This window comes from Dermacentor variabilis, chromosome 6, assembly GCF_050947875.1.
Source record: "Dermacentor variabilis isolate Ectoservices chromosome 6, ASM5094787v1, whole genome shotgun sequence".
Classification (NCBI taxonomy): Eukaryota; Metazoa; Arthropoda; class Arachnida; order Ixodida; family Ixodidae; genus Dermacentor; species Dermacentor variabilis.
This window is the reverse complement of record NC_134573.1, coordinates 94,047,928-94,336,285: the sequence shown is the minus strand read 5'-3', so window position 1 is coordinate 94,336,285 and position 288,358 is coordinate 94,047,928. Positions and strand designations below refer to the sequence as shown.

The window sequence follows — 288,358 nt, the reverse complement described above, 5'->3', positions numbered from 1 at the left end:
AGTTATGACGGAACGAAAACGCCAAATCAGGCAGATGCACAGTGTGAAACGTATACGCAGTGATGTCATGTGGAATAGAGGGATATATTTGCATGACGCCTGTAGAGGGAAGAATGATAATGGAAGATGGATGTACACTGAAGTTCGACACGTCTTTTCTACATTTACAAGTTCGATACCTCTTGTGCTGTAATGACATAGCTGTTCTGGAATAATAGCGAAGAATGGGCCCGCACCCAGTGGCACATACTGAATGACTAAACCAAATAAAACAAGTAAATCGGTGAATCCGTTATACGTATTGCTTATTACATTAAAGAGGCAGCCACATGTATGCGATAATCAAGCGACCATGACACGCGACGTGAGAGGCCACGCTGCAGATGGACCATGTCGCACTGTCGCGGTGCGGGGCCACCACACCAACGTGACATTGCGAAAAAAAAATTAAGCAGACAACCAACCCATCCAATCTTGTGAAGTAATCCAGAGATTAATGAGAAAACGAAATTTCAGTCAGGTCACATTCAATATAGTGTTCTCTTATGCAGCTCGATTGGCTATCGTACTATGTCCACGACGGCGGCCCCAGGATCGAGGCTCGACGAGCGCGTCGAATAGGTGGCCGCGGAGTAGGTTGGCACGAAGGAAGACGGCCGAGACTCCACTCTGCCTCGCGTGGGGTGCAGCCTGGTCGGGAACCGGACGCCGTCGCCGAGACTCGTGAACACGGGAATCAACCACAGCGACCACCGTAGTCCGAACACCTCTACGAAGTTCCGATAACGGCTGCCGAGGTCGAACGAGTCCCCGTGTTCCAGGAACATAATGCTACGCATGCTCTCCAGCGTCGTCTCGTTCCTCGACACCATGGACAGGTGCATGCCGAGGAAAGAGCCGAGGCCAATGGCCAGCGCAGAGCCCACGAGCACGATGAAGCCCACGTGCAAGCCGTAGGGCTTCAGCGGCGACGGATCCGACCCCCACTCGACCAAGTGGGCTGCCAAGGTGGTGACGGTGTAGATGCACAGTGCCACCACGTAGGCGAGTGTGAGCAGGAAGAACTTGTAGGTGCTGAAACAGACGCAGTTGTTGAACCACGGGCAGTGGTGGTCCATCTTCATGATGCACCTGCGAAGACAGTCCGTGGGGCGTTCACGGCGTCAACACACTGCGTCAGGATGTCTCATACAGAATAACCATCTTAAACTTCAGGTAAATGTACTGTAGACAGCTTAGAAATGTCCTCTAAACCCGACGCCTAATTTGTTTAGAGATGAGCCTTCAAGATTATTTCGCCCTAGGTTATATTTGTATTAACAATTACTATTTAATGCAGTGTCCGTAAGTCCTTATTGCGGGTCGAAATACAAGAGAAAGCACGCCCGAAAAGTGAAAGATTGTCAAAACAGAAATAAGTAACAATACGAAGCAGCACGATAACAAAGATGAGGAAGGGATCGACTGCCTGATTTCTAGCAGTAGGAGATTGGGACAGAGATGCAGTACATAATGATGCCAGTGCTGCCACGTCGTCGCGATGCCGCGTTAGTGAGAGAGTTGGCTGTCTACAAAGCATATGCAGTCTCCCCAACACGCGGTTTAATATCTGCAGCAGTTGCAAACACGTTGACCTATCACTACCATAATGGATAAATGGCCGTATTGCAAGCTCTCCTAAATATTAAATTGCCACTGATCTTTCTCCTTCTCTTATATAGCTTTCGTTGGAACTTTCATGTTCACTTGCCTAAGTATGCATGCACCCACCTTCGGCACGTGGAGCAATGGTGACACCTGTCCGGTTTGAGCAGCTGGCACGGCGCGCAGTACCTGGCGCACCCGTCTGGCCCCAGGGTGAACACGCCTCTGTCCGCTGCTAGCATCTCGAGCAGACCGCGCCGGGTGCGTTCATTGTGGCAGTTGGCGAGCGCCTGCTGCTCTCCCACGCTAAGCAGATACGCGGGAGGCACGTCGGGAATCGCGGTCGCCGTCGTCTTCGCGTACGACCTGTCGGATGGTGACAGAAAGAGGGCCTCGCTATATTACTTGCGGTCACAAGGCAAAAGGAGAAAAGTATAAAGGCCTTCGCGGCAAGTGTAAGGCATACCATGCAACAACATCGTTTATTTTTTTCATAAACCGCGCAGCAGACTTGACGGCATCATGCATTCCTTAGAAACCAACTGGAACGCAGGGCGACGACGCAGACAGTCGGAAAGAGACGCTACTAATTAGAGTTGACAAGTACGAAGAAAAGTCGCTGTACGAATTCACGTTTGAAATGGGCCGAATTGGTGCAGTGGGGAGTACCGTCAGCGGCAGCAGACCAGATTTGGAGACGTGAGACACTGGTCTCTAAGGATTTTAGTAAGTGAACATGCATGCACACGCGCAGACTGAAGCATCTCGGCAGTGCAGGCAACGCACGTAAGATGGTGCGCTTAAACGTCTGCGCACTCACTGCGTAAGGCAAACGGTCGCACTGCTTGGCTCCGGGCAACTTACCAGACGCACAGGAAGAGTAGCAGATGGAATACGATGCCGAAGAATACGGCCTTGGCTATGCTTTCCTGCGCGATGACGACGCAGCAGAAGACGAGAACGTAGGCGTAGTAGCCCCACGATAACAGCGCCGATACCAGCAACACGGGAAGCCAGGCGAACAGCCGGTTCGGCTTTGCGAAGCTCTCTCGGCGGGCGCAGGTACCGTCCTCTACAGGAGTCGCTGGCCGCTCGACCGAGGGCAGCATGCGGGTGACGTCCTCTTCTTCTTTGTTCTTCCTACTGGTGGCCCATTTTCGCTTCCTACAAAGACCGCTAGGTGACTAGCAGTCGTCGTAGACAGTCTTGTCCCCCGTTGTGGCTCATATCCACTACGGGAGATTGGCCAAGAAGCAGGCAGTTCCAAGTATGTTCAGAATTAAAACTGAACTAAATGCATACGCTTGGCTCCGTGAACGATTCTTTTTCTTTCCCTTTTTTTTCTTTTTGCTATATTGGCTGGTTCTTTACGGTCCGAGTTCACGAATTGTCCAATGCTAATTGACAATTATGAAGATTAATATATAGGGATAAAAGAAGACATGAAACGCAGAGAGGTTAACCAGAACAACTCTCCGGTTGGCTACTGTGCACTAGAAGGAATGACAGAGCGTAAGTAATTACAGGTTTTGGGGGAAGTTAATAACCATTAAATTTACAATTACGACACAAAGTGGCTGGCTACTCCATGTAGCGAACTTTCAAATGCCATACACGAGTGCTTAGAAGCGTCACTCACGAGGTCACGTTTCCATATTCCTACACTGAGAAAATATTGGACTGGCTCACTATTGCATGTGGCCCTCACCAGCTCAATTTCTCCTGCTATTGCGGCTTCCTGCTCGCTTACTGCTGTGACGCGCGATGTCATACTCACCGACTCAAAGTCAGCGCAGCAGCGATTGTATCCCAATCAGTCTCGGGAAAAGTTTACTAGGCAATCTCTTGTGTTGCTTAAACACCTCAAGAGCAGGAAACTTATAGTGAAATTGCAATTGAAGGCAAAGACGGCAAACGTTGCAATTGAAGGCAATGAAAAAGATGATGCTCTTGTGCTCGAAACGCTTTCGTGTGCCCCGCGATTGATAACCCTAAAGCGTTTGCTCCAAACTAAGCGCCCAATCCGAAATCATTTTCGGACGCTCCAAAAAATGTCCCATCAACTCTGTGCGGTTCACAGACAGAGAGAGAGAGAGAGAAAGGCAAAGGAAAGACAGGGGGTTAACCAGAGATTATCTCTGGTTGGCTACCCTGTACTGGGGGAGGGGCAAGGGGATGCCACAGGTGAGAGAGAGAAGGATTTAAAGAAATTAATAAAAAAAAACTATGCACACACGCACGTACACACAAACTGTTTCTGTGGGCAATGTCACGCAGCCCTCAAAGGCGTTCCTAGAGTTATGCAGTGTCACCGTACAATCCATGCGGTCAACAAACTCACAAATAAGCTACCCTGCTGCAGCACGTTAGAACTCCGCTTATTTAGGATTGGACGATACGCTTCCCCGCTTCGTGCATTATGCGGTGAGGTTAGTCTTGTAAAACATTTCATCTGGTTATGCTCGGAATTTCACGCTCAAAGAAAGGCGCTGCTTCCCAACCTACAAAAGAAAGGTTTTCCACATGCATGCAGGCGATGCTTCGAAGACATGGTGTTCCCTGAAGGCCCCGCATTAATCAGGAAAGGATTTCTACGGCTGTTCATTGCCTTCGGAGTTGATCAAGGTCTCGTGACACATTCTTGTTAACAATGTGGGAGAAGCTCAAGCGCAGCAATAATTGCTCTCCAAGCATGCCAGGCTCACCTCGCCTGCTACAACACCCCTCTCCTCCCTCTACCGGCTGCTGCGGCAAATGGCAGTACCGGCTTGCTGTGGCATGTTCATTGCGGCACGCTGATTAGGACGCAATTGTGATTAGCATTTTTTGAATAATCCATGCCCCTTAATGGAGATTTTATTTATCATCGAAAAAAGCACACTAAACGCCTCAAGTTACCAAGACGTTACACACTGCACCATCTTTAGCTCTACATTACACATTTGGAATACCAATCGAACAGAATTGTTTTATTCCGCTCATATTCTGTTTAAGAATGTATATAGTTCTCAGTATTTTTTAAATATTTAGCTATACCGTAATACGCGTGTGAGACAACTACGGTAACTGTAAAGCTTGAAGGAAACAACAAGGCATTTTTGTTCAGTTTAGGCGTTCCTCCACCACGCGGCGCGTCATGGGAAGCGGTTGTCTTCCGGTCGTTGCAACAGAACTGCTCCTAACCTCAAGACTTCTGCATTTGCAGGGAGCATCGTGACTTTTGAGTGGCAGTAGAGTTCGAGTACTATAGCTGTGATGTAGGGCAGCTTTTTATATCTTCGAATACTGGTTCTTGGGGACTGTCCTCTGCAAAGGTAGCATCTTATTAATGTAAATTTCTCGACCGCTAGCCTTGTCAGTCAGGTTTGGAGTGAATCGCGGATGAAGATGTTTACATCTTTGAAGGAGACGAGGTTCTGCAGTGCATGAGTGACGTTATTAGTGGTAACTATGGCAAGAAAGAAAGTGAAGTCTTGATTCGACCAGGTCCAGCAACAAAGAAGCCTGAGAAGTCAAAATTTATTCTAGAAGACAATTACCGAAAAAAATCCGAAAGAAATCTTACTAATAGGATGGCAGAAGTACCATACAAAATCTCAATACAAATTATCGAACTGCTGGTTACAAAGAGCAAGGCACTGCTGACTAGTGCCATGGAGCAAGTTCTTAAAATTAAGAAAAAAATCGATTGGGGAACGTGAAAACACAATGGACCTTATTTATAAAGGCAAAGTATAAGTGATCATTTCTCAAGTGATCAGGATAAAACAAGCTCGTACAAGCAAGTTACAGTAACGTCGGTGATAAAGAATGACAATGTAAGTCATTATATTAGGGTTATCGAAGTGGGTGAAGGAAAAAAATTTGGCCGAACCTATCTTACGATGAATGTGGACGTTAGTGCGATTAGCATAGCAGCAATGCATTGACGCACTGTATTGCAACCACCGAAACGTGTCATGTATGAGGCGTGTATGCAGCCGGGCTGCTTTCTCACGCTCCCCACCGGACACACTGTGTCCACTAGTGCCGCCGCAGCGAATTCCCTGCATGGAACATGTGTCAACATACATTCAAACAAGATTTTATTAATACACGAATATGACGCGACTTCGACTCCGCCCAGCACCGGAGAAATTCAAATAATTATTTTTTGTCATAGAGAAGCAGCACAGATACCGTGGCTCATATCCTGTGACTTAAGTTTGCGTCAAAGAGCTGCGTTGAATAGCTCTTTGACGCAAATTTGAGTCATACATACATACATACATACATACATACATACATACATACATACATACATACATACATACATACATACATACATACATACATACATACATACATACATACATACATACATACATACATACATGAAAGTGCGTGAAGCACCCTAAGAATGCTAATAGCAATAACTATATATATATATATATATATATATATATGCGATATAATTAGAACATGGATATGCTTGGACGATAACATATTAATACTAACTCAATGCATAAAAATTTCAATAGCTCAGAATATACCTATATGGATACTACTTCTATATATTAAGAGAACTTACGACAACGTAGACAGGGATCCAATTGCTATAGAATATTTTGAAGCACGAGCTCACAGATGACATTTTCGCCGAGCTGTTGAATGAGGCATGCATAGGGGCAACAGAGTACAAATCGTATTTGAAGGCCTGAAATGAAAAGATCATGTGGAATTCACCAAGCACTTATGCAAGGATTCTCTCTGTTTCCATTGTCGTTCACGCTTTATTTTAAGGCATAGAAAGAGGATTGGAAAACACCGAATGATGTTTGGATTTGTCTTACAGCCGTAATGGGTAAAGGGTGCAGCAGCGGGTCCCTGGGCGAATGTATGCGGACGACATCGTGCTGTCCTAGCGGATAATGCTGGAGTTTCAGAGCCTTGCTAATAAGTCTGCCAATGAAGCGCCATCTCTAGGACTTAGCTTTTGTACAGGGAAGTCGAGGATTATGATTTTATGAAGAGATGAGCAATGACGTAGTATCAATACAACAGCAAGTGATAACCAGAGTCAAGCAATACAAATACGTGTGTGTATACACAAAGGAAGGAAAGACCTACCCAAACATCCACCAAGATATTCTGAGGATGAAGGAAAAGCGAAATGCTACAAGAATGAAACACTGGGCCCTTTGGGGCTACAATAAATATGAGGTTGGTCGGGAATAACTTTATTGAATCGTCCTGCAGGTTTTTGGCGGAACGGGCTCACGTCTCCCACAAAGGGACGTCGAGATTAGTGTCCCTGTACAGCAGCATATAGAGGAACACTAGTCGACATCCTGTCTCGCCGCCGCCTCGCGGGCCTGCTGGACGGCCCAGGGTTGGTCGCCGAGGTCGGAGCTGCGAGAGCGGCAGCCCACGCCAGCGGTAGGGTCTCGGAATTTTAACTCGTTTTTGCGTTGGGCGTTACATTCCCATAGCATGTGTTTGAGTGTAGCTCTGTCATGCTTGCATATCTGACATGTGACTTCTATGTGTACCTCAGGGAATATCCGTTTGAGGTGAAACAGGTTCGGGTTTGTAGTTAACGCAAAGCAACCACTTGTACCTTGTTTAGATCTCTGTGCGGTGGTGGGAATGTTCTTCTGGCTTGTTGGTACATCTTTGTGATGTCGTTGTATCTGGTCAGTCTGTCTCGTTCGACTCGGGGGTGTTCCCGAGATGTGGTGCAAAGAATTTGAAAGGAGCAATGGTGCTAGTGCTAACATTCGCAAATAAAATTCAGCGCTTAAGATCAGAGATCGTGTTGGTGTTGGAAGCTATAGGCCGAAAGTCCGTGGGCCGACTCACCTATCGGCCCTACAATAAAACCACACACGAGGCAGTGCAGGGTCACGAGTTGGGTCACTTTTGAAGTCAGAGAAGCGCGGGGCTAAATTTTTTTGCACAAATGGTCATGAACGTGTATAGAAATAAACTGGCCGCTAAAGTGCACAAATATTTGTACCTCAAAAGCACGGACACGGAATGGCGGAAGCTGTTAAGAAATTTGGTAACTCAGCACAGGGTCGTTGAAAGTGTAAGTACACAACGAAGAATTATCAAAAAGAAAGTGAGAGAAACGAAGGATAGTATGCTGAAGACAAATTATGCAAACAAAAATGACTATGGAAATTTACAAATACGGCAAGAAATCGGGAAGGAGAATCTGAACGATAACACACATGGCAGTGCCTTGATCGAAGCACTGCACGTGGCAAAGCCTACGAAAAAGCATGGGACTGCTGGCTAGGGAATGGGCCTGATGCTCTCGGGCTTGGGCCGGGCCCATTCACTGATTGCCCTAGGTCAGGCCTTCGAGGACACGCGGTGGTTCTGCACAGATCGCAAATATTCTGTGCGAAGCTAAAGTTGGAGAAACTGACTCTCGATTTCCTTAGCAAATAAATAAAAACGCGGTTGAAGTCTAATTTCTTTTTTTCTGCGACAAAAATATACTTTCTTCCCTACTACAAGAAACGCTAAAAACCAATCATTATACAACGTGACTGTTACAGCTTTTGCGATTGCACTATGTTAACGCTGTCTACACAGTTATATTATTTCAATTGATCTACTTTACTAATTTTAATTTATTGCAGCACATTCGACATTGCTTAACGGTAAGTTCACTACACATCTATGGCTTCGAACCACATCGGTAATGTTTTTGAGGCTTTAAATACATACAGGAGAAGTGCTTCGTCGTGAGTTCGTTGGTGTGCTAGCTTATTCACTCATCACGCCCCTACAACCGTGTAGGATGTTAAGAAAATTTGCTTTCTTTTGGTTGAAATAAAAAAAAACAGGCAGAAAACGCTGTTTACTGTGATAGCGGGATCATATTGTGATAGCTTAATCATACTGCACACGATGATTACTTCCTGTATTATTTTCGTGTAAAGTTTGAATATGCGCGTTTTAAGTGTAGGTGCTTTTGCTTGCTGCACTTTTAATCTAATATTAGGCGTTTTCATTCTGCAAGAGCTATATATTATAAAAATCTATTTAAGAACTGTATATGCTCATCCTGAAATAGTTTTGTTAACGTAATGTGTACGAAAGAGCTTTCAATAAGATGCCTTGCCAGCACTTTTCGACCCAGTTCTTGCGTTCTTCGCCTTTTTCATGATGGCTCTACCATTGATCCGTCGAAAAAGCTTTTATAGCAATGTTTTATTGTCACTGCAGCGTTACTACAATGTCTTTCGATACATCACCTAACATATTGTCACGGCGCAACCAAGAGTGTCACCGGTCAGAAAGAGACGATTTGACGTTTGGAGGTGGAATTGGTCTCGGCAGCCATCTTGTTTATGCATCATTGTCTCTCTTGTAAATATTGTAAATACATCTTCATATGTGACTTCTACAGCGTAACAAATTGGTGGAGGTGCTGGGCACCCACGAGAAACAACCACGGAGCTGCGCAGTGGTCGTCACCTTGGACAACATGACGGACGAAACAATGCCCGACATGGCGCGGCCCACATCAATGCCTACAACCTCGACGGTCTTGCTGGCTCAGCCGCGGGATTGAAGGACGTTCTGCGCCACCGACCACCTCAACGTGGAAGACTGGATCGCCACGTATGAGCGCGTAAGTGCCCAGAACAAATGGGATCCGACGATTAGGTTGGCTAATTTGGTCTTCTACCTGCAGGGTACGGCGAAGGTTAGGTATGATAACCACGAGAAAGAGCTTAACGACTGGGACACGTTCTCTTCTCACAGTTCATAGTTCCCAGCTCAATGTTCTCACACCCGCTGCATCACGCACCCTCCGCGTCGCCAACGGCGGAACGCCTACCGTGCTTGGTACGTGCACTGCTCGCATTGGCATCGCGGGGCGCCTAACGACTGTTTTTTTTTTTTTGCCGTTTTGGAACGATGTCCTTAAGACGTTATGCTCGGCTTAGACTTTTTATCGTCCCATTCAGCCTTCTTTGATTACACGCCTAGTGTCATTCAGCTTGAACTGGCCCACGGCTGCTATAGTCCACCAGTCGCACAACCACTGTTATGCTCTCCCGAAGACATCCGCCTGTCGCCTCACGCTACTACGTACGTCACTTTACTGTCGTACCCATCTGTTCCTGACGGTGTCTGAGTACTATGTCTTACCGCTGACATACTGCTTGAAAGAAATTTGGCCGTTCCCCATACCGTACTCACTGTTACAATCAGACTTGACTCCCTCTCCATAATTTTAACTGCTCGACTCAAATTGTTCCCTGAGGCATGTCCTTGGGAGACGTCTCGCTTTGAACGATTGCGAGATATCGACTCTTGACGTCGAAATTCCGTAACCCTCTACAGGAACCTCCGATTTACCGACTCTCACAGACGAACTTAGCAAGATGATTACAGCTGACCCTCTTGCGACACAAGCTGCTGACCTCTGCCATCTCATGGAAACTTACCGCAACATTTTTTTTACCCGGACGGCCGCCCTTTAGGCCAGGCATCGCTGGTCGCCCATTGTATTTACACCGGAGACGCCACTCCGATACGCCGCCGGCTATACCATGTTTCACATGCTGAACAAATAATACGATAAGAAGTCGACAAATTGTTGACTAAAGGCGTTATCGAGCCATCTTGCAGTCCGTCGACGTTCCCTGCTGTCCTTATCAAGAAGAAGGACGGTACTTGGCGCTTTTGGTGGATTACAGACACGTCAACAAAATCACGTGCAAGGATGTCTACCCCTTGCTGCATATTGAGGACGCCATGGACTGCTTGCTCGGAGCCAAGTACTTTTCATCGATAGACATCCGATCAGGCTATTGGCAAATCTCGGTAGATGACATAGACCGTGAGAAAACTGCCTTCGTAACACGTGACGGCCTCTAGCAATTCAAGATTATGCCGTTCGGCCTTTGTAATGTCCCGGCAACTTTCGAAAGAATGATGGCCTCCTTACTTCGCGGCTATAAATGGTCCGCATGACTCAGTTATCTGGACAATGTCATAGTCTTTTCACCAACTTTCACGAGTCATCTAACACGTATATCGGCTATACTTGCTGTTTTCTGACGCGCCGGCCTGCCATTGAACTCATCCATGTGCCACCATCAGAATACAACCGCCACTGTCGGGAGTCGTACCCGTGGCCTCTTTCTCAGATGCAGAAAGCTGCAGCTAGCCGCTGAACTGCGTAGATATATCTAACGATGAACCCTACCGAGAGTAAGTACATACGATGCCTAAAAGGCGGCAACCGAAACGGTGCGCAACAATCAACACTTCGGCCAACAATTAAAAAAGCAAAAGTTTTACCGGGACAGTCACCGAAGAAACGCTGGGACCGCTGGCACGTCGAGGTTCAGTTGCGCGCAGCGAAGACAGACGCTTGCGCTGCGTCGCTCTCTTCGTCGTGACCAAACCTCGGACACGCAATTGCGTGCACTTAGGCCGATGCGTTTATGCAAGATATCCCATTGGGTGTAGAAGCCCCGAAGGAGCGCGCCTTGTTGGGATTCAGGAGTTTCCTACGTGGAAGCCTGCTGCAATATCGAGCCGGCATGGAGAGCAGCAAGTCGTCACTTCCGGCCCCGTGGCCAGCTTTAGGAGAATACGTTTGTACGCCTCGCCCTTTCTTAGTTTCTGCCTTGGAGCAGCTGCTGGTGCGTTCGTGTGTATATATCTTGTGCGTTACTTCAACCGATAGTACAGTCCACAACTGGCGCAAGTTTCCGACGTCATGCAGCTCCGGTCGCCACTGACCTGAGCCAAGGTTGACGCAAGTTTTATATTCCGGCTACAGGTGGTGCGTACTATGTATAATGCGAGGCTAGTAACGTCTTCTTGTTATAGCGATAGTAATCTACGGACGCTTCAGTTACACTCGCAGCACTGGTGTCAAATGTCCCTTATGTATGTATGTATGTATGTATGTATGTATGTATGTATGTATGTATGTATGTATGTATGTATGTATGTATGTATGTATGTATGTATGTATGTATGTATGTATGTATGTATGTATGTATGTATGTATGTATGTATGTGTAATGAACGAGAAGAGAGGAAACCAAGTGGTCCCGATTTTTATTAGTCATATCGCAAGAAGCCAACAGGCAATGACACCAAGGACATGAGTGGGGAAATTATCTGCAGTCCTTAACTGAATTAAAGATGAGATAAAACGAAATGGAAATGAGAGTGGCACGAGCAGTGGCACGCACTCGCTTTCGTCATCGTCTTCTTCCACAGCTGGCTTCGTTGCCGCTCCTCATTCAGGCGTATAATTTCACTTCTCTTCTGTCGTCGTAATAGGGAGGCCGCATTTACGGGAGTATGAGCCATTGCTTGAAGGGGTGTGAGCCATTCATTGTCCCCCTGTGAGAACGCTATATCTGAGTGCGTGCGCGAGCTCACGATGACTTTCCTTCCCCTCTCCTCCCTCTCTCTATATTATTTTTCTATTCCCTCTTTCCCGTCCGCCAAAGTAGGGCAGCCAACCGTATGCATTTCTGGTTAGCACACCTACCTTCTCTCTTTATTTCCTCCTCCTCCTATGCGCCAATTCATACAGTTGTCACACGATACATCTTCAGCGATCGAGCCAGATCGGCATCGAATTTATCGAAGATTGATTCCATCCTGCCGTGAAAGAAACAAATGTTAAGCTGGTGGTTTGCGGTCAACGAATAATGCCCAGCGATTGAAACGCGATACTAGGAGCGCGTGGCTTCCGGCAGTTCTTGCGCCAGCGAGAAGTGCCAGCATTCACGTCAATCGTCAAACCGGTGCAAGCAATCATCAAAACTATTGCAGCGCCCGTATAACCAGTGGTGTGCCTTGCGCCCAATATATGGAGCTTTGGATTAGTAGTTCCGCACGTATGCCATTCCAGCTAGAACTATGGTTGACGCGCAAAAAAATGGACGGAACAACTTGCATGCAAAAAAAATAAAACGGCAAAACACAAACGGAAACCTCACGCGCAAAAGAAAAAGAAACACTGGAAGAACTGCAGTAAAAAAAAAAAAAACGCCCCTAAAGCATGCGCACCAAGCGATGCACGCAAAAGCGAAAAACAGATGAAAGAATTGTGAAACAAAAAAATAATTGCAAAATAGGCTACTTGCGAAGTTTGATTTGCATAATGTAACACACGGTTTAATTAACACAGCTTCACTTTTCGACCATTTTCACGGACTGGAAGGGGTGGGGATTTTTTTTTTTTTATATAGTAAAGGCTGTTTCAACTACCTAAATTATATTGAACTGGGCAAACTAAGACGTCAAGCGCATGCATTTCTGAGTAGAATGAGTTCTGGCAAACACATTAAATAACGAATGGCATTAATTCGAATGACATTAGGTTTGTCTCTATGACATTTTATGATGTTAGCAAGCTAATGCCATCTTATGTGGCACGGGTATTATCCAGTGATTGTGTAGCACTAATGCTTAACAATTTATTTTTCTCAACAAATCATGTATAAGTTCGCACGCCAATCGTTGTCTCTCACCTTTTATCTTATCGTAGATGGCAGAGTTAAGTTGTTGTCGCCTTGTCTTACGTTGTTTCTTGTGTTTCTGTCTTTCTCTTTCTTTCTTTTTGCAATTTGCATTGCAGTGATTCACCAATCGATATGGCAGTTGCCACGTTTTACGCCTACCCTGTATGGGGCGATGATCTTCGTGTAATATTTACCAGTATTTGCCGTGCACACTTTTCCTATTTTTAGTTTTCATTTCAAGTGTATTTCTTATACTGAATATTGATCTCGAACGTTTATGTTGTGCGAAAAAAGCTTTTTTATGCTCTTTTTCTTTGTTTAACAGCATTTGTTTTACGTTGATGTAACCGTAGTTTCTTCCTTATCCAATGCCTTCCTGAATGTCTGTAAGTAAATAAATAAATAACTAAACGTACGTAAATAAATAAATACATTATCTTAAAATAAATAAAATAAGCATGCCGTGAGCAGACACGCGGATGAGATACTATAGTACTTTTGTGTTCCATGCAATTATAATTTCAATCAGTGTGCGTAATTATGATACAGTCAAACCTCGTTATAACAATGTTGCGCCTGCCCTGAAAATACTTTAGTTAGATCCTAGGCTCGTTAGAAGCATATATTTGTGATATGTTGATTGGAACGGGGCACATTTAATTTATTTTGTTTATACGGGAAAGCTTGCGAGTGAGGATCAACGGCGAATATCTCAGCAACGTTCGGTTGGCAGAAGAAATTGTCCTCTTCAGCAACACAGGGGACGAATTACAACAAATGATTAAGGACCTTAAGAGGAAGCTTTAGCTCGCGTGCTCCTATCTAAACACATGCAAAAGGAGAATTCGTTTTTCTCGGCAACCACTGCACCAAATTTGACGAGGTTTGTTGCATTTAAAAGAAAACGTAAAATATAGTGACTGCTGGTTTCAAGTTTTTGATTTAGGTCATAAATTTTTTATTAAAAATTGGCGAAAACCGAAAATTTCCAGCAAACAAAACTATTAAGTTTACAACTCTGTAACTAAGCAAAGAAAAATTATAATACAACTCTGAATTCCATCTAATAGCACATCTAACGCAGATAAAATTGATATGTTAAATATGAATCAATAGATTTATTATATGGAATTACAGCTTTTGCAGAACCATTGTAAACAACGTAACGAATTCACGTAGGATGTAAAATGACATATCTAATTTCAGTGATCTAATAGATGCCGTTTACAGAACCGTGATATCTGTACTTGATGCCGAGCTGTAAATTTGTAAACTTCGTGCTTCTATTTTTTTCAAGCTTTCGAATATTTCAATACCTTTGTAACAAACTTTAGAAAATAAATCGAAATCGCGCTTCCAGCGGTCACTAGAATGTTGCTTTCTCTCTCAAACGCAATAAATTTCATTGAAATTGGTCGAGGGGTTAGCCCATAAAAACGTTTTAGCGTTTTACATGTATTTGAATAGGCCGCGTCCGTGTTGGGCCCTAGCTAAAGCTTTTTTTATATTTTTAAGCTCTGGCTAAAGGTCGCTGAAACTTCCTGTACAATGCGCCAAACAAGGCAAATAAACATGTTGCGGAATATTACAGATTCATAGGTCACGAAATCCTAACCCTCCCCCGCCCCCCTCCCCGCCTCACTCCGCTTGCTCCGATGCATCGCGCGCGACGGAAGGCAGCGCGCTTCCTCCCCACTTTTTTCCGCTGCGCAAACAAGATTGACCCACCATCGTCGGCTCACCCCATCCCTACCTCCCTACGCTTTCACTCCCTCATAAGGCAAGGCATGCGGCGCGCGGTGACGATGTTATCGCCCTTGGACTTCATAGGGAACATGACGGCGATGGTGACGACAGCAATGCGCCTTGAGTATCCATATAATTGCTATCGCAATAATATAATAACAGTATCCGGCAACTGAAGATTCCCGTGGCCCATTACTTTCCGCAAAAGAAGAAGTAACAAAATCGAACTTTCACCATCCGACAATTCGCTGCGCCACAACAACATCTGTTCTTTTTTTACTTTTGTGGGGCAGGGACACCGAAACGAAAAAACGCGAAGGAAGGCATGTTGGCCACAATCGAATGCCTACTTTGGGCACCTAATGTAGCTACCGAAGGAATGTCAAAGAAAACGTGAGACGCTTGGTCCCAAGAGAACCATACGAGTATGCATGCTGCTCGTTATCCTACACTGGCGAGGCAAAAGTCTTTCCGTAGAGCTTGAGATAACATCGACATGAAGGTGATGCCCTCAAGCGAACGCGTTGCAATCACTCGAGTCCCCGCAGTGGTGGCGGCGAGTGACCATTGCTTCTTTTTCTCGTCTGCTAGCCAGAAAGCGCCCAAAACTCTGTGAGACCAGAATCCACTCGGCCAGGGAAAAACAAACGCGCACCGAAGTGCGCCGCGCTCTTGTTAGGGCAACATCAGAAAAACGCATGACCTCTGGCTGGCTCTGGCAGCCCGTGCGTAGAGAGAGCAAGAAAATTGAAGGGACTCAATGTGTCCTCGCGAATAAAAGTCAAAAAAGAAAAAAGAAACAAGAACGTAGTTACTTTTGCTGGCTTTAGTGTCTTGACATGGATGCTTTGGCGCAGGTGAAAAAGAAATGTTGATAGGCTTTTCTGTGACATGACGGCACAAATGAACCATCACAACGCTTCGTCTCATCGGACCTCGCTGTGTGCTTTTTCAACTTGTCTTATATGTGTTTATTTGGATTGTCTCGTTGTGTGGTTCGACGTACGACTTTAGAAAAGTCAATGCACCTTTGGCGTCAAATGTTTATAACAACATTAAACCCACAATGATCCGGAATTGAAAATCTGAAGCACGACTTTGGAAATGTCAGTGCCACTTTGGCATCAAAAGTTTATGGGATTTTTATACCTATAAAGTTTCGGAATTGAAATCCATGCGCTTCGTATATTCCGTAGCATCCGCAAGATGCCGCGACGAGCCCGGTCGCCATCAAAACGCCCTTGAAACTTTGTGCTCGGACGGGGCCCTTTGCGTTATGTGAGTCCAGGTGCATGGGCGTTGCAACGAGATCCAGCCCGATTTCGCGATCTTCGCGCCGAAACGTCTTTTCGAGCGTGAAAAATACCATTCTAGACAAAATCCAGAAGGATTTCCGGCGCCGGGGTTTGTTTTGGTCGGCTGTGCATGACAGCACGAAAAAATTTCGGTGGGGGAGGCGGGGGCTCAAGCCGCATACCTATCAACTTATTTCAGTGTTGTTGCAGCACAGCTATGGGCGGCGGCTTGCTGTTAAAATTACCATTACTCCCATTACTTTAAAATAGTATTACTACCATTACTCTAAAGCCATAAAGATTGCATACCCTCCTCAGCAGCTGTAGTGGTGGTTTTCAACAGTTTCGCTGGGCATTTACTTTTGCAGGACCGGTATGGCGAATCAATTTTCTTTCTCTCCTCATCGTCTGAAAAGCCGCCGCATTAAAAGCACTCGGTTGCGAGCGCCGTTGTGCGGAGGAGCAGCAGGCCGCGCCAACCACACGCTCTCTCCGTGCGATAGGAACTGCCGGAGCAAAACCTGCCAGCTCGCTTAAATCTTTGAGGCCATGCCTCAGAATGGCTCTTAAATACTCAGCCACCGCGAGAGGTGCTGGCCACTGGCACCGCATAAGGTCCCTGAATAAAATTACAAGGTGGCGACATACTTTTCTCTTGCCGCCGCTGGTGCTACAAGGAGCATGCGAGGCGGCAGGAGAGATGGTGTGCCCACCCGTTGGTTGAGCGCCGTCACGTCGTATATTTCGCACCCTTTTCTCCGTTTTTTTTTCTTCTTTTCCCCCTCTCAGCGCACTCACCACCACATGGAGGACGGAAAGTTTACCTTCCTCCATGCGCCACCATGACAGTTGGCCGTCGAGTTTCCGCTGTGAGGCTTGCGCAGGGGATTTCTGATGTTTTTGGTGAAGTTTCGTGGCTAACCGCGTCATTGAAGAATTCAGAGTTGTTTTGTTTCGTTTTGTCGTAGGGGGTGACTTTAAGAGTACTGGAGGTGCAAACGTGCACGAACGGAGGTCTTTTTTTTTTTTTTTGTTCACGTGGTACGGAGCTCAGGTATGGGTAAGCTTAGGCACAGGTGCCATTCTCGGTGCCCGTTCAGACTGGTTTTCCTGATCGCGCTATCGTCAGCAGGTGTATGTAGCTATGGAATGCATAGGCTGTGTTCTGTCATATATCGTGCTAGAAACGTACGATGCGTTATTGTTGTAGTAGTGAGAGCGCGTAGCTTTGTCAGTCCGTGCTTTTGTTAGGCGCTGCAAATATATTTTGCGAGGACAAGCTATTCCCTGCCAGTGCACATTATTTTGACTCTCGTGAGCAGGCCTTCTCCTCTTCGCCATCTCGGCAGGTTAAAGTGGTGCACGAGTTTGTTGGCTCATATTGACTTGGAACTGCGCAAAGGGGGAAAGTGCTCATTGATGGAAACCATTTCTATGTGTAACATTCGTCCTTGCATGCGCTTTGTTCACAAATGAAGTACAGGCCCCACTGTGATATTTGTGCTTGAGAGCCAACGGCACCAGTTTGTCATGAAAGCGTATAGGACCAGTTTCACTGCATAAAGAGATGCTTCATGACGAAACGACGAGAATAGCTGAGATACTCCGCGTTGATCGCGCACGTTTCCACATGACGCTCGCGTTATTCAGGCTCATATATCACGCGCCTTGCGTTAGGTCGTCATCGTACTAAGAGGAATAAATTATGAAGCTGCACGAGCTGGACACACGGCAGTCAATTGGGTACACGCAAGGACACACGTACGCACTTGGAGCAGCGCAAACGCATCCGAGTTGTATCGGCAGCTACAATGGTGCTGCACACACGCAAGCGCATCGGCTTTGGCGTGTACCGGCGAAACCTCCATCTCAGCACTTTCACACCGGGTAAGTGTCTTTAGAAAGCCAAATAAGAAATCTCATCAATGCAATAGAAATAACTTGCGAAATTGGTCGATCTGTTCAAGCCGCGACAGTGTTTTTGCATACGAGTACAAAGCATGGCCGTGGACGACATAACACTCATACAAAGCTATGGCATGTATAAAAAGATCGTGTGTATTACGTATACATCATTGTCGAGAAAAAGAATTCTGATTTTCGTGCTAGCTAGTACTGGACACTAAAAGTAATTTGTTCACCAAACTAGCCTCAAAAGCCTTCTTCTAACCGGAAGCGCGCCGCCAACTCGAAGCCACAAAACAAGTGCGCATTTACGCGCCGAAAAAGCTCGAAAAGACATGCGCTTAATTCCGCCAGTTTCATAGGGTTCCATCATTGCTCCTAGCACAGCACACAATAATCAAGCCCTAAATACGGTAAAAATTCATGCGCAAACACCCAACAATAATTTTTAATATCTCGGCCTCGCGTAACTCCATGGGCTGCTTCCGAGCAGGCAGGCGGTTGCTGCCCCCACCTCACCCCATGCTGAAACGTCGCCAGGCAGTCATCTGGCGACAATTGCAAACACAAACATTCCCCAGTCCGGTGCGATTGCAGCACATTTTCCCCGCGCAATACCCGAATGCTCTTTGCAAATTATGTCAGGACACTAGAGCGACGCTGTCACACATGTTGTGGGAGTGTCGGGTTACATCAGCTACAATGGCAGTAGCTCCGGAGGCTCTTGCGTCGAAGTGGGCCGCCGCTCTGCGCAGTTCCAACCTCAAGACACAAGAGTGGGCTGTCCAGCAAGCCCGAAAGGCGGCGACGAGGCAAGGCCTCGAAGTCCCCTCATGGGAGACCTGAGCCCGGGTCATCAAATTTGCCGGATTCAGAATAAAGTTGTTTCCATCCATTCCATCCATGCTTCCGAGCACTCGACCAAACTGCGAGGGCGAGCTGCCAGCGAAATAGCAACCTGCGAGAAGGCCAGGAGAAGAAGAGACCGGGCGAGAAGGAATGTCGCTACCTTTTAATTTTATTCATGGACCTTATAGCACCACACCCGTACTGAAGGAGGAGAGAACAGGAGAGGGAAAGGGCAGCGTGTTCGCGGCTCACCTTCCAGGCATGTAACTATAAAGGAGGCGTTGCCTAAAATTATAACAAGGTATGGCAGCCCTGACGTGCTTACTTGCGCTTACTTCTGACGCTTTCAGTACGCAAATGCATGGTCTTCGAAAAGGGATATATTCTTTCGAAGGAGGTTGTAGCAGGGCTGTGTAATGTAGAAATACAGAACGTGCGTTTTTTTTTTCCTAAAATCACGAAAAAAGAGCTTGCGCTTACCGCAGTTGATGGCATCAAGCATAAAAACATTTAAAATACCCACCGTGGTTGCTTAGTGGCTGTGGTGTTGGCCTGCTAAATACGAGGTCACGGGATCAAATTCCGGCCACGGCGGCCGCATTTCGATGAGGGGGAAAATGCAAAAACACCCGTGTACTTATATATTAAGTGTATGGTAAAGAACCGAAGGTGGCCCAAATTATTCCGGAGTTCCCCACTATGGCATGCCTCATGATCAGAATGTGGTTTTGGTACGTAAGACCCCAGCATTTTATTAACTAAACGGATTTAAGATTATGTTTAATGTTTCGGCTCCTCCATGTCAACAATTAATGGCGTTTTTCACTGGTCGATTCGGAGCAGGATTTATTGCTCCGCGGCAACGAATCCGAATTTCACTGGTCGATCTGGAGCGGGTTCGCGCGTTCCACTGGTCGTTTCGGATCAACTCGCTCCGCGCCGGTTCGCTATCACTTGCTCCGCCGCCGAGGCGCGGATTCGGGCGGAAATAGTCCGCGTCACTTCCGTCTTCAAGCGAAATCGGTACCCGTTGGCATAGAGTTTCCTACAAAATTACTAGAGGGAACTCTGGCGCTAGTGTCTACGTGAGCTACAATGGGAGCGGTTGTCCCAGCATGGGAATTATGGGAAGTACATGGATTTGCCTAAACTTCGTCCTTTTTGGCTTCAAACGGCTTTGTGACTTAGTAAACTCGTCATTTTCAACAGTTTATTGCGTAATAAATAATTAAATAAACATCATCAAAATTGCCCGACAGAAGCCTGATATTGAAACCATTAAGCCACGGATGCATGTATCGACAAGCGAATGAAACGCACTTATGAATTTATCGCGGGCATGCCAGTGCTTTGAGACGCTTGGTGCGTTTCGATTTGGGCACATAAACAAGCTCAATCATTGCAATTAATAGCAATTGTACACGTTCCCCGGCGTCTTCTACACTTCGAAGAATATAGATTGCGCTGAAATATACGACAATAAGATTTATATAGCGTAATATACAAAGCCACAAGAACGTCTGAATCCACAAGCACGAAGATCAGACAAATCCATGTACTTCCCATCATTCCCATGGTAGGACAACGACTGCAGCGCCAGAGTTCCCTCTAGTAATTTTGTAGGAAACTCTATGCCCGTTGGTACGCAACGCAACGCAACGTTTTTAGATCTCTTTCAGTTTGCAAGCTCCCAACGAGCCGCGCACGAGAAAGCGGCCCCCTTCCGTTTCCACTCACCATGCGGCGCTGCGGTCACTGTCGGCCCGGAGAGCTCGCGCTCGGCAGCGGCTGCGGCAGCCATCTCCGCCGGATGCGCAGAATTCAAATTTGTTGGCCTTTTTTTAGTTGTCACGTAGAAAGTGAATTCAGTCTCATGGTTAAATAACTGTTTGGCCTGAGCAGTAAGGATGAGATAAAGAGCAGGCTGAAGCAAGATCGCGAAAAACTGCGATAGATTACTTGCTTCGCGCTTTATCTATCGCATCGTATTTGCGATGTTTATCCTGGATAGTTTAGTGCCTGTTGGCACTGTTCTGTTCTGTTTCTAGAACAGTAACGAAATTCTACGCTCTGTTACCGACGTACGGAGCACAGCACAGAGAGCAGGGTTTTTCACGTTCACTTTGAGCATTTATTCAAGTGCACACAAACAAACACTGAATGCCGACACACCTGGTGCGAAACACGGAAGGAATGCCTACAGAAGACGAGCTTTTTTATTTGCAGTGGTGATTTTTTCTCTGCTTTCCAGCCGGCTATTCACATCTCTCGTGTAGAAGTGCTTGCGTGTAACTATGACAAAATTCAACACCTGGCATATGTAAAAGAGGCCATATGCTCTGCACATCCAAGCCGCGCAAGGTTTCTCAATTCCAACTCGTCCAACACCTCCCAAAACATATCCGCGGAAAGTGGGCCTTCTTTCATGAAATTGAAACTGCTCTGTTTACAATATTTGTAAACTCTAACATCTTTTTGGTAAGGTGCTTTAGGCAGCCTTGCTTGAAGCTCCTGTACACCGTGAGGTATGAGTGACTGCCAACAAATGGCACTGGAGAGCTGATATCCTCTATGCAGGAAGGGCATGTTGTACTCTTGCTGAGCTTATGCACCACATAGCCCGAAAAGTAGTAGGAGGTGCTTTCATATACTTCTCCCTTGGAGTAAATGTGGTCACTGCCACTATGCTGGGGCAAGTCATTAGGTTCAGAGGCTAACTCAAGAATTCTGGATTCAATCAGGTCATGCCTACAGCGGCGTGCTTCTCTCGATTTCTTCAGTGTGTCTTGAACACCTACAAGCATAGCACTCGGTGCACCCTCCACACTTCCACGAAGACCGGTCTTTATAGGTGTGTACAGACTAAGCAGTCGGAATATTTGTGTGAAATTCACGACTGTACCACACAGCGTAAACACGCACACGTGAGAAAAACCACTGCTTGCTACTTTGACAAGGCGCTGGTTGGTAGCATAAGATTGCTTCGCAAAATGGCTGCGTTCGGTGCTGCTGCAGTGCTCGCGTTTAGCGATGAGTGCTCGGACGACAGCGATTACGATGTGACGCAGGTGCTGTACGAAGCCTTCTATGCACGTTGTCCATGCACAATACTTGCGGGCGCGACATGGAAATGACGGACTATGCGACTGCCGCGCTCAAATTACACACAGGGGACGGTGAGTTTGGTTGCCGTGGAAACGAACAGAGCGGAAGTCGGGCATGGTTTCCGGAACCGGTCTGTGCTACGTGTACGCAGACTTCCTGTGTGATCCCCCGCGGAGCGTTTTTGCGCTCCACTGGCCGATTCGGATTTGGGAAACCCGAGCGCTCGCTCGAGGATTTCGGCGGCCGCTCCAGATCGACCAGTGAAAAACGCCATAAGTCTCCTCAGGGTAGCCGGAACATCAGAAACAATTTTAAATCATATTCTCGTTGGTGTCCTGGCCCCTTTCCTTAAAAATATAACACTTGACACAGTTATTGGCTTGGTTTGTCGATATATATACTGCAAATACTAATTGCTGTACTGCAAGGCATTGCAGGGTATGGCCTTCGAGATTGGCTTCTGTTATTTGCTCGGTCGTGTGCACGAGAGACGCAAACCTAGGAGAAGTGTTGGTGTCCAAAACCGGATGTCCATGACATATTTACGGCTCCCGCAATCCCTTACTGCTTCAGCGGCAGAACACCTATGCGCCAGCCTCCTTGATAGCTTCTGATGCAAACAGCCAGCAGAAGCATGGCCTTCGAGATCTCCACTTATTACCCAGCGGTAAGAGCGGGATGCCGTTGATAAGGCGTGGAACTGCGGACACCACCCGTCCGCAGTTCTTTGTTTTTCTTTTTTTACAAATTAGGTAAACAACAGCGCCAATTCTAAATCTTAAACAATTTGGATGATAAAAATGCTTGTCGTCCCATGTCCATAGGGTAGCGCACTCCACGAAACTCTTTGGCGCACTCTAGAGTTAAAATGCGGATGCTATATATATGCTTCTGCTGGTTGGACGCGCCAGATGCGATTTTGGGAGTAAACACATCATTAACATGTGGTTTTGCATTCTCGAAGGCTATGATTTTGCTGACTGCATGCGCGAAAATAAAGCTAGAAGCAATCAGAACGACATTCGGGCTAGATGGTGCATAATCGAACTAGGACAGAACAGCGCTAAACCGTTTTCTTATACACTCGAAACAGCGTCAACCAAGACGATCTCGAGCGGACTTAGAGTTACTCTATGCGAGCCACAATTCCTCCGTGATGCAAGCGGAGAACGACAAAGGACAGCGTTAGTCTATTTGTCGTACACATGGAGAAGCAAACTGAGGAGAGGCCCTACCCCCTCCGCGCACTAGAAGAAAAGTGTGGAGGAAATGACGTAGCGGGTTCTCCTTTGTTTTGCTGTTTTTTTTATTTCTTTGCTGTAGTAGCCCCGCCTTTCAGGCCACAACGGCGGCTGGCGCCACCCATAGACGGTGGCGCCAGATTACCCTCTAGGTGTTATAGTGAGAAACTCTATGCTGGGTAGGGCTATGGCCACCATAGCAGGGCCCACGACCTACTGTATAAGGGGCGACCTGCGCGTGCGGCGCTGCGCCAGCGCCGCTGATTTGCTTTTGCTTGTGTGGCTTTTTTTAGTTTTCCAAACCGCCGCCGCGAACAGTGGCGCTAGTGCTCACCTCCACCTACCCCAACCGCGTGGCCGGCCGCACGCACGGGCAGCAAGCATTTTCAGCGAGAGCACGCAAGGACGCAAACGCACGCGCGCGAAACAATCGATTAGCTGAGTGCTTGGTGATCTGTTGGTGTCGCTAGATCTTGATTACCAGATTCTATTTCAGTGACACTGTGATTCTCAGCCCCGTGGGCGCCGGCTTTCGCGTTTGCGGCTTCTTCATGCACGATGGTTTACTTCTGCATACCGTTGTGAAAGTCAAGCGGCCGAGCATCAAGAGGAATTTCATTTCATGAGTTCCCCGTGACCGATATTAGGAACCAATGGTTGAAACCTGAACAAAAAAAAAAAAATTACCGACGATTACGTTACTTCCTAATGCGAAATTTGAGCGCAGTTAAGCTGTTTCACCTTTTGGATAGATTGAGGCAAAGAAATCGAGCAACACATGTATGCGCTATCACATAATTTTTTTTTTATTTTTCACACGTATTCCTTTAACAAAGACTCCACTAACAGTTCTTGACAGTCATGAAGGAAGCTTTGTGGTCGGAGAAATAGACTGATATATGTTCGACTTGGTACACCAATGCTTGATTCTCAAAGACGAGATCTATACAAGTGCCTCGCGAGGTTGTCACAGCCGTGGGGGAAGCAGAGGCTAAGCGCCGCCGCCGAGAAGACCCTGCCGTTCGCGCCGCCGAAGCGGAGGCTCATCGCCGCCGTCGAGAGCAACCAGCAGTAAGCGAGGCTGAAGCAGAAGCTCATCGCCGCCGCCGAGAAGACCCTGCAGTTCGCGCCGCCGAAGCGGAGGCTCATCGCCGCCGTCGAGAGCAACCAGCAGTAAGCGGAAGCGGAGGGGGGCGGCGTGTACACCCAGCGGCAAACGATGGGGGCAGAAGCGCGCGCAGCAAGCGGACAACACGATAAAGGGAGGAGGGAAGAGATAGCAGCGACTGACTGATGCCGCTGACGGCGATAGTGAGTCAACCCCAGCTATCCGCCACACAAGAACAGGGGGGGGGGGGGACCCTTTCCTCCTCTTTCTGCATGGCGGCGACGGTGTTCTATGCAGTCACGTTATCATGACTCTCTAGCGGCGTCAGCGGCATCCAGCGGTATCAGTCGGTCGCTGCTAGCGCTGGGGGGATGAAAGGGGGGCGGAGCTGGTTACGAGGCCGACGACGACGCCGACGACGACGACGACGCGAAACCCAGGAACGGACGCCAAAGAGCTGCGCTCTAAAATGGCTGGGGCTTAGCTAAGGTTAAGCCTGGATATCTCGAAGCGAAAAGGTTCGGCGATGCTTATGGTTTAGCGTTTAGTTATGCTTTATGATTTAGCCTATGATTATTCTTACGGTTTAGCTTATGGTTATGCTTTATGATTTAGCCTATGGATTTGCTTACGGTTTAACTTATGGATATGCTTATGGTTTAAGTTATGGATATGGCTTACGGTTTAGCTTATGCTTTATGATTTAGCCTATGGTTATATATGATTATGGTTTCACTTATGGATATGCTTTGGTAAGCTTATGGTTATGCTATACGTGTGCCTTGTGTAGTGATGCAAATTGCTTATGAATGATATATACCATAAGTTATGCATGCTGAGCACGAGGTCGCGGGATCGAATCCCGGCCGCGGCGGCCGCATTTCGATGGGGGCGAAATGCGAAAACACCCGTGTGCTTATTAGATTTAGGTGCGCGTTAAAGAACCCCAGTTGGTCAAAATTTCCGGAGTCCTCCACTACGGCGTGCCTCATAATCAGAAAGTGGTTTTGGTACGTAAAACACCAAATATTATTATTATTATAAGTTATGCAGGATTATTAATCTTCTTTATTCATCGTTGTTGGGCACATTGTCTTGCGATTTCTGTACAGCCATAAACACAGCTCTCTGTATCGGTAGTGTCACTCTCTTCTCCTTCCATGTTGAATGCACACGCCTGTTCTCTCGCAAGCGGTTATATAGTCGGCCTCCGCGATAAACACGCGCTTGCGGCGAATGTCAAACGACGACGCATAGCGCGCGGCAGTGGCCACCTGCGCCGACTCCGAACACGCTTACGGAGCCAATTCCGACATACGCCGGCTCGCGCGAAGCGGGGTGTCGACTAACGCAGCGAAGCTTTTCGTTTAAAAAGCCCAACTCCAGAAAAGTGCTTAAAGTGTAGTGACTACCTGTGTGATGGCACAATAAAGCGCCCTTGGAATTTTTCAAGCTAGACTTTCGTTATCATTTGTTAAAGTGGCGTAAATAAATACGTCAATAACAGCACATTTTTACGATTGTGGCATGCACTGCAATTAAAACCACTCACGTTCTGCCGCGCTCTAAACGGCACGTCACTTCAGTGAACGTGCCGAATGCAGCAAAGGAACGCGTGGGCCCTGCAAAGCGGTACGTAGTGCGTTCATTGCGTCCGGCTCGGGACTAGCGAAACCTACGGGAGAATGAAGTGCTGGCGCGCTCAGACCTCGGCTAGCGCGGGAAGTGCGCACCAGACCTTATTGGCACCACGGCACTAACCAACATTTTAGCAGACAATGAGGAAAAAAAAAAGCTCTAAGGGATTACACTATTTCAATCCTAGCGGCCGCGAAAGTAGTTTAAAATTTAGGCGTAAGCTGCTGACACGCACGTGGTAGTAGCGAAATGCCATACTAAAACGCTGCTGCCACGCACGGAAGTGACGTCAGAGTTATGGTGACGTTGTTTAAACAAGTATGACGTGTTCCGGTTTATAGTTTTGCGCGCGCTGCTGGAGCTGCTTCAGCTTTTCAGCTTAGCTAAGACACAATTTTACGGTTTCTTACTGTATTGTGTGCTAGAATGTTGTTCTAGTTGCGCTGGAAGAATCGGATGGTGTTCGAACTTGCGTTCACGAGCGACACTTGGACGCAACGCTGGAGCAGCTCGTTTCCTTATGCCTTGCAGCGCGTTTATGGTTGGTAGTGTGGTCTGACTCGGCACAAGCGCCGCAGGCGCGAGAAGGTCTGTCCGACGTATCTTCAGCGGCAAAGTTCTGACTTGTGTTGCAGAAGTCGCGGGGCGCGGTAGTGCTGAACTTAGCGTCATAATTTGGCGCTGGACGTAACTGTATTTGCTCTATCGTGTTTTTTACTGATTGTAACGTGTCATTATTTCGCATTATTGGCGGCGCCTCCAGGACACCGAAGCGGCAACGGGGACACCAAAGCTAGAACCCTGCCTGGTCCGTGGGTTGGGGCTTGCCGAGGACTGCGCGTGCTAGGGGTGCATAAGATCGGCTGTGCGCTATCGCGGACAGCCAATTTTTTATGCGCACACCCCCGCAAAGCCAAGGTTTGGGGCACTGCCCAGACACTGGCTCTGACGCTCCTCCTCGACCCCGAACGGCCCATCCGTTTCGGTAACAGCATCATGAAAGACAGCTGCATCGACCTCACTTTCGCCCGCAACATCCTAGATGCGCGCTGGGAAAATCTCGGTATGGACATATGTAGCGACCACTATGTTCTCAGCACTACATTTACAGCCACGCACAGCAAGGGCCCCCGCCACACCTTCAAACACACCAACTGGGACGCTTTCCGGTACGTACGAGCTCAGCGTCCGCAAATTAAGACCCATAGACGACCTCAACACATGGACAGATGCTCCGCGACGCAGCCAACGCCACTTCCACAGTCACCCAGGAGGAGGGTGGCCCCACCCCAGTTGCTAAACTCATGCATATGTGGGAGGCGCAGCGCAGCTTCCACGCTCGCTGGCTCTGACGCGAACACAATCGCCCTCTCGAGCGAATTCGCCTCGCTCGCCTCGAAGGGGAGATCGAATCCTGCTCAACCAAACTTAGTCAGGAACAATGGCATCAGACTTGCAACCGACTCAACGGGCAGTTGGGATGCAAGAACACATGGTTTCTGCTCACTTGCTTGATCCGACCCACACCAGGTCTGCATCACACAAGAACCTCAACCGCGTCGTACACGCGTTTCCAGGCACGAATCAGGAACTCCTCGTTACCTTGAAAGACAAATACATCGACACCTCCACCAACATTACCACCCCCTTAAATTACAAAGGCTCCCAGAACCCAGACATGGACAGAGACATCATGGCGTCAGAAGTCCGCGCCGCTGTCAACCGCATCAAGACTACCGCGGCCGCCGGCGATGACCATATCACCAACAAATTGCTCTGCAACCTCGACAACTTGTCTGTCGCAGCACTTGCGGACCTTTTCAGCCACTACTGGCATGAAGGTCGCCTTCCAGACTCCTGGAAGCATGCCAAGGTAATCTTCATACCCAAACCAGGCAAACGACTCGATCTGGGTAACCTCCGGCCCATCTCGCTTACGTCTTGCCTGGTGAAGGTTATGGCGCACATAGTTCTAAACAGACTCCACACTCACGCAGACAAGGAGGATCTCTTCCCCCCCACCATGTTTGGGTTCCGGGCTGTACTCTCTACCCAAGACATCACGTGGCAGATACAACACGACATACTCGACCCGGGTCCCATCCGGGCGACACGTACCATTCTCGGCCTCAACGTCAGTAAAGCGTTGTTAAGAACGGCCAGCTGCAGTGCAAGTTTTGCCGGCCAGTTGCGACAGTGGCAGCAACTTTCCTGGAGCGCCGCCGCCAACCTCTAGCCACGGCGTGACTAAGTCGACTTTGTGTCGGGATCAATACGTGCGTCCTCCACTCTCCGTTGTTTCAGCTAGGATGCGGTTGACGAAGCAGGCTTTGGGCTGAAACCGCCACCATTACGCTCTAGCCTCGTCGCCGTTGTGACTGAATAAGTTCGGCGGGCCAACTATTGTTACCGAACCCACCAACGCGGACCTGATCTGCTATGAGTGGGGGAGTTGCCGCGGGAACGTCGTCGGAGACCTCTTCCCACGCGCCGACGAAGACGCAAGACAATGGCTACCCGGGCGCACTGCAAGGGTCCGCTCCGAGTTCTACGAAATTCGTGTGATGTCGGTTCAGAGTTCAGAGTTGGCAGACCGCAGCTCTGGGCCATCCGGCAAGCCGAAGGTGCCGCTCGAGTTCAAGGACTTCGAGCCGCCACCTGACAAAAACTGCCGGACCATTCTCTATTAAAGTTTCTTCTTCATCCTTCGTAGGATTGCTGTTGCATATATTGCCCGAGTAAGTGCTGTTGCAATTTTTTTACGGCAATGTCGCATTTACCTCTACTGTTTCTTGTCTTGCATCTTCATGCTGTTTCCCTGTTTACCTCGGATTTTGGTGGCTAGCGAATCGCGACTTGCTTGTGCACCTGCTCGTTACAGTTCAAAAGGCACATGTTGAGCAACCTGAATGTAAACTATGAAGACAAATATTGCAAAAGGTGGCCCAGCCACTCATAGCTCTACTTTGGTTCAATTTTGTTGTAAAGTTTGGCTGTCTTGAAGACCGAGAAATTTTCTTAAATTTCTTCCAGCTAGTTTGCTAAGCTGCTATTTAGTATTGCTTCTTATGATGGCGCTGTGCGAGGTACCAGGTTTGCGCAAATGTTCGTCGCAACTTGTTTGTAGACATGACGTAGCTTCATTGCAGGAACCTGCATTTTGTTATACATGTGAAATGCATGCTAATATGACCAGTGTGGGCTTGCAGGTCCATGCATGCCGCTCTCAAGCAAATGCCGTTTCCATTGTATGAATCTTCCTTGACCTTGCTGCACTTCACAGGGCTTGTTTGGTTAATCCTTTTGTCTGTGCAATAGAATGCTCATAGGTCTTGAGCTTTACCCTGATCCTTTTGTCCAACAAAAAAAAAAACTCTTTAGGCATTGCGTTAGGGAACATATCTGGGTGATAATGTGACAATCTTTGCCTCTATAACCTTTCTTTTCTCCCATCTTCAGTGAAGTTGTCAACCACCTGTCCCTTTGTTCGAACAGAGTGCCATGCATTGACAGAAATTCTCATCACAACAAGAAAATCTCTGAAGGAAATTTTTGAAACTGACTAGGACTTCGTCTTGGGCAAGTCGGTGAAATCTGCGACGCATTTTTTTTTTTGTGCGCAAAAAGATATTTATAGAAGAAGGACGCATGAAAGTGCGAACTACCAACTGACTTAATGATTCAAAGGATGGAAGATAGGGTACAAATTTTGTGCACATGCAAGAGGCGAATGTTGTGACAGTGCTAGTTTGTCTAGTAATGCTACAAATCGGCATTAAACAAGTGCACTTCTGGGGAATTAAGGCAATTGAAGTGCTACTGACATGTGCACCATCTCTCTGATAAAATATTCCTTCGCGAATTCATGTGCTGTTTTGTTGCTACTTCTGCCCAGGATCACAATGTTGGAAAGCACGGCTCACATGAGCAGGCCTTGCAATGTGCGCTGCACCATCCGGTTTATTTAAATTGTTTGAATGCTCCCTCAAATAGTCATTTAGGCATTGGGCCGTTTGGTCTACATAGAACTTGCCACAGCCGAGAGGTATCTCATAGACCAACCCACAGCACAATGCAAAATGGTTGGCATGATTTTTCATACACCCTTGTCTCGTGGTATGAGAGCCACTAGCAAAATTATTTGCTTTCACGTCGATAAATGTTGTACACTGTTGCACACATTTTTGGCGTGACAGAATGGGTCTTTTTTTTTTGCATGAGTGCGAACATTCATAGCGATGGAAACACAAAAATTGTTTCAAGTGAGGCACTAGATCACCCAGAGCAACAATCTAAAGAAAACATGTATTTTATGTTAATCTTGATTTATTAAACAATTTTCTCGCCCTAATGTGGCAAAGAGGACATCTTAACCTCTACACGGACAGGCAGAAGAATGACAATTCCATGAGAAATGTCAACATATGAGCATGGAAAGCGCAGTTGCCAGTGATGTGAGGACTGACGACTTAACAAGTACCACAACGCGGAATGGAAAGCGTATGCGTCAGCTCCCGCCTTTTAAAAGGTTGATGCTCTTATTGAACACGCCAATGCCATGCTGTGCCCCGACCAGCTTCAAAGCCGCAAACTGCACTGTTTTGCAGTACGCTGCGACTGCAGCCCACTTGTTGCCTGATGTAGATTCCGGATTCCGGAAATGGGCTGAGAAGGTCTAAGCCGACACGATGGAAGGTCTTGGTAGGGATGTCGAGCGGCTGCAGGTAACCGGTGGGGAGCTGGGAAGGCTTCTTACGTCGTTGGCAAAGTTCACAAGTGGGGACACAACATCGTACGGAACGGGCAAGGCCCGTCCAAAAAATACGGCGACGTACACGGTCATAGGTTCGAGATACGGCAAGGTGTGCTGCCGTTGGTGCGTCGTGAAGCTCTTCTAGAACAGTGGAGCGGAGGTGTTTAGGTATTACAAGTAGAAACTCAGAGCCGTCCAGATGAAGGTTACAGAGGACGAAGAGGCGTAGAGCAGCATCGGCTGGAGAATGTTCAAAATGGTCTATGAGTGCTCTGATGTAGCCGTCATGATGTTGCTCGTCGGCGAAATGAAGCAGCTGTGATACAGAGAATACACAAGAAGCACTGGCAATATTGGAGGAGTCAAAGTTGTCAACAGGTAACGCGACAAGCAGTCAGCGTCTTGGTGCAGGCGGCCAGACTTGTACACCATGGAATATGAAAATTCTTGTAGCCTCAAAGCCCATCGACCAAGCTGGCCTGTAGGGTCTTTTAGTGATGAAAGCTAGCAGAGAGCATGATGGTCAGTGACTACGGAAAAAGGGCGACTGTAAAGGTAAGGACAGATATTCGCAACTGCCCAGACGACAGCAAGGCATTCTCATTCCGTAATAGAATAGTTGTGCTCCGATTGTGCTAGGAGGTGGCTCGCATAAGTAATAACGCGATCCTGTCCACGCTGACGCTGGGCTAAGACGGTACCTACTCCATGACCGCTGGCATCTGTACGCAATTCTGTAGGGGCATCAGGGTCGAAGTGGGCGAGAATGGGTGGTGAGGTTAGAAGAGTGACGAGACGAGAGAAGGCGGCGGCTTCTGAAGTACCCCGCACCTCCACCAGAATGTTACGTGTGAAAAGACAGACGAAAGGGGCTATTTACAGGTTATTTACACTGGAGCCAGGCAGCCAGGCCGACCCTCGCTCGCACTAAGAGCTGCGACGTCATCTTCGTTCTCGTGGCGGCCCGTCTTTTGAGCATTGCTCGATGATATTGTAATAATATTACTGCGAATAGAGCTTTTGTAATTGAGAAACTGAAGTAAATGCAGGACACAATTAGACACTCCCTTAGACATTCAAGTACTAGCCAGATGATGAAGGCACTCCTCATTAAAATTCTGTCACTGGAACTCATCTACTAGTAATAAAAATATCGCTGCATTGCATTATAACATGAAAGAAAATGCTTCTTGTCTAGTTCTATTTTTAGCAAAAAGAACCTATTGAGGTTACCCTTGAAAGCATCGCCCACGCTTTTGTGTTTCAGTAGTTATTATGTAGTGCTGAGCTGGCTTTTCTGGCTCGCGAAACTTGCACAAACTTCAAGTCGCAGAGAATTTTATGTTCATGTGATGTCGTGGTATGTCTGAACAGTCCATGCCACTTGACCAAGAGCAGCTGCAGTGGTGAATCCAATGTTCTGTCTTGGGTCGGTTGCTCCATGGCCGCACGTACGCATTTTTCGTAGAAAACTGTAGCACCATCTGTAGGGCGCTGTTTTACTCACCGATGAAAGCAAAGGGCAGTCGTGGCGTATGCAACGTCGCCACTCCCTGCTCAGGAGCAGGTGATTTGAATTCCTCTCTAGGTATGCGGACCCTTCAGATGCAATTTCCTCGTAAACTAAGTCTTGTTGGCACGAAACAAGCACTGTGAGGTTTATGGAATGCTACTTTAATAGGCCGCATCTATTTATTGATTTCATACATACTGCTAGCCTCCATTTCGAGGCTGTTGCAGGACATGGGAAAATACATTGCATCAAAATATGAATGGCAAACTTATACACTTGTTAATATTGTAGTTTACGAGAAGATGTAGTTGAGCAATACAATAAGAGGGTGTGACCTTCCTGAGTCAGCCCCTAAAGGTTAATGAACAAAAATGCAGAAGCATAAGGCAAACAACAAAAAAAGTACACCAAACCAATTACAAACATATTGCGGTGTCTGTAGGCGATACTTATAAGTTAAGATGCGTACTCAGACCTATTTTTCCAGCATAGGAAGGAAATCGTCAGGTGAACAAATTATATCACTAGGCAATGAATTCTAATCACTGATTGTCTGAGGAAAGAAAAAATACCTGAATGTGTCTGTGTGGAACCTGTATTCAATTAAATGTTTAAGGTGTTTAGTTCTAGTGTTTCGCTGTTCAGAGAAAGATACATATGCACCACTGTGTAATTTGTAGCCCCCATTAAGGAGGTGGAACAGAAACTTGAGGCGTAAGAATTTAGCACGCTTGCAAATAGTACTATAGTCCACTACTACTTAGTAGTCTGCTTTGTATTTTCCTTTAATGTCCCATGAAATGACCATATTAGGGAGCACTCAAACAATTCAAATAAATTTCAAGGTGTGCATCTTGGCATGCTTTGCAAGGCCTGCTAACGTGAACTGTGCTTTTCGTGTGTTATGATCTTGGGCAGTGCATGAGTTCATGGAAGCATACGGTGTTAGGACGATCCTGCATGTGTTAGTAAATGTAAATTATTTTAATTGCATGTAACCTTAGAAGCAGGCTAGTAGCCAATAAACTCTTGTTTGCTAACCCAAGGCATCGAGGCGGTCAAAGTCAGGGTCGTTGACCATTTGCCTGCTCCTAACCCCAATTATTGGCAAATCAGTTCTGTAGAAACCCGCAAGATCAAGGAGGGTACACGAAAAGGAAAATTCTTGAGACCCATATGGGTTTTTAAAAAAAGGCAGTGACTGGTGACACGCGTAGTAGAGGCGAACTGCCATACCAAAACGCTACTGCCATGCACGGAAGTGATGTCACATTTTTGACCACGTGATTGTGATGTTTAAACAAGTATGGCGTGTTCCAGTTAACAATTTTGCTACAGTTTGCGCGCGCTGCTTCCACTTTTGATCTTAGTTAAAACATAAATTTATGGTTCCTTACTGTATTGTGTAGCAAAATATGCTAGTTAGTTGTGCTGGGACAACCGAAATGTGCCTGAGCTTGCGATCATGAGCGACACTTGGGCCCACGCCTAAAGCAACTCATTTCCTTATACCTTGCAGTGCCTGTTATGGTTCATAACGTGGTTTTGTGCAGCTTACTGTTCAGTTTTTCAGTGCTGTTGCTCTTGTTTGCTGAATTTGTTGTAAATGGAGCTCGTGAGTGTCTTCAGCTTGGCGGCACTTTCTTCTCTTATGACAGAAAGGTTTAAAATATTTCTAAACGCTTGTTGCTGTCGCTTACTTGAGTACGTTGATCGTGAAGACTTTTCCTTTTTTTTTTCCATCTTTCGTGGGGCTTTGCATAATGTGCGAGTAAGTGAGCTGTCGCAAATTTTTATGGCACTCAATGCAGCGTTTACCTCCACTCTTCGTCTACTGTACGGTTTCCCTAATCACGGATTTCTCGGCTCGATTGTGAATCACGACTTGCTTGAGAACCTGCTAGAAAGCCCAAAGAAGGCTACAGCATCTACATTCTGCGCCTGCTCGCAACACTTCAAAATGCACATGTTGAGAAACCCTAATCTAAACTATGAAAACCAGTATATAGGAACATGTTCTACTCAGGCTCAATCTTGCTCTCAAATTAAGTTTGTCTTGAAGCCAGAATGCGGTGCAGCTTGTTTCCTAAACTGATATGTATACTAGCATTGTTGTTTCTTACGCTGTTATCTGAGGCACCATGCTTGCACGAACATTCTTCGCAACTTGTATGGAAATACGACGTAGATTCATTGTAGGAATCAAGCTTTGTGTCCTGTCCTTCTCTTGGATTTTATTTTCGCGCTATTCTTGAGCTCGAATCAGGAATTTGTCATTGTAGAACCTGCACTACGTAGATGTGAAATGTAAAGACACTATACTGGTAGGTGGGTGTACGCAAATGTGTAAGTTTCTAGGCTCATGCCAATCAAGAAAATGCCAATTTTTCATCCCGTGAGTCTTTCTTCACCTTGTGGAATTTCGCAAGCCTTGTTTCAGTCATCCCTTGGTATCCGTTGCAGCAGCTCAGTGTGTATAGTGCCCTGCTGAGCACAAGCTCAGTGGTTTGATTCCCGGCTCTAACAGCCACAGTTTGATGGGGGTGAAACGTAAAAACACTTGCATTTGAGCTTTGGGCGCACTTTAAGGAATCTCCGGTGGTCAAAATAAACTAGAACCTACGATGTAAACCACAGTGAAGTTACATGTCAGAACCTCACAGTTAAAGTAATCTCTTGATGTGTATAACAAAATTCTGATAAGTTTTATCCCTTAGCATGATCCTCTTGTCTAATAAAAACTTTTTAAGGCATTGTGTAAAAATATGTTTTGGATGACTACTGAGTATTTTTTCTCAAATCTTTTTCAGCACCAAACCGAAGAAGTTGTCGATCACTTTGGACTTTTCTCAAACAGGGTGTTGTCCGGTGATTGAATTTCTCTTCACACAAGGACAGATTGTGAAGGAGATTTTGTAAACTATCAGCAGCAGTAGAGAACGAGGCACAAAGAATAAAGGAAATTGATGGACCCAATTTTCTGTTATTTACTATGTTGTGAAGGAAGCAGACAGTGAAGCTGGACAATATGTAGGGGAAATCATAATGTAGAAATAATAAGTAAAGAGGAAGTGAAAGTTGATAGAAAGACAACTTGCTGAAGGTGGGAGCCGAACCCCCATACTGTGCATTAAGCATGCCGTGCATTGCCAATTAAGCTACTGATGTGGTCGTCCTCCCATTTACATGGCTATCTGTGTATGTGTAAGGGGTAGTCCTGGGAGGGTTGGCCAGCACTGCTTCTCTCGGCCATGTCAGGGGATGTGGAACATCTCTAACTGATGATGTCAAATTGTATGACTTCAGGATTAGGCAACTGGACAACAAGCCCTTAAATGCTCCCTCATGGCATCAAGGCAGCCAAAGAAAATACCTTTGACCAGTTGCTTGCTGCAAAGCTGATTTACTATGTGACTCCTGTTCTTAAAAAGGGATGTTCCACATGTGCTGTTGTTGGCTACGAGTGGTCCTGGCTAGCACTACTAGTGCTCTTTTTGTATGTGTACACAAATACCTAAGAAAGTGAACAAGGGAGGGCCCTCATGACAGCTTAACTGGTATAGCACAGTACGTATAATGTGGTTCAGCTCCCACCTTTTCATCCACTTTCATTTCCTTTATTTCTACATTTCAATGAAACACAATTTCCCCTGTGCTTTCTCTGGCTTTGTAGTCTGTTTTTTCATATAGTAAAAAGAAGGCTGCCTCAAGTTCATACAGGCCGCTTCAGTATTTTTGTACAATCCCATAAGAAAAGGCATTTGTTCCCCTCGGCTAAAGAACTACAGAATCCAGGTTTGTGCAATTTATCTGATATGTCCACATTTTGGGACAAAGTCTTCATGGACTATCTGGAAGCAGTGGCGAAGCCAGTGGGTAACAAACTGGGCACAAGCCCTCACTCCCCTCCCCCCCCCCGTGCACACACACACACACACACATACAAAATTTCTATCTATATGGGATCTGCCCAGCCCCCTTTCCGTCCGCAGTCATGTTGGTGCAGCCCGTCCACCTGCTCTCCCTATAAAAAAAATTTTGGCTATGCCACTGTGTTGAAATATGTGCCACAGTAGTCATCAATGTTTTAAGAAATTGAGGAAGAAGCTAAAGAAGGGAAATGTCGAAGAAAGTTCTCAGGTGTGTTGCTCATGCATGGCAACATGCCAGACTGCATGGCGAAATTTGGTTTGCGATGCACTCTGGCATGTTTGAAACATGCGTGCCAACTGCACGCTAGCCTAGCCTGATCACTACTGCTGTGCACAATTAAAGTCATGCTTTTGACATCAATTAAACAGTAATCTGATTTAGAGAAAAGCATGCTTCTGCATACTTTTGCCCTTTCACTTGCTGGCTCTGCTGGTTGTTGCCAAGCTGGATGATCGTGTAGCTGGTGGATCGGCATTCCTGACCCCTTCAACTTGAGCACAAGCCTCAGGTATCTCCTTTTCTTTTGCACAACCTATACCTTGCAGCAGTTGTTGCAGTTCATAGTGTACGTATGTGCAACTTGCACTCTACATTCCAGTTTTGTACTTTATGTTTTGTTTGGTTTGCTGTTGGTTAGCCCTCATTAGTCCTACCACACATCTACTGTTCTGAACCATGTTCACGATATTTAACTATATAAGGAACTTCCTTGTTACTTGATTTGTCTTTTACATATGAGAATTGGATCAGAACTACCCTACTTTGTTCATACATGGTCAATCACACTCGTGTCTTGTTGGTTAGCAGCTCCACAGTGAAGCATGTCCAATAGTGTACCTTATGTGATTTGGATGTGTGGACAAAAGCACAGGTGCACACCTCGCATTTAGCCAGATATTTTATCAGGTGCTGTATTTTCCAACCACTTATTTAATTTACTAGTTTTACCTTTCATCTAAGTGCGGATGCTACTGAACTGCTATCACTGGGGCTGGCAATATTATATATAATATATGCTACCTTTGCAACTTGGTCCCTGTTAAAGCTTGAAGAAAAATAATCCTATAATACAAGCAGTCACATAATGTACCCCTGGAAAAAGATGGTTCATTTGCAAAACCTACTCGACATAATTTATTAATAAAAAGAAATGGGGTGAGACAGATGGAATGCCCTTCCTGAAATTATAAAAGGCAAAGTAGACTGGTCTCATTTTTTTCTACACCACCACAGCTGTGGTGCATGCTGGTAATTGCATTACAGCTGAGTTGCGAACAGAGAGCATATAAAATGTGTAATCCACCAAGTCTTTTTGATCATAGGCAACAGTTTTTTTCGTTGAAGCATTGTGACATTATAGTAAAGGAATAAACTGTTGCGTCCCTGTATGCTGCAATGAAATGCAAAGGAACAAAATTCTCTAAGTCTTTATTTCTTTCAAAAAGACAACAGCTTGCCACAGGAACACATGTTTAAGGACTATAGCAAATTAGCCTGACAGAAAAGCAAGTAAAATTTTTTTGTTGGTTTGATTTCGTGAAAAACTGCTGTGGCTGCTAGTGCAGCTTGTAAAACTTAGGCAAATGGAACGTGGCAATCGTGCATTTTCCCCACAATGGACACGACGATGCTGTGAAAGGCACAAAGATGTGAACAAATGAAAGGATCAGTCATGTGCAGTGAAGTCTTAGAAGTAAGAGAGGCTTTGAAGACATGCAGCAATACCAGATAAATATAACGGACAAATGAGCATTCAGTATGAAGTGCTGCTCACACGGCCAGGCTTGGCCATTGTAAACAAGAACAAACATGCATTGCTCGGTCTGTATACCTGCGCTCATCTGCTATACAATAGTCCTAGCCACATCCCTGACCATCAAAAATCTACCCATTCATTTAGATGGTTAGATAACATTGCTTTCTTGAACTCCTGGCATTGTTGATAGACAGCACTTTAACTGCAGGGCTACAGTTGCGTATTAGTGAATGCGTCTTGTGACATAAGCAAATTGTAACCACTCGGGCTCAACAAAGAATTAACCTCACGCTCATATATTCAAGAAAAAAAACAGTTCACCCAAGCATTTCTATACTTTCTGCAGGAAAAGAAAAATGCAATAGAAAGCATAACCAACGCTTCACAACCTTGCATTCAACTGGTCACTTTTAAGCATTATTGCTCATCTTTAAGGTCCTTTAATGAATCAAGAAAACGTGCCAACAAGCACCTTGTAACAAAAATCGTGCAACCCAACTTTGTTGCTTCGTACAACTATTAGAGTGCTTGAAAACAGCAAGTCAAATAAGCCATAAAGCTTACCATTTAAGAAAATCCTTTGCTGGGCTAGTTGGTTCATTATCAGTCTAATAGCGGAAAGTGCAAACTTCAAACGGGACAGAAAGAGAGTCCTGTGTCTGTCTCTCTATCCATCTCGTTTGAAGTTTCTGCTTTCCTTATTCCATTCAAAGCTTACTGCTTCCAAGTTCCTCATAGTGTATCTGATATTAACCATTGCAAAAGCATTTTCTTCAAGCAAATAAACATCATTAAGTAAATTTCAATGCATGTCCTTATATTTAAACATGCATGCAGATTATATCCTTGGTCGAGTCACTGCTGAAATGTAAACACATGACCACCACCATTTATATGCAAGGTGTCGTAATTTGGGATTGTCAAGCTTGGATATTAATGCAAAACGTCATTGGAGAGCAACTTTTTTTTTCTTCCTTTATATACTTCCTTGAGTATTTTCTGCCGCAAACAGAAAAGAATCTGCTTCACATAGCTGGTGCATGTTAACAGATGCAAGCTTTGAAACACATGCCATTCACATTGAGATAATGAACTTTCACGTCTCCAGCCCCTCAACTTGGCCAGAAGTGTAGTCGCTGAATATGCACTCTGACCACCACCACTGCTTCCACAAAACTCATGTTGGTGAATATGCAAACTCTATAACTATTACGCAGTGCCTTCCCACCGTGTTCCAAATTCTCCTAAGAACTACAAGTAACATGGCAGGAAAAAAGCATGCATCTGCGTGCTAGGCATGGTGAGATTGGTCTATTAGGTGCTAAATTGCAGCAAATCCATTGCCTTTGTTGCAATACACTATAAGCAAAGCTTTCCTGAATCATTACATTTACATACTATGCAAAGAGATACATGATCTCTGCACTTGTTTTTTATTTCTATACCATCTGCTTTAAATGCAAATGAAAGGTCTCATATGGCGTTATGGTATGCAACGACGACTTGCAGCTGAATGCATCATTTTGCAACTGGTGACAAAAGCATTGTGAGCAGTGGTATATGTACGTAGAAGTATGGCTTTTAGAAAATTTAGCAACGTTGAGTCGGGTATTGCTAAAAAAAAGTTTGTGAAACTGTTTTGAAGGTGTTAAGACACAGCAGTGCATGTCACAAAGATGCATGCATGTCTATGGCATTTGCACTGCCTTGCAGCATTGTTAGACATCATATACTACAAGCATAGCCTCCCATACACTTTTTTCAGGATTATATTGGTTATGCTGGGCACCTCGTAAATTTTTCACAGTCATGCTAAGAAATTTACTACTGCACCCAAGACCCAAACAGAGTTTCCTTTGTCTGTATCTGACCATAACCTTCGAAATCTTGTAGTGAAAGGACACCAGGATGGCAGATGCTTAGAGGAAGTTTATTCAACGGAGTTCCTGAAGGAGGCAAAATTGTCAACCTTAACACTGCTCAAAGAAATCACTGATGTAAAAAGTTTTGCATTGCTGTTCCATGTTTCCTATTATTTGTATGTGGTACCTGAAGGTAAAATATTAATAAAACTCTTGAAGGGAACAGTGCTAAAAACAGGACAATGAGAGGAGATCCAACACTGTGCTGACTAGAACCAATATTTATTGCATGTTGATATCAATATATACTGGATGTACAATTGGGTGCAGAAAAAAACAGATGATGACGTACAATATGATTGTTAAGAGAACGAAATCACAGGCTGAATAGATGCATGATTTTACAGCTGTGTAGCGATAGTGGAGGCATGCCGACACAATTTTCAGAATATTTATGGATGGCAATAATGTCTTCAAAAGTTTTCCATAAGCTTTGTTCAGGGTGCCTGCCTAAAACTATGCACTGAGAAAGCGTGACTTTACGCTACTGCAATAAGGCATACATGTATGCTTCTACTTCTTTGCAATGCCTCCATGACCACTATTGTCTCTTGAACCAAATATGTACTTTTCAAAGGTCATACAGAGAGGTTGGCTGCGGTCTCAAATGTCTTATTGGATGAGATCCATCATGGAATATTGTGGTCAAGTGTATCCCTTATTCTATTTGATAGTGAATATCTTGTACAATACTGAGACTAAAGAAATGGGTCTGTAGTTCTTCCAATTCTTAAACACCTCCATTCTTGTAATTATGCTCGCATTCTTTAAAGTCTGGTATGCTTAGCGTTGTTAGGCATTGTGAATAAAGGACTGCAAGATTCCAGTGCAATATCTCCTCCATGTTTTATCAAATCAACTGTTATTTCATCTTCTCCTGCCACATTTTCCTTGGACTTATCTTGCGAAGCCCTTCAAACCTGATCAATAGTTACACATTGAACGTCCATTTCCTGTTCGCTACTACATCCAATCATGGTTACATGGCTGTTATGGGTACGGTACCCCTTTCAGTCACGGTGTCTCCATATGAAGATACGACTTTCTATGTTGCGTTTTTCATCAAAAAGCGAAGGAGTGACACTGCACACTGGTGGGGATAATATGGGAAGCATACATAAATGCAATGAACGCCATCTGATGAAGCGACGAAACACTACTAGAGAAAAAGATGTTTGAAGACGGACGACTCCATGTTTTACGGAAGCTCTGGTTTGTCGCTGCTCAAATTTCTCTTTTGCAGCAGCCTCAAACATTCAGAACGGTTAAAAACCCTGTTTTATGTGAAGAAAGAGCTACTTTTAAAGAAAAACAGTTGCACAATACTCATAGTTCTATTACTGAATAGTTTTGATCCTGTTTTCATCCGAGTCTCCATTCGGAGACACTGTGACTCACTCAATCTTTTTTACCACGCCGGCGAACCATAGCCACTGTGCGAAAACTTAAAACCACCGACACTTTTTGGACTTCTTGGGCAATCTAGTTCACCGTCGAAGAATTAAACTGTGTTTTTCAGTGTTCCTTTTAGTTTTAAGTGGTGGCATTTTTTAAATGCACAAATCGTCGTACGCACTGTTTCGTCATGAAGGTGGTAAATGCTCACATTTCCGGACCATGAAACGAACAACGTCAGTCTGGCAATTATGTCGCTTCCTCGAATGGTTGTCCAGATACGAGAGATTCCTAGTTTGGTCCCAGAACAACAGAATTTTGTTTGGGCGAAGTTGACCTGCAGAAGCAGTACAGACTGTTTTCTGTTTTTGTATTTGAGAATTTTGTCTGTGCTGCAATTTAGCATTTTCTTTTAATGTCCAACCTGAATAGCTCATTTTGAGTCACCATCCTTGCTCTAAACATGATGCGATTGTGTGAGGTAGGATACAAAGGACCACTGGCCCCAGCAAGTCCAGTTGCCGTTTCCTTAGCAAAGCAAGTATGAGAAGTGTGTGGTAGAAACCGGGGCCACTGCCGGAAATGCGATGTTTTTCTGTGCATCGCAGCTCAGGATCACTTCTTCAAATATCACAACCTGTCAACCAGTCGATGCACCACTCGCACAACCCTGAATAGATAATGCCTCTTCTTCCTTTAAAGTGGCATAGTGAACTTGCGATAGAAAGTATTGAGTCACGATGTCTCCATATGAGGACGCGATTGACTTTGCAAAATAATATTCCTAGAGAGGGGAATTTTTTTTTTCGAACTCTGGACACCTGAAACATTCATACCTGCAAGCTCGAAAAATGTCCTGGCAGAATACCATCATTCGTGACTGAAGGGGGTACAGTTCAGTATAGTAGCCATGAAAATGGCTACAAATGCTAAGTTTGTGTTAACAATGACATTTTGTAAATACCAAATAAGGTTATCTCCTCAAAATAAGCCAACATAACGCAAATAATTTCCATCTTATTTCATGCCTGGAACTTCTTGTAAACTTTCATTATATATATACTCACAAAAGTGACCTGTTCATCTGTAGCAGTTGCTGGCCTTATGAAGACAAGTCCCTTTGTCAAAACGATGGCTTCAGCAAGAATCCTTGTTCAATTACCATGTATCTATTCTTGTCTAGGTAGTACTTTAGAGACAGAACAATTGCTATGGCCACGTCCCCACCCCATTCACAAGTTGTTACCATGTAAATCTACTAAACCTTGTGTTGAACTCAAACATTTTTTCAATAAACAGATTTAAGTTCTGCACTCCCTCTTACCAGGTAAAATTTTTAATTAACATGCAGCACCATCCATAAATAGGTTTCAGCCTATTTTTTAATAGTACCACATTTAAAATGTGTAGCACACCTGCAAACACCAATGGCCAATGACAAAGTTGGGTAAAATATTGCATACTAAAAATAATGAAATTATTGTGGGAATTATCACACTTCCAAGTTCTTTGTGCACACAAAAGAAGCTATCTGTTGTCAAGTTACACAGTATCGTAGTACTATGCATGCAAAGTGCAGCAAAACTGGGTAGTTTCCATTTCTTCATAAGGTAACCTTAAAATACATCACAGTTGCTCATACTGAGCTTTGTGGCCACAGAGGTGATGCACTCAGACTCGCAAAGCTGGTGCACAGTAGCATAGAAACAGAAAACATACATGGGTGTTCTGACAGCACCTACAAAGATGGAGAAGTTGCTTGGGCTGCATGACCAAATGGCATTGTCTGACTTCACAAAAAGTGATGTAACAGCCCCTCCTATTTTTTTTATCTCCCTCCCTCAATGGAGATTAAAATAATTTAATAGTGTCATTTCAGAAAAGAAGTAGGGGTGCTCAAATAATGAAATTTTCTTACTGCATCTACATATGTTTGAGGAAAGCAACCTCCAAATACTGAATCAAATTTAGAATTTCTAAAGTTGCTGAAATATAAAGTAAGTGTAGAGTGCTAGTTGTAAAAAATGAAGTGTGTTGGCATTATTTACTTGGCTTGTTTACAGGCACATATAAATGCATATTATGCTGTTTGCAAAATAGATGTCCAGTCAACTGAGGAGCGCATAAATGAGAAACAACTACTTTTAGTTATCGTGGTATGCCATGGCAATGACAGTAATGAAAAAAAGAAATTTGGAATAGCACATCTGGAGCCATGGAAAATGTTGAGTTTGTTCAAGGAGAAAAGTGTAATACTAAAGCACTGCACATTGTTTTAAAATGATTGATACATCATGCAAGTGGCCAAATAATAAATTGTTTTGCCAAAATCAAACACCTCTGACCCCTGTGTTTGCTCAAGAACTAGCGCTCATGTATAGCAACCACAGCTACCCTTCAGCAGACTTATTCAGAATAGTTCTCAGTTCCTACCAAGCCTTAAAACATGTTGGCGGGCTAGTTGGTTTGGTTCCATGATGAAATGTGTAAGTGCAAATGAATGAGGACGTAGAAAGAAGCAGATACACAGCACCAGTGCTACTTTCAACTATAGATTTTATTTTCACACGCATCAATAAGTATATACCAAACAAGCGCAAACAAACAAGAGAGCAAAAAAGACCATTCACTGGTGCATGTCGATGAACTGTACACATGTCCAAGGCTTGGTCCAGACATACAATGCAATACTTACAATGATAAACCAAGGAATCATTTTTTTTTTCAGATAGCGACACTGATGACTTGCTTACGAACTTTTCCTCTAATTTTGCAATTTGTAACCGGCACTCATAACTTTGTCTATGCCATTCCACTTTTGTGTGCAAGAACATGTGTTGGTCAAACTGGCAGATGCATCAATGAGATACTAAAAGAGTATCAATGTATAAGGTCACTAGAGTAGTCTCGGGTCATTTGGGCATTCATTGGCGAGATTGTCCCTGCAAACCCATGTTTGAAAGCCCTAGGGAAAATTGCAATAGAGTCCTCTGTTGGTCTTATACAAAATATATAGGGCCAATAGGAAAACCTACAGGTTCCATAGCAGAATCTACTGGTCCCATAGCAAATATACAGGTTTCATAAACATTTTTTACAGTCCTCTATCAAGGCAATAGAGAGTTCAAACCAAATGCTTTATGGGTCCCAATTGAAGCAATAGAAGTAGTGATATAAACTTGTATTGGACAAATAACATGCTTTATAGGTCCCAGTAGATGCAATAGAAGTGGTGATCATGATATAAACTTGTATTGGTAGTATTGCTTGGCAAGAAGCCAACTAATCAGATGCGCCAAACATAGAGAATGAGGGTGGGAAAGGCATTGCTTTAATAAAGTGTTTATGCATTCCAAGCTGTTTATTTGTTGTGCTGAGGATATTTAGGTACTATTTTTTGCTTCACTGCGTAATTTCGTAGAGATCAGAGCTGGCCTCAAGCAGACATGTCGGGGTAGAAAAGATGCGGCTGCTATATATACATGTATATGTTGTACCGGAGCACTTTGGCACCAGTTCTGTGCCAGCATGGAGGAAGAAGTTGACGGTCGTGTGTGTCTTGCTCTGTCGATTTTTCGGGCTGTGACTGCCTTGTGTTAGTGGCCCTTTTCCAGATGCTGTGCCCATGTTGACAAGATGAACATGCCTGTTTCAACATACATATACATATATATATATAGCCCACGATTCATTGTATAAGTTGTGTCCTGTGTGTGAGTTATTTGGCAAGGCAGCAGCAGCAACCAAGAACAGCAAAATCTGGGAGGGTTCACGTTGCTCACGTAGAAAGATTCGCTTTAGAATGAACAATTAATGCATCTTTGTAGAACAAACCACCTTGATACGATATCTACATCTATACCAATACAGGCTATCAGTGTTGCCAGTGTTCAGGCATACTATTTTGTAGTCCAATATACCAATATAGGCTGTCAGCTTTATTAGGGTATCAGGTCTGTCGTTTTATAATCCAGTAAGATGAAACCTATATAGAAACCAATAAAATATTTCTGTCAGAATTTTCCCTAGGGAGAACTTCTATTTTGTATAGTGCTCATAGTAGGATGACAAGGGAGATTGTGGAGGCCTATGAAATCGGAAAATTAGAGGAAAGGTGCATGAGCAAGCCATTAGTGTCGATATCTGAAAAAGAGATATGATTCCTCGGTTTATCGTAGTAACCATTGCAGTTCATGTTTTGACCATACCTTGGACATGTGTATGGTTCATCGACATGCACCACTAAATGTTCTTTTTTGCTGTCTCATTTGTTTCTGCTCGTTCAGTATATATTTATCGATGCCTGTGAAAATAAAATCTATAGTTGAAAGTAGTGCTGTCTCTGTCTATCTGTTTCTTTCTATGTCCTCGTTCAATCACACTTGCACATTCCATGATGCAAAGCCTTACGTGGCTCAGGGCAATGGCTCACATCTAAAGAATGCGGCGTCTAGTCGAGTGGTACAAAAAAATATTATCATCAGCAATGGCTCATATGCTGTAAGCAAGCAAAGATGCAATGGCTCATAGACTCTTACGGCAGAATGTTTCATGTTGCACATACATTGTTGCATTTCCAACATAGAGACATATGTTGATGAGGGAATCAGTGAGCAATTCCACATAAAGAAAATGTGCACACCCTTAAGGCAGAGTGTTTCATGTTGCACATACATTGTTGCATTTCCAACATAGAGACATATGTTGATGAGGAAATCGGTGAGCAATTCCACATAAAGAAAATGTGCGGAAAGTATGTCAGCCAGCCCTCTAGTGTTTTTTATGGTGACGAGCGATCCTTCTAATGATTTTGGTGTGGGAAGACATTGAGGTACTTTAGACCTATATATTAACAGAGGCCCAAATTTGTCTTGATTTTCTTAACATGTGCGAGTTTTTCTGGTATGTTAACCAATGTTTCAAAAACAGACCTTCAATCAAAAGTCAGTATTTGTATTGTCTCTCTCTTACTCATTGCTTCTCCACCAAGTTTTCAGCATGAATATAGCAATTAACTGCCCCAAAACTGCTTGAGCACCTTAATTTAGCTCCACAATTTAGTGTTGAATGAACATCATTTGCTAATTCTGCAACAAAATTGAAAGGAGATATATGGCTTGGACAAGTTGGGTGAGTGTAGCTTAGGCTCAGAAATTGAAAAGGTTTGTTTGTTAAGTTCTGTTGTTCATACCTAGGTAAACATTTGTTGTGAGTAACAGTATAGATTTTTTTTCAGTGCAGAAGTGTGAGAGTTAATGCTGGCATAAATGCACCATGTGTTTCGGTGGAAATAATTTTCCAAGTGAAAATTAATATTTGCACTACTGGCATTACACTCTGTGTGGTGCAGACATGTACAAATATGGATGTACTAAATATGACTTGTCATTTAATTCGTTTGTAAGGTTGACTGATTCCAGCGAGATGACACAAAAAGTCCCCATGGACGTCCCAAAAAGATCCACACGTCCCACATCCAAATCAAGACGTCTGGTGGACTTTGAAGAGACATTGTACTCGGTGAGGTCTTCAAAATGCAGCATCATGGGCATAATTTGGATAAGGAATCAGCATGCAAAATATTTTCGGTGAATGTGCATCAGGAGATGGCGTGTCAGATATCAGCAAGTCCTCTTCTCAAATAGATGCTCTCTTTAAATTTACCTAAGACTTTAGGTTATTTTAGGACTTTAGATTACCAACAAAAAACTTGTGCATTCCTTTCCATACACCCTTCCATCGCATCCCCTATATAGGAGTTAATGAATATAAATACCTCGGTGTTACCATAACAAACCGTTTAAGCTGGAACAATCATGTTACCAATGTTTTCTTGTCTTCCTACTGAAAACTTGGTCTTCTTCACCACAAACTAAAGAATGTTCCTCCCAGGATAAAGCATTTAGTATACTATATATAGTCTCAGCAGACCAAAACTAGAGTATGCTTGTACAGTTTGGGACCCCTACACTAAACAGAATGTTGAGGCACTGGAGTTGACCCAGAGGAAAGTCATACACTTCATTTTTTCAAAATACCACAGTACAGACTCGCCCTCTGATTTAATGAAAGAGCATGCCATCTCATCGCTGCAAGCACGAATGAAAATTCAAAGACTAAAATTTCTATTTTTACTTAAGAACAATAAACTTTCTATGAGTCCTCAACCTTATCTTATGCCCATTACTACTCGTCGTATAAGGCATCATCATGATCAGTGTCTAACTCCACACCATGCCAAAATAAACACCTTTAAGTATTCTTTTTTTCCCCGTACAATTAAGGAATGGTGCAAGCTGCCTTCTGATGTGATTATGACCATTGAATCTATTGACAAATTGATTGCTTTTTATTCATAGTCATGTTTCACACTGTATAAATTTTCTCCTGTTACTGTACAACCTGTCCCATTGTAAATGAGCTCCTATGTTTTGTGCTGTCACTACGCTGAATTCATATTATGCATTGTTGTATAGTTATGCCACACCTGCTAGGGCTTGCTGTGAGGGCCTGAAGTATTTGATAAATAAATAAAGAAAAGATATTGTGAATATACTGCAACTTCCTCAATATATATGCAAACTACTACATGCAAACTACACTACTATATGCTATATATATGCTACTGTATGCAAAAGACACTAGTACATTTTTTTGCAGATAAACATGCACTTACTCTATCTTGGAAAGGTAGCTACTAGACTGTTGATTGAATTGTGAAACTGGTTATATTTAAATTACTTCAATTGAATATTAGGAAAATTATTTTTATTATTTTCAAATTACAATGCTTCTACTAAATTTATTAACTGTGCTATTGAATGAGTACAAACCTAAAAATTGTTAGGTGTTATTTTCGAAGAGAACATGAGCTAGACACCTCACATAAACAAGCTCCATGCAAATATCTGTAGGGCAATATCAATAATGAACAATATTCGAAATTTGGTGCCATAATGGTTAAAACTTCAGTTATATTATGTCCTTGTTCATTCTCATGTTTCCTACTGGCTACTCATCTGGGATATTGCTCCTGAGACAAATTTAGACAGGTTTGTAGAGCTGTGCAGTGCATAGCTCTACAAAAAAGAGATTTGCACTGCATTATAAAAAATATAGAACAAAAGGCCAACACAGCACTATTCTTTCCTAAGCTTAACATACTCAAAGTTAACTAGCTGTTCCAAATAATGCTTCCTATGCATAGACAGAAGAACATTCTATGTGACCAGTATATTACTCCCTCCTCATCTTCTCTGCCTGACAATAATACACAGTACCATCTTAGGCATAGCTGACTTAGGACACCAATGTTCAGAAGTAAATATGGGACAGAGGCACTTGCTCATCCTAATACCTGATTACCTAGCAATCAAAAATCGTGAAAGTGCTAATATGATTCGCCAATGCAGGTTTGTTTATAGCCTTAACAAAAAAAAAAGTTTATCTTTTGTTAAGCTGTTGAATAATGCTTGTCGTGTGATACGTAGTGCTGCTGTGGTCATGTCAGTCCTTTCTATATTCCTTATTTATTGTTTAAACTCTTGCACAATTGCTCAGCATTGTTGTTTGTCAGAATTATTCCTAATTGTTTAGGCTTTACTGAGAATGATGCAAGTATAGATTTCCAACAATTTGTAGCTTCTTGTGTAATTTTTTTTAGTTGCCTTTTGCACAGATTTTGGTTTTTCTCTGTTTCTGTATTGTTTCGCTGTGTTCTTGTTGCTTTCCACCTCTGTGCAATGTACAGGTAGGAGGGCCTTGCTTAGGCAGCTGCATCTGCCTTTAGTCCCTTCATCTGTGTTAATGTATGTCTAAATAAACAATATAAATAAAAAGATATAGATGCAATGCACAGTGTTCAGTGTCTACCACATGGACTGCGAATGTCTTCTGTAAACACTCGCAAAAGACATTGGACAGCTGTGTTTATGCTAAATTCTGCTTGTGTTGTGTTATATTTCCTTAGGAAAAATTGGAATAGAAATATTTGGTTGGTTTCTATAGGTTTCATATTACTGGATAATGAAATGATAAGTCTGATACACTAATGATGCTGATAACCTGTATTGATCTATTGGAGTATAAACTAGACCTGATACAATGATAGCCTGTAGTGGTTTATGAAACAGACTTAGTACACTGATAAAACTAATAGCCTGTATTTGTGTATTAGCTCAACTTCTAGATTGGTGTAGACAGGAATGATGTATACCAAATTGTTTTACAAAGCTTTCTAGGCAAACCCTCCTGGCCTCTGCTCATCGTGGTTGCTGCTGCTGCCTAGCCAAACAGCTGACACATAGGACCACACTTACATAACGAATCTTGGCCTATATATAGCCCCATCTGTACATTCTTACAGATGTGCTAGCAGCCAGCTCTGATCTCTAGGAAATTACACAGTGAAACAACAAATTGTACCAACATCTACAGTACAACGAATATGCAGCTTGGAATGCATATAATTGCTTTATTAAAGCGACACCTTCTGTGCCTCCATTCTCTATGTTGAGCGCGTCCGCTTGGTTTGCTTCTTGCCGAGCACTGCTACCTATACAAGTTTATGTTATGATCACTAATTCTATTGCATCTACTGGGATCTATAAAGCAGTTTATTTGTCCAATACAAGTTCATATCACTGCTTGTATCACTATCACACATTTTATTTGTGTTATAGAACATTGTACTGCCCTGGCACAGCACCGGCAAGAATATTTATAGGACCTGTACACTTGGCCATATGGGACTTGTAGGTTTTCCTATTGGATTTCATATGAGACCAATAGAGATCTTTATTGGAAGATTGTCTAGGGTTTGTAAAGTAGGGATAGATTCATTATTTTTTGCTGGAGGTACTAATTGACACATTGTATTATAAGCAGTTGCAATAAAGCATTGAAAGTTTCACAGTGACTCTATGACACATTGCATGCCTGGAGAGCTACAAGGACTGTAGCATCAACAAACAAGTGATTATTAACATCAAGACTATGCCAGGATTCAACATCTGACTAATGTCCCAATGACATCTAAAGAAAGGCCTAGTTGGTGCATCCATAGAACATCTTTTGGTGTTTCACATGGAGCACTTTTCAGGATCATTTGTGGAGATCCTTAGGATGGAGATCCAAGAGAACAGGCTGGCGTCAGGAAGGGATATTCTACAATGGATCACATCCATGCCATCCATCAGGTAATCAAGAAATCTGCAGAGTATAATCAACCCCTGTAGATGGCTTTCATAGATTATGAAAAGGCATTTGATTCGGTAGAGACACCAGCAGTCATAGAGACATTATGTAATCAAGAAGTACAGGAGGCATATGTGAATATCTTGGGAAATATCTACAAATATTCAACAGCTACCTTCGTTCTCCAGAAGAAAAGTAGAAAGTTACCTATCAAGAAAGGGGTCAGGCAAGGAGATGCAATATCTCCAGTGCTATTCACTGCATGGTTAGAAGAAGTATTCAAGCTATTAGACTAGGAAGGCTTAGGAGTGAGGATCAACAGCAAATATCTCGGCAACCTTTCCCTTGCAGAAGACATTGTCCTGTTCAGCAACACCGCAGATGAATTACAACCAATGATTGAAGACATAACCAAGAAAGTGTAAGAGTGGGGTTGAAGATTAATTGGTAGAAGACAGGTTGGGTTCAACAGCCTGGCAAGGGAACAAGAATTCATGATCGCCAGTAAGCCTCTGGAGTTTGTACAGGAGTACGTTTATCCAGGTCAATTACTCACAGGCGACCCTGATCATGAGAAGGAAATTTACAGAATAAAAATGGGTTGGAGTGCATACAGCAGGCATTACCAAACCCTGACTGGGAGCTTACTACTTCCATTGAAAAGTGTACAATCATTGCATTGTATTGGTGCTAACATATGGGACAAACTTTGAGGTTAAAGAGAAGCTCTAGAACAACTTACGCACCATGAAAAGAGAGGTGGAATGAAAAATGTTAGGCATAACGTTAAGAGATTGGAAGAGAGAGGTCGGGATCAGACAGCAAAGGGGGATAGCCAATATTTTAGTTCGCATTCAGAGAAAGCAATGGAGCTGGGCTGGCCATGTAATACATAGAGTAGGTAACCAGTGGAGCATTAGAGTTACTGATTGGATGCCAAGGGCAGTGAAGCACAGTTGAGGACAGCATAAAACTAGGCGGGGTGATGAAATAAGGAAATTGGCAAGCGCAAATTGGAATCAGCGAACGCAAGATAGGGGTAATTGGAGGTTGGTGCGAGAGGCCTTCGTCGTGCAGTGTACATAAAAATAGGCTGATGATCAATATGAAAATGATCTGTTGAGCCTGGTTACTACATAAAAAGCCCACTGTAAGGTTCTAAATACAATCAAATTACGAACATCAAGCAATTAAAATTTTATAGGACAGGCATTGGTGTATGTGAATTAGTTATGTTATTTCAATACCTTGTGATGGTGTACAAATTTATTGTTTAAATGTTCTATTCATAATAGAGAGTGATTACATTTACAATACTTTTATTTTTCACCAATCTCAAGCTTGATGCTTTGTACAGATTAAAGTGTATACCTAATAACTATGCAAAAAAAAATGTTAGTTCATTCGATTTATCAAATAAAGCAAATGTTTTCACTCATAATCTGCTCTTCCTACAGTGCATGTGCTTGACCGCTTTATTAAGTTCAAGCACTGATGCTGCTAGAACTTTATTTTTTTGGACTTTTAAAAAGAATCTTTCTTTGCCTGCTTTCCTGGGTTTCACGTGGCTGATTGCAGGCTACTGTTGAATTAGTCGCTATCTCAGCGGGTATATTTGCCAATATATACACGAACACTCTCTGTGCCGAATGAAAGAAACAGAAAATGAGGTGATATAAGCCTTGTATGCTGACCAAGTATGCACACATCTGTGCATATATGACGTGATTTATGAATGCAAAAAGCAGGCATGGCATGAAATAAAAGGGTAGACATGGGACAAGCACCAATGTAAGCTGTTTATTCCACAATGTCGTCATGAAATATGTATATGATATGCACATGGGCAGACACGTTATTAGAAAGAGAAAAAAAAAGGATTTGATTACTTGATGTATGCCTTGAGGACTCCGATTTCTTTTTCATACATAGAAATGGAAAGCCCACTAGCACAGTGCTCCCCAGTCTTTTTTATATGCGATCTTTCCAGTAACAAGCAGGCTTGCTCATTGCAGCTTTTCCCGAATTCTTTATTTTTTCTGTTAACATTAATGCATCTAATTATCTTGCAGACAATTTTCATGTTTATCGGATCCTCCTGAAATTGTTAGGGCTGGCGGCATTCCAATTGATGACTTTAAACTTCCAGATGAAGTGATCATCTAATGGGGTCTTGAGACTTTTTAAACATAGTGTTATGTGTAGCTGATGCATTAGGCTATTTACAATATATTTACACATAAGCCTATGATGGTGACCCTTTATCAATCGGGAAGATGTCGTCTTCATCTTGTTCAGTGCAACCACACAACTGTTCCGTATCAATAGCAAAAAAATATTGCCAATCTGTTGTAAAGGCTGTTGTTAAAATGTGAGCCAAGTATTATAACATTGCACACAGCAGGAAATTTAAAATCTCATGTCAAAGACAGCAAAAAATAGGTTGCTCTTGCATTTGCACTGTCATCAAGCAATGTCAGTGCAAGCGGCTGATCCCACCAGCACTTCATATTGGCTGATTTTGGGATTGCGAGAGCATTCTCAGAAATACATTACTGATTATTTTTAGTTAAAACCTATACATGTATGACACCTCAAAAACAGAGGAAAATAATTTATTCTTTGCACTGCCGGTCTACATGTGGTGTACAAGAGGATAGTGGCATTTTGCATGGCATAGACTAGGGCAGCCGCTATGGGGTGCCACAGCAAGCCCTTTCACTACTGAGACACTCAACTTTAGGGCACGGCTTTTTCCTCTAGGCTTCTTCTCTGTGTAGCTTCCAGCTTGCTAGCCGAGATGAAAAGAGAGAGAAAGCCATGTATCGATGCGTTAACTCCACTAATATGTGAAGGATTTGAACAAATTTTGTGGCAAGAGATTCCTGATATGTCCTTTAATAATGAGGCCATCCTATGATTCGTTGGAAAATGGTTTGAGGGCCCCTTTAAGATCACTAGGAGCACTGCCAGATGTGGATTATACTTTTCTTTCTTTTATGCGTTGCATGTTGCAATCACTCAGTTGAGCCCTTGGGCGCGGCCGGGCAGCCACCATTGGGGGTATGAACCACTATGGTGGCTCATACCCCTACACTAAAGTTTTATGCATTGCATATTGCAATCACTCAGTTCAGCCCTTGGGCGCGGCCGGGCAGCCACCATTGACCTTTAGCGCAACCACGTGACGTGACGTCACGACAGCCGGAGGAAAAGCTGGGCCCCAACACAATATGCAACGCTTTCTTGGCTTAACCAAGCTAAGCCTGGCCATTTTTTAACTTTATTAGTGATTACACATTTTAGAAGTATGAGTACAATGTGCCACATAATGATAACAGAGGTCATTCTTAATATTTACTGCTGTGTAATAGCCTTAACATTGTATTTAATGCACATACACTGTCTGAGTGACCACGTCATTGTGGTATATGTCATGCAGGAAATATGTGAATTACAGACAGGTCTGGCAATGAACACTTGCTTGTGTACCAGAAAAATATGATTTTGATGCAATTAATTCAGTACCTGAATCCTACTTTCTAATTACATTGAGAGAGGTCACTTTATAGATGAAATTTTCCTTCTTTCTTTCCCCTTTCTTTTTCTTATAGCAGAAGTTGTTCATCAAAGGGCTCAATAACTTTTTTTTTAATATTTCGTTGCAGCTAAGCATGCTCTATGAGAACCGGCTAGTTGGTCTTGCGTGATAATTAAGAAAACATTGTGCAGAACAATAAAAAAAACAAGAAAGATGACAAACACTACCTCAGTGTATATCTCTTTTCTTGCATTTGTGTTCTAATATTCGACGTTGTAAAGTTGAAAGGACAACAAATAAGACTTGTTTTCAAGGGTTAAATGTTTATTAACCCCAAATACTGCAAATTTAATGAAGACATGGCTGATGAATGGGTATCATTCACAGAAAATAATTTACGACAGAAGGTACGATGACATATATATATCACGCTCGGAAAATATTAAAACTACGTTTACACGCGCAGAGAGTGAAGTGGTATTGCATTCTCATTCATGTTATATAATGACAATCACTATTCCAAAAAAAAAGAAAAAGAAAAAGCCATCGCATCAGTATCTCTTCTACAAGTAATTTTCTGTCTCAGTGCACGAAAACCTAATAGCAACCTACACTGCAGTCAACTGTGATGTATACATGTCACGCACTTCAAAATTCGTCACGAACACTTGCTGACACCAGAACTGAAATATGGGCCAAATGGTCACAATTCATATTAGTTGCGCAGAAAACAGACGGATGATGGTGGTGTCATCCACTCCTTACCCGTATGGTACTTGTATTTTGTGCACAATTCTCACGGTATCTGACCGTGGGCTTGCCCGAATTACTAGGATTCTGCGTGCCCAAAGAGGCACGAAATGCATGATTGAAATTTGTTCATCGACAAAATGCTTTCTTATTTTGCAAGGTCCCTTGGTTACAGAAAGATAGCGAGGAAACGTATATATGCATGCTATATCGACCGTCAATGCATACTGGTGTGCGACTTATGCATTTTCGAGCAGTGGATCGTGAGCAATGTCTCTACGTAGTGTTTAAGCGCAAAATGGCATCCAGTTTTATCAGAAGACGCACTCACAACTAAAACGAGCAACACACGCCGCAATACACGAATTATCTGTGCCGGCACCATGCAGTCGGCGGCGCAGTGCCACCACGACTCTTCGAAACCCCCAATCGATAGCAGGCGATATGTAGTGCCACTTCATGGATACAGTACAGTTCCTTGAAAGCTTGCCTATCTTCGTAACAGCAACGTTATTCGTACTAGCAGATCCTACACAGTACTAAAGTATAAACCCCATGCAAGCGATCTTGCACGCGACAGCGACAGGCGACGCGATGGAGATGGCTGTCGCGTTCGCTCGTCGCCTACAAGTTGCACCCCATGCGAGCGATGACTTCGAGCGACGTCTCCCCAGTGTTGCCGGTAAGAGGGCAGCAATATAGGCGCCGAAACTAGCGTGACGCGTGCTTTATTAACTTAAGTTGATGTATTTTACTGTAAAAAGCAGCATAAAATATTTCTGAAAGTCTTGCAGTAGGTTCTTATCCTTGCACCTATAAAAATTCAATCGTTTGCTCGTTCCGTGCTACAATCGGAAGTACTGGAGTTATGTACATCCAGTTCCGGCTTTGCGCTATTGGCTAGTCGCTCATAGCACTTCCGGGCGACGAGCGACGAATTCTAGATTTGCAAAACCGAGCGATCGCGCGACAAGACCTAGCGATCTGTTCAAGCGACGGCCTGATCCGTCGCGCGAACCCGTCGCTCGTCGCTGTCGCGCACAACACTGCCACTAGGAACCACAGCGATTCCCCACTGCGTGCACGCGCGTGTAAACGCCGACAGTCATTTTCGATTTTAAAACACGGCGTCAAGTAAAACGACTTATCTATTTAAACGCAGTATAATTAACAATAAAACCAAAATATTAGCGTTTCATGTCTCTTATATTAAACTTTTTTTTGTGACGTCATCATGCGTGGCAGCAGCGAACCCCACTTGGGGGCGTGCGTCTATTTGTCGTACAAAAATCCCTCACGTGACCTGATCCTAGGTGCCTAGGGACTGCATCATTTAGGGATTTTTGAGAAGGCGCGATGCTGGCGCCAAGCGACGCCGTGGCGTGTTCGTCCTCGGCGTGATCGTTCTCTGGACCCCGCGTTGTTCAACATTGCTCATGTGATTGTACGTGCGTTGCTTGTGTGTTGGTTGTAGGTTCGGCGTTACTTGGCGGAAAGCCGCGAGTAGTGGTGGTGCGGCAGTGCGGCTTTCGCCTCGGTGAGCTCTGGCAGTAGAGAATCTGCGTTGTGTGACCCGTGCTTGCTTGACAATTGAAATGTCGAAGTGGCCTAGCGCATCGGCAGCGAAGTTCTGCGAACCGCGATGTGGCGTCGCCGTGTCCGACTTTGCTTAACGGACATCGAGGGATGTGCTGCTCGCTACAAGTCATTTAAATGCGACTGCGTCGACCGCCCACTGTTCAGTTCTGAATGTGTGTTAGGTGTGCTGTGCTTGAAACGAGTGGTTCAGCTGTGCAGCGGGGGGTGGTGGAGGAGCAGAGTGGCTTAGGGTCTCCATTTGCACGTTCACAGATATGTGCTCCCGTTTTGGTCTCATTAGCGGCTGTCGCGGGATTGTGGTGTGCTCCATGCCTAGTATGAAGTTTACGATGCTAACACACAGCATGCTCACGTTGTTCCGTGCTATATGTCATTTGCATGACGACCGAGTTGAAAACAAGGCATATGTATCTGTTGTTTTCGTTTGTGTGTTGTAAATTACTACCTGTTGTGGAAGTTCTGGAAGTCTTATTACGCAAGGTGTACGAACGTAAACATATAAACATATTTCTGTGTGTGTGAAATTATGAATTACCCAGAATAGCCTTTACGACTGATAAGTGGGCTACACAGCCTGTGTGAATCAGCTACCTTTTGTTGCGACGCTCTTCCATGTGGTAGACTGATGCATGGTGCGCGTTTATTTCTGTACTGTTGTAAAAAGCATTTGTTTATTCACTCAATACAAATGTACTGCTTCTTCGCCGCAGTGCATTTTAGTTACGCGGTAAAGGATACTAAAAGTGGGAGGGGGCCGCTATCACCCAGCATAGTATGTCCACTCAGGCGACCTGAGAGGCGGCGGTTGCGCGAGTGTATAATCATAGGGTATAATTAAAGAACTCTTTTTATGTCCAGTGACAGTGGCCCCTTTCCACTTTTAGTATGCTTCAACGCAGTACATTGCTTAGGCTTCACCGCAGAACATAGGTGTATTGCAAAAAAGTTAATCTTAAAAAGCTCAATTATGCAACGTTTCTTTCGTAGCTTGCTACACCGCAATACAGAGGTGGAAATAAGCATTGTGCAGTAAAGCATACTAATAGTGGAAAGGGCACATAGGTTTGCTCATTATTTTCAATTGTGATATAATTTGCAAGTGCATCTGTGCTCTTGGTAAGCTTAATTGACAATTCTTTGTACATTACAAATTCATATTGCAGGGAAGCTTACTAAGGCACATTCGTCATTTTGTAACGCAGTATTCACCTTCAATGCAGGAGCACAATGCGGATTCATACCTATGCTTCTGGCTGGACTGCACATGCTCTTTGAGAATTGATTCGTTTTGCATAAGTGCACTGGTACTTTACTCTAAACTGGAGGGCTGAAGTTTATACGGAAGCACAATTTTTATTAAGGGGACAAGATGTTGCCAAGATGGTTGCAGCACAGCTTTTTTTTCTTCCAGGCACCTTTTCTATTAGAAGCTTCCATTGCAGTGTTTCGAGCCTCTTTGAGCCAGCATATAGTGTATATAAAAATCGGACACCGATTGGGAACATCACCTATGCTCTCTGCAATAAGCTGTGCACAGGATAAGTTCATGCCTATATATAGAAAAAAATGTAGCATGACCAGACAAAATAAAAGGGGGTGGGCTGCAGCAATACTAGGTGTTAAGTGGTGCCTTATCCTTTCCCTTCAGTTTTCTGTTTTGTGCTTTCTATTATGGATCCTCCACAGTAACCACACGAGTGCTGAACTTGAGCTTGTTGGTTTCAGATCTGATGGTTGTTACTAACAGAACAGTGTGATACACGAACAAGGGCTTGGAGGCATCCGGTCATCTTGCTTGTCTCATGGTGTCGCTTTGTGAGCACCATGAGCCTCCAGACCAACTCGGAAGAAAGGTTTCTTGCAATCGCTTCTGAACTGTATTGCCACCAAACCAACAGTGCTCTCAATGACAACTTTTGGACAGTAGAATGCTTGCACCCAGCAAAGTCTAAGAAGGAAGCATTCAGGATGTGCCAAGTGGGCCTTTTGAAGCTGGCCGCATTGCTGAAGGGGCTTTGCCTATCCGCCCTCTTTATGGATGCACAAGGATGATTTCTTCTTTCAGAAGGATTGTTTCAGAGGTGTCACATGGCAACAGTGTTGGGTGTTTAGTAGCAGATAAGCTTGCCTTTGGCCACTGTCAATAATCTGTTTTTTCTCCAATGCCCCTGTGAAGTGCCTACTTTTTGGACACAACGTGCTCTCCATGCATGCATGCATTTTTAGCTTGTAAAGATGTCTATTACCCCTTGCCTCAAGCCGGTCCTTGCTGATGTCAACCAAGAAGGCAGTGGGGAGTATGGCGATGCATACTTACAAAGCACTGCTAATACCAGTGAAACCAGATTAGTGGAGCTGCCGTTTTTTTTTGTCCACTCCATCTTCATCAGTTACAATGAGCAGTTCTTTGTCCAAACAGAAGGCATATGTAGTTGGTCATGCATAGCCTGCGCACTAAGATTTGTTGGCGTGTTACAAGAGACGTGCCTGAGAACCTTAGCAGTGTCTATACGCAAAAACCTTCTGATGTGTTGATGACTTCCTTCTCTTTATCACAGTTTGCCTGATGAAGCCAGCAACTTGGTCAATTAGATGTTCAACAGGCTTCCCACTAGTTTTCCCAGCATCTCCTTTACCAGTGTGCTGCTCATAGATATCTGTTTTCTTGACCTTGCACTGCACTTCAACCATGGCCACACCTGCTGAACCTATAGTATGCGATCAGAAAAGTGCTATACATCACGTTGCTCCAAACTCATGACAAGCTAGAAGGCCTTGAGGAACACCTTCATTAATTTCCGTCCTCATCATACTGTAGGAAGCTTCGCATGACAAGTGCAACAATTAACATCTGCTGGTTTTTCAGTGCTATTCCTGTCCAGCTTGCTGAAAGCTATCCTGAGTGTTTCAAAAGCTGCCGAACAAGAAGTGCATAAAGCAAGGGTAGCTATAACCATATATGTCACACAAAATGAAGAAGGCCACCGAGTGTACAGGCGGTTTAATTCATATCCAACAAGCTTGGTTCTCTCTTTGCAAGTGAGTAAACCCAACTTGCCCCAAAAACATGGCCTGTGACAAACTATGTGCCAGATGCTGTGTCCCCTGCAAAGCTGAACATGTGTACAAGATCCTGACACCCACAGTGGCTTCTACACTGCGCAAACAGTTTACTATAAGAACGACTGCCTCAACTAATATGCTAATAACATGAAAACGGGCAGAAATTTGGCTATTCATTGGGCCCCATTGCAGGTGCAAGCCACTCTTCCGCCAGATGCGTGTTGTTCACAGGAACTGGAGCTATACAAATGCAGATAAAAACAATGATGTTTGAAAGTAGTAGAGTTGAACTATATTCTGCACAAACAGTGCTACTTGCAGTGCTGGTAACTTATAGCTACAATTCATGGCTGCCCCACCATGCAAAGGCACTATTCTTGAATTAACTTCTATTTATGGTGGCCATATATTGCAAGTACATATCATCCACATTGTGTGCAATATGATTAAATGATGTCAACTTTGATAGCCATTCCTAATCTGAGATACAACAAAAGAACTAATATAGGCAACAAATCGTAATTCAAAAAGACAACCAGTGCACAGGATAAGTGACAGACTTCCTTTTATTGAACAAAAGTCACATGTCAATAACAGTGGGTAGCAAGCTTGGGTGACAGAGGCAAAACTTAGCGAAATGCTACACTCATACTCAAATGTAAAACGGCCTATGACACAAAAAACATTATATTTTACTGAATGAAAGGGCAAGACTCCATCCAAGAATGCACTATGGCACCACATAATTGACATGGTGTAAAAGATGTTAACATGCCCTCTCCATAAAAAAAAGAAACACTTAAAACATGCCTTAAAAGGCAATGTGCAGAGTCTGAAAGCAAGGAAAAACAACCCAAAAAAGGTTTCGCTAAGTCTTTCAATGATTAAAATTGTCAAACTGTCTTGTCACTTCTTAATGAATCTTCACAGCGGAAAAGGATGAAAAGAAAGCCCAATAGCAGGGCCACAGAAAATGTCGCCAAATAAATAAACCTTGCTTACCAAGGATACTGGTTTAGTTGTCTGACTCTGCAAAATAATTGTGTATGAGCTTGTCTTGTTTAGAACGGTTTAGCAGATAGCGGAAGAAATGGACATGAGAGCACCAGGTGCATGCATAGTCGATGCACGAAGAGCCACTGTTTTCTTACTTTTTTTCTCTACTACTATTCACGAATATGTAAGTGCCTTAACAGCACTGCTAAAATCCTACTGCAAAACACAAGATTGGGCAAGTTGTGGCATAACGAAAATTGGAGTTCCACTCCTACTGTGAAAGTGATGCAATAAATGGTGAAATATGCGCAGGAAGCTTGCTTCATTCGGTGTTTGTTGAAGTGAACACTTGCCAGTGCAAGTCAGTAATCTCCTTTAAAGTAAAATAAGTGGGAGTTGTGCCTCCCAGTGTTGAAGTGGAAAGACTAGTTTTCTTCCTCCTCTTTCACATCCAGACTTGGTCTCTGGTCTCCAGAAAAACAACCCTTTAGCTTCTTACTGCTGAATTAATTTGGTTTTCTCAAAGCTATATTTGAGCTACCCATTGCTAGGTCTCGCACTCTGCCCCATCAACCAGCCCCATCCAGCAAATCTGAGAAGCCAAGCACTAGAAGATTAATAAAGCAGATGCACCCAATCACTGTCATTACATGTAAGAAGAAAAATTAACATAGTACTGCCTTCACAAGTGGGGAAAGTGATGAGTAAGAATTTGAAGACGTGGACGCCAGCTCTATATACAGCACACAGACATTGAACAGGTGTTAGCCAATCATGGCACCTGTTGGCTAGATCGCACTCTCCAGGATCGGTATTCGCCACGACTGTACCTTCAGCAGAGTGGCTGAAATGTAGAATTGTGGACTGCCAATCTTTTGATCATATGTTTGAATGAATCACAATGAGAACTTTATCTGCAATATTCTAGCAATAAATTTGGGAATTAGAGTGACAACACCAGTAGACATCAGAACCAGGGGAGTTGGCCCATAGCAGCTATTGGTGTAAAAAAGAAGACTGGCATAAGAAGAATTGAGATGTGCACGCTACATGCCTTTGTTCTGGTAGTGTTCCACTACTTTGGTGCTACGGTTAATGATCTCGAATGAGTTCAAGGAGCAAGAATTTAGTCCAGAAAAAAATATTACGCATAACAGCTGTATCTAGTTGTATCATTTGCCTATGCCGCTGTATATAACCCTGTCCACACTGCTAGGAAGGGAAGCATAGCAGAGGGCGGCAGAAAGTTGGGTGGGCGGATGAGGTTAAGAAATTTGCAGGGACAACATGGCCACAATTAGTACATGACCGGGGTAGTTGGAGAAGTATGGGAGAGGCCTTTGCGCTGCAGTGGGTGTAACCAGACTGATGATGATGATGTCCACACTTACCTAAAGCACATGAGTGGCATCCTAAACAAAATTGAGCTTTTGATATTGCTTTGGAGAAAATTAATCTGTTTCAGCCTAACAGTATGTATACATATTGCACATACCTGCATTCGGTGTACCTTATCACCAACTGTTAAGTCACCTTCTTACCTCATCAGCAAATCACTCCTGCAACCAAGTGTGCTGGTCCGGGTTTTACCTGCATTTCCACCTGTGCAGTTGGTAAAAGTCTTTGGCTGTTTACTATAACTTCATATTCAAACATATGGTTGCATTAGAGGCTTTCACACCACTAATGACTGGGCAGGCTTCACAAAAGGCCACCAGTACCTCCTCATTGCAGACTGTGCTCAACATCCTTCTTGGTTGGACTGTGACTAAGAACCCATACATCTTTCCTCCAAAGCGGCTGGCATTGACGATGGTTTGATGCAGAAAGAGGCTATTGTCTTTCCCAGATGCTGGTTCAGCCTCGCGAGGCACATTCCTTCAGTCAATATGCACACTGTCAATGTGAGTGAGACTGATCAAAGGTTGTCTATGGTGTCAGGTTTCTTGCCTGGTTTCGGTAGTGGCATCATGACCAAGTGTTTTCACTCTGTGGGGAATTCCAATATTCCAGATTTCATTGATTACAAGCAATAGTGCTTGCTTCCTTGTTTCGGCAAGATTCCTCAACATCTGAAAGATGACTCCATCTTTGCCATGTGCACTCTGTGGTGTCTGCTTCGTCAAGGTGGCATCCTCTTGGCCGTATGTCTTTGCATCCCCAGTGCGGGTGATGTGCATTGAGCTCACCTCGACTGAGTATTACGTGCTTGTGAAAGCGAATTTGAAGCTGTCAAAGCCAAGTGAAGTCGCCTTGGCTGTGGTGCCTGGTTTTGGGACAGAGGTAGACCAATGCCAAAACGGCTTTTAGCCTGCAGCACACCACCGCAACTTTCTGATGAGACGTATGTTTATTCAAGCCGTTTCTTCCTTGCCCTAATTCAATAATAGCCAATTTTAGCAGCTGCAAATCAAGCTGACTTCAGAAGACTGCTGATTTTTTAGCCACTTCTAGTAGATTATTGCATGGTTAATTTTCTAGTTGGGCATGACATGCTTTGTGCTTAAAAAATGAACTGTTTAAAGAATTATTGGAGTAATATTAGGACAGGCAACTCTGATTGAATCATCACTGCTTTTGTCGCAAAATGTGGCAATGAGCTAGGCAGATGCTGTCACAAAACCATAGGTTGTACAAGTACAGAAGAAACAGAATTGGAGTTGTGAAATTCAAAGCCATATTTTTACAGCCTCTCTTTATACTGCTGACATTAGAGAGCGTTAGATTAGTGGACGCAAGCAGCGTGTGTAAACAAGCACCATGTTTGGGTATTTCTGGCACCCATGTGGTTCGCATAACCAAGCAGCACACGAGTCGCTTGCATCCTCTTATGCAGTACTATTATTTTCATTGTAAAACAACCAATATCAAAGTAAGTCTGATCAGCCTGCATCAATATGCTAGAAATTTTTAAGCACTTAAGGTGTGTTGGTTGAATGTTTAAAGCACTTCACCACACCCTTGGTCACTAGACTTGAACTTTCCAGTATTACTTGCTAATCAACTCTTGAGGTGTTTACGTTGCTTTTCTGTGCTGTAAGATTAGTTTGACAGTCCTAATAGAATTGTTAAAGTGAAGGTATGAGCTGTTGTATTGGCCATGTCATTCTATAACTGTTAGATCTGACACTGTCAAAGCACTTGGCAACATTAATCAGCTTCACCTCACTATATATATGTATTGCGGTAGGACCATTCAGCACGTGAAAATAAAAATACCGGCAAATAGAGAGTTCGAGAGCACCTGAGAATATAGTAAAGCGGGCGGGGCAGTATGTTCAAGGTAACAAATGTGTTGCGGTGAAGTTATTGCAGACGTATATACACATTCATTCGTCCCAACTTTGCACCGAACCCTGCGTCCCGTTGCTAAAACTAAGAGCGCGAAAAACGGGCACACATGCAGCTGAAGATTACAGGGCACAGTATTAGGCTCCACCTCACTGTGCTTATCGCGCCCTTAGTACGAATAATATTAAACATCTACTCTGCATTTCGTGGAATTCTGGCAGATCATGTGACATCACTAAAGCTCCGTTATGTTCACAGCACTACGCGATAATTGTCGTAAAGCCCACGATAAAAGTAAATCACATGAAGTGACGGATAGTGCACTAGCGCTGAACACGATTGAAAACATGCGCTGCCCTATTTCAAGGACGCGTGAACAGTTGTGAGCAAACACCACCTTATGCATTATATTACTTACGTAAGTCGTGGCGAAAAACACGTGCAATACCTCCGCCTACGAGTCCCGTCAAGTAAAAGTGCATGTGCGATGTGATGACGCTGCCGAAAAGGGGCGAACACGACGACGCTGCTGCACAGCGCCGGTTCGCAAATTGCATTGCCGTGGCGCTACGCCACTTGAATAATTAAATCGTCAGCACCAATGAATTCTTCAGAAATACGGATCTCACACCACCAGAGTTCACCGAGACTTAAAGCCGACATGCCACACCACTACTACTGCGCGACTTTTAGCCAACAAGTACTGATCCCACTGCGGAGACACACGACCAGCGGGCGGCGTGGGCCGGAGAGTCAACGCACGCCACGGCATCGCGGTTCGCAGAACTTCGCTGCCGAGGCGCTAGGCCACTTCGACGTTTCAATTGTCGAGGAAGCACGGGTCACACAACGCAGATTCTGTACTGCCAGAGCTCACCGAGGCGAAAGCACAGATGGCGAAAGCCGCACTGTCGCATCACCACTACTCACGGCTTTCCCGCTAAGTACGTATGTACAACCAACACACAAGCAACGCAAGCACAATCACATAAGCAACGTTGAACAACGCGCGGTCCGCGCGAGCCGGTGAACGATCACGCCGAGAACGAACACGCCACGGCGTCGCTCGGCGCAACCATCATGCCTTCTCAAAAGTCCCTAAACGGTCCTGTCCCTAGGCACCTAGGATCAGGTCACGTGAGGGATTTTTGTACGACAATTAGACGCACGCCACTTGGGGTCGTCTGCTGCCACGTGCGTGCACCCAGCGCCGGCCTAAAATTTAATTGCACTGCACAGCGAAGATACTATATTTGGGGCATGTATCGCATGTATCGACGCGGATTTTTCTAGCCGCACCCTGTCAATAATGTGAAATGCCGAGTTTACTGCAGCTCCTCTGCGAATTTTTACCGTCATCGCCGTACTCCTAAAGGCAGGGCCGGAGCGTTTCGGGCGTTGCTTGAGGGTGAGCACTGGCGGCCTCTACCGGCACGCTTGGTCCCTACTCAATGACCACGTGGTATTTCTTCGGCCGCGCGCTGCCGTAGGCGACCACGGGATGCGCAGGTCGCCCTTTATACAGTAGGTCGTGGTAGGGCCTCTCCTCAATTTCCTTCCTCCGTGGTACGACAGGTACGACAAATCATAGAGTTTCCTACAAAATTACTGTAGGAAACTAGGAAGCTCGCCAGGACAAGCGCCAGTGTTTCGGCCAGTTCCGGCGTAGAGCCGGAAACATGTCTGGCTTTGGATTACTAAACGTTGGCTATGTCACGTAAAACGTAACAACAGCGGAGGCATATTTCTTTCTTTTTAATTCACGCCTTTGTATTGCGATTAACTTTCTACCAAAACTTTTCTTTGAAAAACCACAAACGCTACCCCTGTCAACAATTAGAAGGCAGCAGCAGCGTCATAACGCGCGTGCAACGGCAGCGCCACTTGCGTACGCGAACGAAATTTGAATCAACCACCTGCATTGCTGCTGGTTGGATTTTTATTCCATGCGTTGCAGCACGGGCATAGCAGCATTGCAGTATTTTGGCAGCAGCGCATCGCGAGTGATTCACCGTCCGCGGACTAATTCTTGGCGTCTACGCTGTAACTTGTTTTTGCTTTGCTCTTCAAGCCGCTGAAGTGGAATCGTCAACAGTGAACGACCAACAGCCGAGGCGACGCACCGCTCGCCTTCCCAAGGTTTGTCAGATTTTTCACCAACACGCCCCCCATACTCTTACTTTCAGTGCTTCTATTTTACGCTTTAAGCAGTAACAAGCTTCTTGCTGTACATACATACACTGCGTACGCCAGACTTTCTTTATAGGATGAACTGCCATGAAGTTATGGGAGCTTGGCCGGGTGGAGCGTACAACGCGTCCTTTGACACGCACTTTTCTAGAGGTCGGTAGTCGCGGGCCTTGCTAGAAAGAGATTTTGTTCAATGAAATAGTCCCAACTATTACCCCCTCCTTTAATGCTACCTGTCATTACAGTTATTACCAGGTGAAGCTAAATGTTGAATTCCTCGAAAGAGAGCTGACTGGCTTTGGACGCGACAAGTACAACCAGAGTGTTTGCTTGCCTACCATCCAACCGGAGTGTTTGCTTTTGCCTACCACGTCAGGCAATGCGTGTACTAAAACACCTGGTCGGGCTCTTAAATGCAACTGCACCAATTTCATAGCTTATTGTGCGGGTGATGCTGACTGATGCTCGTTTTTTCTTGACACATGTAGGCTCGGTTACCTGCCCGTGCCCGGGACTTTGAAGGTGGCGTTGGCGCGCAGCTCGTCAAGGTGAAGTGCCTGGAGCTGCAAGCCATGCCGAGAATCTACCAGGTGAGGCCTTTCGATCGAAACTTCTTTCAGAGAGGGTAGTGTCCAGCAGCACCTAACGGTGTGGATCGAGCCGGCATAATACTGGGACACTGCCGGCAAACTGGGACACTCAGTCTTCTGACGCGCTTAGCTTTAAGTTTTCAGAAAAGCGCAGGGAGAAGACGAAAGCAGTATACGAGGCCTACTATGTCAGACATTTGATAGTATCTTTCAGGCCCCAAATGTGAAACCAACAAAATTTGCACAGTGAACAGAACGTGCTTTGCATACCGAATGCTGTGCATGACCATGAGATATGCTTTCACGAAAAGCAACTACAATTTTACTATTCGAATACGCTAATCCAATTTATCTGTGATTGGTCTGTTGGGTCACTACATTGCCACATATTTCTTGTCATTTCACTTTTACTATATATACAGTCGAGGGCATCAGGGCACCAGCAGAAAAATTTTCTAGCAGCCATGCAATATGAAATTGTTTTAATGCACGTTGCTGTTCAAACAGGCACACATAGGCAGTACCACTTGATCTGTCTTTATGCCTAGACTGCGAAAAAAAAAAAAAAATCTTTCAGTGCACCTCTGGTTCCTAAACTTTTGCACTCAACTGTGCTTCTATCAAGTACACTATTTGCACTCTTTGTTGACATCATGTAGTTCATTTCTCAGTTATGATGCCAGCAGCAAGGCTATCACTCTTCTTCTTTTTTTTTCGAGTACTAACGTGACGTTTTGTTTACTTGTATTTTTCCAAATTTTTGAGCTATAGCTGCCACTAAGGAGCACAGCATAGGAAACACTTGCAGCACTGCTGTTCATTTTCCTTTGAGCAGCAGCAGCATCATACTTGGTCTTACTGCTACACAACATTGTCAAATTTTGCTTTGTCACGCTGTCACAATAATTTTATTATGCCATCTGTGCGCCACACATTATTTGATAAGAACGCTTGTTTTGTGTGTTCCCTCCTGCATGGACCTACGCAATCCACAATAGGAGTAAAATAAAAATAAAGCAATCTTCAGCCTTTTGAGACAGACTTTAGTATGAAATTCCAACGTCCTGTGTTTCTCAATGTGAGAGGAGCATCTCCAGCCCTCGGTAGAAGGGGTGATACCTGTAGGCAGTTTTATTTCACGGAAAGAAAGAGCCCTCACCGTCCCATAGCATTTTGATGGGGGCATGGAGTAATACAACTAGGAGGTAAAACTCCAGTCAGCGCGAGCGAGCGCGGGCGACCACATAAAATCACAATTATTGTATGCGCCGATGGGGCCGTATACAGTGGCGGCGCGTTGTAGAAGCCGCAGCGAAAAAAAAAAAAATGCAGTGCCCGGGCAGGCTGCTCCGGTGCGCTCTCAACGGCGGTAATTTCTTTCCATGCCGCAGGTGCCGCCAGCACGATAACGGCTCCGCGGGCTTGTGACCTTTTCTGGTCGCCGCAAACAGCGGAGTTTCCTCTCCTAAATGTTTCTTGCTCCGTGGATGGGGGTGAAATGCAAAAATGTTCGTGTACTCTCCTGAGCAAAAGTGTACGGGCCAGAGATTGTCCACCTATGAATGTACTTTGGAATTGAGAAACAACCCCAGTTCAAAATTGTCATTGTGAGCTTTCGAATGCATTCATTGATTCCAGTTTGTGCGGTGTTTTGGCATGCGAAACGACAGAATATAATTTAAGGAAAGAGGTCAAGCAGTCACTTTAGCCACCCTACCTGCACTACACACTGGTCGGCACTTTGTGCGCACTTCAGAGCTGGATTGAAAAGGTGGAGAGATATTAAAGGCAACCAATATATAGTAGCCTGCTAAAAATTTCTTTCAGAACCCTATTGGGCATTTGTTAGGGAAGAGAATGAGGACGTTTGGAGATCGGTTCAACATGATATTGCACGGTATTTTCACCGTTCTGGCCCACATTTCTGCAGAGGGAGGTCCAGAGGTTGACAGGTTGAGTCTTAGCCAAATTTTGAATGCCTACTCTTAATGAACCTCACCTCAGGCAGACAGTCACATCTGTGATGTCGCCACCTGTCACTTGTTTTCATATTCTTTGTGGCTTAAGTCCCCCCCTCACAGGAAGACTGCTATTCTGATTTTGAATGAGTAATGAAAGAATATGAATTTTCTTATACTGCTATCTTCAAAAAGGATGCTGAAGAAAAATATTTGGTACCTACCATAATCACAGTGGCTCAGTGGTGTTTAGTTCCTGGGGCGTAAGGTCGCAGATTCAATTCCTGGTAGGCAGCATTCTAAGGATGGAATGTGAATTCTGTATTTGCAGAGCTTTTACTGCAAAAATAAGGAACCCCAGTTGGTCAAAATTAATTTGTAGACCTTGTCTATGGCATCTCTCGTAGTCCCTTGTTGAATGTCAAACTTTATTCAGTGAATCCCAGGTTGCCTTTTTGCAAACCTAAGTATGCCAATGTTGCTGTTATTGGTAGTTCAGCAAGCTCGGAGAGACAAAAGAGCAATACATGTGTATTGGCATCGCCTCAAGCTTCCTGCACCAGTCCTTGCCGCACTACATTTCGGCACCATCTGTATGGTGCGAGTTCATTGTTCATCAGTAAAAGAACAACTGTACTGCATAGAAAAATAGGCGCTTAACATAGTGGCTTCTGTCGGCATTTCTTGCAGCAGGAGAGGCTAAACACTTCAAATTCATCTAGGTATGGCATCAGTGGCACTGTTGTTTGGGCACAGTATTAAAGAACACAGTTTGACATTCATTTTCTCTACTAGTAATTAACCTTTCAGGGAATGTATGTGCACCTTTAAAACAGTCTTTTAGCCTAACATGAATGTGTTTCTCGTTAGTGTCTCTAAGGCAGCTTGTTGCTGGTCGTGAACTTTTAGACCAAGAATTGGCATTTAGCACGCACTAAGTGAAGAAAGGGAGGTTGTTTCAGTGATGTCATTGTTCCTGAGATAAAGCAATGTGTCATGTCAGAAGCTGCTTTTACATGCAATGTGGGCAGGCAAGGGTTAAGATGAAACTGGACATGGCACTCGTGCATAGAAATGTGGTGCGGGTTAGTTAAATATTACGATTGATGAACATGGTGATAATGATAAATGAACATGGTGAATGCATTTGTTTGGGCTCGTCTATGCGCACACTACCTTTTGGCTAGTTTGGGCTCATTGCCTTTTGGGATAGTGTAAACAAATGCACAGTGCATTCAGATTGTGTGAACAATCTTATGAGCTAGGTCAAACTTCAGTTTGTGATAATACATACTGGAGACCAACACTGCCCTTTGCATTGCTTTAGATGGACATTGGCTTTTCATCTGTAGTGTGGTTTTAAAATGCACTGTCCTGTCTATTGCGGCAGGCCCATGAAAATGCTGCAGCCAGCCCAGCTTCAACGACGGCGAACTCCCAGCAAAGCCCTGGCCATAGGAGACCGGTTGCAGGCCAGCCAAAGAACGTGTGTGTTCCTTCAGCGCAGCCACTGCCAGCCAGCTCACCTTGTGGCTTTAGGGACGGCGGAAAACAGCGGCTCCGCCAGGTGAGTGGCACACAGAGTTACACTTTGAGCTTCTGCTGCAAATGCCAATCATTTGCTTAAGTTCGTGACCTTTGTTAAGAGGTTTTGAGGGGGTGCTTGGGTGGGAGCGCCAAAATACAATGGATATGGCAGTGACTTGAGAGTAAGAACTAAGCAAACTCCAGTTGACATTTACATAGTGTGAAGCATGCTTGATTTGCTAGAGAATGGATGCTAGGAATCGTAAATGTTCTGCAGGGAATGATCACTGCTGTTGCGATGTATGTATCCTGTCTGTCTGTGTATATATACGCATATATGATACAAGCAGCAGGTTGTGGGCGCAGACAAACATGGTCACTCGAACATGATTTTATTCTTCCTCTCCCCTCGCTTCCAGACACTGTCTGTCCATGCACCATTACATATTCCTTTTCCCACCAAGAGAGCGCGCACAATTTAAGAGGGAGCAAGGAGAGGATGACGAGTGAAAATATGAGAGGGTGCAATTAGTACATTGTTCCACCGGTAAACTCATTACGACTCCAGCTTAGCTTAGGGGGCTGAGGCTGGCTGTTGCGCTCGGGACGATGTATGCATGTCCTGATATAGGAAAGCTTGGACACCTTGCAGCCGCGGGAACTCTCATGTTGTAGGTGTCAGTTTGCCTGTCATGATTTGTAGACATGCAGTGTCTCCTGTTTGGATGTTCGGTAGTTGAGGCTATGTGGGTCTAGTAGGCCCAGGAAGTGCCCACATCTTTTTCGTCATTGCAAACGGCATTGTCATAAGAGTTTTAGTGGGATGATTGGTGGGGCTCAAGGTTTGGTTGGCGACGTTTCTTTTCATGGAACACATCGTATTCATTGGCTCAATGTTTGGCCTAGGAAGTTTGCGCATAGGCTTTCTTTGTGTTGCATCTGTGCTTTCAATGACAGTTTTCCTCGTCATTTGTGTCAGTGTTTCTCGCTGATATTGTTTTTCGATTTGGCCTTTCTGATATGTCTGCAGTAGCTGATCTAGCATTTCTTTTACCATACGTCACCAGCTTGTTATCCAAATTGTTGTGCTAAGGAGTAGGCAGCTACCGTAATGCTTGCGGTTTTGTGTTCTCTCCAATGTCAGAAGATTTTTCCGAGGCTGCTGTGATGCTGCCTAAGATGGACGCTTCTCTTAGTTGGCACTGCGGGACAGTCGGTGTGGATGCTTCTTCAGTGGCGGCAAGTTGATAACTTATGCTCTGCAGGTTGCTTGAAGATAGCAAAGCAGTTTGAAGATCAAACGCAAGCTGTTCGCCAATGCAAGTGAATGCTGTTCATCATGAAAAAGAACACTCGCAATTGTTCTGACAAGTAGTCTTATTGGGAATGAAGTCTGCTTCGTTCCATCAGTAGAGGCCAAGGAGCTGGCTGACAGGTCTTCATCCTCTTCACTTGTGTGAGCAGGAGGTTACAGGCATAGACTGAAATGGTCACTTGAACTTCGCTCTTGGTCTTTGCCTTTCAGCCACAGTTCATCTGTACTACGTTACATACATGTACAGCCGAACCTTGTTATAATGAAATGGGATATAACGAGATAATAGTTATAATGAAGTAAGGAAAATACCCCTTGAAATCATCTAAGGGATTTGTATTGTAGTACAAGCATCAATTGATATAACCGAGTAATTAATTTAACAAAGTAGTTCTGTCTCCCCCTTCAATTGCGTTATAGAGGTTTTACTGTATGCATAGCATGAGTGCATACCCAGTGGCATTGGGCATGTGCGTCTCTAGAAATTTGCAGGTGCCCAGGATAGAACGAGTGCACTGTGCATCTCTAGAGCAAGTGCAGCTTTTGCAACTATTGCAAGTGCAACCATATATGTAGAGCAAGCCTTTAATACAAAGCAGCTTCTCAAGATGTGCAGAGGTCATGGTTCATCATGCAGCCTTGCGCATTTTCTTTCGAAGCACAAAGCTTTTAATTTAATTCAGGCAGAAGTCATGTATGATGACTATCCAAACCACAGCTTCTTTCCTTTTACCGGCTGCTTTGCTTACATGCTGCTTTGCAAAAGAGGCCAACTACAGTAGACTCTTGTTGCAACAGACCCTCATAATCCAACAAAAGACGTCCGTTTTGTCCGAAATCTGTAATAACCAAAATGCCTCGCTTCCGTAACTTTGGTCGCGATGTGCAAAAACGTTATTGCAGAGCACGAGTGACGAACGTCCAAAGTAAAAAAAAAAAGTCGCAGTTTCGCCTAAAGGGCAAAGCGCCGATTGCAATAGCAAATTGGTAGACAGCTGTGCGAAGTAAGGATAGTAGTTTTATCTTGCTCTATCACTGCGACAAGTCGCTGTCAAAACGTTGAAGTGCAGCAGCAGCAGTGAGTGAATTAACCTTTGTGCTGTCTCTCTTCAACGTGAACTAAAATGTCAAAAGCACAGCGTATACGAAGCTACCAGCACTGGGCATACTTTATCCACATCGCACGCTGTCAAAACATTGGAGTGAGGAAGCGTGGTAGCAGCAGCGAGTGAGTTAACCTTCTTGCTGTCTCTCGCTTCAACGCAAACTTAACATCGAAAGCACAGCGTATACAAAGCTACCGGCACTGGGGGCACTTTGACCACATTGCATGCAGTCAAAATGGAGTGAGGAAGCGAGGCAGCAGCAGCAAGTGAATTGACCTTTGTGCTGTCTCTTGCTTCAACGCGAACTAAATGTTGAAAGCACAGTGCATACAAAGCTAGTGGCACTGGGCGCACTTTGTCCACATCGCAGACTGCTTTGAAGATATGGTGGCTGTTCAGCTGCGCCATAAGCAGCAGCTGCCGGAGTAGAACCCCCCACTTCCTTGCCTCCCCGGTGCCTTGCACACGAAAGATGGCGCGTTTCCGCCACGCGTTCCTCTCTCTCGTGCGCAATATTGAGACGCGATTGTCGGCTGACCCTTGCAAGTAAGTTGTTAGCCCGTGTAGACATGGCAAAAGTACGTTTTATACACTCAGTTTTGAAAAAAACTGCTAATTTCGTCTGCTATAGCCAATAGTTCATTGTAGTGTGGTCCATTAAGAGCTAACTTCGTTGCATTAATAAAATAGGTGGAACAACCTAAGGTTGAAATGTGGTCTGTTATATTCAAATGACAGTTGTATGCGGGTCCATTGTAATGATCGTCAACGCTACATGAAGAAAGCTGGGTGTACTCGGACAACGTTTCGCATTAAGGTGAAGGTATCATGGCCATCATCTTGCTTGTAGTTGATTCTCCCACAAGGCGATGCCACTCTATCACGTTTGGAAAAAGGGGAAACAAAAATCTAGTCTTCGCCGTTGCAGCATGCTCCGCTCTATCCCTGTTGCAATGCTGCGACAGGTGATCTGCTGTGATTGAGGAAAATGCCTCCTCCCCCTCTTTTCAGCACAAATTGTGCCTGGCACCACTGTTTTGTTGCTGCACATGATGGCCTTCTCCCTGCTGATAGCTTTAACAGTAGCTCAGTTGAACCTTTCTCTATGTAAAACTGTTAGTGCTGCTGATGGTGGCTATAGGCATAAGATATTTGTTGCTGCCGCTTTTGATGTGGCTGTCATGGGAGTGCGGGTCACTGCTTCAACATACATAGTTGGAGTATGCTTAAGCTTTGCCTTTAACAGTGGAATGCGATAGCATTAAAAGATCCCTGACTGCTTCTCGTGCTTCCTGGCAATTGCAGCATGTGTAACCGCGAACGCTAGGCACGAAGACGTGCTTTCTCATCGAAACGCGGCCTCTTGCATGGGCAACAATGTGGTGGAGGCAAGCACAATCTGGAAGTGTTTCAAGGAAGTGGGTGCACCGCTACGTAGACTCCAAGATATCCACGCGCCGGTGTGCGCAAATGGCAGACGCCGTTGGCAGTCTATGAATTGTAAAAATGCTGGAAAGGGAGTTTGAGTATAACAGAATTGTTTTCTCGTATAGTCCAATGACAATCCGAGAGCTATCATGACTGTAGGTTGTGGGCAAGTGAAAGTTTGATTTTTTCATGTATTTTAGCTTGAGAAATTCAATTAGCTCAGTAAATTCCTTGCGTCATGTGGAGGGCCTGGGTATGCGTAGTTAAAAAAACTTTTCACCGATACGACGTCCGACGCAGTCGCCGGATCTTGTGCGACACAGGCTCCTAAATGCTACTGCGTTAAAACAGTCTGTGTAGATGGCCTGCAGACTGCAGCGCTCACTACGTTGGCGAAATACAACACTTGTAGTCATAGAAAGATTGAGACTGAAGTGGATGGAACCTTGGGTAATCTTGATCGTCAACTAGTGTTTTTTTCTAGTGTCTACTTTGCTAAGAAAAAATTTTACAAAGTATGGGCCCACTAAAAGAACATTCTAGGCTTGAAATGGTAAATATACCTTTGTGCCTCTAAACACATAGATAGAAAGGGAAGGAAATTACCGTTGACCGCAGTAACTGTCTAGCGTGGTCTGCCCACACCTGAACAGCAGTCAGCGCTGGAGGAGGGGTGATGATAAAAGAGAAGGCATGAACGTTAGTAGAGAGTATACAGTAAAAACTAAATACTTACTACAGAGCGACTAAGTGAAAAGAAAACAGTTCATTTGTGGAGTGACTTCCTCGAGAAAGGTTTTTACTGGCACTGTTAGGTCACGTTGAACAGCGAAGTGGCAAGGCCCGACTGCTCTTAGAAGTCTCAGTGCTTTTGTAAGCTACCCCCAATCGTGCATAGAAATTATAGCTGTGTGCACCGCTGACACCAGTTTTGTTTTGACCACAAGTGCCGCATGACCTGATGCCCATTTGCCTGTGTTCACAAGCCTCCCAGCAGATTCAATTCCATTACTTCGGCCATTTTGCGCGCCTTGCAGTGTGCCAAAAAGGATGCTTTTTATATACATGGGCAACAGAAAGGCTTTGCATGTGGCCAACTAAAGCACTATCCTCACGCATCCCAAAACAGGTGTCATTTATGTAAGAGGTGTTTTATTATTTTTTTTTTCGCTGTTTGCAAACTGTATGAACATGAATGGGGATTTGGGCATCGGCCGTGTCTTCGTGCGAGTGCCTGCTCCTGCAATTGCCTAAGCTAAGCAGTGTTGATCTGAGCTAGTACATGAGAGGGTGACCACTTCTAGGGACGCCATTCCACAGCAGGCAGAGCCATTATCAGTCGATAATAGCTCTGCCTCTTGTGGAACAGTTAAGATGTTCCCCTTATGCAATAGTTAGGGTAACGGTGACGAGGGAAGTCCCCCTTCCCCATGCTAGCAATTAGGCATCACCAAAATATGCATAAAGAGCCTAAGGAAGGCGAGCAGACGCTACCCACGAAAAGGTAGAGGTAAGTGGATACAGCTGGAAAGTGCCCATACTCCTTATGGCCTGCTTCCTTTCTCATGTGTGTGGGACGTTGCCTTCTTTCCCTTTCGAAAGACATCGCATTTCCTATTGTCCCACGCTTACATAAAATCTTTATTATATAGGTTTGTAATGTATTATTATTTATTATATATATTTATTATTATTTCCCTTATTATATATTTTCCATTGGTCAATTACTGATGTCCACTTAATTGGTTGTTTACCAAAATATATTGCAGTCGTAGAACTGTCACGGGGACAGCAGCTTTAAATTCGAAGGTTGCAGCTGTACTGTGGAGATCAGTTTCTGGAAATGAAATACTATTAGGGGTGTGTGAAATTTGAATGATGTACATAAAACCCTTACTGTTTTATGCAGATTTTTATTAAGGTCTGTATAAATTTCTAATTGCATTACATGCTAAATCTCTTCATAGAAACCTTGTATAACATTTCATTTAAGGGCACAGCAGTGTTGAACAGTTTTGCCGGAACCGCAGTACAATGGAGGCTAGTACATGAAAAACTCAATTCTTTGTCCCGCACTGTTTTGATTGCCTTCAGGTAATGATTCAGGATAGACGATAATACTATGCGTTGTTGTAAAGAGCAGAAAGTAAGCTTTCTTATGCAATATAATTTACATCCATCTAATGAGCTCAGAAAGCACAATGCATCTCCAAACAATGGCTAAAATGCAGAGCGCGTGCCGCCAGAGTGGTACCGTCACCTAATAGTTGTCGTTGCTTGATCTGGACTTCTATATAACGCACGACTTCTTTGCTGCAGTGCAAGTAAAGTGATATTATTGAGTGTTGCTGCTTGGTGTACTTGACAGCGCATATGCTCAGGGGAATACGTGAAGGTGCACAAGCCACATAACATAACCTATATAACCATGCCTACAACCCAATGTTCTTTTTATTGTGGACCAGGCCACTCAAATGCTCCAGACAAGTTTCTAAATCCACAAAGCAGTTGTCCAATATGGCAAAGAGCATGCATGATAGGACAAGTGATATAAACACGAAATTCCTTTCATATTGCTCATCTCGTCATGTGCATTGTTACGAGCCCAGCTTAGAACTCTTGTGTACTTAATCGTGTTGCCTGATACATACAGGTTTGGGATCACCCACGCTTCTTTTTACAAACGTTTGTTTGCACTCGTGATTCGCCTGTGCCGTGCTTTCGTCAGCGGTTGTGTGCCTGGCAAGGCAGGTGCACCAGTTGAACACTGCCTACTCAGCGGAGTAGGAGGCGCAGTGAACGTTTGTCACACACCCCGTGAATGAGGCACCAGCGCTGGGCCAAATTCCAAAGACATCTTATCAATTTCCAAAAATAACCCCACAAAAGCACACTCAATTAATAAGGCCTTCTGGTGTACCAGTGAACACCGGTTGGGGTCCGAAAACAGAGCCCAGAGTTCTTGAAACTCAAATACATAGTCGTCAAATAAGGTGGTGCACACTTTGGCTGGGCACATCACTATGCAGTTCAGACGGGTGTTTGCAGAACTGGAAAATAATGAATGACAAGAACTAAGGGTTAACATATAGAGTACAGAATGAATAGGAGTACCTAGTGTCCACTCGTATTGACCCGTACTGGTCTTAGCCAGACGTCCTCGACGTAACTTGAGGCAAATCTCAAAGTAGGGACTTCTGGAAATACAGATGCCCGAGGAACTCGTCGGCTAGTGTGTCGGGAAATCCCCTTCTGCAGGCTGTCGGTCTCGCTTCTCCTCACCGGAGCATTTCTCGAACTTTCTGGCACTCGTGTTTCCATAGCATGAATAAAGCGTAGGAATCTCCTAGATATTTCTCGTGTGTTCGGCCACAGCCAAGGAAATGTCTTCGAGGAGGGTGGTGACTCGTCCGTTGGTGCATGCTCAGGCTATCGCCCTCCTCTCACTCTGCTCAACATGTGTCGAGGTCTGAGAGGGTATTTCAGCGCGCACCCTCTCTCTCCACTCTCTCTAGACCGTAAACTCTACATATTTTGTAGAAGCTTCTCTGTTGATCGTGTCTGTTGTCTGTGGCGTATGTGTTCTCTCCCTCTGTCAGAGTTGTCGCAGGGCCGACGTGCTCCTTTGCTGGCTTGCGTGATACGTGGCGCATGATTTGATAATATGCACTTTTGTGACAACATTCGAAAGGCTAGATGCCTGCACGATGTTTCCCCAAGCATACACTTGGGAAAGCAGTTATGTCTGCGCAGCAGCTTGCATCTTCAATGGGGAGGTGTGCATACGATGGTGACTTTTCATTTAAGGGGTGCCAAAGAGGCTACGTGAGCTTTGTGGTGCAAAATATATGGCTTTGTAAAATTATTGCCACAACACAGCTTGCAGAAAAAGATGCTGAGCACAGTAGTTATGTACAACCAGGAAAATGCTCAAGAGATCAGCCACACTTTTATTTTCATTTTCTTTCTTTACTTCTTTTGTTTTGCATTTTTTGTTTTTTATTGTGAAGCTGTAACAAGTAGTAGGGAAACTTGGTCGAGTTAGCGAAAGGTCATATTTGACAAGCAGCAGCCAACACAACTGCTGTGTTGTGATGCTCTTTTCTTCATCCTTGTATAGCTAGGGCTGCTGCATAAACAAGCTCCACTTCAGATGTAATGGCTTGAAATCAGTACTGAAGTTTGTGCCTGTCAGATGCAACTAGTAGACATGTCTTGCAACAGAGCTCTGCTTCTCCTTGTGGCTCATGCAGTTCTGGCAACTTGTTTTGGATGAACGCAACACAGCCACTTCATCGTTGCCAAGCCAGCAACACCTGCAGGTTGGTTTCTGTTCATTTATTTTGTCACATTGAGTTATTAGAAGCGTCATGTAGTACAATACTGTTTGCGGGTTGAGCTGATATGCTCGACCCACAGGCGTGTGTGTTGCGGCACCACGTACCAAGCACATGAGGGTTGGAACCTCCCACGTGTAACCGTGCACGGCTTAGCCGTGTCTGGGGAAAGGGGGATCTTGGGAGTCGAGCCGATGCTGGGTGTTTGGACCTTTAAGGCCCCCAGGCGGAGGCAACACATGTCTTTGGCCTCTGCTTCACATAGACGGCACCTCCAGACTGACCCACCTAAGGGGAATCGGCAGTCGCCTTTTCCTGTCTCTCTCTCTCCTCAAATCTTCGCCTTTCTCTCTCGCTTTTTGACATTTCCCGTCTTCTCTCTTCCATTTACTTCCTTTCTCCTTGTCGGCAAGGGTTAACCTTGTGTGGCTATCCTACCTTGGGTACACCATATTTGGTTATAGTGGCGGCGTGTGACTGGCATCGTGCAGACTTGTACACAAGCTCTGCCGCATCCCCACGTTGGGCTCCATTGTGGGGTGGTCGGCGCTGTTGCCAAACACACATTTTTCTCATGGCAGTGCAAGCCTCTGTTGTCTATAATCGGTGTCTGAAAAGATGCCGCAGCGAAGCATCATTCCAGTTCTCTTTTCGGAGCAACGCTCCATCATTTCCCAAATACTATGTACTGCACAGCGAAAACAGCATGCCAAAGAAAGCTCTGCCCATTCCTAATAGCCAAGTGTCTAAAAGACAAAATTGGACCTACATACAAAGCCTCAAAAATGTCTAGCGGGGACCTCCTCCTAGAAGTAAATGACAGATCAAGCGCAAAAGTTCTTGGAACTTATCAGTCTTGGTGATGCGACAGTGACAATTTAACCACACAGAACACTAAATACAAGCAGGGGTGGGATATCGGAGGAAGAATTTATTGGCTTGAGCGATATGGAACTGCTGGAAGGTTTCCAGGAACAAAATGTTACCAAAGCACAAAGATTTGTCATCTGCAGAAATGACCAAGAAATCCTGACAAAACATGTTATATTCACTCTTGGAACAAGTTTAATGCCTACCTCGCTGGATGCAGGTTATGTAAAAGTAAATGTCGGACCATACATCCCGAATCCTAGACGATGTTTCAAATACCAAAGGCTTGAATATGCTTCCCATGCATGCCGAGAACAAACAGCTTGTGCTAAATGCAGCTCCAACGATCACCAATCTGACAATTGCACATCTTCCCTACATTGTGTTAACTGCAAAGGAGATCATGCAGCTTACTCGTGGTCTTACCCTTGCTAGAAAAAAAAAGTAATTTCACTGACTGTCAAAGAAAAAATCTTGTTCTTTGAAGCAAGAAAGCGATTGTCATACCTTTCGCGGAAAAGTTATGCCGATAGGACATAGGTGGGGGCAGTGTCAGAGGCCTCGGGAGTCCTGCGAGCCCATGCATAGTGGTCCTGTAGTGACCCCTCCTGCCCCCGTCGTGGAAGCAGCCAGTGCCGCTCCATCCTCTTCAAAGGTCTTGCAGACCCCCGTCCCACAGGGCCCTAAAATCATCCAAACTCCAAGGCACGAGACACATGTCTCGGCGCCCAATTCTCGGTCCTCCAGTGCCTCACAGCGAGATGGAGGTCGACCCAAAAAACCCCGGTGTCGTTGACACCAAAGGACAAGCGCTCTATCGAGTGTGGAAAAAGAGGGACAAAATCCCAACAACCACGTCAAATAAAGCAATAACCTAAAGGTTATCGCTCCTTTATTTTACCATTCTTTAGATCTGTGTCACCATATATCTGTTATTCTCATTTACTTCTAATGCCATTTTTTACCTTTCAGTTTCAAAATGACTATTATCCACTGGAATTGTGAGGGCTCTTACATAATTTAGGTGACATCAAAGATATATTAAGTAACTTCTCTCCTTGTGCTTACAGGAAACAAACTTAGGCAAAAAGCACAAAAACATTTTAAAAGGCTTCACTGTTGTACGGTGCAACCATAATCGGCCAAACCGGCTTTTGGGTGGTGTAGCCATTGTTCTGTAGAGCGGTATTGCAGCTAGAGAAGTTGCCATCAATAGTCACATAGAAGCCGTTGCTGTCATTGTTTTAGCACACACACAACCATCACCATTTGTTCAATATACATGCCACCACATTCACATTGTACTGTAAGAGATCTGAAGTTAATTTTAAACCACCTAAATTAACCTTTTTTTAATGGCTGGTGATTTTAACGCACATAACACGTTATCAGGTAGCAAAACAACTGACATGAGGGGACAAACACTTAGATTTTATTCTAACAAATGACACACCGTAAAAATCGGACTATAGGTCAGACCGGAATATAGGTCGATCCCCCAACTAGCGAATTTTAAAAATGAAAAAATCTTTCAATGGAGAAAGTACCGAAAGACACCTTGAAACAAATGAGACTCAGCCGGTTGCACAATGGTGACAGTATTTATTTAAATGCCGCTCGCCTGTGCACCTGGCCAAGTTTTTAACAGTATCATGCAACCATCGACCCGCGTGCTTGTCAGCACCTCAATAACGACGCTGAACAGCGAAACAAACGAGATACATGCATGTGCACACATGCGCTTACTTTTGCCATTTCGCCATTCCGGGCTGTGATCATAAGGTGCTGACAAACATGCGGGTCGATGCTCGCGCGATACTGTTAAAAATTGGCCGGGTGTACGGTATACAGAAGGGCACGAAGTGCGCAAGCGCCACTCCGAATCAGAGCAACGCCTTTGATCAGAGTCATCCGAACTAGTCGTATGACTATTGCGTCTCGCTGCGTAGTCCAAAGGCGCGCGCGATCTCTACCGCTTTCAAACGGATGCATTCGACAGTCACAGGCAGCAATCTTACACGCAGCTCCCGGACGAACTCCGAAACCTTGTCTTCCACTTCTGCGGTCCGCTGTAGTCCGCCCCCGAAATGACGTGTTCTTTTGGGTGCTGCAAGTTGTAATACGCTGCTTCTGCCTCCGCCAGTACCGAGTGCTCTTTTCGGATACTACATATTCGCACTGTGCTGCCAGGTTGCCGTGGGCTTCTGTGTACTCAATCGCCTTTTTCTTGAAGGCGGCGGTGAATTGCCGCTGGCTTCTGCTCATTTTGAAACAAAATGTGAAAAAGCAGCCTTTAACCAATATAACTTTGTGACAATGGAAATACAAAATGGCGGTGCCACAATGTCGCCACACCAAGCTTCTGGTGCTGCTGCTGCTGATGGTGATGGTGGCTGTTTATTTTATCCGCCCATTGTTGAAAGATTTCCATAGTTTTTCTGCCTATGTCCGGTATATAAGACGAGGGTCGACTTTGCGCAATGGTATTTTGAAAAAAGTACGACCTATATTCCGGTTTTTACGGTATGCCTTCTAAACACTAGTGCTGCAACTTACTGCTCCCCAAACACAGGAGCTATGAACTGTCTAGATCTGGCACTGGGCTCCCCATCTCTCTTTAACAATTTTAAATGGAGTGTTATCGACAATCCCTATGGTAGTGACCATATGCCTGGTATCATTAGTTATCTCCTTTCCAGACAATACTGTCGAGATCACCTAGTTGGAAACTTCATCTAGCAGACTGGCCTCTCTTCAGTGAAAAGGCCAGTCTGGATGACATATCTGCTGATCTAAAGATAGATCAAATGAACAAAAAGATTACTGCTGCTATACTTGCTGCAACAGAACAGACGATCCCACAATCCTCCATCTTCTTAGGGAAAAAAATTAATACCATGGTGGACAAATGAATCCACAGAAACTAAAAAAGTACAAAACAGAGCATGGGTCTCTTTTGGCAATACCCAACACAAGATGATCTCTTTCAAAAAAGCAAAAGCTAGGTACACACACAGACAAGCTGAAAGACAGTCGTGAAAAAACAATGTATCGTCAATAAATACCTTGATAACATTCAAACGAATGTGGGATCAGCTTCGTAAGTTTAGAGGAGACTACAGTTCTTACACTATCCCCATACTCTCACCCCCAGGCATGCAAACAAATTTAGAACAAGCAGACATATTAGGGCAACACTTTCATGACATCAAGCTCAGTAACCTATTCTACTAAATTTCCAAAATAAAGCAATTGGCAGAAAAACTAAAGCTTCCGACCACAGGAAGTTCAGAGAAATCGAATGCCCCCTTAACAATACCGGAAATCATTAAAGTACTCGCTACTGACAAAAAACAGCACCTGGTCTAGATGGAGTACATTACACAATGCTCGCTCATCCATCTCCTAATGCAGTTGAAACCTTGCTCAGCTTTTTTTTTTAATATAAGCTAGGAAACGGGAAAAATGCCCAATGCCCAAAGAAATCCATCATAATTCCTTTCTTGAAAGCTGGAAAACCTCCCACAACAGCAACCAGCTACAGACCTGCAGCACTCGCAAGTTGCCTTGCAAAGTCTTATGAAGCCATTATAAACATAAGATTGACATACGTCCTTGAAACTGAGAACCTGCTAGATAACCATCAGTACAAGAAAGGTTGCTTTACAATGGATCACCTAGTCTGGCTAGAACACGATACACGCGGCCTTTCTGCACAGGCAATATTGTCCCACTATTTTCTTTGATCTAGAAAAGGCACACGACACATGAAGGTTCGGTGTATTAAGGGACTTGGCAGATTTAGGAGTCTGCGGTAGAATGCTCAAATGTCTAGCTGATTTCATGTCAGACCGAACATTCCAAGTGCGTTTAGGAACGGTGCTGTCACGTGCATTCACTCAGGAAAATGATGTGCTACAGGGATGTGTATTAAGCGCAACACTTTTTGTGGTGAAAATGAGCTTGGTAAATCATGTAATTGCATCCTCTGTAACGCATTGATTATATGTGGATGATCTACAAATTGCGTGTTGTGCATCGAACCTGGCAACCTGTGAATGGCAAATTCAAATTACATTAAATGAACTAACGCAGTGGGCATATAAAACTGTTTTTGCTTCTCAAGTGAAAAAACTATTAGTGTTGTCTTCACACAAGGAAAGAGGCCTACAACCAGATTCGATCCTTAAGCTATAGGAAGCGACACTGCTGGTAAAACAAGAACACAAGTTTCCGGGTGCTTTTTTTTTTTTTTTGATAAAGAAAGTTGAACGTCCTCGCACGCATAAAGTGTTAAAATTAAAGTGAACAATGCACTTAACATTCTCAGTCCTGTCCTGCAAGCACTGGGGCTCCGACCATAAATGCTTGCTACACATATACCGCGCTTTAGTATGTAGCGGATTAGACTATGGTAGCATAATATATGGTTCAGCCAGACAGTCTTACATCCGACAACTTGATCCAGTTTATAACCTTGGACTATGACTGGCATGTGGTGCTTAGAGAGCATCGCCTGTACAGAGTTTATACGTTGACTGTGATGAACCTCGTTAACAGCAGCGCAGAGTACTACTAACTTTTTCTTACATACTCAGAATTCAGTCCTAACCACAACACATATGCTTCAACATTGTCACACAGTGCAACTCACGCTTACACTATACAAATAAACCGAACATGATCAAGCCGCTTGTCCTGTGATATGAGGAATGTTGTCAGATTATGACATTCCTCGCGAAGTCCTCCAGGTTGCCAGAAAGCCACAGCGTTTGGCCCCGTGGTACAATCTCGCACTGTTATGTGACTGGGCATTGACACATTTAAAGAAGACACCCCACATGAACACATTATACAAGAATTCCGCACTCTTCAGGACAAATATCAAGATTACATGGAATGTTACACTGATGCCTCTAAAACCAAAGAACGCATGGCTGTTGGGGCCGTAACGGAACACTGGGAAACAAGTACAGTGGAACCCCGTTCATACGTTTTTCACCGGACCGGGGAAAAAAAACGTAACAGCCGGGAAAACGCAACAGTGAGGAAAGCTCCGAAAATGAATGAAAAAAAGGGCAGCTTCAACTATAGACAATTTATTTCCACAGAGTGCGCTTAGGACTTAAAAAAGTCTAGAATGATGGCTTGCCGTTTCTTTCGCTCGCTAGAAATCGCCACACGTTTCTCAATAGCCTGGAAGGCCGCATTGCTGTCAGCGTCGCTGTGAGGTGCGACGTACCTGCGGAGGAGGTCTAGAGCCGCGACGGCTTCTCCAAAGCTAGGATTTGGCCACTCCCCGGCATCATGCGGCTCGTGCTGCTCGTCGTCACCGCGCCACGGCAATGGCAACGGACAAAGGAATATCCGCGGGAAATTTTGCCCTCTTTGGCGTAATCATGCTAACCTGCTAACGATTGTTTAGTATTGCTGCGGAGCGCGCGCGTCCGAGCAGCCCGGTTGCGCGCGGCGCGCCGTGGGAGAAATGTAAACAAGAGAGGAGAGCTGGCCCGATAGGCGGAGCAACGCCACGAGCAACGCCAACTTCCGGTTTCACTTTTGCTTCACAAAGAGTGACGCGAGGGCCTCTCCCGAGTTTCCTTCCTCCGTGAGTCGACCCGTCCAACAACCATGCGGTGACCCTAATCCACGGAGGAAGGAAACTAAGGAGAGGCCCTGACGTCACTCTTTGTGAAGCAAAAGTGAAGCCGGAAGTTGGCGTTGCTCATCGCGATGCTCCGCCTTTTGTGCCACCCTCCTCTCTTGTTTACATCTTTCGCGAAACCACGCCGCGCTGCGCGTGGTTTCGCGCACGCTCGCGCAACATCCGGCAGAGCACGGTGCAGGTAACACAGCGCAACAAGACACGGTGACTAACGCAAACCCGCCCACACAGCGCCTTTGCCACGGCACGAAACCTACCAGAGCAACACGTGTGAGCGCTCAAAATCAGAACAACGCCGCCATTGTGGCCCAAAAAGCGTGGCCATACAACAAAAAAAATAAAAAAGCAGCAAAAAAATGAGAACCTACTACGTCATTTCCGCCACACTTTTCTCCTAGCGCGCGGAGGGGGTAGGGCCTCTCCTTAGTTTCCTTCCTCCGTGCCCTAATCACAGTGATGATAGTGAGAGCATTTTTCACGAATGGCCACTTAGTGGCGGCCTCTCGAACTGGCGTGCGGCTTCTTGCAGCCAGTTCCATAGCCAAGCCCGGTCAAGCCCAGCCAAAACTTGTCAAAAGCCAAAATGGCGGCTGGAGCGCGTTGCCTACTTCAGCCCAGGCGGGCTCGGAGTGCTAAGTTGCGACGTATCATGCGGGAACGTTTTCACAGCTACGACGTAACAGCGGGGTTCCTTATACATTGGATCCTATGGAAGCTATGCCGGGACCGCATGAAAACGACGTAGCAGCCGGGAAAACGCAGCAGTGAGGAACGTAACAGCGGGGTTCTACTGTATTAGGTTACCACAACGTGCCTCTGTCTACACAGCTGAAGTCTACGCAGTATGGACTGTAGTTAAAAAGATCATTGCTGACAAACACGAAAATAGTCATATACACATTCATTAAGCATACTCACGGCTCTACACATGTAATCTGAATGGGAGCCCCTGCTAAGGGATATTTTGAATGCATTAACGTCAAACAAATAAGGCAAATCAGTTACGTTTTGCTGGGTACCAAGCCATGTTGGGATACGAGGTAACGAAGCAGCGGATAGATGCGCATCAATGGCAATGCACAAACACAACACAACTCTTCCATATAAAATAGTATCAAGGCGATTCAGAAGGCCTTGACATCAGAATGGGACTATTTTGATGTCAAACACGAGTTTTGAGACAAACACGAATGGGACTATTGTTTAAGCAACAAGCTACATCTTATTAAACCTGTAATTGGTGATTGGAAGTCATGCTGTCACCAGCAACAGTTCTATGAGGTGATCTTGTGTCAACTTGGATCAGACACACACATCTGATGCACAATTTCTTCCTTCGAAAAGAAAACCTGCCAACTTGCGAAAAATGGCATGAATCTCTTGCATATCATAAGAAGCCAACAAACACTGACACCAATGACAACATAGGGGAAATTACTTGTGCTTAATAAATGAAATAAAGAAACGATAATGGAAATGAAAGTGGATGAAAAAAAATGAGAAAAGGGGTTAACCGAGAGTCCCCGGAGCCTGCGGCAAGTTGCTTTTGATCCACTTTCATTTCCATTAATTTACGGTTTCTTCATTTCATTTTTTAAGCACAAGTAATTTCCCCTATGTTGTCCTTGGTGTCAGTGTTTGCAGCCTTCTTATGATATGACTAATAAAAATCGGGGCCCTCGGGCAACCCATTTTCTCCTAGTTTATGAACCTCTTAGTCATACACATCCTAATGACATGTCCACACATCCACACAGAGAGAAGTTTTTAAACAACCTGTATAATTTACATACACCATTACACCCTGCCTTAATGTTGTCAGATGACCCCCGAGTGCGAGTTACTAACCTGTTCGACTTTTTAGAGAAAACTGGTTATCTGAACCATATATAATGTAATGCAGGTTTACCTGCTTTAACATTACGTTTTCTTTTGTGACTGGCGCAGCATAGCCTTAGTTGCCTTTGTGCCATTAGACCGAAATTAACTAACGAACTTGGTTAATTGAGAAAGTTGTGGGAAGAGATCTATACATACAGGTGTGGCCTTTCAATCAGCTGTCAGTTGTTGGAAGCATTCATGTCGGCTATTTCCCGTCTGTCATGACTTGTCTGGTGCTGTTTGTTGGGAAGATCTTTTCCCAACTCTGCTTTCTGAGGATTGGTTGCTGTCTGTTTGCTTCACTTAATGTTATAATTTGTTGTCACAATTTGTGAAAAGCTTCATACAATTGGCCCTCTATTAAAGACAACATGAGTAAATGAACTACAGACAAACCTGAAAGCCCAAGGCAAAATTCTCGGTACAGTGAACTAGTTTCATATTCCCAACGTCGCCTATACTATTCAATGCATGTCATATTTCTTGACAATACAACGTCACCAAGTCGCAATATTGCATTAACGAAATCTGCTGGAACGCTCGTCCCCATATTATCTTTCTCTTTAGTGCTAACAGAGATAAAGCCGGCAGATCTCACACCTTGTGGGAATTGATATTATGCGAAGCAGTATGCGGGAAGCCTAGTGAGTTAACGAAATGACGATGGAAGCACCAAGACCTAGGCGGTTTTTCGTGACCTGCATGACACTCGTGACATTAAAGTCATGACCTATCATTTGTTTGTCACACTTTTCATACTATGCAAATTTTGGTACATATGAAGATGTAGGCGGCCGTTTCATGACCTACATGACATGCATGTCAAGACATTCATGTCATTACCTTTTATTTATGTTCGTCCTACTCTTGTCATTGCTATGCCAATTATGGTACATACCAAGTTAACGAAACCGCCATGGGAGCACAAAGACGTAGGCGGCTGTTTCATGATTTACATGACACTTGTGGTATTTTTCATGACCTATCATTTATATTCTTCATATGCTTTTGTCATACTATGCCAATTTTGCTACCTACCAAGTTAACGAAACGACCATGAGAGCACGAAGACGCAGGCGGCTTGATAGATAATGTCAGTGGCAAATGCTTGCCAAGAAATGCTTCGCATTTTAAACAATTAGCTCGGGTATACTTTTTGCCCGCTGAAATTGCATAAACTGCAATTGAAGCACACTTGTGAGGCCATTGCCATTTTTGTTTAACAAAGAGAGGAAAGCACTGGAAGAGATTGCTGTTGCTGGAAATGCTTCATGGCCATCCCTTTCTTCTGTGTTGCCTGTTTAAAATGGATTGGCCATATCGCTATGAACATCTCCCTGTATGTGATGACACTTTTGCGTGCACTGCATTCTCTGCAGGTTGGTGTGCATTGATCCATTGTGTGCGGAGAAAACGAAGTGCAGCAAAAACAAGTCCATTTCTCACTAATGTAGACATCTTTGTCCCCCTTGGGCACAAATTATAGTGGACTCTCTATAAGTGTGTCAAAGTTACACAGCTTGATTCCAAGGCACTCTGCACTCCACTGCAAGAAAGACAAGGTGGTAGGATGTAGATCTAGGAATTTTCTGATGAGTTAATATAATTATAGAGGAATTATCCATTTATTGGTTAGTCGGTTATGCTCTACTTTTTCATGAAAATTTCAAATGCAGGCTTGAGGCATATGCATAATTTCATAATTGAGTGCATGCATATTGAGGAAAAAATTATTAGGGGTGTGCGAATACTCGATTAATTCAACTCTCAAATTGAATATCTACTGTGCAGTCCATTTACCGTATTTACTCGAATCCATGCCGGCCCAGATTCTAAACTGACCTCTGACTGTCCGAAGCCTGACAAAATATAAAACTTACCTTGAATGCAAGCCAAACAAAGAAGTGAGGACAGCGTTCACAAAATGAAAACAGCATTAATTTAATATGAACATGCTGAGCTGACTCCACGTCATTATCGCTGCTAGCCTCATACGCATGCTCGTACGCTTGCGGATGTATGCAAGCTTGCGTCCGTGCACCCACGCATGTGCAGACAGTGCGGCATGGCTCGTATGCATTAAATGCGGTGCGATCTCGGTGAGCAGCTCCTCCTAATCGCATGCTTATCTTCCTTATCGCTGTAGTCTCCTTGTTGCGGCGCACGAAAAAAACGCCACCTGTTTCCCCCCTCCAGTGACGGAAGTTTTTCTCATCGATGCCAAAGCCTGTCCCAGCTTGAATGTTTAACGATGCCTCTGCGGCTAGCACATTTTGTTTGAAAGCTCCACTATAGTGCCATCGCCTCTCTAGTGCCATTACGATAATGCCCCGCCACACACCGATACGACAGAACTCAAAATGGTGACATCCCTTGTGTACTTCGGTTGGCTGGTACTGATTTTTCTGGATGGCACTGGCTATGCACCATATTTATCATTTTTGATTATAAACAGGAGCGTCTTTTAAAATACTCGTATCTGAGCCAACCCTAAAGTTTGGCATATGATTATTTTAAAAAAAACTATTGGCCTAGATTCGAATACATATAGTATAGTGATACCACATATAACGATACTGTAACGCTGCACTGGAGGAGTGTTGAAGAGGAAAAAGCGGCGTGAGGTTTTTGGGTGATTGGCTGTTTCGGACTGTCCCATGTCTTCTCTACCCTTTCACTGTAAATAAATCCATTCTTCATCTGTAACAAGTGGTCGAGGTGGTGGAGGTGCTGGATATGCCGAAAAACGTGGTGCTCACTGTAGGCAGTGGTGACAAAAGCACGCCGTATGTCCTCTGGAACTGCAGGCGTAACAGACAGGTAGGTTGCGGTGGAAACTATATGTAGCAGCTATGTGTGGCACCGAGTGATTCCACGGGAACATGTCGTGGTGTTGGGTAGTACTCCGTAGTGTCACAATGGACTGGTGAGGAATGGCAGCTACTGAGGTTCACCGAGAGAGACCGAAAGCTTATTTAAGCGTGGTTTTTTAGAAGGAAATATATAAATATACTTTTTATTTATTTATACATAAAATATATATCATATACATTTAAGAATAAAGAAATATTTTCCATATCATCATATACTATAACGGAGCTATCATGAGTGCTGCCATACTAATTTGGATTTCCTGTTAATAAGAGCAGACTGTACTGTATATGTTGAGTTCTATGTAGCTAAGTTATTTACATTCTTATTATGCAATGCTAGGAAATTCCCAAGCATGTGCAGCAGTGATTTATTGCCGAAAATTTGTAAACACACAATTTTGCGAAAATTTTTTCTTACTTGATTTGACATTCAGCATATTTTTCTTGATTAAATTCAAAATATCCTTTTAGGTATTAGCACACCCCTAAGAACTCTTCTTTCTATATTGCTACTGGTTTGTGCCAACATCGAATGTCTTGCAAAACATGGTATATAGTACCTTCGGCAACTAAAATCAAGGCACATGGAACTTGCAGGGGTTCAATTCACCTGGAGTTCAATGTCTTTGCCACCACGCAATAGAACCGACAACAACAAGCTGCGTCCTCAAATGTGGGCTTGGGCTTTGGGCCTGAAGTGGTCAGGGTGCATGAGGCGATGGCCACAGCTTGTTACACTATGCCTCAAGCCATGATTGGTAATGGAGGCCTTCTTGCATCCCTGAAAGTGATTGTTCAGGAATGTGGTCACTGTTTTTGTTACCACCTAGCAGCTAGCATGTGCAGGTTAAGCATTAGATTTAAATTAGGGAGTGCAAACGGCTTGTGTACGCAAGAATTACAGGCTACGGCACTGTGCAGGCGCAGACCCAGATGCAAGCCACTTGCTTCCCTTACTTTAAAGCTCTCTATTAGGCAAATCTATGTTAGACAACGGGGCCATGTTCTTGGCCTCTCACTTTTGAATGCATTGATGTCTACAGGCAACAGCATTACTGCTGACACTGTGTTGACACAGTGTTCTCATTACTGGATGGACGCTGTTATGAGTTCGAAACAATGTTGGTCGTAAACACAAACACATCCAGTGCCAGGTCACGTAAAATCTTGCGAAAGTGATCATATTCCCGCAAATTAGCGGTTGAGAATGAGTGCAGCGATCGCTGAGCGAAGCATGGGGCACGAGTTGTACTATCGGCAATGTTGTTCCAGATAGCCTCGAGCAAGGCTCGCCAAAGTCGGCTCAATTTTTACAGTAAAGTTTCACTTTGCACTGTATTCCCTGTCCTTGCTTTCTCATTTTGCTACAATAAAATTCTCGCAAAAGCAAATTTTTTTTGCTTTCCCCGCTGGATAATTTGAACCTGTCAGGTCCGTATCGTCAGGTTCACAGGGTTCGACTTGACTCCTATGCTAAATGCAATAGCGACCCCTGTTAGTGGCAGCATGTCTTAGTGGAGCTTAGGGGACGCTGAATGTGTTGTACACATGTTATCTTCCTCTGAAAACACTTATTTTCAGCTTGCCCTAGGAAGATTTTCAAGCCTATAATGGTAGCTTGCAGTGTCTGATTACGGTATTTGGCTTACTCTAAAGTGCGCCTTTTATTTCGCCAAAAAAAATTGGGCCTGAAATTGCCTGCGTGGTGCAATCGAATACGAAACCAAAGCTGCATTTGCCTCATTTGCATGCCTTACTGTATAACATGGCTGCATTGCGGCAAGGCGAGGCTTTAGCAAACTTGCTGCCATTTTGCGACGTGGTTGACCCTTGCCCATTTTTCTAGCGAAATAATCGGCGATGTGAGCATTAAATTTCTACTTCGACATGTAGGAATCAGATGCACATTTCATTCGGGGGTGTGTTAGAATCGGGCAAGTACTGCCAAGTTAATCAGAGGTGTGTTTTGGCATTTTCGAGCATCTTTTGTAATTCGACCCACCAGATAATTCAATCAATTTAGTCGGCGTTGCCAAGGTCGAATTAACGAAAATAAACTGTATAACAAAGGCATTTTTGTTTAGGATGTGACTTCATTGTAATCAGGTTTGACTGTAAAGAAAAATTCAGTGGTACTATATTTCTCATTGTACACGTCTCAGTTTCTTGCTTCCACCTGCCTTTCTCTCCCAGATGACTCCTGACAGAGCTGACCTGAAGGCTGGTGAGTGTCACCTTTCTTCGAACTGCAACAAAATTTCACTCTGGCTAAATTGGTCATTAATTAGCAGCACACAGATTACGGAGTGAAATGAGTCATTGTAGGACTAATTATGTGCATACTTCTGTTTTCGTTGTCTGCAGTTTATGTGACATGGGTGTAATTTTTCCTAATACACGTAGATCAGTCCGCATCGCCTTTAGTGACCCAATTCATAGCGACATGACATGGTACTGTCGAGTAATTGCTCATAGGAGTATTCTACTTTGTTTCCTTTTAGCGTTTAATTCTGTATGTGTGGTTGAAGTAATCTTGGCAAAACTTCAGGAGTGGTTCAGGACTAACTGTCGGGTTCATTGGTCTTTCATAGCTCATGAGGGGAATTAGCTCAGCAAGAGACACACGCTTTAACGGAAGACAGACAAGTGTTATGCAGAAAGGTAACGGCCAAATTTTCTTATCAGCAACCTTTAAGCATCATCTAAGCAGATGTGTATGCCTGGAGGTTTGCAGATATGACCTAAATCCCAGTGCATCACTTTCAAAATTCTTCTGCATGCTTATACTGATTTTTCAGATTTTTCGTCTCCTCTGGTAAGCGATAATCACGACATCCTTTAAAGTGAATCTTCCTTTGCCCACCTCCCTAGGATTTATTTTATCTATTTATTACATACTGCCGACCAATCTGGTCCAAGCAAGATGAGAAATACAATTTATGATATAGACCGTTTTTTCGTAGGCGCCGCCATATTGTGAACGCAGTGGCGCCGCCTATGAGCAGCGCCATACTGGCTTGGGTGAAAGCGGTCTTTTGCATGGCAGGTATACGCTCGGCGGTAGGTTCTGGCGTTTGTTTTCGCGGTCGTGCGGTCTGCTTAGTATGACGTGGGCCTTCTACGTGGTAAACGGTTCTGTGAGACGTGCTGAAGTGGTTTAAGGCGTCATGGCCGGAATTTCTGCTGGCGTTGAGGTGGACGGAACACGCAGCGCGATGTGTGCGCGCATATTTGAGACTACAATCAGCCTCGGAGATCAATTGTGTATTTCTGAATGTTCCAATCACTAATGTGACCTTATTGCAGTATAATCCTCTATTTCTAAGCTGCGGTTTAGGAGCCATGAAACATACGCAACGATCCTAACAGCGTGGGTAGCGTTCTGCTACGATAGGAGCTATGCTGTTATACTTTGACAAGCGTTCAAACTGTTCGCTGCAGGTTACATTGCGTGACTACTAGGTTGGATGGATTAGGTTTCCACCCATGAATAAAAGTTTTGGCTAGTAATGGCAGCATACCTTGCAGTCTGAATTAAGCTTGTCCAGCAAAGCGACCGTTTACGAACAGCGCGAGCGTCCTAAGCAGTAGTAGGTGCTGGATTACAGATATTTTTGTTCTATATAGCACATGGTCCAAGCATACGGCATCAGCGGTTATATATGTATAAACGTTGTGCGACGTTAGCCCGTTTTCTCTTGCTTTTTAGAGAAAGAGGATAACCGAATTTTTTTTTCGGTTGTGTTCGTTCAGTTCTCTACGACGCACTCACACGTATTACGGAAATCTTGCTCTCAAAAATAGCCATCGCATTTTTTTATGCGAACCCTCTCATATATTATGGCTGTATACAGGCCAAAAAGGCAATGCCGAAGCACACAGCTTATATATGTATCGTGCCGGCTCACCAACCGCAGGGATCGCTGTGTTGAGCAGCGCCATGGGCCTCATGCAGCAAGGCTAGCGTAGACATATGATAATTTCAAGCATACTAGACTTGAAATGCGTGAGAACGATGCCAGTGTATCAGAAATATTTGATAGCGCCTGCCGCTCAGATGTTTCGTGGTTGCCTTAGGTTGGCCGTGCACGAGCATGCGCTCTTATGTTTTATGTTTTACTCCCTACGCCAATCGATCAGAGAGTGAGCTGATTTACCATTTAATGCTGGTAGTACAGAGACGCCGGTTTCCTTTGTTGAAATAAAATCGATATAAGCAAAATAGTAAACACATACACGCACCGTGACTGACAATGCGCGTACACCGCGGCTGATTATGCGCGTCACATTTTTGCGCCCCCAAGACATATTTCCGCCTACAGTAGTTGCCGATGCACCGAAAGGCTTCCTTGACGACCTTATGTGAACGAACTTGGCGTAAATTTCACAAAGTACCATCCAAAACATCTCGAAATCGTTCCGCAGCACGCGACAGCAATACTTTCAACCAGCGCCGCGCCGGATCGCCCAAGCCAGAGAGGAGGAAAGGCTCTCCGCGCGCCCTATCCTCCTCGCCCGTTGAAACGGTCTATATCTGTATTACTAAACAAAAAAAAAACAGAACAAAAGAAACATGATAGTACCTGCAGAACAGACAAGAACAGACATGATCACCTAGTCATACAGTGTCATAACGTTCTGTTAGGCTATTCCAGTTGGACACAGAACGCAGAAAAAAACGAAAACTTACAAATGTTTGTTCTTGCAAAGTAAGGGGTTAGAAAGTGCTTGGTAATGTCTCATAGGTCTTGCAGACAATGGGGAAAGAAACTGTCTGATCAGTAGCCATTTTACCATTAAGTAAGTTTTAAAAATTCAGACTTTTTTTTCTTGATTCAAGTAGTTCAATGTTGTCAGCTTTCATGAGTTCAGAAGGAGAATCAGTGTACTTAAATTTAAAGTAGATAAACCTGACAGCTTTTTGCTGAACCCTTTCTAACTTTCTTTATGTTAAGTTTAGTGTTAGGATTGCTCAAACAATAGAGCAATATTCAAGCTTAGGTCGTATCAATGTGAAATAGCCAAGAAGTTTGGCCTTAGCAGGAGAATTTCAAAGTTTGTTTTAAGTAACAAAGTTTGCAGGAAGCCAACGAGCAAATGTTATCAATGTGCAGATTCCAAGAGAAGTCATTAGTGATTGTCACTCCTAGGTACTGGTAACTGGTAACCTCTTTTAAAGGAAGAGATGTCAAGTTATAAGTATATTTAAGAGTTTTCTTAAGCATTACACAAAGATAAACAGTTTCATCGGTATTAAGTCATGCCAAAATCTGTGCACCAGTGCATTAGTAAGGTCAGAATTCAACTCAACCTGATCAAGTACACCTCTGATTTCACTAAATAAAGCATCATCCGCAAATAATTTCAGTTCCAAGGGTAACTACAGAGACAATGCCATATATATATAGAAGAAAAAGCAAGGGTCCCAAAATACTTCCTTTAGGCAAACCTGATGTTACAGGAAGACTGGAGGAATCGCAACCATCAACTGAAACAAGCTGTTTATGTAGGTAATCGGAAACCCGAGAGACCAAAATGTCGGGAAGGTTAATATTTGAGTTTATTGAGCAATTTTTTATGAATAACAAATGCCTTGCTAAAGTCTAAAAGTATTTTGTCAATTTCTTCATTATTATCTATGCATGCTGCAAATGAAGGGACTACTGTGACCAATTGTCGCTGTAAAAAAATTTCCTCTAAGTCTGTGTTAAAAGCTTGGTAGTATGGAGTTCTCATCAAGAAATTGAATGAAGTGTTTTGCTACATGTTCCAATAATTTACAAAAAGATGTTAAGAACATGGGCAGTAATTTTCTAATAAACGGTCACCTTCTTTTAGACGGGTATAACTTGAGCTGTTTTTCATTAATCTGGTAGCCTCGCATTTAAGTGTTAACAAAATCGTTAACAGTTAACAAAATCGTTAACAGTTAACAAAATCGCAAGAAGTTTAGCGATAGTTTCAGCATAATGACGAAGAAAAATATTGGGCAAACCATCAATCTATTTTGTTTACAGATGTAACAGCTTTAAGAGTACACCGTGATATGAAATAAAACAAGCCTGGAGTGCTAAAAAGGCCCCTTGATGCAGATTCACATGTGTAGTTGCTTTCGAAAACACTATAGTAAAATAAGTATTAAAATATTAAAATACTCAGCGATAACTTGTCGATCTGTAACAGTTAACACCAGGCGAAATCTTCGTCACATGCCTGTCAGCATCGCTCAAGTAATCACAAAATATTGGTTTATTTTTTATAAAGTTAGGTAAAGTTGCTGTGGAAAAGAAGTCCTTAGACTTGTGCATTTCACGTGAGAGCATCTTTGATATCAAAAATGACAATAGGATTAGGAGTTGACCTTTTAGCTCCATTTAGTTTCTGCTGCTGCTCAATTATTTCTCTCGTCGTATTCGAGTGCTCATTGCCGTGTTATAGTTTGTTAACGAAGCTTCCCCTCAAGTCAAAATATTGTAAGGCAGTTTGTCGTGTGCGTATCATGGCCACGCATGCTTATATCGCCTTTCCGTTTCTCTACCACGGTTGCGCCTTAAAACCACGGCGCTGCAAGTTTGCTTTCTTTTCCTTCCCTCTTCTCCGCCCTTAAACTGGCTCTCTTAACTACTACACGCAGAGGCAAGAAACAGCGCGCGCTTTAGATCCTATAGATGAGATGAATATTTACAATTATTATTAGGGTTATAATTATATTCGAGTGCTGATTGCCGTGTTATAGTTTGTTAACGAAGCTTCCCCTCAAGTCTAAATACTTTAAGGCAATTTTCCTAGTCTCTAAAGCCGCTCGAGTTCACGCTGCTCCTCTGGCGGCCATTTTTCCAAGAAATTATGCCTTCCAACCACTCAGACACCAGCCCCTTTCCACATAAGTATGAGGCTCGGAGCAGGAGCTATAGCGCTTGAAAGTAACCGCTGGCTTGACGAACCAACCGACTGAGCTACCTTTCCGGGCAACATTGAAGGATCACGAGTTCAAATCACAAGTTATGTTCCTTTTTTTTTTCCCTTTCTTTTTTTTTTCTTTTTTTTAATGTCTTTTCCTTCATTTTATCACTGTACGGAAACCCTCCTAAAAGAAAAAATTATATGTCCTCAATTATGTGTGGCCACACATGTGCAGGTCATAAAGACCAGGTTCTCTAGCCGAGTGCCATCCATGCGGTATAACAGAGCTCAGATTGGCCCACCTTGACTGATCAAATTGGGCACCACTGTAGGTTAAATGAGGCGTACAACTCCTGCGGGACCCGCCGTGGTTGCTCAGTGGTCATGGTGTTACACTGCTGAGCACGAGGTCGCGGGATCGGACCCCGGCCACGGCGGCCGCATTTCGATGGGGGCGAAATGCGAAAACACCCGTGTACTTAGAATTTGGTGCACGTTAAAGAACCCCAGGTGGTCGAAATTTTCGGAGTCCTCCACTAAGGCGTGCATAATCAGAAAGTGGTTTTGTCACGCAAAACCCCATTCTCCAATTTTTAATTTAACTCCTGCGGGGACGGTAGAGTATCCGTCTCCAGTGCAAAAGGACAGTGATTCAAATCCCGGTGCAGCGCAATTCTCCATCGGAAAATACAAAAAAAAAAAACTTGTGTTGAGAAAATTGCACAAACAGGCCTGGAGTGCGGCCTGATCCCGGTGACCAGAACCGGTAACGCACTCTCTCACCAGAGCAGGATTGGCCACCCTGGTGCAGTACTGGGCCACAACCTCCTATATGAATACAACAATCAAACCCCGGCCCTCAGTCCCCAGCAGCCGCGAAGCAACTGACCACGGCGGCGGTCAGATCTGTGACGCTGCAGAGGGTGCTAAGAATACCTGGCTCCGGACAGGCCGCCATCGGAATCTGAACCTGGCAACGTTTAACGTTAGAACGCTATCTAGCGAGGCGAGTCTAGCAGTGTTATTGGAGGAATTAGAGGGTAGTAAATGGGATATAATAGGGCTCAGTGAGGTTAGGAGGACAAAAGAAGCATATACAGTGCTAAAAAGCGGGCATGTACTGTGTTACCGGGGCTTAGCAGAGAGACGAGAACTAGGAGTCGGATTCCTGATTAATAAGGAAATAGCTGGTAACATACAGGAATTCTATAGCATTAACGAGAGGGTGGCAGGTCTTGTTGTGAAGCTTAATAAGAGGTACAAATTGAAGGTGGTACAAGTCTATGCCCGTACATGCAGTCATGATGACCAGGAAGTCGAAAGCCTTTATGAAGACGTGGAATCGGCGATGGGTAAAGTCAAAACAAAATACACTATACTGATGGGCGACTTCAATGCCAGGGTAGGCAAGAAGCAGGCTGGAGACAAGTCAGTGGGGGAATATGGCATAGGCTCTAGGAATAGCAGAGGAGAATTATTAGTAGAGTTTGCAGAACAGAATAATATGCGGATAATGAACACCTTTTTCCGCAAGCGGGTTAGTCGAAAGTGGACGTGGAGGAGCCCGAATGGTGAGACTAGAAATGAAATCGACTTCATACTCTGCGCGAACCCTGGCATCATACAAGATGTAGACGTGCTCGGCAAGGTACGCTGCAGTGACCATAGAATGGTAAGAACTCGAATTAGCCTAGACTTGAGGAGGGAACGGAAGAAACTGGTACACAAGAAGCCAATCAATGAGTTAGCGGTAAGAGGGAAACTAGAGGAATTCCGGATCAAGCTACAGAACAGGTACTCGGCTTTAACTCAGGAAGAGGACCTTAGTGTTGCAGCAATGCACGACAATCTCATGGGCATCATTAAGGAGTGCGCAATAGAAGTCGGTGGTAACACCGTTATACAGGAAACCAGTAAGCTATCGCAGGAGACGAAAGATCTGATCAAGAAACGCCAATGTATGAAAGCCTCTAACCCTACAGCTAGAATAGAACTGGCAGCACTTTCTAAGTTAATCAACAAGTGTAAGACAGCGGACATCAGAAACTATAATATGGATAGAATTGAACTGGCTCTCAGGAACGGAGGAAGCCTAAAAACAGCGATGAAGAAACTAGGAATAGGCAAGAATCAGACGTGTGCGTTAAGAGACAAAGCCGGCAATATCGTTACCAATATGGATGAGATAGTTCAAGTGGCTGAGGAGTTCTATAGAGATTTATAGAGTACCAGTGGTACCCACGACGATAGTGGAAGAGAGAATAGCCTAGAGGAATTCGAAATCCCACAGGTAACGCCAGAAGAAGTAAAGAAAGCCTTAGGAGCTATGCAAAGGGGGAAGGCAGCTGGGGAGGATCAGGTAACAGCAGATTTGTTGAAGGATGGTGGTCAGATTGTTCTAGAGAAACTGGCCACCCTGTATACGCAATGCCTCATAACCTCGAGCGTACCGGAATCTTGGAAGAACGCTAACATAATCCTAATCCATAAGAAAGGGGACGCCAAAGACTTGAAAAATTATAGACCGATCAGCTTACTGTCCATTGCCTACAAAGTATTTACTAAGGTAATCGCAAATAGAATCAGGAACACCTTAGACTTCTATCAACCAAAGGACCAGGCAGGATTCCGTAAAGGCTACTCAACAATAGACCATATTCACACTGTCAATCAAGTGATAGAGAAATGTGCAGAATATAACCAACCCTTATATATAGCTTTCATTGATTACGAGAAAGCGTTTGATTCAGTCGAAACCTCAGCAGTCATGGAGGCATTACGGAATCAGGGTGTAGATGAGCCATATATAAAAATACTGGAAGATATCTATAGCGGCTCCACAGCCACCGTAGTCCTCCACAAAGAAAGTAACAAAATCCCTATAAAGAAAGGCGTCAGACAGGGAGATACGATATCTCCAATGCTATTCACAGCATGTTTACAGGAGGTATTCAGAGGCCTGGAGTGGGAAGAATTGGGGATAAAAGTTGATGGAGAATACCTTAGCAACTTGCGATTCGCTGATGATATTGCCTTGCTTAGTAACTCAGGAGACCAATTGCAATGCATGCTCACTGACCTGGAGAGGCAAAGCAGAAGGGTGGGTCTGAAAATTAATTTGCAGAAAACTAAAGTATTGTTTAACAGTCTCGGAAGAGAACAGCAGTTTACGATAGGTAGCGAAGCACTGGAAGTGGTAAGGGAATACATCTACTTAGGGCAGGTAGTGACCACGGATCCGGATCATGAGACTGAAATAACCAGAAGAATAAGAATGGGCTGGGGTGCGTTTGGCAGGCATTCTCAAATCATGAACAGCAGGTTGCCACTATCCCTCAAAAGGAAAGTGTATAACAGCTGTGTGTTACCAGTACTCACATATGGGGCAGAAACTTGGAGGCTTACGAAAAGGGTTCTGCTGAAATTGAGGACGACGCAATGAGCTATGGAAAGAAGAATGATGGGTGTAACGTTAAGGGATAAGAAAAGAGCAGATTGGGTGAGGCAGCAAATGCGGGTAAACGACATCTTAGTTGAAATCTAGAAAAAGAAATGGGCATGGGCAGGACATGTAATGAGGAGGGAAGATAACCGATGGTCATTAAGGGTTACGGACTGGATTCCAAGGGAAGGGAAGCATAGCAGGGGGCGGCAGAAAGTTAGGTGGGCGGATGAAATTAAGATGTTTGCATTGACAACATGGCCACAATTAGTACATGACCGGGGTAGTTGGAGAAGTATGGGAGAGGCCTTTGCCCTGCAGTGGGCGTAACTAGGCTGATGATGATGATGATGAGTTTCTGCTTTAAATGAATAATCTTTCACGTTATGCAGGGTGTACGTTTGTGCATTTTTACTTGTTTGGTGCGAACATATATTTAAACAATAATGGCACATATCAGCAACCTTTTCCATAGCGAAGATACATTACCATGCTTTTCAGCAAATTCACTTGGGCAATTTTCCATATGCCCAATCACAGAAGCATCATCAGCTCTTTTGTAATCTTAAGTAGCGCTTGCTGCTAGTTTTATGAGGAACAAACTTTACTTGAGGAATTGACATATACACAAGACATTGGTCTGATAAACCTTTTTCAACTATAACAGTGTGTTCGGTAAAATCCCAGCTTATGAAGGCCAAATGTAATAAGAAAGATAAACCTTGGATGCAAGTGGGCTGTTTGAGAATTTGAATTGGGTCATGAGTGAGCATATTACGTATCAAACACAATATTCATATTTTGTTGAATTTGCTAGTTCATTGTAGTCGCTCCCAATTGATGCTGGGTAAATTAAGATCACCAAGCAAGAAAAGTTTATTTAGGCAGAAGTACATACTCTCATAATTTAATTAGGTCATCAAGAGTAGAATAAGGTGGCCTGCAGCATGCTATCAGGACGAAGCTATGTCTCCAGCAAGATATTTTTAAGCGTAAACACTCTAGATCGCGAAAGCAGTCAAGTACTACTGCCTCATTTGAATATTTCACAAGGATTGCTACGCCCCTGCCCCTGGTTTCTGTCTCTGCAAAAATCTTCATAAGAAGGAAAGACTAAATCGTCTGCTATGTCGCTGTGCAAGCAAGTTTCAGTGAGGACTGAAATATGAGGGTCATGTTCAATTAACTTTAGTTCCAGACTATATTTTTTGTTAATAATTCTATGGGCACTAATATTTAAGTCTGAGGTACTTTTTCTTTGGCTTAACATGAGTAAAATGACTAACGGTTTCATTGTAGAAGTGTGATGAAGTGCTGGTTTGGATACTTGGACTGCTGAAGTTTTGTGTTGCATATGCATGCAACTGCGCATCATAGGGAAGTTTCGTTTGCTGTTTTTGTTTTTTTGCCGACGCACTTTATCATTTTCGTTGTCTTGATTGTTCGATTTACTTTGTTGCTATCAGTCTTGCTGAGTAAACATTCTCAGTGAATGGAAGATTCCGTGTCCACTTGAGTTTCAAACCAGTGTCCTCCAGTGCAGCACCTCTGTGCTCTACCCACCAGGCCACAGAAGCATGTGTAGAAAGACAAACACCCTTACCACCTTCTCTCGTGCAAGCTAGTGCTTCGAGATGCTTGGCGCGTGAGTCGCATTGCATAGGAATAGTTTACCCACAAAAGAGACTGCACTCTGCTAGCTGACAATGAACATAGAAGTTTTACGCCCGATAAAGTAGTGTACAGCTGCACTGTCATCATTCCCTCACAACCATATTTGCTGAATTCCAATTCTATTTTCAGTGGCACAAGACATGTTTGTTGTGTCCAATGCGACACAGAAATGAATTGTGGCTCTCTATGTACAGTGTGTATGCATTTAACCAGAATAGTACACTACATTCCCTGCATCTCACATGCAAAGCTTGTATATTCTTGTAAAATAATTTCCTCATAACAAACTGAACATTTATTTGTTAATACTGCGATCCACTGTGGGGATTTTAGCAGGGTTGTTTACAAAAAAATACAATAGTAAACAAAATTTGCATTAGCAATGTAACATACTGCACTTGGTTTCTGCCGCCAGCTGAAGAGCCACCTTGGCTGATGCATCAGAATGAATTTTTATAGTAGATGCGCTGCAGCAGTACTGTGCGCACATCGAGGGAAGTGCAATTTCATGCATTCAGAACGCCATGCTTAGCACAGGTAAAGCTGCTTGCCTGCCATGCATACCTTTGTTTTTGATAATTTTATTCCTTTCTGGCTTCTCCTCTAGAGATATCAGACTCATACATAACACTCATCACAAACTTAAGCTCGTTACAGGCAAGTTTGGGTATTACTATATCGAACTACCGGATTTATCAAACCATTTGTAGAGCACAAGCATGTTCGTTACAACTGGGTTTGTTTTACTATGTGAACTTTCCAAACGTATAAAAAATTAAGCTCTGGCTCCTTTTGTTTGTTTCAACACATGTAAAGTTCAATAAACCGTCCCTTTGTTTTGTTACCATGGCTGAGTATGACTACAGGACATGTTTGTTGCCAAAATTCACTGAGCTTCTCTTGTTGTGATGTTCAACTAAGCTTCTGATATGATTCTCACAGTGCGTCGGACGTGCACTTTTTTTTTCGTGTTGCTTTCAGAAATGTTTATTTTTGCTTGCTCTTTATGGTGTATCCACTTGTGTTTAAAACAAAAAAATTGCTCACGAAGGCAGCTCTGTATACACTTTCTGAAAGCAGGCTTTTTATGCAGTCCAAAATTTACATGGAGTTGGCCTTTAAGCAGGGAGCTGGAGTAATTACTCATTAGGGAGAGCTGGAGCCTTGAAGACCTTTTCGGACTCGTTTAACCGCAAAGCCCCATTGGTTGAGCTGTGTAGAGGCCAGTGCATGGCTGACATGTGTCTGCACGTAGCATCCTCTTAGCTGAAAGTGGCCTTGGCCATCTTCAGCTTGCAAGCTTTGCTTTACTTCAGCCTGCAATTCAGAAGTGGACATTTCTTTTCTGTAAAAGAGCAAGGCAGACTGTTGAGAACCTTAAGCATGGCATGCCTGGCATGAATGTGCCAAGGTTACGTTGCGTTTCCTTCAGCACGTTCATGACGGATGTCATTTACATAAAGTCAAGCATGGGCTTGAAGTGAAGATGTATTTATGAATACGGGTGTACATATCCTCATCGGATGCCAAAGGAAATGTTAGTAACTGGAAGGACACTGCAGAGAAATTGCTGTGCTGTTTCTGCAAGAAGAAAGCGTCGCAGTTGAAACATTCATGGAACAGATGATGAATCGACACAGCTTCGACGTGAGACAGTTTCATGTTTGCCCAGACGCAGAAGGGAAAAGCTGCAAAATAAACTTTTACATTCAGTGGCGTGTTTTGGCTTATTTGGCTGTTGCTAATAAGGTGTTCATGTTTTCTCTTCCCCAGCTTAAACTAATGTGGATGCAAATGCGCGACTTTTTTCAGAAGCGCTCTTGTGCACCCTTTGCCTCCGTAGTTTTCCCTTTATAGCCACAGAAAGTTGTCTGCGGGTATAGTTGCCACGGATGGTCGCTTGAGGAACCAAACTTCGCTTCACACGCGTTGCTGCTTCTCACCGTTCGTAAACTTAAATGGATGCAAAACTCCTGGTCTCACTCTGCAATTCTGGAAAACGCATGGCCGCTTGGTCAGCATGTCCTGCAAATGTGCAAGCCTCGAAAAATGTTTTGGCTATAGTAGTGCGGTACTGCTTCTAGTGCAGATGTTCGCCACTACGGTGACTTAAGCAGTCTACACTGTATATTGGTCAGACTGGAAGGTGCATAAATGAGACTGAGAACATCGCACACACGTAGAAGCAACAGCAGGGCCAGCACAGTCAAAGATGTCAGTACAGCCTGCTGTTTGAGCACACATGTCATCGTCAGCCTATCTTATGTCCGCTGCAGGACGAAGGCGTCTCCCTGCGATCTCCAATTACCCCTGTCTTACGCCAACTGATTCCAACTAGCGCCCGTGAATTTCCTAATTTCATCGCTCCACCTAGTCTTCTGCCGTCCTCGACTGCGTTTCCCTTCTCTTGGTACCCATTCTGTAAACCTAATGGTCCAACGGTTATCAAACCCGTGCATTACATGACCTGCCCAGCCACATTTTTCTCTTACTGTGAATTAGAATATCGGCTATACCCGTTTGCTCTCTGATCCAAACTGCTCTCTGTCTCTTAACGTTATGCCTAGCATTCTTCGTTCCATTGCTCTTTGCGTGGTCCTTAACTTGTTCTCAAGCTTCTTTGTCAATCTCCAAGTCTCTACCCCATATGTCGGCACCGGTAGAATGCACTGATTATACACCTTGCTTTCAATGATCATGGTAAGCTTCCAGTCAGATGCTGACAATGTCTGCCGTATGCGATCCAACCCATTCTTATTCTTCTATGAATTAGCTTCTCATGATCAGGGTTTCCTATGATTGAGCTAGGTAAACGTACTCCTTCAGACTCTAGCAGCTGACTGGCGATCCTGAATTCTTGTTCTCTTGCCCAGCTACTCAAGATGATCTTTGTCTTCTGCATGTTATTCTTCAATTCCACTCTTACGCTCTCTTCGTTAAGGTCATTATCATTTGTTGCAACTCGTCTGCAGTGTCGCTGAATAAAACAATGCCATTGGCAAATCGTAGGTTCCTGAGATATTCGCGGCCTATCCTAACTCCTAGGCCTTCCCAGTTTAACAGCTTGAATACTTCCAAGCACGCAGCGAGCAGCAATGTAGATTGTGCCTCCTTGTCTGACCCCTTTCTTTATAGGCACCTTCCTACTTTTATTGTGTAGAATTAAGGTGGCTGTGGAATCTTTGTAGATATTTGTCGAGGTATATATGTATGTGGTCTGTACTTCTTGATTACGTAATGGCTCTATGACTGCTCGTATCTCTACTGAATCAAATGCCTTTTCGTAATCTATGAAAGTCATATAGAGAGGTTTATTGTACTCTGCGGATTTCTCGATTGCCTGATTAGTGGCATGGCATTGCAGAGTATCCCTTCGTGAAGCCAGCCTGTTCGCTTGATTGACAAAAGTTCAGTGTTGCCCTTATTCTATAGGAGATTATCTTGGTGAATATTTTGTATAATATTGGGGGTAAGCTAATGGACCTATAATTTTTCAATTCTTTAACGTCTCCCTTTTTGTGGACTAGTATGCTTGCATTCTTCCAGTTTTCTGGCACCCTTGCAGTGTATAGACACCTCGTATAAAGAGCCGCCAGTTTTCCAAGCATTATGTCTCCTCCATCTTTGAATAAATACTCTTATTCCATCTTCTCCTGCCACTCTTCCTCGTCGCTAGTTATAGGAGTTTCTGTATCCTGTTCATTACTGTTTCTAATGGAGGTATCCCGACCCCTCTGGGTACTGTACAGGTCAGTATAGAATTCTTCCACTGCTTTTACTATACCTTCAAGATTGCTGATAGGTATTACCCTGCTTATGTTTCATTGCATACATCTTGGTTTGTCCTATGCAAAGTTTCCTCACAGATTTCAGGCTGTGTCAGTTTTTTACGACTTCAGTCTTTCTCTCGTTATGGTTTCAAATATAACTTATTTTCACCTTGTTGATCAGTTTTGACAGTTCCGCGAATTCTGTCTTATCTCTCGAGTTCGACACTTTCATTCTTTGTTGCTTCCTCATTAGGTCCTTTGTTACTTGGGAGAGCTGGCCTACTGGTTACCTTGGTGCCTTGCCTCCCACTTCAATTGCTGCCTCTGAAAGTAGCCTAGTTATGGTTTCATTCATTACCTCTGTCACCATCTCTGTTCTAAGTTTGCATATTTGTTTGCAAGTACCAGCCTGAATTTGTCTGCTTGTACCCTTGCTGCATCTAGGTTGGCCTGTTTCTTCTTGACCAAATTTACTCTTTCTCTCCAAATTGAGGGGAATCCTAGCCCTCGCTAACCTATGATCACTGCACTTTACCCTACCTAACACATCTATATCCTGCACTATGCTGGAATCGGCAGAAATTATGATCATCATCTTCATTGTGAGTGGATGTCGGAGTGTAGGCTCGTACTACCTTTAATCTATACCTCTTATTAAGTTTGATTACGACTGCTGCTACGCTCTCAATAATGCTGTAGAATTTGTCAATGTTGCCCACTATGTCCTGATGGATTAGGAATCCTACCCCGTATTGCTTCTTACCTGGGAGCCCTTTATAGCAGAGGACATGGCCATTAGTCGGCACTATGTAAGCCTCTCCAGTTCTAATCTCGCTAAGGCTGATGATATCGTAAACAATGGCTGATAGTTCCTTAGAGTCCTGCTAAGCTAGCCTCGCTCGACACAGTGCGGGTGTTAAAGGTTGACAGGGCCAGTTTCTATTGGCGACCTCTCCGGACCCAGATTCTTGGCACCCTCTGCTGCATTAAAGATCTGACCGCTGCCTTGATCAGATGCTCTGCAGCTGCTGGGGACTGAGGGCCATGGATTAATTGTAGTAATCGCAAGGGAGGTAGTGGCCGAATACTGCACCAGGGAGGCCAATTCCTGTTCTGGTGAGGGAGTGTCTTTGTTGATGCTTAGTGGACCTTCTTAATTTGGTTTTACCTGGATTGGTATAGCCCCACTCGCTCTCGGCATCTTTTGCCAGCATGAGGTGCCACTCCAAGCCTTGCTTTCAATCGGAACCTAACAAACTTGTTTTTGAGGCATTTTGCATGGAACAGATGACTGTTAACAGCACCACTTATGGTGGCATTGCAAACAAGAGTATCTGTTGGAGCATTAGCAGAAGTCATGCATGGTAATAATGCTGTTTTATTATTCTTGATTAGTAAATTTCAGTTCTAATCCAGTGTTTGTGGGGTTGGTGTCTTTGTGTCCTGTTTATATTGCACTGGCAACATGATTACAGATTGAGAATCTGTGGTAATAAGGTACTATCTAAAGTTTCACTCCTTCCTGTCAGCTGCACTTATTGCCACTGGCCTCTGCAGGTTGCCCCTTCATACCTTCTGTGGACCAGTGTCGACAGCCATTTGCCATCATCCAGCCTATGGAAATCTCTAGCCGCCAAGGTTCAGAGTTGCCCCAGCACATCAAGCCATGTGTACCGATTGCCGAGCATAAACGCTTGGGGCCCACGCAAGCACGGCCATTGCCTGCAGAAATGTCTCCGCACGGTACGCACCATGTCTTTGGTAGTTGTCCACTTTCGCAGTGAGTTGTCAAAGTCGCTATTAAAACTACTGCAAAAAACTGCTACTAAAGCTGCCAGCATATTGGCGTGCAAGAAAGAGTATTGGTTCGAGGCTACAAGATAATAAAAACAGAGGTGGTAGTGGCTTCAAGTAATGCCATTTCAGACCTGCGGTCATGGCAAAATGTAAAAAAATCGCGACAGGGAAGGGTTTCAGCTTCGGTACTTGGCAATGCTGTGAAGGTGTCCAAAAATCGGGTATACGAAAAAATGGTCATCTGATGCATGTTCCTATACATTGCACTGACTTAAATGCATTGGGTCTGCTCTGTACAATGCGCCTGGGCCTCCTCGACACCGACCATGCCACCACACGTTGGCATTGCCACATGAAAAACATGAAACTCTCCAATGTAGCTTCACGGTGAAAATAAAAAAGTATGCATGTGCAATGCCACACCTCATGCATAAGTTTTTGCTTTGCACAGCTTATAGCTTTCCAATTGGTTGTCAAACGAGACCCACGCCGTGCGCAATGGCCAAATGAAACCGACACGGTGTGTCACGTTATGTCATCACAACGAAGCAACCATACATAAGGTTGCATCCATTGCCGGGCAAGAAAAAAAACAATCGCAAAGAGTGGTAGGGAGGGTCATGTTTATTGTAAAAAGTACAGTTTGTTAAATGAAACCAAAATTAAAACAAGATGTGTCTATACATAGAGTATAAACTCTGCCTCATCGGACTACACCGAAAGGCCTTTTGAAAAAAAAAAAAACTTTTAAACTGTTTTGGCTGTTGCAACTATATTTCTTAGACATATTTGTAGCTGCCAAAGAACAATCGGGGAATACATCTAATCATATAACGAAAATATGCTTAAGGTATACAAGAACATTTTAAGAATTATGTATGGTACGATGGAGGTCATAGTGTGCCAGTTTTGGAGGAACCATAAAACTTGGAAATGGCATGCTTGTATGGAAGTCAAACTGGCAGCCGGTGAGGCAAAACTGGCCGTGCCGGTGAAAATCGTGCCACATGGCACCCCTAACCATACGGTGTAGTAAGTACTACAGTAGAACCCCTTCATGCGAGATAAATGTACTAATTGGGAAAATGTACAATCCAAAACAAAATTAGGCCAATTTGGCATCTACATAATGTGAAGCATAGTGCAAATCGTTGCAGCACGAGAAGTTGACATGAATCGAGCTGGTGGTTGTTTGGCATCCCGAGATGCGTTTTGTTTTTCTGTTCCACAGTTTTTTAAGGCAGCGGCCGAGAAACCAAAAGGAAATCAAACTGTAGGGTTGACAGCGGCTGCTGTCGGAGTGAAACTTGACATTCACAATATGCCGCCTGCAGCAGGGGATGACTGTGTGTTTGGGTTATCGCCTACCAAAGGCATGTAATATGTTTCCAATGGCATTATGCTCCACGCATTGTACGACAGGTGAAGGCACTTATCATAATAGGGTTAAGGGTGAGAAGTGTCTTCCTGTTTCTTAAAGTTACACCTAGCATTTCTTGTTGCATTGCTCGTTGCGCTGTCCTTAAATTCCCACGCTTCCTTGTTAACCTCCAAGTTTCTGCATTGTTTGTTAGTAGGGTATAATTGAGGGATCGTACACTATTCAATGATAAAGTTAAGCTGCTGGTCACGACTTGGTCTGCCCATTCCAACCCATTTTAACTCTTCTGTCAATTATCTTGATTGTAGCCTCCTGTGAATACAGTAGAGCCCTGTTGACACATTTTCAAAGGGACGGTGGGAAAAAAAAATGTGCCAGCCGAGAAAACACATCCGTGAGAAAGGGCACATCATCAGAAACAGTCCAAGTGGCGGCCAGTACAGTTCTCTGTATTGCTGCTCGTGCTGTGACCAGGAATGGCACATGGGTCCGAGTATAATTAAGGTACACGTGCGGTGCTCTGCGACAGTGGCCTCTGCCGCAGCATTTTTGTGCGCTTCAACACGTAACACGGTTCTGCTGCGCTGAAGGTGACTAAAGAGAACCGGCATTGAGAAATGCATATAAGACCCTTGCAGGCCCCAAAGTCAATGCAACCCTGTACTTGTTCCTAGAAAGTTTTAATCGATGCGTACTTTTTCAGATGCTTCACCAACTGCTCTTTGCAGGCTCTCTCTCAATGTTTGTGTAGTGCCTGGCTTGTGCAACTTTGGTCGTTTATTTCAAACTTTAGTCGCTTGTTGCAACAAATCGGTCGCTTGTTGACCTGCACCATTATATTTACGTGGTGGCCACTTAAATGTGACATAACGTGCAGGAATATGCAGAATGGTGCTGTATCAAATGGAAACGTAATACATAGGAGTCAGCTGGATTTAGGTTGGGACCCCAAAAACGCGACATAGCAGCCGGGAAAATGCAACGGCGAGGAACGTGTCAATTGGGTTCCACTGTAATTGACCTAGACAAATGTACCCATTACGTTCCTCTTGAGTTTATGCTCATCTTTATTGGCCATTTAATTTCACTGCAGGGCGATGACCTCCACATCCATCACCAGCTATCCCTATTTTCAATCGGTAGATTCTACCTTGGGCTCCCTCAAGGAAGTGCACATGGACTTTCCTTTGAAATTTCCCGTTTTCATACTGTACAGCAGTTTGGCGCTTCGCCGACATGATTACCAGTGTGTGATTTAAGCACCACACTGGTTTGTTCATATGCCCAAACCCTGTGAAGACATTTAATCAACTAGAATATCGCCCAACGTGGCAGCGTACTGGCTTTGGTGTGGCATTGCTAAGCCCGAGGGCACTTCATCAAATCCCAGCCATAGTGGCTGCACTTCAATGGGGGCAGAATGCAAAAATGTTTGTGGTGCCATGCATTGGGTGCACACTAAGGTACCTCAGGTGGTCCAAATTGTTCTGGTGTCCTCCCACTAGGACGTGCTTCATAATCATATTGTGGTTTTGACACATAAAGCCCTTACAATTCTTTTTTTTTAAAACTCTATCAGCTACTTGTTTTCTCTACAACCTACACCACTGTCTTCATGCCTACCATTTTTGTTCCATTGCTCATTGTGTGATCCTTCACCTCTTGATTATCCTCCGAGTCAGTGCCATTGGATATCGTACTGGTAGAATGGACTGATTGTATGTTTCTTTCAATGGAATGCATGACAAGATGATATGCAGTTAAGTTGCTGTGAATCTTTTTATAATGGTGAGGCATTACTCTTAAGAGTTGCCCGTACAACCTCTGCTGTTGAGCCATGCTGACACCTGTCAACCCTCACAGTTGGCAGCGCCGTCATCAGGCCAGCGTCGGAGCATTGCCAGCAGCAATTTGGCGTGCCTGCACCTACGGACACTCCCTCTCCCAGCTCGCGAATTCCTCGCATCTCACGGGCCTGCTTCACCGCACATACCCCACAGCAAGTCGGGCGTTGCATTGAAACACTGCACTCCTCCCCTTCAGTCAACAGCGCTTTGTCATGTGGCAGGCTTGGTGAGTTCTTCTTTGTATATGGTGGTATCTCCATACCATTTACACGTGGGCTGCAGTATGTGCCAGATATTTTTAGTTTGAATATATTATATTAGGCTGCCATTGTTGGCAATGCATCTAAGGATTGCAGTATTTCAAATGCCATGGATGCCACCGAGCACGACGTGCTCTGGGTAGTTTGTACAGTAGTGATACAGAGGCCTCCAACGGTGTTCCGAGTAATACCTGGTCCACTGTGCCTCGGACACAACAGGTTTTTCTTTTTGAAATGAGAATGCATTGTTTTCTCTCCTGCAAAGTGAACAGTCAAGGGCACTGCATTCTTTTTCTAACCGTAAAAAATTGGATGTGCATTGCAATCAAAGGCATATTAGAGTTGAGTAAATGTGGTACGTCACGTTGCTAGGGCCCTGTGCAGGTGATCGAGCGTGTGAGCCCCAGGAAGCTGCCACACCACCTGTTGCTACCACGACGGATGCCAGCCAGACGAAAACGTGTGCTCCTGAGAAGTGAGTTTTCGGGGCCTGTTGCCATGCCGATGCAGACAGGTGCATTAGTCGGTGCAGTTATGTAGTTCGAAGAGGTCTCTGCTGTGCATTCAGGATTATGGACATGTGCGGACAAGCCTTCCAGGGTCGCAGAAGCTTTATTTATTTAAGTGCTTTCCTGGCCCGAAGGCACTATAGAAAAGAGTGGCATACATGAACCAGCATACATGCGCTGTGCCTTCGACGTTTCATTCGCATTGAATCGAGAAATGCACGAAAGTCAATTCGATCGCTGCTGCTGCCAAGATTTGTCACTCTAGCATTTCGACAGTGAGTTTCTGTGCTCGTCGAGCAAATGTGTTCATGTTGACCTGTGTGCACGTGACACCGTGCTTGTTAATTTAGTTCAAACACATTGGCAAGCTAGTTGGTTTGAATCCATGATAGAATGTGTAAGCACGACTGAATGAGCATGCAGAAAAAAAACATGGAGACAGAGCTGTCTCTGTGTCTGTTTCTTTCTGCGTCCTCGTTCAGTTATGCTTACACATTGTCATTGCTAATTTAGTTCGTAAGTAAATGTTTACAAGTTTATACAGCCAATAAAACGAGTATCCTTACTTTGTATAGCTATCTACTGATTTGTTATCGTAATCGATGCTTCACCTTTCGGGCGAAACTGCGACTTATTTTCAGTGTTTTGCACCAGTCACAATTTCCAAGTGGCTGGATAGTTGCTAGCTTGCTAGACATGAGATGATGTTCTCATTTCTGACGTTCCTGTAGTTAGTTTTTGCATGAAGTCCACATTCTGTAAACTTGACAAAACTCGTTAAAGAATTGAAAACTTTTAAACTTGCGTCTCTAAGCTTTTTATGATTCCAAATAAATATTCGGTGAACGAAATTAATTGGCACCTGGAAGGGTTACTAGTGTTACTGTGATATTCAAAAGGCTCTCCTAATTTCGCTTCTTTTGCACAAGGTAATGTGCATGCACGGAAGGATACCCAATAGTTCTGTGCAGTCCTCGTGCTCAAAAAAGTGCTTCGAACTTTTAACTGCAACTCTTGCAGACTGGTTAGAAACAGTAACGTACACTGGAACAGTACTATCTGTCTGAATCATGGCCTTCGCCACAAACTCCTGATAATTTCAAATCTCTTCAGAACAGGTAGCGAGAGCATCGTCTGGGGTTCCTTATTTCTGGCGCTGTAAATGCAACAGTAGTGGTAACGAAACTGAAAGAGCCTACCAATTCCATTGCTCTCTTCCTCTTCGGGAATCATTAAATGCCTATTGAAGTACTCGTGATGGGAACACCATTGCAACTTCTCCATCTTTAATATGTGTTAACCTTCCTGCTACTGCTTGGACTGGGTTATATTCGCTCTACATAGCATCACCCTTTGACATGTTCCTTGAACTTTTACTTTTCCATAGAACTATGAGGGAGGTGGTAGTTTCTGTTAAAGTTCCATTTGACCGGAATTCACAGAAAGATGGGTTACACTTAACCCAAGTTTGTTTACGTTGTGCCTGTGGGCTGCCAACTAAAGTTGATATCACCGTTCTGTTTAGCCAGCACTTCTGATTAGTTTATCCAGAGTTCACTGTATCCAATGCTTACTATATCTGTATTCAACAATGCTTATGTTTACCCACCTCTACTAAAAAGTAAAAACTAAATCATAGTGAAATTTCAAGTGTTCACCCTCCCCCTTGCTTGCCACTGTTGTTTTCAACCCTTAGGTCAAGTAAAAGCATCGTACCTTCAGTTGGCCATGAATACGGGGATACGAGCCTATCCAGTAGCAGCTCCTACAGCCCTCTGCCGCCATTTGAACTCCATTTCTTCTCGCCCGACTTTGAAAAGTACAGAAGTCCGTTCAAAGATTGTGTAGAGGTCTACAAATCCCCCATATTGCAATATGGTAAGTGTTTTCGAAACATGCGACTATACCTGTAGACTCTTCTTCATTGTGCAAACCATTGGGCCATGCCAAGTGTTGGTCATAGTGGAACAAACACAGGTCACAGTATGGCTGCCATATCTCATTGTAACTCATTACCTCCTATATTGAAAGAGATGCTGTATAGTATGGACTATTGACATTATAATGTGCAAACACAGATGATTCCTGTCATTAGCGCTAGCCTTTAGTTATGCTTTTTTCTGCACACAGATGGTATACTAGTAGAACCCTTCTAATGTTTTTCATGGGACTGCGAGAGGAAGACGTAACAGTTGAGAAACGTATTGTGTGAACATGCTGTTAAATGTTACGCTATGCATGGCTCAGCCTCTAAAGCCTTCGCCATATGATAATGCAGGATTAGTGGGGACCACCTAAAAAAGTGATATATTGGATTTGGTAGAGGTGACTTATATCAAAAGTCACTGACAAAGGTTTGTAGTGTTTTCAGATATTCATTTTTGGGGATACAGTCGAACCCACTTGCAACAATATTCAAGTGCCACAAAAATTCCATTGTTACAACTGATAATCATTATAACCGGGTTGCATGAAAAAGGGGGTATGGCGAAGCTGTTGTGAGAAAACTATTTAATGGCAGGGAGGCCAGTGCCCCTCCCCACCACATTCCTCCATCTGGCTGCTGATTGTGTTCACTCGTTTAACTGCTTCCTGGGCGCCCCGAGCGCATGTAACAAGCTGCGGCTGTCGACGTTATAGAATGACACTGCTATAACAACTTCTGAGGGATTATGAGTGGCAGGCGATATGTGAGCTCTGTCGAGGCATTGCTTTGGTGGCCTCAAAAGGGGCCTTTTAAAAAATGCGAGATGGTTGCCGCGGCAGCCTGTCAGCTTGAGAAATCCAGAAGAAATGCCGAGGCGAGATCGCCACAAGCCTCTCGCCACGTACTTCTCACTGGCTTGCATGAGAAAACCCTATGTCCGTCAGCCTTGCATGCTTTACGCAAAGCTTGCCGACATCTTTCTCCAAGGCATCCAGGTGCTCCATGTAGTGCAGCGGAAGGTTCCTCGCGAAAACAAAGCACCGGGGGGGGGGGGGGGGGGGGGGACTGAATCATCTGCCAGGCCACCTGTGAGGACAATGTTGAGGCAGCCAGCCCTACCGCATCATCGCTGCCGTCATCACTATCACTGTTTGATGCAAGCATGTTTGCGGCGATCACCTCATCGGTTAGAAGCATTTGGTTTCCAAATCTATAGCCGTGTGCTTTTTTATGACCGGCAACATTGTGCATTGCAGATGATCAGTGGGCAGATCAGCCATCTTCCGTTTCGATGGTGAGTCAGACAAGGCTGCGAAACCACATGGCCAGGAATGATTTCGACGCAACCAACACGAGCGATTAAGCTGTTTGCAGAACTTCGCTGAAAGAGGAACCAGCAAGCAATCTGGAAGCAGTGCAGTTGGTGAGGTCCGTGCGTGTTTCAGAGAGTGGCATAGCCTAGAGCTATGGGTGCAGCCCATTAGTTTTCAGAGGGGAGGAAGGGCGATGCGAGAGAGCCTCAAAAAGCCCATCGTTCAGCGATTACAATTTTTTTCTTTTCTCTTCAAGGATTTCACACAAACACCCAGCAGCCAGACTTCATCGTTACAACCGGTAATGTGGCATTAGAGCATGGTAGTAAGCGAGCTATTTCACAATGTAAAACATACAAAAGTTGATAGTGCAGCACCTTCTCATTTTTATAACGATACGGTTTTAACAATATATCGGTTATAAGCAGGTTCGTCTGTACCTACTCATTCGCAAGGTTTCATGTGACTAGCATTAGATGCATCAGCGTACTACAAGCGAAGGTATTCTTAATGCGCCTATCTTGGCTGCGGGAGGTAGTGCGCTTGATTCTCTCTGCCGCCGGGCACCCATTAATTCAAATGGGCACAAGTGTTGTACCCCGGCCTGGCTTTCGGCTTCCAGTGATACGCTTGGAAAAGGGGCCTATTCCCTAAATGCCCGTCGAAACCCTCGCGAACACAAAAAATAAGTGATGGTTGGGCCGCTCCCATGGCGACGATTTCCCATCTGGCGCCCCAAATGCACCTATTGAGGCCTTTGGGGACAAACAGCCCTTTCCAAGCATTGAGGTCCTGTGATGGCTGAATACCAGGCTTGGAGCGGGCCTATTTTACCGGTAGTTACCTGGTGGCAGGACTTGCCTCCCACAGCCACGGCGGATGCTCTTCAACAAGGCCTTCTATGGTTGGACAGGAGGCACTCGGACAACTTGTAAATCTCTGTTGGGCCCTCTTTCCTGATGTGGACCACCACGAGAAGCCGAGCACCATGCCAAGAAACATCTCTACCCATTAGAAAAGGCCGGTGGGTTTTTGGCAGCACCGGAATTTGAACTCGGTACCTCCCCCATATGAGGCGGATGCTCTACTGCTAGGCCACTGCTGTGAAGTGCTACCTTGACTGTGTGGTGCTGGCAGCTTATGCTGTGTTGCACAAATTCATTTTGATGCTTTCGGTCTACACGCAAGCTTAACCCATTCCATGCAGTGAGTGCACAAATGAACTTGATAGGCATGCTCTCTGCTTTTTTGGCCCTCAGTCTAGCCCATGGGTACAATCTCGGACCTGATCAGTTGTGGGTGTTAACTTCCCACATCGGTTTGCCACCCACTACCTTACCTACCTTTGCTGTCAGGCTTTACCAGCCAAATGGCTCTCAGGTAGCTGAGAAACTATATCATGAGTAAGGGTATTGCGAACAACCTGAACGATGCCTTCTTCACAGCCGCCATTTTTAACTGTATCATGCATGCGGAACATGCACAAAAATAGAACAAGGCACCTAAGGTCAGCCATTCAAAACTTTGGTCGTAGTTATACATTGGTTCAATAAAGGTGGTGGTGACCTTGTATCAATTGTCAAATAATTTGGCAAGCAATTGCAGACCGGTCTCTTTGACATCTGTTTGTTGTAAAACACTAGAACATGTTATTTACTCTGGTCTTATTAAGCACCTTCATGACCGTGATTTTTTCATCCTGACCCAGCATGGATTTCACATGAGATTATCCTATACCACTCGACTCACTGAATTTATACATGACGTTGCACTCGGCTTTAACAATAGTACACAAATAGGTGCTATCTTTATTGATTTTTGAAAGGCGTTTGACGTAGTCCTGCATAACTTGCTTTTGCACAAACTGTCATGTCTTGGCCTCCCTGATTCACCTTTCGGTTGGCTTAAAGGTTATTTGTATAAACGGCAGCAAAAGGTGGTTCTGAATGGTGCGATGTCGAGAACGGTTAATGTTTTATCAGGTGTGCCTCAAGGGTCAGTCCTTGCGCTGTTGCTGTTCCTCATACTTATCAATGATTTAAGTGAAGGCTGTGTTTCAAATATCGCACTGTATGCGGATGATTGTGTTGAGTACCATCCAGTGTCATGTGCCAAACATACAAGTGTGTTGCAGTTTGATCTCGAAAAAAGTTGTTCCTGTTGTCCTAAATGGAAAATCGGTTTAACGTAGCAAAGTGTTATGTTAAATTTATGAACAAAAAGAAAAAGGTGCCTAGTACATACTCTGTAAATGTTCTAGTGCAATGCATTGAAGAAGTCAAATACCTGTGCGTCACTTTAACTGCAGCATTAAACTGGACATCCCACATTGACATAACAAGCGCTAAAGCATGCCGCCTTTTGCACCTTTTCCAGAGGAACTTCAGGTATGTGCACAAACCTTTGAAGGAAACTTTGTATCTTACAAATATTAGGCCAGTGTTAGAATATGCTTGCGCAGCATGGGACCCCTTCACAAGTGTTCTTGAAGATAAGTTAGAGCGTGCTCAGAAAAGGGCTGCAAGATTCGTCACGGGCATCCAAGACTACAAAATTAAATCAAATAATCAGGTTAAAGCTTTTAGACAACATTAACAGCGGTAATACAGGAATCGGTAAGAACATATATTTAAAACCACCTCATTATCAATCTAAGGGACGTGGCAATTCCAACCAAATACGGGCCTACCAAAGTCGTATTAATGTATTTAAGTTTTCATTCATTCTGCGAACAATTGCAGAATGGAATTTTCTCCCGGATGAAGTAGCGTCTGCACCCAATTTTTCATCTGTCATAGAGAACTTTACATGAATCCGTTTTAGACAATATTTCTAGTGTGCCGTTTTATGCATTGTGTAACGAATTTTATAATCTGATGCTTGTATTGGATGTGTTGTCTTTCTTTACCAATTAGGATGATTGTATTTTTAATACCCAGGGTGTCTACCAACCAGGAAAACCGGGAATTCTCGGGGATTTTGAGTAGTCTGGAAAAAGTCAGGGAAAACTCAGGGAATTTGGGCCTCTATCAGTAAAAATTAGCGGCAATTTTATTGAAAGCGTCGAAAGTCGCGGTAATGCTGGCTCGAGCAACAGACAGGAGTCGTAATGAATCGTCTTTGACACCCTGTCGTCGGCTGGAGGAGTTGCCAGTGTGCACTCAACGACCGACTTTGCGGATTCCCGATAATTTGGACGGCTTCGCGGCACCGCCACGTAACCCATAGTCAACTTATCAGAACGTGTGAAATTTCGGACGCAAGAACTCTTCGCCGTCCGATTTTCCGGACGTTTTGCCCTGACCGCAGGTCCGAAACGGCAATAATCAAAGGCACCACCGCCGCCGTTTTGGTTACTTCGACACCTCGAACCGGCACTCTCGCACGCGGATCCGCTGGCAGCCGTTGCCTCCACTGCGGCAACGCTAGGCCTAGCTGCTTCGACGTTCGCTATGAAGCTTCTTGCCGTTGGGTGCCGAGTTTTTTATTAAAAGAATTAGCTGCTGTCAGCAATGGCACGGACTCCGCCTTTGGGTTCCTCGCGATTGGCTTAGAAATTTAGAAAACACGGCGCGTTGCATAATGCCGATTCCCGAAAGTTAGCTTCGCCTCTGTACAGAAATGTTACATGGTGAAGCATACGCAAAAGTATTGCAGTGAAGCATAACAAGCGTGGGAAGGGGCTATTGCCACGGAAAACAGTACGTATTCCTTAATTATACACACGTGCACCCGGTATTTTCTGTCACAGTACGTGCCCCGATATGCCTAATATGTGCACCGACAGGCCTTCAGTGTGTTTTCGAACGCGCCTGTGGCGGTTTGAGCCCCTAAGGGCAGTAAATGGCACGCATTTATTTTTTTTCCAACTGGCCGATTTTGGAACATATTCGCGACCCCTAAGGAGTTCTAAAAATCGGCCGTGGCCTGTGCAACTGACCAAAATGCTTCAAATGGTCCTTGGGGCTAACGAGTGGCAGAAGGAGGACAAGAACAGAAATGACGTATGCACCGTTTTGAAGGAGCTTGAGCTCAAAAAACAGTTTTGGCTGATGCCGAGATGCAGGTGTCCCTCATCCAAACCAAAATAAACTCGTTAAAGCAGTGAAACACAACACTCAGGCGTCATGCTTGGGCTGAGAGTATGTCAGGACAGTTCAGGTTGACTTACGAGCGGTTGAGAGAGAATCTCAATTGTGACAGAGTTCGGGCCTCATACCACTGAGCTTGCTATCAGTTGATAGAAATAGCTCATATTCGAATATATTTGCTTCTATGTGCATCTCCTTTTTATTCGTATTTGTGAATGTCTGACTCCATTTGCAATTTTTTTCGAAGACACTTTATTTGCTGTGCATTTTACTAACCCCTGCCTTCTATTCTCTTTCTGAATAAACACTACTCCTTAGTATTCAAATTGGATTAAGTCGCTTTATTATTTTTTTTCATGCGCTTACTCGAAAGTGACAGAATCAGGCGATATGTTTTCAGCCCGTCTTGACACAAAACATAGTTCTGCATCACTCAGGGAAATGTGCAAAGGCACTCAGGGAAAACCTGGAAAACTCAGGGAATTTGGAAATGTCAACTTGGTAGACACCCTGATACCATAGCTGAGATGATGCTGTTTTTCGCAAAGTTCAATCTTTGACCTTTATTTTTGTAATTAACCCCCTCACGATAATGCCCAGCTCGGATGCTGTAGGTATTTGTAGTAAATAAGTAAATCAAGCAGTGACAAAAAGCAAGTCAGTGACTGTAAATGGATTCGTCTTTGGCTTGACTTGGCTGTGAGCACTTTCATGGTAATGTGATTTGCTGAAACTGAAATTGATGATTGATAACGCATGTCTTTCAAATTGTATCCATTGATTTAGAATAATATACCTACTTCAAAAATTTTGCACTCTTCGAAAACTTTGAACGCTGACACAGCTAATCTTTATTAGGTGCAAAACACAAAAGGAAACTCAACCTGCTTGTGCATATGCCATTAAGTGACATCAAGAAATACATCGGCAAGCAACTGTCTCGTAATCTAACAATGTGATAGAAGGTTCAGATACACAATTATGTCCTGTGTTCTCTTCATCTTACGATTGTTTTCAGCTGATATCTTGCATTCATTAATTCATTGCAATTATCCCAACTCCACCTTTTTTACGTTCGAATACAATCTTTCTCTGAACATGTAGTGCACCAGTATGAAACATTTAATGGTGACAATAGCCATGTTACGAGACATCCAAGGTAGTCTGTGTCTGAAGCTGTTTGTGTCTTGTGATGAACTGCTTCTGATTAGTTGTATTCATTTATTTTGTTCTTTAATTCAGGTGACTCCTCCCCAGAGCTTACTCCACCACGGGTGACCACAACTGATGCCAAAACAAATGTCGCCATCCCCTTGCCAGACTCGCCAGCACACTACAGTGAATATCCCAACTTGGCTGATGGTATGCAAGCAGACTGAGACCCTTAATGATATGTCAAAGAACAGCTCTAATCTTATCATTCCTTGGTTAGCAGTCATCTGTCCCATTTTAAATCTATTCTAACACAGCCCATAGCGCTTCAGTGGGGATGATTCCTTGCCCTCATGACCACATTACAACAGGGACACAGTAGAAGAGATGCCAGCGTGCTAAATATGCAACTGAACACCATAGAAACCCTTAATCTAGAGCCTTCATCTTTAACATCTCTAATAGTCCAGGCATTGCTTTGGGATGCTAAACCAGATTAACTATGATAAAGGGGATGTTTCCAACCAAAAAGCATTTATTACATGTGGAATTCTATAGTCAAGTCTTCTCCTTCCTTAGAAGTTAAGAGGCAAGAAGGGCGAAAGAAGGAAGAGATGTGCCTCTGTTGCTAGGCAGCACTTGCCTCGGCGTAGCATGCATTCGCAAAGCACGATGTGTCTTCTCCTCTAAAGTAGATGTAAAAAAATTTAATCCGGCATTTTTTTTATTGAGTGCCGTCTCAGGTTTTCCGAACCCGTGCATCATGGCATCTGCTGTGTGCCTTGTCTGCTAGCGTAGTGTTTGGCTGCCGTGAAGGATGCACAGAAATCTAAGAATCCCCAGATTTCTGAATATTAGTTCATAGTACTCTGAGGCATTGTTAGCATGACACGGAAGCTGAGTAACTATCATTATTCTGAAAAGTTCGGTATTCTGGAGTTGATAGCACAGAAATATTTTTAGATTGGAAGCCTAAGAAGTCAGCTGGGGATTACTGAAAAGTTCGTTAATTTGGTGCTTGTAGTAAAGAGGTTTAACTGTACTATAATGAACTTTAGGGCACTGCAACATATTGGTCATTGTTTTGACAGGTCATTATATTGAACACTCCAGGATTAACCATCCCATCCATTAGCCCATGAGTTCATCAATTGTCACCATATGAGCTAGTAGCCACAAAAATGTTGCTGTTGGCTCTCGGCCTGACATTGTTGCTATGTTCCATAAATCCTGCTGCCATTCACTACGGCATGCAGAAAAGAGATGCCAACGCCAAGAAAACCACTGACAAAGAGGAAGCTCCCTATTGCCTCCCCAAAGCACAATGTTTCTCTTTGTTTTCACATTCCTTGCCATGGACACTGCAACTGTCTCGCTCGAGGCGGACACCTGAACTGTTTCAGAGCGCAAGCAAGTGTGACTGTGTGACATACCCACTAGCACGGAGGCTACATTGTTCCACACCCATAGCTGGTACGGCCTCGGAAAGATAAGCGAAAGTAGCATGCGTAGAAAGGGGGAAAGGAGGAAGAGACATGCCTCCGTTGCTAGAAGACGCATATCTGGGCGGAGCACGTGCTCGCAAAACCTGATCCGTGGTCACCTCTGCAATGGAACAAAAGGTCCCCTGCTGCGTTTTTCTCCTCCGGCACTGTTTTGGGTTTTCCGAACCCATGTGCTGCGGCGTTTTTTTCGTATTTTTTCAGAAAGTTTATAAAATTTTGAGTAAAAATTGCGACTTCATTAAAAATAGCTTATATTTACTATTCCTGCAATGGAAAATAATTATCCCTAAATACATGCACTAATTACTCAAAGAATGCAAAGACAATGGAATGAACACGTCCTCTTCTACAAAAGATGGCTAATCTGATAACTGAAAAAGGTCACTCTGTCAATCACTCTCACTGAACACACTCGCGCTAAAATCAGTTGCAGCTGCTCCCCATTCAGATTTGATTGCACATGGATGAGCTTTCGAACATGTTTACTTGCGAGTCTGTTGCAAAACTCGTTACGAGCATTTCAAAACAAAAACCAGTTTTGTTCACAGCTGGCAGATGGCGAAGGTACAGTGAAACCTCGTTAAAACGTTGTTCGCCGGAGCTCGGAAAAAGTACGTACTAAACGGTCGTACTGTTTAACCACATTAGCATGAGATCGCCCACTTACCTGTTGAAAATGGAATTCGGAGAGAGTGCGATGAAAGGAGAAAAAAACATGCAGTATTTATTCACTTTGTGCAACAAAAGTGTTATTTTCTTTTGATGCCGCAGCGGCCTCGCTGCGATGACAGTGGCCTTAAACTAACCGAAGCTGTGAGCCACCTTTTCATGCAGCTTCCTCTTCTCGGCCACTGTCTCGGCAAACACTCGCATGGCAGATTCCTCATTGGCGTTACGTATTCTCCGTGTAAGCCCGCAGTAGTGCTGCAGAAGTCCCGGGGTGCCTTTTTCATTGCTGGGTGCTGGAGTTCAGAATACTTTTCATTTGGAATGGTTACATTATCACGCCTGGTTCTCGTCGCTACGATTTCATTCATGAGGCTGACGTAACGCACGCGCAGCTTCTGCCACTGTCTGGCCTGAATCTCCCGTGCTGTCGCTTTCCGTGTTGTCCGCATCACTGTCACTAGTTGACACTTTGGCAACAACAGAAGCAACAATGGCGAAAAGTCGAACCTCGTAGCAGACATCTCTTCGCCCTCACAGCAGCACTGCCGAGTAACTGCTTCGCATTCCAAATGCCACACACTGTAGTCAACAGCAGATCCCTGTCGCGTGCCAGTGCCGACTTCGTGTCACGTTCAATAGCACGGACGATGTCTAATTTTTCTTCTATGCTAAGCATTTGTCCGAGCTTCAGCATGATGAGAGTCCTCGCTTGCACAACGTCACAACGCTCCATAGAATGAACAAGCTTTGATGCTCTCTGGCACGGCGTCGAAATGATGTTGATGTTGATACGGCTTCACGAGCAAATGCACAGGGCGCTTGGAGGTCGTTGTTCCGATCTCTGAGGCTTGTTGTTCTGCCGGGCCTCCCAATGGAGACGACGCACCGCCGTGTTTGCGCGACGAAAAGTGGAAACGCTACGTTTTAACCGATGCGTACGCAATAAATTGGTACGGTTTATGCGGATACAAAACACATTATGTTCAAAGGCCACTGAGTCTGGGATTTGACTTTACTACTTTTAAAATGAAACTACTTTTTAAGCGGGTACGGTTTAACGAGGTTTTACTGCATCTGAATCAGCCTAGAAGCTATAGGTGTCAGTTGTTGATCAGTGCAAAGGCCTCGCCACCAGGTTGGTTTCACATGCCTCGCAGAGTCCCACACGTCAGTCCCGTACCAAAACCCAGAGGGTGTCCTGTATTCCGCCATCTTTGAAAGCTACACTACGTCTTCAAAATGAAACTGAAACATATAATGAAGACACTTGAAAACTCTGCTGCCGTTTTCTTGTCGTCATTGCTTCTAGAATCTTATGCTGCACAGCAAAGATTGGCCAGTATAAAGTGCATGGTTAATAAATTGTAATGATTCTTCTTCCTCTTTCTCTGTGCTGAAAAATAATAGGTTTTCTACCCAATCTTTCAGAGTTTATCCTAGCCCTTACATCACTTGCTGTGAAACAGAATACATGTTCACTTGGTAATATATATCTGGCGTTGCAGCAGATGCACCCGAACCATGTCGCAGTGCTGACAACTTCATCCTTCCATCTTCTGTGACTCTGAGGAAGCGGAGAGCGACTAAGTACATTTCTCCTCTTGCCGTCTCAGAATGCTCGCCGAAATGTCCAACAGAGTAAGTCGAAATGCTACACTTTTGTGCATGCAAGATGGGCAGTACTGCTGAATTGGTCTAAGTGGGTAGAATGTGTTCCTGACATAGCACAGGAAGCAGTGAAGGGCTGGGAAAAGATGACTTGAATAAAAGGTAGCAGTGCCATTTCTAAACTACTGAAGCCATACAGTTAGACCGCAGTTTCATAAAGTTAAGTGAATTATAGTTTAATTAAATGAAAAACTTCGTTAAGATGAGTACTCTTGACATTTGCAACTTGTGTAATGTTTGCTCAAGAGAGATGTCATTTTTGCCTCTATAGACTAATTGCAGACAAAATCTGAGAAAACGATCTGTTTCAGTTCCTCTGACAGATAAACTGGCATTATCTGGTAGGATAACGCCGAGTGTGCAATGCCAACAATCTGTAACAGGCTGTACAGTCAACGCCCGATTTTTCAGACTCCCTAGGGGCTGCGAAAACATCCGAAAAATGGACAGTCCGGAAAAGCGGTCGTTCACTGTATTGTAAAAGGAAAACTGCCCTCCTGTAGCCACTATGGCAGTGCGCTTTTATTATATAAATAATGGAGCAACTTTCAGAGCATTTTGAACAGAACAGGCTTCCTTTGAAGGTTTCTTTTGCCATACTTTTTTCCTAAACTGAAATAGGGATATGAAGAGTTTACAGTTCTGACATTTTCAGTTTATTAAGCTCTATGAATCATACGCAACTCGGGGCCTTTCAGTAAGTGCTGAAAAACTTTTCCCTTTATTTTTACGCACAAGTGTTAAATGCTGTTCAAATTCAGCGAAAATATATCGTGTACCTAGGTGTGCTCAAGACTGCGTGCATGCGTGAGATGCTGGAAACAAGAGGTTAGGGCAAACGAGAATTGAAACTATGTCGTGCAACCTATGACCATCGGCAAAATCCGCAAAGGGCACTAAAATTAGCGGATCTTTTAGGCATGTAGAGCCCTCTGGGCCGTGCCTATCAGCCACAAGGTAGCCTTGCTGCCTGCGGGATTACCTTACTGAGCTATGCCGAATGTTCGGTTGCGGTAGCCGGAAGTTCAAGCCCCCCTCCCCGGTTTTTTTCTTTCCTTCTTTTTTTACATTCTCTGATGCACTACATCTGCAGGCTTGGAGTGACGCCTGACACCGACAAAAGATGCCGAGACTGAGTGGGGCTATACTAATCCAAGTATAACCAAATTAGGAAGGCCCACTAAGCTTGAACAAAGACACTCCCTCACCAGAACAGGAATTGGCCTCCCTGGTGCAGTATTTGGCTACAACCTTCCTAGCGATCTCTTCAATTAACCAATGGCCCTCAGTCCCCAGTGGCTGCGGAGCACCTGACCAAGGCGGCAGTCTGACTTGCAACGCAGCAGAGGGTGCTAAGAATCTCTGGGTCCAGACAGGGCGCCTATGGAAACTGACCCTGTCAACGTTTAACACCCGAGCCCTCTCGAGTGAGGTTAGCATAGGACTCTTCGAAGAGCTGTCAGACATTGTTTGGGATATTATTGGCCTTAGCGAGATTAGAACAGGTGAGGCTTACACATCGCTGAATAACGGCCACGTCCTCTGCTATGGAGGTCTCCCAGATAAGAAGCAATACGGGGTAGGATTCCTAATCCATAAGGACATAGCGAGCCACATTGATGAATTCTACAGCACCAATGAGAGGGTAGCAGTAGTCATAAGCACTCAATAAGAGGTATAGATTAAAGGCAGTACAAACGTATGCTCCAACATCCAGTCACGACGAAGAAGTAGGTAGATCAGTTTTATGAAGATGTTGAAATAGTGATGAGAAAAGTGCAAACGCGGTATACAGTAGTAATGGGGGACTTCAATGCAAAAGTAGGGGAAAAGCAGGTGGGTGAAGAGGCAATTGGCTACTATGGTGTCGATTCTAGAAGCGCTAGAAGAGAGATGCTGGTAGAATTGAATAAGCTGAGAATAATGAACACCTTCAGGAAACATAGCAACAGAAAATGGGCCTGAAAAAGCCCTAATGGTGAAACAAGAAATGAAATTGATTTCGTACTTTCTGCTGATCCTCGCACAGTGCAGGATGTAGAAGTGATAGGTAGGGTAAAGTGCAGTGATCATAGGTTAGTGAGGGCCAGGATTCACCTCAATTTGAAGAGAGAAATAGTACAATTGGTCAAGAAAAAACAGGTAAACTTAGAGACAGTAAGGGTAAAAGCAGACAAATTTAGGCTGGTACTTACAAACAAATATGCAGCCTTAGAACAAAGAGATGATGACAGAGGTAATAAATGAAACGGTAACGAGGCTGGCTTCAGAGGCAGCAATTAAAGTTAGACAAGGCACCAAGGCTACCAGTGGGCAAGCTCTCTCAAGTAACAAAGGACCTAATAAAGAAACGACAAAGAATGAAAGTGTCCAACTTAAGAGATAAGGCAGAATTCGCGGAACTGTCAAAATTGATCAACAAGGCGAAAATAAGTGATATTAGAAATTATAACACGATAGACTGAAGAAGCTGTTAGAAATAGACGCAGTCTGAAATCAGCGAGAAGGTAACTTGCCGTAGGACAAACCAAGATGTATGCACTGAAAGATAAGCAGGGTAATATCATCAGCAATCTCGAAGGTATAATAAAAGCAGCGGAAGAATTCTTTACTGACATGTACAGTACCCAGAGGACTCAGGATAACTCCATTCGAAACAATAACGAACAGTATACAGAAACTCCTCCCATAACTAGAGATGAGGTTAGAAGGGCCTTGCAAGGCATGAAACGGAGAAAAGCGGCAGGAGAGGATGGAATAACAGTCGATTTAATCAAAGATGGAGGAGACATAATTCTAGGAAAACTGGCGGCTCTCTATACGAAGTGTCTGTCGACTGCAAGGGTCCCAGAAAACTGGAAGAATGCAAACATTACTAATTCACAAAAAGGCTGACGTTAAAGAGCTGAAAAATTATAAGTCTATATTAGCTTACTCCCAGTATTATATAGAATATTTACCAAAATAATCTCCAATAGAATAAGGGCAACATTTGACTTTAGTCAACCAAGGGAGCAGGATGGCTTCAGGAAAGGCTACTCTACAATGGATCACATCCATGTCATTAATCAGGTTATCAAGAAATCCACAAAGTACAATAAGCCTCTCTATATGGCTTTCATAGATTACGAAAAAGCATTTAATTGAGTAGGGATACCAGCAGTCAGAGGCATTGCGTAATCGAGTAGTACAGACCGCTTACGTAAATACCGTGGAAATTATTTAGAGATTCCACAGCCACCTTAATTCTACACAAGAAAAGCAGGAAGATACCTAAAAAGAAACGGGTCAGGCAAGGAGACACAATCTCTCCAATGCTATTCACTGCATGGTTGGAAGAAGTATTCAAGCTATTAACCTGGGAAGGTTTAGCAGTAAGGATCGAAAAGGAACGCAGAAGTTGTAGAGGGAGACAGTAGAGGGAGGGTGGGATTAGGGCGGGCATGAAGGAAGGAAAAATTGAGAGTATTCACAAGGATTGACATGAAGTAGTAATGGCCCAATGTGCGATTGTCACGTCAGAGCACGCGGTAGGTTTTAGTGCTCCAGCTCTGCAGGGAGCACTGCAGCTGAATGGGTGTGCATCGATTTAAAACTCCTGTGAACCAAACACTATGGGTCAATACACGGTCTCTCAAGGGTCATGTGTTAGCTCTATACTGAAAGTTAAAAAAGCAAGGGAAATGGCTTGACGGCGAGTTTGCTTGCCAAGACTTGCTGCCTCGCGTAATGCCATCTCCTAGTTTTCTGCCTCCATGGGGGTGACCTCTTTTCGGCTCCTCGGGCCCCGGGCAGCGAGGGCAACATGTGGGTAAAGTGCGGAAGTGATTTGCCGGCTCTGCAGGGCTCGGAAAAACAATTGCTCATCGCAACCATACCGTCTCTGCTCGTGCTCCACACTCTGTAGTACGATTTCAAAATTTTCGCACTGCTTTTGTTACTGTCTAGAAAATGATTAATTGAACTAGTTTAATTGATAAATAATTAAATGACAGGTAGACATCAATGACAGTCATTTTGTGACATACTTTTAGTCTAATAATCGATTAATCGTTCTTTGATATTACCATCCTTAGGTATCCCTTCATATTACATGAATACGGAATTTTCTGCTGCTTGCAATTATCATAAACTCTGCGAGCCAACTGAACCACCGCAGTGCTACTTAATACTGAAACTACCATACTGAGAACATGGGTAACGAGAAGTCTAGTGAAAACGGAACTTTTTGGCCACCCATGGCGCCCTCAAGGGTAGTGTTCATGAGTTACCTTTTCAGGGCTAAAATAGAAGTAGACAAATATTGTTCATTTTACAGTACAGCGTAATTTATGTGGGTGAGTATTGACAATTATAATCGGGCAGTATGATGTCATCGGGCCAGTACCTGATGTCCCTTGTTGAATTGCAAATTGTGCCCTATCGACCCTTTTCGCGGCGATCCCTTGGATGGCTGGCCATGTTTGTGGTGATGCGTCCATGGCTTGCCTCAACTGCCTCCGGTGCCTCCCCATTTACAGTGGGTGTGTATGACACCAGTGTGGCTTAGCATGCCTCTGTTTCAGGAAATATCATAGACAGTGACTTGGTGGACGACGTAAAACTTTGGCCAAAGCTTCAGAGAACATATAAAAGTGCTTCGGAAGCTGATTAAGCTATGTCCAAACGGCATGAGCAGCGTATATGGTGCTTGTTTTAAAAGCGAGGCTGACTATGTATTCCAAGCTATCCAAACTTTTCCCTCATGAATGGAATCAGGATTAGTGTTTGGCTCTTCGTTCTTTATTTGGCAAATATTTTGAAGGAGCGGCTTGTCACATTTCTCACTCGGTAAATTTTCTTGGTGCAGTCACTGTCCGATTATTTCTGCCTATTCGCTTGCAGGTGTGCCCAGCTCTGATAGATTTGTTCATGCTGCGCGCAAGGCTTGAAACGTAGCCGTTTTGTACACAGTAACACCTTGTAGCAAAAATGTATTATTGCTAGTAACTCACTTACACTTGTGGACCATCACGAAACATTCAGCTTCAACCATTTGTGCACTATTGGTGTAGCCCATCATTTATTGACACGTTGGGGATCGTGAGCGTAAGATTTCGTGCCAGTTGGGGTAGATACGTTTAGATTCTGTGTGTGAAACATCTATGACAGGGAGCGGTGCTACTCCCTTTGTCATTAAGAAGCAGTACTCACTATTGCTGATGTTCCAGGGCTGAAACACTTTGAAGGTTTGCAATACAACACTGGTGGATGAGCAAATTTCTGTATCCTCGAAGAAAGCCATACATCTCGAAGTACTGTAACACATACGGACAATTGCAGCAACCGTCCGCGAACTTAGCTACACAGATTCATTCCATTCCTTAATATTCCACTCACTATTTTTGCAGCCAACTACTATGCGTCTTCAATCCACACGATTCAATCCAGCATAATTGGAGCACAGGGCATGAGCAAAAACTCAGTTCCATTTCTGACAGCTGATCACACTGAAGCAAGATGGAAGCAGTAATGATTTCGTTGTCGTGTGCTGTCGCTGAGGCGACGTGCAGCGTGCTGCCGGAAGCGCCTTCTCATTTTTCTAGAGCAAACTGCTCGGCAAAAAGGGTGAATACTTACTTCACTTTCTCATTTATTGAAGCTCTGTTCTCGGTAACATTAACGCCTTGGAAGTTCTTGAGCATTAAACCTTCAGTTCAGCTTAACGCATTTGGGCTATGTATGACAAAGGCTGTACAAGGGTGCCATTGCATTCTGATCATGACCATGGTGCGCTTTTTGTCTCACTGGCAATATACCGTGAATGCTGCTTTCTGTCTGCACAAGCTGCGTTGAGACACTCTTTTTTTTGTAGAATGTTAGGCGAGATAGAGCAGAAATGTTTGTCTCGAGAGATTCTCATGAATTCTTAAATTGTAATCTGACTACAGTGCAAACTCGCTGAAGCGGTGCCTCGGTCAACAACTGCAGTATCCGCATTGCAGGCATGTGGAACTAAGTCCCGAGCAGGCCACACAGGATGAGCTGGAAGAGCCTAAGCTGGAAGAGTCTAACGACCTCGGGAACAACGCATCCTGCAGTGGCCAACCACTGACTGTACCGAAGTTTCGGAGCCCGGACATCGCAGCTTATCGACGCCTCATTCGGGAGGAGATCGCCAAATGCTATGATGTGTACATGGGATCACCATCCCCATCGATTGACTCTCCCGCAAGCACAGGTGAGCATGCAAGACGCCATCAACTGTGTTGGACATTTTAGTGTGTTAAAGACAGCGAGAGAGTCTTAGCATTAAGCGAATGCAGAATGACAGTAAGCGTCGTCATTTTGATGTGCTTTTGTTCCGCATTTTGAGGGGTGTCTTGTGCAGAAATCATATAATGCCCAGAAAACTGGATATTGACATGTCTACTTGTTTATCTTCATCGGGCGACCATGTTTCACCGCCTAACAAATGTTATCGCACAGCGCAGGACATGCCTGCATGCATCGGAAGTTTCTGGAATGTTATCGATGGTTCCATCCACTATCTGTCAGCGAACCTTGTGTAATCTGATTGCAAGTGTTCGCGACGCGAATAGTGTAGAACTTTGTGGGAGGCACGCGGGTCCTAGCGATTACTCTGGAACATTCGACGACTGATGTATAAAAGCAGACACGCTTGACCTGCTGATCAGATTTTGACGATCGCCGACTGCATTCGCCACTGTCGCTGTTCTTTAAGCGTAGCCTGTTTTTGTGGGCACAAATTCGCCCATTAATAGTTTCCCCTTTCACAGTATTGCTACTGTGTTCTTTATATGTCACTACCATGCGACAATATCCTCGAGCGTCATGAACGTGGGCACAGAACGAACGCAGTGGTTTAGCATGCTTATAAAGTCGATTTCCATCAACTTGACCCTGATTGGACCGATAAAATTAGCTGAATTATCTGTTGAGTCGAATTAAACAAGACATCTGAGCATTATTGGCTCTTCCATGAAGTATTGATACTCCCCGGTAGCACCACCCTTTCAAAGTTTTGGTGCAAACACGTTTGAAACAGCAGCTCTTCTTTCAACTATGAGCACTCAAGTGAGCGCAGTGTATGCAGTAAAATTTTATTTAAAACACCTTCTGAACAAGGGCACGGCTAGAGCCGTGGAGCAAACAAAAATTTAGCCATGCCGTCATGTTCCCGATATATAATTTCTCATCTTTATTGGCAGTGCCGCTCTTTAGTTTTCATTGTAAGTCAACCCCCCCACTTCGGATTCTGAAATGAAAGATGTGTGCTCTTACAATGATGTAAACGCGGTATGTTTGCATTGTACGTCCCTTCCACAATACATAAATGTAGTCAAAACTCGATATAATGTGCCTTGATTTAACTAAATTTACCATGTAACAAACTATTTTCATTTCGTCATCTTAGTTCAATTAAATATGCGGGTCACGCTCCATTTGGAGGTAACCTGCGGCAAGTGCAAAAATTAAGCCGTGACAATGGGTGCCTTGGCACACATTATGTTCCCGTGTGTTTAGTGTTGGCAGTCACTTAATCTCAAGTTTTCGAGCCACAGTGCAAAGTGTTAGCTCATTTTCTGACAGCGAGTTCGGGGTCGTTTGCCTGAGGGTGCCTGACACTGATAAAACTACAAACCTTACTTCACGTAGTTCTCGCTTTGCTATCATCACTATATATGCTCCGCCTTTCCTGTGAAACACTTTTTGTTTTTGCCGAGGATGAATATCTTCTTACAGTTTTGTTGGTGTCATCCAGTCACTGCTGAGGGCACTAAGTGGGATCAGCGAAGGCGTGCAATATTTATGGTGTCATGTGACTCAGCACTTCCAAATATCTGATGCCTTGAGCCATACCGATGCATTGCACTGGCACAATCCACACCGCACGCACTGGCATTCATAACCACACTATTATGGCCCAATGTTCTTGCAATTTGTAAGCGCTTATTGACAAGATATCTACCACGAATGCTCTGTATGTTTCAAGTTTTTACTGCAGAAAATTTAACACCTATAGTTAACGAAATACGCAATTAAAGTTTTTCGCTGCACTTGTAACTTCGTTATACCGAAGTTCGACTTTATGCGGAAAATGTGATTTTGTGTTCAGCCATATTGTGTAGAGTATCCTAACTCCTGTTGTTTTTCCACGCATTACACAGTATGGGTTGACGTAGTGGTTTGTGGTTTCACTATTCTGAAGTGTGCTGTTCTTCAATTGTCCTGCAGTGCCTGTGGCTTCCATCTTAGGTGCTACATGTTTTGTCAGGTATATTGATTGCCTTTAGCCTTACACCTGAGCATTTATATTGGTCTCGAAGGACAAATGACTAAATATATTTCATTGTCCAATGTGCTGGCAGTGCCAACATCGCAAGTGCAGTGTGACAGTTTCCAGGAAGAACCATTGCTGTGAAAGAAATTGCTGGTGGCACTTCTCTCAGGTGCTGCTTTCTTTGTTTTGTGCTTTCGCAGCATCAGCGGCATCACTTGAAAACAATGTTGCCTCTTCACCAGCTGCCGCAACTCCTTCCGCATCTACTTCATCGACGCTGGCCGCTGCCTTTGCAGGGTTGTTTCCACAGCCGACGCCCAGTTCGATCTCCAGGCCAATGCCGCATGTACAGCGCCGCCTCAGCACCGTCTTGGAGTGCACTGAAACAAGCGTCAAAGGGAGCTTGACAACTGCGCTTGTGAGCTGGCATTGAAGATGTTCTAGATTCTTTTGGCTCTTGATGTGCCTGGGAGCCAATCCGTGGCCCACACTACAGAAACAAACTATATACTTTGTTGCACCTTATGACCGGCAGCTTACTGCTATTTCTGAAAAGTGCACAATTATTAGATTCTTCAGGTAATTACGTAACATATGGGGCAGAAAATTGGAACTTGAGAAGCTTCAATAAGAAGCTTTAGCTTAGGTGCTCCTATCTAAATAAATCTTAGATTTCATTTTTCTCGGCGACCACTGCACCAAACTTGACGAGCTTTGTTGCATTTAAAACAAAAACTTAAAATCTAGTGACTGTTGGTTTCGAATTTTCGATTTAGTTTGTCAATTTTTTACTAAGAATTGGCAAAAATTGCAAATTTTCAGAAAACGAAACTATGAAGTTTACAGCTTTGTAACTCTGCAATGAAAAATGATATCACAATTCCGTGTATTGCATCTCATAGTATATCTAAAGCGGACAAAATTGATATGTTACACATGAATCTAAAAAAATTTAGTAGTGTGTAAATACAGCTTTTGCAAAACCCTTGTATCCAACGTAACAATATCACGTAAAATATAAATCGACATATAGAATTTGTCCGCTTTGAATGATCTAATGGATGTTGTTTACAGAACCTCGATATCTGTTCTTGACTGAGAGCGATTAATTTCTACACTTTATGCTATTTTTTTTAAACCTTCGTATTTTAGAAAATATTTTAAAGAAAATTCAGGTCCTAAATCAAAATTCCGCTCCCAGCAGTCACTAGAATTTAACTTTCCCGCTCAAGTACAACAAATTTCATTAAAATCGGTCCAGGGGTTATCTCAGAAAAACATTTTTGCGTTTCACATGTGTTTGAATAGGCCGCATTGGAGTTCGGCCAGAGCTAAAGCTTCCTCTCAAGGATAGCACACTGGGCCACAGAACTGAATTGCTAGACGTAACATTAAGAGACAGGAAGACAGCAGTGGTGGTCTAGAGAGCAAAGAGGGAGTAGGCAATATTCTAGGTGACATGAAGAGGGAGAAATGAAGCCGAGCAGGTCATGTAATGTGTAAGGCAGATAACCTGTGGCCTATTGTGTAATTGGTGCCAAGGGAAGCAAAGCGCAGTGGAGGATGTTGGAAAATCAGGTGGTCTGATGAAATTAGGAAACTTGCAGGCATAACATGGAATCAGATACAGCAAGATAGGGGTAAAATTCGAGGTTGCTGGTAGAGGCCTTTATCCTGCTGTCGATGTAAAAATAGGCTGATAATGACTTTATTACACAGACTTCGTAGCTCATATGTGGAGGCTGTGCAAATGTTGCATACTCATGATAGTTGCAAAGTGCTAACCATAGTGGTGCAAGCATACTTCTTTAACCCTAAAACATGTTTACTAAGTCTTATGTGTTCAGTAGTAGTACCGGCACTACTGTCATAGAAGTAATGCCAGAGGGACACAATCGGGCATCCTCAACAGATCTGGACACATTTTGATAAAGGGCTTGTTTGCTTCATGTTGTGAAAAATACTTGTACTACAGTGAACTGGACAAATTCTCCAACTGTATACATTTGAATATCAGCACAATGACATCCCAATAATGTGAAATCGCTTAATTCCAATTGATAGATAATTTGAACTGCTCTGGTGGTCCCTGCAAGTCCTATGTACTTGAATAGAGAAAAACTTTCATGAATCACAACTCCAAAAACCATGCAATAGTTAGGTTTAATAAATTCTTGCCCCCATTCACCGCTTTTCACACAAAAGCAAGACAAAGGTGAAAGTTCTATGTGTTGCTAGCTGCCGTAATGTCACATGCCAGAAAAATTACTAGGACAGAAGCACAGAAAGCCAAGACCAAACTGGACCAAGCAAAGCGTTATGCACCCTTTCTTTTCCATCCAGCTTAGAGGGCCCCCTCACCAGGCACCATAACAAATTTTGGTTATACACTGGAAGTTGTTACGTGTCCTCTAGGGAGCGTCTCGGCGCAAAAATTTTAAAATTGGCTCATTAATAGCAGAGATGGAAATATTTCAGTGCCACGAATCAGATTTCAGCAGGCGGGCTCTGCTGCCAAGCAAGGCACTTTCTTCACTCGCCCCATCTAGCCTACGCAAGCTAAATTCCTTCCCTGCGTTCTCCCATACCGGACTTCGAGGATCGTGTATGATGCATACGTCACAGGCCCCACCTCCATTTTTTCGCTCCTTGCTTTTTTTCCGCTGCTACGCACTTCCGCCGACGGCGTCTCGCGCAAGCTGTTGTCTCGTTCGCACAGCGCAAGATTTTGAGTGCTGTGCACAAGGAAACATTCAGCGCTACACCAATACTGAAGCAGGACAAGTGGATCGCAGAGCATGATCACGGGCTGGAATGCTGTAGAAAATGGCATAGTTTCGGTACCTGCATACGTGACTGCACGACCATGGGAACAAGCAGACGAAGCGGAAGTTCTTGGTTCGGTGCAAAGTAAAACAAAATTCACGGACATTCTGTTTGTGTTTTATTATTTCTCTAAACTTCAATTCATCAATTCAAGCAACAGAGTGCACAGGTAACAGATGTTGTCTTGAATAATTCTTGAAGTCACGTGCCACCACGAGCGACGTCACACTGCGGACACGGTTACTTAGGCGCAGGGGCACGATTACGTCACCGTCTGGCTTGGAGTGCGGCGGCCGCAAGGAGAAGGGAAAACGGCGTTCGGTTTTAAATTTTGGATCCTTCCGCGGCGCATAGCGATGTAATACTTTGCAGACACGACCGTTATCGCACAATGTATGCTCTGCGCTTGTCAGCTCAAAATGGCTAAACCTGATGAGGGGTCCTTTAAAGGAAGCAGGAAGGAGCTCCCAGCGTGTGCACTTGATAGCGTGGTCTACAACATGGAATGAGACGGACGTACGGTGCACTCAAGGCACCATCCTTCTCAGCTCACCTTCGCACATTTTCCTTCACACCCACAGCAAATGGTGCTTGAGGTGCGATCTTGTGGCACATGGACTTTATATGGAACCTAGGCTTCTGTCGGTGCATGTCATCGTGCGCTGAAGAGAAAGGATAAGACTTCATCAATGCAAGCCCTGCGACTGTTTCGGTTTTGTGTGCTGTACCACACAATTCATCAGGAACTATATTTAAAGGGCTGTGCTTATTTTGAACTTTGTTTTATTCGAATAAAACACCAGTCTTCATGGAGTTCGAATTAACAAGATTCTTCTATACATCAAACACAGATAAATGTGTTACTGGATATCATGAAGTACTAAATCCAAAATGTGGTTGCCATATTTACTTGCATAATGATCGCACTCGCGTAATCATCGCACCCCTGAATTTTGTCGTCAAAATTTTATTAATTTTTTTCCCATGTAATGATTGCACCCCGAACTTGCCGCAGCAATATGTTGTGGGCCAAATCTAGCTAATGATGATCGCGCTTACCATCTGTTGAATGCTGTCGAATGCTATGCGAACGACTCTTGAAGACACGCAAAGTAGTCTGCATGCACCAAACATTCTTAAGCAGATGCCTCATTTCATTCTTTTCATCACTTTCTGCACTTCCATGAAAAAAGAAAAGCTACAACAAAACTTGCCTTGGCTTTATTATTTGTAGGCTTTATAATGATTGTGGTCAACAACAAAAAGGCGCCTTTTGATTCTTCTTGTCTGTACTCGTGGGCACGCAATAAACCACGAGTGGCAACGATAGTAGCTACGTTTTCACTGACACATTAGAAGTGTACCTTATTCATCCGCCGACACTTGTAACATAGCTAAGGTATTCGCCCACCCTTAGCTGAAATGTGCCGTATTAGGATAGCGGTGAAGACAATTGCTGCAGCTTCCGCAGCACGCCTGCCATGTGTTTCTATGTCGCTGGCAGCTAAGCATGCCCATCTCCGTTTCTGTCCCCTCAAAGTGGACATGGCTAGGTTATTGCTGCAAACTATTAACTATTACTGATATTATTCATTACTGATACCACAAAAATGGTTTCAATGTACGAAATGTGCTCACGAAAAGAAAAAAAAAAATCTAGTTTGGCGCATTCCGCTTCCTCCGCCGGATGACATTTTTGTTTTGGTGTCCCGCACTGTTAAAGCAGCAGCCATCTGTTTGTTAACCTGTTGTCATCCCGCAGCAGACGCAGGATGAAAAAAATTGTTTTCTTTTCGCGGGAAATTTAACCAGCGTAATGATTGCACCCCTGAATTTGCATCAATATTTTTGCAAAAAAAGGGCGATCATTATGTGAGTAAATACGGTAGGTATGTTTTCTTTCAGTGAGTATCCTATCTCTATAACTGGGCAGGAATGTACACAAAGCTGCGTACCATCAGCACATGCTTCTCTTGTTTAGCACCACCACTTTGGTAAATTGTGGCTCTCTGGTCCTGCTGACTGTAACGGTGCTTGTAGTTTAAAAAAAAAAAACTTGCAGTAGACTGCTAGATCTTAGGCAACGGTAATGTGCTCATTGCATACTTTGCTATTTGGGTATAAAGGTAACACATCTCTTAAAGGGACCCTGAAGCACTCTTGTAACTAGTAATCATAGAATGGCCTCACTAATAAATGACATAACCTCACGAATCTCCTGCCCTAAAAATTATTTAATCCTTCAAGTATATGCAGAGTTAGACATAGTTGTCACACCGATTAGCAACTTTGTCTCTCCTTTCGTCTCCACTAGCATACTGGAAGCAACACAGAAGAGAAGCCAAGGGGACAAAGTCCCAGAAGAACGTTGAGCATCTCAGCAGCCAAATGGCTCATCATGACACCCTGTGGCGGCCATGTTAGACTGCGCTACCCATCATGCCGCTGCTATTTCAGAGGCCACGTTAAGCGGGCGCTGCTACGCGTGTAGACCAGCAGGGCAAAGTTGAAATTGTTTTTCAGTCTTCTTGACATTAGACACTCCCTCATATAGACGATGCCCTCGATAGACCTCAACATGCCCGTGATTTCTCCTCGATGGGTTTAAGGAGTGGGTGCTGGCAAATTGAAGTTGACGAGAGAGACCAAGAAAAAACTGCATTCGTGACACCCAATGGCCTCTGTGAATTTAAGGCACTTCCCTTTGGCTTGTGCTCTGCAATGGCAACATTTCAGTGGCTAATGGACACGGTACTCTCAGGCCTCAAGTGGCAAACATGTTTAATATACTTGGACGATGTGATTGTATTTTCTGCAGCTTTTGACGAGCACCTGAGGCGACTACATGCAGATATTCAAGCTATCCGATCTGTCGGTCTTGCGCTGATGCCGAAAAAATGACACTTTGGCTTTGAAGAGCTTCTCTTTCTCGGTTGTGTAGTCAGCAATGAAGGTGTTTGGCCTGATCTCGACAAAATAGCTGCCGACGCTTCATTTGCAACTTTTCACAAATTGCATTGCCGTTCACACGCCTCACCGGGGAAGACGTCGCATTCGTATGGGGTGAAGAACAGCAACAAACGTTCAACGAGCTGCGGCAGTGGCTCGAAAAGCCCCCAGTCCTCGGACACTTTGACAAAGATGCCCTGACAGTGATTCACACTGGCGCCAGCAATGCCGGCTTAGGAGCAGTACTCTTGCAGCGGCAAGACGGCACTGAATGAGTAATAGCTTATGCAAGCAGAACAGTTTCCCATACCGAAACAAATTATTCCACCACGGAAAAAGAGTGCCTTTGCGGTGGTGCGGGCAGTTACAAAATTGTGCCCGTATTTCTATGGCCACTCCTTTAATGTTGTCAGTGACCACCCCCGGCTATGGCGGCCATATTTCGATGGGGGCGAAATGTGAAAACCCCTGTGTACTTAGATTTAGCTGCACGTTAGATCCCCAGGTGGTTGAAATTTATGGAGTCCTCCACTACTGCGTGCCTCATAATGAGAAAGTGGTTTTGGCACGTAAAACCCCTCAATTTAACCCTTTGAGGGTCAAATTATTTTGAAAAGAACATTCCCAGGTGGTCAAATTACTTTATTGCGGATCTTGAATTTACATCATGTACAAAGTCGGGAATAAATAGAAAAAAAATTAGGAACAGCATTTTGGTGTCGGCATCGCTCAGAACTGCAAAATGTTCAATAGTATTTCAGAGTGTGGTACTCCTTGAAACACAGGTCTACGCACAGCGCCTTAATCGCAGTCTGCACACCTAAATCTAGTGTCTATTCTCCTCTTGGAGTGACTAGTTGTGTTGGCACACACATGACATCTGCTGCGGCTGCCTTGGGCAGAGGTCCGAGGCACCCTCTCGCGTAATCACGTTGCCGCAGAGAATGAGAATACCTTGCGAGCGGCGGTGCTAAACTAGCTAAGAGCAGTGCCAATCAAGGTAGGAATCAACTTCCGCAACCCCTGCAAGAGAGTGCCGATAAAGAGAAAGATCGCGTTTCACGTGCCATTGTTGCGATCATGCGGCAAAACCGAAACCGAAAAAGGGGTGTTGCCAGTCTTTGCGACTCGCTGAAGCTAGAAATTAGTTCTGTTTATCTCTGCAAGAAGGTAGCACAAGCTTCAAATGCTTCTTGTAAGTCCTAAGAGGTGGCAGCACCTCCCAGTGAGCACGCATTATCATTATGGCGCGAAATTTCTAACGGAGGGTCGAAACCGTACCCGTACGGCAAAGGCCTTGTGGGACAGAAAACCGCCGCCGTACGTATACGTCAAAAACCTTCAAAGGGTTAATTAAACCAGCGACCACCACTGCCTTTTTTGACTGATGAACTTAAAAGATCCATCAGGACGATTGGCACGCTGGAGCCTTAATTAACGAGGGTTGCAATGTGGGCTTGTTGGTAATGCATCTTCAAGGGGAGTACGGTAGCGCGATTAAAAGACGGGACAAAAGAAGACATATAGGGACACACACAGCGTTGTGTGTCCCTATGTGTCTTTTGTCCAGTCTTTTAATCGCACTACCGTACTCCCCTTGGGGCCTTAAGCTTCAAGAATTCTATATGGTTATTGTCCATAAATTGGCAAAGTGGTATGCAGATGTGCATTGCCTTTCTCGCACCCATTTCAATCTGCCAATGCGGAAGATGACGATGATGTAGCCTTTGTCGGAGTTGTTGGAGTCAGAGCTACAATCGCACAGGAACAAAGCGACGACCCAGAATTGCAACCCATTATAAGTTTCTTGGAGGGTCACACTTCCGTTGTCCCAAGGCTTTTTGTAAGAGGACTACCATCATTTTGTTTGTGTAACGACGTCCTGTATAAGGCAAACTTCTCTCCAAACGGAAACGCCTATTTACTCGCCCTCCCAACACCTTTTAGGCTTGAAGTATTATAGGCATGCCATGATGAAGCAACATCCGGTCATTTGGGCTACACATCAACGCTGTGTAGGGTGAGGCAAAAATATTATTGGCCAAGACTAATGGCAACCGTTCAACAATATGTCCGGACATGTCTTGAATGCCAGCAGTCAGACCAGCAGGCTTCCTCCATCCTGTTGAAGTGTCCAAAGCTCCATTTGCTCAAGTTGGAATAGATCTTCTAGGTCCATTTCCAATTTTAGCTGCGGATCACAGGTGGATTATTGTAGCCACAGACTATCTTACTTGCTATGCCAAAACCAAGGCTCTGGAGCACAGCATGGCAAGGGAAGCAGCCCAATTTTTTACAGGGAATGTTGTACTGAGGCACGGCGCTCCAGCAGTGCTCTTAACTCACAGGGGAAGTGCATTTACAGCCGAGCTACTGGACACAGTATTAAGACTTAGTGCAACAGCTCACCAGTGAACAACGGCGCACCATCTGCAAACGAACGCACTGACAGAATGCCTGAATAAGACGCTCGTGGATATGCTCTCCATGCGCGTGGATGTGGAGCACAAGAACTGGGATGAAATCTTGCCATATGTCACCTTCGCATACAACACTGCTCAGCAAGAGAAAACACGAATGACGCCGTTCCGTCTCCTACATGGTCGTGAAATCACAAATAGTATCTTAAATGCAATGCTGCGACATGAATGCGATGGCATTGAAACGAATGCTAAAGACTTCACTCTGCGTGCTGAAGAAGCGTGACAACGTACTCGCATACATGTTCATAGGCAGCAGGATTACGACTCGAGACGCTATAACCTTCGCCACCGATTAGTCTTCTACGAGCCCAAAGAGAGAGCTTGGGTTTGGACTCCCATTTGCCGTTGCCGCCTTTTGGAGAAACTGTTAAAGCGCTACTTTGGGCCGTATAAATTTCTTCGGCGGCTCACTGATGTCAACTATGAGGTTGCTCCCGATAGTCCGCATTGCTCAAGGCATCGACGGCACCAACCTGTTGTGCACATGGTCCGGATGAAGCCCTAGTTATCCGAGTGAATTCACTGCACCAAAAGCGTGTCCCGGTCCTGTTGTCTTGACGATAAAGCATCGTGAAGGTGCTTTCTAGGAAGAGAGTAATATCATGACTAAAGGATAGCAAAGAAACGGAAGAAAACAAATTGAGTGACACGAGCAGCAACCGTGCTCCTTTTTGGAAAGAAGACTAAGTTGGCGTGTTAGCTCTTGTGGTCTGTGAATACAGAGCTGGTTTTGTTTCTCGCATCCTTGTCCTGCGTCCTGTATTTTCGACGTCAGGACAATAAGTACACATTTTTCATTTATTTGAAGAGACCCTGAAACGATATTAACAATTTTGTGCAAACATACCAAGTTAGGGTAGGTCATTCTGATCATTAAGTGATGCATTTAATTGCACCGAGTAAAGCGTGTAATTTATTATGAGGTTTTGAAGATCTGGATCGCTACCAGTAGTCGGAGCAGCACCTTTCCCCCAAGTGTCAGTTGTTCCCTTCACCATTGACTTAGTCAGATTGATGTCAGTTGGATGAGCTATATGATTGGCTACCCAGGTTGGCCATCTAATTTTTCCGCCAACAAATATGGTTCGTAATAGTTGGAGTGTTAGTTAACTTGCTTCTATAAAAAGAATAACAAAAATCTATAGCGGCGCCTAAGCAAATTCTTATGTTGTATAAATGCTAGAGCATTACTTGTCACTGAGTTCGTGTCACTGATGAAGTAAGAGACCATCGCAACGCAGCTAAACATGTGAAGCGAGTTGCTGCAGCGATAGACTGATATCATTTATTAAAAGAATAATCAGAATAATCGCTAGTTGTCGGGGCCCCTCGTCAAGGGCTCCGCTGGCTCTTACCATCTTCTCAGCTCTCTGGATCAGCTTGTGCTGGTCGTTAAGGGCCGAGCTGGACAGCAGTGCCTCTCATTGCTCCCTCGTGGCGTTAGTGTCTTGGCGTTCTATGTTGCGTAGCATGCACTCCCACGTAATGTGGTACAGGGTTGGTGTGGCTCTGCACCACGGGCATTTGTCCCTGTAGGCTATGCGCTGTATGTGATGTAATATGTGTAGGTTCGTGTAAGTGCCTGTTTGGTGCGTAAGCCAGGTAGTGGCATCCTCAGTCTTTAGATTTCTATGGGGTGGTGGATATCGCAAGCGACTCCCTCTGTGGTAGTTCACGATGGCTGAATACTCAAGGTCGACAGGGTCCGAGTCTTCCACAGCCGGCGTGGGGAGTGCTCAGCTGTGCACAAATCCTCGAGCTGCTCTGTTGTGCTGCAGGTTACCCATGATGCCAGTGTGGCCCGGTGTCTAGATGATGGTTTGGGTGGTGATGTCCTCAATCCTCCTCGAGTATTTGGGCTAGGACTTGTGCAGCAGGTCTCACAATTCTTCCCTGTAGGAAGTTGTGGCAGGCCTGCTGGGAATTCGTGAGGATCATCAGTGGTTTGCATGTTGGCCTTCGCAGATGGCTAACACGATGCCCAGCTCTTCGACTTGCGTGATTGTGCAGGGGTGGATCGATGCAGCGGAGGTAACATGGCCTCGGCAGTCGCATACCACTGCCACTGCGCCCTTGTTCTTCGTCCCATACACAGCAGCGTCCGTAAAACGGGCCGTGGTATGAAACCTGTATGTTTTCTCCATGTACTGGGACCTTGCTCTCCTCCTGCTGTAGTGTAGGTTAGGGTCTACGTTGCGTGGTATCGGGGCAACCTGTCCTGGACATGACGGGGTATCGAACAGGTTTCTTGGGTTTGTTTTTATAGCTAGGAACCCCCAGGTTTGTAGGAGCCCCAGCCTGTGCGAGTCCTCGCAAGTTTCTGTTGTTGCGAGACTTAAAGGGCTTCTGTCAGCTCACTGAGGGTGTTGTGTAACCCTAGCGCCAATAATTTTTCAGTCGATGTACTCATCGGCAGGCAGAGAGCGGTCTTGAAAGCCATCCTCGAGAGCGTGTCAGCCTGCTTCGTCTCGTACTGTGTGAGATGGTAGTAAGGCAGGCTATATGCCTCTGTTCTTGGATGTTACGTGGGAGATCATGCCTTGACACTGGTTTTGAGTAATGTAAGGGTATGTGTGGGGGGCCCACTGGTTGGACTGCAGCCACATGCCCAGCACCCTGAGCAATGGCTTCTCTGGTATGAGTTGAGATGTACTTGAGATGAGTTGAGATGAGTTAGTATGAGTTGAGATGTACCTCGAGTTTCATTTTTGCGTCTGTGGAGACTGTGTGGTTACCTTGGCCTTGCCAGACTCGTAGGAGCTCAGATTTCTCGGGGGAGCATTGTAGTCCCTGTTGGCTTACGTATTCTTGGATGAGGGGTGCTGCAGTTTGCAGCCGTTCTTTTTCAATGGGGGATCCTGTTGTGGTACATAGTGCTATGTCGTCTGCGTAAATTGCATGCCGAAGACCTTCTACGTCCTGCAGTTTACTTGCGCGGCCGATCATGGCGACGTTGAAGAGCATGGGTGAGATGACTGCACTTGTGGTGTGCCCTTGCCATGCTGCAGTGAAACAACATTCACCACCCAAGCCCCCAACAATGCGAAAGGCCAAAACGGGCGGCTACATCAAGGCAACATGCACCTTCAAAGCTCCAAACAGCATAATGTTCGTTATTTGGGTAAACACAAGCGCAAATAGATTGGGCATTTTACCGGATGAACGGAGGCACAAGTCTGAATGGCCTGCACGGTGCAGCCTGCTTGTGGCACAGAGCCAGACAGAGCTAATATAGCAGTAACCAAGTGTGTTCTACTTTGCTGCTGGTGTAACTTTTCGGCAGGAGCATAATCATGAACACATATGGTTAAAATGTTTTGCGCTTGGTTAAAGCGTAACAGTTAGCTCTGCGTTTCACAGGTTAAGCTCTCCACCACCAGGTGGTTGCATCGTGCAGACCGCTCAGGCCACTCATGTTTATGCTAAAGCCTCATCAGAGCAGTATTAGTATCGAGGGAGCTTTAGTTTACGCCTCCTCCCATCCGTCAAAATGCCCAGCTCGTCCATGGTTACCGGAAGGCCGGACACGCTTGGCATTGCGACAGAACACTGGCTGCTTGGATAGCTCTCACTGGGGATTGATGGCCGGGGGGCTAGCAGAGAAGTTGGAGAGGCTTTGCGCGCTGGCTCCAAGAACCGGAAATAGATGACGCAACATCACATCATGACACAAAGCCAGTGAAGGCAGAGCATACCCCCGATGATTTTGCAAACGAGTTGAGGGGAAATGGCATGGTTAGGGAGAAGGGTTACTTGTAATTGTCCACAGCCTTTTTAATGAGACGCTTCATTTAAATTGTGACCTGAATGGTTTACTCTAGCTGTGCCCTATGCATCTACAGAATTTGTGAACACTGTTTCAAGGATCCTTTAACTTAAAATTGCCAATAATAGTATTACAGAGTATCGGGAGAATATGCTGGTGATCAAAAAACCAGCCAATAACTGTTGGTAGGCATCACTATTTGCAATGAAGCTGCATGGTGACATTACGGAGGCGAGAGCAAGCAATTTATCACTGTTTTTAATATAAAATTAAAAATTCCCTACTGTGTGCAGTGCAATAATATTCGGCTCAGATGTTCATGGGAGCCTCTTCTAGAGATAGGCAATGTTTTTTTACTATGTTCGAAAAGTGTAAGAGCCATTGAAATGCCAGCTCATTCAAGAGTCATAAAAATGTTGACATTAGATGTGTAGTGCTAGCAAAAGGATAGCTCTGAATGCATGTGTCTTTTGTGCTTGCAGTGGCCACCTCTTGGAGAAATTGAAGAGAGTCTTATTGCCAATGCAAGGCAGCCAACATTGATTGATGGGAATTTCAGCGCAGCATCACCATCTATGGCAGTGTGCCTGGAAGAAGAGGTGGTAAGTTGCATTTGTTTGTCCGGAAGTTTTGCAGACTTACTAGATGGAAGCATTGCACTGGCACTTGTTCAGACTGGGTGTTTTATTTTAGATGATACAAAATTTTATAAAGTTGCCTGTGGCAGTTAGCATAATTGTAGTTCTTGAGCTGGATGACTTGGAGACAGATGTTGGTCGCACGAGAAATGAAAATGTGTAATCTACTAATTAACAAATCACTAATCAAGTTTCTAATCACCGTATTTACTTGCGTAATGAACACACCCCCAACTTTTATACTGTGCAGTCCCACGATCGAACGGCCAAGCTGTAGTTTTTCGGAGAGAATACAATCTGACTTGCAGGCATGTTTAAAGAAAGTGCCCTTAATGCTTAATGCATCTTTTATGCCAGTGCTGGTGCAAAGGCACCTCGCAGATTCGAAAGAGAAAAAAACTCAACTGGCTCTCTGCAACATACACAATACGCGTACATTATGGTGAAGCAATAGGAGAGCGTGCGCGTGGGATGCTTGGCCGGGCGTTGCGCACAGGAGAGTAAGTGAAGAAGGGGCGGCCAGCACTTGATCAGCCTAGTGGTCATAGTCGGGCATAGTGCCAAATTCGCGTGTCTGTGGCTCACATTTCTGCCTGCTTTGTTATACGCCTGCTGTGGAACAGAGTTCATCTGCTCACAAAATGGGAACGCTGATCAGACACCGATAAACTCTGACGTGCCGATGAGCAGGATGGTCAAGGAAAGAGGTGCACACAGTGTGCTTGTCAAAACAGGTGTGCGCTTCAACGTGATGCTTACGATAATGGCAGACGGCTGAAGCAGCTGCGAGGATGAGCTGGGGCGTCATCGGAGATCATTGTTTGGAGCATGCATTCAGGTTACAGTGACTTCGTGTGGCTGACGCGTTGGTTCTTTATTCTATGGTGGAACCACAATGTAGATAAAGCCGCCAGCGGGCTGAATTGCAGTCTGGTGGTTCCAATGCGGAATGCAGTTACGGTTTGCAAATGGTATACATGTATTTTTACTGGAAAGATAAGTTACCTTATGCATGTTCTAAATCGTTAGTCTTACTTTAGAATTTTTGCCGTTTAGGAAATTTCTCCATCAAATGTGCCCTGCATAATGAATGCACCCCCCAACTTTGCTTCAGTATATTGGGAAAAAAAGTGCATTCATTACGTGGGTATATACAGTAGTTACTTCATGGCACATATTGGTTATGAATTGTAGTTGTTGAGCTTGCAAGGTTTGTCCACTTGGAACGAAATCTGAGCATGGCACCAGTTTTGAGATATGCAGCATCACACTTCCAGTAAAAATGCACTGTTGTTCCACTTTTATAACAAAACACCGTGTTATGCATTGAAACACAAAAATTACACCCATGTGTTTCAACACACACTTCAGGAATTAATGCTGCATAAACAGTTAGACATTGATATAATGAAGTCGATAAAATCAGCAGTTTTGTTCATTATATCGAAATTTTATTGGATTGAAATTTGATCTTTTATGCAAATGTGTGCAGTTGTCGATATATTTCTTACACTGAAGGGGCCGCGAAATTTTCCAAATTATAGGGCAATTGTAAAAAAGCAAATGTGAAGGACAAAGTAAATTCATTTTGTTGAATTTGAAAGTGCGACGAGAGAATGGTTTCATGCCGTGTGGGCGATATCCTCACATTGTCGGTACAAAACGAAGCCAGCCATGGTTTCGTGTCCACTCTGCCCCTGCAGCTGATATACGGTAGGTCGGTTGCAGTAGGACAACACTATCATCAAGAGTACCTGCAGCGGGGAGCAAATGCTTAGTCTTCCTTTCGCCTCAACTTGTCTCCGAAACTCGAGATTACACGACCTCCAGTACTAAACACGCAGAAGGACGGCACACAAAGCCACGCCATCTCGGCATGCCCACTTTTTTCATATGCGGCAAATTACCTCTAAAACGGGGAGCGCGCACGCTGTGTATGAGCTCAGATGGGCTGAAAGCCATGGTCAGCCAGGCCATGCTAGAAACTGAGACGTGCCAACCCCCCCACCCCATACGCTCGACTGTTACCACAAGCTAGCTCCCCATCTATCCTCCCCCTTGCTCAGGCAGGTCACCCTTGCATACTTTCACTCGTACCCAAAGCATACAGTGCGTAGGGTGCAATAGGATCTTATCGCGCTTGGACTTTGTATACCACATGACGCGGCTCTGCTTCGGTGGTCGATTTTGGTTGTGCACCTTGTGATATGAGACCTGTGTTCGCAGGCAGCTGCTTGTAATTCAACGATTTGACCACCTGCGTCCATGAAAGTGTCCATTTCTTGTTTCTGTATTCCTTCGTGGTGGCTGTAAAATTTCGTTATGTTGAAATCGTATATAGCACTTCCTTATATTGAGGTTCTAAATATCTGGGGTTCTATGGCAAGAATGTACGTGTTATATATATTGAGAATTTTGCTATACACTAGAACTTCGTTAAGTAGAAGGGGAGCTGAAGTTACTTTGTTACTCACGTTATTGCCATTTATTGCAATATATGCCCGATGGTGTGTACATTTGTAAAGATGGAAATAAGAAGACGAAATTTGAAAGAATAAGAAATTTGAATAAAACAACAAAAGGGGTGGGCAACACTAAAGTTAACATATGACATGACTGCCTTCTAATACTGCCTGATAACTGCCTTCTGTTCCAATGTTATGATCTTTCATGTCATCTTTCCACTTGGCTTATTGCAGGCGAGCAGCATGTGCACAAAACACAGAGCTCCTCTGTGAGGAGTCAAACTTAGCTCGGCCGGCTCATAGCTTCCGAGATTGTACCGGTTGTAATGCGATCTCGGAGGCCATGCCCGGCTGCCAGCTCGCACGGTGCACTGCAGAGAGAAGTGAATGCATGGCCTGGGCTTGACCCCTGATATTGCACCGGGGAGATGTCAGATGCCAGGTCTAGCTGTGGTTGCCTGTGCAGCGTGCCGCAGAGAAAGAAGTGTATGTGCTAATCTTTTGCACACCCGAGCTTCACCGTGCAGCATGATGGCACTCACGCAGGCTTGTGCATTACCTCCAAAATTGCGTCGGGGAGATTGTGTAGGCAACGCCCAGCTGTGCCGTGCAGTAGAAGTCTTTCGTACCAGTGCGCTTAGCTTCACAGTATGACGTGGCTCGTGCAGCCAGGCACTCGCAAGAGAGGTCAGTGAAGAAGCGCGATAGTGAGCTGCTGCTTGTTTACAGCTATGTGCGACGGTGCGAAAGACCAATGTTGCTCGACGGTGTATTCGAGGCGGAGACGCTGGGGTTTTAAATTGCCACGCTGAAGGAGTGCCGAACCTTGCGGAAAGCGATGTATTCGGTGCGCAATAGTCGGGCATAATTTGGTTTCGAAGAAGTTCATTGTATCTACGACAATTTCACTTCATTAATACAAGGTTTTCAAATACATGGATCTCTATGGGTATTTCAAAGTGAACTTCATTTACCTTGTTATATCCTGTTTCGTTATAACAAGGTTCGAATATGTTGAAGTCAATTATACCGAGGTTTAACTATACAGTGAAATCTCGTTAAACTGTAGTTCGCCGGAGCTCGGAAAAAGTATGTACTAAACGGTCGTACTGTTTAACCGAATTAGCATGAGATCGCCCACTTACCTGTCGGAAACGGAACTCAGAGAGAGTGCAATGAAAGGGGGAAAAAAACGTGCAGTATTTATTCACTTCGTGCGACAAAAGTGTTATTTTCATTTGCTGCCGCAGCGGCCTAGCACGATGACAGCGGCCTCAAACTTACTGAAGCTGCGTGCCAGCTTTTCAGCCAGCCCCTCTTCTCGGCAAACACTGGCATGGCAGATTCCTCGTTGGTGTTACGTATTCTCCGTGCACACGCGCAGTAGTGCTGCAGAAGTCCCAGGGCGCCTTTTTCATTGTCGGGTGCTGTTCTCGTCGTGACGATTGCATTCATGAGGCTGACGTAACGCGCAGCTTCTGCCACTGTCAGGCCTAAATCGCCAGTGCTGTCGCTTTCCGTGCCATCCTCATCACTGTCGCTAGTCGACACTTCGGCAACAACAGAGGCAACGATGGCGAAAATTCGAACCTCGTAGCCAACATCTCTTCGCAGTCGCAGCAGCGCTGCTGAGCAATTTCTTCGCATTCCAAGAATGTCGCACACCGTAGTCAACAGCAGATCTCTGTCGCGTGCCAGCGCCGACTTCTCCGTGTCATGTTCGATAGCACAGACGACGTCTAATTTTTCTTCTGTGCGGAGCATTCGGCGCTTTCTTTATCTGAGCTTTGGCATGACGCGATTCCTCACTTGCACGACGCCACAATGCTCTCAGGCATCTCTCTGGCATGGCTCCCTGCGGCGCCTTAATGATGTTGGTGTGGCTTCACACGCTGGGCGCTTGGAGGCCGTTCCGATCTCTGAGGCTTGTTGTTCTGCCGGGCCGATCGATGGAGATGACGCACCGCTGTGTTTGCACAATAAAAAGTGGAAACGCGACGTTCTAACCGATGCATGCGCAATAAGCTGGTATGGTTTATGCGGATACAAAACACATTATGTACAATGGCCGCTGAGTCAGGGATTTGACTTTACTACTTTTAAAACGAAACTACTGTACGGTTTAACAAGGTTTTACTGTAGTTGGGTTTTAGTGCATCGATGTCTGTTCATGTGTCGCATTGTATCTTGGGTTGCTGTCCAGGGGTTCATACGATACTGCTCTTTTTGCACTGTTCTTATATCTGCCCCCTTCTCTCTTACAGGAACAGGACTCCCAAGAGCTGCTCTCGGATTCACTGGCTTCATTTATGAAACACGAGCAGAGCATCTTCCTAGCTGAGAACAATATCGACACTCCCAAGAGCACTTCGTGAGTGCACGCCAGATAGGAAGAGTGGAATGTCTACTACTCTGTGATATTTTACTTTGTTTTTAATGTTTCCTATATTTTAATTTCTGACAAGCATGCTGGTAAAACATCAAACAGCGCAAGGGTTAGTGTGAAGCACATGTATGACAAAGTAAGAGTCAACGAGGACAAGTGCTGTAGCCCAAGTACAATGAAACTTGCCAACTGGACCAGCCCATTGTACTTATAAGGTACGGTACAGTTAATGTAAATTTGTCACATTTGGGCACCCCAGTAATGTGCCAGCTGTATATTGAATAAAGCATCGAGAAATCATTGTCACTGACTCAGTAAAAGACTTGTTCATTTTTGTTGCCACTCTGTAATGCTGCGATGTTGCTTTGATCACCCCTAAAAAGAAGCCAGAACACGACTGTGCCAACAGTAGCCCGCTGAAGAAGTGTCTTGGCTGCTCTCTTGCATTTTACTGGCTTCAGGATGAAATGACAAGTTTAGTATTATGTTCAGTCAAAGCTCGAGCAATGAGCGTTCTATTATTAGTCCATATGATGCCTTCATTTTTATTTCCAATGTGCAGGCCTGCATTTCCATCAATTCAAAATTTTAACAGGCATATCCTGCCTATGTCTTATGACCTTGCACTATATTATTGTGCCAAAGATGTTTTAATTTGAGACAAGCATGCTGGCAGTATACTAAACAGTGCAAGGCTTACATGTGAAGCACATGTATGTCAATGTAACAATTGACGAGGACAGCTGCTGTAGACAAAGTCCAACAAAAATTGCCAACTAGATCAACGTAATTGCACTTTAAGATACAGTGCAGTTAATGTTAATTTGTCACAGTTGCCCATCCCAATAATGTGCCACCTGTTCAACTTTATTGTGATACACACCTCATTGAATTCACCCAATGAACTTTTCAACAGCATGGTTGAAAATTTTCCAACGGATTGTGCATTCATTGATTTTTCGCAAGGTGTTTGATCACGTAGTCCATAGGTTCTCAGTGGGTTCCGCAGACCCCTCTGCAGGGTTCCACGAGCCACTGATATATTTTCACTGGTTCCACCTACACCAAGTGGCTATGATAGCGAACCTCGCGCATTGGTGCGATTTGCAGGTAGGTGCTTCTAGCGTATGCGCTGACATATACGCCGGAGGATTAAAAATTCCATGCACGGAGCAGCACAGCCCAGCTGGTTGTACTACGGTAGCTTGGCATGCGCGGAGCATCGCAAATGGGCGATGCAAAACAGCAAAAACTGTGCTAGTGTCCAACCGAAACGAAGCGGCGGAGTCTGCATTGCCATAGTCATCAGCAGAATTCCTACGTGATATGCGACTGACAGCAACGCCGGCATGCTTCGCGACTAATTGTGCCCTTGAACCTTCATTCTTTCGTCTATTTCCGAGCATAAAACCGCATTGGTGGCTGGCTGCATGCCTTAATGACTGTGTAGTCGCCATCCATGATTACGTCGATAGTGACTGCAGTTTTCGTCCGCATGTGTTGCAACAAATGGTGGCTTGGCGTGTGCATCGGCCGCCTGCCTTCAGAACCGCAAGGTTGCTGTTTATGATCGCATAGATAGCAGCCGCGGTTTAATCCGAAGCGGTTACGGCGAACAATAGTTTTGCTTTGACTTGGTGCAAAGCTGTCGAAGATGAAGAGGCCGGCTATATTGCAATGGACGGACGATTTGTTGGCAACCAGCTCACTGGTGAAAAAAATTGAGATTTGCACGCTGAACTGAAAAGAGTGTCTCGGATGAAGACGTGCGCCGCAGCTACACTGCGAGCGCTGATCAGTCGCAAGATGACGAGAATTGCAGCTTCTGCACTGCTCTTGAGCAAAATAGAAACAGGATTTGCTGATTGATTAAGTAAATAAAAGCGTGTTGATTTAGTAAGCATTATTTTCTTCATACCCTCCATAATTCAACATTCGGTTAATTTGGCATTTCTTTCAGACCTGTAACATCCGTATAAACAATGTTTATACAACAAGCAGACTCGGCAATAATTCTTAGACATCTAGTGAGGAAATGTTATAAGCATCCCTGTGTGATAAGCACTGAAAACTGTCATTCTTTCTCAGCATGCCTTGGTTGAGATGCTGTCTTTTCTTGGCTCATAACGATTGCACCTAGTTTGGACCACGTGCGTTGCACGTCACCGTCAAAGCAGCCTGCCCAACACCACCATTGCCCCAAACATGTTGCGCGCTATACCTAACCTCTCTATTGGCTGCTGCACAAAACCAACAACATCCCTCTTAATTGCCACTTCTTAGATCTGATCGCTGTTCCTGCCATATGCACAATAGTCTTCCAGCATCTATGCAGTCGCTCTAATGCATTTAACACGTCTGCATTGCCATGTGCCATTGTATTATGGAACAATCTTCCAGATAACATCACCAATGTTCGAGCTACCGAAATTATTAGGCAACTGCTAGAGGTGCTGTTTATTTAGCACTAGAAATTATGCTTGCCTATGTGCTGCTGTTCATACCGATCCATGGCCTTATGTGTCATCTTTAACATTGTATATTGTTTGATATCTGTGTAGATTCTGTATTTCTTGCAACTAAGAATTTGCAATTCTCAGATCCATAACGTTTTGTGTCGTCCTTAAATTGCATCGCGTTTGACTTCCTAGTACATTTCGTATTTCTTACAGTGAAGAGTTTGACAGGCATTTCCTTACAACCAAAAGTTTGTCATTCTTTTATCTTGATGCTCTTTGTCGAAACAGAAATATATACTTCCCCTCACAATGTTTCCACGGGGAAACCATTAGGTACCTGCAGGAATAAACCATCGAGAAAGCGTTGTTTACAGGCCCTGGTGTTTCGTTGTCACATTCTCAGTAAAGGAGGACTTGCTCATTTTTGTAGCTACTCTGTAATGCTCCGATGTTGCTTCGGCAACCTGACAAGACAGAGGAATGACTGTGCCAACGACAGCCTGCCGAAGAAGCGTCTTGTCTGTTCTCTGGCATTTTACTAGCTTCACGATGAAATGAGAAGTGAAGGAAAAGTTTAGTACACTGTTTAATAACTCCAGGAATGAGCCTTCTCTTAGTCCATATGAAAGCTCCGTTTTCTATTTCCAATGTGCAGGCCTGCATTTCTATCACAGCATATCCTGCCTATGTCATTATGACAGTGCAGTATATTATTGCACTAAAGGTGTCTCAATTTGTGACAAGCCTGCTGGTAGTACATTAAACAGCGCAAGGGTTACAGTGTGAAACGCTCGAATGGCAAAGTAACAATCGACGAGGACAAGTGCTGTAGACAAAGTACAACCGAAATTGCGAACGATACCCGCCCAATCGCACTTTAAGGTACAGTACACTTAATTTAAATTTGTCACAGTTGGCCACCTCAATAACGTGCTGCGTGTTTATTCAATAAAGCGTTGAGAAAGTATTCATTATAGAGTGTGGCGTTTCATTGTGACTGGCTCAGTAAAAGAGAACTTGTTCATTTTTGTAGCCTATGTCCGCAAGTGCTGGCCGGCATACGTTGTCCATGAGTGCTGGTGGACCGCAGCACAGAATGAGAGACTTGGAGTCTGGAGCAGGAAGGTGTGCGGCCATGATGTAGCGGTTCAGTGGTCCTTGAATAACGCCTGGCATCGGCTGCAGTAAGGGCAGCTCGGACAACACATGGCAGATCCTGCAGCAGCACAGAAAGGGAGCATTTAGGAATTGGCTCAGAATTTGCGCTTAGAAATGACATATGCAATGCAGGTCATAACAAAACAACAAACACTCATACCAAGGACAACTTAGGGGAAATTACTTGTGCTTAATAAATGAAATAAAGGAACGATAAGTTAATGGCAATTAAAGTGGATGAAAAAACAACTTGCTGCAGGTGGGAGCCAAACCCCTAACCTTCGCATTTCACGTGACGCCTGCAGCATTGTTGAATATGGCAATGGCATATGTTGAATATGGCATGCAGGGCCTACTCCGTTCGCAGGCATGAGCGTTTTCTAGCTTATCTGCAATGTTTGCCACGTAGTTCGGCACGAGGTTTATCAATATTCAATCAACCTCGTCTAATAGGCTGGCTTTATAAGGGGATGTTCTACAATGACGTCATTGGCATTGATGAGGTTATTGGGCAGTTTGCAGAATAATATATACCTTGCATAGATTACAAAAAAACATCCAATTATGACAACCGAGATACCAGAAGCCATGGCGGCATTGTCGAGTCAAGGCGTAGATGAAGTACACGTAAATATTTTGGGAAGTAAAACCTGCATACAATGAAGGGGGAGCCATAAATACTTCTTGCCCATGTGACACCGGTATTACTCTGCTTCCGTTTCATTACCCGCGCTGTGGGATAACGGATACTGAATTTGAACAGTAAGATTTTTATTAATTTTGCACTCCTCTGGATTTGGGCAGTGCAGACCGCGATGACGCCATGGTCCAGAGTGGGATGTGTATGCCTACTTGAAGGTTGAGGAGTGTCTTCTGGTGTACTCGTTGAGTTCCCGGTGTGCGATGATTTCGCTCTCGTTGTGGTTGACGTCGATCATGCGCACAAGCGTGCAGTCTGTGCTGTCTGCGAACATATTTCGCAGCAGCTGCAGCATTGGTGTCACTCCGCTGCCAGCCGCGATCAGGCCCAGCCGTTTGACGGGCGGTAACCGATCGCCTTCTGCGGTGACGAAGCTGCCATGGCCTTCGTACACGAATTTCCCTCTGGGACCCCGTATCTGCGATGTGCCAGTGGTCACGTTCACAGTTACCTGAAGGCTCAGAGATATTTGATTTAAATCAAATTTCAGTAATTTTTTTTTTCGAGGATACGGAGTTTGAAACATGTAGGCATAAATGAAGGAAGCAGCAGTCTGAAGGGTGTATTGAGAACAATCTTATTTTAAAGTATGCCAAAATGAAAACAAAACATATATTCTGCAGATGGGACGGGGATGGGGTGTAATTATGTTAGGCGCAAGGATGAACAAGGTATATTAGGGGTTGAGACAAATGCAAGAGAATACTGCACGTAATAAATATCAGGGTATTTATTTGGACTTGAAAATGTGATGCATCTATTTATGCAGAAATCTCTACCTATTTAGGGGACATGGAATTGCGACGAATCGGATTGGGAAATGTTTATAATATTCAGCTTAGTGTTGAAAAGCTTGAGCCAGTGTATCATGTGTGCTGCACCGCATGCTGCATGCGTGGCAAGAACGGAGAAGATGGTCTTGCATATGATACTTGGCGCTAGCCGAATAGGGATAAAAGGCGGTGCTTTACACGGGCGCAACTCCGTGTGTGTGCATGTGCGCGCGCGCGTGTGTGTGCGTGCGCGCGTGTGTGCGTGCGCGCGTGCGTGTGTGTGTGTGTGCGCGCATGTGCGTGCGTGCGCGCGTGTGTGTGTTTGTCAGTCAGCATCTTGCACCATGAACGCAATGCCAACTAATACATATCTGAGGATGCTCTGCTTTCTTTTTAAGCAAATAGTCGGCATGTATACACACACAACATTTATGAAAGGGAACACACAAACGCGTGGCGTGCTCTCCACATCGACTGATCACAGTGACGCCAACAGGCGGCTATAGGAAAGACTTGACAGCTACTTAAGCCCGCACTTGGCACCTGGGAGAACCAGGGAGTTCCCTGTTAAATTTTCAGAAGGAGCTTTGCATGGCACTTCAATGGTTCAGGTACCGTGGTAATTGTGGCTACTTACAGGGAGTTGTCTGAACTTCGTGCCTATAGCTTTAGACGCTCCTGCGTCTTTGTTTACTACACTGTATATGACTGCATTGGCCTGGATTATGAAGCAATGCTGTTTTTCTGAATGCAGAAGGCAGAATGACTCTGTGTACACGTGCATATAATCACTGCGAATTGTTTCGTTTGTAAGAAAATATCTTGAAGCCGACCAATTTGCAAATTCACAAAGCCGTTTGAAGCCAGAAGCGTGACGTTTAGGCAAGTCCATTTGCTGACCATCATTATCATGCTGGCTGAACCGCCATGCCTGCAGCTCCCAAAGGCACATCGTGCTGCCTCAGGAGGCGCTGCAGAAACACCGGTTAACAGTGCCCTCCATGCTGCCTTGATCGGTTTGGGTGCAGTACAAAACGCGAGGCCCCCTGTAAGAATGCAAGGTGCCGTGGTATATCTGCTCGCAAGCTGTGGTGTGAATTTTGGAAAATTTTGCGCATACTATCTTTGTAACCTGCCTTCCATTGCGAAGGAAGCAAAGTACTTTGCCGAATGCGTACACAATGCACGAGAAGTCGCAGATGCACTCGCACTTCACTGGCCGCTCTTGAGTATGTACCACTCAGGTCACATGATGTCATATGTAACGGCATACTGGTAAATAATAATGATTAAAAAAAAAATACTACCACCCCGCAATTTTGAAGACTCTACTAAATTTTTGCTCCAGACTTTTTTTTTCATGGTTAAACGAAGAACAGGGCATGCTCGTGATGTATTTCCCAGTAGCTGAATGATCAAGTGAATTAAGGCGCGAAGCCTGAGTGCACACAGCAAATGAGACCGGCGATACAGCCCGCTGACAGCGTAACCCAATGGAGAGAGCTGCGACTCGTATTACCCAGACAACTTCGTTGCTCACCACCAGGCCGTGGCACGGTATATGCAAAAATCCAGCGCATCAGGCTTATAGGCACTATATCATAGCAGAGGTCCCTTTAGTAATTTCTGAAAGAATTGGGAAAAACTATGCATAAATACCGATTCACGGCTATGGTCGAGTATATAAATAAAGTTCAAAATAGCATCTCTAGTTGCTGCTAGCATCTGCAAAGCTTATCGAGGTCACTTCATGGTGGCGCGATAAGCGGCCAGGGTGGATTGCAGGCCATGCGCTCGCGTGTTTCCTTTTAAAAGGCTGCGCGTGTAAAAAAAGACAACAGTTTCTTTAGCGCAGTGTTTGTTCCGCAGCTTTATTTCATCTTTATATGTTATAGTTCGTATTTCATGTTAGTCCCTCCGTATGCTTAATGCTGTGTAGTTGTGGTCAACATGCAGCTGTGATCACGTGTGCTGCACCTCTACAGTGCGCCTGGTGCCACCGGTCGTCGCTACATGTGTAGCGCATGCCGACGTGCATGCCACTGCTGGCGGCCTTGCAAAGTGCACTCTGAAAAGGGAGCAGCCGTCCACCATAGTATTAAATGCTTTTAGCTCTCGTTGATGGTGACCTTTAAGTGACGTTGAGACAAAATACTCTGCCGTTGTTGGACAAGTTTGGAAAACAAAACGAGATCATCAGGGTAACCAGTCAAAACTTAAGAAAATACGGCCTCTCGCCCCTAAACCTTTGTAGAGGACTGCATTACGTACGCTAGTTACGGCCCAGACAAGTTATAAAAAATATTGCTTCCGAATTCTTCCTAATTTTTGTTCACAATATCACTCAAGCTGTAACTTCTAGTACGTTGAAGTTTTATTTCTCATTTCCAATAGCGACATTCAAAAGCCAGATACAAGGCACCATAGTTTTGGTGCTGAAACGGTTGCGCGTGCTCTGTTGAAGGCCAGCAGTGCGCAAGTTCCGCAGTGTGGGTTTTGCATCGCTTCAAGAGGTGGCGCCACTCTGTGTGGCACCTGGCGATTTTCTTCTTCTAGCTTTGCAGTGTCCACATGTATCAGGGCGCACGATGCAATGGTGTGGTGGGGTGTGCCGCTGCTAACATGCACTACGCCCATTTTACGGTTGTGGCTAGTGTCATCTCCAACCAATCCGCTTTGCCGGTTGCCATTTCATGCTCACATCTATTCTCGATGAGGGAAGAGCCAGCAATTTTTTTGCATAATTGTTCATGCTTCACTGTTTGATTCACGCTTTTAGAGCGAAATAAGCAGCATCCGTTCCTTGTGTGCAGTAGCCAAAGCTTCAAAGCACCTTGAAGAACATCTGTTACCTCGTGGGGTGCTCAAATAACTGCAAAAGCTTGACGGCGGCACGATTCTAATCATTCTCTCGAGGCCTCAGGAGCAGGAGCAGCGGAAGCAATGGATCGCCACCTTTCAGTCGGAAATTTGTTATCACACTTTCTTTAGCGATCGCGGTATTTTTTGCACCTGACCATGTTTACACGGGTAAGCAATGAAGTTGATGACGGGCTGCCAATGCTTTCATTCAGTTTGTCCGCAGTGCTGCATGCAGGTTAAAAGTATTTCGCTTTGCATTCTGAATGCCGCTTGCCTCTATACAGTTTGCCGCTTCTTTACTGTGTTGCCCTTAGTAGGGTGCACGAGCACTGTACGAGTACATCGTGTTCCATGTTAAAGCTTCTGAGGCTTGCAAGAACTGATCCTGCTGTTCTGTGCCACCCGTTAAATCGTCGCTGTCACGCTGTTCATGTGTTTAGATGTATTTTTGCGAGGCTTCGCGCATGTTGAGCGGTTGCTAGTTTCTCCGTGCAGAACTATCGTTCATTTTTTTGTAAATGCAAAGTTCTCGCCTTGCCTCGTTTGTAAGGTGCTTAGGCCACACTTTATTTTACCCAAATGATTACAGGCGAGCGCTCTTCTAACAGCTTCATTCATTCAGTTCAGTAGTTCAGGGCAATGAGTGCTGTGAGCTGCTGCAATTTGCAGCAGCTCACTGCTGTTTGATTTTCGCTCAAAAATTTGCGCTATGTTCGTGAAGTCGTTACACCTTGATGCTCTCGGAGCAGATTTACCATGCGAAGTCCCTTTGTTTTGCGTCTGTGTGTATCCTGTACTAAACTGAATTCTTTGTTATCTTTTGTGCCTTAGGAGTGCAATGCCTACGACGCCAAGCACTAAACGCGGTCTTGCCACATGGCGACCATCCACCTTGGTCAGCGCTGCTTTGTCTTTAAATAAATGGTGTGGCTTATTTATTTCATAACAATAGAAAAAACAAACATCAAAAGCTGGTAAGACGAGCCTTGCACGTTTCCAAGCGGGCAACTAAAGAAACTTCAGATTGCGAAAACTGCAGCAGGAAGGGCAGTTCGTCGACGTACGCAGTGGAATTGCATCATGTGGTGGAGCACTAACTCACGCTTTTATTCACCCGTGCGTTTGGTGACTTCGTTGACTAGCGTACGCATTTCCAATAACAAATTCATGCGTGTTCATAAATTCATTCATTCAGGTGGCATTGATGGTACTTATTTGGCGATGTCGTGTATTCCTTGGTAGTAAGATTATGTGTGCCAGCATCATGCCGTGTGGAGTAGTTTGAGGTATAAGTCTGCGCCAACAATGTGTGCCTACTATTCAGATACACAAACAGCATTACGGAAAGGGTAGCAATGAAGAAAAGCGGTTGAACCATTGCGTTCGCCAACATAATGAAGCGGATACCCATTTCGTAAACTGGGCTTTGTTGCGTTTGTCTTCGGGAAGCACCCGGCACATATGCGGACTGGTTTCCCCCAAAACCCTGGTGAGATTGTGCCTGTGCCCAGACTCGTAGAGACCTGCGGCCGTCACCGCTGTAGTAGTGGTCTGGCTCCCGAACGAAGGAAAAATTGCAGCTGCGAGCTTCAACCATCCTTGCTGCAAAGGGTTGTCATCTCCTACTGCATTCGGAGCATACATTTGAAAGCACCAGCTTGGTGGCTTTCATTGGCACCTCTATAGGCTCCATGTTAAGGGCATAGAAAGGAGACTGGAAAACAGTCAACTAGGGCTTGATATATGTGAACAAAATCCCAATGAAGAAGGGCGTCAGGCAAGGAGGTGCAATTTTTCCAGTGCTATTCACAACGTGTTTACAGGAGGTATTCAGAGACCTGGATTGGGAAGAATTGGGGATATGAGTTAATGGAGAACACCTTAGTAACTTGCGATTCACTGATATTGCCTTGCTTAGTAACTCAGGGGACCAATTGCAATGCGTGCTCAGTGACCTGGACAGGCAAAGCTGAAGGGTGGGTCTAAAAATTAATCTGCAGAAAACTAAAGTAATATTTAACCGCCTCGGAAGAGAACAGCAGTTTACGATAGGTAGTGGGGCACTGGAAGTGGTAAGGGAATACATCTATACTTAAGGCAGGTAGTGACCGCGAATCTGGATCATGTGACTGAAATAATCAGAAGAATAAGTATTGGCTGGGGTGCGTTCGGCAGGCATCTCAGATCATGAACAGCAGGTTGCCGTTATCCCTCAAGAAAAAAGTGTATAACAGCTGTGTCTTACCAGTACTCACGTACAGGGCAGAAACCCGGAGGCTTAGGAAAAGGGTTCTACTTAAATTGAGGACGACGCAACGAGCTATGGAAAGAAGAATGACAGGTGCAACGTTAAGGGATAAGAAAACAGCAGATTGGGTAAGGGAACAAGCGCGAGTAACTGACATCTCAGTTGAAATCAAGAAAAAGAAATAGGCATGGGCAGGGCATGTAATGAGGGAAGATAATCGATGGTCATTAAGGGTTACGAACTGGATTCCAAGAGAAGGGGAGCGTAGCAGGGGGTGGCAGAAAGTTAGGTGGACAGATGAGATTAAGAAGTTTGCAGGGACAACATGGCCACAATTAGCGCATGACCGGGGTAGTTGGAGAAGTATGGGAGAGCTAGGGAAACTATGGAGCATGTTTTATTAGAATGTGAAGACGTCTACCCAGCGGTCAATTTAGGCACCACTGGCCTCCTTCAAGGCCTTGGGTTCAGCGGGAGCAGTGGTAAACATGTCCGCAATAGGCATTAGTAAGAGGCGATTGGAGGATTGGTGAAATAAAAGTAGGGAAACGACAAAAAGCGGAGACGTACAAAAGCACAGTTCGCAATAGGGGATCAGAGAATTTGGTTGTGGGAGTTATTAGTGTTCTTTTTTTATTGTTTAACCTAGGTAGGAAATTAGGCAGTATAATAGCAAGAGCTTGGGGGTGCAACCCACCGCCTCGTTCCAAAGAGGACACTCGTAACATTCATCTATCCATCCTTGCGGGAGCTGCTGGCAGCGTTCAGCACACCTTGTGGTCGCAATACTTTTCCTCACGACATAGCCTGTCATGTAGAAAATAAGCCTGGCATCAATAGCTTCAACAATCGGGGAGCGATGATCGAATTCACAAACACTAAGCACTTCATATGCTTCTGTTAGATTTGCAACGTTCAGAAGCTCATCAATTCTCCTATGGGAACTTCTCTTTTGCTTTAGAAGCACTAAGCAGGCTCCTTAAGGCTCCCGAATGAACATTCCTTTGGGATGGTGGCTTCGCCCAGTTTTGTAAATTTTGCGTATTCACGGAAATAAAAAATTGGCTGGCTGTTGGGTGGTCATTACAGCCAGACATCTGCTGGACAATGCCAAAAAGTCTTTCGATGGCGTCTTGGCACAAACGGCTCGTCATCACATGTGTCATCAAGTACTGCACTAGGTGTAATGTAACTAAAGCCTACATGCTAACGAGCAATCTCGCCACAAAGAGAACACCGTGAAAATCACATACGCGCAACGTCAAACAGAGGAGACAACAACCACGTGCTCATGCACAGATAACGGGGGAAGAGGCGGAGAGTCTAGGAGAGGCATTGCAATGGGGACCAAGGTAAGGAAGGTTTCAGAATTTGTGCCTCATTCTACTAATGCATATATCCGTTTTGTCAGAGCCAAATAACTAGACTATGCATACCACAGGTCAGAGATTTAAATAAACCAGTTAATTTTGGTGAGCTGAGCCGTTCCAAGCCACTCACTGAAGTGAGGCGCCTTGCCCATCCCCACGCAGGTGTGTGGAAATGCAGCATACATCCTCATTCTTAGGCCGTGTTCTTGGCGCAAGTGCATTATTGAACTAGTAATTCAAATTCTGAAACTATAATGCGTGACAAAATTTTTAAATTACGACTCGCGCACAACCTGCAGATGTGATAGCATTGGATTGTAATTCGAATATACAAGGAAACATCATTCTGCTACGTGCGAAACTCGGAAAAGCCCCTTTCCAGCAACTTTCTGTATTTCAGTGAGCACAGATCGATACTTCCCGATCGGCCAGAGGCTAGCGGCTTCCCTGTAAATTACTAAGGAGATGCATGCAACAATGCTGGAATGAAAAACATGTATAGCATACTTGAGTAAATTGAGCAGGCTAATTAACCATTTGTCACCACCCTGTTACAAAGGGGATGCCAATAAATCATCATCATATAGGCGATATACTAGTCGTGTAGGTGCTCTATGTTCATTTGCCACAGTTGCAAAGGGGCCGAGCCGTATCCTATGTATATGCCTTTTTTCCTGCGACGCTTATCTGCATGCACGCGTATGTTACCACCTATATCACTTCGCTGTTAGAGATCCCCACGCATGATGGAACACATTAACCGTGCCCGCGTCAGACTACCTACACCTAAAATCTTGGTTAATGCACCTGCTCATCTTCTCCGGCTCAAGTCTGTGTAATTGCCGCGCAGTAGTAGCTGTGCGTGCATGCATAGGTTCCGCTTAGCAAGTAGAGCACGTTTGCAGTAAGTGAAACATTCCAGTAAATACAACGTTAGAATGTTCTACTTACCAATATTTAATTAGTAACTGGAGCATTTGCTGCAGAGCGTTGGTCCATAGATGGAGCTTATTACCACTGCTCTCTCTCTCTCTCTCTCTCTATATATATATATATATATATATATATATATATATATATATATATATATATAATATATAATGTGGCGTTGAAAATAAAGAAAATGTTTATTACTTTTTATTGTGATAGCAACTATATGGACACTCCAGGCGCATTTCTGGCGTCGCCGTGACTTTGTTTAAAATCCAAGGGCGATGGAATCGTCGCCGTATGCGAGCGATAGCGTGCGACGGTGAGCCGGCGATCGTGGCTCAGTCTCGCGCACGCATGAGAGAAAAGCGGGGAGGAAGCGCGCCGTCGTCCGTTGCGCGAAAGCCTCCGGGGGAAGCTAAGTAAGGGGGGCTGGTGCGTTCTGTTCCGCGGGGCCCGGGCGGCCGCGCGCCCGCCCGGGCCGCTGTATCTTGAAAGCCATCTGCGAACATCTGTTTTCGCGGCTTAGTTCGCGTCGATGCGAGGCGCAGTACGAATGCCAATTCGCTCGCTGCTGCTGCCGCGCTTCCTCACTCCAGCGTTTTGACAGCAAGTTTCCGCGGTCATCGAGTGAGATGTGTTCATGTTTCTGTGCGCGCGCGTGACACCATGTTTGTTAATTTATTTAGCATTCCTATGTTCACAAGTTTCTACGGTCGACAAAATTACTAACTTTACTTCGCATAGCTGTCCATTAATTTGCTATCGCAATCGATGCTTCGCCTTTCGGGCGAAACTGCGACAGTTTTGAATGTTCCCCTGCTCTCTTTCCATCTTTCCAATTTATTAAACACCGGATCCGAATAACTACTTCCTTCACACACACGCACCCACCCACTCACCCCCTATATATATATATATATATATATATATATATATATATATATATATATATATATATATATATATATATATATATGTATATATATAGTGTGTGTGTGTATATGTGTGTGTATAACGTATTATAAGCGTCACTAAGAAAGTGGAACATATTTACAAAAATGTTGCACTTTGTAAAATAAACCTATGTGTAACGAGATTGAGAGAGTACGCATCCTTAGCGTCTTTTCTCTACATCTTTTCAGACGACATTTGTTATCGTTTCGAAAATATACAAACCGCAGCCACCGTCAGCAGAGAGATACTGAAGAAAGAAGGCAGGCAGGAAGGTCAACGATAATAAAAGGTAAAGCTCCTCAATAAAAGAAAATCCCTGCATTCGGGAATAGGCAACGCCACCTAGATAGCACAAGGCCTATTCACTCCGATCCATGACGTCATGCTGCCTGGTCTGAAATTTCCATTACGAAAGCGGTGACGTCAAAATCACCGCGGCTTACTCGGGAACATCCCCATTAGATTCTATGGCAGTCGGGCCAGGTAGCATGACGTCATGGATCGGAGTGAACAGACCTTGTGGTATCCAGGTGGCGTAGGAGTAGGCCGGCGGCGCAGACGATACACCCATGACATCTACATAGATTGCTTGAATACGCAAGTTCCAAAAGTGCCTGTGCGACGCCTGCGCAGCCTATATACTCCATCAAATCAAAGAGAACACGTCGAAACAACGATACCTGTACTTCGTCTCCCGGCTGGAGAGTGTCCAGGAACTGGGACATCAGTCCTCCCCTGGGAAATTCGGCAGACACGCCGGCCTTGTAGATCTTGACGATGATTTCGAAGCTTCCGCGCCGGTCGCACAGGCTCACGGGGGTGTAGGGCCGCATGAGCAGGCGGTTGTTGGCCAGTGCGCGCAACATTATGTGCTCACCGACGCGCACGCCCAGTCTCTGCCGTGAAATAAAACAAAGTGAATTGTCCTTCCAGCATTCCGAACGTTGGCAGCAAATAAGGTTTTGTTAAATCACGGCACCATGTCAGTAAGGATTAAGTTCAATGCGCAAGTGGGATGTGCATGGCGCTACGGTAAAAAAAAAAAATGGAACGCAAATTATGTTTCAAAGCAGGTGTTTTTCTACTGCAATGGTCAAAATCTCGAAAGTGGGTTTGCCACGTAACTGGTGTCATGCCGGCAAGACAACTTTGTCCTGAACTTCACCATGACTGTAAGTGTATAATAAAAAAAAAACGTATTCTCATCCCATGCGCTATGAAAACGACGTTATGCGAAGCATTTGCACGTAGCTAGCCATCTAGCATCGTTTGGGGTTTCGTAAAGTGTAACCAGACGGTGCAACATGTGCGCGTAGGGCGAGCAATGGCGTGACGACCACGGCAAGACGGCGGCATGATGATGGCAATGGCACGGCGATAACAAAGAGACGGCCATCGATCCATTTACTCTGAAGAGTAAATGTGATGGCTGCGAAGCCAGTGCACCGGGAAAACTATGTCACATAGCGTTTCAAAGCGCTAGTTTGCATGAGGGATGGTGAGTTGTAAGGTTGTTATTCTCTTGTGTCATGGCTACGACTATCTCGTACCACGCATGCAAATGACTTTTGTCGCCGATACTCTTCTGGACCGGGGAAAAAGCGCTGTTCGAAGATATTGCTGACATCTTTCACTTGATGCGCATTGTACATAGGTAATTACTTAACTAACAACACCAGGGCACATTTTTTGAAAAGGACAAAACGAATAAATTCATAATCACGCGCCAACTTCTTTTTCTGCAAATTACCTAAGGACACGATTGAAGTTAAAATACATATGCAGAAGAAGGGTCTATTTGTTCACTGGGGAAGCTAACCTTCTATAATCCGAAACAATAGAACACGCTATCCTAGAATGCTGGGAAGGCGCGTTATTTTGGTGCGCTTTGCAACCAACACAAAGGGCGCGGGTACATGCCGGCGTTTCCAGCGTTCCGGGCAGCGAAGTCGAATACGTCACGCTGGCGACGCCAAGATAGCCGAGAATTTACCCCTGTCAACGCATGCGCACAATATTTGGTGGTGAGCGAGCGCTTTTTGTTTGGTGAAGGCTCCAACTCCACAGGCTCTCTTCAGTGCACCAGGGGCACTATTCTGGACATCGTAGAATTCCGCCATATTACTGAATTCTGTAATGGAGGCACTTTGAGTGGATCGAAGAGGCTGTAGCAGCCCTCTGGGCCAATCAGAGCTGGCGAATGTGACCATGGATATGGTGGAATTCGACAACGTCCTGAAGGGTACCCCTTAATTCTAGGTGATTTGCCGCTGGACGAGTATGGAACGTAGTGCGCATGATAACGACGTCCCCATCGATATCATTATGTCACTGGGGATATGCTCATATACTTGAAACATCTGGTCGTTTATCATACCGACGTCACTATTTTGCATGTTTACAGTTACTGCAACGGAGCCCATTAACAAGTTCACCGAAGTCAATAAAAGCAAAGGAAAAGTGCACGCGAAATGCAGTGCTAAGTATGTGGCTGGTTGGAAACTGGTCCACACCCACGTGCTCTCGCTCCTGCTATGCGACGTGGTGCACGTGCCAATCGTCTCAAGGAGATAGTCGTCGTCGGCACGAGAGAAGCATACGTGACCTAAAGATTAAGGCAATGGGCTGTCGTGCTGGGGCCATGGCACAAATCCCGCCATCGGACACGTAATATTTTATTACAGAGTTCCGGACTGAAGTAAGAAACGAACCATTATGGCTGGTGCGAAATGCCGGGAACGAGGCAATACGCGCTTCACAGTAAACCTTTTATCAATGTATACTCTGTATGACGTCACGGCGATACGTCCGCTCCCAGAAAAACAGCCTGAGCGCGGAGGCAACTAAGGGGTTGACTGAAAGAAAACCTTGGCATGCACTTTAAACAATGCTTCGGCTTGAAAAAAATCTGCAGAAACAATTGACGATGATTGTCAATGTAAACGAAAAGCTGAACGTTCAAAGAAAGTAATTCGCTTTATTAAGGCATATACTATGTGCCCGAGTAATTTGGGTCAAAGTATATATATATATATACATCCAAGTGCCACGTGGCTTAACATAAACGAGGTAATGCTGTTTGCCGTCGCTTGGAGCACGTCAGACTATTTTTTGTATTCCGCCTGATTACATATTCACAATGACCTACCTGTTCAAATATTATACTCGGAGTAAAATCGTCAATGAAAAATTGCATACCATCCTGAAATGTTCTCGATGCTGCTTTCTGTTGCCTAATACATGCTACATAAAGGTTTTTATTGCGATAGCAATTATATGGACGCTCCAGGCGCATTTCTGCCATTGGCGTCGCCGTGAGGTTCCGTATAAAGTTCAGGGCGATAAAATCGTCGTTCCGCGCCGCCTGCTGTATGTGGGAGCGAAAGCGTGCGAGGGTGAGCCGGTGATCGCGGCTAAATCTCGCGCACGCGACGGAGGAAAGCGGGGAGGAAGCGGGCCGTCTTCCGTCACGCGAGGCTCCGGAGAGGGGGGGGGGGTTAGAAACCTGTTCTATTAGGGGTGAGAGATGTATATATATAGTCAGGGGCTGTTGCTTCCTTGGTTTTGTATACGGTGTATAATACTCGTAAAAAGCTAGTAAAAAAACTAATTAACGAATAAAATGTGGAATGAATATCCTGGCCAACAATAGAGAGCCGCAGTTGCGAGCACGGTGTGTGCGGGTCATCGTCGCCTCACCTGTCCATAGCTGCGCAGGGAGAAGCGCAAAAGCGTTACGTTGTGGCCGATCGACTCGCTGTGCTTCAGCATGACTGTGTACAGGGCGCTGGGGTCGGCAAGGAGCACGTTGTCCTTCGCGCAGCTGCGTATCTTGCGGTACACGAGCACGGCCGCTAACAGGCCTGCGGCGGACGTCAGCACCGCGACCAGCAGCGATGGTCGTCGGAGCCTCAATTCGGGGAACGGCATCGCAGAACGACGGGAATGCGCGGCCTCGTCATCTTCTTCTTCTGCTCCCTACCCGACGTGACAGAACCCGCTTAGAAAATTTGGTAGGCGGGCGAGGGGGTGAAGTGTGTTCAAGGAGTTGGTGGTGAGCCGTTGGCTAAATCGCTAAATTACGTGAGTGTATTATTTCTATGAAAGTGAGAAAGATTTTGATGTTCCGGGATTTTAATTTCGCAGTGGGGATTTGGAGCGACTACAAGGGACAATTAAGCAAGTTCGACAAAAATATTAAAATTGTATTTGATATTATGCTCACTCACGATCTGGTTGAATTTGTTAAGGAGCTCACTCGCATCCAAGGTTCATCTACTCGACATTATATTTGGCCTTGATAAGGAGAGATTTTACAGAGCAAACTGTTACAATTGGAGAAAGCTTATCGGGCCTCTGTCTTGTATATATTCCAATTCCTCTAGTGAAGTTTGTTTCTCTTAAAACAAGAGACAAATGCTATTTCAACGATTACGAAAGAGCTGATGATGCTTCTGGGATTGAGCATACGGAAAATTGCCTGAGTGATTTTGCGGAAAAGTATGATATGCTATGGAAACCTTTGCTATGGGAAAGGTTTGCTCATATGTGCATTAATTCTTTGAATACATTTGCAGCACACAAGCAAAAGAAAGTGCACAAGCGTACACCCTGAATAGCGCGAAAGACTCTTCATTTAAAACAAAAACCAAAATGGGCTGAAAGGTGTACTCCCAATCCTATTGTCATTAGTGATATCAAATGCGCTCTCACACGTGCAATGACTTCTTTTTCACAACAACAGTACCTAACGCTGTAAGAAATGAACCAAGAAAATTTTGGCATTACTTGAGCCATGTTCAGAAGTACGTGACGCAGATTTCGGTTGATGGCAACCCTGTTAAAGATCAACAGTATATCGCTCAGTATATTAGTACTTATTTTACTGGTGTGTTTTCTAAAGCAAGTACAGGCGTGAATCTGCGCCATGGGGCACTTTTAGCATCCTAAGTTGGTTCTCTTTCATACCACGGTGTAGTCGCGATGCGGTTAAACCTGAATACAATATCGACTAGTGGCCCTCATAGTGAGGACCCGATGAACGGAAGACAGCTCACGTTATACTCGTCTATAAAAAATGTGACAGCTATTTAGAAAATGATCGCCCAATCTCCCTATATTTTCCTGGGGATTGTTGGAACGCTTTATAGTCAAACGCACATTGGTATTTCTTGAGGAAAATTTTATAATACAAAGCTTTCAACACGGATGTAGAATAGCTTTTTTCTGCAACGACACAATTAACCACGTAGTTAATTGATTTGCAGCATGCGTTGATGGTAACGGACAAATTGACGCAATATTTTTACACTTCAACGAAGCCTTTGACAGAGTTTTTAATAAAAAATTCCTCAATAAGCTCGTAAATAATAAGTTTTGTGAAATTTTGCCCCTTGGGTTTCTGATCACTTGCATAACCGAACGCAGTTCGTTTCAATTGATGTTTGCAATTCCTGCGGTCATGCTGTGACGTCAAGTGTACCTCAAATGAGTGTTCTGGAACCCTTGCTTTTTCTTTTATACATAAATTAGATTGCCTCTCTAATTACTCCTGGAACTCAAATTAGGTTATTTGCGGACGATGTTATTCTGTTGCATGAAATTAGAAATGTACATGATTAGCTTGAGTTTAATTCTAATCTTGCTAATGTGTCTAAGTCATGCGCAAATTTTGGCATGACGGTTAATACTGATAAAATTGTTTTCTTTTTTCCGCGTTCTGTGTCTGACTGTAATAGCATAACAGAACCTTAGGACGCACTGTATGAATAGATGATCGTGTCTTTCTGTGTTCTTTCCTCATGATGCTATCGTTTCTTTTTTTTTTTTTGTAATACGGATATATTGTAAATAGCAGTGCCCGTCCTGCTTGGAGTGCAGTGTGTAATAAATAAATAAATAAATAAATAAATAAATAAATACTGTCGTGAGGATTAGAGAATAGAATCCTTCTTCTTGAAAGGTCGCTGTTTCTCATCATTAACGAAAAATTCTTTAGAAAGACAATTTGATGGCGCGGGATTACATATGACGATTTCAGACATTTCTTTGGGAGCCTAACCTCTGGGACATTATCCTAGGGATGTTGGCACAGCTTTCGTGAGGTATATAATTGAATGAGGACGATTTCCTTGCTGTTTATATTAGATATGAGTGGCATTGCCTCTCTAATTACTCCTGGAACTCAAATTAGATTACTAGGTTATATGTCACTTCATTCTTTTTAGCTATTCAATATTTCTCAATGGCGCTTCTTTCGAGAGCCCTGTAATCATTTTCTTAACTCGCTCGAATCTTGGCCAATCCCTCATAATGGCTTGGGATAGAAAACTGAGCAAGTTGGTAAGCGTTCGCAATGTATTTTTGTGCAGCGGTCACAGTTCGACAAAGGACGAAGCAGAAACACACACGACAGGCGCTCATACCCATAGTGGGTATGAGCCACTTCTTGAAGAAAACAAAGAAGCAAGAAGTCTCCAACCAATGATCCTGTATGGTTAGCGTTTCTAGTATCCATACTGGGGCACGCGTACGGGAATGTATCCAGGGTCATAGTAAAGTTCGTTTGTGACTCCCGCCGATTAATTCGATAAGCGTATTGTTGTCTTATTTGTTTGTTTCTCGGTGTCACTTTGTTTTTTCTTTTCAGTTCTTCTTTCCTTTAATTAGTGCACAAGAAATACTAAAGATCATCTGCGTCTGGCGGTTCACATTCCCTACTTTTTCTTCTAAAGTTTCATTTACTGACGTTTTAAAGTCTGTTCACATACGGGATTTTTCCAGCCTCACTCGATATCAGGTCAGTCCCACTTAGTACGTATGCGCCGTTGTCTGAAGCTACCGTCATCATCAGTCGAAAAAAAAAGTTTTCTCCTTCCGAAGCATTCATTGTTTCGAGGCCACAGCATGCGACAACATTGAGTTGCAGCGTGATTGAACAACGCCATTTAATTTGTTTTCCCACGATTATGCAAGCAGCATACGCCCTAAAAAAAACCACTACAACTTCCCTTTCTTGCGAGAAAAGACAGAGCCGTAGGTTGTGAATTGTCGCAACATAATTTAATTAAAATGACAGGTTACGGCCCAGAAACCGTTCAGTTGCGCAACATTTGTTGCGTTGTGATTTAGTTGCGAATGACAGGAGGAATCCGCGAGACAAAAGTGTGATATCAGAGGCGAAACCCGAGCTCGGGCCCACTGGCAGAAAGTCGCGCGATCACGACCCACGCAGGCATGTTTGGGCACAGTCCTCTTTTGTCTGGAAGCGGTTCTCGCCTGTAGGGCAGCGGTGGTGGGCGAGAACGGCTCCCGACGCCTTGACGCAACGGAAGATGCCGCTTCCAGCGTTAGGCACGCCGACAGCGAAGTAAGGGAACCTGGTAATAGACAGAGCGAGAGTGCGAAAGAAGCTGGAAAGCGATTTAGCCTCTAGTTGGAGTCGATTAAAGACAGTGTCTTCTCGAGCGAGTCGGGCATGAGAATGAGGCGCAGTCACCGCGCACGGTGTATTATCGCGTTACACTTCGTGTGAGGGGAGTACGAGGAGCATCAAACTGTTCAAGTGTTTCGACTGCAGTATCTTCGGGATTGGCCCACATTTTTAGACAGCACTATCTCCAGGATGTACTCGTGAGAGAAGCTAGAAACACATACACGATCAGTGTTGCCATAATTCCTTGAAGCGTACATGCCTCTGAAGTGGCTCCAAAAATGCGCCAATATTCCGCTAAAGTTTGCTGTAAAGTCGCTAAAATTGGCCCGAAAGCTTCTGAGTAAATTTCAGGTAACGCAGACGTCTTCTAACACTATAATATACGCTACCATAGTGCAAATAATTTACCGAAATGTTTCACGTTTTTCCAGGGTTCGTGTGAGTGAAGAATAAACAGCGAATTTATTTGCAGTGCGCAATGGGATTTCACTTTACTATTTACATTTATAACAAAGGGCGATGACAACTGCAATTCATTGTTTACCCTTAAATTGTGACGTTCCCAATGCAGCACGACTACAGAAAACAAGCAACCTGATTTTCGTAGCACCGCAAAGGCATTTGGTCCACATTCTCGCTCAACATTTCTAGTTCTCCGCACTCCTGAAAGGATAGCAAAATACTGCCAGACGCAAGAAGTCGAATGTTAGAACGGCGATGACAAATAGGTGGCCTTTATGCACGTGGAATTATATATATATATATATATATATATATATATATATATATATATATATATATATATATATATATATATATATATATATATATATATATATATATATATATATATATATATATATGTATACTCTATTCTTGCGCCCGTCCTGCGAACGTACCTTTATTCGTCCTTGTTTTTCGCGCTGCCCTGTTAGACGTTCAAACTTGATCTGAAGGCTCTTCGCAGTACTTATTTGTCCAAAACCCTTGCGTTAAGGAAGCATTATGTTCAGGCTCGTGGGAACGAGCCCAGCCGCTTCGATGCATACGCCTTTCTACAGTAGATCTTTCTTACTATGACATACTGCACTCTAAATCTCATAATAAAATTTGTAAATGTCTGCCAATAGAAGTTAGTGCAAGAGTAGGACCCGGAGCGTTAAAATCCGGGTTCTGCACTGTAAGTAAACGAAGAAAGAACTGTGATTTTTGTAAGCACACTGTGAATCCTATGAAGGAAAACGTTGTTTCATCAAGGCCACAGAGCGTCAGCGTCATACAGCAAATTTCGCTCGCTCACACGTAGCTGTTAATAATAAAGTTGGTTCTTGCAAGGCTAGTTCCGAAGCAACTTTCCCAAATTCGAAGTCGGTAAATTTTCGCCACTTATTTTGTCCCATTGCTAAAGAAACTCGCCCGTCGCTAAATCGAGAAAAAAAGAACTCAATGAGCCGACAAAATGTCGCTAAATTTAGCGATGAGAACACTAAATTGGCAACACTGTAAACAATACGGAAACATTGGGGTAACTCGCTGAGAAATATTGTCATCAATAAAGGAGCCACAGGGGCGGGGCTTTGGGACTACAAAAACCCTAGTTCGCGCTAGTGTGTTAGAAGGGGAAGAAATGTGGACCGCTTTCACAATGGCTTTCACTACACTCTAAGGAAAGTTTACACCCTTTTTGGTGTATATTTGCCACACAAGAATAATCGTGACCTGTCTTTCCCGCATTTCCTTTCTTGAAAACACTGCGCTCATTACTTTCCTGTCGAGAATGCGCTGTCACGCTCATAACGCGCGTGCCGTTCGTGACTTGGAAGTACCGGGCTCGCAGCATTAAAGAAAGGAAATGCGGGCAAGACAGATGACGATTGTTGCTGTGTGGCAAATATATACAACCCAAAGGGTGTAAACTTTTCTTAGAATGCACACCATCGCCACCGCAAAGTAGGCTGGTACTATAATAGTCGTTAGTGGGATAAGCGGCAACTGTGGTAAACAAGCAAAGTTGTGCCAAATGATTATAGTTATGTAATTATAGATGAAAAAGAAGGTTTGCAGTTCTTCATTCGATACGGAACCTGAAGTTTTGTCTGTTTTCGATATTGTTTGAGTGGATTATCACTCCAAAGTTCTGTCCCGGCAAGCTGTTCTAGAATGAATATTTTCCACTCTTCGTTTGCAGAAGTTAAGCTACGCCAAAGATTTTGTTGTTAATCCGGAAACTGTCTCAGCATTAAGAAGGTAGGTGGCAACCATTGTAACTATAAAAGTTTGTAGGCATTGCACATGAATGTGTCCGTAGACTTTATCTTGACTAACTATGCACATTTTACCAAAGGGAAAAAAAAGAAGTCGGTATAGCGTTCCTCCGGCTCTTAAATCATTTGGTGTTACCGGCCGTTACTACTCCGACTATTGTCAGTACTTCCAAATTTGTGCGAAAGTCCTGCAACATTATGCAGTTTAGCCAAATTGCATGCCACAACGATAACGACAACAATGGTGGCGTAACGAATGGAATCGGTTGACGATGACAAGACGACGACACGAGGGTGACGATGACTACGACGTTAGCAACGGCGAAAGTCACATGTTGAGAACGATAACGACACAAATACGAAGAGCACGATGGTATGTCGTCATAAGCGCAGGAGTAAAACGTCGGATGTGGTATTTGGATAATATTTGAATGAACTATGCTTCGATCAGGGTGCAACGCCGCAGCGTAATAGAGCGGACAGAGTAAATCCTGTTTCGAGCTATTTAACTGAGTTCGCAGTAAAAGACATATCATCGAGCTACGCTTTGCAACACCTGAGCTCTTGGTACGAACGCAAACATGCCCTGTGTGCTCGATTTGTGATATCTAGAGATCCAGCCCTGCTCAGGAAGTTTAAGAAATATAGAAATAATCTCCCAAATTAAAGATGCATACTTCGTGGAAATGTTTAGTGACCCAGCCAATCAAAAAAGTGACTAAATGTGGCGCAAATTTAATGCTTTTTTAAAGCCCGATTCAATTTCAGCTATTCCAGATGTTTTGTGGGATAACGGGCAGAAACTTACCGGAAATGCTATACCAAACACGTTTAATGAAACCTTCTCATTAAAACCTCAGTTAAACGTCGTTGAAGGCCTCAACAGCTATACTCAATTCCTGCCTGTAAGCGCGTTTAGAAACACTATTTCTTGCCTCAAGTAGCCCCTAGAAGTCTTTTCTTGCTTCAGCAATATAGGTAACAGCCGGTACCTGCACGCCTATGGTACCCAGATTCGCCTCATAAAGTATGCGCTTGATATTATATGCCTTGTTCTTACCCATGTTTATAACTCAATATTATCTACAGGCATTTTTCCTAAACAAATGCAGACTTCACGCGCTGTTCCAGTCTTCAAGCACGTTCATAAGGGGGCACTAAACAACTATCGACCTATTTCGATAATTACATGTTTTCGAAAAGTATTGAGAAATTAATGCATACCAGATTGCTATCATTTTTGGTCACCACAGTTTGTTTCAAGATGTTCGACATGGGTTTAGGAAGCATCGCTCTACCGAAACAGCCCTCTTGACTCAAAAAGAAATAATTTGAGATGTATTTAGTCATAGTCAAATGGCATTAGGCATATACGTCGATTTGTCCAAGGCATACGACTTCATTTATCATACCATATCCTTCTTAGCAAATGAGAAAACTATGGTGTGCGTGGAACAGCGTATGCGCTTTCACAATCCTATCTTTCAGACAGGACACAATGTGTAGATACAAACAATGAAACATCTGCGGACGTTGTTGGTGTGCCACAGGGAAGCATACTAGGGCAACTCTTATTTTTCATTTATATAGATGACATTGTACACTGCACAGACAACGCAACATTCGTTTCATATGCTGATGACACGACAGATTTTATTACAGGGAATTTGGAAACAGAGATAGAAGCGATGGTTAACAAAACGCTGTCTGAACTAGATGCCTGGGCCTCGGTGAATCCTTTAAAAATGAACCCTTCAAAAACACAAATTTGTACACGCCTAAAGGAAAAACGCTGACAAAGATGCTGAATTTATTTCTGGGCTCTCAGCAGTTAGAGATGGTGGATTCTGCTAAAACCCTTGGAGTAAATTTTTCAAAGCACCTTGTATGGAATGTACATGTTGAAAACCTCCATTCGAAGATGTCATCTGCCATTGGTGTCCTTGCACGTACGCGATGTATTCTTCCTACAAAGGTGAATATTATGATCTACAATGCATTAGTGTCCTCTCTGTTGCAGTACTGCAGCACAGTGTGGCGTACTACTGGTGTAACAAATTTGCGCAAGCTGTATTTGCTGCAGGAAAGAGCCATACGACATATTGCTGCTGTACATTATGCTTCCTCTACAAAACCTGTTTTTACGAAGTACGAAATTCTTCCAGTGTTATGTTTATATAATTATAGGATGGATGTCGTGTTATAAAGCTTTTATTAAGTATGGTACCGATACCATAATTAATGGGTTCCATTGTATCGCGCTTTGTTGCAAAATATTGTGTTACTCGATGTTATGCAATATTCAACAATATATTTCAACTCTTCGTGCATGACTGACCGTCATCCTGCTGTTTTGCCAACTGTAACGGGGTCGCGACCTTGTCAAGCTGCTCAAGCTTTTAGTCCCGTGCTCCTCCTATCCAAAGGAAATAAAGTTGATTGATTGATTGATATTTTAATCCGCCCCGCCTCTAGACGTTCTCAAAATGAACTTGGAAGTGTATACGTAAAATATTCGCCTAGGTTAGAAAGTTCAATGCATGCGGAACAGTACATAGGAAAGGCATAATCACACTTTTGCCGTCAGGCTTGGTGAAGTTTCTATCATTCAGAGCAAGTTTTAACGCAGACTATTCCATATATATATATATATACGAAATAAATAGTTTTTCTCTGCATAATATGGGGGCACCTAACTTAATGTTGCTTGTTGCACTCAAGAAAAAACAAGCTTAGATATTTTAACTGTAGTAACCAGAGTTCTATTAGGAATATCAATGTTTTTGATAAAACATTTCAAATTTTGAAAATAGCAAAATTGTAGAAACTGCAGCTTGAGTTTACAACTCTCACTAAGCAATATATAATAATTGTGTGAAGTGCACGTAATGAGATATTTAAAGCGGCTAAAATTGATTATTCATGCTATACACCACTGTAACTTATGCCCCTGATCTATGAGTAGAACATTTATAAAGTTCTCGTAAACATTGCAACAATATCGCCTAAGCCGTAACATCACATTTGTCCGCATATAACGTTCTAATAACGATAGGATATATATATATATATATATATATATATATATATATATATATATATATATATATGTGTGTGTGTGTGTGTGTGTGTGTGTGTGTGTGTGTGTGTGTGTGTGTGTGTGTGTGTGTGTGTGTGTGTGTGTGTGTTGCAGAATTTCTAAACTTTGTGCTTGCATGTTCTTAAACATGTCGTTTTCTGACAATTTTTGTAACAGCTAGAATACCTTCAAGTTGTAATTGATACAGTAAGTACAATTCAGCTTTATCTCTCAAAAGCAACGCATTTAATTCCAATAGGTCTAGCGGTTGTTTCATCAAAGCATTTCTGCGTTTACTCTGTACTTGAATAAGGAAATCGAAGTTGGCCCCGAGCCAAAGCTTTCCCTTAAGTTTATATGGACAGTTGGGACGCCACAGATAGCTAAACGCACCCACAAAGTGCATTCAAACCAACACGCGTTGACATGAAAAACCATAATATAGCAAACACATGTCCCCTACCAAACAATAATGCACCTTGGTCTATATGTTTAAGGAAATAATAAAGGTGGTTGTTGCGTCAAGAGGCATGGGGAGACGATTACTATTTCCACGTTTATGGAGATACTGCCTTCAGAATCTCACCGTGGTATTTAAAGTAGGGGGCAAGGTATTTTTGAATCTGCATTAGTAGCTTTGCTTCCTGCTTCCTCCAACTTGTTATAATTATAACCTTGAAACCTGGAACAAAAAACGAACTTTTCGCGTTCGTAACATACTAGTCGGTAATAAAAAAAAAGTGGGCTCCAATCCATGCTGTGCAGCTGGTTGGCCAGCGAATATGCGTTATTACCTGATCCGATAGACCAATGTGACGTAGCCTTCAACTAGGTCCTGCCGAGCCTGAGCACGATGCCGTTGTGCATATTAACGTTGCTGTTCATTTCGTCGCTCATCATGTTTACGCTGATCTTCGGGAGTCCTAACTATGCGTGGTCCTCCCATAGCGCTATCACAACACAAATGAAATCAGTTGCTAGGCGGGTTCTTGTTTTACATATGAAACTGTAGTGACATGACTTCCTGCTTCGTATGGTACAGATGCCGCTTCCCGCCAAGTGCTGCTTATGCAACCGTAATCTTTACTGGGAAACGCTTTGCGTGAAGGCGAGCTTTCTAGTAATTTTTCCTGCTGTCCTCCTCACAGCTGGCGCCGCCGCTGCCGCGTATGCCCGGATGCGAGCGCCATCTCGTGGTGATGCAAGGAACCCATTGGCGCACGCGGCGCGCGCCTTCCGCTGTTGATTCGTTGAGTTTTTGGCTACGGAGACGAAGAAACCCCAGGATCCTAGAAATACACAGCTTGGCTTTAAAACAGGCTTCGAAAGCGCGATTACGTCCCTCAATTGTCGTCGATAGCTGTACCGAACACCAGCGCTGGCGCCCCCTACCGGAGTTGCTGGGCGGTGCATGGTTCTCTGACCGGCGGCAGACAGCGGCGTTTCGAGTGCCGGTGGTGCTGATCTCGAGCTCCGCCGTCACAGTTTTGCGCGCACTCGTGCCAGCTGGCGAACGCGTCTCCGCCGTCGGCGTCTGTCAGGGACGGGCAGGCGCCCAGCGGGAAGTCCCACGACTGGCAGCGGGCGCCGTCGAAGTACCACCACTTGTGGCGCACGTCGCGCCTGCAGAGCGATAGGAGCAGCACATGCAAAAGAAAAAAAAACAATGCAGATCGAACGCACATGTTCGGATTTGTACGAGATGCCGCCTATACAAATAAATGCAAGGCGAGCGAATTGGGAATGCATCGCCTCGCAAAAACAAGATGCATCAGATCCGAAGTGTTCGAATGTACATATAGCGAAGCTTTGTGTAAGTGCGTAAAGAGTCGAAACAAGAGTACGCGCACACACACAAGCGCTGGCGCATACAAAAATACCGAGCCTTTTGTTAAGCGGAGTTGCTGACTACTAGCGAGTATAGCGGACGCCTTGAACCCATCATGGTTGCAGAGGCAGCATGCGCATGCGGGCGTAGCGCAATCTGAATCCATTCTATCCACAAGAAGCATTTACTCGTCAACCGTGCAACCACGAATGCACGATGGTGAGCTTTCGGGTTCTTTTCCTTCCCCCGCACGGCCGGTGCCGCCACTGCCACGGATGTATGTATGTATGTATGTTATGAGCGTCCCCTTTGGAACGGGGTGGTGGGTTGCGCCACCAAGCTCTGGCTATTATACCGCCTAATGTCCTACCTAGGTTAAACAATAAAAAAAAAACACGATGAACCCCCACAACCAAATTTTCTGATCCGCTATTGCGAACTGTGCTTTTGTACGTCTTCGTTTTTTGCCGTTTCCCTACCTTTCTTCTACCAATCCTCCAATCGCCTCTTACTAATCCCAATTGCGGACATTTACACTTTTCCACTGCTCTCGCTGAACCCAAGGGCTTCAAGGAGGCCAGTGGTGCCTAAATCAACCGCTGGGAAGACGTCTTCACATTCTAATAAAACATGTTCCATAGTTTCCCTAGCTTTACCGCAGGAAGTACATGCTTATTCTTCCTTCTTATATCTCGCTTTATAGGTGCGTGTTCTAAGGCATCCCGATCTCACTTCGAAAAGTAATGAGCTTCCCTTTGAGTTATCATAAATGGTTTCTTTCCTGATTTCGTTTTTTTTTCTTCTGAAGTAGTTACTCATGGCATGTTTCTTTCCCACTGCCACCACCCATGAGATTATTCCAGCTTCTCTGACTTTCCACTTGACATTCTTTGTTGCTGTGTTGCCCACCCTACTGGCTGCATACTTGCTGGTAAGCTTCCTAGTTATTTTCCTACACTGTGAATCAATGTCTTTCCTGTACAGATGCCTCAACACTCTCCCATTCCATCTACTTTCTTCCATATTCCTCAGTTGTTCTTCATACTCAATTTCACTACGAGCTTCCCTTCCCTCACTTCAAAACTAGTCCTGCCCATATCATCCTGCACAGCTTCATTTGTAGTCTTCCCGTGAGCGCCCAATGCGAGGCGACCCACTGACCTTTGGTTCCCGTCGATTCCTCATTGTACCCCCGATTTAAAGCAAACAACCGTATTTCCAAGTGTAAGTCCTGGAACCATTACACCTTTCCACATATCTCGGAGCACCTCGTACCTATTGTATTCCCATAGCGCTCTGTGCTTCATTATGGCTGCCTTTCTCTTCCCCTTCACTGTCGTTTTTTCCAGTGTTTCCATATATCTATTGCCTTCGTTTATCCATATATCAATGTATTTATATACTGTTACGCGAGGTATTTCCTGGCCCTATATCGCCACTGTCTGTTCACGGTTTTCATGGAATATCATAACACCTGATTTTCGAACAGTAAATTTCAAACCTAAATTGCTGCCTTCCTTTCCACAGATATTAGCTAGACGTTGCAAATCACTTGGCTTGTTAGCTAGCAACACAATATTACCAGAGCAAAATCATTAAGCTGTGAGCGGATTCCAGCTGGCTCGGCATTGTTTCAGAAATGAAGGGCAGGTACTCTGCGTTTTGTGGGTGGATCTTGTATTGACTTCTTAGGTTGTCGGGGATGTAACGGCCTCGTATTGACTTCTTAGGTTGCCGGGAGTGTAATGACCTTGTGTTGACTTCTTAGGTTTTCGGGAGTGTAATGACATTGTATCGACTTTTTAAGTTGTGGGGAGTGTAATGACCTTGTGTTTTCTGAGGTTTTCGGGAGTGTAATGACATTGTATCGAGTGTTTAGGTTGTCGGGGGTGTAATGACCTTGCGTTGACTTCATAGGTTGTCGGGAGTGTAATGACCCTGTATTAACTTCATATGTTGTTTGTCGGGGGTGTAATGACTTTGTATCAAGCAAAGCCTCGACCTTTTATCAGACAAAAGTGCCAGCGGACGCTTTTGTCTAACGCGAGTCATGTGGGCAGCTCCACTCGCCCATGGTTGCACGCAGCGGCAGAAGCCGTTGGCAAAAGGCTGCGAAAACGTGTTCTCTGTGTTGCACAGATCCATGCGCGAAAGTCTTCGTTACGGTGAGCAAAGTGGCGCACAACGTGAAAGTACGCTGCTTAGAAAACGCGAAGCTGAACGAGGCTGTGTGGCAGCCATGAGACACAAAAAGCTTGCCGAGCATGTGAAGTGCATATACCCGGACACGTCCACTGTGTGGGCTAAATGTGATGTGCGTTTTTTTTTCTCGTGTGTACACGGGGAGGGGGAGGGCGCCGCACACACATGCAACACTAGCATTTGCGTACACATTTGCGTAATGGGTTCTCCAAAATGCTGCTGTTCGGTGCATTTAGCTTAAACCAGAATTGACATTTTGTCGACAAAGTAAAGGATAAGTGATTGAGCCTAATAGCTTGGCCCAATAGTATTGCTGCGGCAAGTTTCTTGATGAAGAAGTTGGGAACAAGGAGAGCCAGTGTAAACTTTATTTTCAAATCAATAAGATTCGAGTTCGGCGTCTTTTTAGCGGTTCTGGGCACCCGCCGCGGACGCGGTTCCGAGACCCTGTCTCGAGCGGCTTCCTCGGCTCGCTCGACGGCTCAGAGTTACGCTGTCAGGTTCGAGCTGAGCAGTGCGGTCTTCCAGCGCGAGCAGAGGCTGGCGGTGGAAGACACGGAGGGGTTGGCACTGCCCGACTTGTTTGTTAACTCCTGACACTACCATAACATGTGATTAAGTGTGGCAATCTCGCCACACGATGTGCATTTGTTTGTAGTGTACATGTCTGGATACATGGCGTGCGCGAGTCTGGGGTTTCTGTAAGAGTCCGTTTGTAATTGTCTGAAGTGTGGAAAAAGGAGAGAAAGACGAATTATTTCTACGGCTTCGCCTTTGTGGCCGCTACGCCGCCTTTCATAAAGCAAACGCCTTTCTTTAGCGCAATAATACTGAGCAAGCAAACATTGGCGACACAGAGGAGATACCATTGTTAGAGCTCGCATGTGTTTATGACACTGTTTCTTATTCGCTCACAAAGTCGTTGAATACATGCTACCACTTGTCTCCTTTTTTGAAATTTCGGCGAGCTTGAGATTCTCTTGTACAAAGTAATCTTGGGAACTGTCACAAATTATACTCTCAGGATTTCATACCTTTCGATGTTTAAAGTGGGCTCAGGAAATTACGAATGTTTTACCCTGCGCAGATGGCACATCGTGCTTAAGAGGGGTTAGACATTTAACTAGTTGGGGCCTAAATAAGCAGTTAACCATGTCTGCCCATATATGACCAATAACATGATATTCTTTTGGCTGCTAAAAGGGATAGAAAAGTCAGGTTGGTCATTTACTACCAGAAACATAATCCATCTGCCCAGCAAACCACACTAATTAATATAATCCATCGTATATTCGAGCAACGAATTAGATGCCAGGGAATGAAGGCAGAAGAGAATGATGTGGAATGTTGAAATTGACAGATATTTTGTGCAGTTGACGGAGGCAAGAGGTCAAGTGATCGATGGGAGAGGGCTTCAGCCTGTGATATACAGGTGCAATTATATTGGCGATTAGCGTGCCTGACGTGAGTCTTCACAGGCTAAAAGGGCGGAGGGCTCAAATGAAGGTGACGACTTGGCGTGAACAACAGGGCATAGGAGGGAAGCTTCAGGCTTGAGGGAACATTTCCACCTATCCATCAAAATTTACTACCGAATCAACTAATATTTATCTATTGCGACCACTACGAAAGTAACAAGAGTGCAAGGCTTTTATAAAACTAAGTTTCAAAGTAAAAAACACGTGACGGGCACTTCGTAGGACATTTGTACAAAAAACAGAAAAATTAAAACCAGCAATATGAGAGATCAGCCGGGAAAAAAAAGCGCGAACCGTTACACGCTATACAGAACTAACAAGTATGACGTATATATGTTCCTGAATCGTTCATTCAGCCCTACTAAAGATAACAATCAAGTAAACACGAAAAATATATATGGTGCGTATAAGTAACAGATATATGAAGAATTTTTATTCCCCGCAGCATGAAAAGCCAGCATTCTTAGCGACTATGTATAATGTGCGTTTCGACAAGCGGACTTTGTCATCACAAGTCCCCTTGCCCGAAAGTTGACTCTAGCCTGAGGCACCCCTAGTTCGACCAACATTGATCAAGGGTGAGCAGGTTATTCCTGCCGTTTCGCTGTCGGATGATAGTGCCGTGATGCTTCGAGCGCTCACAGAAATGAAAAGTTACTCGTTGATCTATCAGCGCTGATGCAGGTAAGTCCTGAGCAGTTCGAACTGTTGAGGCCCAGCCACAAGGTTCAAGTTTCCGACGTATTCTGGGCATCACGCGAGGTCGGTCGACGTCGGCCGGCTTTCATGCTTTGCTTCGGGCGTCGGCGCTGTGATCTGGCATCGGCAGACTCCAGAGTCCAGCAAGCGCGCGACCCCGGCGTCGACGCCAAACATCCGTCGTTAACTTGTACGTTGTGGTTAGGGCTTTAGGGTTGCGTGATAGATATATAGACGCGCCCCACAGGTCTGAGGCTTGTATACCTGGTACACTTGGAGAAGGTGGCCGCGTGGAAGCACTTCTCAGCGGGCACTGCGCTGTCGACGCATTTCTTTCTGCAGCTGGCGTGCGACGCGAACTTGTTGCGGCTGTGGTTGCAGACGACGGTGCTGTCGGTGGCCGTCATGACACACGCGTTCACCGCCGGCTGGTAGTAGTACTCGTCGCGGACTTTCACGCAGTACATGTGTAACGCCGAGGAACAGCCGTGCTTTGTCGACTGCTGAAAAGAACAGAAAACGCGAAACAGCGCTTTCCCCCTTCTTATATCGAATGTACAGCGAACATTACGATATAAGTATGTTCTGCTTATAAGTCAGTATACTGCAAATGAATACGGGCTAGTCAGCGGTGCTGCTTTACTTTTTACGCGCAGAAACGGAGATGCTTCATCATCATCAGCAGCCTGGTTACTCCCACTGCAGGGCAAAGGCCTCTCCCATACTTCTCCATCTACCCCGGTCATATGCTAATTGTGGCCATGTTGTCCCTGCAAACTTCTTGATCTCATCCGCCCACCTAACTTTCTGCCGCCCCCTGCTACGCTTCCCTTCCCTTGGAATCCAATCCGTAACCCTAAATGACCATCGGTTATCTTCCCTCCTCATTACATGTCCTACACATGCCCATTTCTTTTTCTTGATTTCACCTAAGATGTCATTAACTCGCATTTGTTTCCTCACGCAATCTGATCTTTTCTTATCCCTTAACCTTACACCCATCATTCTTCTTTCCATATCTCGTTGCGTCGTCCTCAATTTAAGTAGAACCCTTTTCGTAAGACTTCAGGTTTCTGCCCCGTACGTGAGTACTGGTAAGAGACAGCTGTTGCACACTTTTCTTTTGAAGGACAATGGCCACCTGATGTTCATGATCTGAGTATGCCTGCCAAACGCACCCCAGCTCATTCTTATTCCTCTGATTATTTCAGTCTCATGATCCGGATTCGCGGTCACTACCTGCCCTAAGTAGATGTTTTCCCTTACCACTTCCAGTGCCTCGCTACCTATCGTAAACTGCTGTTCTCTTCCGAGGCTGTTAAACATTACTTTAGTTTTCTGCAGATTAATTTTGAGACCCACCCTTCTGCTTTGCCTCTCCAGGTCTGTGAGCATGCATTGAAATTGGTCCCCTGAGTTACTAAGCAAGCCAATATCATCAGCGAATCGCAAGTTACTAAGGTATTCTCCATTAGCTCTCATCCCCAATTCTTCCCAATCCAGGTCTCTGAATACCTTTGTAAACACGCTGTGAATGGCATTAGAGATCGTATCTCCCTGCCTACCGCCTTTCTTTATTGGGATTTTCTTGCTTCCTTTATGAAGGACTATGGTGGCTGTGGAGTCGCTATAGATATCCTTCAGTATATTTACATACGGCTCGTCTGCACCCGTGATTCCGTAATGCCTCCATGACTGCTGAGGTTTCGTCTCAATCAAACGCTTTCTCGTAATCAATGAAAGCTATATATAAGGGTTGGTTATATTCCGCACATTTCTCTATCACCTGATTGATAGTGTGAATATGATCTATTGTTGAGTAGCCTTTACGGAATCCTGCCAGGTCCTTTGGTTGACAGATGACTAAGGTGTTCCTGATTCTATTTGCAATTACCTTAGTAAATACTTTGTAGGCAACGGACAGTAAGCTGAGCGGTCTATAATTTTTCAATTCTTTGGCCTCCCCTTTCTTATGGATTAGGATTATGTTAGCGTTCTTCCAAGATTCCGGTACGCTCGAGGTCATGAGGCATTGCGTATACAAGGTGGCCAGTTTTTCTAGAACAACCTGCCCACCATCCTTCAACAAATCTGTTGTTACCTGATCCTCCCCAGCTGCCTTCCCCCTTTGCATAGCTCCCAAGGCTTTCTTTACTTCTTCCGGCGTTACTTGTGGGATTTCAAATTCCTCTAGACTATTCTCTCTAGACGGAGACACAATGGAGTTCAAACAAGCATGCCCGCAGAGTTCTGATTTCACCTTTCATCTCCTTATTTTCCTTTATTATTTGCATCAATATTGACACGTTGTAGTGACGGTGAAGGACGACAGTGTCAAAACTGCGAGTTACAAATTTAACTCTTTATTGGGCGAAGTTGTGCCCCCCCCCCCCCAATAAAAAAAAGAAAACGAGTAACACTCGAGGTGAATTCCAATATCTGATTCGGAGCACTTCCGGTACCAGTTGTACTGCTCCTTGCGCTGCAAGTCTATTCAATTGGGAGATTGAGAGTGCCTCGCGTATCTTTCATTGGCGGATTGGGATCAACTCCGCCGTTAGATCCACTCCACGGAGCAGCGCTCCCTACTCCGCGAAAATTGACGGAGTCGACTGGAAGTCGCGCGATGTCAGGCCACCCGCAGCCAACGTACCACTGGTACCGCTATGGCGCGCGCGCCCGTGAACGCGAATCGCGGTTTCTCGGAAGCAATGAGTGGTGCTTCGCATCGTCAACTTGCACTGCTTGCGGAGGGCGATGATTCATCTAGCTCCAGTTCCGAATCGACCAGCGGGGGGACTCAAGCGACGAAGAAGCTTCAGAAGCTAGTGTATTCAAGCAAGCTTTCGACATCATGTTTCGGCCGCCTGCCAAAAAAGAGACGGAAAGTTGCGCTTTTTTTCAACGACGTCGTTTGTCAGTAGTCGGATGAAGAGGTAACAACGGATATGTAGCGACCATCCGTCTTTACGTTGTCCGCGGAAAGCCAATTTACCTGACCGTGCCTCGCCGTGGGGTTCATAGCCCTGCGCTCTTCCTTGTAATATAGGCGGCTCCCCGACTGAGGCATCACCACAGCCGCTCGGCAAGCTTGCTTTTACCTTTGAATAAAGCCAGTTGACTCCCTGTTCTCAAGCTGTCGAAACGTGTATGCCTTGGATCCGCTAAACCGAGCTCCCAACAAGTGGTGACCCAGGACATTTACGTTTTTTTTCGAACACTTCTAGCCATGGGCGAAGCTGCTCCTACTCCTGCTGATAGAGATAACGCCACGATCACGTCTCCTCTCATCGCTTCGGAGCTTCAGCTTCCAAACCCTTGGCCCAAGAATCCCCGAGTTTGGTTTATGCAAGTAGAGGCCCGTTCTCAACTCCGCCGCATCACTTCACAGGCAGCAAGGTCGTCGCCGCGCTACCCTTCGACATCGCCAATGCCATGGATGACTTGCTAGCGGATACGCCTTCGGCCGCAGCGTGCGACGACCTTAAACGCATGGTCCATGCAGCGCCAATCCAATAAAGAGGAGGACAAATCAGTAAAAAAGAAAGAAAGGAATGAAGAGACAGAAACAAAATTAGACTGCCAAATGTCTTCATTCCTTAAATGCTTCTTTATTCGGGCGAATTCCATCGCGTCCCCCAAAATAAATGTGCGCATCTTGAAAAGTACTTCAACGCGTTTTCTTGGTAGAAACTTGCGCAGTTTTGTTGCCATCCAGTTGGCAGCTTCCTGGTATTCATCAAGTGGGGTACTGAGAACTGCGAGCTCCTTTGATTTTTGAATTTTTGTTAACACGCTGCTGCAGCTTCCCAAGGCCTCTTGAACAGCTGCCTCGAAGTGGTTGTTCTTTATTTTTTTCTGCAATGTGGACGCTTAAGTGGGCGCTTACATACAAGGGAAATGTTTCGCAGGAAAATTGAACAGCAGAACTAGCGAGACTGTGGTGCCACCGTCCGTGGTGCTTGCTAGGGCTGCGCTCATGGCTGTGCTGGTGATTGTGCTGTGCTCGTAGCAGTGGACCTTGGTGGTGCATGGATTAAGATTATCTGTGAAGAGAGCTGCAACTTAACAGATATAACTTGACGCGCTCACCCGGACAATGCTGCAGGCTTACTGTAATTTTGGCAGAACAAGCTGAAATACAGTGAAAATAGAGTTTGATGTCACAATAGCATACGCAACTTCTGCATGTGCTGCACATTGTTTTTACTGCCAACAAAATAATTGAATTAAGAGATTACTCCTCCGTTTTAAGTCATAAACATTTGCTTTAGCAAACAATTCATGTGTATCAAAGCGTATTTGTGTTCTAAAACTGTTGTGTTCTAAAATGTAGATGTACTCACCTTGAGCTGTCTTGATCCTCAGACTGGCACCGAGACTGAGGTGTTCTTCCCGAGTGTCTGCATTGCGGAAAACACAGAAGGATTGTTAAAATAAGATAAAGATGTGAATTATATTAGCCCAAAAGGATACTGAGCACACATTTTATCCATGAGCTCCTCAGCAGGCGAGGGGCTGGGCAAGCTGCACATCAGTTTTTTTTATGCCAATTGGAAATTTTTCAATGTAGCACCTGTCGACGTAGGTATGGAAGCAAACAAAATACCTGTCCACAGTGACACGGCTGCTGGTGCCTGCCTCTTCGGCCTGCTGCGAGTGTCTGTAACGGCAGGAACTGTTATGTTAACGTATAGGCTGTTAAAAAACAATAAGAAAATATAGTATTACCACCTAACTATGTTGGGAAAACACGGGGAAGGCGGGAGATGGAAGTTTAAGACGATGAGCAAAACGAGAACAACGTTGCAATGCATGCACTGTTTGTTCTACTTACCTAATATAACACTCGAGCTCAGTAAATGGTTCTTTCATGAACCACTTGATAACGCTAGTTGTCAGCGCTCGGAGTAGAGCAAAATACGAACTTGGAACCACGGGCTATGGGTAAGAGTATGCGTAGTAGGCAGGAAAGTGAGGAAAAGCCCTTTCATAGGTGTATGTATGTATGTATGTATGTATGTATGTATGTATGTATGTATGTATGTATGTATGTGTGTATGTGTGTATGTGTGTGTGTATGTATGTATGTATGTATGTATGTATGTATGTATGTATGTATGTATGTATGTATGTATGTATGTATGTATGTATGTATGTATGTATGTATGTATGTATACATGCCAGTAAATGCATACGCATATGCTGCATCACGGCCCGCTGTAAGAAAAAAAAACATGACCTAGTGCTTAGCTATTCTTAGAATGTTTTTCGTGGGAATAAGACGCTATTGCATTCTTGAGCATGACAGAACATGCGCTTCAACGTGTCCGCGCACCAGCGAGATGTGACAAGGGAGTACAGCTCCAACCATATGCAACACAACCGTTCACAGTGTCGAGTTAAAACGGCGGCAAACGACCCTTTTCCTGATGCCTCATCCTTACCTCCCTGCGGTGTTGTGCGGAGCGTGCTGTCTGCGATTACGTAAAAAGAACCACTCGGTTTTCATTTTTCCTGCGCTGCCCGGAAAGCCGCTTTCCCGTGGCTTCAACTTTTGAAGAGCAATCTTCAGCCAGTGGTCGCGGAAGTTTTTGAATTTGCCGCGGGCTGTTCACCTGCATGGCATGTTTAAACAAATTTACACATCAGCACAGGTTCCCGCATAATGCGCGACATGCACCTAAGTTCGACCATTTACTCACCTGTCCTTCCAAACTGTTGGCCTATGATGCACCATCGATTTGCTTTCGCTTCCTTGTCTTTGGAATCCTCGTTCGACTTATCGTATAAGCGGAATATGCGCGCACTCTCTCAAGAAGAGCTTCCATCGTGCGGAAACGTGACCCTTCTCGACGTTTCGGCAGCGATAAACAAACGCTGCCATGTTGCGGGTACGTTACTGTGCGGCTCGCATTTGATTGGTGCTCGTTTTGTGGCTGCCGCGAAAAACGGGTTTCGCGCCCATTCGATAAGTTGCCGCGCGTTGCTTCCGCTTTTCGTGAATCTTGTCTCTCGTGACAGCATCGCTTGCCGCGCGTGGCGCGTCGTGCGCGTTTTTGTCGCTAGTGCAGACGTACCTTTAAGCGCTTGTTCCTGCGACGAGCGTCGTCGTCGGCGTAACTGAACGAACAAGCGCGGCGAAAAATGAAAGCGCGCGCGGAGCGCAGCGAGGGGAGGAAAGATGCGAGGAAGAAAGTGTAGAAGAGAGTGCAGCGCAACCAGATAGCGGAAAGCGCAGAAGGGAATAGCGAAAAGGGCGAGGAGGAAAGCGGAGTGCCGAGAGAAACAGGCATGCGGCCAGCGCGGAAACAAAGAGCTGGCGTGGGCTTCGGACCCGCTGCGCAAGGGCTACTGCGCCTGTGGCGTCACCACCGCTATAGAGCATGCGCTCGGCGCGAGCCACGAGTTCTCCCGTGTTCACGCTTTCTTTCGGAACAGTGAGCGACGCAACCGGTGGAAATGCATCGTTTGCCGCTGCTGCTAAATGAGCTGCGCAAGCAGAGGCTCGGCGATACCGCCGAGAGCGCTTTGTCATTCAGAATCAAGTTATTTGCCATAATATATCGCGAATTCAAAACACCTAAACAGCTGCGCTCGAAATTCGAATTAGGAAGTACCGTATAATCGTCGGTGATTTTTTCTTCTTTTTTCCCCCCTTAATATGTAATCCTTTCTTAGGATATAGTTCGTGTAATCACGAAATAACTTAAGCTGGTACCTGTGCCTTTAAGGGCGGCTCCCAGGTAGCTCCCGGTAACTTCAGCGCGTACGACGCGAATTTTCTGTACGAATCGGCCGGGGATTCGGGCGTTGCTGTCTCGTCGGCTGAACCTCTGATGCCGCAAATATGTCAATCGAATATGCACAGCATTCAGCACATGTGCAATGCAGTTTTTCAGGCATAATAATCATGCTTCCAAAACTTAGTTACCCTAAATTTTCGAAGTATGCTTTGAAGGCACTTAAACGCAGTCGGAATTAACACTTAAATATACGATTGGTCCCTGATTGTAGGCATGCTCCGGCTGTTTGAGAAGCCATTACAAGCACTGGCAATTCGATTGACCCAGCTTTAGCCCTATATAAGGAAAAGGTACGAGGCCGAAAGGCTAAATTTTGTCAAAGATAATTTAACAAACTGGTAATAGTGGCGATAATTGCTAGATAAAAAATTTAGGCGCCGCGTCCTTACATGGTACTTTGTGGGTCTGTAGTTTTTAATATATGTCCCTAATCGCCGAAAGTTTTGACGACACACAAAACACAACATAAAAAAATAATTGTAGGTTCTAACGGGCGAAAACCACGCACATGAATATGAAGCACGCAGTAGGGCGGCTTACGCGTTAATTTTGACCAACTGGGTTTCTTTAACGTCGTACCACCGATCAGACTGTGAACAAGGCCCCCGTATGTAAGCCGAACCGCTTTTTCTTTTCTTTTTATGTTCTTGGCCTGCGTCTGTTTTACCTTCGACTATGTGCCCCTATATCTACAACATCCCGCTATACCTTGGTAAGTCACAGCAAAGCCTTCAAAGGACGTGTTGTACACGTATGACAACACGTTCTTCCGGATAATGAAGGAGGCATGATATGCCTGTGAAGATGTGAACGACCCACTACTGAAAATTAAAAATGTCAAAATCATGTGTTTTCTGCAGGTAGGTCTGTACGTACTGGCGGGTACCTATCGATGTTAGGAGTATTGACTTCTGATGAGAAATCTATAGAGAATGAAGAAAACTATATAGCGCAGTCATATCGCCTGTATCATTTGTTTTTCTCTTTGTACATGTGTGGTACGGGATGGGGTGCCTTCAACCGTCACGACAACATATACTATATATTGTTTGCTTCGTGCAAAAAAGAAAAAGGAAGGGAAGTCTGTTCAAACATCAAAGTATCTGTTCAAACATCAAAGTATATTAAAAGAATAAAGTTTATGTGCTTTATTATTTTAATGCGCCGGATTCGACGAAATAGTTGTAGGCTTAACTTATGATGTCACCTAGGCCCGTGTTCACAAAAAGCTTTTGCGCTAGAATTTTTGTAACAGAAAAGTTCAGCCAATGCTGACGCTGGACCTATCATTATGGAAGACGACCGGCCAATGGTCAAGAGCACTTACTAAGAAAAAAAGACATATCCGCCTCCATTCCACCCTGTGAAAATGAATGTAAAGCGAATCTGGCGCGGACGCTAGACAAGTTCCACCATCCCAATTGACGTTACACGACGTTACCACCACAAGCAACGTACATCGCGCGCAAACGCACGTGCGTGGAGGTGCAGCATACATGCTCATTCTTCTAGGCTGTCCGCCGGGCGCAAGAGCCTTATTGAACTATATTATAGTTTAAAAGCAAACTGCGTCAGAAAACACGTAAAGTACGACTTACACACTAGCTGCAGGCATGATAGTTTCGGATTGTTATTCGATTATACGCAGAAACTGAAGGAGAAATTCCTTTTCCAGCTGCCGTTTGAGGTCTGGCTCTTGCAGGCCGTCCACCTAACGCAAGTGTGTTATTGAAACAATTAAATTTATCAAAGTAAATTCGTCAGAAAATTCATAAAGTACGATTCGCATGCAAACTAAAGATATGGTAGCATCTGGTGATATGGTAGCATCTGGTAGATATGGTAGCAATTTGAATATACGAGAAAATATAATTCTGTTACGCGTTAACTCAAGCCGCTCTTCCAGCTTCCGTGTAGTACGCCACAAAAAATCCCGACCAACTAGAGACTAACAACATCCCTATAGAAAAAATTTGTCGATGTGCCTCCTTATGACCTGCGGCACCCCGTATTAAGCATCAAGGTACATATTAGGTGTAAGGAAGAAAACCCGTTCCAGTCACGCACAAACACAAACAACTCTTACGCTAGAGTTGTTTCTAAGGGAAAATTCTAGCCAGTATTTGTTGCTGGACATATCGTTTAAGATGGCGGCCTGCCAATATCCAAGAGCACTTATAGAAACGAAAAGCTTTGCGAAGACAGCTCCAGAACAAGTAAGACCATGTACCTCACTGTCCGGGTCCCATGTTGTCTCTTCCGTTGTTTCAGGAGTGCCATGAGTCGCAGTGGCTGGTACTTCTGTCTCCTTGCCGGTGGTTTCAGACACTGCGTCCTCGTCAGCATATCTTGGTCCGTGGTGGTGGACATCTGACCTCATCGTCGACGAGTCACGTGAGGGTCTCGATGCGCTGACCGTACCGCGATGCGTCGAAACCTTTTCACCGCGATTGAGAGTCTTCGTGTGTAGTTCAATATCTGATGGAGGACTCCCCGATATGGGCTCTAAATCGTCGTATTCCACAAAGCCGTGCTCTTTGTGGGGCCAAATATTCGCTACAATGTCCTCATTCATCATGAACAGTCCGATGACAACGATGAGAAACATCGCAGCGAGCGCCGTGATCGCAAGGGCAACCTGTGTTGAGGAGTACTGCGTCACCTGTCTTGTATATAAGCTAGCCTCGTGAAAAAAAAAGAGAAAAGTGCAAGCCAAAAAAAAAAAGGAAATTTGGAGGACGTTTAAGCTTCGTCTTTTAGAGTGGAACGTGATAACATTCAAAGAACCCTGACTGGTTCTCACGCTTCCCGGCAACTGGAGCGTATGTAACCGTATTGTTTACCTGGAAATGGTGGCGGCGAACGGTACGCACGAAGGCGGGCTTTGTGGCAGAACCACGATTTCTTTGCGTGGTCCACAATGCAGTAGGACCCCTTAAACTTCGTAAAGTAGCGACACTCTCTTCCTCCGCGTTCACTCCTCCTCGTTTCTCCTCTCTTTCACGCTCCCTCCTCGACCGTGGCGCCGCCTACACCGCTCGAGCGTAGCAATGGCACCAGGCGCCAACACGAGCTCCTCGCCACTCCGTAGACGCTTCTCGTGCGGAAATGGCGCTGAAAAAGGGCGCGAGGGCCCACGTGATGCTATTAAGCCAATAGCGGCGCGGCGTCGGCCTCGGCCAGAGCGCGCGAGTAGGAGGCGGCATTGTTCAAAGCGTGGCGCTACTTTACGATGTTTAGGGGGTGAGCGCCAGCTGTAGTTAATGCAAGGAACCGGGCGCGCCACGCCATGGCCCCCAAGACACCCATCGTGCGGTGCGCGCGAAATGGTGGACGCCACGGCCGGTTTGTGCGTATGTGTGTGTGTGTGAAAGGGTTTCTTTGAGTTTTCGTGGAACAGAATCATGTTTTCTCGTAAAGTCAAATTACAGTACGAGAGCTATCATGTCTGTAGCTCGTGTGCAAGTCGTAGTGTAGGTTTTTCTGTGTATTTTAACTTGAGAAATTAAATTAGTTCACTCAACTCCTTGCATCATATGGAAGGCCTGGGTACATGTGGTCCGAGAATCTTTTTAAGCTGCTGTAATGTCTGACAGCAACGGCAACGCGGGACGCTAGATTTTCTATGACGCGACGACGGCCCGCTATCGCGTTAAAATTAGACAGACAACATTGAAAATGATTGTAAATGTAAGTGGATAGCCCGAAAAAAACCGACAAAGTGGATGAAGAGCGAGCATGAGCGAGTGACAGCTCCCCCCCCCCCCCTCTCTTTCCCACTCGTCGCCACGCGGTTGCACGAGAGCACACGCCCTTTTTCTCGTTGCCTTCCCTCACTTTCACGGAGTGCTGTCGTGGAGGGCGGGGGTGTTTACATTCTTGCTCTCCGTGATGCGTCGGCTTCAACGCCTTTAGCATTCTATGAAATGTTCGCCTGCGCCTGCGGTGTATTTCTCGTGGGCGAGAATCCATACAGTATCCGCTATGGATTCTCGTGTTCCCGTCCTCCGCATCGTCCACGATGGGCTGCCCACTACCGAGCGGCCAGGGAGACGTGCGCGGGCGATTGAGCGCGAGCCTCAATTTCCTCCCCGCCACTTGGTTATGCGGCAGCTCACCTACGCCGCCCTCCTTAACTCATCCTCCCCACATTTTGTAACTCAGTTGCCCAAGAGCATGCGCCCTTTCCTTCGGCGCATTTCCTCGCCTTCGCTCCCCCAAACCACCGACCTACCACCAAAACAGACGAAATAGCCAAAGAAAGGTATTCGATTTAAAAAGAAATTGCCACCTTTTCGGTAGGAGAAATTTCAAGTGCCCACTATGCATGGCAACAATGTTCAATGAGTCGTTATATTGTACTTTGAGGAAAAGTTCACTAGAGACAAGATGGAAGAACGCCCCCCTCCTCCCTATCCCCCCAAACAATATAATTAGTCGAACAACAACAGCACGATAAACAAGGGACGAGAAAGAAACACGCGTTATCCTTCGTCAATATGCAATACCAATTGACTAAGCATTCAGTACTTCTAAATGAATAACGCTTGCTTTCGTTCCCAGTTCCATATGTTTGCAGTGATTGTTTCTTTTTCCAGTATGCGTACTCTAACGAAGCAAGGGACGTTGTGCGCGTCCGACCAATGCCTTCAGCGCAAAGACGAGTGTGTTATTCTGCAAATATTTAACAAAGCTTCTTGCAGATGTGTTTCAAAAGAACGTCTATTACCAACTTACTGTTTCCATTGCGCTGCCCTTCACTACACCACGACTATTAAAGCTTATTAGTTCCCTCGGCTATCTTGCGAATTACTCGAAGGCACATCGGTTGCGTAAAGATGCACTTTGCATGGGCTTAAAATAGGTATAATACGTGAAAGTTCATGTACGATAGCGTCAATGTAATATCCGGTGTATGGTGTGGCTACTCTTTCTCATGCGCTGCGCTGCAACCAACGGTTTGCATCCACACGACTTACCCTGCACTGTGTCACGTAATACAAGAGCCTACGCATACTTGTTACGTAGGGTGAACACGTACATAAAGCTTTTGAGCCAGTTAACTTTTGCCCGTTGGCTTCGTGCCGAGCGCGATGCGAAGGTATCAGCTCTAAATATGCCCCTGATTAATTAAATATGCGAATTCAAAAGATAGTATGCCACAATTTCTGCGTACCGTCGGAGGCCACGAAGCCGCGGTGTCCACGGTGCCACCCTCAAAGTCTTCGTTGTAAATTCGTGGTAGCGAGCTGGTACCAGTGCCTTGAAGGACTACCTCCCGGTATCCTCCAGGAACTCCAGTGCCTACTCGTGCGACGCCTACTTTCTGTACGAATCGGCCGGGGATTCGCACGTTGCTCTCCCGTCGGCTGAACCCTTGGCGCCATAAGGACGCCAAACGGGACACTGAGGCGTCTTCTGATCGGGGTCTCCTGGCTGCTCCCTTGATAAAACTCATGTTGAGCAGCTGTAGGCTTCCTGTCGTGGCCATGTCATACAAGTGGGGGCTGTGCACGAAGAGAAGCCGCCAGAAAGATGATGATGATGATGATGATGGCCTCGTGTTATGGCTCATACCCACACTGGGGGATTGGCCAAGAATTGCGTGCTGAAACGTTCACCTATTCTTTTTGAAGTGCCACTTATTCGATGAGAAAAAAATATAACGAAAGAGAGATAAGAGAACATACAATGACAAACAAAATACAAGACAAAAGTTAAAAAGTTATTAGTTTTGTTGACTGTATGTAACTGCAAACGGCATCAAATACGTCCCTGAGGCTGACCCCTATAACTGACGCACCGAAAGATAGTATGATTTCTGGTGATAACATTAACCCTAATTTTAAGAACGGAAGTTCTAGATGTCTTTTTCTTAACAATTTGTATTGTCGGCATACCAAAAAATAATGATCTAGTGATTCAGTTTCTTGGCAGTATGGACACAGAGGTGATAGCGTCAGACGGTTGTATTATTCTTTTTTTCGCTCAAACCTTTAGGTACGTACCCACAGCGGGTGGTGGCGGTGGTGATGATGATAGGTTTAAAGATAGTGGCACCTTCTCTCGGCCAAGACTTTACTAAGTTTCATAAATTTATTCTTTGCTTCACGTTTTCTTACGCACACTATTGAAGGTTTATCCTCAAAGCCGGGGAAAACAACATCGGCGTATCCCACGCTTATGTGAGAATAGGTGTTTAACGAGGCTTTGCTTGATGTTTGCACAAATGCTAAACAAGTGTTATGCAAACGTAACGCTAACGACCGATATGTTTGCACAAAACGACGCACGTGAAATGAGTTCTCACGCAAATTAAATTTAATGACGCAAGTGCAATGCAATCTGAGAAAACTTAGAGCGCAAGAAGACACTGCATTACGAAAAGAAACAGACACCACAAGTTTTCACTCATAACTTATCTTTCACACACACACACACACACACACACACACACACACACACACACACACACACACACACACACACACACACACACACACACACACACACACACACACACACACACACACACACACACACACGCACGCACGCACGCACGCACGCACGCACGCACGCACGCGCACACACACACACACACACACACATTATATATATATATATATATATATATATATATATATATATATATATATATATATACATTGTTACTAAGAGTAAGCCCGACGCACAAATGTATTTACAATTATGTACATGTGGAAAAGTTAGTGGTAATCGCGCAGGCTGGTTGTTGTTCTCCTGAGTGACTGCAAAGGTCACAGTTCCAGGAGACGGTTACCACTCCCGCTTGTCTCTCTCTCACGCGCACGGTCCTGTCCAAATGCACCGTAACATAACTCCCGGGGCTGGAGCGCCGTCCCGGCACTTTTTAGAATGATACCGAACTAGATGAACAGTATGGCTTTAAGCGGGACACGTCGACGACGTCATTTCGTAGCTGGGAGGACGATAGCGTGTCTTCAATAGGGGTGATTTCGTAGTTTATGCCACTTAATCGTCGCCATACCCGGTGGGGCCCGGTATAGCGTGGCAGCAGCTTTTAGCAAAGGCCGACATGGCGACTTGGAGTCCACATAAGAACGAGATTTCAGGGAGAGAACTGAAGGTTCCGATGGCGACTGTCGTAGCGAGTCTTTTTTGACGCCTGAGCCGCTGTAAGTCGATCACAGGCAATCTGGTGAGCCAGAAGAGCCCGTCCTAGAGCGTCATGGGCGTATTCTGTGGTATGTCGCGACGCCGAAGGTTGCAAGGCCCAAAATGGCACTTAGAAAAGTTCAGTTGAAGGCCAGCCTCCCTAAAGGATTCAAGAATAGCGGCCAAGCGACCAAGGTGGCTGTCAGAGGTTGGGAAGAGCACAATGACATCGTCCGGATAACATCAGCAGCTGGACAACTTATATCCCTGAAGTTTAGAGTCCCTCATTCTTTCAAAAGTTGCTGGTGCGTTGCAAAGTCCGAAAGGCATAACCTTAAATTGGTACAGGCCATCTGGTGTAACAAAAGGTGTTTTCTCACGGTCGAGTTCACCAAACAAAGTCTGCCAATAGCCGGATTGGAGGTCGACTGAAGATAAGTGTTTCTTTTCGTGAAGGCAGTCGAGAGAAAAAGGGCACGTCCTTTTTCGTGACCTGGTTCAGCTGACGGTAGTCGACTGAATATATATATATATATATATATATATATATATATATATATATATATATATATATATATATATATATATATATATATATATATATATATATATATATATATATATATATATATAGACACATCGTGCATGTCAAGATGAGGTAAATCAAACATACATCCAAAGTAGGTGTTCAACATCGATGAGTGAAACTGAATTCGCTGTCAGCGTGCAATGGCATAATTCTGTAATAGAAAATGCAGCCAGAACGCTGTGAATCGTGTCTCACGATTCTGTTTCAAGAGTAATGTACAAAATTCCCCTTTCCTGTGGTCATATGTATATTGGTCAAACACGCTGATGTGTTATTTTGTTGTAGCGCAAGCTGAACAAAGACAAGAGAAAGGCACATCTTATACACACAGCGTTATATGTGTGTGTCAGGTGTGCCTTTCTGTAGTTCTTGTTCAGCTTGTGCTACAACAAGATAAGATTTGCCGTACCAACAAGCCCCTATAACTATCCTCATCGATGTGTTAACACACGCTTCAGAGAACACACAAATTAATTAAATGGCGCGCCGTCCTCTCATCTTGCCTCACATTGTCAACCGACATTGACATTGCCACATTGTCAAGTGTAAGCTCCTCTTCGAAAACAGTATAATTTTGTACCTCACCTTGACCAAGGCGCACGAGGAATCTCGTCAGGATATCATATCATTGAGAACTACGCTCTGTGAGTAAGCCAACCATCGTTATTACAGCATGACAGAGAATTCAATTTCAATAATCGATGTTGAACATGCGCCTCAAATGTATGTTTCATTTACCTCGTCTCGACATGCGCGATGTGTCTATTTTTTATATATGTATATGTTTCCATACGTGCAGTAAAGATACGTTGTGAGTGAGCACGTGTGATGTGTGTTCTTTTTCTTCGTCGAGTGTCCTTTCGCACTCTAAGTTTTCTAACAATCAAATACCAACAAGCCTACCTATCCATCCTATTGCAATGCAATGTTTAACCAAACTTAACGCAGGCAGGCAGGTGTAACATATTGACGGAAATGTTTCCATGCAGGTACGGCCTCGGTTTCAGGTCGAAAAAAGGCACATTTAATGCACACATTTTCTTTAAATTACGCATTGTTAAAAATGTGACTGTTTGTAATCGTCGAGGCAAAAAAAAAAAGCACCTAAACAAACTCGGAAAAACGGCAGTAGCCAGAGCATACGGCCGAGGTAAGCAAAGACGACGGCAAGGGGAAGGCAACGCTCTATTGACGACAATGGAAAGATCACAACGATAGTGAAGGATAGCTGCATGACGATGACGGCATGACGACAACTGGGCGTGATAACGTCAGCTGCATATTGATGCCGATAGAAGAAAAAAGAATTGCCAGTACTGAGAGATCTGCGATCCGTAGAGCTATAGTACGGCTCGCATCATAGCCCACAATGTTGCATCAGAACTTGAAAATCCGTTAAGCAAATAAAAATCTCTTGAAAAGTTGGTGAGCAGCGCTGCGAAGCTCTCGGCAGGCGACTTGTTGTCGCCCGCAAGATGGCCGCCGCCTGCTTCACCTGAGCCCATAGGCCGGTACAGGCGACTTGAACTACAGCACTACAGCACTTTAACGTCCTTGGAAGGGCCGCGTGGGCATAGCCGGCTGAACGAGCAGGGTGACACGGAGCACGCATGCACTTCCACACTCGGCACAGAACGGCGACGGCGGGAACGTGCCTCGAGTGTCTATATAAATGCTATAGACACTCGAGGAAATTCGAGCGGAAAAACGTTGGTTTGGGGGCATTACAAATCTCATATGCAAATTTTAGAAGCCTACAATTCTTGCACGTTGAAGTAAGTAAGTAGTAGTAGTAGTAGCAGCAACAGTTCCTTGTTTTTTCAGTCGGAGGAAAAAAAAAGAAGGTCACCGTTTTCACACCGACACCATATATTTCTCCTTCTCATCCCTACATTATACGAGGACATAATAAAAACATTACTTCGAATCCTGAGCTTCTTTTAATTAGGAGGTGTAGAACAAGGGAAAGAGCAGAGCTTTATGTAAGTTTGGCAGTGGGTGAATTCGAGAGATACTTGTTTTGTTGCTGACCTTATGTGTGGGTTATCACTGATACATAAGTCCATCAAAAAAAAAAAGAAAAGAAAGAAACAAACAAAGAAGAATAGAAAGGAACCTAAGTTGTTCATCTAGATTTACGAAGAAGTAATGTTGTGAAAATGAGAGTGTGCGATTGAAGAAACTTGTAGACGAGGTAGAACATTACATTTGGATTTTCTCAGAAAAATAAAACAAATAATTATTTGACTTAACAGAAATTAAAGAGCAAGCAAAACATAATCTGTGAAGAGACCACTGGGCTCATATCAAAATAAAATCTTCGTTTATCCTTTCTGTTGACGTAAGTCCAAAATGTTTCATCAGCATGCATGTATTATTTAATGTCGTCTCGTGCGTTACAGCTTCAATATATATTTATGCTGTGAACGTGCCTGCGCAGCATTGCGGTTCAACCGTTATCGCACTGCGTGCCACGACACTTAGCGGGTCGGGAGACGCACGCGATATGGTTCACTCTGAAAAGTTACTTGCTCACTAAGTGTTGGAGTCATTATGAGGTTGCAGCGATGCAGTAGACATCGCAGGCGGGACTTGCAACCCATAGTTGGCACGGGAAGGACGCCAAATTGATCGCGGCACCGATTATTTGTTCATGTGAATAATGCACTTTTTATATATTCTTGTTTAAATTCATGTTCAGCACTTTGTATATCTGTATAAGGCAGACAGACTTTTGCTTTGAAAAAAGGAGGTGGTGAGTGCTTTCCTAATAATTATTTTTGCTTTTTCCTGTATATCTTGTTACAGGTGAAACACATTCGCGAACCCATCATAGAGGATAGAAAGGAAACAGCATAATACACACAGCGGTTCAAGAAAACTGTGTGCAAGGAACGCCGTTTAGAATAGCCTCGCAACGAATATTGAAACAACGTTAAATTTTTACGGGCACCTTAATCTTAGGACTGTCGTGTAAATTGATTCAGGTGTCGTTAAATAACCTCAGGTGTTCGAAATGAATCTAGAGCCCCTTCTCTCCAAAGCAGCCTCGTTAGAATACTTGTGCTCCTTTGGAACGTTATACCCTATCATTTATTATTATTATATTATTATATCATTAAGTATATAATAGCTGTGTCTTACCAGTACTCACCTACGGGGCAGAAACCTGGAGGCTTACGAAAAGGGTTCTACTCAAATTGAGGACGACACAACGAGCTATGGAAAGAAGAATGATAGGTGTAACGTTAAGGGATAAGAAAAGAGCAGATTGGGTGAGGGAACAAACGCGAGTTAATGACATCTTAGTTGAAATCAAGAAAAAGAAATGGGCATGGGCAGGACATGTAATGAGGAGGGAAGATAACCGATGGTCATTAAGGGTTACGGACTGGATCCCAAGGGAAGGGAAGCGTAGCAGGGGGCGGCAGAAAGTTAGGTGGGCGGATGAGATTAAGAAGTTTGCAGGGACGGCATGGCCACAATTAGTACATGACCGGAGTTGTTGGAGAAGTATGGGAGAGGCCTTTGCCCTGCAGTGGGCGTAACCAGGCTGATGATGATGATGATGATGACCCTATCATTTGAATTTAGGTTCCTCCATGGTCATCATCATTACCGTTTTCCCGCGCTAGGATTTCACCGAAGCAGCATGTGGTTGGCCGGAGTCGAGGAAGACGCTGAAGTTAGCATCGCGCGTGCAAACGCGAATGCATCGGCCGATTCTCGTGACAGCGATCATCGATACAGGGCCGAGAACAATTCTGCAAGAATGGCTTCAGGGTCGCACCGAAGCCTGAAGAATGTCAGCGAGCATTCCGCAGACGCCACTCGGCAACAAGATGTACTTGCAAACCCGGCTTTGTGCAAATCTCTCTACCGCTTGTCGGAGGATCCTTTCAAGCAGCGACTTGCGTCGTCTGGCAAGAGCACGGTGGCTCTGCTGGCGGCGTCCCTGCCTTCATCGCAAGGCGTTCCACCGCAGGAGACAGCGGCGCACGCGGAAGTCGGGACCGCAGCGCGCCCGTCACCTATCCTGAGCAGCCCCAGCCTAGGTGGCTTCAGCGACGTGCGCAGGCTGTCGCCCGTATACTCGCGCGACGAGGACCGCTGGAGCCCGCGAAGCATGAGCCGCCTCTTCTCGCAGACCACGTACGGCTACGACTTTGACCTGGCGTCGCTGTCGCATCACGTGAGCTCCGTGGCCGAGGAGCGCCGTCTACGCGGTCACGCGGGTGCCTGCCCGCGGTACACGCTGGTCACGTTTCTGGTTGCGGTGCTGGTGGCCTGCCTCACGGCGGTCGTGGTGGACATGAGATGGACCGCCCTGGCCCGCGACCACTGGCGACGGCTCTTGGTAGACGAAGACCTTCCTCCGGTGGCGTTGGCGCCTGCCGAAGGCAACACGTCGGTGGAGAGGACCCCGTATCTTTCGTGGACTCCCATGGCCACAAACGAGTCGTCGTCGAAGGCCAGTCAAGAGTTCGAAGTTACGGCGGGTGACGTAACGGCCGCGCATGACGAGCGGGAGGACGCCGCCATAATCATGAAGGTCACCAAGCCGCCGATAAGCGAGAAAGATGGAACGAGAGGAAGGAAGCGCACCGTAGCGCTGAGGCGGGCCACGTCGTCTCTGCCGCGGCGGCCCTCGAATACGAGACGCCCTCGCAGGCGACGTCCTACTGCAACGCGACGGGAAGTGAACTTCGATTCCCGACGGAACGTCCAGTCGGCACCAATACGCATGCCTGTAAGTTGACTGCAACGATGCATCCGCGTCAACAATTGGAGCCCTCTATTAAGAAAGGCAAAGATGCAGCTCTGGCTTACAAATAAACGTTACTGGTCACCGCAGACCAATATACAGGGTGTCCCACGTAACTTGAGCCAAACGTTAAAGATATGCAAGTGCCACGTAGCTGGACCGACCCACGGTAATGTTGTTTGGCATCGCTTGGAGATACTCAGATTATTTTTTGTATTCTGCGTAATTGAATAATTAGTCCTAATTAATCCGCTTCGTAATACGTGAAAGGTGTCAATGAGAAAATTGTAGAGCAGCTTGAAAAACGCCCGGCACAGCTTTCTGCTGCTCAACACGTGTTACACAATATCATTTCTCCGAGCGTGAAGGAAGCCCTCGAATGCACGCAAAATTGCCGCGCGACTGGCTACACGAGGCACTTTGCGTGTATGCGCGGACTTCTTTCACGCTCGGAAAAACTTTCATGTAGCACGTATTGAGCAGCAGAAAGCTATATCGGGAGCTTTACATGCTGCTCTACAATTTTATCATTGACACTTTTCATCTAATTATAATAACGAGGAAGTTGATTAAATAGTAAGACCAATTGTCCAATTAGGTGGAATGCAAGAATAATTTGAGTATCTCCAAGCGACGGCAAACAACACTACCTTGGTTTCGTACAGCTACGTGGCATTTGCATGAATTTAAAGTTTGGCTCTAGTTACGTGGGAACTCGCTCCTGTACTACAAACGGGACTTCAAGATATAAATGAAAAGGAAACATAAAAGAGCTAACAGCAGCTTTGCAATATAGCTGTACAGAGCAATCTTAGGCTTGCTCTGTGAAACATAGAGATCGAGTTTTTTTTGTTATTGACGTTACTTTGGCTGTGTGCATGCGCTTATACAGCGATATTGTAATTGTTTTTAGCTCTTTTACCTTTAATTTCTGTCTGTCACATTCATTTGTTTCTTTAAGGGTCCTTTCGTACGCAGTACGAGTGTACATTGCCTGTGGTGACGAAGAAAATTTAGTTGTAAGTCAGAGCCCCGTCTGTGCCTTTTTTCTTCTCGGGTCCCAAGTTGTTGCCCTGTTTTAGAATGTAAAATATGTAGTACTAACTTGCCCAAGCTTCCCCTTTAGCAACATTTATCTCCTCGTTCGTTCATATGAGAAAAACGACCCTAATAAGCGCACTCAGGCGGGTTATGAAAAACTATGGCCTCGACAAATGAGCGGCAGCAAATCATATGCAGGCATGTGTGGTCAGCTGGCACAGTTAAGATAGGGCTCATTAGAGATCGCTCTGAGGAGCCTTCAGCCTGTAGGAGGCGTAAAATTAACATGATGACGATTGTGATTAGAAATGAATGAATGCATGACATTTTTGTCTATGTGAGCTTGGAGCATGCGGCTGTCTTTGTCGATAAAGTTCAACAAAACTGACTTTTGGGCGTGTTGGTTTAGCCTCATCTGTGATAACAGCGCCACAAAGACAAACAGGCACGAAGGAAATGAACGGGACAAGCGCTCACCTCTCCCTTCTGTCACGTCTTTCATTCAGAGTGTGTCCAGTCACTTTTTTCGTCCCGGTCCGTGTATTTGTTGTGTTGTTACCAAAGATGTCCTTGCAGAATCGCATTAGGTATACTTATGGGACCATACCATGCTATTACAACCTCCAATAAATGTATCTCGTGGATGTCGTTTAAACTAACAGGTGTCCTACTAGCTGGAACCTAAAAAAATAAAAAAAAGGAACTTTGTTTTCGTTCTTGTTTCTTTTTTGCTCTTTGTGCAGTCTAGGCACAAGTGCGGCCTGGCCTTCTACACGTACTGTTCGACGTTCCGGCACGAGGCCTACTACCGCCACACAACACGCTCATGCGTCCGTACTGTCACGGATGACGTGCACGTGTGCAATCATTCCCCAAACAGATTCACCTCGCGCAGCGAGTGCCAGAGAAAATGCGTCCGCAACCAGATGCCCTCGGATGCCTGCTTCGAGAAGACGCTGTTCTCCTGGTGCAACAGGTATACACTTGCGCAATACTCGCTCACGGCGTTTGGTGCGCCGCATGAAAAAGTTGACACCGAAATGCGCTTAGCCTGCCACGAGCCATAACAGAATACGCTGCAGTCATCATAGGCTGCTACAGCATGCTACAGCTTGCTACAGCTTTGAACTGTGAGAAGGGCTGTCAATGTTATGGAAGAAATGGGTCCTGGTACAAACGCGGAGATCACAAAGTTCAGCAGCTATGCGCAATACAGAAATATGAATAAAAAAATACAAACAGCAAGCAGCTGTGACACAGCAGGCAGTAGGTATATTCGTGCATCGAGAATAACACGTGTTGTGCCGATACCATTGTTCTCGGACTAAGATCACAATGAGTATATGCGGTATTTCTAAGGTCGAGAAACCTGGGCGCAACTACTTCCGTGGTAATCAAGGCTGTGCGTGGCAATACATCTAGTTCTCTTTTGCTGCCATTGTGTTGCCTCGTTGCCCTAGTTGAGGACTGTCATTTACTTTCGCGGCAGTACAAACTGGGAGCTCCAAAGGGCCGTTGCTGCATTAAGAGCTCGCGCTTCGTCGAAACGATTGCGGTTTCAGCGCCCTGCTGAATCTCAAGATTGAAAGTTCATCGCTAACGCCAGACGGAAGAAAAATAACAGTAGTTCAGAGAGTCCATTCTCAAGCGGGAAGTTCCCAGGATTGAAACCCCATCTTTGCTTCAAGCTTTAGTAATCATAGTTGCGACATTATGATAAATACAACTGGGGGATGATACACGCGTAGGCTAGCATTGGCTTCGAATGCGGCATTAATATCTGCTCATACGCTTGCGTGAAAAGCAACAGAGGAAGAAAGTACAGAAACTACGCTTCTATTATGAGTAACGTGTGCTGATGGGATAATTGGTTCATGATTCAATGTTAAATAGCGCCAACTAAGACACGGACGAGAATAAGACAATGACGTTTGTCTTGTCCTTGTAGTCCACGTCCTATTTTGCGCTATTCTGATGGTTGGCCTCCTCTGAGTTACGGAAACCACGGTTCTATTATGACTGCCATGTGTTGCTGGGATAACTCGTTCATGAATCAATGATAATAACAACGCAAAGTAACACATGGACGAGAAGGACAAGATAGCGCTTGTCTTGTCCGTCTCGTCCACGTCTTCTTTCGCGCTATATTTAGGCTTGGTCCCCTCTGTGTTATGTTGCTTGCATTCGTAACTGCTCTTGTTTCACTGTTCTCAAGCCACTGCATAATATTTTTTTTTACTTCCATTAGACGAGACGTTAGTGCCAGCTGGTGGGTTTTCGACGGCAAGCGATGCCGGCCGTGGCATTTCCCCAAGGGCCTATGCCCGAGCCCCTACGACAGCGACGTCTTCGGCAGCCTAGGCGAATGCGAGCGCCGCTGCTCATCGCCGCTGGGTGTGGGCGTTGACGGCGCCAGACGCCGGGACACGTGTAGGGGACCCGGAGACGGAGTCACGTGCGACTCCGACGTCCTGCGGTTCCCGTACTTCGCCGACGTTTCGCCCGGCGGTGATGGTCACGTGCGCTGCATCAGGGCTTCGGCAGCGACGTTGCTCACGCACCGGTGCCTCGTAGGCTCCAACCGGTTCTTCTCGGAGGCAGCCTGCAAGCGAGCCTGCGTGGACGGCGTCACGCTCCGGCGCGGGAAGAACGTATAGTCAGCTTAATGAAGTCGCTTCTACATTCACATCTGTCTTATTTCTTTCTACGCGCGTACTTTAGTCTTTCGTTGTCACGGTTACTCGATTCTTATGTTGTGGATGAACTGACGTCTGGGGAAGTATTTCGTTAAATATACGGGATCCTCAAGAGAGCCCTTCACTTCATTACAAACTATTAAAGGGCTCCGTTTAAAACTAAATTGCAGAGCGTGCACCCTGCCTTTGTTGTCCCTTGTGAGCAGGAAGCGTGAAATAATGCAACTTTATTGTTTCTGACACTTGGGTACCACGTAAAACCTATTGTATAGCGGTACATTTTATATATGTTAGCCAATTATAATTTAGAATGAGCTATCCTAATGCTAGGTTGCTTAGGTGGCCGCTCGCACGAATTATCCGCAAAACTCTTAAGGTCTGCAGGTGCCACATGAGTTGCTTGACCAACACAGACCTGCAACAGGACGAGGTCGTAGGTTCAACATTCACCAGTTGGCCTTTTAAAGTCAAGCGTTATTTGCCTACCAGGTACAGATGATTTGCTGCTAGATCTGCCTGTAAGGGTACGACTTGCTCCGGGTAGTGAAACAGTTGAAGCTCAGTTCTGTGCGTGCGACTTTAACAAACGCGTGGAGTTGCTTGCCGCCTCGGCATTCAGCCACGCTGAAGTGTTGCATTCACTGTATAATGCGTTCTGGCGGATTTTCTTGCAGTTATTAAAAATGGGCGCGCGCGTAGCTAATATTCCGATAAGGAAAATCTACGGCGGCTGGTACCAGAATAGTTGGCAATAGCGCGTTGCTGTTAAGTGACTTCGCCGATTCGAGCCATGACCGAGAAGTTGTCGCCTGGATTCAAAGCAGTTACGCGCGCATTCCGAGGTGAACAGAATGAAACGATTTGTGTTGAGACTTTTGCACATGCTAAATGAAGCCAGGTGGGTGTATACGATGTTGCATGGATTCTGACAGCTCTGGTAAGTGTTTTAGCTGTGAAACCAAATCGCTAACTTGTGATCCAGTTGAGGCATGAAGCCACAAATAGTGGTGAAACAGAGGCTGTTTCAGACATAGTTCTACGGAAACCCGCAAGGTGGACAGAAGGGAAAATGAGACATCCACCCAATCCTTTAACGTATATCATTTACTCTGGCCGTGCTCGCAAGCTCACATAAACTCCCAACCGGACAAGCGCAAGTTTGAAAAAGCAATCCGGAGCGAAGAACTCGCTCCCGAACTCTGGGCCGTCCAGCAGGTCCACGACGCCGCCAGGAAACTCAACCTCCCGGTTCCGTCGTGGGAGACGCCCACTCCAAGAGAGCCCGAAGCTCTCGTGGCCTGCAGGACTTGAATAAAGTTGATTTCCTTCCTTCCTTCCTTCCTTGTAGCAATTGCTACGATTGGGTGGATGTCTCATTTGTCCCTTAATTACTTCTCTCCACCTTGCGGGTTTCTTGCCTTTGCTTTGAGTTATGGACAAGTTCGGCTTCCCCCTGCCGCCTGGTAAACTCAGATGGCAGAGCGGCTGCTCCGGAAACGTGGTGATCCCGGGATTGAGTCCCGGACCAGGAGAAGTTTTACGGTGAAGCTGTATACCTTTGCCGTCCAAGGAATTTTTCATGTCGTTGGCGTGGTAGGCAAAAAAAAAAAAAAAGAAAATCCCCATGCGCGGGCCAGTCCCGGAGATAGTGCAATGCCGGGCCGACCTGCGGTGGAGGTGAAGCAAACGTTAAGCACTTCCCATACGTGAGCCGATCCCGACGATAGTGCAATGCCGGGCCGACCCGTGGCGGAGGTGCAGTTCACCATTAAGGGGGGAGGAAGAGGAAGTTACAAATGAGCGCAGACGCGGCTGCGTCGGCTTACGCTTCTTTGAATGTTTTCTAACAATTTTTGCGTTCGTCGCCGATATTTTGGTTATTTCTAAACCAGTTTCGCGCGAGCTTTCCGACGATACCTCTTTCGTTGGGGTGAGTGAAGTTTTCGGCGAGTTATTGAACTTTGAGTGTGCGAAACGGTGCCTAGGGTTAGTTACGAGTACGGAGCTAGGGCTAGCTTCGAGTGCAGCACTTTCGAGGCGGCGCCGGGCCTCGTAAGGCCACTGTAGCCCTGAAAAGACGGCGAAGATGCCAGAAACGGTGACGGTTGAAGGCATGGACATCAATCCGGAAGACTTCGACGGAGCTGGGTGGACCACCTCCCTAGGCGCCAGACGACGACGGGATCCTGCAAAGGCCGCGACGCAGGCAAGCACGGCGACGAAGAACGGTTTGAACGCCCGCTCCCGCTTGACAGTTTAGAGGGTCGTAGCCGCTTCGCGGCTGTCCCGGCTGCCGAGAGACGAGATTAAGATCATTGTCCGGCCCCGAGGAGGGCTCGACGTTTCGAAGGCGGACTTGGTGCTGCTGGCGAGGGCTCTGATCATGGCCGCGGCACTAACCGACCAGCAAGCTTCGGCGGGCACGATCTACTCCAACAAGGTACAAAATATTATTGTGATTTCGACTCCAGTGTCATCCAACGGTACCGCTTATGCCGGCATCCAGAAAATTCACACAAAAGTCGGTGCTTTCGAGGTCTCTGTATACGTGGCCGCGGCGGAAAACACTTGCAAAAAGGTCATCAGGAACGTTGACCCCTCGATAGAAGAGCATGCCCTCAGAAGCATGATTGTAAATCAAAGGAACCCGACCGCCATTGAGGTCAAGCGAATCAAAAACACGCATGTCGTTGTCATCCCCTTCGACGGACTTCGAGTCCCGAACAACGTCATGTGCGGAACGGCCCTATTGCCATCTTCGCTTTACAAACGACAAGTCGACGTTTGTCACGCCTGCGGCCGGGTCGGGCTCAGGGCTGATGTATGCCACAGCAGCAAGGAAGAGAGAAGTAAATGCCACAACTGCGGAGAAGCGCTCCCAAACGGCGCTGCAGAACTACACAACTGCACCCCGAAATGCAAACTCTGCGAGGGCAATCACCCCATGGGCGACCGTTCGTGCAGACAAAGATTTCACATCCCATACATAGTGCGAAGACGCTGGAGAAGAAGACGAAACCGCTCCGACAGAGATGCCAACCCGTACGAGGTCAATGACCCAGCGGCTATGCAGCAAGATCCGGCAGATGGCTCCATCCCCAAGCAGCGCTCCCACTCCAGAGGGCGCTCTCAACCCAAGGGACGCTCCCGATCCAGAGGGCGCTCCCAATCTAGAGGGTGCTCCCGCTCCAGGGGCCGATCCCGGTCGAGATCAAGCTCCAGGCGGCCCGGCTAGAAAATGACATGGGCCGACATGGTCGGCAACAACGGTTCTGCACCGCCAACTTCAAAGGTAAGGCACAGTCAGAGCACGTGGCCGACCCGCGAATACACACACTAGAGAGGGAAAACAAAGCACTCAAACAGGAACTAGCTGAACTTGGGGCAACCCTAGCCAGGCTAGAAGGCCGTATCTTAACAAACAACACACCGACACCCATCCCTCAATCTTCAGGGACCATGGTCGCATCGTGTAGCACACACAAATGCAGGGCCGTCGTCATCCAAACCGATGACACATCCGACGTGGAAGCGTCCATGTCTGATGTCAGCGAGGCTCCCTCTAACGCCTCCGTCAGTGGCAACAAAGCTAAGACGCTCAGCAAGAAGAAGAGCAAGTACAACGTACTTCAATCGGCAATTACTGAAATTAAGGAGGTACTCACTCAAATCTGCGGCAGACTCGACCGCCTAGAAAGACCAATCGCTCATCCCAAAGCCACGAAAATAATCCCCACGCCGGACCATGGGCCCTTGTCTGCCCTGTTACCCACACCTGCGCCGCCCGCACCCTCCAAGCCGCCAGGCTCAATGAGTGAGCGCAGCATAAATGGGGCCATGCCAAACTAGTACAATGGATAACGCACCAGAATATTTCAAGATCTGGCAATGGAACTGTAACTCATTCAACAAAAAGAAATATAATCTAACGCAATTCGTCAGATCATGTAAAGAAAAGCCACACGTCATCATCCTACAAGAATGCGGGGCGGAAAAGAACATTCAAAACATGTCCTTCTCGGGGTACAGGGTTTCCAGGCCGACCCTGGACCCCGAGTTCAAACAATCCAGGGGCGTTGCCACTCTCATCGGCAAAGATGTCAGCTTTGTGGAAAGGGGCACCCCGACGTACAAGAAACGCCTAGAATCGATGCTCACAGAAATCATCCCCAGTCGGGCCCTAAAGACCAACCTTTAGATATTAAACGTCTACAGTTCCCCGACTGACAGACTCAGAAACTTTAACAAACTTCTCACATCGGTCGCGTCGCAAGCCAAGGACAGGCCACTGATCGTTGCCGGGGACTTCAATGCGCACAACACCGTCTGGGGCTACGCCACCAATGACAGGAAAGGAATTAACCTTGCCGAGTTTGCGGACACCCTAGGCATGCAACTCATCACGGACTCAAGGTTTCCGTCGCGCAGAGGCAACTCGGTTCAGAGGGACACCACCCCGGACCTGACGTTCCTCAGAAACGCTGACGGGTCGTGGGACAACCTGCAAGAGGACCTTGGCCGTGATCATTACATCCTAGAAATCAACGTCCGCATCACACCCACTTCTCCCAAGAATTACACCTACGTCGACTGGGACCTCTTCAGCAGAATGAGGGCTAATGCGGACAAACAAGGAGAAGCCTTCGAAGCGCTCCTGGAAAATCTGAAAATTATGGTGGCCAATGCCACTAAAGAAGTAAGCGTGGATCTGGAGGTGCCAGCCATGGACTCCAGACTCGCACACCTCCTGGAGGCCAAGAACGCGCTAAGAGAAAGATGGAAACAGCAGAAGCTAAACAGGAGGCTGAGGTCTAAACTAACGAAAATCAACAAAGAGATCGAAGAACACTCCAGAAAGTTGAATGCGCAGCAATGGGACGAAGTGTGTAATGAGGCGGACGTTAAAATGAGAAGGGGCAGCAAGTGGAGCCTTCTTAAGAACCTATTCGCCGACAACAACAAACCGACTAAGAGTTATGCCAGACTAATGATCGAAAGGCTCGTTCATCTTCACATGAAAGAAGGCACGAGTCCGCGAGACTTTGCTGACGCCCTGGCAGACATCTACCTACCAGTACAGCGCAAATCTGTCCCGTGGGACGACCCGACACGCGAGTATAAGGGGATACGTCAACTATCGCTGGATCGTCCCTTCGAAGTTTCGGAGATTGTGCGCGCCCTTCATGAACTAAACGGACGCTCGGCTCCCGGCCCAGACGGACTAACAAACAAACTACTCAGAAATCTACATGACAAAGCCATACAAATCATTACGAGCAAAATTAACGAGGTATGGGCTGAAGGCCGGGTGCCGGATGAATGGCGAACTGCCAATGTAGTCCTCATCCCCAAACCCGGAAAATCGCTTCATGCAGAGAATCTGAGACCCATCTCCCTTACGTCGTGCCTCGGGAAGGTCGCAGAACATGCGATCCACAATAGAATTGGAGAGCACATTGAAGAAAACGGCCTATTCCGCCACAATCTCATAGGCTTCAGAAAATCACTATCCACACAAGATGCTATGCTACTAATCAGGAACGCCGTAATAGACAACGAATCCAGGGATGCAAAAGGCATGCTGGCGCTCGACCTAACCAAGGCCTTCGACAAGGTCAGGCACGAGCACATCCTCAACGAAATCTCCACTTTAGATCTCGGAGTAAATTTCCACAATTTCGTAAGATCGTTTTTGGATAACCGAACGGCCACCATAAACGTCGGACAAATCAGAAGCAGAAAGCACATGCTAGGTAACATCGGTACCCCGCAAGGGTCAGTGCTTTCGCCGATTCTTTTCAACATCGCAATGCATGATCTCGCAAAAGTCTCGGGGGTAGGGCACGCGATTTACGCCGACGACATCACCATTTGGTCCACGAGCGGCCCGCTAGGCACTCTGGAGCAGAACCTACAGCAAGCGCTGGACACCACGAAAGCTTTCCTTGCAAACACGGGGCTGAAGCTCTCCCCCAGCGAATCGGAGCTCCTTCTGTGCAAACAAGGCCCCAGGCTGAGACAGCCCCTTAGGTCCCTCCCCGTTCACCTACACACCAGGGACGGAGGAAACATCCCCAGGTGTAACACAATCAAGGTCCTGGGCATGGTCGTTGGGGCTTCAATGACAACGCGGAGGCACTAAAACGCATCGCAAAGAGCACCCTCAACTTCACCAGGGTCATATCACGGGTCGCCAGCAAAAGGGACGGACTGAAAGAGGACTACCTCATAAAAGCATTTCGCGCCTTCCTCATCAGCCACGTAACCTACGCCGCCCCCTTCCTCAACTGGAAGAAGACGGAGCTGAATAAAATTGATACACTAATCAGAACGGGATTGAAAAAGGTACTAAGCCTCCCTAGAAACACTAGCACGGAACGACTCCTCCAATTGGGGCTACACAACACGGCAACCGAACTCTCTGAGGCACAACGAAACTCCCAAATTAGTCGGTTCTCACTCACAAGGGCGGGCATTCGAGATCTTACTGGAAGCAGGCATACAGCCCCTCTTCATGCCACCAGAGAAGTCGCATCTATGCACAAACGCCAAGAGATCAATAACCGTTGATCCCATCCCACGAAACATACACCCCACCCACAACGAAGGGCGGAGAAAAGCGAGAGCGAAGGCAATCCTTGACAACATCAAACGTAACGAAACGCAAATCCTTTTCGTTGACGCGGCCAGATATTGGAATCGAGGCGCCTACGCGGTCTCTGTGGTGGACGCCCATGGCTCAATCGTCAACGCAGCCACGGTAGTAACCAACTTCACTCACGAAGCAGAAGAAATGGCCATCGCGGTGGCCCTTCGAAGCTGCAAAGGAGCGTCAGTCATTTACTCGGACTCAAGAACAGCTATTAGAACCATCTCGTCGGCCCTCGTCTCTAGGAGCAGCTACGGTTATCAACACCATCTTCTTCCAAGAAACGGGAGGAGACAACCTCACGTCCCCACACATCACATGGTTCCCGGCCCACATGGGCAACATTTCCGGACCTCCTGACCGTAATCCGAACGAGCGGGCACACCAATTGGCGCGAGAGCTCACATTCCCCGTCTTCGGTCCGCCCTCTCGCTTCAACCCAGACTGGAGGGACCTAGACAACAAAGACCCGCTCGTATCATACCACGAAATCACTTCAAATCATAGGTTATCACGAAGAATTTTTCCTCCTCCTCACCCAAAGCTCAAAAAGCACCGGCCGTCACTTACAGACAGTTGCAGACTAGGACATACATCACACCAACAACAATAAGCAGGATCAATCCTGACCTTCCTACTGAATGCCCACACTGCGGCCACGAATACAACAACTTCGAACACATGCTCTGGCTGTGCCCTGCCAACGCGAGCACGGACTTTCCCGACCAGTCTTCCTGGGACTCAGCGCTCAGAAGCACAGAGCTCATCGCTCAGCTCAAGGCTGTCCAGAGGGCCCGGGCCGTCGCCGAAGGACCCTGTCTACCGGCCCCGACCTGGGTGGAGCTGCCGGATTGATTTCCCCTCAGGACCTAAATAAAGTTCTAACTCACTCACTCACTCACTCGCCATTAAGGGGCCCACGTACGTAGCTTCGCTGGTCATCCTTTTTCAGAGTGTGGAAGGGCACCGAGTTTTTTCCTCAACTGTGATGCTTTCTTTTTCGAGGATCCCGTGTGGGATTTCCTTTGTAGCAGTTGGTACGATTGGGTGGATGTCTCATTGTTCCTTAATTACTTCTCCCCACTTTTCGGGTTTCCGCAGAACTATTACGTCAAAATCTTGCCTTTACTTCGAGTTGTTAACAAATTTGTATTCGCCCTGCCATCTACTATCCGCCTGGTTAACTCAGATGGTAGCGCGGCTGCCCTGGAAAGGTAGGTGGTGGTCCCGGGTTCGAGTCCCGGACAAATTTTTGTTCAACTGCGAGGCTTTTCTTTCGGCGAACCCGTATGGGTTTCCTTTGTAGCAATTGCTGCGATTGGGTGGATGTCTCATTTCCCCCTTAATTAAGAGTGTTTCAGGGCAATAGGAATTGTCTTCAATATGCAGACAAGTCCCGTTGTTAAAACGTTGGCTTCAGAGACTTACCTTAGTCGACTCCTGTTGATAGCTTCAAGCGTCCATTGTGAACGGCTCTTGTTTGTTTATGTGCACAAATTTTTCTCTAATTAAGTTGATAACAAAACTGTGAAACAGCCACACAGCGTGGTGCTGTTCTGATACCACGTGGCCTGGCTTTGTGCTAATATGTTTCGTTTTATTCCTATTGTTTTACAAACCAGTCGCTCCCGATTCTATAGTTGAAAATGTGTCCGTACTTGGGTTTGCTGTTTAAAATGTTTGCTACTTCTCTAGGCTTGACCTTCTTAGCGCATTTTCGTTCTTACAACTGGAGAAAAGCGGACATGAAATCTTTTAAGTCTGGATATTCGGCGAAGACTTTCGATAATTGTCAGTGTCTGACAGCGATGCCTTTATTTCATATTGCCAGTAGTCATCGTAAGGCAAGAGAAATTTAGAAAGTTACAGGTATTCGTCGCTTCTGTGTTTGTTAGACAGCAGAGTTCACTGAGCGCTTGGCTAAACTTGAGATTCCTCCTTTAGTGCAAGAAGCTTCTCAGCCTCACTCACGCACTGTGTTGCTCCTTCGGAATTTGTCAATGTACCCTGGAAAGAAAGCAAATTTTCCTTGCTTCTTCAACGCATCTTAGCATCCATTCTGAATGGTATTCACTTGCCAGCTATTGTTGTTGCGGCGACCTTAAAACATGCATCAGACTCACGGAGCATGGAGGGTGGGGCGAGGGAATTGATTACTAGGACAAATTAAAGGAACATAAAAAAATATTGGGCAACGTATGAACAACAGCACATTGATCGGCCGCCCTCTTAACCTCCCTGCCTCTGATATAACCTTTTCTGTATTTCGTGCTTGGCCGTGTTTGATGAAATAAAAATAAATCACCTTGATCGGCAGCACTAGTAACACAACGTTTCAGATGCTTAGCGCAACATAATATTAAGATAATTAAAATCGAGTGAACGTGACGCAGCGTAGCGCGAAAGGCGTGACCTAACGGCGAAGTTATCACGCCGACGAACCGGTACTGCCTGTCTGTTACCTTCATCTTGCTTCACGTATATCGCGGTACGTTATACCTGTTCCTTCCGCATTCATCAACAAACTTAAGCAGAGCTATTGATAGACCGATGGTTCATATCTAACTGACGTGAACGAAATGCGAACAAAGTTGATGGCAATAAATTTAAGCCTACATTACTAGCTGCAAATGCAAGGAATATTCAGAAGATGGATGAGAAACGGTCGCATGAAAGGAAAAAAAAATAACGGGATCGATTGTCTCGGGTCTTTTACACGCACACATACACGCACCCAAAGAAAACAGAGGTTGGTCATAGAAAGACCGCATCTATGAACGTAAATATTTGACGTGAAACAGCACAGGAGTAGTTTAACCATTTCACCTGGCATTGTCGTGAAAAGCAACTCTTGTTGCTTCGGCGCACCACAATTTTCCTTTCTTCGGTTGGCTTGGACAGCTTTCGCCAAAATCGAATGAGAGCGTCGCTACATAATGAGGCCTGTGCTTGGTTTTTTTTCATTTCGCCTGCGAAAAAAAGAAAAAAAAAACACTATTAGACCCGATGACCACCTTTGCCTTTGCAAGGGCGAGAATAATTTTTTTTTAATTGTGAGAACTCTGCTACTTTGTTTAGAAAAATGGAGAAGTGCAAGCAGAACGATAATACTAAAGAGTGATCTATAAGCACGTATTTATTTATTTATTTATTTATGATACGTCAGCAAGACAGGAGTTGCGGTTACATTGATGTTGCGTACAAACTAAACAGTACATGTTTATACAATTCTATGGAGAGTAATTAGGATAGGAAGGTACAACATATAAACAAATACCAGGACAATAAATCACATGAGTTGCAATTAACAAGTTATATCGCTATATAGCTCAACGGAAAAACAAAAAAAAATGAGGGGAAAAAAGAAAGAAGTGGCGCGCACAACAGCTGCAGCCGAAAAACAGCTAACAATAGAATGCATTCTGAACCATTTACAAATAATTGGTAACACCCTTTTCAAGAGCTTGTAAATTAGGACAATCCACTATCTCTAGTGGCAAGGTGTTCCAATCCTATATGCTTCGAACCAAGAACGAATGTTTCAATGCTTCCGTTCTATAATTAAATGGTTTAATATGTTTTGAGTGCTTGTTCTGTGGCTACCAGGATTCTGTAATGTGATGTGTTTTTCTAAGTCTGCTTTATAGTCCCCGCTTGATACGTGAAAAAAGAATGTCAGCCTGTTACGCTGCATTTCCGGCTTGAGAGTCATGAGGCCAGCTCTGCTTTTAAGTTCGGTAACGGACTGAGTTCTAGCGTATGTGGCAAAGGCAAACCTCAATGCCTCGTTTTGCACGCACTCACATTTTAACGTGATTTGTTGAGTTGGGCTCCCATACATGATTAGCATAAGACAGTACCGGAAGTACAGTGATTTTGCAAGTCACTGTTTTTACCTCTGGGGTAGCGTCGTGAAGCTTTCACCCTAATGACCTAAGTTTATTTTTTTTATTATGGGGTTTTACGTGCCAAAACCACTTTCTGATTATGAGGCACACCGTAGTGGAAGACTCCGGAAGTTTCGACCACCTGGGGTTCTTTAACGTGCACCTAAAATCTAAGTACACGGGTGTTTTTCGCATTTCGCCCCCATCGAAATACGGCCGCCGTGGCCGGGATTCAATCCCGTGACCTCGTGCTCAGCTGCCCAACACCATAGCCACTGAGCAACCACTGAGCAACCACCTAAGTTTACGCATGGCCTTAGTAGAAATGTTGTCATCATCTACCGAGCATGCATGAGGTGAATTCCTGCATCTCATGCAGGAATTCCTGCATCTCATGCATCTACCGACCATCATGCATGAGATGAATTCCTAGGTACTTGAATTCTCTAACCTCCGCTAATTCTGCTCCGTTGATGCTGCATGATGAGCAACCATCTCACATTCTTTGAGTATCTTCTATGAATATTTCGTGAGTACTGCGCTGCAAAAATGTACAGGCAGCTGAAAAAAAAGAAAAAAACTAAGGACCAGTTGTTCTTGGCCATATGAGGCTGGAATTCTCTCTCTTTCTCTGTCTTTTTGTGATAGGCTGTAAGTACATTTATGCGTACTATGAATACGTTGGGGCGCAGAAAATTCTAGTCAGCGCTTGCGAAGAAGTGCAGTGAATACATTCGCAGAAAGTCGTTTTAAAGAGCTGGCATGTCAGCAAAGTCACACTTTGTCGCGAAATTGTTTGTTTCACTGTATAACACCCACAACATGCTTCGAAATTGGCAATGATCTTACCCGTGATAGCGCTCACCAGCATGCCAATGAATATAGTAGCAAGAAGCGCAAAAAGACTGCTCCACAAGGGGGACAGACGAAGCAGGAAGAACGGTTCCACGGATCTGTAATGTAGAGAAATAAATTATTCCCACAGCTCAAGGACGACATCGTTCGCAGCTCATTGACATTTCATTCGTTTACTAAGGGTGTGAGCTCTATAGCTGTCGTGTATTTAACGCACGGAAACAGCACGTTCAAGCCAGAGAAGGTTCTTACAAAGCATGGTAGGGAAAAATGTGGCGCTGCGACCATCCAGCTACCATGGGAAGGATGGTTAGTACATCGATCTGTCCATTCTTCATGCTTGTGGGTTGGGTCGTTCTCATTGCGTTATTCGATCATCACACTGTAATATTTCTGAATTTACAAGCAATCATAGTTTACTATGATGCATTAACATTATCATTACGTATTGCTGCACTTAAACTCAATACTTCGTAGGATATGACCAATTCGCAAAGTCACAAGGTCATTTGAAGGCAGAAGGACGAGGTCTGGACGAATTCGTGTACTGCCACCGTTCTCGTGCTGGCTACATTTGCATACTTGCGGGTCCCACCGCAAACGCTAGATTTGCATCTTGTAAATATTGTGAGAAACTCAACCTATTCAGCCACTTACACGCATAAAGAGTGACAAGAGTGGTTGTACAGGCTTACCACGCGTGCTCTGCGGCGCATGTTTTTCTGCCAGTGAGGCCTTTCACTTAACAGCAGTGTTGGGCACTATTGAATGCACATTTATCTTAGTTCCTATCCTAGATACTCATTGCGTGTCTTGTATCAGCATCATAATGCATCTGGCAAAAAGGGTATCAGTATCTGTACTTCCGATACACGAAAGAGTAGATCCTTTACCTTAGGGTACAAGATACTGCTATCGCAACATCACTGTGCGAACCTATAAACGTTTGCGGAACTCAGCTTCTGAGACTGATACTACGGCCACTAAGAATGAAGCTTAAGGTAGCAACATTATTTTATCTGTCCACCAGAGCTCTCCAGCGAGGGCAGGCCATGAGATCTGCCCTCGTTTGAAACACGCCGAGTGAGACAGAACGTATCTGTGTATTGTGGTATGCGAGGAAACACACAAAGCGCTATTATTAATACTATATAACGCCCGTTGCCTTAGTAGCAGTAGCTGAGCCTCACTGACTATGGTGTAATGCTGATGAGCACGGAGGCGAGAAAGGCATGGTTTCCGGCTGCGGCGGCCGCGTTCCGATGGTAGCGGATTGCCTCACATAACCCCACGTGGTCAAAATTAACCCGAAAGCCGGCAATACGCCGTCTTCCTTAGTGAGACTGCCGGTTCAGAACCAGAACCCCGTTTTCCTTCCTTATCCTCTTCCACTTTCGAAAGCTTCGTTCTGGTTCGTCCCAGTCCTTATGAACGGCGTTTGATGGGTGTAATCTGCCAGGCCACTGTCCCACAAACCGCCTGCTTATTCGGTATATTCTGTGTTACTGTTCTGCGTTAAAACCCAATAAAGATATTGATAAGGACCTACTGAAAAGACGACCGTGTGCGAAACAGCGAGGAAGCATATGTGTTGCAAGTGGTTTGTTGGATGGGTGGATGGATTGAAAAAACTTTATTGAGGTAATTAGGTTTGCACTATTTGCGTGTCTGGCACTATGCAATCTTATCTGACTCGCGCGCGGCACTGTGCATGCTTGCGAAGGACTCTGTCGGTCTGCCGCTTGTGCAGAGGGTCGGTTCTAAACTCAGCCATCTCGTCAGGCGGGGCTGCGATTTGGCCTTGCAGTGGGTCCCGGCGGACATCGGCTTACCGGGCAACGAGGCGGCTGACGCTCTCGCTAAGGAGGCTCACTCCGATCGCTTCGCTATCGCCACCTCGGTCACCCCTTTCGGCGTGGCCAAGACGACGATTCTGCGCACCCTCCGCGCGCAGCACCCGGACCCATGCGTTGCGGCAGGTAGGCCCCCCTCGCCTCCTTCCCCGCGCCGGACACTCCCGCGAGGACCGCTCGTTCATCGTTCGCCTTCGTGTTGGATGCTACATGACGGCCGCCAGACTATACAGGCTGCAGGGAAGAAGCAGTCCCGTGTGCACCAACTACACCGATGTGGAAACGCTCAGGCACCTCCTACTTCACTGTCCTGCTTTCAGTGCGAAGCGCAGGGACTTGTTTTCCTCATATTGGCGTTTGGGACTGCCTTGCGACACGACCAACGCGCTGCTTCTTCCTGTAGCCCACTCGTCTATCGTCAAGAGTGCGCTTGCGGCACTACTTGACTTTTGCAGTGTGACGCAACTAAGAGCGCGGCTCTGAGCCCCACATTCGCTCATGTTTTTTTTTTGCCGCCTTCTCCTTTCCTCTCTCCATCTTTTTCTCCCGACACCCCTTTCCCTGTGCAGTTCTGTTGAGGTGTCCTCCTGAGAGAGACAGTTGCGGCACTGCACTTATCTCTTCCATTCTCCTTAAAAGTCACTTCACACACACACTGTGTATTTACACGAAGATGTTTACTGCGTATATTTTTGTGCCATTCGCGCCACCTTAGTTATATTTGGTGAGTGCGCTTGGTTGTTATTGATTAATTAATTCTTGAGGCTTGGCCCATGGGCTTTTCATAATTGTTACTCCTAGTTTCTATAACGCGTACGTGGCTTTCTGAAGACCACGAATCCTCCTCGACCTAAAAACTGCGAAGGCTTTGCTAAGCTAATTCGCCGGCAATTCGCATCGCGATCAACATTTATTTTACTTCCCGCCGCGGCCACTGAAGCAAGTGTTTGATGGACCCCGAGAGGCTTCGGTTGGAATCGCGTTGGCTGCAGGCCCAGCGTGTTTTTCATAAGCTGCAGGGACAGTGACTTAGCCACACATCGCCTGCAGGTAGTGATTAAACGATATCTCTGTACACAACGCTTACAGCGTGCCAACCACATGAAGACCGCGACAGCTTGAAGATGTCATCGCTGTGGACTCCTTAATAACTGCAGCAGCAGCAAGAACGAACTCTCCGGGCTAATTCGCAAGCAGTCGTCATTAAGAATGCGACAAGGTGGTTTAATATGTAGACTATATAGGCACACCCTACAACAAGTTTTTTTTGCGATAGCATTTTCAATATTTTAATTCATTTTAATTTTAATTCACATTCTCATCTTATTTAATTTTAGTAAAATATTAGTCAACTCTGGTTCCCAGATTACCTGCTGTTCGTTCCACAGTTATGGCAGTGTCTGTAACTAAGCCACCGAGAGGCCCAAGACAATGTTGAGGAATGGTCTTTGCATAACTCTGCTGTACCAGCCTGACGCCTTTTCCCTAAGAAGCTGTTTCTATCGGCGTACCTGTTACTCTCCCTTTTGAACGTGATTAGTGCGGCGTCACATAGAAAATGCGCTGAGGCAATCTTAGACTCGTTGTCGGAAGCCGTGATGGGCACTCTTTGCTTCGTTATCATGTCGATTAGAAGAAGAATGTCCTCCACTCAGTCGTTCAAGAATACCCGGGTATGGTGAACTTTGCAGTTACTGATAGAGCAAGCATCCATCTTTTGAAGTGGGCCAATGGACAGGAAGAGCTGAATTATAGGCGGACACGACAATTGCATAACCCGTTTTATGAAAATCCACTCGTATATTGACACGTGCACTTATTTACCTTTCTTCGGTGACCTCTTTTTACCGATAACAAATGTTAAATGCCATCGCTTGGCGCAGCCGCACCTGCATGCTTCGGGAGTTTCTCGTGTTATCGATTGCTCTAGCCGTTGTCCGTTGTCATCAAACCTTGTGGAATCTGATTGTATGCGCTACGAGTGTTGTGTAGTATTCATGAAGGCACCAGCGATTACGCTGGAACCTTCGACGAGTCATGTATAAAAGCCCATGCGCTTCACCCGTTTACCAGAGTTTCGATGACCACCGACTGTACTAGCCGCTATTCTTGCGCTTGTCCGTTGTTCGTTTTTTGTGGGCACAGGTTCGTCCAATGAGGAGTTACTGTCGTGATTCACAGTTTTCGCTACTGGGTTCTACACCGTCACGACACCGTGGCGACATTGTACCTACTCGTTGCTTTCCAAAACGTGGCTCGTGATCGACGATGTGGTGTCCAAAGTATGATTTCCGGGACAGTAATCCAGTGACACGGGCATTCTCGGAGGCGTTTTTCCAATTCGTATTACTTGTGTCATGTGCCAAAGTTGGAATGCTGCTGTGACAGACGTCGCAACTCCGGCACCCTGCGAAGGTTTGCACGCAAGCTAGGTTCACTTTCAGTGACATCGAGGTAGTAGTTTTCGGACTTTCGAACAAAAACGAGGCGACACTGCTACTCGTCATGGAGTAAAATTTGGTATTTCGATGGACGTAACTCTCCGCTCGCTTGTACAGTAACCTTTATCTTGCGCATTTCATTTTATTGTTAGGGCGGATGCACTAAAATAAGTTATGGAGAGAGAAGAAGGTATCTTTGCCATTCTTATTTTGTGATCAGCTCCTGCTATTATTATATTCATTAAATAAGTTGATAACTCAATGATTTAGCTTGCCTTTTTAATTCCATAGCATCGCTACAGTACAATTCTCAAGTAGTGCTGAAACGCGAACTAACAGCGTTCGGCATTTAGGTAGCCTGCCAATTCAGTGAAAGCTGCTGTTATATCTACGGTGATTAGGTAAAATAGAAGCTCTGAAGATGAAGAAAGACTACGTACCTTAGAATGAACGAAAGGAAACAGGGCAGCCAACAGGCATAGTCCCACGAAAGGTGCTGTGATTGAAGCGTACACCATTAGAAACAGCTAGAGGAGAGAAAAATGGTTGTATAAGAGATGTTTGCTTACACATTTGGGGACGCGTCAGAAGGCCGTGCAAGAAGATACAAAATATTATGGCATAGATTGTTCTTTTTTTTTTCTCGGAACATCGCGAAGGCTCGTGCTGCCTGCCATTGAGAGCACCAACACGCTGGTATCGTCATCTTCGTGAAACTGCCGATACACGTCCATTTCGTACTATTCCTTCAGCTTTATTCACGGTTTCTTTGAGGATAGTTTACCATGTACACAGCACGTACGCATGGTGGGTTTCTTATCCTCTCCAATCTTGCTTAGCGGTTTGTAGATACAGCGCGAAACAGACATTGTATGAGGCTTCGCAGAAGGCGTTAGATTGAGCCACTTCTCCAAAATTTAATTATTTCACACTAATACCGACTTACGAGGAACGCAGTAGGAGAAGCTTTCTACAACCTACAAGCGTAACGTAACGTGTAGTTACATGTATATCGCACTATATAATATATATGACACTATGCATTGCATAGTGTCACGCTACGGTTTGCAAAGTTGCAGGTATGTTGAGGTCTCCGCGTGAACTACCGTTGAAGAGAACCGCGTGATTCCACACATTCCCTCGACGGCTGCGGCTTATTGCATAATGGCTCGAACTGCACGATGTTGTAGATGAAGCGCTTATTGTACTGGGTGCGTATTGGAGACTTTCGTACAGCGCCTATAAAGATAGACCTTGGATGTATTTAGGCTCACTTATAATTCATAGAGGTCGACTACGTATGACGGTTCTTTTCTGTACTTTTGCATTATTTTATTTCATCATACGTACAGTTCCCACTACAAGCTGTCATAGTGGTATCGTCTTTGGTATCGGTGTTTTTGCAGCACGTCTTTTGATTTTACAATTTTTTTTTGTGTTGTCGAAATAGGGTGTCTACATTTCACAGTTTGTATATTAATAAATATGAAGGCAGGCAAAACGCGACAGCCGCTTATATGATAAACATTTTCTTGTGCGAATTGGTTCATAACTGAGAAGTAAAACAGAATAGCGAAAGGAATAAGGACGAGACAACTGCACACGGCTGGTACCAGTCCTGTGTACTCATCTCGTCCTCGCTCCTTTCGCGCTTCTGTTTTCCTTCTCAGTAAATCTAATGCGTAGAGCAATCTTGCATGTAAAGCCCAAAATCAGAAAAAAAAACGGAACTAGTTGCTTTGACGATGTAAGACAGGACGACATGAAATGAATTTGAAATTGCCGTACTCACTCTTGTCAAAGATCCCATGTATACGCAGAGGGTACTGTAAACGGTCATGATGACGCCTAAAATTAGGACTGTGAAACGAGTTATGTTAAGTTGTATAGAAATCAGTTCAGTTAACAATTCATAGGCTTACGGTCTTCTGTGCAAAAATGTGTTGTCAGCTTGGCCTAAGCCTACCGAATTCTATTACACGACATTACATACATATGTTACAGCTGGCAAAACCTAAGGCAATTTACCAAGCCACCCTTACCTAGAAACATACGTCAACAGGTCTTAAAAAAGAAACTTATTTCGCCACAGCACTTTCCAGTAATAACAAAGCGAATTTCACTCGTTCATTGATATTAAACATCTACACCCATACTATGGAGACAGTTATATCAGTTAAAGATTCCTTAACCAACTGCACGAATAATTATTACCGTGCAAAATTTTATCACATTGCAATAAACAAATACTACAATAACACTATAGTTGCAAAGTAAGAAGTAGCTGTGTAAACTGTTCTTTATAAATCCTGTGTATGTTAGAATGTGTACTTGGGACTGTATTTCCTATTAAGTGTGATTGTTCAGCACCTGCACGTGCACGTTTCACATTTGTGGAGTTCGTCCGCATTAATTGCTGGTATGGTGTTCAAAGGTGGCGAATACGGAAACTTCTATCATGTGCCGCAAAAAAATAAACGCATTATAGTTATCTGTGCTCGTAAATGTTGCCTATACGTAAATAAAAATTAAGGGAGAGAGCTTATTCCCATCCCACATGGTTTGGACATCAATGTTATGCCAATAATTTTGCTCGTAACCGGCTATCCAGCATTGTTTGCGGTTTTGCAATGTGTTATCCGATGGCACAGAATACCCACGTGAGACGAGCATCTGAGCATGTCACGCCAGCGTGAGTGTGTCGACAACGTCGAGGCGAGGGCGTGCAACGACCCATTAATTCTACACTAGCGATGAAACATTACAAACCTGTTCCGTCACTACCTGGGCCATTGAGGAAGGTCCCCAATCACTGTGAAAACTGGACCGAACCCGATGGCGGTGCAATGTCACATGCAGTTTCAAAGCGCCACCTGCCACGAGGCAGTAACGAGAGACACTGGCATGCTTTCGTACGAATAGAACGAACGCTTCTATGCGCTTGGCAATGCATGGCCTTCGAGATCAAGCACGCAAGCAGCATGCTTTATGACACAAGCGGCCACCGCTCCTAAACGCTATAGGGTTGCGCATGGGAAGGACTGTCGCAAGGTGCAGTGCATGCGTTAACGGCCCCATTCGGAGAGCATCGGACTGTTGCGCTGTGAAACGCTGGTGTAAATCCTACCATCCCGCAGATAATTTTCTCTTGAAAAGCCCCCAAACGAAGCGAGACTAGAACTTCAGAAAAGTGCAGAGGTGGGCTTGTGGGCGCATATCTGTGGTATTGAAGCGTGAATAAAGGCACGACAAGCGCTTGTTTTGTCTCGGTTTTCCGTACGCGTCTTTGTTTGCCCGTTTCAATATAATGAAAACAAGAACCTACTGTAGAGTGCCTGGCCAGAGGCAAAGGACGTTTCGCAATAAAATGCGCATTCCTTATTGCAGAAGTGAACTAAATGTTTTCTATATTGAAGACGAACTTGAAGTACCAAAAGCCTTCCTAGGTTAATCTGTATTGTCAAAATGCGGTGACAATTGCACAGTAATTTAACTAAGACAAAATTAACACGCCGTGTATCTACCTTCGCGAGAAGGATAGCTATGCAACGTGCCATATCACCATGTAACTGCAAAAAGTTTAATATATAACTTGCCGTGAACGTCTGAGCCTAGATGACAAAAGTATAGACCAAGATGTTTTCTTGTATATACGTCTCTAAGTTTCAATTTCAAAAATAATAGCGATGTGATAACAATGTTTGCCTTTCACTTCACTAAAAGCCGTTTTTATCGTTGTTACAGGCATAATGTGCATGCGCCGGTCTAGAACGGCATTACTAGGCTTTCCCGCAGCCTCAGGCCATTTAGTATTGACTTTTGTAAAGAGCTCATCGTGCTGTCTTGGCTTGTCGAAGCGGCACATTTAACTTGGTTATGAATTTTTGAGTATATGCAGTACTATTAGTGACTGTGTGCGAGACAATAATTTGGATTATCATTTCTACCGCAATTCTTCTCTGTTCGCCCTTACCACATGGTTTCCTAATTTTCTTGATGTCATATATGTTTTTTTTATCGATTGAGCAATGCTATATATAAAAGCAGACATAACCCTCGATAAGTTTGTTGACTCGGTAAGGCCCTACGTCGAGTACCTAACACAGCATACGGGGGGTGGAGGGGGGGCGTTGAAGTTGTGCAATATATCTTCGATAGAGGCGTTTCAGTCTATGATGCACACGATGGGTTTGTATACATCGCATCCTGAAAGAAAGTAAAGTAGCAGTGGTAATTGTTATCCAGCAGTGATCGTGTTAATGTGGTAGCACAAATTCAGTACGCATTTTAGGAAGGTAAGATGGACCTGATGTTCGAAACTTTATGCAGCACCAACCATCCATATTCTTCAGGGCAGCGACAACGGCCTATCACATGCTGAATAGATATTGTTGGAGCAAGGTAAGCCCTAGGCGTGAGTGGTTGGGCAAGAGCAGGAGAGTGAGCGATGCATGCAACTGGTGTGGCCCTTAGCTTCTTATGTGGTACAGTCCCTGAAGTGGCGTATGGTGCCTGGGTTATCTCTGCAGCTGAAGAGGTCTCTCCAGCCGTAAGACAGGGTTTGAAGTTTACGCTCTGTGTCGACCGTTCCTTGATAGCTTATGGTGGTTACACGGCAGAACTTGTTCTTTCTTGGTAATAACCTGACCACCTCATGTGTCATTGTAGCTTTGCGAGCCCACAAAGAGCCTGGAAGCCTCAGCAAGTCATGTGTCAGGTGTTCCTTGGTGACAAGCATTTTAGACTCCATGGTTGCCCTTTACCCTTAAGGAGCAACACTGAGTCGTTGATAGAGAAAAAAATTACCGACGATTACGTTACTTCCTAATGCGAAATTTGAGCGCAGCAAATAAGCTGTTTCACCTTTTCGATAGATTGAGGCAAAGAAATCGAGCAACACATGTATGCGCTATCACAGAATTTTTTTTTATTTTTCACACGTATTCCTTTAACAAAGACTCCACTAACAGTTCTTGACAGTCATGAAGGAAGCTTTGTGGTCGGAGAAATAGACTGATATATGTTCGACTTGGTACACCAATGCTTGATTCTCAAAGACGAGATCTATACAAGTGCCTCGCGAGGTTGTCACAGCCGTGGGACGCGTTACGAGCGAGAGGAACGGGATGTTCTCCCGCATAAGTGTTAGGAAATTGCTGTTTGTCTTTATGTCAAGCCGCCACCGATCTGGCTCTCTGATTGCCACCGCACAGGGCGAACGGCAGCGGCAATTTCGGCTCGGGCGGTGCACATATACAGATCCGCCGCCACCGATCTGGCTCTCTGATTGCCACCGCACAGGGGTTGCATTGGAGGAGGAGCGAAGAAAGGAATTAAGTTCGAGCCGGCGCTTTGACAACCGGAGACTCGCAGGAAGAGGGGGGAGGGGGGCGGCGTGTACACCCAGCGGCAAACGATGGGGGCAGAAGCGCGCGCAGCAAGCGGACAACACGATAAAGGGAGGAGGGAAGAGATAGCAGCGACTGACTGATGCCGCTGACGCCGATAGTGAGTCAACCCCAGCTGCGGAGTTGGTTTCAGGGACAACGCCGCCGATGCCGACACAAACAATATGATACCCTCGCTTCCGCAGCGCTAAGAACCAGGTCTAGCCGTGGGAAGGTGGTCACGTATTCGTCGACGTGCCGGGGCCTACGTGAAATAACCGGCGCGTCGGCAACTGAAGAGCACCCTATCCGCCACACAAGAACAGGGGGGGGAAGACCCTTTCCTCCTCTTTCTGCATGGCGGCGACGGTGTTCTATGCAGTCACGTTATCTTGACTCTCTAGCGGCGTCAGCGGCATCCAGCGGTATCAGTCGGTCGCTGCTAGCGCTGGGGGGATGAAAGGGGGGTGGAGCTGGTTACGAGGCCGACGACAACGCCGACGACGACGCGAAACCCAGGAACGGACGCCAAAGAGCTGCGCTCTAAAAGAAGTTGTCTGTTCTGGCGACCTTTTGTGGTACGTAAACATGAGGGCAAAGCGAGACGAGCCTAAAGCTACCTAAATAGAACATAATTGCTATTGCTTTCACGCTGTCATGTCAGTTACTTCGATGTGCACCAACTGGTGAGAATGAATAAACAGTTTTCACTAGCGGCTTATCCAATCGGAGCAGTGGTTTGACTTTGCCACACTTAGGAGGTAAAAATTTTACTTCCTAACTACCGGACGTAAACTGTGGGCGCCTGTCCTTGGTTTAAACAAGGTGACGCATTAGCGTGAGCCAGCTTTATTGATGGAATTGCAGTCGTGGGGTGCCATTCTGGACATTGTCAAATTTGGCGCTATTGTCGACTTTGTCATCTTGTACCCTCTCATTCGCCCACAGGGCTACTATAGCCTTTCTCATGGGCTCAAATCGCCGCCATTAGAAAATTCGACAATGTTGTGAAATTGGACAAGGTCGAAAACAGCACCCTTGGTAAATATATGATCATTTTGAAGTCGAAGGTAGTTGTGATGTAAAAAAACGCAAGAGCTTGGCAGAACCATTCCTACGCTGAAAGGTCGTCGCCTTGGATCTCATTTGCAGTTCTTGCAATTCGTAATTATCCAAGCCTCACAGGTCGAACACACAGGTGGTATAGATGAAAGCAAGTCAAAAGAAAGTGTAGCCCTCCATCGAAAGAATTACAGAACAAATAGATTGTGAAAGAGTTTTTCACACTATGTTAAAATTTGTGGGGGCGAATACACACGTTTCGATCTCACCTGTGCATCGCGTAATCCATAACACGTGTTGGTCAGCGTTCTTGAAATGAGGAGATATGACATCGACATATATTATAGTCGCCTGAGAATTGATTGTTGAAGATATTGTGCTAGGTGTTGAAGATAAAGAAAAATACTGAAATTAGTATAAGCGCAGTTTTGTAAAGATAAATGCGTTTAAGTGCGTTGCGCTTACTAAAATGATGTCGGGTAGCGAAAAAAATCGCCTTAAGCTATTCAATGCCACGACAAGCTTTATGTTTAGGTAAAATTCTGAAAGGCCCATAAAAGAACACTTTGTACAAGATCACCACCTTAACAATTGTTACTAGCATACATAGTTATCTCAATGTCAGTAATAGTTCGAGCGCAATTTATGGAAACAAGCGCGAACGATGTGTACAGAGTATGATATGTCGAGCAACTTGTGCGTTAGAATAAACTTTCAATGCAAGAACAAATGGCCCGTAAATTATAGCATGTAGCGCATGCGGATACTTGATAATAAAAATAGCAGGACCTGCATAATTGTCTTTCCTTAGTCGTAGTACAACAGCAATATCTTGACCAGAGTTATGACTCCGTCCACTCACTGGTCAGTGCTCAATAGCCATAAGAGCTAGCTATTCTGCTAATACAACGCCATTTGTCCAAGTATACCGGGTGTTGAAAATTCAGCTTTATGGTTTTCTTAAAGTTAGGCACTGGGAGGCACGCGAAGACCACCTATGCAACTAAGTTATGTGGTCAGGCGGACGCAACGTGAGATGATAAGCATGGCTGTCAGCAGCCCACTTGACTAAAACTGAATAATTAACCTTTTGTTAACTGCATTAAGTGGGTATGTTTGCAGTGTAAAGTTAGTCAGTCGTGTTTCTGCACAATATCAGTTGGAAGAATTCTTCTAGCATGTCTATGCTCCGAGATATCCGACTCCAAATTTTAATTGTCGTTCGCATGATTACGCATGCAAGACAGTGAGGATCGGCGCAAAGCCCCTCCTCAATGTGACGCGTATGTTGCGCGCGGCGTTCAGTCTGTCAACAGGACGGAGGCATAGGCAAAGATGATAGCTGTTCGGTTACCGGGAACGTTTACAGGGAAACACTGGCCGCTAATGCTATGCGCGTAGACGGGCTTTCTGGTAAAAACGCGGCCTCTTCTGTGGGCCTCGATGCGGTGGAGGCGAGCGCCATCTGGAGGTATTGCAAGAAACCGGGCGCGGCGCTCCGTGGCCACCGAAATGGCGCGCGCAAATGGCGGACGCTGTAGCCGGTCTATGTCTGGCGAAAAGATGGAAAAGGGGTTTCTTTGAGCTTTCGCGTAACAGAAGTATTTTTTCTCGTATAGTCAAATTACACTCCGACGCTATTATGTCTGTAGCTTGTGTGTAAGCCGTACTTAGGTATTCTTTCTGCGTATTTTATAGTGAGAAATTTAATTACTTCAGTAGCTTCCTTGCACCACATGTAGGGCCTGGGTACGGCTGGTTCGAAAATAATTTTGCCGAAACAATGTCCGACGCCTTACGCGGGACGCCGAAGTGTGATATTTTGCAACACGGGGCTCTTAACGCTGTCGCGTTAAAGATTGACTCGCCATCCCGTCCCTGAGAAAGTGGATGTCCAGCGAAGCTGTTGAAAACCAGCCCTACAACTGCTGAGGGCGGTATGCAATTGTTTGTTGCTGCAGAGTAATGGTAGCAACGGTGATTTAGAGTAATAAAAGTAATGCCAGTAATAATTATGAAAGCATGCCGCCGCTGGTCGTATTGTCGTTTCTTTTTCACTTTGCCGCTCCTCGTGTTCACGTTGTTGCTCGGGAGTCCTAACTATGCGTTGCCTACCCATAGTGGTGCTGCAACAATAAAATTAGTTGCTAGGCCGAATCTTTCATATACGAACGGCTGGTGATGTCACTCCTCACGTCGCTAGCTGCTGTCACCGCGGCAGCTTGCGCAACAGTAATCTTTATCGGCAAGCGTATGCCGGGAGGGCTGAGTGCTTCACATTATTATCAGGAGCGCCTTATCATCAATTAGGTTGTTAGGATGCCTGTTTTGGTGCTTGTTCTTTATTGAAACGAATGCTGTTATGGTATGTTTTGTGTGTGTGAGTGCCAAGAATTTATGCACTTTTCGCATCACTTTACCCAGCACTTGAAGCTTGCTTCAACTCCACCGGGGGTTGGTCCGATATTGCGCTACCTCCGGGATAGGCCCATATTTATGCCCCCGGACACGGACGCGAAAAATTACGACCGACAGGAGGCTGACAGCTTCAATGTAAAACCAAATTTCATGGCAAAATAATTTTAACGCTAATGTCACGGGCCCCGTGCCGCAGAAAATCCGGTTGCCCGTGAACTAAAATTTCAGTATATATTTAGGCATATGTACATGCCACGCCTTACGATAGCATGCGGTATATGCCGGTTCTATTGCCACACCATTCTGTCACTGAAGTTGCTCGTACCATTTCTTACACACTTAACAAAGTGATTCCTCAGAATTTTTACAATCACAGCCCACAAAAAGATGTCATGAAACAAGACAATGACAGCGCTTGCCTTTTATGTCAAACCTTTTCATGCTTAAATATTCAATGTGGAAAACAATAACAGACACCTGAAAATTATGTACTTTGCACTACCTTTTGCACTAAATTAATTTTTGCACAAACTCCGGGATCGGCCTGCGCAAGAGGCCGCTTTTCTACCAGAAAGCTCGTCTTCGAGCATAGCGTTCACCGCCAGTGTTTCACAGTAAACATCACGGTTACGTAAGCCGTAGTTGCCGGGAAGCGGACGAAGCAGTCAGAGATATTTTAGTGCCATCGCGTTCCACTGTTAAAGGCGAAGCTTAAGCGTCCTCCAAGCTTTTCTTCGAAGTATGATTGACCCGGGAGGAACAAAAACAGTCGCGAATCGCACACTCAAGCTGCTTGAAAATCAGTTTGAAGATGGAAAGCTGACATGATAGACAAAATTAAACAGATTACGTAGGAACTGTTCCGACCGGGCAATCCGCCAAACCCTTTAACGAAGGTCAGGACCAATAGGAACTGGACGCCCCCATAACCTTTGAAGAGGGTTATGCAGCGGCACACTCCTTCAGGAAAAACACGACCCCAGGGGTAGATCAGGTCACGAACGCAATGATTCACAATCTAAGTGACGACACGCTACAGAGCTTGACCAAATTCTTTAACGACACGGTCTGGACAGAGGACGGCGTCCTTCCAAAAGAATGGAAGGAAGCAAAAATTATTCTCATTCCTAAACCAGGTAAGCCTCGTAACATCAACAGCCTTCGACCCGTCTCCCTAACGTCGTGCGCAGGGAAACTCTTTGAAAAGGCTGTGCAGGTCCGGCTTTCGAACCACATAGGGCTAAATAACATGTTCCCTCCAACATGTTCTGTTTCCGACCCCACGTGTCGGCGCAGGACGCTTTTCTACTACTGAAGCACGAGGTCCTGCGCCCCAACAGAGGGTCGGACGATAAATTTGTGCTGGCATTGGACATCAAAAAAGGCCTTCGACAGCATCTTCCATCACACTATTCTAGAGGGACTGGAAGCGGTGAACTGCGGTACACGAATTTATAACTACGTGCGCTCGTTCCTCAGCGACCGCACGGCCACAATCGGATTAGGCTCCACGAGGTCCGACACCTTCAACTGTCCCGACAGAGGCACCCCTCAGGGAGCTATACTCTCTCCACTGCTATTTAATGTGGGGATTAAACAGCTAGCCCTGGAGCTAAATAAACACCTGAATCTCGGCTGTGCGATATATGCCGATGACATCACGTTCTGGGCTCAACAGGGGTCCTATGGGGACAAGCATGAAGCTCTTCAAAAGGCCATAAACGCAGTCGGGGATACGCGAGGGCAGCGGACATGGCATGCGCACCCGAAAAATTGGAATTCATTCGGGTGCGTGCAAAATGCGCTAGAAAGAAGGGCTGGGTGCCACTCACTCTGACTCTCGACGGGGTGCCAATTCGTGAAGTGGAGACACTCAGAATATTGGGGATGTGGATACAGCAGAACGCTGGAACCATCCCACACCCTTCAAAAACTAAAGGCCGTCACAGGAAACGTGGCCAGAAGGATACGGAGAGTGGCAAGAAGCAGAGACGGCCTAACTGAGGGAGAGACCATTAGCCTGGTTCACGCATTCGTAATTAGCCGAATCACATACGCAGTTCCGTGTCAGGCCTTGACAAACCAAGAGATTATACAGGCAAACACAATAATAAGAAGAACCTTCAAAGCCGCCCCTGGTCTTCCGGAATGCGCTAGCACAGATAGATTCGAGGGACTCGGTCTGCACAATACTTTTGACGAGTACGCAGTCGCGACGTTATATGCTCAGAAAGAACGACTTGCTTCTTCAACTCAGGGCAGGGAAGTATTGGCGAGGTTAGGCTTTCCCCTGAGACCCCAGTATTGCGGAGAGGAAACGGCACAGATAGACCACAACGTTCGATCGCACATCGCGGTGGCCCAAATTATCCAAAAACATGCAACCCAAGTACCCTCCCGGACGGCGAAGAGCAAGGGCAAAGACTCTTCATAAACGTTTAGGAATGGGACCGGGGGTGTGTTATACGGATGCCAGTCGAGCCAGCTCAGGCACTTTCATCATAGTCTCTACATGCAAAAACAACATAACAACGGCATCCTTCAAAACCGCCTCGGCATGCGTGGCAGAGGCTGAAGCCATCGCCTTGGCCATTCAGGACGCCGAGCGCCAAACAAATTAGGCTGTCATATTATCCGGCTCACAAACGGCTTACCGCCTGTTTCTACATGGAACGGCACCAAAAACAATAATCAAAATTTTAGGCAATCAGCTAGAGGGGCACCACACTATCATATGGTGTCAGGCACACGGAAACACGAGGACAGACCGTATTGCTCGAGGATTAAATGTCCGAGCAGCGGCATGGCCTAGCGACGACCTTCCACCGAATTCTCGTGACATCCTCCTACAGCAAAGGCAGGAGCGGAGGCATTTTGGACATCCTCTCTCCGATTTAAACAGCCCACAGGAGAGGGACTGGCGTCGTATTCAGACGAATACATATCCGAACCTGCACCACCTACACAGAATACACCCCACGAGCTTCGCTGACGAGTGCCCGTGGTGCACACCCACACCCGCACCAAAACACATCAAATGGGAATGTCCCAGGAGGCCTCCGCACATAAACAGCCCCATATTATACCAACATGCACTAATGAGGAATAGGCAGTGGGAAGCATGGCTTGCGGACGAGGGTCGAGAGAGCCAGTTGGCTCTTTTGGACCAAGTCCAGCGAGCCGCTTTTGCCAGTGGGGCCCTGGAATAGGGGCTCCAACCATCGTGCCTTATTTTATTTATATTCAATAAAGTTTTTACTGACTCACTCACTCCAAGCTTTTACGCTGTATGACCGGAAAATGCAGGGCCGAAGCAACACAGTTTTGTAGCATTTGATAATCATTCATGCAAAAAATTGGGAATAATGGGGAATAAAAATTGGGAATAACGAAAATTAGGAAATACACCTGTCATACCTTGTGGCAGCACAGACGACCCCAGCAAGAAATAGGCCTAGAAAACCGGGTATGTGCACCAAGTATGTGTTAATATAGTAGGGCAGAATCTGCAACAGAGGAAATATTTATAAAATTTATGCGGCTCTCGAGTTAGGTCACAAGTTTGATGAGAATGCCTCAAAGGTGCTTTATGGCGGGAAAATATCCTGCGTGGACTACGCAACAATCTCCAAAGCACATGCAGTACATTAAAAATATTGTTCGTTCAATTCTAGCCATTACATTAAGAAAACGTCAGCGGGTGCACCATATCTTATATGCCGTCATAGCTCTTACCGCTGCACACCTGAGCTTAACAACTTTATATAAGCAAAAAGCAGGCGATTGAAGTGAAAATTAGACTATAGGAATATGAAAGGAAGGAAACAACTGCATCGGCATTCCTTCTAGTAAAATCTAATAAAACAAAAACAGATATTAGTTCAACCCGAGGAAGCATGTAGTAAATTAGGGGCGATTTTTTGCTAAAAAAACTTCGATTACCGGTGCACATCACTTGACGTTTTGTGCGGTCTCTGTTTTCTTTGCGATGTATGTTCCTGTAACTTAACGAGGTTCATAAGTTGCAGTACCCGGGGGAACAATTCGAGCAACTCTGAGCAGTAACGTTAAAACAATGACTTATTGGAAACCACGTCTTCGGCCTAACAAAGCATAACGAAAGCCATTTTGGCCTTCGTTATCGCCTCGAGTAGCAAAGCGCTTACGCCTTCGCCTAGATGTGCATGAACTGGAGCAAAACGTGATATTATATGTTTTAGACACAAGTTTGCGATACGCCGATCGACTAGGAACATTGGCGAAAGGCCATATTACAACTCTAGTGAAATTTTAAGAAAGTATTCAACATATCCCGAATAACTCACATGAATGCTTGGGAAATGACGGTCTCATAATTAAAGCGCGTAATTAAGTATCGTAATTGTAAACGCGGACTTAAGCGAGAAATGCAGGGAGCCGGTATCTTTTCTTGGAAGATTGACTTGTTTTAACATGTTACTCTTAGATCCAGGGCACCTGGTTCAGCGAAAGTTTTCGAAGATACCAAAGCGTCAGTGAAGCCTTTCTGACGGGCAGCATGGGAGGCTTGGTGCTCTACTTGCTCGTTTAAAATGACAAGGATGTCCTCACTACTATAGGCACCCCTAAAAATTCTTCAATGAATGGCCACCCGCCGTGGTTGCTCAGTGGCTAAGGTGTTGGGCTGCTGAGCACGAGGTCGCGGGATCGAATCCCGGCCACGGCGGCCGCATTTCGATGGGGGCGAAATGCGAAAACACCCGTGTGCTTAGATTTAGGTGCACGTTAAAGAACCCCAGGTGGTCAAAATTTCCGGAGTCCTCCACTACGGCGTGCCTCATAATCAGAAAGTGGTTTTGGCACGTAAAACCCCAAATATTATTATTATATTCAATGAATCGCCGCATCAAGGATTTCTTGTATACGAAAAGGGATGTCGGCGAGGAAGCAGATGTTGAGTAATGGAGATGTTGAGTTGTGTAGAGATGTAGAATGTTGTTGAGAACGCTAGTTCTCTTTCAGTAGTGTCATTTAGGAGAAAGGTGAAAAGAGGCCCAGTGGTTGCGTAAGAATCTTCCTCGATAATTTCAGGAAATGTATATTAAGGACGTGTAGCCGCAAAATAGCTAATTATTGCCTGCATAAATGTTTACAAGAGCGAACCTAGCAATCAGTCAAAAATGGCTCTAGAGTTGAATTTCGCCGGAAGTATCACAGTCTCACAGACACTCGCATCCACAAATAAATACGAGAGCGGCTGAAAAACATTTGTCATGCACAATGACAACCTTTAGAACCAAGCCCTGTGTGAACATGGTGCTGGTGAGCTAGGAATGTTGATAGTGTCTGTCTGCAATATTTTTCTGTTCGATAAACTGTCGCTAAATGTCTGCTAAATTTTGGTGCAAAATAGGTAAAATGGTCGCTAGAACTTGTGACTAAATTTTGGGTTACGTAGGCATTTTGGAACATCATATATAAGCTAGTACGGCGAACATCATTTACTCATGCGTATGACGTTTGCCCAGGATCCCTGTGAGTGCGGGAGAAACCGTGAATTCACCAACAGTTTATGGGGACCTTTACTTTCATATTCAATTAACGTAACAACGGATGATGAGAGCACAAATTCGTTGTTTGCCCTCAGATTGGGAGGTTCCAAGTGGAGCACGATTCGAAAGAACACAAGCTATCTGATTTTACTAGCATAAAGAGGTACTTGGGGCTCCACATTATTGCTGAAAATGTTCTGGTGAAAACGTTCGGCTCTCCTGAATATAGCAATGTTTTGCAAGATTCACAAGGCCGCTTATTAACAGGATGATGGCATTTACGTGACCTTTATACAGGTCAATTACTGTGCTTCCATGCCGGTCTCCGAACTACTGATTTGTCCAAAATCCATGGGATGAGGAAGTAGTTTGCTCAGGCTCTCATGTATCAGCCCAGCCACTCCTATGTACACGTCTTTATAAGGTTGATATATCAGCCATGCACTTCGTGCAACAATTAAATCCGTAAATGTCTACCAATCGAACGTATTTAGTGAGAATGCATAATCCCGAGCCCTAAGGCCCTTTCAACTTGGTTTCGTGAAAAAAAGAAAACGCATTTTGTGAGCACAGTGAATACTTTGACGGCAACCATTGTTTCATAATTTTCACAAAGACTACACGTCATGCATCCAGTTTTGGCCGTTCACATGTCGTTGTTAAATAATAAAGTACGTTCTACAAGGCTGTTCTCCAATCGAATTCCCTAAATTCGATGACGCTAAAATATTGACGATTGCTGCGTCACGTCACCAAAAAAAGCTACCGGTCACTGCATAGAAAAGTTGTTTGCTAAACGGACAAGAAAGTCGCTAAATCTAGCGACGAAATTGCTAAAGATAGGAACACTGCTTGTACCAAAGAATGTTTCATTATTCGCTCTGTGTATACTGTCTGTCTGTTTCTGCCTGCAATGTCAGATGACAGAGATTGCATAAGAAACATGCTGCAAAACAGAAAAGGGACAGACTTTAGCTGGAGCAAAATTGAAAGTTTAGGAACACGGTGCTTATGTTAAGATGATCACAAAAACAGTCAGATAATTAAAACAACAGCTATAAAAATAATAAACGATAAACTTTCGCACACAATCACGCGAAGCGTTCGCGAACGAAGAATGAAACCAAGTCTCCGTCACCCCTGTAGAAATATACGAGATCATCACCCCCAACACCGTGTAATAATACCATCTCAACGGGTGGTACAGGTTTTCGACTTTCATAACGATGAGAAACCTGACAACCTGAAGTACAAGTAGGTCGAAAAGGGCGATTAGAAACTCTGTACCCACTTGGTCAATGCTTTTGATGACGCCGAGCAGCCCAGGGTCGCAGCCACGAAACCATACGGTCAGCGAAGCGCCCATTGTCAAACACAGGAAGTACATGAGCACCAAGAGAAGCATACCTGTGACTGCAGTTCTGCACAGAAAGTCAAGATAGTTTGACGGAAAACGTATGTGCCGATTGAAAGAAAAGATTTACTTTCGAGATGCGGCCGATTCGGAAATTAGTCTATAGGGAGCGAGTGAAATCGCATTCAAGTTTAGTTATTTAGCAAGCACATTTCTTTGTATTTTACAATGAAGCTGTTTGATATACTAGAGGCGTTCGACTACTTTGTACGCATGCTTGTTCTCCTGGTGTCCTAGAGAAATAAACTGATTATTAGGAATGAAAGAGCCGAAGGTAGGGCACGCAATCCGCCCCACGTTCAAAAGAACGCGAAGAGATTACAAAAGTACACAAAGTATTCACAATGACGTTAGCGCTCCTGCGTGTTGAAATCCTCGAAGATCCGGTATTTCATAATCTCTTCAATATTGCGCCAATTTGAGGGTAAAGGGAAGCACATTAAGGTTGATGTGCGGGCAAAGGTTAGATGTTTGAGTTAAGTGACAGCTATATAACACTTGCTAAAACTTGCTTTCTGTCTTATTAGAGGCATGCCTGGAACGCATAAAACGTTTGCATTTTTTGGGAGAACCAAATCTGGCTGCGACAATATATTTGACGGCAGGGGCCTTGTTAGGCGTGACAGGCACTGAAAGCGTAAAATGTGTAAGCTAATTTACCAGCTTGAAAAACAATCATTAAACAGCCCTTGCATTTCATTTTAGTGGTCTTATACAGAGCGTGTACTTTATTTTTCCATACGGTACTCGAAGAACTAACCGTGACACTGAGGTTCAATTTTCGCACAGATGGAGAAATAGAATGCAAGGTGCGCGATTAAAGTTTATCCTGTGTAGTTTATCAGAGCCGCTGCAGAACAAAACGTATACAAGCGTTCGAAAGCAGTATAAACGCGTTTTAGGAACTTAGTTGAATGTTTACACGGCGTTTTAAGTGAGCTGAGTGTAAAAAATAATACGCTTAGGAAAAATATGAATAATGTTGTGGGTAATATGCTTGCAAAGCTTGTAAGCTCGCAATTGGCTTTGCAAAAGAAGGAAAGGGCAAAAATAACTTTTTTGAAAATAGCTGTTAAATTGCTATACAGCAGTTATACACATATCTTCAGAGTTGAATAACTTTGTACGGAATTCACATTTTTGTTAAAGGTAACGTGATGAAAAAGTTTAAAATTTCATGACTTAATAATTGCCTTGGCAGATAATCACACATTACTCGTTTTCGATCTATTTTCATGCGCTACACACAGCACGTAGTACCAGTGACGTAGCCAGAAATTTCGTTCGAGGGGGGGAGGGGGGTTACGCTGCAGCTGGGCCTCATCCTCGCAGAATTTGTCGAGGAATGAAATATATGAATAATAACTGCATTCAAGATTCTGCAAGATGCTGCAAACGAATTCGTGAACGCTACGCACTGTCAATACAAGTAAAATAAGTATTTTTCACAAAGGAATATATTCGTATGTCCCAAACATTGTGCCAGAAATAACTGATATCAATGCTTCCATGTTTTTGGTGTATTTAAAAAGTAAAGAAAATACCACATGAGCTTTAGAACTATATCGGTTCAAACCAGCAAAGCAGTGCATGCTGCTGATATGAAAAACGTAAAGGCCATGAAGTGAACGAGTTGAGGACAAATATTTCAAAGAGGTTTTGTCATTCAAGAACCTTGTTTATACTTGGTACATATGCAAAGGCCAGGGAAAAATCTCAATGAGGCTGTCCTTAGTTCGAATGTATTGCGCAAGGAGCAGCTGTCACTGGTCGTGCATTGTAATTGCACCGAAATTATAGTCGCAACAGAGAGCATATATAGAAAGCAGGAGTTATGCAAAATATACATTAGAAATTCGAATAAACAATGGAATATACAAACGCGAAGATACAGCTTGATAAAGAACAAAAAGGTGTCACTGGAAAAAAAGTTCACTGCATGTATACATGAAGCCTCGCAACAGGTTATTTAATATACGTATAAGTCTCCAGTAAATCTTCGTATCTGAGGAAAAGTCACTCTATACCGGGTGTTCAAATCTAAGCTTTATGGTTTTCTTAAAATTAGGCCCTGGGAAGCACGCGAAGAGCACCTGTACAAATAAGTTACGTGGCCAGGGGGACACAAAGTGAGATGATAATTATCCCTGTCAGCAGCCCAATCAACCAAAATTCAATAATTAACTTTTTGTTGAATGTAGTAAGTGTGTATGTTTGTATTGAAAAGCTAGAGACAGTCGTAACAGTCGTGGCCTGTGCGGCAGGAAATACAAATTCACGCTAATGTCCTCAGCACATAAGCACGGAGCTGCCACACTGGCGACGTGTGAAATAGTGGCAACTGCAGTTATTGAAAACGCACGCGCGCCGTGAAACGGGAGTTCGGTACACTTCAGCATGTTCAATAGGGTGGCTAGTTGGGGCGACATTTCGTGCAAAGGCGAGCGCTAAAGTGGTACGGAAAGAAGCAGACAACATAAACAGAAAACATAAACATAAAAGAGGCTCGCGCAAGGTTAGAATTCCTAAAAATTCTGCTGTACCACCGAGGAACGAAAGGCTAACTGAGGTAATACAAAGCGTGTATTATAAAAAAGCCTCAAAAGTTAGCCTAGCGGCGTCACTCCAGAGGTTTACCGGGTATCGGAAGAATCAATTAGCGACAACGTCGATGTTCTACGGCGAGCTCCACCCAATACCTCATGGTTCTGCATGGTACAGTAGCCTTTCTTCAGAAGTCTAAATTTCAGTGACCGTCTTTTATCGTCATGTTGAATGCTTTTTTTAATTATGGGGTTTTACGTGCCAAAACCACTTTTTGATTATGAGGCACACCGTAGTGGAGGACTCCGGAAATTTCGACCACTTGGGGTTCTTTAACGTGCACCTAAATCTAAAAACACGGGTGTTTTCGCATTTCGCCTCCATCGAAATGCGGCCGCTGTGGCTGGGATTCGATCCCGCGACCTCGTGCTCAGCTGCCTAACCCCATAGCCACTGAGCAACTGAATGCTTTCTTAAGCGAAGCCTTCTTTGCCTTTCCATCCGACTTTCCCACTGCTGCTGCTGCTGTCTCGCGCACCGCGTCGGGGGGAGGGGGGGGTGTAGTTCTGAGCGTGTGCATTCATGACAGGAGTGCGGCAGAAAGGAAAAGCGACGTGAGAAACTCGTTTGGACCTTTGCACCAGGTTGAATGTGCACGATGCTCTCGCGAGCTCCCTAGACATCGCCACGTTAGCCTTTTGACAGCTGTAATTATCCGTGACCTCCAGCAAAAGCATTGCAGAAATTGCAGCGCTTAACTTTCTGCTACCGTGCAAGTACAGAGGGAAGCTTGATAGAATGATATAGAAGAGGGGGAGAGAATGTAGAGAATGGTTAGAACATGCGCCGTCACGAACCAAGTGAATAACAGCCGTGCCACTATTTGCTCGCAGTTCTCATAGAAGAGGAGGGGGGAGAGAGAAAAGCGTGACGTGGGAAGGCAAGGAAGCGCTACTACTACAGACACAGCAGCGGCTGCGGGAAAACGGTGCAAATGTAAGTTCAAGGTACGGAACGGTACGTTAATGGTGCTATTTCTGACGAATAAACACAAATAGATTTGTCAGGACGTGAAGAAGAAGAGCCGTATCAAGGCGCACCGTGGGGTCTAGGTGACATTATGGAAGCGGTCACAGGTCAAATCAACACTTCCTTGCCCGCCGCCGTGGCTTGGCGACTGTGGCATTACTTGAGATCCAGTTTTATCCCGACAGAGGTAGCCGTATATCTACGGGGGCGATAAAAAAACGTTCATGCACTTACAATTACATGTTAAAGAACGTCATATTGTCAAAATTAATCCGGAGGCTGCCACTACGGCGTGCCTCATAATCCGAATGTTGTTTTGGCACGCACAACCTCACAGTTAAGGTTCAATACTTCTGTCACGATGCGATGTGCCTTGTGAGGCAATGAATATGCTCAACCCGCTCAGAGGTTATGAAGTATGGCGCATAACAACACCTCAAGCAAACACATCTCCCTGTGTGTTCTTTGTACTACTCAGACAAACAGCAGTGGTACGTACACACAAGGTAACATTTAACATCAACTCACCACTCCCCGGTTTTACTAAACGTTGAAGAAATTAAACATTTACGGTCAACATCTCTGCTAATTATCGTCACTCAAAGCAAACAGCACAGAAAGCTTCGCTTACAACTATTGTCACAGTGGGTGGGATCCGCATAATTTTTTTTTCTGTAGCGCTTTCACGCTCCTGTTTGCACAGGAAGTTGCGTACACTTTTGTTCGAGATAGCGTGACAAGATGAAGCCATTATTATTGCTGTTGACCAGGGTGTACCAGCACCAATAATTAATAATTTCTGAATAGGCCGACCAAAAGCTCTAGGTCTTGCTGATGTTGCTTTAGTGAAATGCTCAAATTAGAAAAAAGAATCACGAAAAAAGGTAAAAAGGCATTATTTGTGCATGGGGATTATTCTCTGGACAAGAGCCGGATTTCTTTCAGAAGGTTAAATAAGCAAAATATTAGCCCTTACCTTTTTGCTTCATTCAGTGTTCGCGATGCTAGCAGCCGTTGAGTCACAACTTGATCGAGGCATAATCTGTAGATTGTTACTGCTGAGGCACCCACAAAATAAGACCACACGTTTTCGTCATTGGTCAAATCAAAACTGAAGCTGTCAAGACAAAGTTGTAAAAAAAAAAAAACAAATGTCAGGAGAGTGTAGCATGCTCAGAAGATTAACATTGAATGCGGCAGGATTATGCCCTTACTTTCTTTCATATACCGGCATTACCAAAGTTTTTAAATAAATTAGCTGCAGGAAACAAGGCGTCGAAGAATACAATTTCTATTGCACTTCGCAGTAATTTCAGCAACGCGACGTTTTCCTGCTTCATGTTCGTTTCCATCAATGACACCAGTGCTTCAGATGCCGACTACACATGCTTCCTGGTGTCATCCATGACAAGTACTGTCGTTCAGGTAGACGGGCCATTGTGGAGATGCATTACGCTTTGTTTATACATATTCAGTAAGATGAAATACTCAAGCAGAATGAATCGCTACAGAGGAGGGGTCATTGTTTGCCACTATGCCGGTTTTACTGGTGCACAATTTGCCGAGAAACTACTTCCGACGTCGTCATAATGCATTCGCGCAAATAATTTTACACGCTCGTAACAGAGTATTTTTGCATGATAGATTGCTCCATTGTGTTTGAGCAATGGTGCATGAAAAATAGAATCATACGTTTACTATTTTATAAGATATTACGATGATTGTTTATAATAATAATAATAATAATAATAATAATAATAATAATAATAATAATAATAATAATAATAATAATAATAATAATAATAATAATAATAATAATAATAATAATAATAATAATAATATACCAAATTTAGTAATATTGTTATATTGTGAATTAAATTATTAAACTGTCGTATTTGTGAAAAGGAATACGCAAAAGGTATATAGGCCTCCTTAAATTGAACTACGCGATTACTCCAAATAAAATGCGCTGCAAATAAAAAAAAAGCCACCATTATAGTGAACACGAACATTACACGCTAGCGAAAATAAGAATAAGCATGCAACAGTAACACGAAGAGTACAAACGCCGAAAACATGGTCAAGTTGTTTAGTACGATCACTGCAACACATTGGAACTAGGGGCGCTATAACGTAAAACTATTCCAAACTTTGCTATTCCAATTCTGCTATCAGCCCTCCGCGATTGGTCAAAAACTTTTTTCGACCACCCCCCACTTCACCTGCCTGTGAAGCCACGTCACGAAAACCGCAATACCTCCCCATCTGATATGATGCGTACACACTGATTATGCCTGATTTGATAGAAAAAAGAAAACCAGTTATTTCTGATTCGACCCCTATTCGCCTTAGCCCTCAACTATTGGTAAAAAGTTTTCGGGCTGCACCCATTTCACCTGCCTGTCACACGACGTCACAAAACCGCACAATCTCACCGCGTGAAAGTGACATATACGCTATAAAGATGCATTAATATGCCGAACAAAACTGAATTTTTTTCGGAATAGCCACAGGCTGCGCCGTTCCGAAAGGAATAAAAGATGGCTGCCGCCGATCGCTGAAACACTGGCTACTCGCACCTGCCGGAGAGCATGGGTGTATTTACGTATAATAAAATTTCTTGCGTAACCGTGTAACGTTTTCAAGCACTTTCGGCACGTTTACTACCTCATTCTGCCAACTCTTCTTTGCTGAGGGTCAGTTTTAGCGTCATTCTTAAGCTTCCGTTGCATGCCGCCGCTATTTTCGACCAGCCACCACAAGCTAAGTAAGGGAAAGCCGACCAATCGCCGACGCCGGCACCACCCTCTTCATCCGGTTATCGATTTTCAGTGCTCTGGCTCTACCCCAGTGAATCCCTCTCCACTTGAGCGTTCTCCTCGCCTCTTCTCAGCCAATTAGATACGACAAGCCGCTCAGTGTAGGCAATGTTATTCGTTTTTCAAGCAAACAAAAGTGACCTCCTATGAACGAGGAGAGCGTTTGATTGGTCTGTTGAGACAACCCTGCAGGTGACCGCCCGGTGCTTGCGTCGGTGGTTACGCAAATTTGACGTCAGGAAATTGGAATAGAAACATATTGGAATAGTTTTACGTTATAGGGCCCTAGGTCACACATCAGTCTTATCAAATATATACGTGATGTGTAAGCTTGCAAATAAACATCATAAACGAAAAGCGTAACAGTAAACTGACACTCAGAAGCAGTCCATGCGATCACATTTCACAATCCGGGTGGTAGCGTGTCCACTCATGTGCATTCAATACACGAATGGGAAGGAAACTACACGCGAACTCACTCGCCAATGTAGGTCCATAAATTCATGTCACGTAGTGGCTGGACCATGGGACCTTCTGATAATGAACCAACTACGATATTTGCGATAATCGTAGCCTGCGCCACAATTATAAACAAGAACTGCATGCAGTCCGTCCAAACCACACCTCGGAGTCCTCCCTGGGCAGAGAAAGAAACAGTGCAGTTGACAAAGTTTGACGCCTTCATCCTCAAAGCTTCTGTGTAACTCAGTAGGAAGGGTGAGCGGATCTGCTTCAACAATAAATTTGGCGCTTTCCTCGGAAGCAGGCGAGAATGTTACACTCTGCGGAAAGTCAAAGTGTTTATTTGTAAGCACATTGGGAAAGTTGTGGGGCGTTGTACGGCCAACGCTATAGTTGCCCATAAAGAGCTAAATAAATTATCCGAAATCTGCGATAGATTGTTTCTTTCTACCGTGCTTTTGATTTTTTTAGAAGTAACTACAATAAATGAGTTAGCGCCCATTTCTGCAAAATATCATCCACAATGAAATTAGTCTGCAGACGCCATGGCCTGACTGGTGTTTATGTGATAACTGTCCGGCCAACAGACGGTTTTGAAAGCTACCTGTCATGAGGGGAAAGCAAAATACTCGTCTTAATTTATATCAGCCACCAAGAAAATGTTGAATTCCGATTGTACGATTTTTTTGCACGTTTCCGCCTTCAGGAGCACTATGATTCTGTTTGTCATTGGTGCACGCGTAATTGGTGGCCAAATGGAGCAACGTATTTGGAGTTTCCGCAAGATATGTCCAGATATTAAAGGCGGGCACTTACTCAGGGACGTTCCCTTACCATTGCTGTGTAGAAGGTTGCAGAAAATCCAATGCCAATAGTGCACCAAAGAAGCGGTACGTGCAAGGCTGCAAGGTGTCAAAATCGCATTATATAAAACAAGTAATAAGATGCGCTTAAAATGCGCACCATTATATACTGCGCATAAAAAAATTTCCCAAGGAACGAATTACCCGATCAATGCTACTACACTACTACATAATTCAAATTTCCCATTGATGGGAACTAATAAATTTCGCAGAGAACTCTACTTTTTCATTGGCAATGCTTTCACTTCTCACTCACTGTGAGAAAATGCCAAAAAAACGCCCAAATCACTTCGCGGTTGATGATAAGTCTACAAGCGAAGTGTGTGGCCTTCCTGGTTTGTCATTGGTCACATGCAAAATCAATCTCTTTTCAAGTGAGAGACTTCTCGTTACAGGTGAGCGGCCACTGATTGGATTGGATTGGAAGAAACTTTATTTGTGGCTGCAGTTGGGCGCTCGCGCGTCCCGACAAGGGCCTACGTCATCTTAGAAGTTGCCGTTACTCGGCGCGGGTTTCCGCACGCCGTTGCCGGTTCGCTGGATCCCTGCTATTCGAGCGCCCCGAGTACTGCTAGACGGCCCAGAGCGGTTGGTCTTGGTCGTAGCTCTTCGCAGCTGCCTCAAGCCACTGTGGGATCGTTCTTGATCTTGCTTCTTCTCGATTTTCGATGCAGTCCCACAAGATATGCGTGTAATCTGCCGTCTCCCTCTGGCAGACCCTGCCCTTATCCGTCGGGTATGTCTCGGGGTACATGCGATGCGTCAGTCCCGGGCTCGGTAGCAATTCGCTCTGGAGTTGTCTCAGCGTTATCACATCCGCTCGACTCAGCCTCGGATGGGGGGTGGGAGAGTCCTGCGAGCCCGGCGGTAGGCCTTCGCGATGTCGTTGTAGTCCGTCATGCGGTTCTTGACTCCGAACCACGTCGGACGGTCTGTCGCCGGGGCGCGGTTGGTTAGCGCTCGAGCCGATGCGTGTGCCGTCTCATTTTGGTTCTCATTGCGTTCCGACGCGTCACCCGCGTGCGCCGGGAACCACTTGAGTCTCACTTTTTGGTCTTGAAGTTTGGCCGCTCGCAGCATGCACTCGGCCTCCCTTCAGATTTGGCCTTTGGCAATGTTTCGCACCACCTGTCTCGAGTCACTCATCACCGTGCGGCACTCTGCGTCGGCGATGGCCAGGGCGATGGCTACCTCCTCCACTTGTTCCGCTCCGGCGCTTCTCACGCTCGCTGCCGTCCTAGTGGCGCCGGTTGACGCCTCTATGACGACCGCTGCTAAGGCGTTCCGTTGGTATTCGGCCGTGTCCACGTACCGCGCGTGCTCGTCGTTGGCGTGCAGGTAGATGAGAGCCCTGGCCCTCGCCGCTATTCTTCCCTTGTTGAACTCGGGATTCACGTTCTAGGGCATGGGGTCGATTCTGGTCTGGCGTGGGACCTCTTTGGGCACGGGGAGCTTCATCTCCGCCTCGTTCGAGCGTCCTATTCCCAGGTCGTCCAGTATCTTCCTCCTGGCTTTGGTTGTGGACAGCCGCTCCAGTTGAGAGGTTCATTGCGCTTCGGCTATTTCTTCGAGCGTGTTGTGTATCCCGAGTTGTAAGAAGCGGGTCGTGCTCGCGGACTCGATCAGGCCCAGCGCCGTCTTGTACGCTCTTCTGATGACTACGTTGGTTTTGTCGCCTTCGTGTTGTAGCCATCTGTGGTAGGCTGCAACGTACGCGACGTGGTTGATGATGAAGGATTGGACGAGCCTAATTGGGCCAGCCTTCCGGGAAGGGACTCGTTTAAGGAGTCGAATCGCGTTGGGCGCTTTTGCTGTGAGACGGGCGACAGTATCGCCGCTTCTTCCATGCTCTTCGATGACCATGCCTAGGATCCTGATTTTGCCGACCTAGGGGATCACGTTGCAGGAATCGCTTACGACTATGATTTTTTCGTATTCGCGTTCTCTGGTCTTGCAACTGCTTTTGTTGGTAGGTTGGAGTATGAGAAGCTCCTATTTGCTCGGCAAACATCTCAGTCCGGTGCTTTCTAGCAGGCCTTCTATCGCGTCGACGGTGGCTTGCAGCACGCCCTCGATGCAGGCATCACTGCGGCCGGCCACCCACAGCGTGATATAGTCCGCGTAGATAGTGTGCCTGATGTCTTCGATGTGCGCGAGCTTCTCGGCCACTCCGTTTATTACCCGGTTGAACAACAGCGGCGAAATGACCGATCCCTGCGGTGTGCCGTTGCTCCCGAGCTTCTTCTCTTGCGTCTGTAGGTCGCCTGCTCGTAGCTTGGTGGTCCTGTCCATGAGGAAGTGTTTGATGTAGCTGTAGGATCTTTCGCCCATGTTGACCTTGGAGATTTGGGACAGAATCGCCGAGTGTTTCACCTTATCGAAGGCGCTCTGCAGGTCGAGCCTTAGGATTGCTTTGTTGTCGCGGGCGCGGCCGCCATCGTCGATGATTTGGTATTTGAGCTGCAGCATCGCGTCCTGCGTGCTTAGGTGCTGTCTGAAGCCGATCACCGTGGCCTAGTACAACCCTTCTCGTTCCAGGTAATCTTGCCACCTGTTGAGCAGGATGTGCTCCAGCACCTTGCCCACGCACGACGTGAGCGAGATGGGCCGGACATTGTCCGTGTCCGGTGGCTTTCCCGGTTTGGGGATCAGGATGGTCTTGGCTGTCTTCCATTTCTTTGGCAGCGCGCCCACTCTCCAGCACTTGTTGAAGTACTTTGCGAGGTTCTCAATCGAAGCGCCGTCTAGGTTCTTGAGCGCCTTGTCCGGGCCGGGCCGGCCGCCGACTGGCTGTTGAGGTCGTGCACGGCTGCGCGGACCTCCTCGACGTCGATGTCACGATCCAGCTTCACGTTGGGTAGGCCGCCGTACGGCGCGTGTTGTTCGGTAGGTGCAGTCGGCAGGTATATGTCGTTAATGCACCTGATGACTACATCGGAGCCGTGCACCGAGACCGCCCGATGTATGAGCTGGGCGAGTCTGGTCATTTGGTGCGACTTGGTCGTGGTTTCGTCGAGCAGGTGCTGCAGCAGGTTCCACGTCTTCCCGCTGTGCATCTATCTGCCCGTCTGCTTCGTTGCAGATCTTGTTCCACTGTTGCGTGCAGAGCGCGCGGCAGAGCTCCTCAATCGCTCGGTGTAGCTCTGCCACCTTCTTTCTAAGTCTGCGGTTGAGGCGTTGTTGCTTCTAGCGATTGAGCATCGAGTGTTTGGCTTCGATGAGGTGCGCTAGCCGGCTGTCTACTTTGTCTATCTCCATGTCCATTTCAATTTTTTTGGTCACGTCGCGTACGCTCTTGGTGATTTCTCCCGTCCAGGAGTCGATGTCTTCGATCTCGTCGTCAGCGTCTCTCTTCTGGCTTCTGGCGTCTCGGAAGGCATCCCTCTATCCATCTGCGTGTTTTGATGCTGGTGTCGCTGTGTTCCGGTATGCTGATTTCTATGATGGTGTGGTCGCCGCCGAGATCGGTCCACGTGTTTCTCCAGATGATAGCGCCCAGGACGTCGGCCTTGACGAACGTGAGGTCCGGAGTGGTGTGCCAGGACGCGGAGTTACCGATTCTCGTCGGATGAGTCGGGTCCGTGATGAGGGTGAAGTCGAGTTTCGTGGTGTCTTGGTACAGGTCGCGGTCCTTTTCTGTGTACTTGTTGTAGCCCTAGGCAGGGTTCATCGCGTTGAAGTTGCCGTAGTCGCTCAGCGTGCTACGGCCCGCTGCGGTGCTGGCTCTGTGCAGCAATGTCTTGAATCTTTGTTTTCTCTGCGATGGGTTGCTGTACACGTTGAGCAGAAATATGCTTCCTTTTCTCTTCTTGCCCGGGATGATTTCGGTGAGTGTGTGCTCGATCTTAATATTGCTTTGCAGCTCATGTTCGACAAACCTGAGTCCCTTCCTGACCAGGGTGCACAGGCCTCTCCCATCGGTCGGGCCCTTGAGCACTCTGTAGCCGGGGAGGGACGGTGCGTCGGTTAGCGTTTTCATTTAATAGTATAACATCTGGCTTGCATGCGGCATGTGCGAAGTGCTGTTGGCTGACTGCGTTTTTCCTTCCGAGGTCGCGACAGTTCCACTGCCACGCTGTTACACCTGCTGCTGCTGGTGTTGCGTTGGCGGCCGTGATTGCGTTGTCGTGTACGGGGTTCCCTGGTTCGGTGGATGTCGCGAGAAGAGGGGCGCAAACGTCGCGTAGCACACCATCGGCTGTAGGGTCCTTTCGATGTAGACGAATCTGTTCGTGTTCGCGGCTTGGTAGGTCTTCATTGTTTGTTTCACTGCTGTCACTGCTGCGATGTTCGCCGTGATTAGTTGTTCGAGTTTGGTGAATATCGCTTCGAATTTGTCTTCGAAGTTGTCGTTGCGATCGTTTTCAGTTCGCTTGCGCGTGGCCTCGACGGCTCGCTTCTTCGGTGCCGGTTCCTCTACGGCTGTCTCCTGGGTGCTCGTGGTTGTTTCCTCAGTCTTGCTTGTGCTTGGCGTGGGTCTCTGTTGAGGCTCGTTGTTGCATAGCAGCAACTGACGGATCTCGGCGATCTTACTCGCGAGGTTGTTCATGGTCGTTCGCAACGCCACGTTCTCTTGTCTTAGTGTCTCATTTGCTTCTCGTACCTTGTTCATATCGTCTTTCTGCGTGGCTTCGGTGATTTCTTGCACGTTAGTTATACTGTTCCCTTTCACTGCGTCGACCCAGTTCCCTCGCTCACGTGATGGTGACCTTTTTCTGCTGAGGCTTCCCTTGCAACAGCTGCTGTTTCTGGATTTAGGCGCATGGTTCTCCGACGGGGCCCTTGACTTTCGCGCAGCTGGTGGCTTGTCGAGTGGTGGGAAATCGCTCTCCGACAGCAGCTGGCGTTCGGCCTGTCGGCGCTACAATTGTCGCCTGCGCACTACGCAGGGGATCTTGTATTTCGCCTTCAACGTTCGGTCTCCTGTCGGGGGCTCGTCCCCGCGCAACTTACATTTTGGGGTACAGCGAGGGTTCGCGAGCCCGCAGCCTAGGCACGTCTTGATTGTGGGGGTCGGGCACACGTCCTTGCGGTGTCCCACTCGGCCGCACTGCTGGCAAACGTCGATCTGTTTCCTGTAGAGACGGCATGGCATCAGGGTGACTCCGTATCGGACAAACCTGGGTACCTTGGGTCCCTGGAACACCACGATCGCGGCGTTCGTGCTGCCAATCCTCTTTGCGCACACTGCTAGCGGGTTCCTGTCGTTGACGATGTTCCTATCTAGCTCGTTGGCGCTCGCGTCCATAGGGATGCCTCTGATGACGCCTTTTACGGTGTCGCGAGGTGCCGTGCGATATGCGCTGACCTCATAGGGTTTGCCTTGAATAGAAATTTCTTGGATTTTAGCACACCTTGCCACATTGTCTTCGTTCGGTGTACTGACGACCATGATGTTCTGTTGCGTGTTAGGGCAGATGGTGTCCGCGGCGCTGTCCTCGCTCGTGATTTTGGCCGCGGCGAGTATGGCCGCAGCGATGGTGGTGGTGCCGGTCTTGATGATGTCCAGCCTCCCTCTAGGCCTGACGACTATCTTGCTTTCTTCCAGTGGCTTGGCTGGAAGAAATGCGTGCTGCCTTGATGATCGAGGCTCTGACGTTCTTGTTGAATTGCGTTTTCGAGCTTGTTTGACTCCCGCTGGGTCCTTCAGGCTTGCCGCTGGCGTGGGTCTGCTGGCGCAGCCTCGAGATGCGTTCCCCCGCGAGCGTCCATCCGGCACCGTTGTGATATTCCTCGCGTGACATCCCTTTCCCTTGAACTTGAACGCACATTTGGTTGTCCACGATCATTGTTATCCGAGCGTACGCCTTCATCTCGGAGCTGACGAGCGGCCACCGCTGAGGAGTACGGCAGGCGGCGGCCGGTGCGACGGTGTTGGGCCTAGCGTCCGCGGAACGCACCTAGGCCGAGCAATCCTTCGCATGACGGCGGTAGAAGAAGTCACGAAATTAGGCAAAGAAAAACGCACCTCTGCGGTCAGCTGGTACAGGTCGATGCCGCTTGCCTTCATGGACACATTGGCGCAACGAAAACTTTGGTTCGAGGTAATTAGCACTGCGTAATTGGTAAGCAATGAGGGGGCCGATCTGTGGCTGGGGACGAGCGCTAGTGTGAAAGCATGGGCGGTGCATACTGTGTGCTGCGGCACAGTGACAAACGTGCGCACTGAATGTTAAGTTCGAATTCTTAAGTTAACCAAATTACATCCTTCCGAACAGTGTTGCAGGAGGCGAACTCACAAAGCCTTCTTTAGGTAATAAGGGGCCCTATAACGTAAAACTATTCCAATATGTTTCTATTCCAATCTCCTGACGTCAAAATTGCGTAACCACCAACGCAAGCGCTGGACGGTCACCCTCAGGGTTGTCTGAACAGACCAATGAAACGCTCTCCTTGTTCATAGGAGGTCACTTTTGTTTGCTTGAAAAACGAATAACATTGCCTACACTGAGCGGCTTGTCGTATCTAATTGGCTGACAAGAGGCGAGGAGAACGCTCAAGTGGAGAGGGATTCGGTGGGGCCGAGCCACTGCACTGAAAGTCGATAACCGGATGAAGAGGGCAGGGCCGGCATCTACGATTGGTCGGCTCTCCCTTTCTTAGCTTGCGGTGGCTGGTCGAAAATCGCGGGGTGTGCAACGGAAGCTCAAGAATGACGCTAAAACGGTCCCTCAGCAAAGAAGAGTTGGCAGAATGAGGGGGCAAACGTGCTCGAAAACGTTACACAGCCACGCAAGAAGTATTATTATACGCAAATACACCCATGCTCTCCGGCAGGTGCGAGTAGCCAGCGTCTGAGCGATCAGCGGCAGCCATCTTTTATTCCTTTCGGAACGGGGCAGCCTGCGGCTATTCCGAAGAAAATTCAGTTTTGTTCGGCATATTAATGCATCTTTATCGCGTACACCTCACTTTGACGCGGTGACTTCTTGCGGTTTTGTGACGTCGCGTGACAGGCAGGTGAAGTGGGTGCAGCCCGAAAACTTTTTACGAATAGCCGAGGGCTAATGGCGAAAATGGGTCGAATCATAAATAACTGTTTTTCTTTTTTCTGTCAAATTATGCATAATCAGTGTGTACACATCATATCAGATGGGGAGATATCATGGTTTTCGTGACGTCGCATGACAGACCGGTGAAGTGGGGGTGGTCGTAAAAAGTTTTTGACCAATCGTGGAGGGCTGATAGCAGAATTGGAATAGAAAAGTTTGGAATAGTTTTACGTTATAGCGCCCAAGGTCAGGTTGCACTTCACCTCAATACTAGCTTGCTACTTGGCAGCAGCCATCCCTACTAATGAGTTCGCCAAGGTGAAAATTCAGCGATTACCTTTCTAGACAATACTCTGCTTTATCAATGCAATCTAAAGGGCTACCAATAAAATTACAGTTCACACATAAACGCAGATTGCAACGAGAAGTGGTGAGAAATCCTGGTACAAAAGTTATTAGTGAAAACTGCTGAAAAATGGCGAACTGTTCTTACGCATGAAAATTCTTGCGAAGTCGGCGTCAGGTTTAGTTATTGATCTTCTGGTTCGTACACGCGGACACGCTCAGTCAGAGGCGAGTCATGGCACGGAATTTGCCGCTTAATTGGTACTCCCAGTACTTATTTGGACGAACAGCATTTGACTTCTGACAGAACTTCGAACAGTACATACTTTTCCTCAGTTTGCATTAATGGGCATAGCCCGTTTGGCCGAAAAGCACGCGATTTGAAAAACAGTTTTACTCTCTGCGATGTCAGCCCCCAGAAATTGCCTTGACGTCACAGGAGTTTCAAGCCACAGCAGTCGAGCTACGGTAGTAAGCATCCGCTTTTAAGTTAATAAGGTTTGAAGAAATCGGGGAAATGAATCGCACACCAAGCAATTCGAGAAATTTAAGGTGATCATTGTGAGCATATAATGCAGGGCTAGACGCCACTGTATATCTGCTGCGTCTCCACTCAACCTCTCATTTAGGGCAAGCATAACGCTCGATTTGATCGTGGAGGCTTTGTGCTGCGTTAGCCCGTGGGGCCTTACTTCAAGTATCGCGTTCACACCATTAGAATAAGGTTAACATCTGTTGGTTGAGGTAGAAAGTGAAACATTGAAATTAATATACGCACGCACATATCTTCATTGCGAAGCCTGTTTCAAACCTTTTTCACTCGCGGGAAGGAAACGATTCGTGATTCGCGAAAATGAAATACCCAAAGCAATTGTGCGCCTATGAGAGAAAAGAGAGACTTCATAGCGAAGGGGCCCAGATCAATTCAGCCCTCCTGCGGTTTTTTAACATGCCCTTAACGTACAAACGAGCGTTTTTTTTTTGCATTTCGCTTCCATCGAATTGTGGGCTTCGCAGCGGAACAAAAGATTAACCGCCAACCCTGTGCTTAGCAGAAGAAAGCCGTAGGCATTCAGCTACCGCGGCAGGAACTCGTGGAAGAAAAAAAAATATAGAGAAAGGTAGAGCACAGCTGCTCGCAGGCGCGCAGTATGGGTCCTCGCAGGTGCAGAGTATCCTGTCGCCATAAAGTGACTTTCATGGTGCTTTTCGCTAGCAGGTCTGTCGTTCATATTTCTTGGCTCATGTTTGCAAGGTTTTATAGCGACTTCATTGGATATTGCTGGAAACATACGCTTTGGTTTTAGGCAGATTTCCTAACGTTCGATGTAGTGATGTCTATAATTGTTCTTTGTGCGGGCAAGGTTCTGCTTATTACACATTGTTGCTGGTACGCTGCCGGCACTGCGCGGAAATTTCTCCAATGTTGATCCGTCACTACTATCAACGAATCAATCAATTATTTTATTTGAGTATGCATCAATGATACTTAGTGGGTACATTCAAAAGGTAATCTTTTAGGCTTGACAGGGTCAAGGATGGCACCCCGCGCATCGGCAAACAGGGTGCGTGATAATACATGAGCAAAACAAGTAGCGTCTCCTAAGAAGAGTGAGGCTGTCGGGCGAATAAGCTGTCGGAAGCGGCCTCCTTCGTATACGTGGACCATTCGAGAGTTTGACTCTGTTTAAGAGCTTGGCTCAAACTCTGTTTTGAGTATCAACCACTTTCTCGCCGGGCAATGACAAGCAACTTTAAACGCTAGTGTATGAGTTGACATCCATGCACAGTAGCTAGGAATCTAGACAATTGAAAACATTTTCCAGAAAACTCCATGCAGTGTTTGTCACCAGCTAGTAGCGGTGACCTCAACACAGAGCATCCGCTAGTTGCTGACAGCAGCAAAAAAAAAAAAAAAAAGAACAGATTCGTCGGTCCCGTTTCCGCAGCTGCAGAAAAAGGTCATCATATTTAAACGCTTAAAGATATGTAGGGCACATTCCATTCCTCGCCACCCTAATATTCGTCCGTTATCAATTACAGCGCGACAAAACGATAAATGACAAGAACGAAGTGAACAAACAGAGGTCAGACTCTCAACTGCTTCTATTTCAAGAAACAAACAAGAGGCAAAAAAATAATACGGATCACCGTGCTGTGTATCGTCAGTATTGTCTGTGCACCTATTTAATGCATTGCGATAATGCAAGTTACTGGAGACGTTGTATTTTCTACCATGTATTTACACACCTATTGCGTCTGTGACATGAAAACCATGATTGTTATAAAAATGGTAAAAATAAATAAAATAAAGCTGAAGTATGCAGCGCCATGCGTGTGACTTCGTAATAGTTCGCAAGAAAAAGAATTAGGTTGGAAGAAGCAACTGTAAAATATCCAACTGTACCTGTCACAAGAGTCAGTGATGCAGCAAAAATAGAGATGGCCCCTATGCTTTGCTGCAAAAGATAAGGAATAGGCATCATCAGCATCAGCAGCAGCCTGGTTACGCTCACAGCAGGGCACAGGCCTCTCCTATACTTCTCCAACTACCCCGGTCATTTACTAACTGTGGCCATGTCGTCCCTGCAAACTTCTTAATCTCATTCTGCCGCCCCCTGCTACGCTTCCAGTCCCTTGGAATCCAGTCCTTAACCCTTAATGACCGTCGGTTATCTACCCTCCTCATTACATGTCCTGCCCATGCCCCCCCCCATTTCTTTTTCTTGATTTCAACTAAGATGTCATTAACTCGCGCTTGTTCCCTCACCCAATCTGCTCTTTTATTATTGCTTATCGTTACACCTACAATTCTTCTTTCCATAGCTCGTGGCGTTGTCGTCAACTTAAGTACAACCCTTTTCGTAAGCCTCCAGGTTTCTGCCCCGTACGTGAGTACTGGAAAGACACAGCTGTTATACACTTTTCTCTTGAGGGATAATGGCAACCTGCTGTTCATGATCTCAGAATGCCTGCCAAACGCACCCCAGACCATTCTTATTCTTCTGATTATTTCAGTCTCATGATCCAGATCCGTGGTCACTACCTGCCCTAAGTAGATGTATTCCCTTACCAAATCCAGCGCCTCGCTACCTATCGTAGATTGCTGTTCTCTTCCGAGACTGTTAAACATTACTTTACTTTTCTGCAGATTAATTTTTAGACCCACTCTTCTGCTTTGCCTCTACAGGTCAGAGAGCATGCATTGCAACTTGTCCCCTTAGTTACTAAGCAAGGCAATATCATCAGCGAATCGCAAGTTACTAAGGTAGTCTCCATTAACTCTTATCCCCAATTCTTCCCAATCCAGGTCCCTGAATGCCTCCTGTAAACACGCTGTGAATAGCATTGGAGAGATCGTATCTCCCTGCCTGACGCCTTTCTTTATTGGGAATTTGTTGCTTTATTTATGGAGGACTATAGTGGCTGTGGAGCCGCTATAGATATCTTTCAGTATTTTTACATACGGCTCGTCTACACCCTGATTCCGTAATGTCTCCTTGACTGCTGATGTTTCGACAGAATCAAACGCTTTCTCGTAATCAATGAAAGCTATATATAAGGGTTGGTTGTAGTCCGCACATTTCTCTATCACCTGATTGATAGTGTGAATATGGTCTATTGTTGAGTAGCCTTTACGGAATTCTGCCTGGTCCTTTGCTTGGCAGAAGTCTAAGGTGTTCCTCATTCTATTTGCGATTACCTTAGTAAATATTTTGTAGGCAACGGACAGTAAGCTGATCGGTCTATAATTTTTCAAATCTTTGGCGTCCCCTTTCTTATACCCGTGTCACACGGGCTTTTGGAAGGCCTTCCCACCGATAGTCAGTTGACTCAAAGGTAAAGTTCGAGCTGCCACACGGGCGGTTTCGAAGGCCGCTGAGTCAATAGTTTATCGAGTCAACGGAGCACCCTACAACTCTATGGAAATCTCGATGGCCTTTATGCAACGGAAGCAGAAACAGCGGGAACATGCCCTCTCATTCACAGTGTGCTCGTACTCACGGTTAGAAAGAACAAATGAAACCAAATGGTCAAGAATACTATATATGTGTGTTATTCATTATTCAATAAAGTGTTTTTGCCACTTGACATGTGCGAGCACACACCAAAACGACAGCCGCATCGAACGGCGCAAACGTTGCCGCAGTTTCGCTACTCAACAACATAAAAAGTAAACATATATGTAAGGCAATGCATAAGCAAATTTTTTGCTTATGCAAACATAAGCAAACATAAAAGAAATATAGCGCTTTTAATTGGTTTTAACGTTGTTTAACTTCTCGTGACATGAAAACGTAAATAAAGATCCGCAGCGCCACACAATTTTGCGAGAAACGCCTAAACCACTCAACGGCCCTTCAAAAGTGCCGTGTAGCAGCGCGACAACTCCTTTGAGTCAATAGAGTTGTGGCGTTTCAAAGGCCGTTGACTGGAAGGCCTTCCAAATGCGCCCGTGTCACAGAGGTATTATGGATTGGGATTATGTTGGCGTTCTTCCAAGATTCCGGCACGCTCGAGGTCATGAGGCATTGTGTATACAGGGTGGCCAGTCTTTCTAGAACAATGTTCCCACTATCCTTCAAAAAAATATGCTGTTACCTGATCCTCCCCAGCTGCCTTCCCCCTTTGCGTAGCTTCCAATGCTTTCTTTACTTCTTCCGGCGTTACTTGTGGGAGTTCAAATTACTCTAGACTATTCTCTCTTCCATCATCGTCGTGGGTGCCACTGGTACTGTATAAATCTCTATAGAACTCCTCAGCCACTTGAACTATCTCATCCATATTAGTAATAATATTGCCGTATTTGTCTCCTTGCGCATACATCTGATTCTTGCCAATTCTTAGTTTCTTCTTCACTGATTTTAGGCTTCCTCCGTTCCTGAGAGCACGTTCAATTCCATCCATATTATACTTCCTTATGTTACCTGTCTTACGCTTGTTGATGAACTTCGAAAGTTCTGCCAGTTAAATTCTAGCTGTAGGGTTAGAGGCTTTCATTCATTGGCTTTCTTTGATCAGAGCTTTCTTCTCCTGCGATAGCTTACTGGTATCCTGTCTAACAGATTAACCACCGACTTCTATTACACACTCCTTAACGATGCCCATAAGATTGTCGTTCATTGCTTGAACGCTGAGGTCCTCTTCCTAAGTTAAAGCCGAATACCTGTTCTATAGCTTGATCCGGAATTCCTCTATTTTCCCTCTTACTGCTAACTCATTGATCGGCTTCTTATGTACCAGTTTTTTTCCGTTCCCTCCTCATTTCTAGGCTAATTCGAGTTCTTACCATACTATGGTCACTGCAGCGCACCTTGCTGAGCACGTCCACATATTGTATTATGCCAGGGTTAGTGCAGAGTATAAGGTCTATTTCATTTCTAGTCTCGCCATTCGGGCTCTTCCACGTCCACTTTCGGCTATCGCGCTTGCGGAAGATGGTATTCATTATCTGCATATTATTCTGTTCTGCAAGGTCTAATAATAACGGTCCCCTGCTATTCCCAGGGCCCATGTCATATTCCCCCACTGACTTGTCTTCAGCCTGCTTCTTGCCTAACTTAGCATTGAAGTTGCCCATCAGTATAGTGTATTTTGTTTTGACTTTACCCATCGCCAATTCCACGTCTTCATACACGCTTTCAACTTCCTGGTCATCATGATTAGATGTAGGGCCGTAGACCTGTACGACCTTCAATTTGTAGCTGCCACCCTCAACAAGACCACAAGAAGAGCTGCCACGCTCTCGTTAATACTATAGAACTTCTTTATGTTACCAGCTATATTCTTATTAATCAGGAATCCGACTGCTAGTTCTCGTCTCTCCACTAAGCCCCAGTAGCACAGGACGTGCCCGCTTTTTAGCACTTTATATGCTTCTTTTGTCCTCCTAACTTCACCGAGCCCTATAATATCCCATTTAGTGCCCTCTAATTCCTCCAATAGCACTGCTAGACTCGCCTCACTAGATAACGATCTAGCGTTAAACGTTGCTAGGTTCAGATTCCAATGGCGGCCTGTCCGGATCCAGGGATTCTTAGCACCCTCTGCTGCGTCACAGCTCTGACCGCCGCCGTGGTCAGTTGCTTCGCGGCGGCTGGGGACTGAGGGCCGAGGTTTGATTCTTGTATTCATATGGGAAGTTGTGGCCAAGTACTGCACGAGGGTGGTCAATCCTGCTCTGGTGAGGGAGTGCGTCACCGGTTCTGGTCACCGGGATCAGCCACACTCCAGGCCTGTTTATGCAATTTTATCAACACGCGGATTTATTTTAATCCGGTGGAAAATTGCGCGGCACCGGGATTCAAACCACGGTGCTCTTGCACGCGAGGCGGGTGTTCGACCTCTACGCCACCACTGCAGCTTTCCAATAAGGCACATGGGACTTAATCTAGGTCAAACACTGTATAATCGGTCTGTTATTCGTCACATCTATAACACTCTTCTATTAAAAGTTAAGGCTGCAACTGCAGCAATCAAAGGCGCATTAATTATGTGTTAAGTAAGGTGATGTAGCAATTAGCTATTTGTAATGAGTAATGGCGTTTTGCACGATCGCCATATTTGTAAATTTTGACTTTGAACGCCAGTCTATTCCCTTCCATAGGGCCAGTACAAGTTAAGTTTATGTTCACTTTTTTACAGCGATGCTGTATACCTCTACCCTCCAAGGAAATTTTCGTGTCGTAAGCAGAAAAGTCCCCATGCGTGAGCGGATCCCGAAGGTATGCAAAGCCGGGCAGGCCCGCAGTGGATGTGAAGCAGGCGTTAGGCATTCCCCAGGCGTAGGCCGATCCAAAATATATTGCAATACCGGCCCGACCCACGGCGGAGGTGAAGCATGCGTTAAGCACTCCCCATACGTGGCTTGATCCCAAAGATGGTGCAATATGCCGGGCCAACTCGCGGCGGAGATGAAGCAGGGGGTAAGCACTCCTCATATGTGGGCCGATTCCAAAGATAGTGCAATGCCGGGCAGGCCCGCGGCGGAGGTGAAGCTGGAGTTAAGCACTCCCCATACGTGGCTCGATCCCAGAGATAGTGCAAAGCTGGGAAGGCCCACGGCGTAGGGGAGCCAGGCGCTGAGCACTCCTCATACGTGGGCCGATACCGAATATAGTGCAATGCTGGGCCGACCTGTGGCGGAGGTAAAGCAGGCGTTAAGCACTCCTCATAGGTGGGCCGATCCCAAAGATAGTGCAATGCCGGGCCGACCAGCGGTGGATGTGAAGCAGACGTTAAGCACTCCCCATACGTGGTCCGATCCTGAAGAAAGTGCAATACCGGCCCGACACACGGCGGAGGTGAAGTAGGCGTTAAGCACACCTCATACGTGGGCCGATCCCAACGATCGTGCAAAGCCGGGCAGGCCCGCGGCGTAGGGGAACCAGGCGCTAAGCACTCCCCATACGTGGGGCTATACCGAAGATAGTGCAATGCCGGGCCGACTCGCGGCGGATGTGAAGCAGACGTTAAGCACTCCTCATACGTGGGCCGATCCCAAAGATGGTGCAATGCCGGGCCGACCCGCGGCGGAGGTGCAGTTTGTCATTAAGGGCCCACATGCACAGCTTCACTGGTAATCCTGCTTCACAGAGTGGAAGGGTACTGAGTTTTTTTAAACCATTGAAAGAGTGCCTGGACGTGTAGTGAGGTTGCCGACTGGCCCACCACTAGAGCATATGTTGCTATCAACACCCGAAGAATGAGAACGAAGAAAGCTGCTCACTATGTCAAGATTCGAAAGCTGCGGTACAATAATTGGGCAACAGAGTTCGGTCATTGATCTGGTCACTGCGTGCCCTCACAACTTGATGAGAGCAATATAAGCAAGAACGTCAGTTTCTAGTTTATTGTTGCGCCTCATAAGCACACGAACGGAATAGCTGCGTTCCAAAGCACGCGATTTCTGCACTGCGTGCAACCCAATCCACGTGAACTGTGTGATATTCTGGGTCTCGACGTTCTTTTGTTGAGCCAGACATCAGCGCTCTAAAAACCTATAATCCGTGCCATACAACGTGTGCAACGTTGCTGAGTGTAGCAATACCATACAGCTTCCTATGAAAAATACCAGAGGGAACTCTAGCTTTGCGGTCGTTCAGATACCGTGGCCTGGCGATGAGGGTTGGTACTTGTATTTGTCTGGTCTTCGTGTTCGTGGCTTCACACGCTCTTTTGGCTTTGTTTACTACGCTTTGTCTGCCATTATTGGACGAAATTTCCAAGCAGGCTATTCTTTTCCGAAACGAAGAAGGCAATAAGGCTCTGCAAACTTGCATATTGGCGACGTATTGCAGTGAACTCACCTGCTGACGAATGCGTAAGTGCTCAAATCGAAACGCGCCAAGCGTCTCTACGCACTGGCTTACCCGAAGGGAAAAAAATATGCATTTTCTACTCTGCATTTGAACACCTGGGTCTGTAGCGTGAGAGTTTCAATATCGGGATTCTGTGCTAGAGATTCTCTGTTCGAATCTAGCCGTGCAACTGTTTTGTCGGTGTTTATTTATTTACATTCATTTATAACGCAGTATTTTGTTGAAAATGATGAGTTTTCAAAGTGACGAAACCCTTTATAAAGTCAGAAGGCCAAAATTTAGGCAAATCCATGTCACTAGCCATCATTTCTACGCTGGCTGAAGCACTATGCTTGCAACTCCCCTAGACAAACTCGCGACAGAGTTTCCTCTAAGAATCTTAGTTGGAAGCTGTGCGAGCAAGCCTATCGGCACTCGCTCCTTTCGCAACGAAAATTACTTGTGTGTTTTGGAAGCAATTATGTACTACTGTTGCTTATTTAGGCCGAGTTCTACGTAAAAATGGTATTAGAGTCTTAAACATTGACTGACTATGATATATGGCTATTACTAGGTGGATATCGATCATTTTGCATCTCGTTGCACTCCATTTTTGGTTTTACCGTTTTCAGCCTATCTCGGCAGCCTCACGCGCATCCTCGGCTGACAGCTTTCTCCTGGCGCGCAGCGAAGCATATTGGCCTCACTATACAACCACTGTGAGTCTGTGTCACCGTTTCCTGCGGCGTTACTTCTGGCTGCGTTGGATCTTCTTGAGGTGCTGCAGGGTGCATGATCTCGGGAGGGACAGGTGGAGAAGCTGCCAGTTGAGTTGGAGGTCCCTTCCGATGAATGAAAAATCAGGTGTCGACGATTACGCTGAAGGACGCCTCTGGAGGTCTGAACAAGGTAGGACCGCGGACGCTGAGCCTGCGAGAGTACTTCACCATTGAAGCGTGTGTCAGTGACCCATACATAGTCTGTAAGTCTCAGAGGGGCCAATTGGTTTGAAGCATGACGGTGACTGTAGTTCACTGCTTGCCGTACCTTGTTCGACGAGCCATTTTCCCTGAAACTCGCCTGGCCTGGCAATGACAGCACCAGTTCCGGTAGTTTCGAGATATGAGTTAGTAACTCGTTTGTAAAATCAGGGCTTGAGCCGCGGAAATGCCGTTGGAACCGGGCGTGTCACGGTACGACAGTATGCCAAGGTAGGGATCAGGACCTTTGAAGAGCAAGTCTTTCGCGGTGCGCACCATGCGCTCTGCCTCTCCGTTGCTATGGAGGTACCTCGGGCTGCTGGTCTCGTGAAGGAAGCCGTATGACCGCGCAAACTCGGCGAACTCGTTGGACACAAACTGCGGTCAGTTGTCGGCCCGGATGATGCCTAGTATGCCAAAACGGACAGTACAGCTCTTGATCGCCGGGATGACTGCTGGTGTCATGGTCGACCCCATGGAGACTACTTCAGGAAACCTGGAATAATAATCAACAATCAGGACGTAATCGCGCCTTCTAAGTTGAAACAGATCTATGTCAAAGTGATGCCATAGTCTGTCGGGTGTCACCGTGGACAACATAGGCTCAGAACACTGAACTCGAGTCTTGGCGCATATGGCACATTGGGTCACCATATGCTCAAGATGCATGTTACAGTTAGGTCACGAAACAGACTGCCTGGCCCGTTCTCGGCAGCGGCGCACTCCCTGATTTTCTTCGTGTAATAGGACGAGAATGTCCTGGCACAAGGCTGAAGCAATGACAAGTTGTCGGTTCAGCAGAAGGATTCCGTCATATATGCTGAAACTGTCCCTCTCCTTCGAAAATGGAGAGATCTGCAGCGGCACCTTGTTTTTGTCTATGCATCCTTTCGTGCAATACGTCATGACCGCATGGCAGACTCCATCTTGGACTTGGTGTATGCGGACATCTTCTAACCGTCTTGCGACAAGAAGCGGTAATTCCTTGAACACTTCACTGACAAACAATTCGAGGGTGTCTATCAAGCGAGTAGCTGGAAAATCAGAGCGATTTCGTGGCAAAGTGTCCGCCGTAGCTAAGTGTTTTCTAGGCACATATTTCACCACGTAGTGATATCGCATCAGTTTTATCCGCATTCGTTGTATGCGAGGCGGCACGAGTTCTAGGTCCTTGTTACCCAAAAGGGTGATCAGAGGAAGGTGATCTGTCTCTACCTCGAAGCTTAGGCCGCAATGGAACTGATCGTACTGCGAAATGGCCCAAGTCACCAGGAGACCTTCCTTTTCTGTTTGACTATAACGTGCTTACGTCAGAGTAAGCGCCCTTGAAGCACACGCTACAGCCCGCCGAGTACCTTCAGGCTGGTCCTGTAGCAGTATAGCTCCCAGACCGTAGGAGCAGGCATCCGCGGATACTTCAGTGTGATAGCAGGACTCTTATTTTGCCATGCACGTGTCGGAGCTCAACAGCAACTTGAGCCGTGCGAATGCCTTTTCTTGACTGGGACCACAAGTGCAGGTGGTGTTCTTGTTTAGGAGGGAATCAATGGGCTCCGTGACGTCGGATAAGTGAGGTATGAACCGTGCGACGTGATTTATCGTTCCCAGCAATTGTCGTACTCCGCTGTTGTCGGTAGAGGGCGGCAGATCTCTGACAGATTTCACCTTGTCCGGGTCTGGCAAGATCCCGTCCGCCCATATCACCACTACAAGCAACTTGACCGAGCTGACCCGAAACGCACACTTCTTTTCGTTAAGGGTGACACCTTCCTCCTCAAGGCGAGCTAGGACTGCATCCAGACGCTCGTCATGCTCTTGACGAGCTCTCCAGAAGATGAGAATGTCATCAATCAGATTAACGACTCCAGGCAAGCGCTCAAGAACCCTCGACATTAACTGCTGAAAATACTCTGGTGCCGTGGTTATACCAAAAGGGAGTTTCCTCTAACAGTACCGACCGAACGGCGTTATATATGTCGTGAGTTCGTGGCTGTCGGCGCTAAGCCTAACCTGATGGAAACTAGACTGCGCATCCAACTTGGAGAACACTCGCGCTCCACCTAGCTGGCGAGGATCTGTTCCACCGCCGGCAAGATGAAGCGCTCCCTTTCGATGACTTCGTTCAGCTTCGTCAGACCGACGCAGATTCTGTAGCCGCTCGATGATTTGGGCATGACTACAAGGCCGAAGCACCACTCAGTTGGAGTCTCTACCTTCCTTATGACATCCTGCCGACTCCAGGTCGTCTAGTTCTTTCTTGACAACCTCGTTTAACAGAATTGGAATCCGCCTTGGGGCGTTCAGGGAGAATGGACGAGCGCCGAGTTTAACGTGAATGCGATATTCGGCTTGCCGAAATTTTCCCAGCCCCTGGAAAATCTTGGCTAGGTGAGAATGAGCGCACTCGGCAGAATCCAGGAAGTGAACAACACCAAGGGCTTAAATTGCAGGGAGCCCAAGCAGGTGAGCGCGCTGTCGTTCAACCACGTACAAGGTCTGTACTATAGACTTATCACCCCACTGTAAGGTTGCTTTAAAGGTACCAAGAACGTGCAGACTCTGTTTTCCAGGGCTCAAGACTTCCTTTTCAACCTCATCCAGCAACCGTAGTTGGCCTGGGAAAGATGGCGAAACAACAGAGACTTCCGCGCCAGAGTCTATATTAAGTTAGGCCGGGTGCCTGTTGACTAGTATGTCTATGTGCCTTGCTCGTCATTAATCAACGTTGTGAAGTTCGATGAAACCCAGTAGCTCTTTTGCGTTCTTCTTCATGCCCACTTCGGCAAACTTTCCTAGCTAAACGGCTGTACCAGGCTCTCTGCATCGGCTACATTCGGTATAGCTAGCCAGTTTTATCAAGTAGGAGTCGGTGATGTTTGCGTACGCTGGAAAATGCCCAGGCACACATGCTGAAAGCATGTCTCGGTCTTCCACGTTGCTCCTCAACCTACGGAACAACTGAGGAGGCTGGCGTCACCCCTTTACCTGCCTGTCTACGATGAGAACCTCTTCGTGTATTCCTGCGACGGCTGTGCCGTCATAGACGACTCCCGTTATTGACACTTCCCGACGCACGGCCGGACTCCACTTTTTCAAGAGTCATTAAATGCCAAAATACGGGTACGTCTATCGATTCCGGGAGTTTCTAAAAAATTGCGAATACCTACCATCGGCTGCTATTGATGGCCTCAGACATTTAACACTTGAATATATCGCGAAAGAATATGACTCCTCAGTGAATGTGTTTGCAGACGGATCGGTCTCGTAGTATGCGTCTGGTGCGGGTTTCATCGTGCCTGCGCATCAAGTCATTCGACGGTTTCGTCTGTGTAACAAGACGACTACAGCATCTACAGAACTAGCGGCAATAAGAGTGGCCGTTCACTATTTTTCGCGACAGCCTCCTCAAGTATGGACAGTCTTCAGTGACGCAAAATTGTCTCTGCAACTACTTAGAGGGGTGTTGAAAGAAAGCGCTTACAGAGTGTTGCCTCTTCGAATTTCCGAGCTCTACACTTTAGCGCCACCACATCACATTTCAGTGGATTCCCAGTCGCTGTGGTATACACGGCAACGAACTGGCCGATGCCGAAGCGAATAAAGCACCCGAAGAAACAGAGTCACTGCTTGTCCTTCCTTTTTCAAGAGCGGACGCCAACTGCATCCTGTCCAGTGTCATCCGAAAATCGGCAGAAAAGCACCGGGCCAATCCGGATAATCGCCATAGACGACTCCAGAGATTGGACCCTACCATGAAATTTAGGCTACCACCGAAAATTCAACGCAGCTGTGCCAGTCTTCTGCACAGGCTAAAGCTGGGGGTAGCGTTTACGCGCGGATACGTGCACTTCATACGACGCACTGAGTCTCCAAACTGTGAGTTGTGCAATGTGAATGGGACTATAGGTTATGTGCTTTGTGACTGCCCAAAGTACGTGGAAGAGCGTCAGAAGTTGAACAATGACCTTACGCATTTCGACAGCCCACCGTTGTTAAAGGACGTTATTTTTGGCCCTCGGCCAGACGCTCAATCGAGTTTCAAGGCCATCCAGGAGTTACTCAACTTTTTAAAAATACGGACCTGGACTGTAGGCTTTGAATATGCCAAATTGCTTGCCATATGTGCTACATCCTCTTTCTTTTGTCATCGTCACCCATCATGCGCCTCTTTTTTCCCTCTTTCTTTCCCTCCTCCCCTTCCCCCAACGCTGAGTAGCTGGCTAGAGGAATATACCTCAGGCCGACCTCTCTGCAATTCGTACCATTAAAGTTCTTTATCTCTCTCTCTCTAGCCGGGTGTTCAGACTGGTCGCGGAAACGTGGCGAAGGGGTGGGCGTATCGTTTCGCCGAGCCGAGTGAATAGACAGTTTTAGTTACACGTACGTAGGGACTTCACGTACGCAAACGTGAGAAGCCTACGTACCTTACGTGCACGCCATCTGAAACGCTTTTAGTTATACGTATGCGACGAGCGCCAAGAGGGACCATGTAGCTCCATCTATCGGGAAATGTGAACACGGCGGTAGCCAATTCAATCCTGTCGCCGTGTTTCGATGCAAGCCATCTCCGCGCGCACGGCCCGCTATCGCTTGTTCGTGATCTCGCGAAACTCCCGCGCGAAGCTGTCTACGTGCGCAAGAAACGCACGCGAAGAATTAAAACTCACGTACGTCCGTGAGACCAGAGCGCGGCCGCTACGTTCTACGCATGCGGACTGGTTACACGTAGAAGCTCTACGTACGCAAGAAACGCACGCAAAGAATTGAATCTCACGTACGTCCGTGAGACCAGCGCGCGGCCGCTACGTTCCACGCATGCGCACTGGTTACACGTAGAAGCTCTACGTGCGCAAAGCCTCTGCGTACGCGTAACTAAAACTGTCTAATATTTAGCGTTTCGGCAAGAGCGTTATCCATAGTCAATCTAGCGCGTTTTAATCGCTCTTTTTCTGCGTCCTCGTGTATGCGGGCTCGGCACAGTGCTTCCTACGCGGTAAGTTTTGTGCACCGGCACAATTTATCAGACAGTTTTTCGTCACGTATGCCAATGGCGAATCTGCCGCGAACAAGGCGGTCCTCGACGAGCGGGCTGTTATAGCTACAGTGCTTTACCAGGTTGCGTAATGCCGAAGAAAAGTCATCCACAGATTCGCCTGGCTGTTGAGTGCGGCGGTGGAAACAACGGCTTTCGCATATCTTATTTGCTGGATGCACGAAGTGCGAATCCAACTTTTCTTTGACGGCAGTGAAAGAAAGAGCTTCCGTTGTTGACACCTCCTAGGACAAAAGAATAGTCCTGGCTTGCGGTCCCATACAGTAAAGAACTGTCTGTGCCTGGGCCTCGTCGCCGGCACTGGGAAGGCGGGCCACGAAAGCGTAATCCTTCAACGTCGAAAACCACGTTGGCCATTCTCCCGGGTTTGAAAACGTTAAGTTCTCCGGTAGGCGAAGACCAGATGCGCCAGCGTGAACGATGTGCACTTTTGGTTCGGTGGTCTTGGCGGGGGTGGATTCCGTGTAAGGCATGTCAGCGTTAACGGCGGGACCCCACTCCTTACACCATGTTCTGCACAGGAGCCGAGGGCCGCGGTGGGCTACCGTCAAGAGGGAAACCAAAACAATCTTTATTCCCACTTCCCAAAGCCCCTTATATACAAGGTCCTTTCAGATCGTAGCGCCACCTTATGCACAAGGTGGCGACCTCTACACAACCGAATGCCTACTTTGGGTACCTAAACTGTCTACCGAAGGAATATCGAATAAAACGTGAGACGTTTGGTCCACAGAGAACGATATGCATACTGCTCGCCATCCTACACCGGCGAGACAAAATTTTCCGGAGAGGTGGCGCTCAAGCGAAGGCGTTGCAATCCGTCGAGTCCCCGCAGTGATGGCAGCGAGCGACAATGCATTGTTTCTTTTTCTCGTCTGCTAGCCAGAAAGCGTCCAAAACTCTGCTCGGAGAAAATCCACTCGGTCACAGAAAAACGAACACGCATCGGAGTGCGGAAACACGAGAAAAACTCAGGAAAAAGCATGCGCTCTGGCTGGCTCCGGCAGCCCGCGAGCAGGGGAAAAAAAAGAGGCTCAATGTGTCCTCAATTGCCTCCAGGCAACCGCCTGCTTCTTGTTTAGTTTTGCGTGCGGTATCTGAACCCGGCGATCCTTCACCTCTGCTACCCCGACATTTATCCGTCCGACGACTGTAAAGCGTGCGGAGCCAAAGCGACGCTGCAGCACGTGCTGCGGGCATGCACCGGCAGCGAGCAGCAGGAGTCCCCGACGAGCGGGGTAGACATGGCAGTCTCGAACCGAGGGGCGTGTTGGGAGGCGGCCGTGCTCTGCCACGAGCTCGCTGATCAACGGTTGGCCGTCAGGCACGCCGAGGAAGTCGTTCGAGTCCAAGGACTCGAGGCCATCATCTAAGCTGGGGTGTTTATGGCCCCACCCCGCCCAAATCGCCGGACATTTGCAATAAAGTTTTCACTCACTCAGTGTGTCCTCGCTAATAAAAGTCAAAGAAAAAAATAATAATAAATGAGAACGTAGTTACCTTTGCTGACTTTAGTGTCTTGACATGGATGCTTTGGCGCAGGTGAAAGAAATGTTGATAATGTTTTCTGTGACATGGCGGCAAAAATTACCCCCCCCCCCCCCCCCAAAGCTTCGTCTCATCGGACCTCATTGCGTGCTTTGCCAACTTGTCTGATAGTGCGTTGATTTGGCTTGTCTTGTTGTATGCACGACTTTAAAAAGTCAATACACCTTTGGCGTCGAATGTTTATAACAACATAAACCCACAAAGTTCCGGAAATGAAAATCTAAAGCACGACTTTGGAAATGTCAATACACCTTTCGCATCAAATGTTTATGAGAACTTTATGCCCACAAAGTTTCAGAATTGAAATCTATGGGCAACGTAGATGCCGCGGGCTCCTCGAGATGCCGCGACTAGCCCGCTCGACGTCAAAACGCATTTGAAACTGCTCGGATGGGGCTCCTTGCGTTATGTGACTCCCAGTGCATGGGCGTTGCCGCGAAATCCAGCGCGATTTCCCAATAGTGGCAAATGTCTTTTCGAGCGTGAAAAGGATTTAGAGACGAAATCCAGAATGATTTCCAGCGCCGGGCGTTGTTTGGGTCGGCGGCGCATGGACGGCACGAAATAATTTAGGGGGGGGGGGTGTGAGGAGGGCTGACACCCCAAAAGCCCCCTCCCCCAACTTTCTGTGCCTCTGCCCTTGTGCATACTCGGCCTGTACACCTATACTCGCGCATTTAGCGTTGCTACACTCGGACTCCATCCCAGAAAATAAAATCAGCGTTCCTGCCTTTCAATGACTTACCGTGAGAATAATGTAGATGGCACATGCTGTCAAAGAAATGCCGGCGTTGAAACGAAGGCGCAGGTACTGCGAAAAAAGAAGAAAAACAATATTTCAGTTATTGAAGCATCCCTCATAGGTAAGTGACATTAAATTAAGTTGCAACGAAAAGACGACTGCTGTTCTTTCACCTCGATACTTAGATGTTGTAACGCACAGCTCAAGGAACGTACGTTACTTAATTAGTTTATGTTGGGTGAACTTGTCACCGACGTAGAAACAGCTAAGTGAGAGTGTTGCTTGCACCTCCAAAGTACACTGTATACTGTTTTCTTCGAGTTCCACGCCTTTCCTTATTGTCAGCATGTCCCGCACTGATCACGCTCTAGACTAGAGTGCTGCAAAGGCACTTGCCAAGCAAGCACTTGTGTTCGCCGTTTCACTGTTGATCTGTTTCGCGCGTGAGTGTGCCGTGATAAAACTGGCAGGGCGCAGGAACCGGCACGCGGTTTTTGGAGAAGCCAGCTTGAGTCTATATGAAAGACACTTCGCAGTGCCTTTGTGGACTCGACATTCGCTGGTCACAAGGGAAATCATTGTTTAATCTCCTTTAATGAAAGTATTAATGCTGCCGCAATGGCGTCCGTCAGGATTGTAGTCCATTTTCAGCGAGCATAGCATCACCACTGTTTTAGTCCCAAGGTCCCTTCACCAATGCGACACACTCGGAACGAATATACTAAGTGATTTTATGAAAGGCGTTTAAAAAATGAAATAAAGAAAACCTTGCAGCAGCACTTTGTGAACTTCACGTGTTTCTACACCCAATTATAATTTTTGTGAAGAAGTAGACACTTTGAGACACACCAGGTCGTCTGCATGAAATGGTTCTTTACAACAAAGGTCAAAGAAAAGACGACCACTCTGGTGAGAACTTAAGAAGAAAATGGGGATCAAGCACCAGTTCTGCGCGCTAGCTCCTTGTCTGCTACTCACAGTGTGGGAATGGCAGGTTAAGCTGGACGAAGCGGCAGAGATAGAGAGAGAGAGGAACAGAAAGCAGAAGAGCCATGCCCGGTGGTTCTTCAATTTTCAACTCAAGACGTCAATGCTTCACACTTCTGGTGAACCTGCCTATGACGCTTTACGTTCCTTGGGCATTAACTCGGGGTGGACGAGTATTAGAAGCTTTGAATACGAATTGAATAATATTTCCTGCCTGATTCGTACTCGAGTTGATAATTCACTATATGAAGTAGTGAATTATCCTACATCTCTGTTAGAGTATGTAGGATAACGTCCATAATTGGTGTATACAGGGAGCGAGACTTATGCAAGCAGCGATTGTTCCGAATGATTCTGGTGCAGTGTGTCCAGGGCTGCGGGAAAATGATCTATTAATTACTCAGTCTCACCATATTTCCATGTAGTGAAACCGACGTGGTATTACGCTCTGCTCCTTGAACGAGCATATAGATCACTGTAAAATAGATATGGTGAGTGCCGTTACTGCGCTTTATTGCTGCCATTGTGATGATACAGGAAATATCACCACTTTTCTGTTGTTTCCTATTCAAGTGACTGGACTCTAAGTTCTGGGGTCCTAGAAATGAAATATATCGTGTATAAGGGGCTATACTAGAAGATAGTATTTCGTAAAAGTTTTCTTTTTATTGCACGCAGAAATTTTGCCACTTGAACATTTTTGTATATTTCACGCAAAGAGCACTGTGTTAGAGACGTTCAAGTGCGTCAAAAGTAAAAAAAGAAACATGGTTAACGAATTTTTACTTCTTTAGGAATCTTGAGAGAATTAATCGCTCTCTATGTTGGTTCTGTTATTTTCCTTTTTTTGTTCAACAGGCAAAATATAGTCAAAACAACTATTGTGAATTATGACTATTCTCTCTTTATTTTGACAAAATTAGGGGCGAATTGGAACTGGGAGCCCTAGTCAGTAAAGTCGTTTCTTCAGATACAGTGAAAATTGAAGGGAAGTGGATACTGTGGACCCACTGAACAGTTCCGAGTGCTCGGTGTCACTAGGCTGCCGATTAAAAACGGCCAGAAGAGACGGCACAACTCACCGCTAGGTACACGGAAAGTACCTACTGTCGGAAGCATCTGTTATTTATGTTAAGCTCAATGCCCAATGTCATTACAAAGGGAAATGATGGAATTTAAGCATAACAAAGCACGAGAAAGAAGTTAAACAATGTAGTATAGCAATAATTCCTTATTAAACAGTGTTATCTTTTACCTTGCGTTTTATATGAATTGAAATATAAATCAATATCTGCATTTCCAACACCAAGGGAATGAATAAGATGGTTGTGGTATTTTACATGTAGATCTGTGTTTCATTCATCAGAAAAAGGTATTTACAAATGTTTCATGTGGAGCCGTAGTGCTAGCATCACTGGCAGTCGGGTGACCTGACATGTTTTTTAAAGTAATGAAACTGGCACAAGGTAAGGTGGACTAATGATGGTGCAATATTTTAGGACCTATGCATAAAGCATCCCAGTAAGCTGAGGAATAAGGAAGTTTATTGAGTGTTTTTTCGTGTAGTTATGGAGACTTCAGTAGTAGCCTCATAAAGTTCTTAGAGAGTTCTACTCGCAAATGATCCAGCCATGACACAAAGGTCTTTCTTTCTGTTATATAGGTGCTTGGCGTAAGAGTTGTACCAAGGTTTTGCGCATTAGAAGGGATGACGCGGTTAGGACTTTAACATTTTCGTCACCACGAGTATCTGCGCTACAAATAGATCTCAGTTAGAGTGGACCCAACGTTTATCAAACGAAAGCCTCCAGAATTGTCGGTGACTATCGTGCTACTTATACGAGGCGAGTTAGTTTAATTGAGCCCACTCACCTCAAATATGGACGTGACACCAAGCTTGTAGAGCAGGGGCACGAAAAGGCGCGTTGCTACCGGAAACAGCAGGAGGGGCGTTAAGCTCAGCCACAGCACGTGCCAGCCGTACGCGTAGAAGTGGGCCGGAAAGGCGATGAGTCCCGTCGACGAGAAGAGAGAGGCGACCGACGAAGCCGCCAGCGGTAGGTACCGCAGTGCACGGCTTCCGAGGAACACTTCCACCTTCGTCGCACCGGTGTTGGCTCGAGAAGGAGCATTCCGCAGGGAAAAGTACAAGCCGAGTGCGAGGTTGGCCGCGACGAGCGTGCCGAACAACGCCAACTCGAGTACCTGTGCCATTTTGGTCGTGATGCTGCAATGCGAGAGGGGGGGGGGGGCTCTCTGGTGCGCTCTCACTGGCGACAATTGACGCCCACACGTTCCTGAATGTGCTTACAGCGCAATGTTGAACGTGTAACAGCACGACATCGCTGACCTGGAAGTGATTTATTTTCACCTTCTTTCGTGTCTCTGTCCATGTTTCGCCTTGAGCTGTAAACATATTCATGATGAATCACAATCTTGCACAAACGTTTACTCAAGTTATATTTTTGCACGCTCTTGTACGAGGTAGGAACAACAACAACAACAACAACAACAACAACAACAACAACAACAACAACAACAACAACAACAACAACAACAACAACAACAACAACAACAACAACAACAACAACAACAACAACAACAACAACAACAACAACAACACGGCACACACTGAAAATGAGTCCTATCTAATGTCACTCTCACAAAGTGCTACACGACGCGTCAAATGTGAATGAAATAAATGATTAAATTACAGAGTTTCACGTGGAAAAACCACGATCTCATTATGAGGCATGCCGTGGTGAAGGTGTATGAGTCAATTTTGACCCCCTGGGGTTCCTTAAAATGCCACTAAAGCAAGGGACACTGGCGTTTTTTTTTGCATTTAGCCTTTATCGAAATGCGGCCGCCGCGGCTGGGATTCGATCGTGCCACCTCGTGCTCAGCAGCGCAACACCGTAGTCGCTAAGCCACCATGATGGGTAAATCTCAATACGAAAGTGAAGATATAGCTTGCGCGAAAACGGTGCTATTGTGCGAATTGATCCAAAAATGCACTGAAATCTTCCAGCAATGGTTAGATGTTCTGTGGAAACAGCAATAAATAGCTTACGACTAGGCACTGCGTAGAGAAAAATGTTTTTCTTCTTTTTTTTTGCATAAGATAGGCAGAGCCGAAATCGCGGCACACTCTTGCTCGGAATCAGAAGATATTGAGATCCCCTTGTTTTACGAAAGTATTTATGCTCCGCACGCAGAAAAACTAAAAGAAAAACTGCGTGCTTAGGACGAAAGGCCGCTTTCAGTGGGAAAAAAGTATTTGTCCATATCCGGCAGATGAACTGCAAAATCTTGTACTTAGTGCCTAAAATAATTTTTGGAAGCTTCAAGTGTTGGGGATAATAACTGTAGTGACATAACGCGTTTTGCTTGGTTCTTGCTGGGCGAAGACATGATTGTGCTGCAGTTTAACGTTTCTGAAAAGTATTCCTTGATCTTGTTACAGTTCTTTGACATACAAGTGAACTGCAAGTGACTGCTCTGTAATCTTTATTGGCATCACTTGCTGCTGAAATCGTGCGTTTTGTGATGCAAAATGGGATGCTTTGAACTTTGTGTGAGCTATATTTTAGCATATGAGGACTTTTATTTGCATTTTACTATATTAATATATACCGTTTGCTGGCGCGTTTGTTCGAGCCACCATATTTTTGCTACACAGTGTTTGCCTTTTTTGCTCGTTTGTTTGAGCCGACATATCTTTGTTATGTATTTTTTGCCCTAAAAGCAATGACTAGCGGGCATCAGTCATGGTACAAGCCTTTTCTACACATACATTTATAACAACGACAACAACGTCACAAGCCGCAAGATTTATTGCGGAAAAGAACCGCAGTCGGCAACAGATGGCATATTTCATCTACAAAGAGTCCAAGAATAAAGAATTTTTTTTTTCATGCAGATGATTCCGTGATATAGAAAGTACGAGAACGTCGGTCCTCACTTTTCTTACTGGTAATGAGAGAGAGAAGGGAGGAAGGAAAGCAGGGAGGATGACCAGACTGACCAGTTTGCTGTCCTGCACATAGGGAGGGGAGGGGGCGGTGAAAGAAAGATAGGGCAAAAACACGAGTCTTGATCGCCCTTTCGCATGCACTTAGCGAGGTGCAGCATGTCTGTAGCCGGGTGCTCAAGCCTGTCGCTTTCAGGTATTGCGGAAGAGCTGTGAGGCCAGGCTTCCAAGACCTTGGCTTGTATAGATGGCCTATCGTCCAGTCTATTTAAGGGCCGATGTAGTATGGCGTTGTTTATCGAAACTGGTAATTGGGTCTGCTTTAAGTGGCTACACTTGTCTTCAGGTAGCACTGTTTTCAATGAGTTCCCAGGTTGTAGCTAGTTTGATAACTCGAAAGCTTCAGTGGATCGAGCGTATTGTCATTGAATGTCTTCAATAAGACCACAGCGGGGTCGCCTGCATAACCATCTGAACATCCTCGCCAGGCATCCTCACACAGTGAGCAAAATGCTGGGACCGTAGTCATGCTCCCATAAGCAGATGTGCCTCGTGAGTATCCTTCGAGATTTTCTGGGAAGGATAATCTTATATAATCGCTACAGGCTGAGTGTCGAACCGAAGAAATATAGAGGTTCGGTTTGGGTTCAGTGCAATTCGATATTGTTGCAGATTATTTACGTATCGAAGAAATAAAAGTTCATAACGGTTCGGGAACTAGTTCACAACGCTGAACCATTTCGCGAAGTGGTTCGGCACAGTGAACTTTATTCTGCTTACGGCGGACTCGCTGCTGTCCACTCGCATGCATGGTGCGCGCACGGATTTTGTCAGCAGATGGAAGAAATGAGCTCCCTACGCATGCTAGACAGAAATCGATGTTTATTACGGATCATCAATGAACCTTAATGTTGTACAGCTACAGGAACCATACACATAAGGCCGGTCATCTTAGGCATTGTCCTCGCAAGCTAGTGCGGTACGCGCTGCGGTTCCTCGACGCGTCGTCGCCCTTTTCCGCGTTTCCTTTCATTGTTATCTATATTGTGTACGAGGAAACTGTAGATATCTATAGGGGTGTTGGAATAGCAATATTTTTGAATCAAGGATACGATGATGCAGCGTAGATTCGGGTGCCTAGATGTGAACAACGCGGACAGTGGCCGCAGGAATTCGTGTTGGGACCTTTTTCTCTTCTTCTTAGTACACTCGTTCGAAGCGCGACGCACGCCGCTTGAATCAACTTTTCGCGTTTCCGCAATCACTACAATTTCCGCCAATGGCATTTTCGAAAATGAGCTATCAAACAACAGCCGAGGCACCTTGATAAGAATGAGTAACAATGTTTTTCTCTACAACGTGCAGTTTACGAATAGAGCGCACATATACTAAGGAATGTTCGTGTACATACATTTAAAAGAGAGGCTTGCTTCGTAAGAATGCTTTTGCCTTCATAGAGTGGACTTAGCTTCCCCTCTTTGAGAGCAGCATATTAGGTGAAGTTTTCTTTTGTTTAAAGTAATTGCTACTGGACCGGTGACGAGTGAACTGTGAGAAGTGACTCAGGGCGGATTCACATTGCTGTACACAAAATGCAACTCCAAACGTGTAAAAAAGATGAAAACGAGCTAGTGATATTTTGGTCAGTTTATAGTTATTTGCAATTGAAAGCAGGTGAGGACGTTGACGCTTTGAAACGATGAACGTTGACAGCACGTGCTAAACACCGCGGCGACCTTTGCGTAATTGCACGTTGCGCAAAGGTTTGCGCTGACTGAACGCGCGAAGAAATCTCCAGATCGCTCACATTGCGTCACGGGATTGATTTTAAGGATCGAAGAGGCGCTATACTCTGCTTGGAGATGCCCAAATTGCGTTGAGCCGGGGCGCGCGCGCACACACACAGATACACACACACACACAAACACACACACACAGACACACACACACACACACACACACACACACACACACACACACACACACACACACACACACACACACACACACACACACACACACACACACACACACACTCTCTCTCTCTCTCTCTCTCACACACACACACACTCTCTCTCTCTCACACACACACACACACACACACACATACACGCACACACGCGCACACATGCACACGCACGCACGCACACACACGCACACACACACACGCACACGCGCGCGCACACACACACACATACACACACGCCCACACGCACATACACACACACACACGCACGCACGCACGCATGCACACACACAAATTTACTTTGCCGTTTAAAGCCATTATCACCATGCGCTGAGAAGATGACTTCATCCATTAGCGACCACAGTGTTATTCTTCTAAGAACCAGAGTCGATGAAACGTGATGATGAGTAGTATAGCAAAGTGGCCTTTCCTATATTACGTTCTCTAAGTCACCATCCTTATTGCTCCGTGTGTGTCATGAAGTGTGCGTCTCACTGTTAAGCATGAATACATAGACTCGATCGCTTTAACGCAACCATATCAAACAGGAACCGCCAGAACACTACACTTCAAAAAGCCTACACCGATGACTTGATCAAGCCGAGGTCCTCAAACCTCGTCGTAAGATCGCAAGAGCAACAGTGCCTGTTCTTACTACTAAATTCTCAAACGCACTCCCGAACGTAATAACATCCTCAGGGAATACTATCCAATTCTCACCAGCAACCAGAAATTTAGTAAGCTCTTTCCCGATCCGCTCAGACTAGCCTACAGGCGCAACACTAATTTCAAGGACAATCTTGTACATGTATAATTAAGGACAAAGACGAAGCCATCATCTGGTCTTTGTGGGCGCCCCAGGTCCTCTACATGCAAATATATTCAATCTACTACTACAGCAAAAAGTACAGCACCGGTTTACCTTCACAAGAGAACTTCGAGTTTCACCTGTACATCTAGCGAGGTAGTCTGCTGTCTAGAATGTGCCGTTGGTAACAAACAACAGATAGATGAGACTGGACAACAAATTCATTCAATATTCAACGGCCATCGCGGAGATTCGAAACACAATTGACCTAAAACAGTAGCCTGTCACTTCAATGAATATGGTCATATATTCGATAAAGCAAGGCTCTATTACTACAAAAAGATTTCTGTTCACCTCGCGAGAGGAAATATGCAAAACCTCATACACAAGTTTAAATACTTACACCCGATGGGGACCAGCTTGGCACGTGGCAACTGAGAATCGCTAAAAGCTGTGACTAGAACCTTAAAATATCATATCATTATAAAATGCACAAAGCACGTTATCGCACAAGCTAACCACGATTCTCAAGCTCACCTATTCCTCCGTTTCCAGTTCTGCCCTGCCTCTCCCCCAAGGTACAATTTATAATTCTCTGCCACGCTTTTATGCATATATCAACTATACGAGTCATTTTCTTATGTACAGCTGCTTCCTCCAGTTTTTTCTGCTGTAGCTCTGCAATTTGTCTCCCGCTTTTTTTCCTTCCTTCTGATATTTTTATACTTCTTTTTTCAAGAACCCTCACCGGGGACACATTCCAAAGTCGCATACGCCAGGATACCTTCTTCGGCACCTCAGTCACACAGGGCCGCGCCACTTCTGTATGCCGCCATGACGACGCCTACGCCAAAGGACTGAGGCCAACGTCCCTTGAAGAACGAAGCTGTTGCCTTCCAAATACCCTATCAATTGCCTCCTACTCCGTGTCGCCACCTTAACACGTTCAAAATTACCCAACGCATTGCTGCTAGGCTACTGCAGTGATTCTTTCAACTGATGTCTTTTTGTTACTTGCTCATTGGCCAGCTGACCCGCTCTCTTCTCTTTAATGCGAGGGTAAATGCCTCAGGGCATACCTCTTTCAAAACTACAAACGCACGCCACCCACGACACCTCTGAAGGCTCCCTAGCCTCTCGCTCCTCCAACATCCTACCATCCTATGTCCTACTGCTTTTTCGTTTCATTTCTTTTCTTTCTTTTTTTCTGCCGCCTTCCCACACGCCTGCTCTTGTCCCCTCGTCCTAAACACTACGACTAGAGGCGTCAAACGACAGCGCTCATTTTCTTTTCAGTCTTTGCCATTATAGCCAGCCGCTACCGACAGAGACCTCACGGGACGTCACTCCACTAACCCGTTAAAACTAGCGACCGCTCGCCACTTGGTTGTCCCCGCCATTGGGTTCATTGCCCTCGCTCCGGAAATCCAGTTTGCCTCGCCGTCGGAGCCATTGCCTCCTGCTTGAACCGAAGCTACTGCCCGATTTGGGCGCCGCCACTGCCACTCGACAAGCCTTCTTTTACTTTTGAGTAAAGCCAGTCCACTCTCCGTGCTCAAGCTGTCAAAACGTGTATTCCTTGCCTCCGCTAAAGCGAGCTCCCAACAGAATTAGCCTGCCGTGTATGACGAGGCCATCTTTTACGAAGATAGGTCATACTATAAAAACGTTGACCAGCGTTTCTCAGGCATTTTTTCTCTGTTTATAAACTTGATACCACCTGTGATACTCCAACTCCTATGTGGCTTGTAGTTCAGTTTTCGCGCAACAGAATTATGTTTTATTATATATTCAAATTTCAATCCGACGCTATAATGTGTGCAGGTTGTGTGTAATTCGTACTTTAAGGTTTTTCTGACGCATTTTACTTTGACAAATTCAGTTATTCAGTAACTTCTTTGTGCTACACGGAGGGCCTGCGTGATTGCGTGGTGCGGAATGAATATTTCCGAAACGATGGTCGATGCCGAACGCTGACATAAGACTTTGTGCGATGAGGGGCCCTTAAAGCTGTTGCATTTCGGACCCTTTTGGATATTATAAGCTTGAACCGTTCCGTGCTGAACCGGTAGCCATTATTGTTTTCGGTTCTAGTTCAGTCTTGTTCTAAGAATATAGGTTCTGGTTCGGGATCAGTTCCGGCTAGAATTCCGGTTCCTGTACGGTTTTCGATTCGGGATCGGCTCGACACGCCGTATATATGGGGAAATTGCCGTTTTGTCTCTTGTACATTGTGCTGCTTCTTGAACGAGCCTATTTTCCGGCCGTGCGCTGCCCTTATGCGTGCACGTGTGTTGACCCTTCACTCCTTCGTACTGGGTAACCATATTATACTGAGCTGTGCTCTCGGTGCTGGTGCTCTCATAGACATTCCTTGTGCGCATGTATGCGTGTATGTATCTCTTTTTTGAAATATTGTTTTTCTTTCCCATATTTTATTGTTACGTCTGCAATAAATTTGGAATCTTGAGATAGCCGGCTCTGATGTGGCTTACCTTCTTACGCTTCTACATCTAAAACAAATACTACGAGGACTACAAGAACGACGATGATGAGGACGAGAACAATAACTATGTTGTTTTTACAGAATTCTATGATTTAGGTTGACCACACCTTTAATTCATGGAGGCACAACATTTTTCTTGTATGCGATTATTCCAACATAGATGCTGCAAGCAGTGCCGACAGTGTACTAAATTTTAGCTTGATAATTTAGCAAATTAATGGTATGCCCTTTGATTAATAATGCCACCAGCATTAAATAGTGAGAACTTACATGATATCTTGGTGTCGTTGAGTTCCTGCCAGTCGTTTCTCCTCTGTGGTCCGACGTTATACTGTTTAGACCGGTCATCGCGCTGCTTACGGGTGGGAGCGCTACCGACAGCAGTGACACTACTTCCGCTAAAGGCATCTGTGCGCACTTTTGTGATCGGCCATTCACCCCGCGAAAGCAGTTGCTCACGGAGGACGCAACAACGGCGAACGAGCCGACAACCTTGTCAGAGCTATCTTCAACTGCGGTGATTCATGGCAAACCATTGGGATCCTACAGGAAGGTCTGTGCAATTTGCGAGGGGAAATTCCTTCACGTCATCTGACATCAACCCAAATGGCCACGTCCGCGCCTCCCTCTTTCCCTGTTCATGCGCAGTAATGTGGGCGTGTTTTGGGCCGAGCTATCCTCGGAGGAAAATGGCTGCCAACCTCCGATTGGCAGGGGAGGATGCCATCCATCTTGTGTCACCGTACTTGGGAAGGCGATGGGACCAGGACAATGAACGGTTTGACAGCGGAGGCGCACGCTTGGTGAAAGATCAGAAGCTGTTCAGAGAGGAAATGCACCGCAACTTCATACAGGACGTAAGACGAGGGAGTGGATAGAACCACTCGTCCAGTCCACTCCTTCGTCTTACGTCCCGCCTGGAATTGCGGATCATTTTGTCTTTAAATATGTCGTACCAACTGGCCCAAAGTTCTCCCCTCTTGAATCGCAAGCTGGAACTTGAACATGATCATCTTCCCTTCGGTATTCGTCCACGTTCGTGCACGAAATGTAAATATAAACGGGCGTTTAAGACGTCCTGGACGTCAGGCCCAGCCGCATGTTACTTCACTCCTCCACCCGACCCATTCGTCATTTAAGCATATCCAGTTCAGATGTGTGCGTGTGAAGCAGACAACAATGATTTACAATATTAGGCTGTTTAACATGCATGGCGCGACAGGGGCGAAAAAAAATCGTTCCGCCGCACGTCGCAGAGCGATCTTCGCAGACAGCTTTCACATACGTTTGCGGAAGTGATACCCGTCGCAGCAATGTGCCAGGTTGCCTCCTGCTCACGAAGCATCCATGCCTGCATCGTTACATAAAAACAACATGGAAACTAGTCAAATACTCGAATTTTCCTATTTTATTCAATAATAGATAGGTACACCATTTTTAACGTTTAAAAGCATTGAGACTTTACGACAGCTTGCAGATACGGTGAGTAAAGGGCCGCACAATACCGCAAGTATGAGCGTGTGGCTTGTGCGGCGTCGGTGGGGTGGCTCCGTTTAGTACACTCTAGTTTCGTTGTTACCATGGAAGACACAACTTTCTTTCCTGGATGAGTATTTGCTTTTGCAGAAGAACAAACTACTATTGAGTGCTCATATATAAGCAGCTGGCGCAATTTGTAGCGATGAAGAGGTTGACGACGGTGGTGATCGAGTGGGTACCTGCCTTATGTTGAATCGGTGTCCTTCTCCCGACCTGGATAGCGTGCAGCTTCTCCTTTCAAACGAATTTTGTAAGCGGAAGAAAAAAACTAGAGGACGCTAAAGCTTCGCCTTCAAGAGGGGAACGCGATAGCGTTATCGCACGCCGTTCACACCGCCCACTCATTCGCTCGGCATGCTCTTGAGTCACACAAAGACGAAACGTGTGCCTGAGCAAGCGGAGCGAACCAAAGAACTCGGTGTCTCGGAAGGAGAAACGATCTAGGCGAGCCAAACGTCGGGATCGGCACGGACAGCCGGGCCGCGACGCGCCATGAACGCGGACGCGATCATGGCGCTGACGCCTCGATGGGATCGTCCTCTATCTCGCTTGGGAGCACCAAGCAGGCGCATGACTCCTCGTCAGCAGCACGGCACACTTCGCAGGGGACGCTTTCCCACCAGACGCGCTACGGCACAGCGATCATGTCAGAGGCGTTGCGCATCGGACGCTGCACCTAGGAATCGCACTGTGAGCGGAAAAAGGAGCCGCGTCGGGCGGGCGAGTGGTGCGCCAGCTGTAGGGGCAGCGCCGCACATTGCGAGGAGGGGATCTTCTGTGGTTGCCGCAAGATGGCTCTGCATGCGCGGCAAGCGCAGAAGAAATGTAGCGGAAACGTACTTCGCTACGCGTTTAACTGCGACTTCCGTAATTAACATGCTCATAATTACCGATATACACTGCAGTATAATTTTCTACGGCACGTTTCTAAGGCAACACTGCATTAACTAGAGGCGCTTTTGTCCCGCTTTGAAGCATCGAACTCATGGCTGAGTGGTAGCGTCTCCGGAGTGTGAGCCCAGCCCATCTTGCAAGTTCTTTTATATGAATTGCCTTCGGGATTTTTCGCTCACGGCCCATGGCGCCGACGACACCGGCTTTTCTGCGACACGAGCTATAAACTGTTTATGAAGCTCCTAAGCCGCAAACGCCGTTGGTACCCCCTAAACATAGCTAGAACTGGCGCGCGACATTGCTACCAACGCGAGGTAAAACAGGAAAGTGCCTATTTGACGGCGCTTCGTTTTGTCACACATATTGCCCCTCTCACATCGAGCCAATCGCCGCGACTGAGCGACGGCGCGACTAACATATTGGAATCCAGCCGCGGAGAGCCCACGACGTCGCGGCGGTCGATGAGCGACGGAATTCGCTTTGCGGCTGACTGAAAATCGCGCCATGTGAAACAGCCTATTGACGGCGAAATTCTAAGAAAGCAACTGCGGCTATGGAAAAGCTCCATTTGGAAGTATGTAGCTACTTACTACTTGTATTGTGTAGCTAGCTAGAAGCTTAGCATTGCTCACAGTGACACACCCGGAAAAAGAAAATATTTGTGCTCGCTTACCCGAATTGCCATCTCTCTCTTCTTTTGTAAACGCCTACGTGACAACATTGATATAGGGAAAAATGTAAATTTGGAGAGCGCCGTTTTCTTTTTATGGATGGCTGTACACATACAATAGCCGTAGCACCACTGGTTCATGTGCTTTAGTGCACCAGAGCGATGCGCGGGTTGTAAGAGACGCCGCAGTGAAGTGTAGTCGCCGGCTTCACGCACGCTTTCACTCATGCTTGTCACGCTTTCACACGTACATACAGCATACGGCGCGGGGCGACAATTTTATCGCCTTTGGACTTTAAGCGGAACCTCACGGTGACGCCGACGGCAGAAATGCGCCTGAAGTGTCCATTTAATTGTTATCGCAATAAAAGCTTAAAAAACAGAAATATGTAGGACAGCCTCACCCCTACGTAATCAGTAGCATTGTCTGCTGAATTTCTTGTGTTTTCAAGGTTGCACTAACTACTGCGCGCCTGAGGGTTTGTCGGTGTGAGTCGGAGGGGGTCGACTTAAGCGAAGGGGCATACTTTCGAGTTGTGAATAAACTGGCTTTGCTTTTTAGCAATCTATCAATGGTTTTTCGCTCGAAGTATTCAGTGTGCTCGAATTGAACGAAAGTACGAATTAACAGACATAGAAATAACGGGAGCCGATTGTACATGTGAAACGTAAAAATGTTGACACATTCCAGCCACTGGACCTACTTGAGAGAAATTTGTTGCCTTTGAAACAGGAAGTGAAATTCTACGGACTTTAGGCAGCAACATTTTCACTTGAGGTCTAAATTACGGGCCCCTGAGGTAGACCTCCCTCTAAGAGCGTCGCTTGGCACAGGTTTGCTTCCAAAGTTTTACTGACTGACGTCATGGCCGAGCCAGTGTGCCGTAAAAGCACCGTTTATCTAACAGGGCTAAGTCATTTTGAAGCCCGCCATTATGCGATGGGGTAGTGGGTTGGAAGTTTGTGTTTACTAACACCGAACACAAAATGAGTCCAGAAGAACAAATGGTAAATCAGAGCACGCCTCTTCATACGGAGGTTAGGCAACCGATGCTTGCAAAATAAGGGGAATTAAGAAACGTGCAGGAACCCCCCGTGCATGGATGACTTTGATTTTGTTCATGTTCAGAAAGCAGGTGCAGGGCAGATAGAGGTGCACTTTGCGCTAGGGCGCATGACAGGTTTTCTGGTGAATTATTTTCTTGTTTTAATTTCTGTGGGTGATTCACAGCAGTGAGCAAGGGCTTGCATGCTGCAGTGCCCTCGTAGCCCTTTGCGTGGGGATCTGTGCCGTAATAATGCCCCCTGCTGAACGATTGCATAAGTACCGAAAAACAGTGACAACGGATACCGCGAGAGATGTCCTCAATGTCCATTACGATTAGTTAGGAACGAGGCAGGGACGTCAGAAAAGACAATGTTTACCTTGTCACGTTGTGGTGACGGTGAAGAAAGCAGCAAAAGTTAGAATGACGAAACTAGCATTTTATTGGATGAACTTGTGCCCCCCAAAACAGGCAACACTCAAATAACGGCGACAGCGGCGAACACAGTCGGCGATCGTCGAAAATATGATCAGCGGATCAAGCGCGTCAGCTTTTATACCTGAGCCGTCGAAGGTTCCAGAGTAATCGCTGGTGCCCGGGCGTCTTCCAGAAAGTTCTACACAATTCGCGTCGCACATGCAATCAGGTTACACAAGCTTGGGTGAAAATAGACAGCAGAAAGAACAATCGATAACATTCGACAAATTTCCGATGCATGCGGGCGCGTCCCGCGCGGAGCGATAACATTTTGTAGACGGTGCAAAGTGGTCTCCCGAAAAGCATATACAACTACACGTGTCAATGTACTACAAACGAAAAAGGCAGCATAGGCAACTATTTTACATCTAATTTACCCTTATCTGGCAATTTTTCTAATGCACCTCTGACATATGTATGCCGTTGTTGTAATCTTCAGCCAGTCACTGAGACCAGGGAGTCATCTTCCCTGAACCGCAACAACAGTGACAAAATGTTGGTCTGATAAAAACTCTGCCCGTTTTAGAGAGACCCGAAACGTTGTGCTAGTTGCACAAGCAAGGTACGCACGCCTAAGAGGCACGCTTGCGCGTGCGCGCATGCGAAAGCTACCTAAAGCAGAGTGCACTTGCATTAATATACTTTTAGTAAAGCAATGAAGGGGGCTAGTTGGTGAACGTTCATGGTTATATTGCGCTCAGTTTTACAAACACGATATTAAGGAAGGACAGGACGTGGACGGACGAAGCGCAAACTACCAACTGTTTGATACTGTTAAAGAACGCGCTTATATACAAGGAGATATGGTGCGGGGGGGGGGGGCTACATATAAAAAGATATGACAAGGTGACGACATGTGATTATAGTTTGGGTCAGGCATACATCCTTCACATGCACCCGTTCGCCCTGGCAAACTCGACCTCAGCTTTGATAAGCGCGATGGACGGAGTGCTTACGCACGTCTCTTTTTCTTTAGCTATCGCAAGCGCCTCCCATATTTCTCGCTCCGTTTTTGTTTTTGATGTTCCGATGACTGTGGTGCTTTCTATTAGCGGGGAGCATTTGCACTGTTTGCAATGTGCGGCCAAGTTGCTAGGTGCTGTCAGAAGCTGGCACGTGTATTTGTGCTCCCGTTTTAGATTTGCACCACCATGCTGTTCGGGTACCCACTGTTTCTCAAGCGGCTTACTTGCAGGTCGATGCTCTCCCTCACAGCATGGTGGCATGATTTTTCAATTGCTTGACTGATGCAAGCCTTGGCGATGCCTCTTTTAATGATTTTAGAATGGCAGGAGTCGTACCTCAGGATTTCTTTTTCTCCTCTAGTTTTGTAGCACCAGCACATGTGGGAGCCTCTGATCCTAATGTTTATATCAAGGTACTGCAATCGACCTTCGGTAGGAGTCTCGTACGTGAACTCTAAACCTTCATGTGCTTTTTTGAACATGCTGATGACAGTTTCTACGCTACATGGACCGGTTTGGTTTTCTTTCATGCACACCAAACAATCGTCAACATATCTGAAACAGGTAGTTATGTTCGTTTCTGCAAACAAGGCGGCAAGTTTCCTGTCTCCCACACTCAAAAATACGCCGGAAAGCACGGGAGCTATACAAGAACCAATGGCGATTCCATCCTTCTGCTCATACACACTTTCACCATATTCGATAAACGCACCATGTAGACACAGTTTTAACAAGTTCACAAAACTAGAAATACTGCACTTGCACACGTCCTGAAATTTGGTGTAGCCCAACGTGTCGATGGCTTCTTCTACTGCTTGTACCACCGCTTGCCTCGGGACACTGTAGAACAGGTCCTTCACGTCGATTGAAAAACAAGATGTCGGCGGGCTACTCTTTAGTGCTGCAATAACTTCGTCAGAGTTGCGGATCAAGAACGGGTCGTCGAAAGGTAAAGAGTTCAAGCAGGCCTGAAGGTAGTCAGCGATGCATCTTTGCCATGTTCCGCGATCTTCAATAATCGTCCTAAAAGGGATTCCCTCTTTGTGGGTTTTTACCGTGAAAAATGGCTTCAGAGTGAGTTCTTTGCTCTCTTTCACGCGCTTTGCCAATCTTGTCAAGCCCATGCTTTCACATGTTCGGCCTGCTTCATTTTTCAGTTTTGCAATTGCTTTGTACGTAATGTTGCTTATTGTGAAATTCTTACGGATCGCTTCTTGGGCGGATTTTTCGTATTCAGGAGCGTTCATCACGACAAACACGCCTGTTTTGTCCGAAAGGAGCAGTTTTAGATTTTCTTTCTTGAGGTACCTAGTCACTCTGCTTGTTCCTGCAGGTTTGGGTTTTTTTACTAGGCTCTTGTTTGACACTCCCGTCAAAACCTCTTGGATGCAAGTTACTTTTTCTGGCTCAGGGGTTCTTTCCGCGACTGAGCGTACCATGGCCAGGAACTGTACTGCCGTTACTGGAGGTTCAATTGCGTATTTTGGTCCCTTATTTAGGGTCTGTTGCACATAATCTGGGATCTTTCTACCGGATAGGTTGACAGCACCGCTTCCTTGAGGCTTACGCTTTTCTCTTCTAGGGAGGCTGACAGCACCTAGCAACTTGGCCGCACATTGCAAATAGTGCAAATGCTCCCCGCTAATAGAAAGCACCACAGTCATCGGAACATCAAAAACAAAAACGGAGCGAGAAATATGGGAGGCGCTTGCGATAGCTAAAGAAAAAGAGACGTGCGTAAGCACTCCGTCCATCGCGCTTATCAAAGCTGAGGTCGAGTTTGCCAGGGCGAACGGGTGCATGTGAAGGATGTATGCCTGACCCAAACTATAATCACATGTCGTCACCTTGTCATATCTTTTTATATGTAGCCCCCCCTCCCCCCCCCCCGCACCATATCTCCTTGTACATAAGCGCGTTCTTTAACAGTATCAAACAGTTGGTAGTTTGCGCTTCGTCCGTCCACGTCCTGTCCTTCCTTAATATCGTGTTTGTAAAACTGAGCGCAATATAACCATGAGCATTAATATACGAATGAGCCGCAGGCGCGGATTTCCTGGCGTGACGCAATACGGGATTTGGCTGCTCTGGCAGAAACTCACAGAAAATGCGAAGATCGTGGCATATTCAGGCTTTACCGCGCTAAGAAGCAAACGCCGGCAGACTTGCATGGGAAGTTGTTAGGTGCCTATTGGTTCGGCATCGTGAGGTACGGTATATGGGCAGGCGATGGTGCAGGCGGTTCCCAGCAGGGGGCAGACGATCTTGTGTAACGAGAAAGACCGCGATAGCCGGCCGTGCATCGTAATGCTAGCGTAATACAAGGGGGGGGGATGTTTGCTATGGCCTTTCTTCAGAGGAAGTTGAGGTGAAGCGAAGGATGTTCCTGCCTGCTCAAAAATCACTTGCAGCTTACGTTATGGGCGCTCCTCGCATTAGCGAAAGTTCGATCGCTAAGGTCTTGCCGTTGGCGGCGCCTTCTGCACTTCGTCGCCCCTTGTTATTGTGCGTTTGCACTGTATATATGTGACACAGCTTGCATCAGAGTAAACAGTTGTGACTCCAGCGTCAGTCTTCCTGCCCGCTCTATCACTGTTCTTTTTTCTTTTTTGAATTTTCGCACTACTAAAATCACGTCTTACGATAAGTACCAACACAACTCACCCACTGAGTTATCTTGTGGGCATTATTTGCACGGAAAATTGAAATGCGTGGCCGACTGACTACAAAAGTTACGCCAAATATATTTTATACTAATGACATTATGGTACATATTAGAATTTAGGATTATTAGCCAGTGTGTTTGCAAACGACACCCCCTTTGACCAAATTCTGAGGATGATACTAGTTTTGATACATGTGTTCCTTAATTGAGTGATAAAATACATTGGCTCTTCAGTTATTTTTTGTTTCAGTTCACAAAAGGTCGTGCTTTAAGAGTAACTAGAATTACAGCGCATGCTTTTTCGTAAGTGTTACAGCTTTCGTGCGAAAAAAAAACTGGCGCTAGTTGCAAAATTCGCTTCAAATGGACTAGCATAGAGAACTTAGTAGCTGCACTTCATACGTTTGAATGTGTCCTAATGTAATTAGTTAAAAAGACATTTCGTCAAGTTCGTTTATTAGTGTATTATGCCTCGTGTTACATTGTGGGAGTAATGTCCTACTATTTCGCTAGCCTAGTTCAAGAAGTTGATTCCTCCATTGAGAGCATCACGCACTGTTCGGCACGTCCATAGGTTTTCTAACCTGTTTCCTGCCAATGTGGGTCACTGGGCATGTGACCGAATTGGCAACTTGGACCATTGTGTTTGCGCAACTAGTCACGTGGCACTGAATGCGTCGACATTTTGGCCAATCTTCTGGAATGGACGCCTGCCACTGGGTGGGTGCTGGGATATACAAGCTCCATATTAGACAAGCGAAGAAGTCGGCAGCAAGAAATCGAAGGAGTCAGCTGCAGAGAACAGAGAAAGTCGGCATCAAAAGCAGCCGAGTGGGGAGGAAAAGGCAGAGTGAACACTAAAGGACCAGAGTTCAGATTGAGCGAGGAGCTTTTATCTGCAGAGAAGCGAAGATGGTACCGGGAACCGAAAATTGACGTCAGCTACACAGAAGTGAATAATTTGGCAACACATTGCGTCGCTACATTGCATCAATGCTAACCACAATTTAACGTTGACATTTGTCTTTCGGTGAGTTCTTCCGGCACTTTGAAGTCCTTTTAATAAAGAAATTAAAAAATATAACGTACGGAGTTGGTTAGCCACCGAGGCACCTTTGCTGTAGTTAATTTTACGTAAAGAAAGGATAACACATGTAGAGAATCTGCACAAAGCACTGAGAGACCATTTTCCTTCAGTTCACTCCTTTTTTTTTGTCCTCGTCTTGCCATGCTGCCTTAATTAGCGATGAATCCGCTCAAGCTCAGATCTGTTGTTTTGCGAGGTTGATTGTATCGGTAGCCACGGAGTGCGTCGCATTGGCCAAACTGTATGCTAGTGCCACACTAGTACAGGCAGATGTGGTTAATCTATCCAGGTAGGTGAGGATGATACCATGTCAACCAAGCCGACATCAATGCGAACATGGAGCAGCATGTCACGCTCGAGATAGTGCACGGTGACGTGATGGTATTTGTCATTGAAATGTTTGAAGTTTTCTAGCCACAAATTGATAGGTCGTTAGAAGGAGAAACGGGAGACCGTACCGTGAGATGTGCAGGTTCACAGCAACAGCAGCCACAGGTTGAGAAGTGCCTTGAGAATATGCTGCGGGCAAAATAGATATTAAGATGCTGTGAAATTAGTGTCGAGACTATGACAACAGTGTCGACACCAGCCGCTTCTGGGATTCATATAGCAGGCGAATGGCTGCAATGACGAGTTTAAAATGATCACACGCATGCGCCGACGCGCAGGAAAGCGGGGAAAGGGAAATTGGTCGATGTGCGCAAACGCACTTGACTCACTTTTGTTTCCGGTGTCAGGGAGCTTTCTTTATCAAGGTTGAAGCAAGCAGTTTAAACTGGCTGCGTAGGTACGGCCATGTGTTTTACATTCCTAAATATTACGAAGTTATTCCAGCATTGGAAGAAAAAGGAAAGCAAAACATTTTTCAAGTGATTGTCCTTATAAAATAAAAAAATTACAAGAAATCCTAAAACATTGTA

The 288,358-nt window shown here is 45.4% G+C and overlaps 5 protein-coding genes across 11 annotated transcripts in view; 2 read left to right on the top strand and 3 right to left on the bottom strand.

The window, feature by feature from the left end:
• The window catches only part of LOC142584933 (palmitoyltransferase ZDHHC20-A-like), a 3,816-nt gene extending 919 nt beyond the window's left edge, over positions 1–2,897 (bottom strand). The window contains exons 1-3 of the mRNA XM_075695292.1: positions 2,509–2,897; positions 1,771–2,010; positions 1–1,131 (exon numbers count right to left, since the gene is read on the bottom strand). The exon at positions 1–1,131 is cut by the window's left edge and continues 919 nt beyond it. Of these exons, the coding sequence (XP_075551407.1) occupies positions 561–1,131; positions 1,771–2,010; positions 2,509–2,753 (1,056 nt within the window). The 5' untranslated portion in view covers positions 2,754–2,897 and the 3' untranslated portion in view covers positions 1–560. The remainder of the gene's footprint in view (positions 1,132–1,770; positions 2,011–2,508) is intronic.
• A 62,776-nt stretch (positions 2,898–65,673) lies between these two features.
• LOC142584930 (uncharacterized) lies at positions 65,674–149,497 on the top strand. Of its 7 annotated transcripts, none has more exons than XM_075695285.1 (15): positions 65,674–65,881; positions 66,421–66,522; positions 69,871–70,047; positions 78,110–78,178; positions 91,676–91,706; positions 106,829–107,014; positions 110,313–110,522; positions 110,941–111,031; positions 112,762–112,943; positions 119,639–119,758; positions 123,228–123,360; positions 129,375–129,610; positions 131,875–132,092; positions 144,181–144,300; positions 149,066–149,497. In XM_075695285.1, exons 2-15 carry the CDS (start codon positions 66,505–66,507, stop codon positions 149,174–149,176), a joined length of 1,902 nt encoding a protein of 633 aa, XP_075551400.1. In that variant the 5' UTR covers positions 65,674–65,881; positions 66,421–66,504; the 3' UTR covers positions 149,177–149,497. The 7 variants fall into 7 exon arrangements, with proteins under 7 accessions (XP_075551400.1, XP_075551402.1, XP_075551401.1 ...); XM_075695287.1 differs by having other exon boundaries at positions 110,929–111,031; positions 119,639–119,734; positions 123,231–123,360; XM_075695286.1 differs by having other exon boundaries at positions 110,929–111,031; positions 119,639–119,734.
• Positions 149,498–152,370: 2,873 nt separating this feature from the next.
• Positions 152,371–166,574, bottom strand: LOC142584270 (NADH-cytochrome b5 reductase 3-like). The gene is made up of 4 exons (XM_075694412.1): positions 166,344–166,574; positions 163,325–163,540; positions 153,657–153,922; positions 152,371–152,862 (listed from the first exon to the last, which is right to left on the bottom strand). Exons 1-4 carry the CDS (start codon positions 166,572–166,574, stop codon positions 152,649–152,651), a joined length of 927 nt encoding a protein of 308 aa, XP_075550527.1. The 3' UTR covers positions 152,371–152,648.
• A 33,264-nt stretch (positions 166,575–199,838) lies between these two features.
• LOC142584269 (uncharacterized) lies at positions 199,839–204,710 on the top strand. Its single transcript, XM_075694411.1, has 3 exons — positions 199,839–200,929; positions 202,729–202,961; positions 204,234–204,710. The coding sequence occupies exons 1-3, from the start codon at positions 199,952–199,954 to the stop codon at positions 204,640–204,642; spliced, it is 1,620 nt and encodes a 539-aa protein (XP_075550526.1). The 5' UTR covers positions 199,839–199,951; the 3' UTR covers positions 204,643–204,710.
• Positions 204,711–212,988: 8,278 nt separating this feature from the next.
• On the bottom strand, positions 212,989–288,030 carry LOC142584268 (sodium-coupled monocarboxylate transporter 2-like). The gene is made up of 17 exons (XM_075694410.1): positions 287,897–288,030; positions 279,381–279,446; positions 270,715–271,069; positions 267,859–267,924; positions 253,640–253,691; positions 243,867–243,934; positions 243,050–243,207; positions 240,728–240,868; positions 236,056–236,185; positions 232,651–232,739; positions 227,085–227,194; positions 222,159–222,226; positions 220,807–220,893; positions 220,160–220,332; positions 216,067–216,170; positions 214,157–214,299; positions 212,989–213,337 (listed from the first exon to the last, which is right to left on the bottom strand). The coding sequence occupies exons 3-17, from the start codon at positions 271,054–271,056 to the stop codon at positions 213,251–213,253; spliced, it is 1,818 nt and encodes a 605-aa protein (XP_075550525.1). The 5' UTR covers positions 271,057–271,069; positions 279,381–279,446; positions 287,897–288,030; the 3' UTR covers positions 212,989–213,250.
• Positions 288,031–288,358: the final 328 nt, after the last annotated feature.

Coding starts and splice junctions, on each gene's coding strand:
- LOC142584930 (XM_075695283.1), top strand. Junction 70,048..78,109: donor GAAAACAGCGGCTCCGCCAG/GTGAGTGGCACA, acceptor TGGCTCATGCAG/TTCTGGCAACTTGTTTTGGA. Junction 91,707..106,828: donor CAGAGCTGACCTGAAGGCTG/GTGAGTGTCACC, acceptor TGGCCTCTGCAG/GTTGCCCCTTCATACCTTCT.
- LOC142584270 (XM_075694412.1), bottom strand. CDS start 166,574: ATGCCGTTCCCCGAATTGAGGCTCCGACGACCATCGCTGCTGGTCGCG. Junction 163,541..166,343: donor CCCTGCGCAGCTATGGACAG/GTGAGGCGACGA, acceptor ATTTCACGGCAG/AGACTGGGCGTGCGCGTCGG. Junction 153,923..163,324: donor AGCCGGGAGACGAAGTACAG/GTATCGTTGTTT, acceptor GGCACATCGCAG/ATACGGGGTCCCAGAGGGAA.
- LOC142584269 (XM_075694411.1), top strand. CDS start 199,952: ATGGCTTCAGGGTCGCACCGAAGCCTGAAGAATGTCAGCGAGCATTCC. Junction 200,930..202,728: donor CGGCACCAATACGCATGCCT/GTAAGTTGACTG, acceptor CTCTTTGTGCAG/TCTAGGCACAAGTGCGGCCT. Junction 202,962..204,233: donor CTGTTCTCCTGGTGCAACAG/GTATACACTTGC, acceptor TACTTCCATTAG/ACGAGACGTTAGTGCCAGCT.
- LOC142584268 (XM_075694410.1), bottom strand. CDS start 271,056: ATGGCACAGGTACTCGAGTTGGCGTTGTTCGGCACGCTCGTCGCGGCC. Junction 220,333..220,806: donor TTCCTTTCGTTCATTCTAAG/GTACGTAGTCTT, acceptor AAACCTTCGCAG/GGTGCCGGAGTTGCGACGTC. Junction 213,338..214,156: donor GCTTTTCACGACAATGCCAG/GTGAAATGGTTA, acceptor CTTTCTTTCCAG/GGTACATTGACAAATTCCGA.